Here is a 288,358-nt window from a genome sequence, read left to right as displayed (position 1 = left end):
CGCCTTCTACTGAAGCCGTTATAAAGCTGTATAGCAATATCGAAGCGGCTGCTAACTATCATGCAGTGAGGGGTCAAGTTCACTCAGCTGTTTTGAAATAAAAGTTGGTGATTTCCCGATGCTTCCGCCGTATCTGTGATTCCTGTCGGGATTCCCAGGGTGAACCCGCACTGAGAAATCATGAGCTTTTCTCACGTACGAACAACCTCATGAATTTAGGTCTTTTGGGCGGGCCTTATAAAAGCGTTCGCGCATCCTCGTAAATAATTTTGCCCTCAGACTGGCCGGCGGCGATCCGCTGTCCAATCACGGTAGCCAGGGGAATCACTGCTGAGCCGGGTATTGTGAAGTCCTGTGATTTCGACAGCCACCAAAGAAAGTTTTGCGGTGAGCAATAACTCGCCGATCTTGCACACAGAAGCTAACGAATCACCAGGTTAATTTTGGGTTTTATGCCGCAAAGCGTTTATCAAGTGTAATAGCCGGTCGTGCCTGCCCGGAGCCTTTACATTTTTACAATTCCCTCTTAAAAGAGTGTCAAGATTAATAGGTACCATTTTTACGTCAGCAGTAGCTTTTCCCAAGGTTAACTTTGCTAGCATGGCTACCTCCACCCGGTTAGCCGACACCACGCAGCTGTAGCTTTAACCGTGCTGCAGGGTATCAGAGAGGCAGACCCACGTCTCGAGCCAGAATTATGAGTTGCCGCGCGTAATGCAGTTTTCAGTTAACAAGTCTGTATCGCTGAACAGCAGATGACAACGTGGTAGTAGCGACACAGTTACACGTTCTGTGCGTAGAAGACAACAGTAACATTTCCTTTAAGTAGTCTTCCCGTCCACGCAGTGACCTATCAGTGAACAAAGTGTACACAGTACAGAAGACGTGGTTTGCAGCAATTTGTGCTGAAGAAATACTTCCCTCTTGTATAGCCAGTCACCATTGTACTTATATTCTCAATGCTTTCTTTCAGCGGATTTCTCTTAGCTTTCATTGTGTACAAGCAAGAAAGGAATGGGGTGATCGTCTTCCTGCTTGCCATAGTCAGAAGGGTAATCAGGTAAGCGTAATCTTGCATGCACCCGCAGTTAAGATAAGGCCCTGAATGCAGGCTGTGCATTTTACGATACTTATTTTAGGCCCAAACTTTTTATTTTCTTTGCTCTTAGATAGGAGCTGTGTTATGAAACAATTATTTCATTTTTTTAATAACTGACTAAAATCTTTAGCCGTGACAGAGACGTGTGAATGAGCGGCGTCAGCAGTGCTGTGTGGCAAAGTAGGTCGTCTTGCCACGCCACAACCTAAGAAACTGCGTTGGCAAACTTGTGCACGTACATGATTCGGGAACAAAAAAAAATATTGGTGGCTAAAAAATTCCCATTCAGAATAAAGCACTTCATGAGCCTACACACTCACGGTAGGTGTTACCAGTTCGGTGCAAAAGACAAGAGCCCAACAGTAAAGCTGTACTGGCATGAAACTATAGTAACCCCGCCGCAGTGTCTCAATGGTTATGGCACTCGGCTGCTGAGATGAAGGACGCGGTCTCGATTCTGACCGCGGCGGTCGAATTTCGATGGCGGCAAATTTCTAGAGCCCCGTGTACTCCGCGATGTCAGTGCATGTTAAAGAACCCCAGTGTGATGTGCACATGAAAACACCGGGTGATTTTCGAACGCGGTGCGTCGACCGTGGTGTATCGAACAGCGGAGCTCTGCGCGTTCCAGCCCAGCGTTGCGCCTGTGCGCGTGAGAAAGGTGTTTGTGAGGCGATGAAGAGCGTAGCGAGCACGAGCAGCGGAGAGCTGACGTGTCAGAAAACCGAGGGGTGAAGGGACACAGAGCAGCGGATATCGTGTCATTCAAGCGTGGAGGTGGTAGCCTTTGGACGTTGGGTCGTGCTGCCGTGGACCTCCCTTGGATCACCGACGCACGCCTCCTGCGTTCCTTGCAACTGTGGGGGTGGCAGCCGACCGACTGAGGGTCCGTGCTGCCGAAAGGCACCCTTGCCTGCATTAAAACTCCGTAGTTTCGGCACGACATCGACGGGTCCAGGCTACGCTTCTCCTGCTGCTGCCAAGTTCTTCGGGCTGTTGACGGGAGACCATCGGCGTCTTCCTGCAGTCAATCCTCTCCGCTGCTAGTACCACCTGACTCTTTTTCGCCACTTCCGTCGACGCAACGCCAGCGACGTGTCGCAGTTCATCAACCCGCGTTCCATCCTGTCTGCAAGACATCCCCACTTCACCTGGGACGCTCAATATCTGGTGAACGCTTTCCTTTGACCTGCAGTTTTGTACGCGTGTTGAGTGTGTTTTATTGTTGTTTGTTTTTCTTATTGGCTCTTTTCCTTTAAATTATAAATACGGCTTCGTTTTGTTTTGCTTGATCTGTTTGTTCTCTTGTTCCAACCTGCTCACGATAGCGTTCCCCTTCGGAAATTCGGGGACGCGACAATTCGCGGCAATTGGCGTCCGCGCGACAGGGCGAAGCCATTTAACTTATATTGAGAGATACTTTTAAGAATATGGAAACAATGAGCACGCTAAATGAGTTAATTGAGTTAGGGAGAGAGTTGGGGTTGAAAGACGCCGAGCTGCGCACGTGGTTGGCTGCCGAGCAAGAGAAGGAACGTGCAGCACATGAAGCCGAACGCGATGCTCAACACAAGCATGAAAAGGCGCTAGCAGAAGCCGAATGCGAGCATGCAGAGTCGCTAGCAGAGGCTGAAGAGCGTATATTGCAGCTCCAAGTTTAGGCTCACAGAAGCCGGTGAGGGTAATCGAGAACCCGCACCGGGGCCGTCAGTAGTGGTTGGCCCACACAAGCTGATTCCGCCGTTCGATGATCGTAGGCATGATTTGGATGCTTACCTTAAATGTTTTGAGCGTATCGCAGAAGGGCACAGCTAGCCCTAGGAGAAATGAGCTACAGCACTGAGTATGTCTTTGACTGGGAGACTCTTCGTGTGTTCAGTCGACTGTCCCCAGCAGATTCAATGGGTTATGATAAGGCAAAACTAGCCCTGCTCCAACATTTTCGGTTCGCAGCAGAGGGGTACCGCAAAAGGTTTCGTGAAAGTAAGCCGCTAGAAAGAAACAGGCAAGCAAAACGCGGTACGCTTGTTCACTTTTTTCGACAGATGGGTCGAGATGCCGGGAACGGCCACAACGTACAATGATTTACGTGACTTGGTAGTGGTTGAACAGTTCATGAGGAACTGTCATAGGCGTCTGGTGATTTTCCTTCGAGAAAAAGAGTGCAAGACGCAGGACAAAATGGTTGAGGCAGCAGACAACCTTTCTAGAGGCCCAGCGGCAAAGAAACTTGTCTTCGTTCAAAGACTCGTTCGAAGTGGGCATCCCAAGAGGGAAGAATTTTCCATCAAGTAGACAGAAAGTATTGTGGGGCAGCCTAAAAAGAATGTAAACAATTAAGCCCCTGTCTGTGCCACTACGTATAACAGGCTATCCCATCAAGTACAAAGTTAGGTAGGTGCATCATTTGTAACCGACATAGACATAAGGCTGTCGACTATCGCTTTAAACGAAAACAGCTTTATTGCATTTATTGCCAAAAAACAGGGCATGAAGTAAGTTCCTGTTTAAGTAAGCACGAAAACCCGAAGCAGTCGTCCTGTTGTGTTCAGCCAGTGTGTGTTGCGCGTGAAACGGTGTCTTCAAGAGCAGGTAGACTTTAAGTAGCTGAGGGTAAGGTGGTGGTCAGACTTGTCCTGAAAAAGCCTGCAGACGCACAACACATGCCTGCAGAGGGAGGGCTCCGAGGCCTACCCGTACGTGTTTAACCGCACACGGGGAGCAATACCGTGGTTGTGCGGAGAGCCCTAGTTCCTGACTCAGCTCACCGGCTCGAGATATACGGTGTTCATTGTGGACGGCAGCAATCTGGAAGTGCCCGAGGCAGCAGTTCATATCGTTTCGCCCTATTTCACTGGCACGGCCCTGATAAAGTGCATGGAGACACCATTGTACGATCGATGTCATAATTTGAAATTTACCAAAGGCCCGTGAGCCGTCAAATCCAGACATTAATTAGAAGAGATCGGAGGGCGTTGGTAAATTATGTCCTCGCATAGTGAATGACGAGGCTGCCAGTGCAAGTGGTGAAGGCCAGGACCAAAAGTGCTGTTGGCTGGAAAGGAAGTTTCCGGACGAAGGAGGGAAAATATTGCTTTAAGCGTTCGTCCCATGAGGTTTACCAATGGGATGTTAGAAAAAAAGCAAAGAGAGGATGGGTCATTGAAGGCGTGTTGGGTGAAAGTAAAAAAGGTGTTCCACGGCAAGCACGGCACTTCGCACTCGTATTCTGTCGAAAATGGTTTGTTGTACCGCCTCTATCATCTAGCCTCTGGCAGATAGGCTCGACAGGTAGTTCTTCCAAAGTATTGCAGATCGCAGGTTTTAAGGCTTGCCCACAAAAACCCGTTGGCGGGGCATTAGAGCAATAAGAAGACTACAGATCGAGTTCTGAAAGAATTCTACCGGCCAGGATTGAAGGAGGAGATTAAGAGGTATGTCATGTCGTGCGACTCGTGCCAAAGGACGTGCCCGAAAGGCAAAGTAGGGAAAGCTCCGTTTTAACGCATGCCTCTTATCTACACTCCTTTTGATCGGGTCTCTGTCGATATTGTCGGTCACTTGTCGCCCACATCGGTGAAATGGAATAAATATATTCTCACTCTCGTATATTTTGCCACGCGGTATCCCGACGCCGTGGCTCGGCCAAATATAGATTCAACTACCGTGGCAGAGGGTTTGGTGGAGATGTTTTCACGAATAGGTTTGCCGAGAGAGATCCTTTGCGACCAGGGCTCCTGCTTCACTTCTGAAATGATGAGAGTGCTGAATGATCTCTTGGCGGTGAAACATCTCAGCACGCTTCTTACCATCCAATGTGCATTAGAATGGTAGAGAACTTTAACGGCACACTCAAGCAGATGCTGCAGAAGCACAGTCATGAGCAGCCCAAAACATGGGATCATTATATGGCTCCGTTTCTGTTCGCATGCAGAGAGGTGCCGCTAGCGAGTCTGGGCTTTCTTCGTTTGAGTTGATATTTGGACGACATGTGCGAGGACCGCTCACAGTCCTCAGAAAGTTCTGGACAAGGGAAGAGCTTGGAGCAGACACGAAGACGACATACGGTTACATTCTCGATCTAAGAGAACGTGTCGATCAAACTGTGAGGGCGGCACATTAAAATTTGTTGCGTGTCAAACACTCTCCGAAGAGATACTATGAGAGGAACAGCAAGACGCGGCAGTTAAGGGTTGGAGATCATGTCCTCATTCTTTTGCCGAGTAGCCAAAATAAACTCTTGATGCCGTGGAAAGGTTCATTCGTGGTTTCTGGCAAAAAGAACGACGTGGATTATTGGATCGACTTGGGCCACACTCATAACCAATTTACATCAATATTCTCAAATGGTAAGAAGAGCGTGCGTCCGAAGAGACCGTGCAGGCGTAATCTTACGTCGTATTCGAAGAAGGTGACTCTGACGAACAACTGCCTACCCTTAGCACGGACCACAGTAAAGGAATTGAAGCCGTGCAAATCTCCATCAAGCTCGACGATGACCAACATCAGGAGATTCGCAGCTTACTTAAGACGTATGCAGACATCTTTTCCGAGATTCCCGGGAAGACTAATATAGTGGAGTGTCAACTCAGGCTCTCGATTTCTGAATTCGTGAATACCCCGCAATACCCGTTGCCTTTTACCATGAAGGATGTGGTCGAAAAGGAGCTAGATGAGATGATCAAATTATGGGTCAATGAACGTTCAATATCTCCATACAATTCCCCCTCGTTCTGATTAAAAAGACAACACCTATCGGACTTGCATCAACTTTCGACGCATCATTGAAGTTCTTCTGTTTGATGCAGACCCCACTACAAGGAGAGATGTAATATTTAGTGAGGTTAGAACCAAGGTGTACTTTTCAAAATTTGACCTTGCTAAAGGCTACTGGCAAGTACCCTTGGAGGAAGCTTCGAGACCAAAAACAGCGTTATCTACCCAATCTGGTCACTATCACTTTGTCTATATGACCTTCGGCATTAAGACAACATCGGCTACATTTACGCGCCTGATGCGCATTCATTTACAAGGAATAGACAATGTCGTTCATTACATCGACGATGTTATTGTAGCGACCTCTACCTGGGAAGAAGCTCTTTGGACTTTAAACAGACTCTTTAGCAGGGTGTGCGAGGCCGGCCTCACGATAAAGCCGCAGAAGAGTGAAATCAGAGCCACTAGCATCTCTTTTCTTGGACACCAGCTTGGAGAAGGAACCATCCGACCGTTGGAAACGGTGGTGGAAAAGCTTGTCAACATACTGCTTCCAAAGACGAAGAAGCAAGTGCATTCCTTACTTGGGCCTGCCGGATACTACCACGAGTTCATCCCAGGCTATGCCGACAAAGTCCAACCGCTCGTGAAGATGACACGCAAAAATGTACGCAACCTTGTCTCTTGGACACCACAACGGCAAACCGCTTTTGACGAGCTCAAGAACGTATTAACCTCCAGGCCCGTATTAAGAGCTCCAATTCTCAGTGTGTAGTTCATGCTTCGCAGAGATGCTTCCGAGGTCAGCATAGGCGCCGGTCTTTTGCAGGAGCATGATGGAATCCTCCACCCATTATCATATGCGATTTGACAGTTACCTTGCAAATCTCTCTACTCAGCAATTGAATGCGAGTGTTTGGCGATAGTCTGGGCGGTTGAGAAATTCCACATATTCTTGCACAGGACGTTCTTCATCATTCACACTGACCATCAACTCTTGCAATACTTAACAAAGGCAAATCAATTGAACAGCAGTATACTGCGTTGGAGCTTAACATTACAAGAGTATATACCGTTAGTGTAAAGTACATCAAGGACTCCGAAAACGTAGGCGCCGATTGCATGAGTCGTTTTCAAATTGCCGGCGGGTAATGCCCAATGTACAGTGCTACTATCCGGTGCTTGCAATGGTTACCTGTGCAAATGCAGTGTGGTAGTGTTTGTGGCTTGTTTTTCTTTCTTCTTCCTTCGTTCTCCAATTATGGATTGTTTAGTGGGTACATATTCACCTTCATCGCACAGACATGTTTAAAGTTAGTGTCTGATATTTTTCTACTGATTTTATTTTCTCTTTTGCCAGATGTATAAGGTTTGACCCCATCTTCCTTCTGTGCGCGTTTCCATGTGCCTCCATGTGTCACTGTCAAAAGTGCCTTCGGTGACCGGCAGCATCTAACTTGTCCGTTTACCACATGAACATAAGCCTTGTGTGCACCAACGGCAGTTCTTTCTATGTGAAAAACTTTTCCGAAGGGAGAGGGGGGGGGGGCATTTGCAATGTGCCCATGAGATCGTCGGGGGATTTTCGAACGCGGTGCGTCCACAGTGGTGCGTCAATAGCGAAGCGCTGCACGTGCCAGCCCACAGTTGCGCGTGTGCGCGTGCGAATAGTTTGTGCGAGGTGACGGCGACGAAGAGCGTGGCGAGCACGAGCAGCGGAGAGCTGACGTGTCAGATACCGAGGTGTGAAGAGAGACAGCAGCGGAGATCGTGTCATTCAAGCGTGGAGGTGGCAGCCGTCAGACGTTGGATCCGTGCTGCCGTGCCCTCCCTTCGATCACCGACGCAAGCCTACTGCGTTCCTTGCAACCATCGAGGTGGCAGCCGATGAACTGAGGGTCCGTGTTGCCGAAAGGCACCCCTGCCTGCATTAAACCTCCGGTGTTTCGAGACACCGTCGACGGGTCCTGGCTACGCTTTTCCTGCTGATGCCAAGTTCCTCGGGCTGTTGACGGGAGACCACCGGCGTCTTCCTGGAGTCGATCCTCTCCGCTGCTAGTACCACCTGGCTCTTTTTCGCCGCTTCCGTCGACGCAACGCCAGCGACGCGTCGCAGTTCATCAACCCGCGGTCCATCCCGTCGGCAAGGCATCCCCACTTCACCCGGGACGCTCAATATCTGGTGAATGCTTTCCTTGGACCTGCAGTTTTGTACGCGTGTATAGTGTGTTTTATTGTTGTTTGCTTTTCTTATTGGCTCTTTTCCTTTAAATTATAAATACGGCTTCGTTTTGTTTTGTTTGATCTGTTTGTTCTCTTGCTCGAATCTGCACGCAATGGCGTTCCGCTTTGGAAAGTCGGGGACGCGTTACGAATTCGCGACACCCAGGCGGTCGAAATTTCCGGAGCTCTTCACTACGGCGTCCATCATTGCCTGAGTCGCTTTCTGACGTTAAACACCCGATAAACTATTCCAAGCCAAACGATAATAACTTACAAAGTAGTGAAAGTAAGTAACTAAGTGAGAGAGAATTTGTGAAAGTAACGCTATACAATATTATTAGTGTTCTTGAAATGTTGTTTCTGCCTGCAAAACCGTGACACTAGATCCTTAAAAAAATGTCGTAGTGCTTATTAACAAAAAGCTGGTAACTCTTCGCCCAGTTTGCTACTGCCATGCAAGTTAGTGAAAGTAAGGTGCGTTGTGGTAAAATTTAGTAACCCTTGAAAATATCAAGAAATAGCCATATCAGCAAAACTATATATCAACTCCTACTGAATGACTGTGAAAAAATCATAGTAACCGATACCAACGTGTGTGCGAAAGCACTGTTCACATTACAGCCCCAACCAAATATGCATTAATACAAACACCTATCTGCTACGACCTTGGAGAAGTTAATGTATAAAAGTACTCGGTGTGTGTACCAAAGGCAATTTTATTCCGGCGATTTCGCATTGTACCCTTTTAAATAAAGGTAGTGACCCTCAGGAATTAAAACCTAGTAACTGCTTTCTGCGTATATTGTTCCTGGTATAGTCAGCTGCAGGTACGTACTAATTTCGCAGTGCTCAAAAACATAAGAGTCACGCAATAATTGGGATAAGTGCTCAAAATCAACGAGAGCTACCGCCTCTATGGTGACAGCAGCTTACGTGCTTAACACATTTACTGCGTCTCGAGTCGCCGTTGACACAAGTCGTGAGTATGCTGTGCGGCCACGAATATTGAGACGCACGATGCAGCCGTGGTACAGCTCTGATTTTTCAAATAGGTCTACATTGCCATCTGTTGGCGGTTCCAAGAATTTCGCATAACCGCCGCTGCCTGTGAATTGTCGAGACGCATCCAAGAAAATTAAAGGTGGCCCACCGGTGGTCCATGATGCACAGCATTTATGGCTTCGAAAATTGCTCCCGTGGTGAAAGTGTCAAGTAGAGACGCGGTGCGGCTATAGTACAAATCATTTTAGCTTAAAACATTGAAAGAGAGAGGCAATGAGAGGCAATGACATCAAGTGAAAATCAGTACGAGGTACAGGCAAAGCTGCGCAAAAATAAACTAAGATCTGAAAGGCAGTCACAAACGCAACAGATTCATTGCACAGGCACTGAATAATCCCATCTTCACTTCTACGCCTCGACAAACTGACCCTCGAAAGGCTTTTACATATACCTGTTGAGCTAAGTTACTGCGCTTGATTTTCAACCTGCGAATGAAAAATGGGAAAATGTGTCCAACCACATTAGGCTGCAAGAACGTTCCATTAAAAAACCATGTTATTCACACTACCGTCTTTGCCATTTATCTTAACCTTTTTTAGAAGGGTGAAACGAACAATTACTAGACAAAGTGAACAAGGGAGCGAAAACCTCGGGGTGCTTTCCAACGTTTCGACAAGAGGACTTGTCTTTATCTGGGCAAAGCGTTCATTATTGGCGGGGTTTAAATAGGGTCATGCCTCCGAGGAGGAAGGTCCCGTGAGGGGGAGGAGAGTATGAAGTGTTAATGTTGTTATGACGGGAAGGACAAATCTTGTCCAGGCATGATGGCTTATAAATTTGATTACCCGGTTGACCTGCAAGACTGTGAAAAGAAAAATTCCAGCTCAGCAGAAAGGAATCCCTGGGAGTAGAGCGTGGAGAGATAGCGAGCGTGGGCTTGAAAGGCAATGTCCAGCTGCCACATGTGGCGTTGATTGACTGGCTGCTTTGATCTGAAAAACTTATAAAGGATTAGTCAGCTTGGCAGAACGAAATACCCGGGAAAAACTTACAATAAAGGAAAAAGAGCAAGCAGATAAAGCATGAAAGCAAAATGGGGGGGGTGAGTAGAAAGGAATGCGGAAGACACGTGATCCTGAGAAGTGATGGGAAGAGAAGCAGGGCAAAAGATAAATTTAAATTGAACAAAATTGTCATTGGAGGGGTAAAGGACAGGTCGGGGCGGAAGGGTAGAGTGAAAGAAGCGATTAATCGGCGGTATGAAGTGCTAGTAACTGCTCTTACCATGTGCAAGATTTGTTTAAACAAAACACTGAGATTTGCCCAGCCTTGTTCACTTTGTGAGGACTATCTGACTAACCTCTCTCTACCAATTACTAGCAAGGTAATAAGGAGCAACAAGAGTCAGTGCCGTCAGCGGCGTCAGTGCCCTTCTTTGAGCTCGTAGTAAAGATTTATTAGTGAGGTAGAAACAAGGCAGGAAGGCGGAAGCTCTGCCTTCACGGAGGTAGCAAAGATTTTCCAGGTAGGTATAGCAACAAGCAGTCAAAGTAATTGAAGAAATAGTAATGCTTAATTCAGAGATAGTAAACAGAGGCTCTTACTAGCTTCTTATTAATTTTATAAAAGCATAGAGCATATTAAGATCGAGCGGAGTGCGGGGAGCATATTTAAATGAAATGTCTTCAAGGTTTTAGCCAAGACAGCATCCTTATCTCAAGGAAAATGATCTTAGATTCGAAACGACGGCGCGTGCCTTGCCGTACCGTTGCTGGCGCGTGTTGCCACGAGTGCTGAGACAGTGGACACTGGTCCTTGCAGAGCACCCCAGCGCTTCCCCGCGTGTCTCTCCCATCCTGTATTTTGTTGAACGTTTTGCTTCAATCTGCTCTACCTGTGAGGTCGCTGGATGCACCTGTGCTTTTCTCAACGGCTACGTAGCTCCATCAGCGGTAGTCGGAGTATGAGTGACGTTAGCGCTTGCCAGGGGGTCCCGTTTCGTACCAGTATTTCAGACAGCGCTAAGAACGCCGTGCTTCTTTCCTTCCAACGCATGGCTCCGCCCTCGCCTTGGAGTTACTGAGGGTAACGCTATCGATGTTTTTTTTCTTACTAAAATTTGATAGTTCGGCAAATTGTGACTTTTTTGCCGCTTGTCCGGCAGCGAAAGCTGCAATTATTGCTAAGAGATTAGAATTGGATGTTGAAAACTTTTTTCTTCCGCTACGATTCAAACTCGGTACTCTCTGATGAAGAAATGTATGAGAAGAAGGACGTAAAACGGCGGAAAAGGAAACGAGTACTCTGTGATTGCTGACGGCGAGCGCTGAGCTCCTGCTTAGCAGCAGCCGAAATTAAATATACTGCCGGCCGAACGGTGAAGGCCTCTTTCAGCTATCACCGCTTCGTTCACGTTTCCACCAACATTACGATAGATCCAGTTCCCGATTCCAACAACGATGTTCTGCGGCCTGCTTCCAGCGATCTCAACCCGACACTGCACGCGATGCTTTTGAGCACTGAGGCGGCGGGTCTGGCAAGAAAGTCCTCGCGCAGAGGAGTCGGCGGCGTCGCTGTCACCGCTGAGCCACCGTCTCGACTGATGTGTAGTGACTGGTACGTGAGGGCATATTTAAATTCTGTAATAATATTCCTCGTAGGACTGGTTCTGCAGCCCTGCGTCTTGGTGCGTTGACGAAGTGAACACTCCAAGCGGTGCGTTTGCTAACGTAAATACACGTTCAACACTGGTTACGCGCAGCTCTATTTCCTTGTCGCAGTTGCGTGCCATTGCACGAACTTCGTCCGAGGAGCACTTAGACAGGCACTTGGAGGTGCTCTGCTGCTCCGCCATTGTGTATCGACGCGCATAACGAAACCGTGCGGGCACGCAACACGCATAGCCGCGAAGCACCCCAAAGCGTACGGAAACTCAGCTGGCCGTCAGTGGCAGGTGTTCTTTGATTTCCAACATTGAGGTTGTCTTTTTTTTCCCGTCTTCCTCGCGTGCTCAAAGTGCACTCGTGTTTTCAAAACAAGACTTCTATACTTCAACATTTATCAAGCATATACATTTCATGCAAGTTTGTCAGCCTCGGAGGTCTGTGGAGCTTTTGTTTTACTTCATGATCACGCTTGTACTTGCGAGATTGGCCTTTGGGGGCGATACTTGTATTTTAGTTCTTGCTCTTTTCTAACTTACGAGAGCTTTGTTTTCAGATAGAGTGATGTTTTTGTGTTGAGGAGGTGGTTTTCTATCGATACAAGCCAAATTCAATTTCTCCTTAGTGTCTCTTTAAGGCCCGCTCACACTTGTCCAAAAACTCGGCGAGCGAAGCTAATTCGGACGCTTTTGGCGCCAACAGGAAAGAATAGCAGCACGGCAAGATCAGTCGGCCCAAGACCGATTTCTGTTGCCGGAAAAATTCCGCCGATTCCCATCGGCCAATAGGTATGTGAGTAGGCAGTTGCATTCCCGCGGCGAGAAACATGGCGGTGCCCTTCGAAGCAGTATCCCTCACTACGGACTTAATTCGTCGCTGTTACTGCTGTTTTCAGTGCGTTGGGTGGCCATAAATGGGGCACCGATCTTCCGCTTCGTCTCATCTCACCTATAAGAAAACGTATAATTTATACATTTGCTTTATTTTTTATTCAGAGTGACGCTTCTGCCACTTAAGAGGAGCGTCCGTTTGTTGACAAATTGTTCCCATCCCCAGAACCAGAGGGCGCCACTAGGCTGATCTTATCGTTGCGTCTCTGCATACGCTGAACTAAATGTCGGACTACGATAAACGGCGTGACGCCCGGCAAAATACCTGCTTTTAGCGTACGTGAGCGTGCGTACGCATGGTAAGTCGACAGCGTCGATTTATGATCTTCGCTAACCATATCTCCGTACGCCGCGAGCGGCGACGCTGTAGCCGACGGATTTCGCTCACTCTCGCCTCCGGATGGCCGAGTGTGAATGAGCCTTTGGTGATGTTTTTCAGCCGTTTGCATACTTGTGTCTCTGCACATCTGCTCTTTATCCTCATAAGTTCTATCCTATAAATATTGTATTGCGCCCTACTACTTTAGTTATCTCCTGTGCTCTTTTTCGCTTGTTGGATGGTTCAGGTTCCCGCCGTTCACTCAGGCGTTGACACGGCCCGCGGCCCCAGATCGTCGCTTTAATTTCTGCCAAACAGCCGCGGCTATTGATACCAAGATTTAATTCACCAAAATATTAAGCAATCTGTGTCGCTTCGCAGACGGGTCATCCCCGTTGTTCTATGGGGAAAAAAGGCAGAGGCCTGAGTTCGGTTCCGATTCAGCTCACCCATAGCATTAGCCGATTGCAACGTCTCACTTTGAGCATCTTCATTCTCGAATGTGCTTCAGCAAGTTATTACAAAACGAATTCTTTTGCAGAACCATGGCTCCGCTGTTCTTCGTCCTCATGTGTATTTTCCTGATGCCTCTTATCACCTCCGGACCAGACGATAAGGGGTACTTCCACAAGTTCAAGGACGAATTTCAGAGACAGTGGCTGTATCTGCTTCTACAAGTGAAAAATTACGACTTTAAGGTCACTGCAGATGCTGTAATTTTCCTCTCTGTACCATGAAACATAATTTATACCGGCCGCTGCACATATTAGAAAATGATATATGCATGCCGCAGAAAGTAGACATATAGATCAAAGTTTGAGCTGCGGCCTATCGTTTCCCTCACAACTCTTCGAGCCAGTCTCATTACCTCTGTGAGTGCGTCGGCTGATTCACGAATTTATCGTAGAGTGCAGAAAACCACCAGTGCATTGCCAGTAATGTTCTATGATACTAAGTTTGACCTCTCACTCCCGCAGTGCTTGTGCTTACCACGAAATCACATGCTTAAATCTCTAAATGGTCTGACACGTTTCCAAGGCATACCCAATCATTCTGGGCAAAAGCTTTTTTAAACAGGAAAGAGTTTATGAACGCAGTTTTTTCATATATTGTACCATTTCGCCATACTAATCAATATATACGCAAACTCCTATAAACTAGTTTTTCTTTCCTATTAGCGTATTTTGCGATCGTAAAAAGCGTTCCCCATTGGTTTTTATGGCAGTCTTAACTGCTCCATGCGAGAGATAGAAAAATTGTAAAAGAAAAATTTTGCTGGACATAGGAAGAATCGATATTTATCCTCAATATTTCCATAACACTGCCTTGCAATTTTTCAATATTCAGCATTTTTTTCCAAGAATGTTGGAAACGCCGGTAAGATTCACAAAAGTGAGCCTCAGTTTCTACAACTAAGGAACTCCACGTTAGAAATGCGAAATAATTTAGTAATTATCATATACTGTGAAACTAAAGCGGCCGCTTCAGACAGGAATAGATTAAGCGTACCAAAATATGCCAGATCTCAATGGGCTGCGAACCTATAATCGTTTTGTTTTGATTGCAGCCTCTTTTTGGACACTTATGGTACCTGTCTATGGACTTCCAGTTCTTCCTTGTCAGTTTACCTATTCTGCTGCTGCTGAAGAGGTAAGAAACGTTTGATTCCCTATTGCCGCTCATACCCTATTCCACTCATTTTGGAATATGCGTAGCCTGTGGTGCGGTAACACTCAGAAACCTACCTACTAACGCTGCGCATGGGATGAAAGGAAGCCCAGTGCTTGCCCCCTTTATCATTCCAGTGAGAAGAGAGGGTTCGGTGGAGAAAGGCAGGTTCGGTTTAGAGTTTCGTCACGGTACCAAAGAAACAAAGTTGCCAGGGTTTTAACTTGGTTAAACGTATTATAGTGCGAAAGCACTGATTTTTGGCTTTACTTAATTTCGAAAATGACCCAGGCCATTTTTGGAAGTAACCATCGTGTTGGGCACGGTCCATTATGGATGGATATTGATTTTATTTCAAATCGGCCGAGTTCAGATTTCAAGGGGGGGGGGGCAAAATTTTGGAAATGGCTTGTTAACAAGAACAGCGGTACCTGTGACATTTTATTACAACGCGCGACTTTGGCCACCAGGGATCCTGAATAAATAAACAAGAAACACCAGAATGTGCATCAAGAAGTATTGCAGCGGCGCTTACATGCAGATGTAAATGCGTGCAGATGTTACACGCAGATCTAGGAATTTTTTGAAAGTCATCAATATACTGGTGCCATAAAAGGGGCCAAATATTGTTGTCCAGTGTGAGCGAGGCGCATGCCCGGCTCCTGAGAAGCATTTAGATTTCTTTTTTTTCACGATGAAGTCTAAGGCTAGCAGTGGCTGCCTTCGTGGTGCTGTCCCTCGTAGGCTGTTCCGTGGCAACATGGCAAGTGGCCGGCAACGAGATGACGCCATTTATCTTTCCATTGACAGAGTCAATAACGTGAGTTAAAAAAAAATGCTGGGGATTTCATTCCCCAGGTGACACGCTGGAAAAAAGAAGTCAATTTTTTGCACTATATTATACACCAATAGCCAGCCGACGGAAATAAGATATATAAAACATTCTAATAATCCTTTGTGTTTACTTCCACTTGAGAGTTGCATGCTAGAATTCCTGGATTTGTGCACACGAGATATTATGAGCATGTTTCTTCATTTCAGGAAAATGAAAAGGAAAATAAAGGAGTCTAGGACAATGAGGAAGACTACTAATATCATTGAGGGTTCCTTGGAGGAAATCATGCTAAGCGTAATTCTCTCATGAAAAATGCCGAATGCGCGGGGTGATTGCAGTGCACACAAAATAGGCACCTGCGAACACTAATAATCACCGATTACTGAATAATAGTACAAGTTAAACAGGCAAAGAATGCCGCTCGAGGATCAGCAAAGTGGCAAAGTCTTTATGCTGCGCTAACTAAATAGAGGCACCTCTACTTAGACAAAGTCATATAGCTACTTTACTTCCTATCACTTCAGATTAATACGTTTCTCTTCACATTTTAACGAGAAGTGCATTAAATTTTTGAAGATCTCTCGCGTGCTAGGTAATAGCCACGTTCATTATCCGCCCACAACCTACTTAATACTCCAACGCTGTCGCACCATAACATGCGAGTAGTATTATGTACAACGCCGAAGTGTATTGAGTAGGAATCGCCTGATTATCCGCCATTCCAAAAAAAGGTCAATCCTGGCAGCGTGTTTCACCTCGTACAGGCGCGATAACACGAAGCAGAAGGGTGCCGCTACCGAATCGAAACATGGCAGAGATTGCAGTGCGTGAAGTTGGTAATGGTGACGCATGCCGATGTATGGGAGAAACTCCTGCAATATAATTCATGCAATGTTGGTGTAGTCACCACGTAGTCAGGTGTTGTACTCGACAAATCAGGCCGCTTGAAAGGCTGGCAAATTTTGTGACCGCTGAATTATTGTCCGAGGTGATGAGTGAGTAATTTTCCTGTGTGGTTGGGCTAGATGGACGCACGTTTGGTGTGGTGCCATAAAAGTTTCAAAAATGCCTTTTGAGTAAGACACGCGCGGTTTCTTCAGCAATATACAGTCATAGAGACAAGCTGAGAACATAATAATTCAAAATAGTTGCAGCGATTTTTTGCTGCTGCAAAACTAATATGCCCTCGCACCTTGCGACGGTGGGGGCTGCCACTTGTGTTTACGTACTGGACATTAAGCGTTGACTGCGCAGAGCGCATCATATAATTACTATCAGGGGAACAACAACAACAGGCATCACGGGCGGTATCCGCGGTTAAATCGGTGATATCCCCAGCACGTGTACTGACCGGATTCCGCCAGCATTTATGCGATAGTGATATAAGGAAGCTTTCCTGGCACAACTGAAGGCGACCTCCCCGTCAATATACCTACCATAGCCGAAAACTGTCACATTCTTCACCAAGCCAAATCCAACGATTTAAAAGTAAGCTATAGCCACATCACACGTGTAGTGCGGCGCACCCAATATGGCATAAACTAACGGGACGTTTGTTTGAGCTTATCAGAGACCGCAGCGTGCCCTCACTCCTCCCATGCTATTATCTTCGGCACGTACCGACTGCACCGTCCGTTTCAGGCCGTCGCGATCCCTTCGTCTACATTTGACGGTGCTGCCCTCCAGTCATCCTCAACGCGCTCCCTCCAAGCATGCATGATATCACTACTTCCGAACGCAACGCCGGTTGGAGTGTGTTTCTAAAGGCCGATCGCCTTAAAACAGACCAGTTAAGGCGCCGAGGGAGAATGATCGCGTTGATCCTGGTGACAGTGGGCACACAAGCCGATCTCAATTTCTTGCGAGCGCGAATACAGCTCGTTTGATCGAAAAGCTGTCGGCGTTATAGAATTTGTTGTGCACACCATGCGTCGGAAATATTCGGAGCTGCGTAAAAATGCACTTATATTCAATGAATAAAATAACTTGGTCAAGGCCGGGAATCTAGCCGGGGCCTTTGGCGTTCGAAACGGGGACGCTTCCATTCCGCCATGACAGCTCTACGTTTGAACAAGAATGAAGGCGCGTCTAGTGAATGCACGGGTTTCCTGGAAAAGTACGTTCGAGATCTATACTGAGATATAAATGAGTAATTATGAGCATGTAAATTACAGTTGTCGGAATCAGGCGAATGTCATGCGTTTCCGGCAAATTTCCTCCGTGCTTGGCATGCAGTAGTAGCGCCATCATATGACACCCCCTGAAAACCCCTTCGCCATGACACGGCGCTGGCCCGGCAGATGGCCCGCGCGTAGGCTATCTTTCTGTGTCGGAGTAGTGTCGTTCGTTTCTGAACAGGTGTCATGGAACTACAGCCGTCTACGTGTGCTAATTTGGAGCAGCGTCTGTGTTCTTTTTAGAGGCCTCTTAGAGACTCCGAGAAATTTGTCCAACGGGCAAGGCGATGGCGTTCCGTGCACTCCCTGGCAGCGCTGCAACACGCTGTAGCGTTCCACTCTTAAAGACGAAGCTGAAACATCCTCCCATTTTTCTTAAATACGTCTACTCTTCAACTACTCTTCTCACCGATTCTTCTTCTCATTCTGACAAGAAAGCTCAATCTTGCGTTAGTTGCAATCGGTGTGTTGTGAGCACATGTAAATAAACATTAACGATCGCCAGTACGGATAGTCTGCCTCCCTGTCCTCATGAACTCCACGCCTAATGAAACATCACTTTAGCATGCTCGGTCAATTCGGGCTAGAGAAGGAGCGAACTTGCCCGCTCATTCCATTGCATGTACAGGGTGTGAGCCACAGCGCAAGAGCGTTAAGATTCTGGGCAGCAGCAGAGAAAAATTAGCGCGTGAGCTTTTATAAGCGCACCACATGAAATGAAAAAGCGATGACTTTATCAGTGATACTTCCGTAATGCAGTACAATACGGGAAAGAAGCTCCTACGCATCTTTTTTTGACCTGTGCACAGGCTTCATTTGCCTTCCTTCTCTCGTTTTCCTCCTTTTAGGCACGAGTGCACACTGCCTATATAAGCCTTTGTGCTGTTAACAAAATCATTTGAAAGTTTGAGCACTTTCCGTCTTCTTGTGTTCTTCCTGTGTCTGTCTTTTATGTGTGCGCAACTCGTCTTTAAGAATGGCGGTGGCTGAGTGGTTATGGCGCTCGGCTGCTGGCCGGAAAGACGCGGGTTCGATCCCGGCCGCGGCGGTTGAATTTCGATGGAGGCGAAATTCGAGAGGCCCGTGTACTGTGCGATGTCAGTGCACGTTAAAGAACCCCAGGTGGTCGAAATTTCCGGAGCCCTTCACTACGGCGTCTCTCATAGCCTGAGTCGCTTTGGGACGTTAAACCCCCATAAACAAAAAAATCTTTAAGAATGGCAGCATACAAAATGGCGACTATAACGGGTTGTCAACAGCAGGCACCCTAGGGATGTACCATTTTGTCCCCGCAATTTTGGGCACCTTCTCCAAAAAGCAACTGTTTTCCCGCCTTTATCAAGGCGAAAGGTCTCACAGCGCCCGGTTCGCCGTTTCTCCCCCTCCCTTTTTGGCCACGACAGCGCCCACTCGAAAGCACACATATGTCCCATGAATAATCAGGACATATTCTCGAGACAGCAGACTTCGCGCACGATCAGGATAACATGGGATTACTAGGATAGCGTTCCTAGTCGCAAGCGTGTTTGGTCACCGCAAGCTACGGATGGGCAACACCAACGCCGCTTACGCCACAGAAAGTCCCCATTGAGCTACCGATGCAATATCAAGACTTTCACAATTTAGCTTTTCACATACCCTATTGAATTTATTTTTGTGGGCGTGAACGAAGATAACATCCTTGTGTTGCATTCAGTGCTGCTGTTGGAGCTAAACACGTGAGTAATTAGATCCCAGTCTAACACAAACTCACTGCTGACTCCTCTTTAAGTAAAGTTTTGTCGTGTGCCAACCCTACTGTATAAATGTGACAGATGCTTGATAAGCACATTTCTGTGTTTACGATTTGACATTCGCGCTGAATGTGTACATTGGCGCTTAGATTAACAACTTTGCCAAAATTAGAGGCGATGTCTGCTTTTTGACAAGCAGCAGCCAGCTCTGAACTAGGAAAACACTTAAAATTTGGTACTAGCATAAAGTAAGCAGGCCGAAACGTTTGTCAGGAAATCTTTCTCTCTCCTTTTCAAAAGATGTCATCATCGCGAACCCTCGTTTTTATCATCCACTTTATGCAGGTAGCGTTTTGGTTTCCCATGGACAACCCTCTTTTGTGGCTAAGGCCCTTGGTAGGACAAAGAGGCGTAACTCATTCAGTCACAAAGAACAGATCTGTTTACGCTACTTTCGTGTCGGCTTCGGTTACTGCAGATATACAGGGTCTTCCAGCTAATTTTAGCCAGAGTTTAAAAATATTCCCCGGCACTCTTGGATTACGCGACCAAAAGCACGTTGCTGGCTATTGTATGGAGCAAGCCGCACTATTTTTTGTATTGCGCTTAACTGCATAATTTGTCGAAATTTGTTAACCAACTTAGCAAGCTTGAAGAGAGACGAAAAATTGCAATTAGAAAGTTGTAGAACGGTCCTCAAAACGTCCGATTAAACAGTTTCTAATTTTTTGCCTATTACGTGTTTGTTTTTTTGCTCACTGCAGATGCCCGCGAAATACAAAAAATACCACGTGACATGTTCGCCTGTGCGCCGCGATTGCAGTGGTTTCAAACGTTCCGCCTACTAACGAACAGTTTAATTCGCCCGGTGGGCTGCCGCTTAAAAGGTGACAGGGCTGCGACGCAGGCGCTGGCTGTGCGATTTACGCCAGCGCAAGCTATAGGGGCTGCGTCTGCTTATTGCTATCATGAACCACCGCGAGGGAAGCATACCGCATCGCACAGCCAGCTGCTGCGTCGCAGCCCTGTCACCTTTTACGCGACAGCACACGCTTGACAGCACTGCAATCGCGGCGGGCAACCAGACATATTACGTGGTATTTTGTTCTATTTCGCGGGAATCTGCAATAAGCGGAAAAAAGGTAGTACGTAATAGATGAAAAGTTAAAAACTGTTCATTTGGACGTTTAGGGGACCGTTCTACAACTTTCTAATTGGAATTTTTTGTCTATATTGCTTGCGAAGTCGGTTTATTAATCTGGGCTATTTACGCAATTAAGCACAATATAAAAACAACATGACTTGCACCATAAAAGACGCATCAACATGCAATTGGTGGCCTCGTCCTTAAGTGCTGCGGCATATTTTTAAACTCTGGCTAAAGTTAGCTGGGACTCCCTGTATAAAGAGCCATGAATGTCAAGAGTGTATAGTTCGAATACTTTGAATGCAGACCCATAAAACCATTTAAGATGGACTCATCCGTGTCTCACACAAGCGGCAGTGGCTTTGGAACGTACGGTATGTGTACTTGTTCGCTTGTTTTGGCTTGATCAGTGTTTTAAAAGGCCTAAATTACGAGTACCTCTTGCTGGGCTATTTGGTGTAACATTGTGTAAGAAAAGTAAAAACAGCGCTAATTTTTACACAAACCACACAGAAAGACCAGATAGGACGGGCGCTGACTCCAACTATGTTTCTTGAAAGCCACAAGTTGCATATATATATATATATATATATATATATATATATATATATATATATATATATATATATATATATATATATATATATATATATATATATATCCCGAAGAAGGTGAATGCATGCGCATTTCTTATATGACAAAAAAGAAAAAAAAGGAGAAAAGCAACAACAAAAAAACACTCACACTCAGGCAAAACCTGCTCATTATCGCGCATTTTTTAGCAACCTATGCTCACTTTCTCGTAGAGAGATAGAAGTGGTACTTACGCACATGCCACCTCTCCCTTTGATTAAAAAGGCTTCAGCTAATTCCCGAGATAATCGATCATTGCTTCTTGCTAGAATTTTAATCTTGCCAGGTCATGGTTCACAGTTTTTTTTCGTTTTGATCAATGCAGGAGCGGCAATGGGCGCGCAGGTTTTCGGACGAATCTGATGCATTCCCTAACGACCTTTTATGTTCCCCTGCACGCTCGTTTACGCAGCGTCCAGTCTGACCGACATACACCTTGCCACATGCAAGGGGGATCTTCACAAGGTGTCCCACAATTCACAAGGTGTCCCACAATTTAAAACGAGTTGGCAACAAGTACGGAGTCCCCATGGTCTTCTCCGCCCTCTGCAAATTGGCCAAGATGTGCTCAAGGTTAGCAGCGGTGCCAAAGAAACATTTGGGTGTGGAAAGAGGCACTCGAAGCCCTATGTAAGGTGGGCCACAGGAGTGGTCTACGAGATCCCCCTTGCATGTGGCAAGGTGTACGTCGGCCAGACTGGACGCTGCGTAAACGAGCGTGCAGGCGAACATAAAAGGTCGTTAGGGAACGCATCAGATTCGTCCGAAAACCTGCCCGCTCATTGCCGCTCCTGCATTGATAAAAACAAAAACAAAAACTGTGAGCCATGACTTGGCGAGATTAAAATTCTAGCTAGGAGCAAAGATAGATTATCTCGGAAATGGGCAGAAGCCTTTTTTATCAAAGAGAGAGGTGGCATGTGCGTCAGCACCTCTTCTATCTCCCTACGAGAAAGTGGGCATAGATTGCTAAAAAATACGTGATAATGAGAAGGTTTTGTCTGAGTGTGGGTGTGAGTTTGTTATTGTTGTTGGTTTTTCTCCTTTTTTTTCTTTTTTACCATATAAGAAATGCGCATGCGTTTACCTTCTTCGGGCTATATATATGCAACATGTGGCTTTCTATAGGAATAGTTGGAGTCAGCGCCCGTCCTGTCTGGTCTTTCTGTGTGGTTTGGGTAAAAATTAATGCCGTTTTTACTTTTGTTACACAAGCCTAAATTAAGCTGTGTATTTTATACACAGTCTTCTTTATACTGCAGCGACTCAAAAGAAGTGCACTCATAACAGTCAAGATTCATCACGTGGAGATACCACGACCAAAGAGAAATTGCATAATTGTTATCACGCAGGATGGAATTTTTTTCAGCAATCTAGCCATACTTCTTACAAAAATTTGAAATGTTTGATATTTTCCTCCGACTGGATACTAGATCGTCACTGAAGGGGATAAACATCCGCGCATTGAAAGAACAACAAGAACTACACATATATTTCTATCGCTCACTCATATATATATATATATATATATATATATATATATATATATATATATATATATATATATTTTGCTGCAGAACTTTCCTCGGGACAGGTTTCTACTATTACTTTTATTTTTTCTAGCACGGTGTGTGTTACTTCACTGGTTGCCTGCATATTTCTTCGTGGAAAGACTTAAGGAGAAGAAGATTTCAAAGGTGAATGCTTCTTTTTTGAATATTGCGGCGGAAAAGCTGCTGTTTGGATGTCGACATTTCTCGAGTGAATTATATTCTGCATCATTTGCGCCATTCGGCAAGATTTCTTTTCGCTGAAAGCAATAACATCATTGATACTGATCCAGTTGCTCTGAGGTAATCAGGATCGTGGCGGAACTTAGCCGTTATCTTTAATCTTAAATATACGTCCAGTGGCCTGCACCTAAGGTCAGTACGTTTTTCACCATCCTTAAGCGTTAGCGTAAACTTTAAAATTTTTGAATTTTAGACCAAGTTCGCAGAAAGTCGTGATGAAAGTTAGTAAACAGCCCAATTATTTATTTATTTGATTATATATATATATATATATATATATATATATATATATATATATATATATATATATATATTGTCACTGAGAAACGGTTGGCGTAATCAGGGCTGGTTTACTTGCTTTAATTAGACGCGCAAGAGGTTGGAACGCGCAAGGCAGCAGGCAGCACGAGAGATGAAGACGAAGCATCTAGCCCCGAGACGGCTCAAGGCTTGCCAACTGCCAGGAAATGCAGTTTAGCCGCTGTATGGCGCCACTAGAGTAGTTAGTAGCGTAGCATTGCTCCCCCTCTCTTGAAGACACCGACTCGGTGTGGTAGAAATTGCAGGCAGGACCACAAGGGTAGTCGCACGTGTCTGGCGTGTGGTGCAGACACGCGCGAGGGGCTAGCGGGCGTGGTACGGCTTCATCCGAGCGACGTGGACAACTTCGGAGGTCGGCCGTCTAGAAGAGCGAACTGTTCCTTGGGGAAGAACTTCGTAGGTAACTTGACTGAGCTGGCGGAGCACCTCGTAGGGGCCAAAGTATCTGCGTAGAAGCTTCTCAGAGCGTCCACTCATGCGGATTGGACTCCACACCCAGACTTGTTCGCCGGGCAGGTAACGCACATTGCGGTGGCGGAGGTTGTATCGCTGAGCGTCGTGAACTTGCTGGTGCCGGATGCTCTGTCGAGCAAGTTGGCGGGCGGCCTCAGCGTAACGAACAAATTGGGCAGCAGCCATAACAGAGGGGGTAGCGCTAGCTGGAAGCAGCACTGCATCCAGCATGGTTGTGGCTTCGCGACCATGTACTAAACGAAATGGAGTGAAGCGTGTCGTTTCCTGGACCGCAGTATTATAAGCAAAAGTGACGTAAGGGAGTATGGCGTCCCAGTTCCGGTGGTCCGCGTCGACATACATAGAAATCATGTCGGCGATCGTATTGTTGAGCCGTTCGGTGAGGCCGTTCGTTTGAGGGTGGTAAGCGGTTGTTTTGCGGTGACTGGTGCCGCTTAGGCGCATAACCTCGTGCGTAAGGGCCGAGGTGAACGCTGTTCCCCTGTTAGTTAAAACGATGGTGGGTGCACCGTGACGAAGCACAATGTTTTGAATGAAAAAGTTCGCAATTTCGTCAGCAGTACCACGGGGAAGAGCTTTAGTCTCACAGTATCGGCTGAGGTAGTCGGTGGCGACCACAATGTAGCGGTTGCCCAGCGAGGACTCCGGAAATGGGCCGAGTATGTGCATGCCAACTTGGTGGAAGGGAACCTGAGGCGGATCAATAGGCTGGAGTAGGCCGGCTGGCTTAGTCGGCGGTGTCTTGGGACGCTGGCACTCGCGGCAAGTTCTTACGTAACGTTTCACAACTGCAGCAATCCTCGGCCAGTAGTATTTTTGCCGTATGCGTGCCAAAGTTCGACAAAAACCCAGGTTACCAGAAGATGGGTCATCATGGCTCGCCTGCAGGACTTCGTCGCAAAGAGCCGTAGGCATGACGAGTAAATAGACAGCTTCGGTTGGACTGTAGTTTTTCTTATACAGGACGCCGTCACGTAAACAGAACGACGACAGCTTGCGCGAAAATATTCGCGGGGGAGACTGAGCGCTTCCTTCTAGATACTCAATGAGGGGCCGTAGTTCGCTGTCGTCCCTTTGGTGTTGAATGAGGATGGACGTGGAGATGGCACCAAGAAAAACGAAATCGTCGTCGGGGTCAGCTCGGTTGGTCTCGATAGGAGCACGATACAAACAGTCGGCATCACTGTGCTTCCTACCAGACTTATAGACGATGGTGACATCGAATTCCTGAAGTCGAAGGCTCCAGCGTGCAAGCCGTCCCGAGGGATCTTTGAGGTTCGCCAGCCAACACAGCGAGTGGGGGTCGCTGACGATCCTGAAAGGGCGGCCATATAGGTACGGGCGAAATTTTGTTACTGCCCACACAATGGCCAGGCATTCTTTTTCGATGGTGGAATAGTTCGCCTCAGATCGTGACAATGTGCGGCTCGCGTATGCGATTACGCGTTCGAGACCATCCTGCCTCTGCACAAGGACCGCACCGAGGCCGATGTTGCTGGCGTCTGTGTGTAGTTCAGTGTCAGCTGACTCGTCGAAGTGTCCAAGGATGGGCGTACTTTGGAGACGAGTGCAGAGGTCTTCAAAGGCTTGCTGTTGCTCCAGGCCCCAGAACAATGGTTCGGAATCTTTCGTGAGTCGCGTGAGGGGCTCAGCGATCTGGGAGAAGTTCTGCACAAAACGCCGATAATAGGCGCAGAGACCCAGAAAGCGGCGCACACTGCGCTTATCGGTTGGCACGGGAAAAGCAGCCACGGCAGCAGTCTTATCGGGGTCTGGGCTAACCCCTTTAGCGCTCACGATGTGGCCCAGAAACTTCAACTCTTCGAAAGCGAAGTGACACTTTTCGGGCTTGAGGGAAAGACCGGCCGACCGAATTGCTTCGAACACAGCGCGCAGGCGTCTCAGGTGCTCTTCGAACGTGTCAGAAAAGATGACAACGTCATCCAAGTACACGAGACAGGACTGCCATTTGAGATCGGCAAGAACGGTGTCCATCATCCTCTGGAAGGTTGCAGGAGCCGAGCACAGGCCGAAAGGGAGCACCCGGAATTCGTACAGACCGTCCGGTGTAATAAAGGCGGTCTTTTCCCGGTCGCGTTCGTCCACCTCGATTTGCCAATAGCCGCTTCGTAAATCTAGCGATAAGAAGTACTTGGCGTGGCGCTGCCGGTCCAGGGAGTCATCAATACGCGGAAGAGGATAAACATCTTTTTTAGTGACTTTGTTTAAACGTCTGTAATCAACGCAGAACCGTAGGGTTCCATCTTTATTTGCCCCTAGAACAACAGGCGACGCCCACGGGCTCGTCGACGACTCTATCACGTCGTCCTTCAGCATTTCTTGAACTTGGCGTCGAATGGCATCACGTTCCTTCGAAGAGATGCGGTAGGGCGGCTGACATAACGGCCGTTGGTTGGCGTCAACTATAATTCGGTGCTTTGTGAGCGGTGTCTGCCTAACCTTGGAGGTCGAGGCAAAGCAGTCGCAGAAAGACTGGATAACGCTTTCCAAGCAGCGTTTCTGGTTAGTTGGGAGGTTTGGGTTCACGTCAGTGTTTATGGGAGTGGTCCGTTCCTCCACTGATGCCGGGGCTCCGGTCAAAGCGTGCTGTCCCGCGAATTCGCTGAGTTCCTCGAAATACGCAATAGCTGTTCTGCCAGGCAAACACTGAGGTTCACAACCAAAATTGGTCACCAAGAGTTCGGTTCGGCCCTTGTCCAGTTCAACAATTCCTCGAGCAACACAGACTTGCCGACCAAGGAGCAGCGACATGTTGATTTCAGCAATGCCACGAATTTTGGTACTGTAATCGCACTCTACAGTAACAAACATGCTGGATCTTTATGGGATCAAAACGTGGTCGTCACCGACGCATAACTTATCCCTGCGTGGCTCGGTATCGTCGTCGACAGGACCTTGGGTGGAAAACGACACGATTAGCTCCTGGAGGTTGATAACGGCACCGTACTCTTGAAGGAAATCCAAACCGAGTATGAGGTCTTTGGAGCACTCTGGTAACACAGCAAAGCAGCCAGGGGAAGTAACACCGCGGATCTGGATTCGCGAAGTGCAGACACCGATCGGAGTTACCACGTGGCTACCAGCTGTCCGGATCTGCGGCCCAGCCCAAGGGGTCAGAACCTTCCTCAAGACAGTGGCGCCGGTATCCACGATCGGCGCCGGTATCCACGAGTGTGGTAACGTCATGGTTGTCGGCGGATACCGGAATTTCGGCGGAGGCCAGTCGGTCGCAGCGCGTCGTCGAGGTCGTCGGGTCAGGTCGTCGTCGCGCGGAGCGTCGTGGCGAACTGCCGGGTGGAGGCTCTTGACTCGGTCCAGTAGCGGCAGCCCTACCCCCGGAGGACGCCGTCTTCAGTTTTCCCGACGTGGGGACGTACCTCTGAACTGGCCAGAGTATGTCGGGCGGCCGGGCGAAGAGAACCGCCTTGGGGATAGCGATCGGGACTGGCGTCGCTGCGAGGTCGAAGATTGCACGTTTTCAGCCAAGTACTGTTCGATATCTCGTGGTCTTTCACTGTAGCGTGGTCGAAGTGCGTCAGGTGAAAACCCCCTTAAACCCATCCTGCGGTAGGGGCAGTGGCGGAGGATGTGGCCAGGCTCTCCGCAGTGGTAACAGAGCGGCCGATTGTTTGGCGTACGCCAAACGTGCGGTTTGCTCACAGGGGGCCTGAACTCCTGCGGCACGGAGGGTGCTGTTGCGATTGGCTCCTGCAGGTATTGCACAGGAGCGATGGGGGAAAAGGCTCGCATCACTGGCCCGGGACCTCGTAGCGCCTCGCTGTACGTCATAACGGAGGGCGCCGGTTGTGGAGCGGGGGGTGGCTGCACAACTCGTCGGATTTCTTCGCGGACCACGTCCGTAACGGCAGCGACGCTGACCTGTGGAGCTTCAAAGCGAAGTTTCGCCAGTTCCTCGCGCACCAGGCTTCTTACAAGCTCCCGAAGGTCCTCGGCGGGCAGCGACGTAGGCGTGTACTGGGACTGGGAAGCGGCTGCTACAGTAGCCTGACGTCCGTAGTGGGCGCCCCGTTCCTGTAAAGAGTGCTCGATACTCATTGCCTCCTTGGTGAAGTCGGACACTGTTCGTGGCGGGTCATGGACCAGTCCGGCAAACAGTTGCTCTTTTACGCCACGCATTAAGTGGCGTACCTTCTGGGCTTCGGGCATAGCAGGGTCGGCCCGATTGAACAGCCGGGTCATGTCCTCGATGAACATCGCGACGCCCTCATTCGGCTGCTGTGATCTCGAGCGCCGGGCGATTTTAGCTTTCTCTTTTCTTTCGCTGCTGGTAAATGTCGCTAGCAGCTCTCAACGAAAAGCCTCCCAGGTGGTAAAGGAAGCTTTGTGGTTCTCAAACCAGGTTTTGGCCGAGTCCTGCAGCGCAAAGTAGACGTTGCGCAGCTTGCGCTCGCCGTCCCACTCATTGAAACCCGCCACTCGGTCAAAGCTGGCCAACCAGTCTTCGACGTCCTCGAACCTGTCCCCGTGGAACGGTGGCGGCGATCGAGGTGCGTGAAGGACAAATGGCGGGGCACTCCCGGAGTGCTAACTTGTCTGGCTAGCCGCGGTGGATGTCATGGCCCTTACCGGCGCTGTCAGTTGGCCGAACTCAGGTTGTAGGCCTCGCAGGCGGCGGCTCGCCTTGTGGACTGGTGTTGTAGCCACGCGTTGAGAGCTGACGTCAAAGGTGTCCTCGAGGTCAGCGTACATGGGCCGTTACCCAGCACCCCCACCAAATATGTCACTGAGAAACGGTTGGCGTAAGCAGGGCTGGTTTACTTGCTTTAATTAGACGCGCAAGACGTTGGAACGCGCAAGGCAGCAGGCAGCACGAGAGATGAAGAAGACGAAGCTTCTAGCCCCGAGATGGCTCAAGGCTTCCCAACTGCAAGGAAATGCAGTTTAGCCGCTGTATGGCGCCACTAGAGTAGTTAGTAGCGTAGCAATATATATATATATATATATATATATTCAAATACCTTCAGGGCCCAAAGGCATTAAAGAGGGGGGTGGGAAAGACATACATTGAATAAAATACAGTGCAGCAGAAACATAAATAGAAGAAATGATAACGCGGCGAAAAATGAACAAAACAAAACACTAAAAATGAGGCAAAAGAAGGCTAAGGGGAAAAAATTACAAACCCCCCCAAAAAAGGAAAACATTTCCGGCAGACAGCAATAAGACAGCAAAAACGAACGCAAAATAAAATTTACCAAAATTTAAAATAGAGATTGCACAGGGCAGTCTTAAAGGAGCTTGGGTCAGTAGTATCGACAACGTGTCTGGGAAGGTGGTTCCAACTGTCGGAAGTGTTGTGGACAAAATAAGAAAAAAGTGTGTTTAGTATGGCATCACGGAACACTTACTTTGCGAAGGTTATCAATGCGGCCTGAAACATGTAGGTGTAGTTAGTAGCCGGCTCTTAACGACAGGATTGTAGTGATATATCTTAAGAAATAGGCATAAGCGAGAAATTTTTCTGCGGAATGAATGCGGTGGCAATGATAAGGTAGTTTTCATAATAATAACACTGGAGATACGGCGATAATTTGAAAGCATGAAACGTGAAGCACGGTTTTGAACAGATTCGTGTTCAGATGCTAATGATAACAGGGCTGGGTCCCAGACAGTTGTTGCATATTCCTATTTAGGCCGAACAAGTGTTTTATGAAGGAGCAATATTATTTAAGTACAAGAAAGGAAGAAGTTTCTACGCAGGTGCCCCAACATGCGGTTAGAATTGTTAGTAATAAATTCCACATGCAGAGTCCAAGAAAGATTAGAAGTTATGTGCAAACCAAGGTACTTATATGAAGGCACAGCTTCAAGAGGAGCATTATTGAGGTCGTAAGTGTCTATTCCAGTGTTACGTCGAGGAACACGCATATGTTTACACTTATTAATATTAATTTCCATGAGCCATAATTTACACCATTACGAAACTTGGTTAATATCAGATCGAAGGACAGAAGTGTCAGAGTCACTGTTAATATCACCGTAAATAACACAATCGTCAGCAAAAAGACATACGGAAGAAGCAATGTTGTTAGGCAAGCCATGATTATAAATGTTAAAAAATAGGGGCCCTTGTAGAGAACCTTGGGGAACACCTGAGCCCACTGGAGAGGAAGGAGATTTGGATTTATTAGCAGTCACGTATTGAGAACGATTAGCGAGGAAAGACTGAAGCGACGAAATGATGTTATGGTAGAGGTTGATATTATTTAATCTGAAAAATAGTAATTGGTGAGAAACTTTGTCAAAGGCATTGGAGAAATCAGGAATATACAGTCAGCCATAGAACCCCGGTCAAGAATGAAATGAACATCCTGTGTAAAGAATAGAAGCTGCGTCTCGCATGATAATGGTTTACGAAACCCGTGTTGGCGATGGCTGAAAAAAGAATTTGACTCAAGAAAATAGGCAAGGTGAGAGCAGACGACATGTTCATGATCTTACAAGGGATGCTAACACGTGAAATGGGCGGACAATTATTAGGAGAATGTTTGTCCCCAGCCTTGTGCAGGGGAAGCACCTTGCCCACCTTCCAGTCGCTAGGGACAGAGCCAGACTGAAGAGATTGTTGAAACAGTTCAGCAAAAATAATAGCACTATACACTTTGGTACTTTTCAAAAGTTTCGAGTTGATGTCATCCACTCCGCATGATGATGGCATCTTCAGCTGTTCAATTATTTTTTCGATGCCAACAGAATCCATTTTAATGGTGTCCATAATCAAGAAGTCCCGGGTTGGTTAATGAGGAATTGCGGTAATTTATTCGTTAGTAAATAATCAGATCTTCTGAGTGATCTCGAAGCTCAGCATCATAATAATATTGGTTTTTGGTGTGGCTATACCGCTATCAGACAAATGAAGGAAGTCTGACCGTCAAATGTCTGAATGTAACTTAACACCCACTCTAATCAATCATTTCAGCGCAAGAGAGAAGCCTTATTTACAGGAAGACAGTGAGGGTGGCCTAAGGGATAATTATCTGGCCTTCTACTTTGCAATGAGCAAAAGAGGAAGAGCAGAAAGAAGATTGTAAGCGGCAATGATGTAGGCGGAAAACAGATGATAATACATAAGCAAGTCAGGAGCACTATTAATTACCCCTGCCAGCCAAGATACGTGGAGCTATGAGACGCGTGCTTTGGCTCGAGAGCCTTCCAAGTCTCCGGCCCAGTATTTCCCAGTAAAAAGCCCTCCGTGAAGGCCCTGGTCTCGAAACGTGCCACGGAGTTTAGTGCGGTGCCTATAAACAAATATACAAGAAAACTAATTAATTATGTAGATGGTAACGGAGCTAAGGGAAAGCCGATGCTCCAGCATTGGTTGTATTCACTTGAAGAAATAACGTTATTTCACCCTTACCTAAAAACATCATCAGTTCCATACTCAAAATGATGCCATAACGAAAACCTCTCCCAGCAGTGTGAAGCGAGCACTCATCATGTAAATTTAAGCGCCACACCTGCTGCACAGGCACCTTTTCTTTCTGTGCCTGAAACGATGTGCTTCCGGTGTCCCCTGTAACAGTTTACCGAAATTTCCGCCTTTTGCAATGAACGTTTGCAACTTATGTCCATGTAAAACTGTCTCTTCCAGGCGTGCGAGACCGCGGCCTGGTTGTTAGCAATAGCGTGCGGGTTATTGTGCACCTTTATTAAGATTCCTTGGTACCAAGCCAAGGAGCCCACTACAGAATGTGGGAAGTTATTCCTGGCATTTTTCGACCGGATTCTGTGGTCCATTCTTATGTCGAGGGTCACTATCGTCTGTGACACAGGACGAGGAGGTATGTTTCATTGTTACTGCCTTCTTTTGTCCTCTCCCGTATCATATGTTCCACAAAGGATGAGGTCATTTCAGGCAAAGCATTACATACTTCCGGCGACGAACCAACATTGTCTGGAATTAGTTTTTATACATTTAGCGCTGCTGGAGGCTAGCACTGGGCTAGCGGCTGGTTCACACCAATTGTTTTTCTCTTGCAGCAAACGTTGTCGCAATACAATCTGAGATCAAGACTTCCTATGACAGTCTCTGGAAAGCGCACGATCGTAAGGTTGAGCGCGGCTACTTCGACCCGATTAACGAGGAAAAAATTGCGTTATAAATAAAAAAAAGTACTTCAGAAGAATCGAACACGGCCGACAGGGAATTGATAGCAAGCTAACGAGGGAAGCGCTGATCTAATGTCATATGAGGGGTTCCGGGAAACGTCAAAGAAACCTAAATATATTTAGAACTTGGATAGAGCCTTAGAGTTCCACTTAAGAGGCCCAAGTTGTAAACACGGGAGGAGATGAATTCAAGAGAATATACCAAAAATGTCCAAGCCTTCTATCGGGAGTAGGCATTCCTAAAATTATATAAAACATCTTTGCCGAAAGTATAATCAAGCCACGGAGGTTTGTTTCGTAGCCGCATAGTGCAACACTTCTGGCGTCCTTAAGCTGTGCATCTGTTCAAGACAAGCAGAGCTCTTGTTCGCAATCATAACTCTCATTATTTTTAGCACTGATTCTTTTCATGCCTTGTTCCTGCTTATTGATACGTGTTCTTCTTCGCCCCACTTCCTAGGAAGCGTGAACATAAACATAAAGGGAAACATGAAGTGCTTCAGCCGCTTTATACACATTAGCTCTCTGTTCAGACAGCTAATGTGCAGAGTGCAGCTAATGACGGGATTTCGATATTTCAATGAACTGTGGTTGCAAGCCTGAACAGCCCCTACTCAGCCAGGGTATGAAGTGGCCGTCAGATATATAACATCTCGGTTCAAAGTTGATGTGCTTCATTCTTGAAGTACATCAAGTCAGTTACCGTAGCGTTGGCCTAGTGGTTTGGGCATCCGCCTCGCATGCGCGAGGTGCGGGGCTCGATCCCCAGTGCCGCCGGGTAGTCACCGGTGATACAATGGGTAAACGCTATCCCCTGCCTGGGGCTCGGCTTCTTTAGGGTGAAATGCTTGGGAACTGGGTCTTTGACCCCACCTTGTGCAATGAAAAACTACCTTGTGCAATGGCGCTCTTTGGCCAAAGCTGCCTTTGCGCCATAAAAATTTATCATTATCATCACCACATCAAGAGCTATGGTTGCAGGTACGATCAGTGCGAATGAACGGACACAGAACGGACACATCTCAGTTTACATGACCCAGTATAAATGGAGAGGAATCAACGATAAGAGATGCCGCGCAACCCATGCGCTAGACGATGCCGCGTGGTCGCGGCGAGCAAGGGCCGGACTCCTGCTTGGGGGTTGTTACCAGCAGCGGATCAGTAGAAACGACTCCGTGGGCCGTATATGTGGCCCATATGACGCAGTTTGCGGGGCCTGTAGTAATAGCCTGAGTGGCAATTTCTACCTCCGAATGCCGCAAATCCGTGCTTAACATGAGCTGCGTTTAACAAGATACGCTGAAAAACTGCTTCGTAATCCATCCCGCTCCTCCTTCGTTTTCTTTATTCAATAAAAAGGATACAAATTTTGCAGATTTACAGCGCACAGATGAACACTAGTGCAATACATTTGCTTACTTCCCTGCTTACAGGCCTCCTATAGTGGCTGCCTGGGATAACAGTACGCATCAAAATGACAGATAGCTGGGAGAGTTTGTGACCTTTATTACCACTGTAGTGCGCAGAAAGGACGACAGACGGACGGACGGACGGACAAACCGACAGACAGACAGACAGACAGACAGACAGACAGACAGACAGACAGACAGACAGACAGACAGACAGACAGACAGACAGACAGACAGACAGACAGACAGACAGACAGACAGACAGACAGACAGACAGACAGACAGACAGACAGACAGACAGACAGACAGACAGACAGACAGACAGACAGACAGACAGACAGACAGACAGACAGACAGACAGACAGACAGACAGACAGACAGACAGACAGACAGACAGACAGACAGACAGACAGACAGACAGACAGACAGACAGACAGACAGACAGACAGACAGACAGACAGACAGACAGACAGACAGACAGACAGACAGACAGACAGACAGACAGACAGACAGACAGACAGACAGACAGACAGACAGACAGACAGACAGACAGACAGACAGACAGACAGACAGACAGACAGACAGACAGACAGACAGACAGACAGACAGACAGACAGACAGACAGACAGACAGACAGACAGACAGACAGACAGACAGACAGACAGACAGACAGACAGACAGACAGACAGACAGACAGACAGACAGACAGACAGACAGACAGACAGACAGACAGACAGACGGACGGACGGACGGACGGACGGACGGACGGACGGACGGACGGACGGACGGACGGACGGACGGACGGAATTCGCACTCCAAAATCCAAAACAAGCGGATCCAACGCTGTGTTATGGGGAATCGAAATGCCCTCTTCGCTCCTTCTCTCCTCCTCTCGTGTTTGGCTATCGAGCTTCTATACCAGACTACCCTACTGAGGCGTCATAGTCGGGTAATCATGTCGTCATTTGTTTCTTTCGTTACTTTATTTACCTCTCCAGGCAGCTGCATTCATTCGTGCTGCAAGTGATTGGCTAGGCTGCCGCCGGTGCGTGGCCGCGCTGCTGCCTGCAGTGATAACCTGAGTGGCCATGGTTACCTTCGAAGGCCGCAAATACGTGTTTCACATCAGCTGCACGCGACGAGATACGCCAAGTACCTACTTGCTAATCCACCCCACCCTTTCTTCTTTTTTCTTATTGCTTTAAGCTTACAACCCCGCAACACATAGACGATCACTCCTTGAAAGGTTTTTATTTCCTTGCTTTTTGATATCCTAGAGGGTTGCCTGGAATAAAAATATGCGCTAGAATGAAAGATGCCTGGGAGAGTTGGTGAGATTTAGTACCAGTGTAGTCTACAAAAAGGAAGACAAATTAAATGACGGCGACACTAACAATGAACTAATTTTTGTAGGACTACAGACTCCAAATTTTTGCTTTCGTGTTTTCATCTTTCAAACAACGCGTTAGACATTGGTATACACGGGCCGCCTCGTGGTATTCGCCTACGACCGCTAAATAATTTATATTGAATTTCTTCTTGATGCTTGTACTATTATCAAGTACGTGTGATGTGTTATCAAGCACGCAGGCTGATGCATAGCATGAGCAAATCCTGTTTCACACGAGCCGCGTATCATGTCCAGTCATGCGACCTTTGCGGTCTTTATAAAGCCAGTAACACCCAGCAATAAACGTTTTCTTTCTTTCTGCCGCTACCCACCGGTTACGTTCCGTTCCTTCAATGCTATTTAGCTTTGGGTTTCATAAGCCCAACGATAGCTGTGGCCTGTAGTGGATGTTTAGGTCACGTGAAGCACAAAAAATGCAATGCAACTGCTGATACATAGACTGTTGTAATTCTAGCTATTGAAGCAGGCTAATTTAGGTCTTGTAGTGAGCTAAAACTCTGTGTCACCATTAATATAGGCGTTTATTTCTGCGTCAGGTGACCTAAACATCAACTGCACGTCACAGCCATCATTCGGCTGATGAAACCCAGAGTGAAACAGCATAAAAGAAGAAATTCAATTACATAATATTTAGCGTTCGTAGGCGAAATCCACGTGGTGATCCACGTATTCTAAGGTGAAAAGCATCATTTGGAAGAGGAAAACACGCATTAAAATTAGGTGTGTATAGTCCTTTAAGAAGTGTTCATTCGATTTGGAACGACACTGCTTCATGGTGCTTTTCAGAGAAGCGGCGCTTGGGAAATCGAAATATCTCCTTCGCCGTCTTCGCACCTTTCCCGTACTCTCGTGATTTCTAGCCCGCTCAAGGCTGTGGGTGCCTCGCCACCAGCCTCACCTAGCAAACAGCCATCGTCAGCGTGATTATGTCGGCGTTTGTTTATTTTGCTAGGTAATTTGTATTGCGCGGCTGCTGCATTGCAAGATCGCGGCGTGAGGCTCATGAAACGTCTGAAGGTGCCGTACGAATTGCTCTTTTGAAAAATATCCATGTAGACACGCTAACGTAAATGGCTCAAGTGTCAAAAGTCGAAAGAATACGAAAGTCACTTTCGAGCATAACTTTGATTTCTGAGCTGCTTATGGAGGCACACTATTAGCCTAAATATTTGTCACAACACGAGGTAACGCGAGGGCGAGTTTATTTACGGTATGCTCATAAAAAGCGCCTAAGAGACCCTTTATTGCCAATTCTTTCAATAATTTCACAAAAAACAAAACAAATTCGTTCAATGCGCATTTACTTTAAATATTGAAACGAAGAATTTCGGTACCATGAAAGCGCTCTGCGAACATAATTGCACTAAAAATATATTTTATTACCAGTTTACAGGCCGCGATTACTTTTAAAAGCTTGCGCAGGTTTCTGCTGATATCACACGGAGCTACCGACACAGACTACGCTTTTTAAATTTGCCGTCTCGAGCATCGTCATCCAGTGCAGTACGCTTATAGAAATTCAGAGCACACCAGAACTGGCGGAGGGGCCTTTCAGCAAGTGCAGAAAGACGCGAAACTAAACAAGGCTGGGAAATGATTTAAAAAAGTAGCGGTATCTGGGGAATAATTCGCTACTCTCCTGCTGCTCGGGTAGCCACATACGCGTGTAAAAAGTTTCTTTAATTTTTGCTGAGAGGTTGGATGGCACCCTGCACAATTGCTATTAGAATTTAAACCGAGAATTCATGAAGTAAGATACGTTTTATATTGCTTTCTGCTTCTCGTGTCGAGAAATGAAACAGTCGTATATTTACTTAGCTCGTTCCCCAAAACCCTCCGTGCTAAGATCTACATGAATGTCAGCTGAAGGCATGGAATGCGCAAGCGTCAAAACGTGTCCAAGTAGTCTGCTCGAAAATAACCACAATGCACTTCCAACTCCGCACGCGATTCATTACTACACAAAGACAGTGTCCTTGCGAGCAAATCCTTTGTTCTTCATGGAGCAGGGCGAGGTACAATATCCCAGCGTAAAGACCTGAAATGATGCCAAGTTGTTTTCTCCTCCACTGCGTGTTGTACGTTACAGTAAGTTCCTTCAAAATATTTCGCCCCCGAGCCAAAATTACCATCCTTCTAATAACAGTGTTTTGTTAAAAGCGCTCAAATGCGCAAAAAAGCACATGCAAGCCTAATCGATGTTGCTCGCGTGTCGCCAAAGAGTGGATCTGAACCCGGACCCCTGGCATTTGGACGTAATTGAAAAAATAAGGGCGCTTTAGGAGTTCACCTACGGTAAACAGACAGCGTCCACATTCCCGATGTGTAACCTTCCTCCCTGCATCCTTCTCAAGCAGTCCCTGGAAAGCGAAAATGTCGTTTGCCTACAGGTTGTGTACTGTCACTCTGGCAGAGAAATGTAGACACGTCTATCGACTGAACCTGGGACTCTACAGAGATGGGATCAGGTGGTGGCCTTGGTTTAGTACGGAATTTTGGCGCATTCCTTGCTTTATTCGTCAATTCCAAGTTATTGGAGTGATTGAGCCATCTATGGTTCAGAATGAAAATGCACGCGAGAACGCGGTGAGACAACAGGATGGACAACTTTTTATCTTTTCTCAAACTGGTACTACCGCAGAGGGCTATATATTGGATACAACTGGATCGACACAAGCGTGCATTGCAATCAAACACGGGTTTACGTCTACTTCCCAGTGGCACCGCTTTACTAAATATCAACGTAAAGCGGACCGATTTGTTCAGAAGTACTGGTATTCATGGCTGTCAAACAGCAGCAAAGCGGTCGCGGGGCCTTTGGAAACTAGTCTGCAGGCTAAATTTGTGCATTGCTCCATGTGAGTTGCCATAGTCCCTGCATCACCCAATATGAATATAAACACCAGATATTTAGGGCTTCATTGTACCACATTCTTTAGAACCGCAGTGAGTACTCCGAAAATCTAGGAGCAACAGTGTGCTCTTTTTTTTTTACTGCATGCTCCAGAGAAGTGCACATTCTGCCATATTCACGTCGGCATAAAACATGATTACCAGTGTTTTCCTACGTATCCTTACGCGAACGCAGGCTTCTTGAACACATTCCTGTCTTTGGTCCTTGAGTGCCTTCACGCCCCTGAGCAGGCGATCCTTCGGTGTGTACATCATCCACATGCCCTTCATACATCTTTGGCTGCACATCTCCCGCTAGAGGATGTTCTTCTCGCACTTCTTCGTGGTAAGTGTCCGGAGTGAAGAATTTTGGTTCTGTGAACAGATATGCATAACTAGAATTTCTCGCATGTTTCGTCAAGACGTGAATTCGTTTTTTGTTTCCTTTGTTGATCAAAAGCCGCACATGACTTTAGGGGACCAAATTTATCTAAAAATGCCAAATATAGATGGCGTTCATAGATATCAAGTTGGTTGAACTATTAGGGAAACATTGACACTGAAGCCCCCAGAGAGATACGCTCCACGTTGCTGCATGCTAAGCCGCGGTGGGGAAATATTCTAGCCGCCCGCTGCAAGTACTGAATTCCTCACTTGTATTGTGAGAGAGGGTGTGTGTTTGTGTCCGTGAGAAGAAGGAGAGAAAAGCGCACTGGCTTGCCACTGGTATCATGACCGCCACTACCGTTTCCGAGTGCAGCTTCACTGTAAGCACGGATGCGCCTATATGGTACTAAAAGAGGGTAAGCTGTCCTCTAAAATTAAAAGAAAGGCCGCTAGAGGACAGCTTACTCTCTTTTTACTCCTTTCTCTTCAGAGTAGGAGGAGCAAAAAATTGGCGGTGGTTTAGCTCTGGTTAAACCTGGAGTGATGCAATAACTACAGATGGCCGAGTGGAACTTGGTCACGTGACCAACCACATGACGAACCACGTGATCAGCCAAAGCGCCGTGCCGCCGGCAGCTGCTTCGCACCACGTAACCAACCACGTGAAAGTGTGGCGGCGCAGAAACAAGGGGGCGGCGCCGCCACGCTGAAGGCTCGGAATGCTACCGTAATGTAGCTATCGCTACAAAAGAGATTAGAGCAAGGCAGGAGAGGAAGAAGAGACGGGCGTCTCCGCTAGGAATGTTGCTTGGAAGCACCTGCCAAACTTGAGACTATACTTTGTATGGAGCAACGCCCGACAGATACACAAGCGTCAAATTTTTAAAATATCCCGAGCCTAACAAATTCGGTATTAATCGCCGCTGCATGTGGACACAGCAGAATATGGGCAGGGCCCGCTCCTAGAGATCACCAGAAGGTGGTAGTTAGTAGATGCCTGAAATTTCTAGTGAATTATGCTGAGCGACGTATCCCTAACTTCATTTGTTCATTAAAACGTGATTTTGGGGAAGATATTTATTTCCATCCAGGGCGAATTGCGTACCACCTAATCCTGCACTGCGTAACTCGCCCAATAGGGTGCGCATGTTTATCCTATTTTAAGTACAAATGCGGTCCTGAAATTTAAATTTTTAAGCGTATTCCGTTCCATAAACCTTTGAGTGACGGTGCACAAGGTGACACAGCGTGTAAGTTGCTGCTTCCTGGATTACCTTTAACACAGCCTCGGATATGCTTATGAAAAGCTTGTCGGGCACCGGTGTCAACGTTTTTTGACCAAATGGTAATTTCGATCTTTTGTTTGTACCACTAGAGCAGTCGATTACTCCGGGACGTGCTGTACTGGAAATAACAGATACAAAATTGAGTCGGCTGCAGTGACCGCTCGCATTTTAAAAGGAGTTTTCTTTATAAATACAACACTAACTTTAGGTGGCCGAACGAAAGCACCATTAGTTCACTGACGGCTGTTGTGGCATTACACCTGAGTCCCATTCCTGCCGGTACCAAGGCTGCGCCGGGCGTGGTCGCATTTCCTTCTTGGCCTCGTGCGCTTGCTGATGAGAGAGACCTCGCGAGAGCGATAGACACGAGGCTCCTCACCCGGTGCAGCCTCAATAGTGGAAAACACGGCCCATAACAGCGCCATCCATCGTGCAGCGCTCCTTCTACACCGCGGTGTCGGTCGTAGCGGACTCGAGTTGTGACAGAAGCTGGTTTATGGGGATTTAACGTCCCAAAGCGACTCAGTCTATGAGGGACACAGTAATGAAGGGCACCGGAAATTTCGACTACCTGGGGTTCTTCAACGTGCACTGACATCGCACAGTACACGGGCCCCTAGAATTTCGCCTCCATCAAAATTCGACCGCTGTTGCACGGGATCGAACCCCTGTCTTCCGGGTCAGAAACCGAGTGTCATAACCACTGACCCGCCGCGGCAGCAGTGTGACAGAAACTGTACAAACTCAGCGAAGCCGCTGCGGTGGAAGTTATGCGATTTTAGCATCGTTTTCACGCTCCGAAAATTTCCAATCAGTATCGCGTATGTAAGCGCGATAAGAGCCCGACGAGTCAGGCGTGTAGCTGAGCAAAGTCACGCCCTTTGGAAGATCCGGCATTTGTATTGACTCCATGCCATAGATTCTAAACTGATGCAACTGAACCGGCGCCCTGCGCAAAAGTGGGCGCACTGAATGAGTAAACTTGTTTCCCAAGACCGCGAAGCAAAGGAACCGGCCTAAAACGCGCTCTTAAATTCCCTTTCTATTTACTCCCCAATCCGACTGTGTTTCAATATCACCCAGCTCCCCGATCTGACCAAGCGGTTCTGCTTAGTAATGCCGACCCACAACTGGAGCTACCGCATCTCGATGTGCTAGCGTTTACTTAAGCCCCATGCGTGAATTCGTTATCCACCATTCGACCAGCCCATTTTTGTACAATTCTTGAAAACCTTAGCGTATCATCGCTAGTATGGAGCCCTCCTGCTCCTTTTCAGCTGCCAGCGTTAATGCTGCGCCAGTCTGACGCTGCCAGCGCGTACCCGATTTTACTGAAGTATAGGTCTTATAGGAAAGACGTGCATTCGCATCTATCGTCATCGCACTGACGCGTCTGCAAAGGGCAGAGCGCATGCGTAGCAAGAAGGAGGCACAGAAGGGGGAGTTGCAAGTACCGCGTACCCAGCGCAGATAGGCGCCTGCTAGAAAGTGACTCAGCGGCACAGATACGGATCGCCAGAGTAGACATCGACGCAGCTACGTAGATGGAGGGCGCTGCAGCAGAGCGATGGAGCGCCAATGACCAGGCAGACAGTTTCGGATTGTCGATGTGGCAGCTGAGTAGCGCCAATGGATGAAGCAGAGCGACGACGCGTGGAAGCTCGCGCTCGTTCCACGGTGCACAAGACAGGGCCAACTTCTCGGGAACGTCATCAGTACTATGCCCCAAACAAATGCAAATGCAACAGGTGACAGATGTTCACATGTAGCTTTCAAGCTCAGTGTCTGGCTCGCTGATCAGCATGGCTCAGGCGTTTACAAGTCGAATTAAAAATCTCCTTCTTGCAAGCACTGATTCCTTCCATGCCTTGCTCCTCTTTATTGACAGGTGTCCTTCTTCTTCTCCATGGTTCTCTGGAGCTTTTTGCTCAGTTACCTGCTGTTCATCACCTGCGAAGCACCGACGGGAAAGCTAGAGAAACTCATCTTTGAGCCACGACGAACGAAGACGACCAAGGAGGCAGTAAACGAGCAGGCGAATGCTGATGGCAAAGAACCCAAATTACCATGGGTAGCCTCGTCTCCTCAAGGTGACAAGGTTGCCTCGCTACAAAACGGTGAAGGCGGGAAGTCATATAACGGGTAGCATTACGAAAATGGCACCCAGACAACATATCACCTCTGAAAGAATCGTAAGTTGCACAGTTCTTAGTAAGCAAACATTTATGCTTTTCGAGAAAAGTGTTGCAGGCGTGGTCTATGTCCGTTATGCTGCTCAAAAGGTTTTAGGGAGACTGATATCCCAGATGCTGCACTATTATGGCATATGGAAGTAAATACGTCTGGAAAATACACTTGGGAAAGCTTTGTATGCAGGCATTCAAAGCATATTTGTTGAAAATCCAGGGCAGCGGCAATCATGATATATATGCGCTAGATTTTTTTATTTAGTCACAAACTTTTAGCCACATCACATACTTGCTTGGAGGCCACGAGAATTCATCTTTGTTGCTTGTATTCTAGGCTGCCCTTGTGTACAAACCTGATGTTCTTTCCAATAAACCTTGATGAAAGTCAGCGCTTTGTCTTCCCTTACTACTTCGCTGTTTTCTCCTTTCTGGACTATTGTTTCGTCGATCTTGAGCTACCAACAGGCCCAGGCATCCTAATGCGTAATAGATTGAAAGTTACAAACTGTTCATTCGAACGTTTTGGGGCCGTTCTACAACTTTCTAGTTGGAAGTTTTCACCATCTTTTTTGCTTGCGAGGCTGGTTCATTAATCTCGAATGATTATGCATTTACGCACACTACAAAAAATATTGTGACTTGCTCCATACAATAGCCACCAGCATGCATTTGGTCGTGTAGTCTTGGAGTGCCGCGGCACATTATTACCCCCTGGCAAGAGTTGGCTGGGACAGCCTGTATATATGAAGTTTCCTACCCCTGACCAAGCCGTCCGATCCACTGCTGTGGAAATGCGATGTCCAGCCAGGTCCGAGAGCCTTGTCGCTGCTGCCTGTGAGGATGCTATCCTGCTGAAACCATACATCAGTGGCCTTGTCGACTGACAGATACAAAAGGAAGTCGTCAATGGGTCCTTTGTGGATGTCACTGACATAGCGCTCTGCTGTCATCGTCTGGTCGAAAAACACAGGCCCGAGCAAGCTACCTTCAGAAATTCCAAACACTGAACGGCCATTGGTAACGGTGCTGCGTCTGTGAAACCCAGTGGGGGTTTGAATATCTCCAGTAGTGAGCATTGTGTATGTTTACCGGTGCATTTCGCGAATAAGTCGGCTCGTCACTCCTCACCTGTTTGGTCAGAAAATGCGGTCGTCTTGCAACTCTATGAGAGCCCAATAGGTGAAGTAACTCCTGCTGTGAAAGTTCCATGGCGCCAGGTTTTGATGCAGCAGCAGATGGAACGGATGCAGGTGGTTCTTCCGCACCATCCGTCACACTGATGACTAGGGAAAGTTCGTTGCTGGGCGAGTTGGTTGGCATTTATGATTTTGAGAAAGGCAGCGCTGACACAACGGTGCTGAACTAATAACTTTATTTTCGAAGACAACTGAACCGCACCTTTTATACTGTGACAGAAAATTCGCAAGCACAAGGAGGCAGAGACACGCATGCACAAGGATATGCAAGGATGAAACGAGGCAAACCATATGAGTCACCACCTATCTAATCGTTCCCAACGCAAAAAGAGACAGGTCCAAAAAAGAAAAAACGATAGCAAAAAGCACGAACAAAGCGAATGAAAGCCAACAACTAACACGGCTGAACTGGTGACAATGAAAAAATATAGAAAGAAAATGATATAAAAGGCAACAAACAACACAACTAAAAAGCGACCGAAAAAAAAACAACGCTAAAAACGATTCACACTGAGAAACAGCGAAAAGTATGTGCAATGAAAGACAAGAAAACAAAAAAGTGTAACTTGCGTGAAAACCAACAGAGAAAGAGGCTTACAATGCTGATGACATTAAATCTTCGAAGGAATGAAGATGGTATATAAACACAATTAACACAGGCGAGGTGATACAAATAAACACACGCGCGAAAGCCCAAGAAGAGCGGAGAATCATATCGAGGCAGAGAGGAATCTATTTCTTTTTCCAACACGGCAACTGGCAGCCTGCTGACGGAACAATCGTTTAGCTTTTTGGTGTTAGCTGCTTCTCTTATTTCACGGGTGTGTTGGTTTCTGTTGTTTGTCAAAATTTGTTTCTTCAAAGTTCGAAGAGCGGCGAAGACAGGGACGGCAGTCCCGGCAGTGAATGGCCAAGTTTCCAGTCTTCTTTTCTTTTGTGTTAGTATGTTCTAGCAGCCTTTTATTTATACACCGACCTGTCTGGCCGATGTATTTCCTGTCACAGGTTAAATGAATGGAGCAAAAAACACGCGCGGAGCATATCATGGTAAGATCCCGGCGCCTAGTTGTGCATTCCGGAAACTCCTCCCTAGGTCCATTGACAAGCCGGAAAAGGTTAGGAAGGTGATCAGAAGCAAACAGTACATCTACTCCAGCCCTTTTGCAAATTTTTTAAAAATTATGCGACACCTGTTGAACGTATGAAATGACGGCCAGTTTTTTTTTCCGAACCCTCTCACTCTTGAAAGTGTGTTTTTTGCTTTGCTTTGTCTTTAACAATTTTTCAGCCACAGAGGACAGGAGTAACGCCGAGCACCGAGGCTTAAGCAGTCTCTGTTCATGGTTTAAATGACTACTCTCAGGGCAGTTCTCAGACGATTTGAGCTGCGCGTTGGTAAAGGATTGCACTATGTTTTCAGGAGGACACAGGGGCGCAACAAAAACACACGGACGTAGAAGTAGACAGGGACGAGCGCTTACTATCCCTGTCTACTTCTATGTCCGTGTGTTTTTGTTGCGCCCCTGTGTCCTCCTGAAAAGATATGAACCAACACGCCCAAATACAAGTACTTCTGTGCACTATGTTTCTCTTGACTGATTTCGAAAGCGCTGAATCGTAAAGAAAGACTGGCTTGTTGGCTCTATGCTCAAAGATCCAGCGAATGGGCTGGTGCGAAAAGCGCAACTTCAATTCCAGAAAGCGAATGCAGTCATTTACCGGTATTTCATGTGTTAAAACAGGCGGAGATAAAGACTGTGAAAACGGCTAGCACCTTGTGTACTTCGGCCATAAGAGCATTGTAGCGGCAGTATAGGAGGATTAAACTGTCATCAACGTATGCGAAGATTTTAAGCAGTGGAAAATTTTCAAGTTCCTTGCCAAATTTTTTGTCATGCATAGCAGTAAGCCCGTTATATTTAATGGTGCGGGCTGGGACCTATATTTCTTCTTTCTGTTTTTTAGTCCTAATATAATCTATCTCATGCATAACCATGTAGAGGACGCTCAGAACAGGAGCGATGTTTGAACCCATAGAGATGCCCTGTTTCTAGATGGAAAAAGAATCATTTCACTTGGCAGCATAGAGGGACTTAAGAGTGGTGGATAACACTTACTAGTTCAGCGCAGTTTCTCCACTTCGTGTCCTTGTCCGTTGTCCGCCAGCGCTACCTTTCTAATGACTCGGTCACTCCAGTATCCCGGCTTACGCCGCGTACGCTTGGTTGAAGATCCAAAGATAATAGCGGCAGAATATTGGCATCGACGCCCTCACTTAAAACAATTGCTCTGTGCCGTGTCCGCTTAAAACTGCCCCTCTGTCGTAGGTATAGGTATGCAGAATTTTCATTGGACTTGGCCGCCTGCCTTGCCACTATTGCTGCACAAGGATTGCAGCGCGCCTTCTGTTCCCATGAGATGCTCCGAAAGCCAGAATCTAGTGTGCTTTCTCTTCATTCCTGAATAGCATGTCTGCTATGCTAAAAAGCTTCCATTTCACTTATGACTGCCATCACAATAGCACATCACAAATTGTGCCTGACCACTGCTCCCAACCACGGCTTCCTCTTTAGGAAGCGACAGCACTGCCATGGACAGACCTCATGCATGACAAACTAACTTCGCCACCTCAGCATCTCGTCACTTTGGGGCTACATCGCCATCTCAAAAGCGCGGGGTGTTCGCTGCAACTTGCACCGTCACGCGCGCCAACTGGCTGACTGCGGGCAAAGAAACCATCGCAAAGACATCGGCCCACCGCTGCAACGGGGCCGCAGAGTGATGGCCGCAACTGATTTCGCTCTTTCGCTCGCTCAAACCACGCTTGACAGCAGTACGATCGTGGCGCGCGAATGAAGAGCCAAATGAGCCGGAGCTGGATAAGAGGGGCCCACGCGCCGAGCGGCCTTGTGAAAACGGTGGATTCTGCGCTCTCGTTTCTCTCATACGTCACGAGGACTGCTCGTGCGCCGCTCGGGCTGCTGGACAGAGAGTTGGTTCCTTGGCGCCGCGTGCTGTCTTGGCTTACCGCGGGAGTTGGCAAACACCGATTTTGACCCATGTCGTACTCCGGCAGCATCACCGCACGCTGGAACCAGGAGACAGACGAAAAGTTTCATCGAAGTTCGATGCCCTCTCTTCGCTTAGGAGACGTGATTTCGCTCCTTTCTGCCGACAAGGTTACTCGCGGCCAGAGGTGGGCAAATGCCCTCATTTTTGGTTTTCCTTCCTCACCCTCACTGTTGAATCCAAGGCCCTCCCTCACCCTCGCCCTCATTTTGAGATGTTATCCGGCCCTCCCTCAGCCTCATCCTCAATTCAAAAAACTTGCTGGCCCTCTCTCGCCCTCACATCGGTGACCCTCCCTCACCCTCACCCTAACTAACAGTCGTTTTAAAATTCGAGTTATTTTTGTAGTAGGCAACTTCCGGCGATATTAGTGAGTAATAAACATTTAAGACAAGCCCTAAAGGCGACAAGCCCTAAAGGCATTGTTGGACGAGAGGCTAGATCCTTTTATTGAGTGTGTCCGTGTACATGTGTGTGTATTGTTAGAGCTAATACGTGAGACAAAACCGAGACAGTTACGAGTTGAGCCCCAAAATAACACTCTGCCTTTACTTCTGGCACGCACTGCGTGCATACATGTTAACTGCACCTACAAAATTTCATTGTTATCTATATGCGCCGCTAAAATAAGTCAGCACGTTGTTGTGTCTGTACAAAAACTAATGTACGCCAAGAATATTCAGAAAAAAATGCAATAGCATTTACCACGAACATTACAATGAGTCTAAGCATAGAAAAAACTTAGAAAAAATTTCTAGGCCGCTTAATTACCATTACCCGATGACTTTACGATAGCACTGGGTCTTCTGAATTTCACTGCCTTTAACCTCTCGCCATATCGTGCGGATTGCTGGACGCTTGTCTGATGACGCTTCCACGCGCACGGATTGAAGCTAATGAAGACCACCCTTTCAAACTGCAGCGTGAGAGACTGGCAATTTAACACGCGTGAACGTGCGTAGTGACCAAGATGACGACAATGCAAGCATAGATTGAGAGCTTGGCAATTTTTACAGGCAGAATGTTAAGATTTCTCCCAACTGACCGTTCATCTGAGGCAAGTGCATGAACCGAACGACATTAAATCGGAGTGGCCCTCCCTCTTGGTGATGTGCTCAGCCTTACCTCGCATCTAGTGCTCTGCTGCTCTGTCCTTTTGCGATACGATTCGAGGCGTTTCCTAAAAAGTTAATGTAAATGAAAATATTTTCAATGCAATTAAAATACAGTGCTTTAAAAATGCTGTTGCGATGGCGTTGAGGTCTGAAGCAGCGACCAGCGGAACTGATTTTTTAGCGCAACCGCGGCTTCGGATCCCGCTCCTCCAGCTATGAAGCTTTTTATTTCTTAAGTGTCTTCCCTCAGTGCGATTCCGGCTTGCCACTGCAGTGAGGCTCTTATGCTGTCTCTTGAATTAAAACATTTTTCAGGCCATTTGAAACTCAAACGCGTGGCTAAAATGCAGCTTTTAGGCTGAATAATGGCAAACATTAACTGTCGGTGTCTCGAGTGAACGGTTCCTGTGGTTGCCATTATAGTGCCCTAGCGTTTCTACTCCGCCGAAAATCGGTGGTCTGTCTATCGGAATCCTGCTTCTAGCACGTGGGCCACCTTGGTCACGTGACGTTGTGACGTCATCACAAGCTGCCCATCAAATTATGAGCAAACGGCCCGCAGTGGCAGTTCAATTAATCATATGGGAGAGATTCCTCAGGAAAAACTTGGGCCTCATAAGCCCCGCCGATGGCAGCATCTGCCATCACAAGGCAGTGGCGCGTAGCCTACAAGCTACATCTCAGCGCCAGGAGCGGAATCAGGATCAAATGGGCCTGTGAATGCAGAGAATTGACCAATTATACCGCAGTATAAGTTTAAAATGATGCAATATCACGCAAACTTACATCATATGAAATATCAACCGAAGTAAGCCAGTTCACGTCAAGCAAAAGTATACAGAGTAAATTTAAATCAGGGCTAGTGGTGCTAGCACACAATAATTCTTGATTAGCCCCAAGCTAAACCGCCCGTGATTGCTTTGCTTGCATGGCTACGCATTACCCAAACGTTGAGAGTCAGTTTCCTACCATGCCTGCGAGAAATGTGGTTCATAAAATCAGGCGCGCGATTATGTGGTCTCATGTCTCACCAGCGACAGAAATAGAACCAAGAGATGTTGCTGTTATTTGGAGAGTTGTACAACTTTTTTCTTTTTTAGCACATCGCACAATGCAAGGGGGAGCGAGCGATGATTCAGACCAAAGTTGTTAAGCTGCTGCTTTATTTCCATGGTAAGATTACAATGATTGACTTTGCCCACCTCATTGTCGGACCGCTTTCCTATACCTCAATTCCAGTGAATATAGAAAGATACGACTGTGCTGAACTACTCACAATATGAATGGAAAAACTCCACACTAACGCCGCCAACCGGCTTTCATTTGAGAGTGGAATTTCGTCGAAGAATTTTTGCGCTGCAGCCAGTTCTTTAAAACCTCACTCAGCTGAAATCGAACTTCGTTCCGACAAAGAAGGCCTACAACTTCGGAATTCAACGGCCTTGCTAGGTATAATTTCTACGTGTTTTACTCTACACTCTGATCATCCGACCGACTCGGAGCTGGTAATGAAAATGTTGACTGCAGTGCTATGGCTCCCGTTTGACAGCCAGCCACCCGCACGGCTCGGCCAGTGGCCCCTTGTTATCACATATACAGGGTTATTCACTGAATACTTTAGACAATTAAAAAAATCTTTTCGAGTTGAAGGAGCTCTTTTTTCGGCGGTGTAGTCCATCATGGCGACGAAGAAGGTGTGCTGCACCCCCGTTTCGTGTTCGCCTCGTGTACCTCCAGACTGCACAAACTACGTCTTCCCCGGGATCTTCACCATAAGAAGTAGCGCTTCAAAATAAGAATTCATAACGGCCGGCACAGACAAAAGCATTAGCCCGGAGTGCGGTTCGAGCCATCAACCTCACCCTCACACCGTGCATCTTGTCTTCCCTCGCCCTCACCTCGTCATGTATTCCACCCCTCGCCCTCACCTCATTATGTCGTTCTTCCCTCACCCTCGTTCTAACGAATTTTCATACGCCCATCTTTCCTTATCCTCACCTCACCGACTGAAATCCTCATGAGGTGAAGGTGAGGACGCCCTCATGAGGGCTCGTCCTCTTGAGGATGCCCATCTCTGCTCGCGGCACGCCGAAAACGTGAGCTAAAAGGATTTAGTGCTTAAAATAAGTGCGCTTTAGCGGTCAGTTCGCGCAAACTGACTGCTTTCACTCTCCTGATGCGTCACCTAGCTCCCTTCTTCCTTCTTAGGTTCGTAAGGCTGGAAATTCGATCGAACCCGAGTGACACAAGCGTGTGTTTCAAACACGCTATTAAATCAAGCCGACCACCCTGAGCCCGTCTTCGTAAGATTTAAGCGTAAAGGAGACATTATTTTCAGCAGCATGAGTGCTCACGCCTGTCATCCTGAACCAATATTTGCCACTATCTTTTAAAGCGTTATTGGAACCTAAATTTGTGCATTGCTCGATAAGAGTTGCCGTAGTCCGTGTATTGCCCTACAAAATTAAAATTATATGTTTCCGGCAGTGAGTGCTCCGAAAAGTCTTCAATACCTTCTCTCTTGCTTCCATGGCTCACAGTAATAATTGCTCATTCTGTTCTTTTTACTCGGTCATAAAACAGGATTATCTATGTACTTCCACCTGTCCTTTCGCGAACGCAGGCTTTTTAACACGTTCCTGTCATGGAGCTTCTTCACGTCCCTAAGCAGGCTATCCTTCGTCGTGTATGAACATCACCCACCTGCCCTCTATACGGCTCTGGCTGCACACATCCCTGGAGAGGAAGTTCTCGCACTTCTCTGTGATAAGTGCCCGGAGTGAATTTTTGTTTTGTAATTAGTTATGAGTTTGTGCTGACTTTTACGCTTAATTTTGCGCTAATTTCATGAGACTTGAATTCTTTTTGTATTTCTTCACCATTACCCAAACGAGACGCCGAGGAACCAAACTTCTCTCAGAATAAACCGGTTTTGCTAAGCCCACTGCGCATGCGCGCGTTTACCTGATGAACTCAAGTGCCATCGTGGTTGTAGTCCTTGGCGGCGTCGTCTGCACGACAACCCACCTTACTCGGCGCCTTGATTGGCATTAAACTCTGTCGTAGCCAATTTCTGCCGTGTCACGTATTCTGGTCAGCTAAAGGCAAAAGAGCTGCCCCTATAGAGCTGGTACTTACGCTTTGAGAGTGTGTAGCACGTCGCTGCATGGAGGGGAGTCGCCGCGCCGGCGACACTGCGCTTTTTATTCGAACCTTCGTGTTTAAATGTTGCAGGCGACAAAGAAGACATGCTTGACCGCCAGTGCAGCTCATTTTGCCAGCAGAACATTTTTGTGCATAGTGATGCTTGCGTTTCAGCGTCCTCAGACAGTGCGTACATTTATTCCCGTTTTTCATGGGTATCCATCTAGGCATACACTAGCCGTGTACCGAGCGTTGTCTTTATTTCTTCGTCATGCTACATATCTAAGAATGACCACGCAGTTCTTTTATTTTCACATATAAACCCATAAATATAATCACGAAGTGCTTGGGGGCTTACCTCCAAGAAAGCTTCAAGCACTGCCCATGCGAAGCCGGCAGACGATTTCCCACTCCACTCGGTAAAAGTTTGTAACGGATCAGTACGGACGATCTATGCCGTTTTCCTTAATAGAATTGTGAATAAATAAATGTCATGTTGCTAAAATGGAATGATCAAATACCGGCTACAAGAAAAATCCAAATTATGTCACATTTCCACTGTCTGATAGTCAAGATTTCTCTTTCCACGAAATACAGAAAGCACTGTCTCTATAATGACACTTGAGGTATCAGCAAGTAATATATGTATCAAACACACACGCATTCTGGACTCCTGAATGTAAAAATAAAGCTTCGCGCAGTTCTTCACCCACAACCTTAGATCGGGGAGAAATTGCTGCTAAGTCCGCTTGAAGAGAGAGCAAAAAAGTGAATCCGAACGCCTCCTTTTGTTGGCAGTTTAAAACTGACAACAAAGGGTGCACGGGGCGGCGAACTGTGTTTGTTCTAACTCTACAACATTACCTTTAACAGAGTCTCGAACTATATTGCTCATGGAAAGTTTTTAGGGGTCGAGTGGAGCGGGGGATGTGGGGAGCAATGGGTCAGCTGTTCTTCATTTAAACTGTAATATCTCTAAATCTTCGTGTTACTTATACCAGAAAAAATCCCCTTCAGGAAATTACTCCGGGATATGAGATGCTGAAAAAAAACTGTCTCTTGTAGTGCGCGCATTTTAAATAGGCTATTTTTTAAAAACATCACCTATCCTGTGGTGGTCGAAACAGAGCACTGTCCAATCACTGGCGGCTGTTATTGCGTTACGCCAAGGTTCCGTACCTGCGGCAGCGCCGTCCTAGGAGGCATGTCTCCCTCACTCTCGTGAACTTGCTGAGGAGGTCTCGCGGGAGCGAGAGGCAACGTCACCTCGCCCGGTGCCTCCTAGATAGCGGCAATTGCAGACGATAATAGCACCATCCTTCGGCAACGCTCTCGCTCTGGCTATGGTTACGGTGCACGGTGTAATAGAAAGGTGTCTCAACGAGCCCTCGGCAGGTGGCACAAAACGCCTCGCAGTTCTCGACGCTCGGCCGGATGGCGCCACATGACTGCGGCCGCATTTGAAGTTAGAAAAAGCAAATTGGGCAGGAATAGACGTTAGCAAGGAAATGTTGGAATATTGTGGAAATACACCTTGAGAGGGAACGAGAGCAACTGGTTTAAACGCAAAGCTTAGCCAAAATGAGTAAATAACCAGAAAATGAGACGCATGTTTTCCGATAATTCCCATTGTTTACCAGTAGTTCTCGTGGCCTTCAGGTTATTTAGCGTGTGCGAAACATTGGTAATTCCAACCATTCGCTTGCCACCAGGCTGATAAAAAGTGGATTCCTGTATTCAGCGATTATGCGCAATTCATCAAACCGTCAAAGCGAAAAACATTCAAGGGATTTAAGCCAACACGGCGTGCAGGTTGTCTGAGCAGTGGTGCCGACTGCGGTGAGCGATCTGAGCAGAATGTGATAGGTGCTATTTTCTTTACTACAGACATTAAATAAATGAAACTGTAAATTCCTGGCATAGTATGAAAATATCGCACGCAAGCCAAAAAACACATAAGCCTGAGTGTGATCGAATCAGTCGGCATGCTAATGAAACTGCAAAATAATGCACTCATATTCGGTACATATATCACTAGCTTTATTGTCAAAGAAAACAAGACACTCTAAAATCGGTGTCACTGATGAGCGAAAGAGCACATGTACGACCCACAAGACGAAAAGCGCTGAAATTAGCCAGACCTTGTTTTTCGTGCCTAATTATAGAAACTAAAATCCCGGCCATTCCACGTACACTGCAATCAAGAATGTCCTTCTTTGACAGTTTTACTCAGTGATTGCGTTCTGTTGCCCATTTATTTTTCCTTTGCTTTGGAGTACTGACGAATCCTCATTGACGTAGCTCGCGTGCGTAGTTCGCCCTTTTCAGTGTCGCCATTCGTTCAGCATTTTCTGGAGACTTGAAACAAAATCTACTTGTTCCAGCTGCCTGACCTCTCTTCGCTAACCGCTTTTCGCGGAGTTTCAAGGTGTCCGAGAAACTGAGGCATCTTGGACAAGTGCTTAGACCTGAGGCTGCTGAATAAACTTGCAGTGCTTGTGCCACGCCACACTTATATCAAGAAATCCGCTGTCCCGCTAAACTCGAGGATAAGCCTTTGGATTTAGTCCACCACGACAGACAACAGCGTCACCCACTTGTTTGAGCAAATTGCGACAATATTTTCAGCACTTCGTGTCGTGTCACTTGACAGCTGAAATTTTTCTAGTGAGATTTGCCTTTTCAGTATAGCAATTAGCGTCATAGTCACGTCCTCATTGACAATTACGATCATTGTCGGCAGGACCGGAGGAGACGGGTTTGGCGGTGCTCTCAACTGGTTAACTTTGATGCGCTCAGCTTTCGAAAAGTACACGCTTCTGACTCCAGATCTAGTTCGAGTCGATGGCAGCCCCAAGAGCTAGAAGTTAAAATGTTCGGCAGCACTTCAAACAAGTAACTGAAGCCGCGCGATGTGGTGCCCGAGGAAGATATGGTTCCTGCGGCCCTCCTTCGTAGACGGCTCTTGATTCGCCGCATCCTCGAGCACCGTGGAGCGATTTCCGTTCCTTACTAACTTTCGACAGGTGTGCAGAACAGTCAAAGAACCTAGTTGGCACAGCATCTTTCGCAAGACAAGATCCCCCCGGTGCACGTACGAGTATATGGCCCTTGTACATGGCTTCCCGCGTTTTCGACACGAGATGAGGCTAGAAATGTTTCTCACATAATTAGCCTGAAGGTTGCAGCAAACGGTCATTACGTAAGATAATATTTCTCCACACCTTCAAACGTTCTCCGTCCTTGGCGCCCAAAACAGTGAAAACGTTTCTTTGCACGGCTTGTAGCCTGTCGTACATCGCGGAGCAGTGCACTTTCGCCCATTGTCGAAGCACCGAAGAACCGGCGACAGCACCATACATCACCATAATCAAAATGCAGTCGTGTTTCAGTCAAAGAACAACACTACAGACCGAATTGGAAGTCCATGCCGAGAAAAGCTTACGTTCAACGGCGTGTTCACTGCAAGCAGACGACAAAGACGGGCCCACTAGGGCCCGCATTTCTGCGTCGCCATCTGTCGGCAGGCAGCGAAACTGCGAGACTCTGCGATGAACGTGAGGAGCACAGGAGAAGCGGCGCGGTTGGTACACCTCTCTATTCTTACACCGTGGTTACGGTGGGCTCCTAGCTTTTGATAGACTATACTTGCGCAGCCAAAACTACCGTAGCGGAAGTTATTCGATTTGCGCATTATTTTTCATGCCCCGCAACCCTCCCACGAGTCCGTCAGATAATGAAGTTGAGCTAGTTGGTTTTGCACGAATAAATTAGCGCTAAGGACGGGACAAGAAGTGGGGCGACAAGAGTGCATGAGTCTCGCGTATCTCTGCGGGGCAGTAGGGACCGAGTCAGGCGTCTGGCGGAGGAAGGCCATGCCCATTGGAGGATTGGGCAATTGCACTTACTCGATGCCTGCGAATCGAGCCTGGCGCAAATGAAGCGGCTGCCTGCGTATGTGCGGACAGACTGAAGCAGTAAGCGCGGTTTTCAAGACCGTGCCTGAGGGCACCGGTAAAAAACTCGCTCTTATTGCACTTTCATAACAAGTGAACGACTCGACGGCGTTTCGCTTTAACCCAGCTGCCCGATTTGACCAAGTTGGTCAGTTTATAGTTCACCCGGCCCACTTGCGCTAGCTCTCGACAAGATAGCGTTTACATCAGTCGGTATCGAAATCTATTTTGCACAATTCGAGCCCATGAGACTCATCAAAGGAGGCACAGAAGTGGAGGGTCATGAAATACGTATGCAGCGGAGGTAGATGCCGCAGTGGAGAATTATCAAGCGAAACAGATAGCAGACTCAGGAGCATGCAGTAGCGCCTAGACAGATGGCACCGCAGCAGAAGAGACGGAGCCATGCTGATGTGGCCGACAGCACCGTAGTGACGACATGGTAGCTGAGTAGTGCAATGGATGAAGCAGAGCAGCAGCACATGGAACATCACGCTAGGCACGCAACATGTAAGAGAAAGGTAGAGGCGTGGAAACGTGAAGCCGACGGGAAGGAGGAACCGTCGGTACAATGTCCCAAGCGAATGCGACACTAGCGGAATGCTGAGCATACAAATGCTCGGCGCGCCACGATTCTGAGGTGCGGGCTCGGGAAGCAGCCCAAAAGGAGGAGAATAGACGCCGAAACACTGAAGCGCGGTCTCGGAACGTTGTACGAAATCACGAAACCCGGGAAGGCCCCGAAGTGAGAGTTCGCCACGTGACGTCGGCGAATGAGAGACCACAGCAGTGCGACGCAAGAAATGAATGGCGCTACGCGAACGCAAAAGCAAAATTGGAAGCAGGTCGGAAGGGTGTCGACATGTAGAGAAACCATGCGGGAACAACGATTCCTTGCTCGCAGTAAAGAAGCACAAAGCGGAAATAGCCTAACGATGGCGAATTGTTTTGTGTGGTCTGATTGATGACGCCCGTTGCCTAGTATTGCATCTGAAACATTTCGACTCATATTAAAACACAGCTTTCATGCTCAATATCTTAATGCCTCAGACCTGAATGTCAACCACTGAAAGGTTCAGGTGTTTAGAAGACTGTTCATAGTTCTCATTAGTGGCTGCACTGGTTCCTATTTACGTCTTCTTCCACCTTATTGACAGGTGTCCTACTTCTTCATCATGCTTCTCTGGAGCTTCTTGTTCGACTACCTGCTGTTCATCACCTGCGAGAGACCGGCGGCAAAGCTGTAAAAACTCGTATTCGAGCCGCAACGAACGAAGACGACCAAGCAGGAAGTGAACGAGGTGGCGAATGCTTATGGCGAAGAGCACAAATTACCAAGACGTAGCTCCGCCTCGCCGAGATGACAAGGTGCCCTCGACACGTACCCTTGACTGCAGGAAGGTGATATAACGGGTGGCATTAGGAGAAACGCAACCAAAGAGAATCTCAACTCTGAACGAATCTCCAGTTGCACATCTTGTACTAAATCACACACGCGACAATTTATGCGTTTTTATAGAAGTAATGGCAGGTTGAACCATGTCTGCAATTCCGCAGAAAAACTCCTTTAAAAAGAAGGGTATCAAAAATGCCGCACTGCTGTGACATAAGGGATTAACTGCCTCTTAGGAAATTCTTTAGAGCTAGTTTTTAATGCGACGTTGAAAGGAGTTTTCTCGAAAAACTTGGCAGTCGTTGGGCTAGAGTTGTTTTGAAGCGAAAACTTCTCTACGCTAGGTTTTCAAGAGGGCAGCGTCTGTGCAGTCACAAGACAGGTGTCACGTGGTGTAACATGGCAGGTCAAGTGACCAACTCACGTCATCACAATCTGCCCACCGCGGCAGGTGGCAGCTGCCCCATCGGGCATTTCATCGACGCTTTGCAGACAATTCGTTCGGCAGTGTGTGTGGCGTTTTTGAACTTAGCCATGCAAAGGAAGGTTTCGCTTCTCACCAGGGTTAAACAAAGTTTAAACAAAATTTAAACCACAGCTTTTTCTCCCTTATTTTGAAGTTACATCACGTACTTTCTTACATTCAGCGAGATGGCGGGTCTTTGATTTTTAGCATTCCTGTGTATATAAACCTGACGTACACTATGCGGCACTCTGTCAATAGCTCTTTCAAGATCGAGTTATAGCATTTCGTTGCTCCCCTCTAGTGCGTGACAACTTTTCGGGACATTTTGGTTGTGAGCCTTCCTCCTTAACAGTGCACACTGGCGTTTGACTTACGTTTATGCATCTAATATTGTTGATGACCGGACGGTTTTCTTTCAAAGCGTCTACCAGGTGTGTAACACTGACCGTGTTGTATTGACACAGGCTAACTGTGTTTTCTGAGCGCATGACAGATCTATAGCTCGCGCCTTGCCAGCGACGCCAGCGCGGACTACCGCTGTGATGTCGGCTAGAAGACGTCGGTCCCTGTCTTTGCATCCAAAGTGAAATGAGCTTTGCACACTTTTTTGAGAAAGGGAGAGAGAGAGTGAGCGGTTATTTGCTTTATTTAACTTCTAAATGATACAACAATAATAGATGGGCCTATAGACAAAGCTTGTTTGGGCTCACGCTTAGAAGCACAGTAAAATAAGATACTTGAAACTCAAACAGTGCAAATGCATGCCAGTCATAACACGAAAAAGAAGAAAAAGACAAACAAAATAACAGAGGGTGGTTGGAACTACGACATGTCGCTAAAAACATCTTTAACCCAGTATTCAAAGTTTCTAGATATTTGGATCTGAAAAGGGACGTCATTCTACATTTTATACCGTAAAGCTGCAGTAGTTGCTGACCATAAAAGTTGCGTGTTAAAATATGATTGAAGTTTAGACGGCTTGCAAGGTGCACGACTTTCAAGGCAAAAGTCATGCAGTGTTGTATCAAGCATACGTGTCCCGTGTAGTTACTGTCAAGTGAATCCTGTATCAATGAAAATTGCTTGCTGCCATTTGGAGTTGGGAAGCAAAGCACACGTAGCAAATTCGTTTGGAAATCATTGAAATTTAATGATCAAGTTCTGGCAGACGAACTCTTTGTTAGAGAGACAGCGGACGTCATCGACGTGTTGTGTAATGAGTAGCAGGCATGTAGCGCAGTATAGTAGGAAAAATTGAAGCAAAAGTAAAAATGATAGCGATAGCAAGATCTGGCGTTATACAAGATCAACGAAAATGCTGCCAAAATTTTCCATGTGAGAACGAGCAAAATGACAGCTGAAAAATTTATCAAGGGACGTGTTTTCATCAATGAGATTCGATCTCTAAAGCAACAGTTGGAAGTATTGATGACGAATGCTCCCGCGGAGCTACGCTGCGGTTAGGTGCTGAGCGCTTGATGGCTGATTAGCCGCCTACCGAAAGCATTATCGGCGTAGAGAAAAGTCGTGCTCATTTGAATCAAATATATGACATTGAATGACAGCGGTCTCTGAGGAAGCAATAAGGCGGTATAAAACGTGCGTTTTGCTGAAATTTATAGTGCCCTATTCGCTTCTGGTTCAGTCAGGATCGAACATTTTAAACGTGAAATTTTGTTACTGATAACACGATTATACGATGAAATCAACGCTTGGTTTTAAAGCCCTATATCATCCGAGAAAGTAACAAAAAGACGCGAAGAACTGAACCCAGGCAAGTCTCCTTGTCCCAATGGGCTGAGGACTTCATTTTATAAATCCTTTAAGCCTGCCGTAGCTCCAGTACTGAATAAGCTATACGCGATTGCGTATGACCGTGACTCTTTGCAGCCGTCCTTTCTAACCTCGCACACGGTTTTAATTCCTAAGCAAGTAAGCTACGCTTTATATTTCGCCGGGAAAGCCAATGTCTCAATAAGCCAATACCACAGATGAGCTTCCCGCATTGACCAAATGTCTTTACATTCTTTTCTACTCTGTTTTGCGGGAGAAAAAAGAATAAATGCATGAGGAGGTTATGTAGACGAGGTGCACCACCTGCCTTCGAATACATATAAATAAGGGTCATAAACTACATAAAACTGCAGAGCTGTAAAAGTGAGAGAAACATTCACTGTCTAATACTGAAGGTCGCTGTCATACGAGTATCGTTAAAATTACAAGATGTACCTAGTTATTCGTTTAAATACTGACGCACTAATTTCATTTAGGTTTAATTAGTCCTGAGCGAAATTTAGCCAGCTCCATCCAAAAGAAAGCAATGGTTTCACGAGATTTTCACTGCATTCCTTCAACTGGGATGCGCATAAGTTCGCGGATATAAATTTGAAAGCGTATGAAAATTTTTCCAGTCGCACAGAAAGAAGTCTTCTTTGCCTGTATTCAAGCAGAGCCCATTTTTCAAGGTGACTGCAACAAAAAATTAAAAAGAATGTTCATCGCCATTTTCAGACACTACTTCCGCTTAAAAGAAATAGCCCAAAATCTGCGCTCGTTTATTGGCGGCACTTTAATCTTGTGTCACTCACAAAAAAGTCACAACATGTTTCATACCCCTCAATGTGAATTCCTTCAAAAGGCAAACGCACGTGGCTGAAAGAAGAAACGCTGGCGCAACAGTCGTGTTAAGCCTATGTTCTTGTCTTCGCTATAACTACTCCTAAGTAATAAATCGAGAACGTTTACCGTCTGTTGTCGTTCATTAGGTTGGCTTTAACTTCTAGGTGGTGCTCGATCGTTGGCACCAAACACGTCGTCACCAGTCGAGCTGATGGCAGCTGATTGGTTTGCATTTATCGTGAAGAAAGTCATTAGAAACGTTCTTCTCTGTTTTTGTATTTTTCGGTTAGGTATCTCGGAGCTTTGCAACTACATGCGCAAGTCCGTCCTCCGTGCCATTCGCATTTGGCGCCGCGTCTCCATCGCTTTTCTCGGTCTGTTTACGTTGAGGTTCGAAGACTAGCTTGTCCAGCCGCCCCGTTGGCGCCTCGCAACAGATGAACAAGAGGTAACTAAGGAGGTAGCTCCACACAATTGTGGTGAAGAAGAGCGAAACCTGCGCAAAGATGGAGGGAAAACACATATTTCACTATTATTACGCGCGGAGATTGCTTACAAGCCTCACATACGTGGAATAAAAGAGATAGAGTAAATGTTTTAAAAGCTAAACTATTAATAGTATTTTCAGTACTGTTCTGCCCTTTTTTATTCTCACAGAAAAAACAACATACAGCTCTTGGGAAAGGATGTGTGTTCAATTCATAGGTGTTTTTACAAGAAAACAGAACATATAGAAGAACCCGCAATACTCCCGATGTATATATATATATATATATATATATATATATATATATATATATATATATATATATATATATATATATATGTATGTATATATATATATATATATATATATATATATATATATATATATATATATATATATTGCCACCTGGTGTTCTCAGGTGGCGCTGAAGTGTCTTCGAAGACGTTGAAGTGTCTCTCGCTGGCTGGCTGGCTGCTTGCTGTATTCTGCTGGTTAGCGACCTGTCTCCCTGTTTTCCGTTACATATTTTGGTGTAGGCGCTGGGTAAAGATCCCTGTATATGTCTCATACTCCTCCGGATACCCTGGGCTCCAGTCCTTCGCTAGTGGACACCCCCGTGCACCGTGCTAGCCGGAGAAATCAAGGCCTACCTCCCGAACACGGGCTTTTGGAGTCTGCCAGAGCACCCACCCATCGACCTGTCATGCCAGCTGCTGCCTACTACACCTTGCAGAATCCGCGACTGCCCAAACCATTCCACGGCAGTCAGCTCGAAGACGTAGAGGACTGGCTTCTCGAGTTTGAACGCGTGGCCTCATTCAACCAGTGGGACGACGCCGCTAAACTTCGAAACGTCTTCTTTAGTCTCGAGGATGGTGCACGTACCTGGTACGAAAACCGAGAAGACGCCCTAACATCATGGCACGAGTTCCGCCGACGCCTGCTGGAGACCTACACCAGCACGGATCGTCGAGAACGGGCTGAACGGGCTTTGCAGTCTCGCATTCAGATGCCGAATGAGACTGTAAGCATGTACGTGGAGGATATGACTCGGCTCTTCCGGCGAGCTGACCCGGCCATGCCCGAAGATAAAAAGGTGCGCCATCTCATGCGCGGCGTTAAAGAGCAACTTTTCGCTGGCCTCGTGCGCAGTCCACCTGGGACTGTTGCTGAGTTTCTCTCGGAGGCGGTCACGATGGAGAAGATGCTCTTGCGGCGGTCTACCACCTACGACCGGCCGGTACTCGCCGCTTCACTTACAGAGCCGCTTCCTGCCTTCGGGGCTAACCCTGGTCTTCTCCGCGACCTGATCCGCTCCGTTGTGCGCGAAGAGCTCCAGGCGCTTTTCGGTGCTCCCCTGCCGACGGCCGGCTCTCTCGCTAGCCTGGTCCGCGAAGAGGTTCAAGCCTTGAGACCTTCGTTCCCGTCCGTTGACCCGCCGCCTTTACCAACGGAGTGCCGTCGTCCAACGTACGCTGAAGCCTTGCAACGTCCTGCGCCCTCTTCGGCGCAGTTTCCTCCGTCCAATCAAGGCTCGCTGTTTTCCGCACACCCCGACACGTACTACATCGACAATCGACGATCACCCCAGCGGAAGACGGACCTGTGGCGTGCTCCGGATCGGCGGCGTCTCTGCTTTCACTGCGGGGAACCCGGTCATCTGTATCGCCAGTGCCCGTATCGACAGCTTGGGCTGCAGGGGTTCCCTATCGACATGCCCCGTCCACCAAGAGGTCAACGACCCCGGGAGATCGAGGACTACGTCGCCCAGCAGCGCATGGCGACAATTCCCCAGCGGCAGTCTCGGTCTCCATCACCACGCCGACCTTCGCCACAGCCCCAAAGCTCCTCCTGGATGGCGCAGAGACGGTCGCCAAGTCCCCGCCGGGAAAACTAAAGAGAGCGACCTCAGGGGGCGAGGCCGCTGGCAATCGATACGAACAAGACCCCCCGACAACGCGAACAGCGACCGACCGCGATTTAAAGGCAACGACTGCAGTACCTGAACTCGGAGATCGATTCTCGTTGGATATACCCGTGCTTCTCGATGGCTATAAGGTTAGTGCTTTGGTGGACACTGGCGCTGATTTCTCGATTTTAAGCGGAAAGCTAGCGGCGCTTCTTAAAAAAGTAATGACACCATGGTCCGGCACGCAGATTCGCACGGCTGGCGGACATGTCGTAACTCCGCTTGGCCTATGCACAGCAAGAGTCCAAATTCGCAGCTCCACATTTGTTGTCAGCTGCCTAGTTCTACCGAACTGCTCCCGTGACTGTATCCTTGGCGTTGATTTTCTCCGAGAGTATGGAGCTATTATTGACCTCCGAAAGCGCACTGTCACATTTTCTACCGAGAAAGCTGATGTTTACTCCGAGGACTGTCCACGCCGCGCCGCCCTTAGAATATCCGCCGAGAGCGTTTGGATTCCGCCACGCGCCAGCGTTTTTGTGAGTGTTCACTGCGACGGACTACGTGAAGGGACAGCGGTCGCAGAGGGCAACCTGTCCCTTTTGCTCACCCACGGCATCTGCTCAGCGCGAGGTCTCATCCATCTCCGCGACGGCTGCTCTGAGCTCCTGGTGACTAACTTCTCTAACGAGCCCCGGCACCTTTTTCGTGCTACTGCCATCGCATTCGCCGACCCCTTAGCGGAGGTTTCTGAATGTTTCCTGTGCGCCCATCCCTTGACATCAGCCCGGACCTTTCGGTGACTCAACAGCGAGAACTACGTGCCCGTCTTCACATTCAGCGGCAGCAGGGCACGGATGCACGCCGCTACAACCTCCGTCATCGGCACGTCGAATACCATCCGGGAGACCAAGTTTGGGTGTGGACCCCGGTACGCCGCCCAGGCTTGTCTGAAAAACTGATGTGCCGTTACTTTGGACCGTACCGAGTTTTGCGCCGCGTTACCGAAGTGACCTACGAAGTTCTTCCTGACGGGACTGTGCAGCCTCAGCGTCGTCCACCCCGCTCTGAGGTTGTGCACGTTGTCCGCATGAAACCCTACTTCACGCGGTAATGGATAGTACGCTCAGTGTTCTGCTAGTTTTCGCGTGGGACACCTTCGCCCACCTCCCTTGTACATTTTTGTGTGCTTGTGCTGTTTTTTTTTCTCTTTCCACTGCCCATACTGCAACCCCGCTTTTGTTTTTCTTTTTTTTTGGAGGGGGAGTAATGCCACCTGGTGTTCTCAGGTGGCGCTGAAGTGTCTTGGAAGACGTTGAAGTGTCTCGCGCTGGCTGGCTGGCTGGCTGCTTGCTGTATTCTGCTGGTTAGCGACGTGTCTCCCTGTTTTCCGTTACATATTTTGGTGTCTCCCTGTTTTCCGTTACAATATCATCAAAGATTGATCTTTGTTCCTGTGCGCTGCTTTGTAGTTACGAAGAGAACAAAAATATGAAACAAGAACAAAAACCCACTAAGACAATGTGCCAAACTTAGTGGGCTGTCGTTGTTCCATCTTTTTTGTCTTCATCGTAGCCACAAGCAGCGCGCATAACCAAAAGCGCTAACCCAAATAGCCCCAGTAGCAGCGTTACTGAGGTCATGATTTGTGTTAGCACTGAGTAGAGAAAAAAAGTTCTCACTTGGCAGGCTATAATGCATTATATCGTCAATACAGGAACGACTGATGCATTACCAACATTGATTTCCTCTAATAACAGTGACATGGCAGCTCAGAAAACATAAAAGCTCCCTAAGGAAGTGAACAACTTTCACCAGTTTCATAAAACAAAATTGCTTTCAATGTCTCTCCTTTTTTTTCTAGAAGATCATTATCAGCCGAATTACATTCAATGCAGGACAAAGCTGCTCACAATAATCTCCAAATAATCCTGTCTTTCACCCCCCAGGGCCACCCTATTCCAGGACATTTCCCCTATCTCATCTCCATGTCTACTCTCTGCCACTCCTGGTTACGTTTTCTTTCCTTTCGAATCCATTCTGTTACCCTAAAAGAACAATGTTCAACTGTTAACACTGTCCACTGCATGGTCTGACATCAATAGGAAGACTGGTCTGATCTCCCAGCCTGTATGCAGTGTTGAAGGAAGCCAAAAGCCACTGAAACCAAAAAAAAAGCATAGAGTAGATCACCACACGTGACTGCAGAGGTCATGGGTTCGGATCCCACTGGCAGCATGTGGTTGTCTTCTCTTCTTATTTCTACTAACAAATTATCATTCAGGTAAGCAATGATTACACTGCTAATTTCCGCTTCACCAACACAACAAATAAAAAAATAATTCCCACGTGCTTTCCTTGGTTTTGAGCGGCTGTTGGCTTCCGTCATATGTGACATAATGAGCCCCTCATTTCCGTGTCCTTATCTGTTGTATGTAGTGCTGCAGTGATTGTTGCTCACACTATGCTTGACTAGAACGTGATCCCCAAATGCATAACTGGCTGTGTACAACTGCACCCAATGTAAGGATTCTTCAGGCCAACGACAATGCTGACCGACTATCTTGGTGTGATTCTCTTTCTGCTGCAGGTGCTGTGGGGAGGCTGGTGTGTCATCAGCCCCGAGTACCGGTTTTACTTTGCGGGCGACACAGGCTACTGTGACGTTTTCAAGCAAATTGGGCAGGCGTACGGGCCTTTCGATGTGGCTGCTATTCCCATCGGAGCGTATGAGCCCAGGTGAGATGTACATGCCAAGAATTGCGTAATTATCACCATTGTTTTTTTTTACTTCACCTACTGCCTCCCCTTGGCAAAGCTCTTTCAGTGACATTATCTTTTGTGTGAACTGCTACAATTATACTCCACGACAACTTTTTCTGGCAATGGAGCAGAAGCCATGCTGAAACTCGCACTCTGTTCCTGCGCAACGAAATGCATTCCCGCCCCTGTCCTTGTGACACCCCTGTACATATGTGCTGTTCACAACAAACCACTAGAAGCCAGGTTAAAATGCCAGCTGAATGCGCCATGTCAAAAACTTATGACAGAACGCACCATTTCTTATTTTGGCTATGAAACAGGTGTCTCAACACTTTACAGCACATAGATTAATACATTGCAGTAGCAATCATCATGTAATTTCTCATCGGCAACATACCATAATCTCACTGACTGACTGCAAAAATGCAACTGGTGGCCCCATTCTGGCAAGGTTTTGCAACTTTCAGGTGTACGTCAAAAGTGCTGCAAGCAGTGCAATGCTAAAATGAAACAACTATTAACTTCGATTACGTCTCTCCTCTAAAGTGTGTTCTGGCAATGTACGAAGCCAAAGAAAGTCCTTTTTCTTTCCAGTCCTTTCCAGAACCAACAATGCAATACCAACTAGATCAACAGAAGGCGATTCTCCTCCAGAGAACTGGTGCATTCTAAAATTGGAGTACCGAACATTCAAAAATTAAGAACGCTAAACCCGGCTCGAGCACCACTAATTTATGTTTGTGCAGAAAAACAGCAGCGCTATGCCAGTTCGCTATCGTTAAGAAAAAGTACAGGATGATAAGCAATGAGCTCTATGCATGCTTTTACGAAGGCGCTCTTTGATGGCTTAATAGAAAACTGCTTGCATTGTATGTGGGAGGTACTGGGCTCAAATCCTGTTACAGCCTGTTACATATTCAAACCCTCCCGTTCAGCTCACCCAGGGGAGGCAGCGTCTGAAAAAGATGCCACGTGTTCCCTCAGACCGCACTGTCTTTCAGTGCTTGCAATGGCTGCACGATCCTTAACTCACTGTAACAAGAGGAACATGCAACACAACATAATAAAGCACAGAGAACGCCCATGTTTTCTAGAATTTCATACTTTCATCAGTTTGCGGGAACACGATGGCCGCAGGTGGCACAGGACCAGGTTAATTGGAGAGACATGGGAGAGGCCTTTGCCCTGCAGTGGGCTTAGTCAGGCTGCTGATGATGGGCTCCATAATAAATCATAAGAGCCATTATCATCTCAAGGTTCAGAATCACCAATGTGCAGTGTGAAACAGAACAGTTTGTGGTAAACTGCTATATACCCACTCCACGTCTTTGCAGCCTAACACCCACATATCTCAGCATGGTCCACCCTATGTCACCTTCACATGCGTAGTGCTGATTTCCTCTAGTGTCCGACAAACATATGACTTTGGCTCAAGTTCGAAACATTTGGAACGTTGTGCAGTGGCTGCATTTGCAAAGCAGAGAAAATTATGCTAAAAATTTTCAGAAACGATGAAACAAAATTCAGCAGTGTGCTCGAAAGAAAGCAGCAAACTACAGTCAGTGCAGCAGCTGCTTGTGAGGTCACATGCCCTGTGCCATGTTGCAGGTGGTTCATGAAGTACCAGCACGTGAACCCCGAGGAAGCAGTTCTTATCCACAAGGATGTGCGCAGCCGTGCCACGCTGGCAGTGCATTGGGGAACCTTTACGCTTGCCAATGAGGTAAGACAGTTTTTCAGATTACTGCCTCGTACGATGAGCATGATATCTGGAAAGCTCGTTACAACAGACACTCCGATGGCACATTGTCAGGCAGTGTACTCACTATAAGGTTTAATTCATCACACTTGATTTCAGCACATGCTGCAATGCCACAACTAAACAAAATACATGAGGTTCGGTGTTGTATAAATTGTAGTGGAGCTTTTTTTGTGTGTGTGGTAGTGTTTACGAGCACATCCTTACAACCAAATTCTTCCAAGTGTTTGAAGCATTAGTTAGAGGACCATAGACACCTAATTTCAGTTATGTTTTCTTTTTTCAAATGATCTGTGGACATTAGAATATGTGGTTCAACACATGGTATTCATCAACGACCACAAAATAATCCATAATTGAAATTGTTTTTGATGCTGTTCTGGTTTCAGTTTCATCAACCGAACGATGGCTGTGACGTGTAGGGAGTGTTTAGGTCACATGACACACGAAAAGAACTGCAAAATTATTGCTGATGCATAGTTTTAATTCACTACAACGGTTAGGCCGGCCTGGTTCAAGAGCTGGAGTGACAAAAAAACGACATGTCAGCAGTTATATTGCAGTTTTTTTTCATGCCTCAAGTGTTTCAAGAAGACGATGATGATGATGATTAATTTTTCTGGTGCTGGGGTGGCTTTGGCCAAAGACCTTCATGGCACAAGGTATTTTCTTCTACTCAAGATGGGATCAAAAGACCCGTTTTAAATGCATTTTACCCCAGTTAATCCGAGCACCAGGCCAGGGCAAAGCCTGTACCCATTGTATCACTGGTGGATACCCGGCGGCACTGGGAATCGAACCCCGCACCTCCCACATACGAGGCAAATGCTCGAGCCACTAAAGCACTGCTGCAGTATGTTTTAAGATGAACACAATAAAATTTACTTTCTTGTTAATCTTAAGCGTTATTACACTAGCTTATTGAGATGTTCATCAAAAATCTGTCCTCAAGTAGCAAGACACCGCAAGGGTGGATAGCTGTCACCTACTCCAGTCCATTTTCAGCACAATAAATGTGCATTCAGACTATGTAACCTGTTGCCATATGGCATATTAGGAACTTATTCGCACAATCGTGCGTGAGGAGCTTCACAAATTTTGTAGCCCGTCGCAGCCTGCGCTCGGTTCCATCTCCGCTCTTGTACGAGAGGAGGTGCAACAGGCGTTCCGGGGCCCTGTTCCTGTGGTCGACGTACCACCTCTGCCTGGGGACTACCACCGTCCGACGTACGCCGAAGTTGCAAGGCGTCCGGCTCCCGCTTCGCCGCCACCAATTCACGCCACGCCTCAAGCCCCGCGGCCCTCTGTGCAACCGGTGCAGTACTTCGAGGATCGTCGAGCACCCCTCCGAAAGGCCGACGTTTGGCGTACACCTAACCGACGACCGCTCTGTTTTCACTGCGGAGAGCCAGGTCATCTTTATCGAAATTGTTATTACCGACGCATCGGCATCCAAGGCTTCCGCACCGACTCACCGAGACCCCGTCAAGGTGAACGACCCCCTGAAATTGAAGAATTCCTTGCGGACCAGCGCAATCCATCCCGAGCGCAGCGGCAGTCGCGCTCACCCTCACCGAGGCGCTCTTCCCCGACACCTCCCGGCTTCTCGCGAGCGGCACCGGGCCGATCGCCAAGTCCTCGTCGGGAAAACTGAAACCCGCGACCTTCGGGGGCGAGGTCGCTGGGGGGCGCTGTGCTGAAGACCTCCCGTCGTCGCCGCTACAATCCGACAAAAACCCGCCGACGCCATCACTAGAGTTAAAAAACCGCGTTTCTTTAGAAATACCCGTTCTTATCGATGGTCGCAGAGTAAGCGCATTAGTTGATACCGGGGCCGATTATTCGATCTTAAGTGGACAACTGGCGACCATTCTGAAAAAAGTGATTACCCCTTGGCCTGGCGCGCACCTTCGAACTGCCGGCGGTCATCTGGTTACGCCCAAGGGTATGTGCACTGCTCGCGTTCAGATCAGCAAGTCCACGTTCGTCGTCAGCTGCATCGTCCTGGGCGAGTGTTCTCGGGACCTAATCCTCGGCATCGACTTTCTGCGGGAGTATGGAGCAATTATCGATCTGCGCAACCGAATCGTCATGTTTTCCACAGAGCAAGCCGCCGAACTCGACAACTCCTGCCAACGCAGTGCCGCACTTCGCGTTTTCGCCGACAGCGTCACACTTCCGCCCCGTAGCAGTGTTTTGATTGAAGTCGCCTGTGCTGAGTTGCACGACGCTGAAGCAGTCGCCGAGGCTAATCATTCGCTCCTCCTGACTCAAGGCATCTGCGCCGCTCGAAGCTTACTAACAATTCGCGCTGGCCGGTCTGCGATCCTTGTTACAAATTTTTCTCCAGAGCACCGGCACCTTTTCTCTGGAACTGCGATCGCTACCGCTGAAGCGGTTGTGGATGTTCCGGTCTGCTTTGCGTTCGCGGCAGCGGCCCCTGACGACCAATCATCGCGCGCCACTGACGACCAATCTGTTCCGAATGTCGACATCAACTGCAACCTCCCCGAAGGAAAGCGCCTGGCCTTAGAGCACTTGCTATTGGAGTATAAACAGTGTTTCGCTTCTTCGTCGAAAGTTCGTCAAACGCCCCTAACGCAACACCGGATCATTACGTATGACGACGCTCGCCCTATCCGCCAGCAGCCTTATCGTGTTTCCGCCAAAGAACGGGAAGTAATCCAAAAGCAAGTTCAGGAGATGATTGACGACGGTGTAGTTCAACCTTCCCAAAGCCCGTGGTCTTCGCCTGTTGTCCTTGTTAAAAAGAAGGATGGAACACTTCGATTCTGCGTGGACTACCGTAAATTAAACAATGTGACTAAAAAGGACGTCTACCCGTTGCCCCGCATTGATGACTCCCTGGACAGATTACGGCGTGCTAAGTACTTTTCATCCATTGACCTGAAGAGCGGTTATTGGCAAATTGAAGTGGACGAACGGGACCGCGAAAAAACTGCCTTCGTTACACCAGATGGCCTCTATGAATTCAAAGTGCTGCCTTTTGGCTTGTGCTCTGCGCCAGCGACGTTTCAACGGATGATGGACACTGTCCTCACCGGCCTCAAGTGGCAAAGTTGTCTTGTATACCTGAACGACGTTGTCGTTTTTTCAGAAACTTTTGAACAGCATCTCGTGCGCCTGCGAACTGTCCTCAGAGCCCTCCATTCCGCTGACCTTACGCTGAAGCCCCAGAAGTGCCACTTCGGTTACACAGAGCTCAGGTTCCTCGGTCACGTTGTGAGCGCCGACGGAGTTCGACCCGACCCCGACAAGACAGCCGCCGTCGCCAATTTTCCTACTCCGACTGACAAGAAAGCTGTCCAGCGTTTTCTGGGTCTCTGTGCATATTACCGACGGTTTATTGCGGACTTCGCAAAGATTGCAGAGCCGTTGACGCGCCTCACCAGGAGCAACACCTCCTTCGTTTGGACAATAGACCAAGAGACGGCTTTCTCTTCGCTCCGCCAACGCCTTCAGACATCTCCCGTTCTTGCACACTTCGACGAAGAGGCCGACACCGAGATCCACACCGACGCCAGCAATATCGGTCTTGGAGCTGTCCTTGTCCAACACCAAGAGGGCATTGAGAGAGTTATAGCCTATGCTAGCCGTACTCTCTCCCGCGCCGAACGCAATTACTCTACGTCAGAGAAGGAATGCCTTGCTGTCGTATGGGCCACCATGAAATTTCGCCCTTACCTTTACGGCCGCGCATTCAAAGTCGTAACCGACCACCACTGCCTATGCTGGCTGGCTAATTTGCGAGACCCGTCTGGACGATTGGCCCGCTGGAGTTTACGGCTCCAAGAATTCGACATTACCATCGTATATAAGTCGGGCCGTAAACACGAAGACGCCGACACGCTGTCGCGTGCACCACTCGACTCTTCCGGTCCCGAAATCGACGACGACAGCGGTTTCCTCGGTATACTTAATGCATCGGACATAATAGCCCGGCAGCGGGCTGACACGGACCTCCGACCGCTGATTGACAACGTTGAAGGTCACGCCATGCCTCTACCACGACACTTCGCTCGACGTCTCGGCTCTTTCTGTTTGCGCGAAGGTATCTTATACAAGAAGAACTCGAGAGGCCAAGAAAGAGCTTACCTTCTGGTACTTCCGGCCGATCTTCGCGCCGACATTTTATTGGCATGCCACGACGAGCCCAGTTCAGGCCATCTGGGTTTTTCCCGGACGCTCGCCAGGATACGCAACATGTACTACTGGCCCGGACTCTCGAACGATGTCCAAAGGTACGTAAAAAGCTGCCGTGAATGCCAGCGCCGGAAGACGCCACCGCTTAAGCCGGCGGGTTTTCTCAAGCCCGTTACTACACCCCGCTCTCCGTTCGATCAAATAGGAATGGACCTTCTCGGTCCTTTTCCGTTGTCACTCTCAGGAAACAAGTGGATCATAGTCGCTACTGACTATTTGACTCGCTACGCCGAGACCAAGGCGATACCCTGTGCCACAGCTTCAGAGGTCGCCGACTTTTTCATGCAAAACATCGTCTTGCGGCACGGAGCCCCTTCGTGCGTTATTACCGACAGAGGCACCGCGTTTACAGCGCAGCTAATCGACCATATATTTACGTTGAGCTGCACTAGCCATCGCAAGACCACAGCTTATCATCCGCAGAGCAATGGGCTAACCGAACGCTTAAACAAGACCATTGCGGACATGCTGTCAATGTACGTAGACGTTCAGCACAAAACTTGGGATGAGGTGCTACCGTACGTCACATTTGCGTACAACACGGCCCTCCAGGAGACTACACGCTTTACTCCCTTTCGTCTTGTATATGGACGTGAAGTCCAGAGCATGCTTGACGCGATGCTACCATGCCTCGATGACGACCAACTCGCACCCGATGTTCATGAAATTGCCCAACGCGCTGAAGAAGCCCGTCAGCTTGCCCGCGTACACATCGGCCCACCTAGTGTTGCCAGGTGGCGCAAGCTGTCCGATGGTGGCAAACGATGATGTGACTGCAGCAGCATGCACGGGCCGGTCGTAACTGGCGCAACGCTGTTGCAGGACCTTCTCCATCGTTGTGGCTTCCGAAAGAAATGCAGCAACTGTAGATGGTGGGCTGCGCACGAGGCCTGCGAACAGCTGCTCTTTGACGCCTCTCATTAAGTGCCGAAGTTTCTTCTCTTCAGGCATGGCAGGATCAGCTCTCCTGAAGAGCCGCGTCATGTCCTCGACGTACATTTGTACGCTTTCGTTCGGTAGCTGGACGCGGGACTGGATTGCCCGCTCCGCTCTTTCGCGGCGATCCGCGCTGGTGTAGGCCTCCAGCAGGCGACGGCGAAACTCGCCAGGAAGTTAGAACTTCCTCACGGTTCTCAAACCACGTGCGGGCGCCATCCTCTAGGCTAAAGTAGACGTTTCTTAGTTTCGCGGCGTCGTCCCACTGGTTATAAGCAGCCACACGCTCGAAGTGAAGGAACCAGTCCTCCACGTCTTCGAAAAGGTCCCCGTGGAAGGCCTTGGGAACCCGCGGGGTCTGCAAGGTATAGTGGGCAGGTGTAGCACCGGCAGCTTGCGTGAGAATACCGGTGGCTGGTATCATGACTGTCGCGAGTGGTCCAAGCTCCGGTGAAAGTCCCTGCAGCCTCCGGCTGAAGCGGTGTACCGGGGTGTCAATCGGCGCAGGGCTGGCGGCACGGCTCCCTGGAGGGGTTTCTTGCATGGGATACTCGTACCCAGCACCTCCACCAAATTGTCACGGAGTTCTCACGGAGAGACGCTTCAACAGCTGGAGTCGGCAAGAGGAGACGGTAATGGCGGCCCATCCGCGAAAGCACGATCGCAACCTCATCGTCTTCGCGGACAGCTTGCGCCACCTGGCAGCACTAGGTGGCAATATGAAGTACCACAAGCGATGGCAATAAACAAATTTAAGCACTTTTTCCCCCCCTAATAGAGGACACTTGAATTGGGGAGTGGTGTTTAGCATAAAGGTATGTTCAGGTTGAATGTGTTCTTTTTCTGATGTAATACAATCAAAAGATAAGGGGCACTTAGAGCCGCAGGTACTTAATTTTGGATCAATGCAATATAGTGATTCACATCAGCCTGCCAACCAATGAGTGCGCTATCAGGATGTGCTGCAAGGATAGGTAACTCAGAGAACTGTATCCTGTATGGTCATGTGGTTCAAATGGACGTGACCTATGTGCACCTTGATGCGACACACTTGTGGTGGTAGGGGGGTACACTATAGCTATCTACATTGCTCCTTCATTCCAGGAGAGAGCCACAGGTTTGGGAGTTTTTTTTGGGGTGTGCAGACTCTAGAGGAAGAAAACTAATTATTTTTCTTTTTATTTCTCCTTCCTCCCTTTCGTGCTTTTCCAGTACTACCTCGACCCTCCCGTGAAACTGCGCGAAAGTCTCGATCGCCACGGCATATCGCCCCGCGAGTTCTTCACGTTGAAGCACGGCGAGTCGCGGCTGCTGCACGCAACGACTTCGAACCGAACGTCCCGTGTGTTACCCTGACGACCGTGCTAGGGCGTGTCTGATTTCGATGTTTTTGGTTGTTTCCTCAACCTTCTGGCCGTGGCTTGATCCTCGGCTGTGTGTCGCAGCAAGGCTGACATCAACGGTGGCCCGCGACATCAACGCAGAAGGGATGCACTGCTGCTGTCATCAACAGCGCAAGTGGTGACGGCACTTACCTCCAAATGCAAGCAGTCAGCATCGACTACATGAGTGGCCTTGTTTTTCTCTCTTGATTTTCGTCGGGTGCAAGCAACAACTGCACTGAAAGATCAGAGACTGGAAATATCGCAAGCCAGCAGCAGCCATGTTGTTGGCTGCTTGTTTGTTTGTTTTTATTTGTGTGTGTGTGTGTTCCTGTGTGAGTGTGTGCAAACAGTTGTCCTTGAAGCGGATTCGAAGCATTGTCCTCGAGGAACGGTTTGGCTATTGTATGGCATGCATGTGGGTACACAGAGCCTGGTTTCACGAAGGCACTACACTTCAGCAGGGTGATTATTCCGTGCCCCTCGGGACATCCGACACTCGAAACTACGATTGGGCAAGGGGCTCTTTATTGTTGAGAGAAGAGTTGTTGTTGCTGTTGTTATTGTTGTTGTGACTGTTTATTCTTGTTAACTGCAGACGTTGCTGGGCGAAAGGGGTTGTAAGAAATCTTTTTTTGGGTCACAGCGGCCTCTCTGCAGTTTTGAGAATTTTTTTCTTTTTTTGATTCCCTTGCAGCCATGTTTCACGGCTGACAAGCGAAGTATTCCCCCTTAATGCACATAGGAGTGAAACTATTTAATGTGGATTTCCTACGGTCGTGTTTTCCGTGCCTTAACTTAGTGTGGTATTTATAAGTACCTGTTCCAGATCGTCTGTGCAATCATTTATGCACTCCCTTAAATGTCACTGCTTAGAAATTGAAGCTCTCCTTACTTTTATAGTGCAAAGCTAACCATTTGTTACACCAGGTACTTTTGTCCACTTCACCGAAACTAGTCAGCATTGTCCAGCTTTTGACAAATACTTTAAGCATTTTCTTTTGTGCCCAGCTCGATTCCAAAAGTGGCCTGCCCATTAACATAAGCTTGTGTGAAACACTGCTTTTTTTTTGAGCAATCACAAATTGTTTGGTACCCGGTGAAGTGAGCCAGCCAGGCAGGCCACTAGCAAATATGCTTCGGAGAAGTGCCGGTGATAGTTAAATGTGTACTTCAAAGGTTATGCTCCCTTCAGGTTGTGTTTTCTAATTAACTTCCTCTTGCTGACTCCTTTCTCTAACTGAAACTTTCCCATGTTTGCAAGAGTTTCCACATCCCTCACTCATCATCTCAGCAGAAAAAAAAAGAAAGAAAACGAAGAGACTTCTTTATTTACAAAAACGAAAAAACCAGCACTTCATTTCCAGAGAAGTTTACAACACCTTTAGCTTCAAAAGAACGTTATACTGTCCACTAGCACTATTGCTGCAAAAGTATGTAGCAAATTCCGTCCTAATTTTAAAATGATTTGTGGCCCCCGTTTTCCTTTTGTGCTGCTCGAAATAATAGTACACCACTTGTACATGGAAAAGAAACCAACAACTGCTTTCACACACTCCGTATTAAACCAGGCAGTAAGAAAGGTGCTCAGATTCAGAAGATAAGTGGTTGGAAACACATCTTCTTCAACCATTGTTTTGCTATTGGCAAAGGCCTAAATGCGCCGATCTCCAGGCAGTAGTGACAACACGTAATGTAACAGAAAGTACCAGCTAACATTTGTGTGATTCCAGTCTTCACAAGCTTTCTTCATGCACATTACGACATTAATCATGGCACTTGAAGCAAGCAAAAGTTTTGTGTCAAAGTGTTATAAAATGCTGTTCTAAGCAACATGTACTTCAATGAACTATTTTACTTTACTGAACATTTTTTTTGAACACCTGCAATATTTCAGCACCCGTAATAAACATTAAGCATTTCTTGCAGGGTTCACACGTCCCTCATTTGTCATTTGATAATTCCAGCAATGCCATGTTCAGCAAGTACCAGCGACTCCTCTTATGAATGTGCACTTGCTACATGTTTCTGTGCATGTGTGAATCAGCTAGTGTCAGTAATGCAAAATAAAAGCTGGCAACAGATTTGAAACTGTAAGATTAAAACAAGGCTGACAGTTCCCGCCTGCTAACTTCACATGTCACTGCTCTGGAATCAATCACCTGTGTGTTGTTCCTCTGAAAGAATTAGCCATTTTTGTTCTCTTTTTATAATGCAAGATTGAGTGCAATACCCTGATGGCCAAGGTTTGTCTTTTCTGCATGTATTTTTCCTGGTCATGCAATGCATCCCATGTGTATGCATCCTTCTGCAATGTTTTAAACTGAACGTACTGTGTTCTGCCATAATCGAGGTTCCTTTTTTTTTTGCCGCATCTCATACCTTGTTAACCTTGGAGGATGCTATGGAGGCAATCCAAGCGGAGCTGGTTTGAACCAAAACAGTGGCCCCCTCAGAATTTGTACGCCAATAGGAATGTTCATGTGCTTGTACTCTGCTTCGATGGGCGCTTACAAGATGACGCTTATCACTTGCTCCAATAAGCACTAATCTTTCACGTTTTGCTACACATGCGAGCCTAAAGCACCGATGCAGTGCTGAGATATAGGGAAAAATAAGAAATGCAAAAAAGGTACCAGGTATCGGCTGAATGCATTTTTTTCGGGTTTTTTTCCTAATGAAATCAAACAATGTATACTAAATCCAATGTCAGAGTTCACTTTCTTCGTCTTCAGATTTCGCTATTGTGTGTCGGCCTTTTCTTTTCACGTAAGTTCAAATGTTTACATTGAAAAACAAAACCTGTCATGCGTAAAATGCAAAAGGTCTGCTATTATTTAAGGTTTTGCCTTTTGGTTACTGATTTCTTTTCAGTTTAAGTGAATAGCGCACCACAATGTGTCTGCTTTCGACCCTGTATAGATTTCACTGTGTTTTGTTATAATACAATTATCAAGTGTGAGTGAAGAAGAAGCAATCTTTGTGCCCAACCTCATTCCCTTGTCAGTCTTATATTTTTTTTTCTAGAAAGGCTTTCAGCAGCATCTGTTGGTGCACAATTACTTTTAGTAAGAACCAGCAGGAGAAGCAGCGACACAAAAGATTAAAGGTCACACAATAATCTTACCAAAATTATCACGCAGCAGCATTTGATGAGTATGACAGTGCAGCATTCTCATGAAAGTAAGATAAAAACTTAACAAAGGGTATTACACAAGCAATGCTTACATGCACAGAATATTCAACTTTCCCATTTAGAAGTTTTAATATCTGACGCTTTGCCTTGAATTCTGCATTCACACCAACAACCCCATTGTGTAGTATATGTAATAAGTCACTCGCACACAAAGTGCAGCACTACTATAGCACCACCTTTCCTAGCTCTCAGGCTCTGTTGTGGTTATTGCCATCACCAAGTGTTTTACTAGTTCCTAACAAGCAACATCAAATAGTTCATTTTTTGCAGCAGTTGTGGGAAAACAATAAAGCTGCCCTACTGTCACCTGGGTTGCTCAAACACTTTCCTCAGTCAGTAAAAACAGGTCCTTTGCATGGAATACAAACCCTTGCAAGCCAACAGGCGGAAAACACTCGTGAAATTTTGATATTGTACTTATCAGTTCGGGTGTGTGAGCTACCCTTGCAAGGCAGTTTTTGTTCACATATTGGCATGTTTAATTATACACCCGCACCAGAGCTGGTTAAATTTCCTGCCAGAATAGTTGTAGCTACCCTTATTATGAAGCAGGAGCATAGATGCTTAGGATGACTTCTTCCCGGTCAGTTCTTGTGATGTGCGCCTGCTGTACATGTTTCTGTCCGTTCTGCAGGCAGGTGTGCGCATCGTGAAGTCACCACCTTCTTGCAGTTTACTTAAGGGCTGCTTTTATGCAATAAACTGTCGCAAAGAGTGTGCATCCTGCAAATTCCTTTGTCATTTAAGCTGGCCTCCTGCTGGTTCTTCATCTTTTACCTCTGGCGGAGGACTGAGAATCCTCGCCAGAATCCAACCACAGAGTTGAGTTTGGAAGGAACACTGAGGTCAACTTCATCCAATTTTTGTCCCCAGTAAAAATTAATTGTATGGCTCCTTTTGGGAACTTTGATGTTTGTTTGGCAGTAAAAAAAAATGCCCTTATTGGCAAGAAAATTGGTCCCCCCCCCCCCGATAAGTTGCACCGAAAGGTTAGTTCTCCCATGAGACTTTGGTCGAAGTATCAGTTTTTTTCTCTCTAATTCAAACTCTTGATGTAAACAATGAAAAGGACTTCGTGATCGCCACTAGGAAGTGATTGGCACTGTAACCTAGCTTCAGAGATCCACATGCAAAAACAGTCTTGACATCATTGTAGTTTGCGTACGAAAATGGTTTTCTATACTTGTATTACATTTCTTTTGTTCACTTTTTTTTTAGCTTGCGAAAGTTCAGTTCTGAGTGAAAATGAATTTTTTGTTACTAGAACATGACAATCTCTCAATGTCTCTTAAACGTTGCCGCTTTTCCTTTGTAATACTAAAACACTTCATTCAGTGCCCGACTACTGGGAAAAGCATTGCGTGGCTATGACACAGCTCACTTGGTTCCTACAGCAACCCACGTGAAGCTCCACGCACACTGTTGAATCAAGCAATAAAAATGTTTAGTCTTGTTACTGTGGTGGATGTTTGCTTCTGTCTGTACACTTTGCTGCACTGACCAGCATTAGTAGGAAAAAAGCTAATTAAAAGCAGCATTGCTGGGTGAGGAAAGAACTCAAGACGCAGCATGAAGAGCTCATCAGAAATAATTTCATTTCAACATGCTTGCAAGGCCCGAAACTTTTAAGTGTAGCAGTGTTGCTTGATGAAGCTCACACAAGCTACTTTAGTAATCACCTTAGTACTCCAACACTGCTCATCAACATTTTTATATAGCTAAATTCAGGTTTGAGTTATACCATTACCCGCTGCAGTGGCTCAGTGTTTACGGCGGTCAGCTACTGAGTCCAAGGTCGCAGGATTGGAAGCATTTACATTTTGATGGGGACGAAATGCAAAAACAGTCATGCTGTGCGATGTAACACACTAGGTGCTCGAAATTAGCCCAAGCTCTCAGATACAGAAATTAGGATGGGCGAGTAAAATGAAAAAAATAAATAATATTGCCCAGCCCACATCACTTAAACCACAACGGGTGACTCATCCTTCTCCTTGATCCCTACAACCATAGCATATTTTGGGTGTCCACCATATGCCATAAAATTATTGTGCCACCGCTTTTATCGTAACCACACCACCCCCAGTCAATAACATTCATACCATAGTGGTTAATACCACACAGCAAAGGTAGTGGTAAACCTTCATGTCATTGAAGTGCACTTCTGTACATGGTTTCCACATTTCACTTATGTACTATGCAGAACTGTCCTGAAAATTTGCAAAGTTACTTAAAGCAGAGCAACATCTGTACAGAGGAAAACCAAAACGACCATGGTAGAAGCTTACACACGCCAGCGTTTGCCATAACAAAAAGATAGTGCAGCTCACCTTCAATATTTAGTTTGTTTTTAGTGCAAAAGCAGTTCTAGCCGCACTACCCCGGTTTCATTCAGCAGTGTGTCTGTGTGAAGCCTCTGAGTAGCAAATGTAACTAGCCCACTGGGTCAGTGGACACCTCAATAGCCCTGTGAGTAGGCAGTGGCATTCACCAACAAATTCAGGCAGTTACTCACCTTTCCTTTTTTCAAAAATAGGGGAAGGTTTAGACTGGACTGATTTTGAGGAAAGGAAAAGTACATAACTGGCTCCCTGGGTCAGTGGACACCTCAATCCTGTTTTAAGGTACCTGTGGAAGTGGTGCCCACCTGCAAATAAATGTGCTTTTGCACAGTATTTCGTGCTTAGCAATGTTAAACTGCCAGCCAATTTCGGTGCAGTGCTTCGCACATTCTAGTATCAAACGCAAGCTATATGCCGACAACTATAGTGATTCCATGAACACAATCAGAGCATACTGAGTTCCTTAGAAGCTCAAACTAAGTGGTCGAAGGCTGCATAAAGATGGCTTTAACTGATCAGAATAGAGCTTTGATGATCTGCTGGCAGTTAGACCAATGCTTTCTCACTTTCCAAAACCACACCACAATGTCGTAAATTCTGTACACGTCTCATGGGTTAGAAAACATTCTGTCTTGTCGCATATAGCTATGGTATGGGCTAAGAGCAATGCTCTATGAAGGGCCCTGACGGGTTTCAAAGATGTGAGGCCTTGCAATACCTGATTGCAGGGGTATTCCTGCACATTTTGAGACAAGTTGATGGCACTGACAGAATTGCTGCTTATAAAAATGACAGGCACATTGATACAGCTTCCATGGTGTTGAATTGGCAGATGAAAAGGATAAGGAAAAGACTACAGAAATAACACACTTAAACCTTGTCTAACTAAAATAGCATGCAAGCAGCAAAAGATCCAACAGTCAACCAGCTATACACACTGACAACCCCCAAACACACAACACAAAGGAACCTGGCTGGACTGATGAGCTCAGGAAGTTTGCTGGAACAAGGCAGTCGTAGCTGGTGCAAGAGAGGAGCCACAAGAGGTCGCAGGATGTGGACTCGTCATGCATCGGATTTGCTGCTGTATTTGCATAGACTTATTTTACACAGCTGATGATATCAGCCGGTGCATCTAAATCTTTCACCTTTAGCACCAGCCGCCCACTGCTCCCAGCATCACTGATTTTCTGGACATTCATACAGTAGAGGGACACACATAACAGTTCCCACCAGCGGATAGTCTGGTTTCTTCACAAGCACGTACCACTATTACCACAGCACACTATCACTAGTATAGACAAAATGCAAATTATAATGAAAAATGGGAATACTTAGATAGAGAGGACCTAGTAGTAGTGCTACAAATGAAAAGCAGCCATGACTGTTCAACCTATATTAATTAAACACTTCTTGTATCCATTTTATCATCTGCTCTGCTCTATTTTTGGCTCATTCAACAACGCTCACGCGCGAAATACCAATTTAGCCCTCTGTGACCGAGGCCGCGTCACAAGTATTCCCACATCTCTGTGTGGCACACCTAATAGCTATCGGCACTGATAAACTGATCCGATTAAAAAGAACGGCGTACCGATCGCACTTTTGCAAGTGCTTGCTACGTTCATTGAAAACAAAACTGTGCCCCACTGCACGCGTTCGTCAGGAAAATACATGCTCAAAACCTTTTTATAAACTCATTTAAAGCATTAAATAGAACACAGCGGAGGTACTGATATTGCAGACCAAACGTTACGAACTTTTACACTTTCTATGCTTACGGCAGACCGCAACTCAAGTAGAGCGAACTAGTTCATTCTAACTCTGCTTTCGACACATTGTGCCACATTCTAATTTCGCTCTAGTTTTAGCTCTACAACCTTGGTCTGCTTTTCCGCCCTCGACAGCATTATGCCAAAAACTAAGCATGCTTCAAGAAGCAAGAGCAGCAAGATCTGAATGCCATCCCAACAAAGCGAGCACAAAATGGGACGCATTTATGCGCTTTGAACGTACACTGCGCCGCCTGCAGCATGCAAAATCAGTGCCACGCGCTTTACGCTTTTGTCATCCCTGTTCGAACCGCCAGCAGTGCAATGCGTACACTGACGCGTATTCGTACATACCTGCGGCGCCTGCAGCTGCCTTGGTCGCACATGCGTAGTCCTAGCTCACTATATGAGAGCAAAATAAAGGCTGCCAGAAGTTGACGAGCAAATACACACCGTGAAGCTGTTCCCGTGTCCCTCCAAAGACCACTCCCCGCGGAAACAAACTTGGCGCCCACCCGCAACTGCCGTCCTTCGACACCTTTCCCCGCCGTATAAATCAAGTTAAAAAAATAAAAACCAAATATAAGTTTTGTAGTTGTGGCGTCATCTCTTGACAATAATTTAAACTTTCTGTGAGTACTTTAGGCAACAATTATGGCGAAGTGTAGGGTACACTTCAGTTGTACCTAATGTAGGTGTAATTGTTGTTTTCACATTTTCTAAGCGGAAAACAGACTTGGAGGCAAAATTTTGCAACTTGCACAGTTTTTTAGATGACGTCATTGCTTAAAGGGCGCCATCATCGCCGAAACAGCTGATTGTTCTCTGAACAAAAGTAATTTTATTTAAAAGACGTAATTATCACTGCACACACTTAATGTAATATCTAGATGCGTAGTAAGATCAGTTCAGTACGATCTCGGAGATGACGCCGCTGATACGAAGTGTTGAGAGGCGTCAGTCGTGATAACTGGTTCGATGCGGATACGTCTACCTCGGCGGACCACCGATCTGCGCCTCGTTCGCGCGCTTAGCTGCTGCAGATGACATCATGGAGCAAGTAAGAGTGAAGAAGAAACCTAAAAAGAAACAACATTCTGGCCAGCCTCAGGCTTCCACGAGCTCCGCATGCGAGTCCAGCAATCTAGCAGTGACAAGTGCAAAATTGGACGCCGAAGGTGCAGTAGCTTCGCAATCGTGCGACGAGAAGAGCGTTGTTTACGCGACTCCCCAGCCGTCGGCCACTGGTGATAACTGCGATGAGGCAAGCGGCGCTGCTCCTGAAGGTGTGGATTCATCAGCGTGTATCGATGGCACCGATGCAGTGCTGCCCAGCTACCCCGCAGAGGCCGTTACGGAACAACAGGACGATGGCGAAAGGTGCCCGGAAGAGCTCAACGCCGATCAGGTAACGGAAACAGTCACGCTAGCTGCCCCCAAAGTACCAACTGCTCCAGCAGAAAGTCTCGATAGTCACTACGCTTTCCCAAGTTCTTCTCATGCCGCCGCAACAGAGCGTTGCCAGGTTGGTGATACCAAAGCGCCCGCCGCAGTCGCGGTTCGCAGTGACGATGCGCTCAGTCGAAACAGAAGCATTGGCAAGTTGTATCCGGAGCTTTCGGAAATACGCGACAATCGAGAGTCTATGCGCCCGTTCACGGAAGACCAGATACTCATGCTGTACGAAAGCGCCTGGCTGAAAGCGAGAAAAAGCATAGTTGCGGAATTCGTGACCCTCAATGAAGAGCGACACTTGAACCACCACGAGCTCTACAGGCTTCTAGAAAATTACCTGAAGTCCAGGGAGCAACTTGCCTCAACACAGTCTGTTGTGCGCAGCTTACAAGAAGATGTCGCACAGCAAGAAGCATGCCTGTGGGATATTGTGCCGGATGTTGTTAGTGGAAAAGGGAGGTGCGCCGACAACAAGCGAGTCACTGGCGAGCATTATTTTCAGCGCGCGCTGTACAACAATGACGCGGCGTCAGCAATGGCGTCGTCTGCGCAGAAGCTGCTCAAGTTGCTTGGAGAAAAGCATGTCTTGCACATGCACAATGCTCATACACAGCGGGTCCAGATCGATTACTATTTCCAGCTGCTCTTGGATGCTGCTCCTTTCCGGGACATGCCAAAGAATACTCCTGTCAGCAGTGGAACGCAGCCGCAACTTGCGGGCAGTGTTGCTGAACTGAGGACATGCATCAGTGTGCTGTATGTGTTTTTGAGGAAGGCCGTGCAAGATGATGTGTTTGTGAGTGACGTGCAATCGTGGTTGCGCATGCTGGGAAGCCTGCTCTTACGAGTGGCTTCCTTGGCTGATCACTTCTTCCTGCTGAACCATGTGGTGCGGTGTCCACCAGGAATCCACAAGTGGGCCATCAGCCTAGTCCAGATACCAAGCCCCATGCCGTGGCCTGAAAACACCGATTGGCGCCAGGCTACGGTAGGCTGCCAACAGCTGGACTATGCGCTGGCGGCATTGGCCACCATTTTGCTGCCAGTTGAAAGCCGCGCAGAGTACCTTCAACCCCTACAGAGCGCCTTAGAGGCAGCCTCCTGCCACGAGCCATGGGTTGTGCTGGACTCTGGTGGTGAGGAAGATGATCCACCTTCAGTGGTCTACTGGAGGGAGAACGACGTTGTGGCTCTGCTGAACCAGGTGCCCTTTGCAGGCATCTTCCAACATCTCCTGTTGGTGGTGTCCGAGGACTACGACGCAGCCAGAACTTCCGAGCAAGGTGTTCTCAAGCTGATTGCAGTGGCTTCGCACTTGGTCTCAATTTTCCATACTGGCCTGAAGACGTTTAACCACTCGCGTTACAAGCAGCTAACCAAGAGAATCAGCCGCTTGATTCGTCACACAGTTCAGTATGTCTCGGACCATTGGAAGAGCTTTCGGCTCACGCAAGGTGCAAATGACACGGCCATTCTGATGCGCCTCCAAATTGAGTATGGTCAGTTCTTCCTGCGTGCAGTCAACTGCATATTCTACTCGCAGAGCACAGGCGCGTGGCAGTTCATGGCCGTCCTTCCTTACTCTTGCGTGTCAACAGTTATGCTATGGCAGTTGCTGTGGCTCCTGCACAATAATTACGAAGAAAAGGTGCAGCAGACCCATCTGTCTCCGAGCGAAATCTGTGAACAGTTGCAAGAAAAAGGGCAGAAGCAGAGCTTTGAAGAGAAACTGTGCTCCATGCCTCAGTCGGAGGTGTACTTCTTGCTGACTTCATTTGCTAACATGGCTACCTCCAGAGAAGGGGATGGCCGTGCTTTCACTCATGTGGTGGCCCTGGAAGTCTTCCAAATCACCTACCTGAACCGCAACCTGAGGCAGCTGTTTGCCAAGGAAGGACGTGATCTGCTGTCGTCCCTAGCGCAGAAGGAGCCGTGTGTTGTGTCAGTGCTACTGGACGCTATCGATGACCACATGATGGCACTGGGTGTGATGGCTTGCTACCTGATGCAGTCCATGCCCCTGCACCTGTGGGTTCCCGACAAGCAAGACTTGGACGTCATTTCTCATTTCCTTCTCTATTACCCACTTGACTCGCCCCAGAGCCAGTTGGCTCGACTACTCATCGAGAACCTCAACTACGGCTTCAATGAACAGGGCCAACTTTCTCTGCAACACTGCCTGCACCAACAACTTGCACTTCTGCTCCTCGAAGCCTACAATAAGCTGTGCGTTCCGTTTGAGGCAGCTGGCTATGTCTACAAGCAGGTTCGTTACTTGTCGTATCTGGCAACGGGCACCACTGGCGAGACTTCAACGCCCATGGGCTTTGCTGCCTGGGTATGGACAACCCTCTTCCAACTCAAGCTGCATGCATTTGACAGCAACCACGAATTGCAGCTGCGCCTTGTCATGGATGAAACTCCTCCGCCAGACATTGCACCAGATCTCGAACAGTGCGAGTGGCTCCACCCTCTCCTTCGGGCTAGCAAGGACCTGCGCCCTCCAGCTCTCTTTCTGTCGGTTTCTATCGGGACTATTGGTCACTACCGAGAACAGGTGCTTGGCACTGGCCTGAAGCTCGTATCAACACTGATACTCAATGAGCAGCATGCAGCAGCCGTGAAATGCATAGGTCATATCTTGCCACTCTTCTATTTGCATCAGGACATGCTTTTAGGCAACCAGCAGTTCCTGGAAGATTTACAGCGCTTAGTTTTGGCAGACAACACGTACCTGGCAGCAGCCAAAAGTCTTGTGGGGTCGGAACAGCAAGGCACTGTGCTGAAGGAGCTTGCTGCTATGATGACCTGCCTTGTTCAGCAAGCCAAGTGCTGGGGTCTTCCATCACTTCCCATCAGGCTTTGGACAGCACTGCTATTCCACCTTCCCGACACCCCCATGCACAGAGCAGCCTACAAGCCCAAGGGCCGGGAAAATGTCATGCACCTTCTTGACGTTGTGGTACAGCTGGCCTACTTTGAGGCAGACTGTCTTGACAGTGTGCTGGCACACTTTACAGAACTGCTCGCCACCTTGCCAGCGCCCACAGCATCACAATCCATGATGAGGTCAGTGTTCTCCTACATGCTTGGAAGCCAAAGTGGCTCTTGGCCAGCGATGGTGCCCTTCCAGTCGGCACCGACGTTCCCATGGTTTTCCCTGGCAGGGATGCTTGCAGAAGCTCAGCTACCAGAAGTGGCCACTGCCTGGAAGTCCTTGCTGTCTGCCATAGCAGATTCACCCCAGGTGTCCATGGAAGTCCTCGTCAAGAAAACCATGCAGGCACCCTTGGATGTCCTACTGCTGTACCGATGGGCTTACCAGGCTCTACAGACTGATGCAGACCATCCCGCCTTGCCCCTTATATGGCAGCAATTTTTTTCCCTCTATCTGCAAAGGTGTCCCAATGGTAATAGTGCAGGCCCTCGTTTCTTTGAGAGCACAAGCTATTTCTCTTTGCTGAAGAAAATGAAACGGCGGCTGAGTGAGTTAGCAGACCATAGCTACCAGCGGTGTGCTAACACGGATGAAGAGGAACCATCAAGAGATCTGCTTGAGAGGTTGTTCAAAATGTACCGCACTTTCAGTCTGTGGCTGGAAGAGCCACGCCTTCAGACTGCCAGCATTGACTTCAGTGCCCTGCCATCTCAGTACTGCCCCGATGCACTGTGTGCCATCATTCAAGGAAACTGCCAGCTCTGGCACGAGCTTGTGTCTCTGGAGGAAGGACAGCGCAAGCTCCAGAGCCTTCAGCAGCTTCCCCAGCGACCGAGTGCCAGCCGCCCCTGCAGAAATCAGCAGCAGCATTGTGAACAAGCCCCCGAAGAACGCATCATCTCTCGGCTCAAGACATATGAAGGCCAGATGCCAGCGCCTTCCATGCCAATGCTTCGACCAATCATTCCCGCCGTGCCTTGCCTTGCACCACAGGTGCGAGAGTTGGTGTCTGCGCAGCTTAGGGTGCTAGTAGGTGAGGCGAGCACAGTCGTTGGCCGGCTGGACAAACTGACCTGCTTGGATCACATTTGCCGGGAGGAACTGTTACCCATTCTCTATGACAACGTTGCTGCGTTTGTGCACCTGTCCGTGCCCTGTGACTACCGTGAGGAGTGCAAAGGCCCGCTACACCTGAGGCTGCAGTACTACGAAGCAAGAGAGGCCCCCGACATTTCGCACAAGATAGAGAAGAACAGGACCGAGTGGATCGCCACTCTGACAGAGCTGCAGCGTGCTCCACCACATGCCAGTTGCTGCGCACAAGTGCAGCTGGAGGCCTGCCTCACTCAGCTGGTTCAGCGGCACCGTCAGGCCACCCCAGGCACGAAGGAGGCACTGCAGAAGCTGGGCAGTGAAGTCTTCTTTGATGTGGTCGGGTTTCTGCACAAGGAGATGGTGCAATACCTTCCTACAAGACAGTTTGTGACCCTCTGCTTGGACATGGTGGGAGAAGAGTTTGTGGCCAACAGGGCTGATCAGTGCCTGCCTGTGCTGCAAGCGATTCTCAACGACCCGAGCATGGTAGGCCATGTGGCTCCTTTCTTCAGTCCAGGAGCAGCAAATGAAGAACAGTATGCCCTCATGTACCAGTCCGTAAGCTCCTGCATCATTCCAAGCCTCTACAATGCTGTGTTTGTGATGCTCTCCAAGTTTGATCTCCCTGGCTGGCTGATCAGCCACGAGCCCAGCAAGGCTGTGCGACAGCAGCTGCTAGTGGCCGTGGAGAAGGCACTTTGCAAGTGTGGCATCAGTCCGCAAGCACCCTTGTTGCCGCTGGTCGAGGTATTCCACCTTCATCTCTACAGCTTGCTGCAGTTCCACTTTCCTGAGCACTACGCGTTCGTCCTTGCCATGCTGCTCAGAGGCACAGAATCCTGCTCCATTGCCGTGACCACCTGGGGCGTGTTTCTGCAAGCACTGGGTTACTGCATGCCTGACAAGGTAGTGAAGACTTACGATGAGGAGTATGCAAAACATCAGTGCCTGTTGACATTGGCTGAAGCTGGGGGAAGTATAGACACTACAGCAGACCACTTCACCGGCCTAAGAAAATCTGACGCCTCCACAGCAAAGAGTGGCTTGTATGGTCGAGTGAGGCCGTTTCTTCCAGTGCTACCCCGTTTCTTCAGTGTCATCGCACACTGCTACATTTGGGAAAAGCTCAAAGCTCCTAGTGCCAACTTGCAAGAGGCTGTAAACATTGTGCTGCGGCTCTATGGACCCTGGCTGGAACTAACCGACGGCAAGAGTATGTGCCTGCCGTGGCTCCCTGGAGACACAAAAGATGCTAGCTGCATGGCAGACTCACTTGTTACTGTACTGGCCTTCTTTCATCGCTGCTGCCAAGATGCCTGGAATGTGAATGTCCTGTCTCTTGCTTGGCAGCACTATTTCATCAAGTATGTGTGGACCAACCCGCCAGAATACATTACCACTGCTGTGCAAACTGCATTTGCCACATTGCCTTGGTCACAGTTTTGTCCCTCCACAGATGACATGAGGCTGGCTTGCAAGCTTTTGGAAGCAAAGTATTCTGGCCACTTGGATTTCCTGGTCAACGTGTTTACGCAAGTGCAGTGGAAGGAACGACTGGACGAAACCCTGCAGCTGGCAGCTGAATGTGTAGTGGAGTACCACTCATGTTTTGCTGAACTGGTTGTCAGCCTTGCATGGCACCAAAACATGTCTGCATTTGTGGCCACCACTGTTGGCCCACTGCACGAGCACGAGTGGGGCATGCTGCCTGTGGAACTGGTCAGCCTTGTCCAAAAGAAGCTTGCCTGCAACTGTGATGTGCGCCAGCTTCTGAAAGCAAGCCCCGGAACAGACAAGACAATGCTGGACTTTGTGGCCACCCTGTCGTGCATGTCACCCGGAACCAAGAGAGACCCAAACAAGCAGCTTTCGTTTGTGACCACGCTCGTTGGACTGTATGGCCCGGCCCTGGAAGCTGCCGAAGTTCAGGACGTGACCATGCTCCTGCCGCAGCTGCTCGACCAGTGTCAAATGGTGCAGGGTTCTGTGCCTGTTCTGGGGCGCGCCCTCTCTCTCCTGGACAGTGGCCGCAAGGGCAGCGCGCAAGAGCAGGCACTGCTCGGAGGCCTGCTACCCTGGCTCGACGAACGTCCGGGACATCCAGTCCTGCTGGCTGTGCTGGCAGCAGCCTGCACCAATATCGCGTCAGTGCAACACCTTGTTTGCGTGACGGAAGCCTGCCTCGCTGCGTTTTTCGAAGAAAACACTGCGGCCGACGGTGGCTGGGCGCAGGCGGCAGCCGCTTTCCGGGTTCCCGAGCTGACAGTGGCCGACTTCCGGGAGCAGTGTGCTATGCAGGGTGCGCATCTGACCCAAATGTGCTATCTGATGCACTGTTTGCCGCAGTGCCGCTCTCCTGAAGACGAACGTGCTCTGCTGGACCAGCTGGCCGACTGGGTTTCCCAGGGCCGAGCTGGTGGCGAGTCCGAACCCAAGCTGCTGCTGCTCTGGGCCAAGTTGCTGACCCTGAGCCTCCGTCAGCTTGACTTTGGTGGCAGCCCACAAGTGGTAGCTCGCCTCCTGGGAAACTTCTGCGCGACGTTGGGTGTCCTGGGTGAAGACCGTGACACAGGTGGCTTGCTCGGAGCTCTGGGCATGGGCCGCCGCTCAACGGTTTCTGTGCAGTTCAGGTTCTGCTGCCGTGTCGTGGCTGCTTTTGTGGCTGCGCGGCTCACTGACAATGCAGCTGTGGCCAACCAGATGCTCTCACGACTTCAGGTCCTACAGACCACCAAAGCATACCAGCCCCTGCTGCAAGAGATCCAAGAAGCCCTGAACATTGTGCAAGACACTAGTCTCACTCTTGGAGACAGCCTGCACATGATTCAAACACTTGTGAATTTTTTCTACTGTGAAAAGGCTTACCTAAGGGTCCTCTTCTTTGGCACTGTGTAATGTTTGCTGGAGCTGACTCGGGGTCGAGTTGTCTGTGGCGATGCGAGGGCGTCTTTTATAATTGTAAAATTCTTAGATTGCAGTGCAGCGGAATGCTCGCAGTAAGAGATTTGTGTGCAATCCTTCGTACCCATTTGTTTAAGTCAGGCCTGGCTTGTTATTTGTTTGAGGTGTGATAAAATTGACAAAACCTGCAGGAATATTGAAGCAGCAGCTATCGTAGCAGAGGAACTCCTCTAAAATTAGCTATCGTCACACACCAGAGGCACCACCATTCTGTTAAGTCAGAATATGTGTGTTGTCAGTGTTGCTGTGCAATGTTTTTATTTTGCCACAGATCACATGCATATAAGCTTAAACCTTTACTTGTGCGACAACTGAATTGAGAAAGAGCCTAACATGTGTGCGAAAATAACCGGCACCTAATAAGTTACTGTGTCGCATAATGAAATTAAGTGCCTCACGTGCAAGCCTTGTTTTTATAATACAGCGCTTTACTTTGTACAACTGAATGTCTTTTACGAAACTATAAAAAGCAACTGGGAGTTGTCTGTTAATGCTGTGTCTAGTGTTTGTATGGAAATTTCACCTCTGTAGCTTTGCTGAGCACAACTGACCAAAAACGCATCCTTGCACTTCTATACACACTCTTCTGGGTGGTTCTCCTCGTACGCATTTTGTTGCCTGCATGTAATTATAGTGGACTAAAGCCTCCAGGTTGGGCATCAACTGGTAGCTTGCTAATCAGCTGTCAAGACTGCGGATCATTTCGTGCTGGCGGCGTGGTTATGTGAAGGTGTCTGCACAGCGGTCTTCCATTCCCTTGGCCTATGTAAGAAGCAGCACAGCGGTGTGTCACTAATAGAATCCACAGAAAGAAATGTGTTATCTGAATCTAGTGTTTACGCAGCACCTTATCAGAACAGAGGCGCATGCCTGGAGGCATGCCAGTGTCTCTCTTCAGCTCGAGAGCCTCTTCTCGTCCCAAACTCATGAGCGCAGAAAAAGCCACCCCTATGCATGTGTGACAAATATGCCCTGCATGGTCACATTCGATGAGTTCCAAGCTGCCAGGTTGGGTGACATGCTGAGAGCTTGGATGATGCTGGTACTTCCACAGACTTTAGTTTCCAATAGCACATGTGGAATTCTATTAAGTGGCTAAGAATTTATTTCGGTTGGCAAGGTGCAGTCTGTTTAGATTCCGGAATGACCTACTCTAGACTTAGAGTGAGGAACTGGAACATCAAACTTGTGGCACAGTGGACATGCTCGTGTTCACGCTTGGTCGTACAGCAAGCGCCTTGGAAGGATTCACCATATAGGAGTGCTGGGTTGCCATGATGTGAAATATGCCATGTTGCCTCGGCTAGGGAAGCATATCTAGGCATAGCATATGGGCACATAGACCTCGTCCAGAGTCGTGAATAGAGTTGTCCATCCAGTGACACTGGGTAGCCTGATGCAAACTGGCATGTGTGCAAATTGGGCACACAAGGAACGACCAGGAGTGAACTGCACACAACACTGCTCTCAATTCTGTGTTGGGAGCAACACACAAAGCCATTGCTGGTCTTCTACACTGAGGCACAAAATGCTCGAAAGGCTCGATGATTACCACAATCGAATTACTGGTCTACCTGCTTAATGCAGCATGGAAACAACCTGTACACATTACCGCCACAGTGCAGCAATATCCAATTTGGACGCCTGGCCTCACTTGTGTTTAAATAAATGACAAGTGATAGCTGACACATTAAAATATTTTAGACAGATACCCTCGAGTTCTTGACAAAACCGGCTCAGCCAACTTTGTTAACTGCATTATACGGCTGGCGTGTATTGACCACTGTGCCACATAAGGCACCCAAGGAAGAAAGCCATCCCTGACACCAACTTGAAATCCACTTAGCATGGATGGTTATACTGGTTTCAACGCAACACAATGCCAACAGTAAGACCTAAGGGGACTCTTAAAAATTAATGTCTCGATGATTGATAGCAAAAAAAAGTTAGCAGAAATAATGAGGGGAGGGAGAGATGGGACAATAAAATAGAAATAATGGGAGGGCCAGTTTTAAATCCCATGCAGCTCTTATTAGGCCTGCAGGCTTGTTCTGAGTGAGTTTTTCATCTGTTGTGCCCCTCGAGCTTGACTTCACATACTTAATACTGTGTCTAATCTTACTTGGACTGTTCTGGCCTCTATTTTAGGACCTCCACAGTTGCACTCAACACAACCAGGAACATGGCAGCGGCAGCCAGCACATGTCTAGTATTTTATGACCTTAACATTCACTACAACAGGCAACACTACACAGAAGTGGATATTGAAAGGAACCCTTGCCTTTAGTTGGCCTCTCTGCTTAATTCACAGTAAGCAAGTACTGCTTTTAAATGATGCACTGAATACACCTTGGTACACTTCAGGTCGTACTGAACCAAGTGGCCCAGCTTAAGGCCAGAACAGGGCCCTGAGGCACTGCAATGGACAGCACATTAAGTGACACAAACGAATGCAGCCAAATCTGCTGAAAAACAGCAAATACGAGACTACAGCAAGCCTGGCCGCCTTCTCAGTACTGTGACACTGAATGGAGCTAATTTTTAGCACCCACAGTAAAAAGTCTATAGCTTGATCTGCTTAAAAATTGTGACCAGGTAGCTTTAAATATTTCTGCACAAGCATATTGCCACATATAAATACATTTACTTTTACATGTTGTAAATGTAAATGTAATGTAAAATCGGTGCATCTTGACTTATCGGGAAGCATTAATTCTTTGCTCAGCCTCAGCTACCGAAGGCATCCGCTAGTCTAAGTTTTGAATTGTGGCAGTCTCTATCGCATTGATACTTAAAAACTTGATTACTTTGCTAGGGTAATGCAGAGAAAAGGGTTGATCACATTTTGCGAATAAGGAACAAATTAAGAACAACTTTAGTGACTGCATTAAATGTTGAGCACTTCAGAGATCTTTATTGCTGTTTAAAATGTGTACACAAAGAAACATGAAAATGTGTACAACAAATAAACAAAAACAGACAACAAGAAACAAATTAAGAAGAATTTGACTCTCTCAAGTGCTAAGAACCTCTGTTATCAATACATGAACTTTAATATGTGTACACAAACTTTAGTGTACAGTGAAATAAATAAACATGTACAACTATAAATGAACAAAAATGCGCAACAAGGAACTAATCAGGAACGATTTTCAGTGACTAGCTTATATGCTGAGCAAAATTTATTGCGTGATTTTCAATGCAGTTTAAAAAGTGCCCACAAACTTTAGTGTACAATGCGATAAATATAAATGAACGAATGTGTATGATAATAGGAACAATCTCAGTGCTCAGCACATTGTGATACAAATTATAAGAACGATCAGTGCTGAGCACATTGTGACCTTTAATGTAGTTAAAATTTGTTAAGATGTGGACACAAACTTTAATATACAATGCAAGAAACAAAAGTGTACAATGCAAGAAACAAGAACACACAAAAATGCACAACAAAGAACAATGTCAATGACTAGCTCATATGCTGCCCACTTAGCTGTGAGTGCAGTTCAAAATACATGTACAAATCTTAGTGTACCACAGAACAAACAAAAATAGCAAAGCTTTATGCATAAAAATAAACAAAAACGCACAGCACAATCAGTTGTCACAGAACTGAGGACAGCTTAAACATGGCTGAATCATACGAGCCCGGGCTCTTCCTGCCTGGACAGCATGGGGCCGACCTGGAGCCTCATGTGGCCCGGTACCAGTGGACCCAGTATGTGTGGGTTGTGGAGACTGCTGCCAATAGACTGTTGCCGAAAGACAGCAGGCACCCCTGCAGGAGGAGCCGAGGCAGGCACTTCAACTACAGCAGAGGACAGATCCTCAGCAGCAGCAACAGCAAGACAGCACTTTCAGCGAAGTCATTAGCTGATCGCTATATTTTCCATATTTCCATATTTTCTTTTGGTAGCTACCGAGATAAACACACACCCGCCTGTAAGATAAAACAATTTAAAACGAAATTTTTTTACAAAGAACTTTGCTTTCCCTTTGCAAGTAGTAGGTATGTCTGCAAAACTTGGCATTAGAGACACGACGATGACTGCCCACTGCCGAGGGCATTACGACATTAACTGAGGGGAACAGGTTTTCTTAAAACTGTATATTTTAAAGCGCTAAAGTCCTCTTAAAATTAAAACTATCAATAAAATGCAACTGGTGATATCTATAGTGCTGATACCATATCATATATCAACCATATCATGCCAGCCACCACATTGCTGATGAAGGTGCCGCTGTCAGCATGAATAAGAATGGAGGCAGCCTGTTTTTTCAGCACACTTTAAAAGAGAATGAAAAAACAGTACTAAACCACACAAAGGAGATGCAAGAAAAAAAATATTAAGGCACCTCAACTTTCTTCTAACAAAAATAGTCCGCTGTGTTCCACTTAGCCTTATCATAAACTGTATACCCGCTCTAGGCGAAGCAGCCCAGCAGCCAGCAGACTGCAAAGTTTAACACACCAAGGTGTCACCATCTGGTCTGGCCTTACTTTCCTTGTTACTGCAAAATAGCATTGTTACCTGTTTGCCACATTATACGCGTCCCACCTAGGTCCATTTCTGCAATGACCGTTAACATTAAACGTGCAACCATTTAACACGTTACATGGACCATGACCAGGGAATATGCCAGGCCATCTGTATCATCTCAAGCTAAGGCGATCAATCATGGTCAGTTCAAACCCAGCAAGCACCATCAAAACAGCAGTGCAAAAGGTGGAGTCAGTGTTCACCTTCACTAGGAAGCCTGTCCCCTGTAGAGATGATGGCAGCACGTCATGACCTGTTCCAATGCAAAAACCAGTAGGAAAGTTCAGCTGGCCAGCGGCTCTTTTGGAATCCGGGAAGCCTTTTGAATGCCTCGATGATTGCACCACGAAGCGGTGAACCTGCATGAGTGACAGTGGGTCAATACATGCTGCAGCGAAGGGCACGTCAATGTAGGGCAATCTAAGTGAAATCTGGCCTGGCATGAAAATTAATGTCGCAGCTGGAGTTCCAGCCAGTCAGTTGTAGGTACATCTCTTGCGAAAGCAAATCTGGTGCGAGACAACCCACTTGTGAGGATCCTAACTGATATCAACTTGTTTATAGAAAATTCCCAGCTGGGATCAGTGGGAACCAATTGGTTCCATATCGTCCCAAATGGGAATTGTTCCATGAACCAGATGGGACCAGTTAGGATATTCACCTGAAAAGATATTAACAGCAAAAAAACTTTCTTGAGACTAGCAAGGCAAGGGAACAAGAGTGCTGCCTCCTGCTGCTGTCATTGCACTGAAACAAGTGAGCCCTGCCACCAAATGTAAGTGGTGCTCAACGATCGAAGTCCACCCTAACTTTGCGGATTGCCACTGACCGACCTCTAACAAAAGCATGTGCCAAACTCACCACAATGAGCCAGGCAGTCGGCCATTTGCTCCAGCAGGGGATCTAACCTCTTCGGAAACTTCTTAGACTCTTCCCAAAGGGGTCCTGCAACATATGAAACAGCAAATTATGGTGCATACAGTGTCATTTGGCCCTTGCCAAATGCCATGCTCCCTTCTAGGATGCTGCACACAACAGGCCTCCGAATAACAGTGCATGAACCTGTGTGTGAGTGGCAGATGGATTCAACATGCAATGTCAAATGTAATGAATAGAAGGCATCACAAGCGCTGGCAGAAAAAAAAAAAAAAACATCCACCCACTCTCACCTTCTAGCAGGCATAGCTACGGCGAGTGGTAAAACCACCATACAAGCGAAAAAAAATTGGAGGACGCTTAAGCTTCACCTTTCAGAGTGGAATGCGACAGCATGTTGCAGCACTGCCAGGGAGTCCATGGAACACCATTGCCCGTTCGGCGCGAAGCCTTGCCAGTTAGGTTACTCTGCTACGTACAGTGAAATGGACGCGCGGAGCGGCAAACCACATAGAAGCACTGCCAGGTGCCTTGCCAAAACGTACGGGACTCAAGTTGCAGTCGTAGTTGGTCGGCACACAGTTCTCGACAAACCTGATGCCACAAGTGCCAGCATAGCTTCTGCGCCGAATGAACGGCCAGCAAGCCACAAGCTTCGTGATGAACACGCTTTGGATGTGCGCTGTGTTGTTCGCCGCTCACCGCATGATTCCTGCGTGCCGCCCCACTGCGCCTGAACGAAACGAGTGGGAGGGGCTGCCGTCGCGAGCTAACTGTTGGGGCAGTGGCCTACATGGTGAGGAGGAGGAGGAGAGAGAGGAGGAAATTTTCGCTCACAGCCAACGCCTCCGACAGCGACGACACCGGCTTTTCTGCGACACGGGGCCCTTAACGGCGTTAAAACTGACAGCACACCTGGCAGTAGTACCAGCACTAAATTCCACGCCTGCGCTGTGCACAGTGCACTGTTTGTAGCACCAGAACTCTGGCAGAATGAAAAGCTTCACAATTCACTGTGCTGATGAGCAGGAGATAGGGCAAGTAAGAAAGAGCAACGAGTCAACTCCCAATATTGCTCCTCAGCTACATCAAAAACCAACAGCACTGGGTATGAGTTACAAAGTTTATATTGTTACGTGGTCCAGGAGGGAACGACGCGAGAACGCCCGGGCACAGCACACAGGTCAAGAGCACAGGGCGGCCCACACAGAGCACCAGGCACAGAGCACAGAATCCCAGAGCACGCGCGCCTCCGAGAGACTTCATTCATCTCTTCTTCTATCCGTTGCATGGCCCCCGGTAGCAAAAAACACCGTCTCGGCGGAAATTAGGGCGGAGCAAGGGATTGCGACACATAGGGCTTGAGGCGAGAGACGTGGACAACGTCACTCTGAGATGCACCGGAGGTGGTCTCCGGAAAGGCCGGGGTAATCTCGTAGGTGACGGCGGTGACCTGGCGGAGCACACGGTATGGGCCAACATAGCGGGACATTAGTTTTTCGCAAAGCCCGACACGGCGTGTGGGCGACCAAAGCAAGACGAGGGCTCCAGGGGAAAAAGTTACCATGCGGTGGCGGCGGTCGTAGTAGTCCTGCTGTGGGGCCTGCGAGGCTTGTAGGCGGGAGCGAGCCAGCTGGCGGGCGTGGTCGGCGCGGGCAATAGCGTCGTGGGCATATTCAGATGGCGGGGAAGGAAATGTCGGAAGCAGCGTGTCCAAAGGTAATTGGGGTTCACGACCGTACAACAGATAGAATGGGGAGTAACCGGCAGTGTCATGACGAGAAGAATTGTAGGCGAAGGTCATGTATGGAAGGGCAATGTCCCAGTCCCGATGGTCCGGGGAAACGTACATTGCGAGCATATCCGTGAGAGCTCGGTTGAGGCGCTCTGTAAGACCGTTGGTTTGGGGATGATAGGCGGTGGTCAGCTTATGTTTTGTTGAGCAGGAACGGAGAATGTCGTCGACAACTTTAGAGAGAAAGCAACGGCCGCGGTCGGTGAGAAGTTGGCGGGGTGCACCATGACGGAGGATAAGGTCGTAGAGGAGAAAATCGGCCACGTCGGTAGCAGTACTGGTGGGGAGGGCCCGCGTGATGGCATAGCGAGTAGCATAATCTGTCGCAACGGCAATCCATTTGTTTCCGGAGGTGGACTTTGGAAACGGGCCCAAAAGATCCAAGCCAACACGATAGAATGGCTCAGGGGGCACATCAACAGGCTGAAGCAAACCTGCGGAGAGCATGGCGGGACGTTTCCGGTGTTGGCACTGGTCGCAGGCACGAACATAGCGGCGGACGGACTGGTAGAGACGGGGCCAAAAGAAGCGACGACGCAGGCGAGACACCCAGATGTCCAGCAGATGTCCAGCACCCCCGTGTCGTCGACGACATGACCCAAGATGGCGAGTTGACGGCACGCGAAACGGCACTTAGACGAGTTGAGCTGCAGGCCAGCATGACAAAAGAGGGAAAGAATCTGAGAAAGGAAAACGAGGGCGAAAAGACAATGACGTCATCGAGATAGCACAGGCAGGTGGACCACTTAAAGCCTTGCAAAAGAGCATCCATCATGCGTTCAAATGTGGCTGGTGCGTTGCATAATCCGAAAGGCATAACTTTAAATTGATAAAGGCCATCAGGAGTCACAAAAGCGGTTTTCTCATGGTCCTGTTCATCTACAGCAATTTGCCAGTAGCCGGAGCGAAGATCTATGGACGAGAAAAATTTGGCACCATGGAGGCAGTCAAGCGCGTCATCGATACGCGGCAGGGGGTACACGTCCTTTTTAGTGATCTTATTCAGGTGGCGATAATCAATGCAAAAACGCCATGAGTCATCCTTTTTCCTGACAAGGACGACGGGTGAGGCCCAGGGACTGTGTGAGGGTTCGATAATGTTTTTTTCTAGCATTTTAGTAACTTCCGCATTGATTACTTGACGCTCGGCGTGAGAGACCCAGTAAGGGCGGCGGCGAATGGGAGGGGCATCGCCTGTTTCAATGCGGTGCCTGACGGCGAGAGTTTGACCCAGCGTGGTGTTGTTCACGTCAAAAATATCCGAAAAAGATTCAAGAAGGGCACGAAGCTTGGCAGTTTGATCGGGATGGAGGTCGGTAGCCATCATGGTTGTGAAGGTGTCGGTCGACAGAAGAGACTGCCGGCGCGGTGCGGCGGTTTCTGGAACTGGGGTAGCGGGCAACGTAGCCACGTGGGAAGGAGCGAGAGGGGATAGCGTAGCGACGCAGATGCCGGACGGTAGCACTTGAGAAGTGAGGCCGAAGTTGAGGAAAGGCAGAAAGAGGGCGTTGGCTTGGATGGTGGCAATGGTATGAGGTAGGGCAACGTTACGGGTCAGGAGGAGGTCAAGATTGGGAGTAACGAGATAGTCGCCATCGGGAACTGGGCGAGATGGGGTCAATGGAACAAAAGAGGCGGTTCGGGATGACAGGTGAGCATATGCGGTACTGAACAGTCGCAGTGATACATCAAGTGGGTCTGAATCCAGCGCTGGAAGGGCGAGGTGTAGAACACCCTCCGAGCAGTCAATGAGGGCGGAATGGTCAGTCAAAAAATCTAAGCCGGGGATAAGGTCATGAACACAGGTGGTCAGCACGGTGAACTGAACTGGTATACTCTGGCCGGCAATAGTAACGCGCGCGGTACACATACCGTCCACAGCAGGCGTGCCACCATCCGCGACACACACACGGGACGTTGCAGGCGTGAGGACTTTGCGGAGGCGACGGCGGAGGGCAGCACTCATCACTGATACATGAGCACCGGTGTCAATCAGGGCGCGCACAGGAACACGGTCGATAGTGACGTTCAGAAGATTAGGTCGAGTGGTCGAGAGAGGATTTGTAGTCCGGGTCGTTGATGCAGCGTCACCTCCGGGAGCTGCATCACTTAGTTTTCCAATTGGGAGCGGCTGCGAGAAGGCGACAGGGGGGAACGAGAGCGGCGGCCCTGCGGGGACGGAGAACGGGAGAATCAGCGTGGAGGGGGTACGGCTGGTGCAGACGGTTCAGACGGGGCGCGGGTCGAGAAGTTGTGGGATGAGGCGGGACTGTAGAAGGAGGGGAAGACGTTGCGGGGCGTTGAAGACCATGGACTGCGGCAATGACGGGCGATGTGGCCAATGCGAGAGCACCGGAAGCAAATGGGACGGTCGTCCGCCGTGCGCCAGTCATTGGGATTGCGGGAACGGGGCAGAGAATAATAGGTGCGACGAAAAGCACAGGGAGGGGGCTGGGGGGTGTCCGGGCTTCTGATGGCGCACACTGCCGGAGCGAGGTTCAGATGAGCGAGTTCCTGCCGTACGACGGCCTGAATCAGCGACACAGCAGGCAGGGTTGTATCAGGGACGGAGGGCGGGGAAATCACAGGTGCGAGGGCCTCCAGTTCACGTCGGAAGATCCGGGTGACTGAATCGGTGACGGCAGGGGCGTCCGAGGGCGTGCGGGATGGTGATCGGTGATCCTCACAGGAAGATGTCGCGGCCGTGTTGGGAAGGCGAGAAAACGACGGCGAAATGCGGCGGCCTTTGACTTGCTCAAATCGACGGCACTCGTTTATGATGGAGTCAATTGAGGTACAGTCTTTGCTAACAAGCAAGTGGAACGCATCGTCGGCAATGCCTTTGAGCACGTGGCCCACTTTATCGGTCTCACTCATTGCGGCGTCGACCTTGTGACAAAGCGCCAAGATGTCCTGAATGTAGGCCACGTAGCTCTCGGCAGAAGATTGTGCTCGAGTAGCCAGCTGTTTCTTGGCGGCGAGCTGGCGGTCATCAGGTCTACCGAATAGCGTCTTCAACTTTTCCTTAAAGGTGTCCCAACTTGTTAGCTCTTCCTCGTGGGTCTCATACCATACGCGCGCCGTGCCATTGAGGTAAAAGATGACGTTCGCGAGCATTAGCGTAGGGTCCCACCTGTTGTAGTTGCTGACACGCTCGTAGATGTTAATCCAGTCTTCGACGTCCGAGCCATCTGTGCCGGAAAACGTGCCGGGGTCGCGAGGAGGAGCCATGATGACGAAAGGAGTGGTAATGGGGGTAGTGGGGCTCCTTGACCGGCCGGGTTGAGCCATGGTGGTAGTCCAGGCCTGACGAGTACTACGAAGCTGCGTGGTGGGCGCAGCGTAAAATCCGCACCTCCACCAAAGATATTACGTGGTCCAGGCGGGAACGACGCGAGAACGCCCGGGCACAGCACACAAGTCAAGAGCACAGGGCGGCCCGCACAGAGCACCAGGCACAGAGCACAGAATCCCAGAGTACGCGCGCCTCCGAGAGACTTCATTCATCTCTTCTTCTATCCGTTGCAATATTAACATCACATGCACAAGCACGTGCTAAATGAACCTGTAATCAAAGTGCACTTGCAGGAGGCTTAACCGGCAGCATGACTATCTGCCGAAGCCACTGCAGGGAGGTCCGTCGAACAAGTCAAGCAGGCCGCAACATGTTTGCTAATGTGATGGGGACATGTTTGATATTAAAAATCCTTCATGGACTGTTATACGTTATACAGTATTGTGCATTTTTATTGTGAATATTTTAAAAACCTTTCTCACCTCAACCGCTAGCTCGTTTGCGGTGAAACTGCACATAGAGCTTGCGTATTATGGTAACTTTTGTATCGTAGCAAGTTTTACAACGGTACTTACTTAGCTGAGCTGTGCATGATGTGAAAACGTAATCGTTTGCGTCGAGATCGGCGAACCGAAACCTGCAAACGGTGTTTTTTCGCTGGGGCGGCAGTGGTGCCATCTGGTTTCTGCTGTCACCCTTTGATTCTTTTGGAGTGTCACGAAAGCAAATGATATGAGCTGAAATGGATAAAGTCACTCGGCAGAAAAGGAGATCAAACAATATTTTTTGGCCCCGCCGCGGTGGCTCAGTGGTTAGGGCGCTCGACTACTGATCCGGAGTTCCCGGGTTCGAACCCGACCGCAGCGGCTGCGTTTTTATGGAGGAAAAACGCTAAGGCGCCCGTGTGCTGTGCGATGTCAGTGCAGGTTAAAGATCCCCAGGTGGTCGAAATTATGCCGGAGCCCTCCACTACGGCACCTATTTCTCTTTCTTCTTTCACTCCCTCCTTCATCCCTTCCCTTACGGCGCGGTTCAGGTGTCCAACGATATATGAGACAGATACTGCGCCATTTCCTTTCCCCAAAAAAAACCAATTATTATTATTAACAATATTTTTTGAAAGGTAAAGCCTCGTTAAATCAGTTGTTCTGATATTTTTTCCGCTCAGTTAGCCGAAAATCTTGAAGCGCTTCAGTTGAAGCAGACGAAATGGCCGGAATGGCATATTCAAAAGACCCGCGCTTCTTGCAACGCTCGCCTCGGCGGCTTGTCGTGACGCTTTCCACTACAGAAAACAGACGATGCCACTGCCGCCCCTCAGTGAAGAACGGCGCTTCCGGGTTAAGGTTCACCGATCTCAACGCAAATGATTAAGTTTTCGCATCATGCATGGCTCAACTAAGTAAGTACCATTGTAAAACTACGATACAAATGTTACCATAAAGCGCAAGCTCTGTGTGCAGTTTCACCGCAAACGAGCTAGTGGTTGAGGTGAGAAAATTTCCGAAAGTATTCACGATAAAAATGCACAAAACTGTATATCATTGCAAAACATCTCATCATGCACCTATTTTCACAACAAACTTACAGCAATGTCCACTCAAAATTATACCTATCTCAGCAGTGCCGCACGCACAATCATGCTGTTGCATCACATGCAATAGTATCAGCACCGACTTAAGGCGCTTTCGAAAAGAGGGTAAGTTACCATGGTAGAGCAAGCAATCTCAATGCAAGTTCACTACTCGTGGAACAAATTGTGACAGGTCATTCAGCGCCCAAGTTCAGTACGAGAAATAAGGTCGGGACATGAAAAGAATAGATTGATATACATAATGTTGCAATCGAACATTACAAAGCAGCACAGCGGAGAATCCGCTAAGGTGCAGTATAATTTAAGCATGCCTTGTTTCAGACCCAAAAACTGGCAAACTTGGCGTAGTCAACAGCAGCACACATTCAAGAAGAGGGAGCAGAAATGTATAGTGAGAGAGCCAACATATAGGTGACATATCCTGCACTAGTCAACTTGTTAATTTTGGCTCTTGCTCTTCAAGACCTGTTGCCATAATTTGTGATGCACTATCTTTAAAGTTAAAAACGGGTCCCTTTCATGTTATGAACCTATGCTTTTTTTTTCATGTATTCTGTTTTCTGACCATATTTGTATGAGTTTAAACAGCTACTGCATAATTTCTCACACAAGTGAACATATTCTGTAATTCTGAGCAGACTCACTGCTTTTCTATTGTACAGCATGGGCCCAAGCCTAGCTGAGAAGGCTAAGGGTAAAAATAATTACAGTTTTTCAATTTATTTTAATGCAAGAGCCTTACTAGCACCATTAGACAAAATTCCAACAGTGACTGTCGTTGTTGAGGCCAAGAGACGGTCCCAGAATGATGGTGTCGCAACAGCTATCGTCTAGCCACCAAAGCGGCGAATGTGACAACAGCATGCACAACAGATACCAGGAGCAGCCACCCCCCCCCCCCCCCGACTCCTCATCGCTTCCTAAGCACCACCTGCTCGTATGGCATAACTGGCGGACCTCCTTGTGGCGCCAGTTTCCCGGCTTGCATATAGAAATTGTAATGCAACTGTTTGTTTTTAAGCATTCTGGGCGATGTCATACGATTTCCCGTTGCACATGGCACACATATGCTAGTCAAGTTTGAGGCTAGCTTGCGAGAGGTATTCCAACATACTTAGCTTGGTGTCAGAGATGGTCTATGGTTCTCAATCCATCAAAGCGCAAAATTATGTCCATCTGCCACCAATCTAACCCTTCTAAAACGTTCGATTACAAGATTAGTGGAGTTTCATTAGAGAACATTTCATCTTATAATTAACTCAGTGTTCACATCACTAACAACTTATCCTGGCGCATGCACATCAAACATGCAAACCGTGCCCTTGGTTACATACGTAGAAACTTCTCTCAGGCTCCATCCCATTTGAAGTTACTTTTATATCAAACACTAATACGGCCAAAGCTAGAATACGCATCATCGATATGGGACCCTGCATAACTCACCTTAATCGATGCTATAGAATCTGTTCAGAATCGGTCAGCTCGCTTCATCCTTTCCAATTATTCTCACACGGCTAGTGTTTCTTTAATGAAATCTAAACTTGGTCTGACTAATCTCGCAGTTCGTAGAAATATTTCACGCCTCAGTTTTTTCCACAGTATTTTCTTTCATAATGAGACACTAAAACAGGAATTCTTTTCTTCTATACCATCAACGTATCATCACGTGTTGATCATCCATATAAATAAAGTTGCCATCCCAACCTGTAAAACGAATGTGCTTTTTAATTCTTTCTTACCGAAGACTAGCACTGAGTGGAATCACCTTCCACCCCATATCGCATGCATTGAAGACGCGTCATCCTTCAAGCCACTTATCACCAAGTGTGTCATCGAACAAGCATCGGCATAATGATTTTTGCTTTTCTTTTGCCTGTACTTTTTTATGTATTTTTTCTTTTTTCACCAACCCCTCTATAACGCCCTGCGGCCCTGAGGCTGTTGTAATAAATAAATAAATACTACTTAAGATCTCATGATGCACCTCCAATTGTGTGCCTTCCTCGACATTTTTATCAAAGTTGCGATTCAGCAGTTCATCATTGAGCTGCCGGTGGTGTCATATGATTTCTCATTGCATATAGCATACATCTCTTAGTCAAGCTGCATGCTAGGTCGCGAGACGAATTCTAACTGACTACATTAGTACTTTAATGGTGTGGTGGTTAACGACTTTCGTTTCACAATTGTGATGCAACTGTTTGCCGTACAGTATTCCGGCTGGTGTCACACAATTTTTCGTTGCACATAGCATACAGCTGCTAGTCAAGTTGGAGGCAAGCTGGTGACAGGGGTTCTAACCAATAACATATAAGCTTTGAATGAGACATTCATGCTTTTGCTTTCACAGCATGTAAGCAATATTAAGTGCCCTCTGTATTATTTTTGGTGCTAGAATATAGGATAAAATTGATTTTATTCAGTTTAATTTGACCTCGCAATCAACATTAGACACACTACTGGCCTCTGACATCACATGGTCTTCAATATATTGTGACAATATAATCAAACTGAAACTTTTAAGTAGAAGAAAAAAAATGCGGCAATTTTAGGGCCCCAATACTGTTTGGCTTATTAAAGTCCGATACAACTTAAATCTGTAGTGAAGCTCGGTCCGATGATTGCCAAACACTGTTCTTCCATGACAAGAAAGTAAAATAGTTTGTCATAAAAGCTCTTTCTTGTTAACCAAAACAAAAAGCTAGCCACAAGACGAAATATAAGCTCAAGAATTTTGACGACTCTAGCTTGTTTGGTATATGTAGTCAAACATTAAAAAGCTGATTTCGTCTGGTATTGTGACTGGTCAGCAGAGTAATACGGATGGACTGCCGCAGACCATGGTCCACTGTTACGAACTACCATTTATTATAAGCTGTATATCCCACTTTATTTGGTACTTCATAATCTGTTGGGTATTGCACTAACTCTTAAGAGCAATCTCATGCAAAGCACGTTTGCAACATTGAAAAATGGGGAACCCGGAGACATAATGGAAGCCTTCATCATGCTGACAAGGAAAGAGGCGGAATACAACAGCAGAGCCCTGTCTATTGCTCTGACCAAGAAAAAATTCTCCTATCTGAACTCAAGATGCCAAGTGAACAAAGAACACATTCTCAACCCTTGAGCCCCCGTCATGTTTGCAGTCTGTTTTTGTGCCTCTTTTAAAGCAATCTTGTTAATGGTCCTGTTCAGCAGCGACCCCAGAGTCACGTGACCTTGCGATGTCACCACAACCTGTCCACTGTGGTAGGCGACAGATTACTGGTTGCGAGAAGTTGCTCAGGAAGAGCAGCGTCGGTCTCGCAAGCACACCACCGGTACAGCCACCTGCTAGGCAATGGGGCATCGCTTGAACTGCTGCACCACAGTGCCAGGAGTGGTATGAGAACTCCCCGCAATCTATGAATGTAAAGCAGAGAATGAATGACTAATTCTGCATATACAGGCATGCAGGCGTCCGGCGCGGCGGCTCAGTGATTATGATGCTTGGCTGCTGACCCGAAAGACGCGGGTTCGATCCCGGCCGTGGCGGTCGAATTTTGATGGAGGCGAAATTTTAGAGGCGCGTGTACTGTGCGATGTCAGTGCATGTCAAAGAACCCGAGGTGGTCGAAATTTCCAGAGCCCTTCACTATGGCATCGCATCCCTCATAGACTGAGTCGCTTTGGGACGTTAAGCCCCCATAAACCAACAGGCATGTAGACAAAACCTCGGTGACAGAAAAGGAGTACTTGAGCGGGAGAGATCTCTGATGCTATCGTAGTGTACTCAAGTGTTATGTGATGGTGCAAGAAAGAACAGTGTCCATGTCAGCAAATTATAAGCAAAGAAGACCTCAGGCTGCTGAAGGGACCCATTAACACTATTTCATCATACCTTGAGCCGGAGCTCAAATGTCCCCTCAAGTTTTCACCGAGTAAGCTGTATAAGCAATAAAATATTTGCTAGCGTACTCTGAGTTAGAAGAGATAAACTCACCCAGCAATCTGATAAGGCAAGTAGCATGCTGCTGAGCAAGTGGCAGCTGCAGCTTGGACAGCAGCGACTGGAGCAGTGGAAGAAGCTGTTTTCTCAGCACCCACGGCAGAATAGAATTGGGCGACCGCCGGCAGATCTCTTCCAAGGCCTTGCGAAGCTCCAGGCAGGTGTCTGGCCCCAAAAAACAACGGTCACATGCTTGGAACCACAATTCCATGACTAACAATCACGGCCATGCAAGTACTGTTGCGTGTGTATGTACTCCCCCACAGATCGAAAACGGCACGTTCACCATTTCCAATGATGCGAGAGCTGAAGATGCTTGGGTCTTACACAGTCTCTTAACCCCATAATGGGTGCTGGGTAAGATGCAGACTCCTTCAGATCACCCAAAGAAAGCACTGGTTGCAGGATCAAACCCCAGCTGCGGCATATGCATTTCAGTGGAAAGGAAAAGGAAACTGCTCGTGTATTGTGCGATGGCAGCACACCTTAAGAGCCCCAATGGCTTAAATAAGTGCAGAGCCCTCCACTACAGTGTATCTTGACACGCACATGCAGCTCCCAAAGGTCACGAACATTACCGCAGAGAACGGTGGTTCATCAATCTCACCAGGCAGTCTTGTATTAATAAATTTTGCCTTAATCAAGATGATACTAGCGTAAAAAACACCTCTAAACTCAGTTTCTTTGTAACCATCACAGGGTCAAAAAATATGGGAGCTAATTATACGATGTGATGTGACAAATCTGCATTAGTAGTATTGGCTTCACATTGTGCTGTAACAATTTCGCTTTTACAATCATCCCCTCTGCAGTGTGCCTTTGAATTTGATTTCACGGGTTCCAGGGCGGAGGCATTGGACACACAGAAAGCAGGGCTCTTGCTGAATGAGAGCTATAACCAAGAACTGCACACTTTCACTGCATCAGTAAACGCATGCCTTCCCGGAACAATTCCTTGAGGAGTTCACAGCCAGAATGTGCCCCTGAACAGATTCAAAGTTGGTACACTGCCCCAGATCATGATCACACCGCCATCATCATCCTCGTTTTACGCCCACTGCACGTCAACGGCCTCCACCGGATGCCTCCAATCAGCTCTGTCCAGTGCAAGCCGCAGCCATCCTGATCTCACCTGGCCACCCGGCTACTGAAAGTGCAACGAAAGAGCCTGGCCGAAATAAAGAGGAAATGGATATGGGCTGGGCATGTGAATGCAGAGGACAACTAACCGACGGTCCCTTAAACGTAACAGAGTGGATTCCAAGAAGCGTAACGAGGGTAGCTCCTAGGTTACACTTACTGTCTTTTGGAATCCACTCTGTTACCCTTAAGGAACCATTGGTTACTCGTCCCCTGCATTCACACATGCCCTGCCCATATCCATTTCCTTTTCCTGATTTCAGCAGCCAGGATACCATCTATTCCACAACCCACGCCCTTTCGTCGAGGCCTCGGCACGAAGTGCTCCAAGAGCCAACTCCCTCACCCATGCACTCGTGGGTAGTCAGCAGGGGATGCAGGAGATCATCCACCAGTGGATACAAGTTCCCGTCGAAGCAGGGCAGAGGTCCGAGCTTATCCAGCACCGTTTTGCAATATGACAGGAGTGTGTCGCTGAGCTCATTGGATGGGCACCGGTGCAGCACGTAGCTGATGACATTCCTCACTGGGCCTGCATTCGACATGTACAGACAGTGGGGCGGTTGTTGGCTGAAGGACCAAGCAAAGCCTCTGCGGGCAAGGTCCCCTTCCTATGTCCCCCACTCTAAGCAGAGAACAGTGAAAGGGCATGTTGCAGGACTTATGCCAAAAAGTTGCATCAACACAGCCTTTCAAATATTAATAAGGATAAATTTGGAAAAGCATGCAGTTCATGACCAATAATCAGCCTCAAATATGACAACAGAAGTTATAAAAGGGTTAACATGGCAAACTGAAGGGAAGCAGCTTCCTCAAGTATTCCGTGTGTCGAAAATAGTTTTCTTTTTTTCTACAATCTGCAAAAAGCTGCGATGCACGAAAACATGAAACAAAAAAACAAAAGACCGTTAACATCATAGGATACACTGCATGCAGTGCGCCCAACAAAGACCATTGCATACACCAGAACAAACATCTCAAGAACCAAACATAAAACTATCACTGCACACAACCTGTTTCTGGTCACCCATAACGAATCGCCTATTCCTGTTTGAGAAAGTGTGAAAAAAAAAAGCAATGCTACAAGGGACTTTAGTGTAGACCTTTAAGCCCTACACTAAAGTTGGACAGACAGAAAAACCGGATTTGCCCAGGACTGCAGTGATACTCTGAATCTCTTCTGACGAAGGATCACTTAGTGTTGAATTTGAGACGCTGGTTAGAGCGTACGAGCTTTGAGTCGACCTCTTCACTTGGGAGTGAAACATGAACCACCACTGCAGACTAAGTGTTCAAAACTGGGTTTGCCCTCGAAAGTGCGCAGCGAGGTTTGCGGAGCCTCCTCCAAGCACACACCCCAGAAGCCGGGCGCCGGGCCATGGTTGGCTTGTACCCATTTTTACCGGTGGGTGTTCGGCAGTGGGTTTCGAACCAACCACGTACCTCCCGGAGCTGAAGCGGACGCCCAGACCACTACACATTAAGGTTGAGGACAACTTGTTTCAGTTATAGCTCTCAATAAAAACTGATTCTCTTTGACTCTTTCCAGCTACCCTGATGTTGATATAGCACCAAAAGACGTTTATCGCCAAAAAAATTGAATTTGAAAAATTTCTCTGCCAGTTGATTCAAATTCGTGATGTCCTTGCCAAAAAAGGTCGGGTTGCCTGTTTTGAAGCGCATGGCGGAGTAGTGTTGCCTCTGGTATCCGCACCCAAAAATCAGTGCTAACGTGCAAGCATTTTACTTGTGAAATCAGCTGGTGGTGGTGACACTGGTATTATGTTTCTTTGGACTTTTCTACAGCATATATAAGCTTCCTTTACAGTGACAGTGGTCTCTTTGTGATTAGAACATGGCACCCTGCTGATATATAGGACAAGTTTTATTTGTTCAGTTCCTTTAATTAGCAAAACAAGCAAACAATGCTTGCCTGCAGCCAGTTATGTGATACCACTGAATGGCCATGCATATTTTCCACAAATCACATTACTGTGAAAATCCGCTTAGTGAACCATGCTCACACGCGAAGATTACCTGTTCGCCTCAAGGAATTGAACAGCGCGCTGCTATGATCATACGTTGCTGACATCACTGCCACAGGGTGACAGTTATCCTAAGAGAACTGATCACTCCCGCTCCCTTTCAACACAAGAGTACCGTATTTACACGAATGTAAGTCGACTCGAATGTAAGTCGACCCCCCCAAATCACATGTCCGAAAAACAAAAGTTGACGCGAATGTAAGTCGACCCCCCCAATCGCATGTCCAAAAAAAATAACACCGGTGGAGCGCTTCAAAAACGAAAATTTATTGCATAGACGGGCTATTCATCCTCACTTGAGTCATCTTCAGTGGTACTGCTGTCGTCGTCGTCGCCGCTGCGATCCCACAGCACATCGTCCTCCATGGAAAGCCCGCACTTCCTAAATGATGATGATGATGATGCTGGCTATCCCTTTGTATCGGGAGATCAACGGTACTAAAAACCGGATCAAGCCAAGAAGGTAATTAAAAATAAAAATTAAAGAATAAAAACACCTAACATACGCTCATGGCACGTTTTGGTCCCCTGAGCCTTCAAGGAGCGTGACCGTGTCGTGTGCGCCACCAATGTTCCAAACATCGCTTGGTTCGCTCAACCAGCTTCCATTGCGGTGGCTCGTCGGGTCGGTGAAAATCGAGTGCTATTGCTAGTGCCCCGAGGCTCTTGGATCCGCTGATCGCGTCAAGCGGCATGGGGCCTACTGAGGAATTGTCCTGTGCATTCGAAACCGACGGGTGTAGGCCTGCACATTCCAACACGATGTGCTCGACGGTTTTATCAGCGCCTCCGCAAGGTTCACACATCGTGCTCATACCCTCCGTGTACTTTGCTCGAAGACATCGGGTGCGAAGCACACCGCTCCTAGCTTCGCACAACAGTCCACTGCCCCTAGTGTTGTCATACAGGGGCTCTTTTTTGACCTTCGATTTCCCTTGTTGGTAAACGGCCAGGGCTGGCTTCTCGCGGGCCGTCTGCTGCCAACGACGCTGCTCCTCGCATCGCACTTGTTCTCGAATCTTTTGCCGTCCGTTGGGTTGGAAACTTGAAGTGGGGGGGGTACCACTCCGTATTTATCCGCCAGACTCCTGGTCGTACGACGGGCCCACTTGGTGTTGACACACCTCAGGTGGACATACTTGAACACTTCCTGCGCCCAGCAGCCATCCTGCATTTTGCTAAGATGACGCTCATAGCTCAGTTTGGCTACGGCTTCCCGTGCCTCAAAAGAGGACCACCCCAGATCACCCTGACCCGCCTCGTTCGGCCCACTGCCGTGAGCTCCCATGGCCATTCGTCCCACCTCTCTCTGCCGCATCTCCAAACCTTGGCGAGTCACGGAGGATAAACAGATGACTGCGTTGCTGAAGGTAAGGCCTGGCACCGCCACTGCCTTCCATAGCGATCAGGTGACTTCAAAACGGTCGAAAGCCCATAAGGCACGTGAGCTCAGGAAAGCCCGTCGTCTGATGGCCTTCGTCTGGAGTTGCTTCTCGAAATCCTCTACATAGATGCAGCCCGCCGAGATTTCTATTCCCAGGTATCTGTAAGACGGCAACCAAAGGACACTGTTGTTCTGAAGATGTGGGGTCTCTTGTCCACTGTCCTCGGACGACTCTGGCAGGAATCTGACTGCTGCAGACTTCATGGCGTTGAAACGGAGCCCGAGGCCATCGCCCTCAGATGAGCATATGTCTAGGAGGCTCTGGAGATCTCCCGTGTTGTCCGCAAGCAGTACGTTCTGTAGATGCAGAGGTGGGGTCTCTTGTCCACTGTCCTCGGACGCCTCTGGCAGGAATCTGACTGCTGCAGACTTCGTGGCGTTGAAACGGAGCCCGAGGCCATCGCCCTCAGATGAGCATATGTCTAGGAGGCTCTGGAGATCTCCCGTGTTGTCCGCAAGCAGTACTATATCGTCTGCATACAGGAGGGCTGGTAGCCTGCGAGTACGAGTGGCGCCATCCCTCATGTAGGTGAGGCTGAACCCAACTCCGCTCTCCACAAGGCGCTGCTCCATCCCCGAGATAAACAACATGAACAGGATTGGCGACATAGGGCAGCCCTGACGCAATCCCCTAGACACGCTGATTGGCCTGGTGGTTGAGGCCCCCCAGTGGATCACAGCCTGGGTTTCAGTGTATAAAGCCTTCACCAAGTGTAGTAGCGGTTCTGGGATAGCCTGTGCCTCCAGGACCTCCCACAGTCGATCGTGCTTCACTGAGTCGTATGCCTGGGCTATATCCAGAAAGCCCAGTACCAGCTCTCACTTCTCTTTGGCGGCGATCTCAATTGAAGATGTCACAACGAAAAGGTTGTCTTCCAGTCGGCGATTGGGTCGAAAGCCATTTTGCAGTTCGCCCAGAATTTGAGCATTTTCCGCTCATCTCTGTATGCGAGCTCGCAGAATGTGGCAAAACAAGCGATACAAAGCAGATGTTATTGCAATGGGTCTATAGCTTTTCAAGAGGGCCTTGTCTCCTCCTCTCTTTAGTACCAGCTGTATCCTTGAGCACCGAGCAGTGTCTGTGGTCATTACATAGTTCAAGGCTTCCCTGAGCTGTTCCCGTGTTCTTTTCTCCATCTTTTTTATTAGTAATGGTGGTATGCCATCCAGCCCTACTGCCGAGCTTCGCGCCACGTGTCGCAGTGCTCGCTTCAGCTCCCCCTCTGTGACTGTGTCACATCCCGATTTGACAGGTGGGCTTGCGGGTGGTAGTGCTGCACTATCCTGGCCTATCAGGGATTGGAACTGGTGGGCCATATGTGTTTCAATGCAGCCCAGGAAGGCTGCTTCCACGTACTCCTCCCCTGTGGTTGGTTCTCGCAGGGTCACCGTGTCAGCTTTAGCCACTGGCTGAAGTGTCTCTCTGGGTAAAAAAGGCAATAACTGCAGTAAAAGCTAGCCGGCCAATCCAGAAGACATAGACCTAAAGCATGGTGGGACAAAGAGGTGTCCAATGCCCTAAAGCAACGTAAAGTCACTTGTAGAGAGCTTCGACATGCCACACTGTGGGGCACACCTGAAATAATAAATAGGCTGTGGGAGGCATACATTGAAGCGAAAAAGCATATGGTCGCTTTGGTACAACAGAAGATGCTGGCAGTTAACAGAAAGCTCCTCCATGAAATAAAATCAGCTGGCAGAGATGGCCCAGCGAAATTCTGGCGATATATCCAGACCACGACCGCACCGCGACATTGCGTGGAATGGCCGCCCAAGCGGAAATCACCCACCCGCACACAGCCGCCAGGGAGGCTCTCTTCACGCTCCCCGTTGGCGTATGTTCCCGCCCTTCTGCCGCCAGCCACTCGTACTCACGCCGGAGCAAGTCCTTGAATGGCTTGTTAATGCCAACGTCTAGCGGCTGCAGCTGCCCCGTCAGACCGCCAGGAATCACCAGCATATCTGTATCTTCTTTTCGGAGCTCTGCCTTCACTTTCACGGTAAGGTGGTCGCGAAATGAGTCCAGCACGAGGAGGTTCGGATTGCGATTTTTGAGGGATGCCCCTGGCCTCAAAAGCCACACCCGACGGTACCAATCAATAACTAAGTCGTCCGTCATAAAGCCTTTTTCGTTCACTCGCACAATCACACCATTCGGGAACATTTCCTTTGGCATAGTTTTTCTTCTGAAGAGGATGTACGGTCGGAGCTTTGTGCCATCTGCCAAGCATGATAGCATAACAGTGAACCGAAGTTTCTCGTTTCCTGTCATGAGAAGCTTAACCTCGCGAGCTCCCCTCACGCTCACTGTTGTGTTGCTCGTCATGTCGAAGTAGACGGGAGTTTGGTCCGCATTGCCGATTTGGCCGAGCAGGTATTGCCGCGAGTCGCGGAGCTTGAGGTAGTGCCTATGGAAGGCGAGAACTTTCTCCTTGCAAGCAGCAGGCAGCTTCTGGCATACACTAGTACGCCGACGAAGAGAGAAGCCAGCCCTCTTCATAAATTTCGAAGCCCAAGCCCTGCTGGGTTTGAAGTCTGTTCGGAGTATTCCAGCTTCCGCAGCAAAGACCCGGCCTTGTTGCGTGAACATTTCGCATGTCACTGGAAGGAACCGATCACGTATTTCGGTGACATACGCTGCAAGCTTGACCTCCAGCTCCAGAAAGTGTCCCGACTTCGGCCCACGGAAACCTCTTCGCTTGGAGTCGCAATAGAAAATTTTGTCTCGCTGCTTCCGCCACTCCCGCACCAACCGTTCAGAAACGTCGAACTTGCGGCCCGCCGCACAGTTGTTGGTTTCTTCGGCGTAAATGATGGCCTCCCTCTTGAACGCTGCAGTAAATGAGCGCCGAATGCTTTTCGAACCTGGAGAGCTCATGGCAAAGCAAGCTGCCTGCAGTCGAGTCAAAAGCATCGGCTCTTCCAGCACACATCGGCATTCCCCAGAAGCGCCGCTAATTTCGACCACCTGGGGATCTTTAACCTGCTGTACTGACATCGCACAGCACACAGGCGCCTTTGCGTTTCGCTTCCATCAAAACGCTGCCGCCGCGGTCAGGTTCTAACCCGGGTATCCTGTTCAGTAGCACTGAACCATCGCGGTGGGTAACGGTGCAGTGCGCAGTAAAAATAAAAAATAAAAAATCCTGGCCAAAAAGCACGCGGAATACCTGAATGCTACGCTTGGAGCCATAGAGCAAACAAAAACTTCTAACATCGCAGTAGCGTCCCTGATAGATTGTTTTTCTTTTTATTGGCAGTGCAAGGTTTCGTTTCGATTGTAAGTCGACGCCCCCACTTCAGAATTTTAAATTTCAAAAAAAGGGTCGACTCACAATCGTGTAAATACAATCGTGTAAATACGGTAACACTGCGCCAGCACTTCTAGCAACATACAAGTTTTTAGGAGTTTATGAACATAATTACAGCAAACATATTTTTATACCTATACTGCAGTGTACTGTTTACAGTAATAAAAATATTCACTGTAAAAGAAAACTGTAGTACTGGTTGTGTGCCGACTAATATTGACATGTGCACTACTTTGACACGCCTCCATGATAACAGTTTATATACCGCAGCGCCGAGTGCAATTGTTTCAGTTCATGCTAGCTTATCGCTGACAGCAGCCAAGCTGTGCTGACACTCATTTGTACTTTGTTAATGGAATAAAAATATTCCTTCAGCGTGTTTCACTGCCACTGCCTTGGTTCCTACCTGCACGGAAGAACACCACAAAACATTTAAGATATGTGGACATGCACTCAGGGCCTGACTCCTCCCAATTGGCTCACTCTAAAAGGCTTGGCAGCCAAAACAATTTTTCTGCAAGTGCGTCCTAACTGTGAGTATGCACACTCTTCCAGTAAAACACAATGTGCCTGCCTATAGTTCCATCCATTTCAGGCAACTACCACTGCCGAGTTTCAAGGCATAAGTGGAAATAGTGCTTCGAGCAGTGCCAGTTCAGCTTACTACTGCAGATGACGAATCCAGTTCCTTACCTGGTGACAGGGCATCAAACAGACCAGGCCAGGCACCCACTGCTGAGGCCACCAGGAACGAAGCCCGGTCAGAGCGCATGAGCTCCCAGATCATGTCACGGGCCACTGCACGCTCACCCAGGCTGCGGCACAGCGCAAACATGAACCGCACGTATGCGGCCTGTGGCAGCAGACTTTTTGGCTGCCAGATGCTACAAAAGCGGGCTATCAGCACGAACAGGAGTGCCGCCTGCCGATCCGGTGCGGCATGCGCCATAGCGATGAGCAGCAGATTTTCCATCTTGGTGAACAAGGGGGCCTTGCACTTCCCCTGGCAGAACTTCACGATGAGGTTTGTCTTGCACCTGCTCAGCAGGGTGAGGACGGCGCACAAGAACGTGTTGTGCTCAGTATTCGACACGAGCACCGCCACAGAGTCGGACTGCTCGGAGAGTGAGGCCAACGTCCTGAGCTGGTCCAGAAAAGCCCTCACTTCCTTGGAAAGAGAGATTTCGGACAACGCCAACTCCCCCAGCTGAGCATGTGCAGGACTTTGCAGGAATTGCATGTATGCAAATGCTTCTTCACGCTTCCCTTCCTGTACCTCTACCGGTCTAGGCAAGCAGCTCTTCTCAATGAGCCGTGGGACCAGGGTGGGCGATGCTTCCTGTACCTCTACCGGTCTAGGCAAGCAGCTGTTGTCATTCAGCTGTGAGGCCGGGGTGGGCGATGCTTCCTGTACCTCTACCGGTCTAGGCAAGCAGCTGTTCTCAGTTAGTTGTGGGGCCAGGGTGGGCGATGCTTCCTGTACCTCTACCGGTCTAGGCAAGCAGCTGTTGTCGGTCAGCTGTGAGGCCGGGGTGGGCGATGCTTCCTGTACCTCCACCGGTCTAGGCAAGCGGCTGTCCTTGCTAAGCCGTGGGGCCGGGATGGGCGATGTTTCCTGAACCTCTACCGGTCTAGGCAAGCGGCTGTGCTTGCTCAGCCGTGGGGCCGGGATGGGCGATGCTTCCCTGCTAAGCCTCTCTGGCACGCTGTGTGGAGGAGTGAGTGGGGACGTTAGAGAGACTATTTCTGGCCTGCTGCGTTTTCTGCAAACTTCTTCCTCTTCTTCCAATCCATTAAAGGGGCCACCCTCACTCATTTGGTGAACCGAGTGCCGTCTCTTTGTCGGCGGCGCCACCTCCAATGGCCGTCCATTGTGCATTTCGTCATGTGAATGCTGGAGAAAACAGAGGTCAAGTTAGTTTCGACACCACCAAATGCTGAAGTAAATGAATAAAGTAAAAATGTTATAAACTAGCGGCAAATAAAATTTTGCTGTTGATGCAAGCAGAATTATTATGATGATGATGATGATGATGGATTTTTCTGGCACAAGGGCATCTCCCACGAAACACAAGAAGTGCTACGCAACATGTAACAAATGTCTACTAAAGTATACGGTAATGTCTAGTACAAATTTATTTTCAGATGTTCTCTAGACAATGAGGCAAAAAGGGGTGCTATATACCTGCTGATGCTCCGCCAGAAAAGATCTAGAAAACTTCTTCGTAAGAACTCGCTCAGAATTTAACATATTTAGGCATTTTTATTTTTTGAAAATGGCTGCTTTCATGAAGCCTGTAGACTCAATATCAGTATGCTACATATTTAGAGCCCTCTAGAATCAACCAGTGGGATCCCAGTAAAAAAAAAAGGGGGGGGGGGTCCAGTTGAAACCAATGGATCGAAAACCAATTGTGTTTTCGCCACCCATTGGGCTCCACCAATTGAGTCCAAATGGTGCTTCCAGTTAGAAATAATTGGTTCACCCAACCAGGCCGAATGGACCACCAATTGAACGCAATTGCCATACCTATTTGACTCAAATGGTTTGAACTGGTCAGCAAAAAAAAAAAATATAGAATTATATTGGAACCAATTGGCCTTTATTCTATGACTTCTGTGAGACTGCTGCCAACATTTCTACAAGGGACCTGAAATTATAAATACATGCCGTTAGGAAAACCAAGAGAGACTAGCAAGTATGCATTACACACAGAGAGTCAAACGCTGTGTACCAACACAAGTTCTTGACATATATCCACAGAGCACACTTTTTCAGTCACTAATATACACCACCGATGAGACCGTCAAGCTGGAGCCAGTGGCGAGTGAACATTAAGCGAAGTTATCTAATTTAAGAATGCCCACAGTGATGGTGGAAGTGATGAAAATAATTCAAGAGATTAAGCTATTAATATCTCTTTTACAAGAACACAATTAGCCTAGCATTCTGTTTTATAGCCAGCTAAACATATACACAGAATGAAGAACATCAGTCACTTACGCACAGACTTTCCAATTGGATTGTCCAGTTGGAACCAACTGGAGCTTCCAGTTGGGACATCAACTTCCAATTGGTTTTCTTGGTTCCAACTGGAAGCCCCAATTGATTTAAAATGGTTACAGTTGGGCAACCCAACTGGAAGTGCCAAAATCAATTGGAAACTCAAAAACCAGTTGGGTAATCCAGTTGGAAAGCAGAACCAATTGGAATGCCCAGCTGGAACTCGGGAAACCAAATGGACTACCCAGTTGGATTCATGAGTCCAACTGGCTGACCAATTGGATCCAAATGGTTCCAATTGGAACCAAATGGTATGCCCAACTGGACCCATTATTTCTTTCTTTTACGGGGCTATTTCATTAGGTTTAGTGCTCATGCTTTTTTTAGAGCTGCAGATTTTGTTTACTCAGATATTTGCAGTATAGCTTGAACTGTAAAGGGCAGGCAGCTGCCCTTTGCAGCATAAATACACATGCAAATGAGGCAAGAAAACCCGCTTCGTCAGTCTCTGCCATAGTTTATTATATAAGTGTCCAATAAAGAAAGCTGAATTGCTTGGCATTAAAACTGGAAGTAGCAGGATGCTTGCTTTGCAGGGGCCACCTTCCAAATTTCTCTTACACTGAGAAGTTTCATACCTGCATACGTTCTCGAGTAGACTTCTCGTCAGAGAAATTTTTAAAACATTGAGTGGAAAGTGTATATTTAGAAAAGTTTTCGAAACATTGGTGAATAAACCTCTATTATCAGTATGTTTTTAAAATGTCTGTGAATAAACCTCTTTTGTCAGTGTGTTTTTAAAACGTTTGTGGATAAGCCTCCATTATTTTATGAGATGTTTTTTAAACATATCAATCTAGAGTTGGACGCGGCTAATGTTTGGAGTTGTTTGAAGACGTTTTATAGAAGTTATGTGTTTCATCGGCTGTGACCAAAGAGCGCCATGGCACAGGGTACTTTTCTTCGACTCAAGGTAGGGTCAGACACCCATTTCCCAAGCACTGCACCCTAAAGAAGCCGAGCACCAGGCAGGGGAAAGCTTGAACCCACTGCATCACCGGTGGCTACCCGGCGGCACTGGGGATCGAACCCCACACCTCCCGCATGCGAGGCAGATGCTCAGACCACTAGGTCACCGTTGCGGTCTGCAAGCAGAATCGCATGCAACGGTGCCAAATTACATCATGCACGAAAGCCATTAAACAGTGACTAGGTTGGAGATCCATCAAACGTCCACGCTCTGTGCAGGAAAGAAAAAGGTGTTGGGTTCTTGACCAGAAGACCAATAAAGGCTGCAACATTCACAATCCTCCAAGTATGGGAGGGCGGCAGACATCTTAAACAAGCTTAAAGGGACATCAAAGGCAAACTGCATTTCAAGTTCTGGAGCAATTTTTGGAGCAGAAAAATATTCATTTTGGAGAACCTTTGTATCAGAACGGTAATCCTGGAGCAACCCGGGAGCAGCACAAATGGAATAAAAGGAGTCACCCAAAAGATTTTGTTCCTAATGAGATAAAGTTCAGCCATGTGTAGCTAGAAAGAAAAAACAGCTGTTGAAAAAAGTGACAAAAAATTTTATTAATCCTGACACTGTCTTGCACGCGAGTTCAGCCAAGCATGCTTGACTAAATGTCTGAAGAACACGCTCACTAGAAACATTCTTTTTTTTCATTGGCTCAATTTAAACCTGGTTATAAAGAAATTAAAAAAGTGGGATTTTTCGTTACTTGCAGTTTCTGCGAGAACAGTCGAAAGCACACTGCATAACTGAAACTAAAATAAGAAATAAATGTAGGTGAAATCATATTGAAAATGTTTACAAAAACAGCGTTACTCGAAGTAAGAAACACGGAGAAACGTTTCGCGATCGCGCTAACTGCGGCAGCAGCCGGCACCCCCGCCGCGGCTCACGCAATGCTGCTCCGCGTGGGGTGGGGAGGGCGGGTAGGGGCACCGCGGCCTCGCCGCAGAGGCACATGCTTCTTCCTGCATGTTCCCTCTCTCGGTTATCCTCTCGGTTATCCCCTTGCTGTTGCCCCTGGAAACGAACTCCTCACCTTGCGTTGCCTGTGCTCTCCACCGTCCCCGCTCCCAATGCTTGAGAGCTATCGGCATCGGAATCACACGAGCAGCCACGCGGCAGCGATGGTCGTGCACTGCTTGTGTCTTTTCCTTTTTTTGCTATGACCTATTATTTTTTCGGTGCTTTTGAGCATGAACTGTTGTAATGCCACGTAGCATGACGTTCCAAAAGAGAAAGTGCCAGAGATGCACCGATGGCGCTGGAGCATGGCACGTTGTGTCAACTGCAGCCGCTGGCTGCAATTGGCGTTCGTCTTATGTCGGTGCTTTATCGTCATGAAACTTCTGCGTGGTTCTGCCAAATTTCGAGTGGCTCAGCAGCACTAGCTAACAGAGAGATGGCGTAGCCAGTTCGTTGCACCAAGGTCAACCACCGCAATACCTTCGTTACATGGAGGTCTGAAATACATGCGCTTCAATGCAGGTGCTGGGGAATTCAGAAACTTCATAGTATCGAGAAATTCACTATATGGAGGTTCATTACGTTTAGGTTTAACTGTATCTCAATGCTTCTTGGAATTTTTTTACTAATTCATCAAGCTCGCGAAGTGCATCAGCAAGGCTGAAATTCCTTGTTCCAACAAAGCTTGACCTTGTTGGGCCTGCTTCAAGCTTTTGTTTCTCAACCCAGAAGATACTTGTTCAGCCCTCTTCAGGGCTGACTGACATGATGCAATTTTTTGATGTAACCGACATGATGCGCAAACATGGAAGAAGGAAAACTTGGGAGAGGCCCTCGTTATCCGAGCTGCACGCCAAAGTGCGCTAGAAATCACGGGCTTTTGCAAGGACTACTGGGAGTCTGCCCGACGGCGTAGCCAATAGTAATGCTAGGCGTAGCGTTGTTGTCTGCTGCAATGCCTGCTGCGCATGCGCAAGCATGCTGATACAGCGGCCAAGAAGGGAGCAGGAGGAGCCAGCTACACAAATGATGTAACTGCCTCTCCAGAGTTCTTTCCTTCCTCTATGTGCGCGAATAAACTGGCTGCTAAATTATACCACGAGTATAGTGAACTAGAATACTTTCTAGTGGCACGACCGGTGGCTGCTGGGGCCAGATCGGCTGAAGCGAGTTGACACTGACGGCCGCCAGGGGCGCTGCTGCGCCTTTTCCTAGCCTCCGGCGCGCACGTTGGCAGCACATGGCAATGCGGTGTGTGATTTAGCTCGCTTCGCGCGCGCGCTGTCACGCAGTTAATTTTACTTTAGCGTTCGTATCTTGCTGTTAAGTAGGGATAGCAGTGAGCAGGAACTATGTAGCATCAGTGTCAGGGAATTTAACGAAGTTATGGCAACAAGAAGAACTGATTCTCACTGTTTTGCTCCAGGCTGCCGCACCGGCTACCCGGGCGCGCCTAAAGCATCGTTGTTTGCCGCACCAAGAGACGACGAGTTGCGAGGGAAGTGGGAGCGGAACATGCGAAGGGACGACAAGAGCCTCAGGGAACTATCAGCAGTGTGTGAGCACCATTTTGAAGCCCACCTCATATTGCGCGACTACGTTCACGTAATCGACGGCGTTGAAGTGCATATACCCAGAGGCAAGCCGTCGTTAGCTCCCGGTGCCATTCCGACGCTGCTGCCTGGGTGTCCAGCCTACCTCTCTGTTAAAACCCCTAAACAGAGGACTGAAAGGAAAAGATCTGCTTGTCAAACAATTCCACCACGAAGCAAGAAGCCGTGTCAGGACGTGAACAGCGCTGACAACGAACATCAAGAGCCGGGAGAGCTGGCTGCTACAGAATCCTCGCCTTTCTCGTTTCAGTCGCTCCGTGGACTCGCTCCTTCGACGAGCTGGTGCCGCTTCGAGGACGAACGTTTCGGGTTAATTTTTGCGACGTCTTTGAAAATGCAAGCAAGGCTTGTGATTACGCATGAGCGAGCTGTGGTTTTCAAGCCTGTCGGAGGCAAAGTTTGTGCTGACATTTATTACCAAGGAGTGATGTGCACAGAAAAAACAGTTGCCTCTGTTGGCGACGCTGCAGCTGTACTGCAGGATGCCGAAGCAACTTGTGTTTGCAAGGGAGCAATGACGGATGATGAATATAGGCAGGTGTTACCGAACTTGACGGTGAAACTTCAGGCAGCAACATGCAGCAACGGACTCTGCGTCTTCAGCATAAAGTGCTCCCGTCCGTTGGTAAGTAATTTTAAGAGACTTTCATGTACTAGTCTCGTATGTATGTATTCTTTATTCCAGCATTTAAACAGTTGCGTTTTTTTTTCATCGACAGGACTTATCTGCCCAGAGTGCAAGTCGCATCGAAAGTTATTGCTGACCCGAAAGTCGAGCTTAAAAGCCCGTGTGTCCAAGAAAGGAGCTCTTGCTCAGCGTCTAAAACTTCAAAGGCAGAAGACAAAACGTTTGAAGACCAGTGCCACTGCATTAAAGGGCCAACTGAAAGCAATGGCAGCTAAAAACAAAGACATCAATGAGAAAGAATTTGCCTCTAGAATAGAAAGTCTCCCTCCAAAACAGCGTGAAGCAACACTTCACATGTTTAAATCTGCTTCAAGAAAAAGCACAAAAGGCATGCAGTATTCTAACGAATGGGTCCTGGAGTGCCTCATAATGAAAATGAAGAGTGCCAGGCTTTATGAGCACCTGAGGAAGGAAAAGATACTGTCACTCCCGAGTAAAACAACTCTACGCAAATATTTGAAATCCTACAGAACAGGGTTTGGTTTCTGCCCAAAGATCTTCAAAGTCATCAGTGAAAAGACGGCCACAATGGATGAATATGCACGCCACGGTGGAATTATTGTCGATGAGATGAAGCTCTCTCAGCATCTTTCTGTGACAACGGCTGGCCACATAGATGGTTTCGTGGATCTCGGCAAGTTTACATCGACTGAGGACAAACACACACCATGCGATCACGGAATGGTTCTGGTTTTCGTACCGTTTGTTGGAAAATGGACCCAAATTCTTGCAGCATTTGCAACAAGAGGGAACATTTGCGGCAGTACCTTAACGAAGATCATGATTGAAGCCATAATTTTGGCAGAAAAAGCAGGGCTGAAGGTTGAGTTCGTAACATCAAATGGAGCAAGTTGGAACTGACGGATGTGGACATTAATGGGCATCAAGGCATCTTTGGACCACATTAAATGCAGTGCACCACATCCTGTAGACGAGCACCGTCAACTTTTCTTCATGTCAGACTTCCCTCACCTCATAAAGTGCCTTCGAAACCGGCTGTTGAGCTTGGATTTCCAAACACCAAAGGGCCAAGTAAGTATTTGCCAAAGCGGCATGCTTAACTGTTTTCTGTAATTTTTGTTCCAGTCATTCTAACTGGCAGTAAATAATTACTGATTTGCCTTACCTGCAGGTGACAATGCGAACTATTCGAAAAGCTGTGGAGCTGGACGGAAGCAATGTTACCCTGCAGGCTATGCATGCATCACATCCAGCCATACGAACCCTAACAATTTCGAGAAAATGAGAGTCTCCTTTGCGTTCCAGCTCTTCAGTGAAAAAGTAATTCATGGGCTTCAGCTGCAAAAAGCCATGTTAGAGCCTCTGTGCGGCAGCATAACAGCGACAGTTCACTTTTTTGAGTAAGTATTGCATATCATAGAATGATAACTCCACTACTCCAGGTACAAAGAAAATGCCTTATTTTGTCAACCTAACCTTCAACCACAGCCTAGATCAAACTGGGACTAGCCTGCCTGACAACAAGTCTCACTTAATACAGTGTGCTATAGTGAACTGGTGCACGACCACATGACTAACTGAACGCTTTATTATTTATGTGTCGTAAATAAGTTAAATACCTAAGTGTGATTGAAATTGAACATTAACATTGCTCTTGCAGGATCATTCATGGTGTTATACAAGTCATGACGTCACGCTTTCCAGCTGAAGCACTGCGTCCGAACTCTGCATCGGCCGACAAGTTGAATTCTTTTCTGTCGTTTCTGTCAGAGTGGGAACGCCACACAAATGGGCAGCGGGGCTTTCTAAGCCAGTCCACAGTAACTGGACTGCGTGTAACTCTATGCAGTACCTTGTCGCTGTTGAAGTATTTGACTCAACACATTGGTTTCAAGTATGTAATGACAAGCAGGGTGAGCCAAGACCCCGTGGAACATCTTTTTGGCATCGTCAGACAGTCATCGGGATGCAATACTCATCCTACACCTCAGCAGTTCATTGCTACAGTGAACTGTCTCAGCTTCAGCAATCTTGCACACTCTGTGTCAAGAGGAAACTGCGAGCCTGCTGTTTTAAGTTCACTCTTGAATGCAGATGCTGGTGAGCAGGACACTTGCACTGGGAGGGAGAAACTCATTGACAGATTTCTCGATGCCGGAAACTTGGATGCAGCCGACGCCCTGCTCACAAAAGCTGTGCCTGACCATTCTTCCATTGTTGTGGCATCAAGCGACTGCAGGCTAACCTTTTACATTGCTGGTTACGTCGCGCGAAAATGCGTTCTAAAAACGGGTTGTGAAAGGTGTCTTAACCTTCTTTTGCTCACCAAGGAGGCAGCGGACAATTTAAACATGGCCGAGCTTGTCCGTTTAAAGGACAATGGTGGGTTACTTTACCCTTCAAGCAAGTTGTTTAAATTTGTGGCTGACCTCGAAGAGTCATTCACAACCTGCTTTAGCCTTTCAGAGCTGCACTCTGAAAGTGTGCTTGATGTTTTGGACCTTGCTAAGCAAAAGCAGCAAACTGAGCTTGGATGCCCTGAGCACGCTCATACCATAGCTGCAGAAATAACTGCATTTTACCTAACTACTCGTCTGCATTTTTTCACCAAGAGCATTAATCGAGCCAGCGACAGCAAGCGGCAGGCGTCAAAGCACCTTAAATTGAGTAGGTGCTGAACAAGGCAATGGCAGGGAAGTTGTGGATTTTTGCAAACAAGATTTTTTTCTGATCATTTCTGCACTGAAGTCAGTTGTAAATAAAAGCTTCATATGGTGTTCATGTGTACATAGCTGTGACATCAATTTTATAATTATTACTACATCAAAAACAACACCAAAACTCACATCATAGCAGTAAATCAATCATATTTACAAGACCATTGACTTCTCTGAGCCATATATGAGCTCAAAATGCCGCATAAAATTTAGCTTAAACGGTTTACTTCTGAAAGTGTGTGGACAATAAATGGCTGTGAGTACACACACTAAATGGCATTGCTTTCGGGTCTTGATCTTCAAACCACAGCAATGGTCGCGCAAATAATTTGCTCTGTATGTCATGCTGACCGCTTGTCATTCTGCGATGGTGTTTTGCGCCAAAAAATCACTCTGCAAGTCGGAGTTTAGCAGACGACGCGACAGTAGGAATGTTGTATCCTTGCTTAGGTACGTGGTTTTCAGACGCGTTTCAATAATTAACAAGCCTAGTCACTGTAACTGACAGGCGGAGAACAGCAAGAAGTAATAAATGAGCGATTCTTATTAGTAAATGAGATGAAAAACGCAAGATGACAGACGACCTTTTCAAAACTACGCGAATTCCTGTGCCTATGAAAAGTTGCGGTGGCGCCATCTCATGGCGTCTGTTAGAAAACGGCTCGCCTGCGCCTCGCCACTCGCGCCACTAGAGAGTATTCTAGTACACTATAACCACGAGCCAGCCCACAAGTGCTCTGGGTTGCCAACTGCAGAGACATTTTAGTAGGTTGCCAACTGAAAGCCAGTATGGTTCCAAGAATATTTGTGACAGCGACTTCTTTTTAGCGCAGCTAAGGAGCAATATTGATCAATTTTCCGCTTTTGGAGCAGAATTGCGCAGCAAAATGTAAATGTATAAAGCGCAAATGGCGCAACTGGAGCACCAAACAACAGGGAGGCTACTTTTAACTGAAAACGGCACCCTTATAAGCTACAGAAACCATCCAGAAATGATTTACAGGCATCGCCACCACAGGCCGTTTTCGCAAGCAAAATGCGGCATGGTGTCAAGATATGCTTTTCTTATGCACAGATCCCTGAGGGTTGAGTTACACCACCACCGTACACCTCAGAAATATAAATCTTGGAGTATCTTCCCATGAAACACATAACTTCTATAAAACGTCTTCAAACAACTCCAAACGTTAACAGCGTGCAACTCTAGATTGAAACATTTAAAAAACACCTCATCAAATAATGGAGGCTTGTCCAAAAATGTTTTAAAAACATACTGACAAAAGAGGTTTATTCACAAATGTTTTATAAACTTTTCTAAATATACGTTTTCCACCAAATGTTTTAAAAATTTCTCTGATGAGAAGATTACTCCGGAACGTATGCAGGTATGAAACTGCAGGTACGAAACTTCTCAGTGTAAGAGAAATTTGTAAGGCGGCCTCTGCAAAGCAAGCATCCTGCTACTTCCAATTTTAATGCCACGCAATTTAGTTTTTTTTTGATTGGACACTTATATAATAACCTATGGCAGAGACTGATGAAGCGGGTTTTCTTGCCTCATTTGCATGTGTATCTATGCTGCAAAGGGCAGCTACCTGACCTTTGCGGTTCGAGCAATACTGCACATATGTGAGCAAATAAAATCTGCAGCTCTAAAAAAAGCATGAGCACTAAGCCTGATGAAATCCCACTGGTTGATTTTAGAGGGTTCTAAATATATAGCATTCTGATCTGGTGTCTACAGGCTTCATATAAGCAGCCATTTCCAAAAAATAAAAATATCTAAATATGTTCTTAGAGAGTTCTTACGAAGAAGTTTTCTAGATCTTTGTTGGCGGAGTTTTAGCAGGCATATAACACCTCTTTTTGCCTCATTGTGCAGAGGACATCTTAAAATAGATTTCTTCTAGACATTACCGTATACTTTTGCAGATGTTTGTTACACGTTACGTAGCCCTTCTTGTGTTTTACTCTTGACGGCGCAAGTCCAAATAAAATGGTAAAAAAAGGAATTCCATTTTCAAACCCAATCTGCTCACCAATAACTGCGTTTTTGGCTGACAAACAAAAGAGAACAAAGCCAAAAAGAGGAACCATTAAGTCAATATTTTCCATAAACAAACTTTTAACGGCATTATACTCAGTGTCCCGTTATAACAGCAGGCACAAGCTGAAGATGTCGGCGGTCGTCTTGTTGAGCCGTTCGGTGAGGCCGTTCGTTTGGGGGTGGTAAGCGGTTGTTTTGCGGTGACTGGTGCCGCTTAGGCGCATAACCTCCTGCGTAAGGGCCGAGGTGAACGCTGTTCCCCTGTCAGTTAAAACAATGGTGGGTGCACCATGACGAAGCACAATGTTTTGAATGAAAAAGTTCGCAATTTCGTCAGCAGTACCACGGGGAAGAGCTTTAGCCTCACAGTATCGGCTGAGGTAGTCGGTGGCAACCACAATGTAGCGGTTGCCCAGCGAGGACTCCGGAAATGGGCCGAGTATGTCCATGCCAACTTGGTGGAAGGGAACCTGAGGCGGATCAAAATGCTGGAGTAGGCCGGCTGGCTTAGTCGGCGGCGTCTTGCGACGCTGGCACTCGCGGCAAGTTCTTACGTAACGTTTCACAACTGCAGCAACCCTTGGCCAGTAGTATTTTTGCCGTATTTGTGCCAAAGTTCGACAAAAACCCAGGTGACCAGAAGATGGGTCATCATGGCTCGCCTGCAGGACTTCGTCGCGAAGGGCCGTAGGCACAACGAATAGATAGACAGCTTCTGTTGGACTGTAGTTTTTCTTATACAGGACGCCGTCACATAAACAGAACGGCAACAGCCCGCGCGAAAAGATTCGCGGGGGAGACTGAGCGCTTCCTTCTAGATACTCAATGAGGGGCCGTAGTTTGCTGTCGTCTCTTTGGCGTTGAATGAGGATGGACGTGGAGATAGCACCAAGAAAAACAGAATCGTCGTCGGGGTCAGCTCGGTTGTTCTCGATAGGAGCACGAGACAAACAGTCGGCATCACTGTGCTTCCTACCAGACTTATAGACGATGGTGACATCGAATTTCTGAAGTCGAAGGCTCCAGCGTGCAAGCCGTCCCGAGGAATCTTTGAGGTTCGCCAGCCAACACAGCGAGTGGTGGTCGCTGACGATCCTGACAGGGCGGCCGTATAGGTACGGGCGAAATTTTGTTACTGCCCACACAATGGCCAGGCATTCTTTTTCGGTGGTGGAATAGTTTGCCTCAGATCGTGACAATGTGCGGCTCGCGTATGCGATTACGCGTTCGAGACCATCCTGCCTCTGCACAAGGACCGCACCGAGGCCGATGTTGCTGGCGTCTGTGTGTAGTTCAGTGTCGGCTGACTTGTCGAAGTGTCCAAGGGTGGGCGTACTTTGGAGACGAGTGCGGAGGTCTTCAAAAGCTTGCTGTTGCTCCAGGTCCCAGAAGAATGGTTCGGAATCTTTCGTGAGTCGCGTGAGGGGCTCAGCGATCTGAGAGAAGTTCTGCACAAAACGTCGATAATAGGCGCAGAGACCCAGAAAGCAGCGCACACTGCGCTTATCGGTGGGCACAGGAAAAGCAGCCTCGGCAGCAGTCTTATTGGGGTCTGGGCTAACCCCTTTAGCGCTCACGATGTGGCCCAGAAACTTCAACTCTTCGAAAGCGAAGTGACACTTTTCGGGCTTCAGGGAAAGACCGGCCGACCGAATTGCTTCGAACACAGCGCGCAGGCGTCTCAGGTGCTCTTCGAATGTGTCAGAAAAGATGACAACGTCATCCAAGTACACGAGACAGGACTGCCATTTGAGATCGGCAAGAACGGTGTCCATCATCCTCTGGAAGGTTGCAGGAGCCGAGCACAGGCCGAAAGGGAGCACCCGGAATTCGTTCAGACCGTCCGGTGTAATAAAGGCGGTCTTTTCCCGGTCGCGTTCGTCCACCTCGATTTGCCAATAGCCGCTTTGTAAATCTAGTGATGAGAAGTACTTGGCGTGGCGCAGCCGGTCCAGGGAGTCATCAATACGTGGGAGAGGATAAACATCCTTTTTAGTGACTTTGTTTAAACGTCTGTAATCAACGCAGAACCGTAGGGTTCCATCTTTCTTTGCCACTACAACAACAGGCGATGCCCACGGGCTCGTCGACGGCTGTATCACGTTGTCCTTGAGCATTTCTTGAACTTGGCGGCGAATGACATCGCGCTCCTTCGAAGAGATGCGGTAGGGCAGCTGACATAACGGCCGTTGGTTGGCGTCAACTATAATTCGGTGCTTTGTGAGCGGTGTCTGCCTAACCTTGAATGTCGAGGCAAAGCAGTCGCAGAAAGACTGGATAACGCTTTCCAAGCAGCGTTTCTGGTTAGTTGGGAGGTTTGGGTTCACATCAGTGTTTATGGGAGTGGTCGGTTCCTCCACTGATGCCGGGGCTCCGGACAAAGCGTGCTGTCCCACGAATTCGCTGAGTTCCTCGAAATACGCAATAGCTGTTCTGCCAGGCAAACACTGAGGTTCACAACCAAAATTGGTCACCAAGAGTTCGGTTCGGCCCTTGTCCAGTTCAACAATTCCTCGAGCAACACAGACTTGCCGACCAAGGAGCAGCGACATGTTGGTTTCAGCAATGCCACGAATTTTGGTGCTGTTATCGCACTCTACAGTAACAAACATGCTGGATCTTGATGGGATCAAAACGTGGTCGTCACAGACGCATAACTTAGCCCTGCGTGGCTCGGTATCGTCGTCGACAGGACCTTGGGTGGAAAACGACACGATTAGCTCCAGGAGGTTGATAACGGCACCGTACTCTTGAAGGAAATCCAAACCGAGTATGAGGTCTTTGGAGCACTCGGGTAACACAGCAAAGCAGCCAGGGAAAGTAACACCGCGGATCTGGATTCGCAAGTGCAGACACCGATCGGAGTTACCATGTGGCCACCAGCTGTCCGGATCTGCGGCCCAGACCAAGGGGTCAGAACCTACCTCAAGACCGTGGCTAACCGTCTGCTCATTACCGAAAAATCGGCGCCGGTATCCACGAGTGTGGTAACGTCATGGTTGTCGGCGGATACCGGAATTTCGGGGGAGGCCAGTCGGTCGCAGCACGTCGTCGAGGTCGTCGGGTCAGGTCGTCGTCGGTCGGAGCGTCGCGGCGAATCATCGAGTGGAGGCTCTTGACTTGGTCCAGTAGAGGCAGCCCTACCCCCGGAGGACGCCGTCTTCAGTTTTCCCGACGTGGGGACGTACCTCTGAACTGGCCAGAGGATGACGGGCGGCCGGGCGAAGAGAACCGTCTTGGGGATGGTGATCGGGACTGGCGTCGCTGCGAGGTCGAAGATTGCATGTTTTCATCCAGGTACTGTTCGATATCCCGTGGTCTTTCACCGTAGCGTGGTCGAGGTGCGTCAGGTGGAAACCCCCTTAAACCCATCCTGTGGTAGGGGCAGTGGCGGAGGATGTGGCCAGGCTCTCCGCAGTGGTAACAGAGTGGCCGATTGTTTGGCGTACGCCAAACGTGCGCTTTGTTCATGGGGGGCCTAAACTCCTGCGGCACGGAGGGTGCTGTTGCGATTGGCTCCTGCAGGTATTCCACAGGAGCGATGGGGGAAAAGGCTCGCATTGCTGGCCCAGGACTTCGTAGCGCCTCGCTGTACGTCATAACGGAGAGCACCGGGTGTGGAGCGGGGGGTGGCTGCACAACTCGTTGGATTTCTTCGCGGACCACATCCGTAACGGCAGCGACGCTGACCTGTGGAGCTTCAAAGCGAAGTTTCGCCAGTTCCTCATGCACCAGGCTTCTTACAAGCTCCCAAAGGTCCTCGGCGGGCAGCGACGTAGGCGTGTACTGGGACTGAGAAGCGGCTGCTACAGTAGCCTGTCGTCCGTAGTGGGCGCCCCGTTCCTGTAAAGAGCGTTCGATACTCATTGCCTCCTTGGTGAAGTCGGACACTGTTCGTGGCGGGTCACGGACCAGTCCGGCAAACAGCTGCTCTTTTACGCCACGCATTAAGTGGCGTACCTTCTGGGCTTCGGGCATAGCAGGGTCGGCCCGACTGAACAGACGGGTCATGTCCTCGATGAACATCGCGACGCCCTCGTTCGGCTGCTGTGATCTCGAGCGCAGGGCGACTTCAGCTTTCTCTTTTCTTCGCTGCTGGTAAACGTCGCTAGCAGCTCTCGACGAAAAGCCTCCCAGGTGGTAAAGGAAGCTTCGTGGTTCTCAAACCACGTTTTGGCCGCGTCCTGCAGCGCAAAGTAGACGTTGCGCAGCTTGCGCTCGCCGTCCCACTCATTGAAACCCGCCACTCGGTCAAAGCTGGCCAGTCTTCGACGTCCTAGAAACTGTCCCCGTGGAACGGTGGCGGCGATCGAGGTGCATGAAGGACAAATGGCGGGGCACTCCCGGAGTGCTGACTTGTCTGGCTAGCCACGGTGGATGTCATGGCCCTTACCGGCGCTTTCAGTTGGCCGAACTCGGGTTGTAGGCCTCGCAGGCTGCGGCTCGCCTTGTGGACTGGTGTTGTAGCCACGCGTTGAGAGCTGACGTCAAAGGTGTCCTCGAGGTCAGCGTACATGGGCCATCACCCAGCACCTCCACCAAATATGTCACTGAGAAACGGTTGGCGTAAGCAGGGCTGGTTTACTTGCTTTAATTAGACGCGCAAGACGTTGGAATGCGCAAGGCAGCAGGCAGCATGAGAGATGAAGAAGACGAAGCATCTAGCCCCGAGATGGCTCAAGGCTTGCCAACTGCCAGGAAATGCAGTTTAGCCGCTGTATGGCACCACTAGAGTAGTTAGTAGCGTAGCAATATCTTAGTAGTTGGATCTTGAACTTAGACCTTCAAGCTTTTTAGACAGGAACTTTAGTGTGTATTGATCCCAAATATGCCATTTTTGCAAAATCGAAATTTTTGCACTTTTTGATCATTTCAAGACCCGCGTCTCACCTTAGGGGTGAAGCTGGTCATAAAAAAAATTTTAATACCTCAGTCACAACTATGAAACTTTCAGGGAACATGTGGTTTAGCCTCCCTATTCCAAATATATGTCATTTAATTTTGTGTAGAGCAAGTAGTTGTGCACTTATGTAATACGTTATGTAAGTTTTTTGCCGAGAGCTTTGAAGGAATTCTGCTGCAGGGAACTTACCAAAATGCATCCCATTGGTTTCTCTTGACATTGAAGAATGCAATAAAAGTAAAATTATCGTCCTATCTATCATAGAACTGGTTACACGATTTTGAAGTCGCCACTGCAAAAACAAATAAAAATTTTTCTTCCAGCCATGAAGTGGCAACTTCAGAACAATATAACTCAACTTCTATGATAGGCGGCAAGTAATTTTACCCTTATTTTATTCCGGTAAACCAATGACATGTCTTTTAGCAAGTTCTGTGCTGAAAAATTCCTAAAAACTCTCGGCGAAAAGCTTACATAAAATATTACGTAAGTGCTCAAGTGCCTGTTTTGCACAAAATGAAAAGACATCACAGAAATCAGCACGAAAAAAAAAACACTTTCCCTGAAGATTTCAGAATTGTGAATTCACTAATTTTTTTTCTAACAGCAACTTCCCGTGAACCGCCCACACACATCAATTGTAGCCAAAGAAAATAAAAACTGACAGTGCAGAACAAGTATACAGCAGCAAATATGGACAGCCAACAGTCAGCAAGTACATGCCAATGGGAGCCTAATGGCCAGCTTCATCGCAACCTGACTTGATTCAATATGAACTGTCAAAACGCAAATGACGAAGGTGTGTTTCTGACTTCACCCACCTGTTCCTGGCCCGGTACTTCCTGCCCCCTGACCAGAAGTGGTGCCACTCCTGATGACTGCTCCTGGCCACATGAGGCACATCTCCTGTCCCTCAGCTCCGTAGGGTGATGCAATTCTGGCCTAAACCACAGCCCGAGCTCGTTTCTAAACAGCTGCATGTTGTCCGAAATCTGCCCCAATTTTTCTACTATTGCCATCAGCGCCGCCAGCACCGACCCCATTTGCTGTGGCTGCAGTGGGCACTCTTGTCCAGTTGTGGCACTTTGCTCCGCCTCCTCCGACGAACTCTCCTCCCTTGATGGCCTTGCCCTGCTAGGTAAGTGCGCTGCCTCAGCTGGCTGTGTCCCCTCTCGCAGCTGCCCTGTGCCGGAGGCCGTCAACGTTGCAGCCGCGGAAGTCCGCACTGTCATGGGGCAAACCACAGGGAGCTCGGCTCCAAGGTCGCGCTGCTCGGCTGGTGACGCAGCTGCTGCTGGGTGCGCTGCAATCAGGAACAGGAAATGTGTCACCTGGGTTATTTCCAAAATCCCCACCGAGAGCAGAAAACCTTAAATTGACTTTTTTTTTGCAAATAGGCATTCAATAGCTCCTCCCCAAGGTTTCAAACAAAAAGTATTCAAAGAGTGCCCCACTTCAAACGCGCCCTCATAAAGAATGGAAAGCATACACCTAGGAAGACACAACTGATATCTCTGCAAAGTTAAATTTAATCAATCACTAACTAATAACGCAATTTGCAAACTACTACGGATATTTGGATGACATTGATGGGCTAATTATACATGCTGGTAAACATGAGCACGAGACAAAGAGGGTCCAACTCCATATCAGGCTCCATGTATTGAGCAGAGACTTCCTTTTTTTCTTGCAATTTCACGCCCCCATTGAGGTGCAGCTATCCTATTTCATTTCCTCCAATGGCAAAAGGTAGCGGTGGCGGAGAAAACTAGGTAAGGGTTAGCTCAAGAAAAGGAGGTAAAAACAAATTTGGCAAAGGCATAGCATTCTTCAACATTTCCCCTTCATTTGCAGGCTTTAGCACCACGCTTTACTTGTGAGCTTGTTAATTGTTTCACCTGGACAATGCATAAGTGCAATGGCGACGATTCTGACACTGAAACCAACCAAAGTATCAAGTGCATCGATGAGTGTCACGTTGGTTGGCAGTCTTTAAATGCATTTCGCCGCAGACGGACCCAGCAGGAGCAGATCGACAGCAATTTCTTTTCTAAAAACGCACTCAATCAAATGGCCTCTCCACTCTTAGGTAAGAGGTTAGGTATAAGCTACAGAAGCAGCCTGCAGACACCTTGCCTCATACGTTCCTCAGTGATGCAAGGTGAAGCTACCCACCCACACCTTGAATGCCGCCAGCAGCACTGTCGGCAGAAATATCTCCCTACCGATTTCCAAATGCACATGCACACACAGAGGAACAAATCAGTCAGTGGTGCAAGTACACAAAAAACCATAGAGAAGCTAGAAGGACAATTAACAAATCAATACTACTTGCAAACCTATCCTGTAAAAGATTTCACCATTGAGAGATAGAAGTGGCCAAGAAATGAGGCATTTTCATAATTAACACTGACTTTGCTTCGCCTATTCGCTATATCCAAAAAAAAAGAGAGACACCCTGCATTCACCTCCAGTTTTGTTTACACTGTCTGTGCTAATGGCTCACACTTTCCAAGAACACTACTCTTAGCTGAAGTATGTTCCTGTCCTACCCCGGCAAAAGAGAAAAACCTCTTGACAAGCAGGATAAAAAAAAAATTGTCTGTGCTTAGCGTAACGTTATACTGTTTAAAGGCAATAAATAACTGCGGAAAAAATTGACACTCTGCTGGTCCTAAAAGGAGACTTCTTACTGAACAATTCTCGCCTCATGCGCACCTCATGCTCTGTGACATCCTACCTCTGATCTGAAAATGCAAAAGCCTGGTCGTGGTGAGGCACAGGACACACATGCAGAAAAGCTGGCATCGTCATCGGCATTGGCGTCATTATCCGTGAGCGAAAAATACACGAAAAATCCCCAGAGAAGCAACCTAGGAGGCAGGTGGGGCACCTCGGTCACATGGCTTTTGTGATGTCATCAAAACCTGTCTGCCGGATTGTGAGCAAACTGCCCACCATGGCAGGTGGAATTTAAATTTGATTTCGTTTGATGGGGTTTAACATCCCAAAGCGACTCAGGCTATGAGTGATGCCGCAGTGGAGGACTCTGGTAATTTACACCACATGGGGTCCTTTCACGTGCATTGACATCGCACAGCACACGGGGCCTCCAGCATTTCATCTTCACTGAAATGTGACTGCCACGGCCAGAAGATCAACCTGGGTCTCACACGCCCCACTGCTGGCAGCACCTGCCATTGCAGGGCAAGGAGCGGTAGGAGGAGCCCTTATGGTCGACAATGATCAATTCCACATATACGGTGGCACTAAACCATTAACGCTATCACGTCAAACTCTTCAGGTGGAGCTTAAGTTTCCCCTCCAATTTTCCCTTCTCATCTGCACTGCCACTTACGTCAAACAGAATAATTCTTGAGTGGCAGTGGTTGAGTAAGCATGAGTCCACAAAGAATAAAGGTTTGAACATGGTTGAAAATTTGCACGTAATAACTGCATATGCTCAGGACAGAAAACAATGTATATTGCGACACAACATAAAACTACTTGCAGACCTGTGCACTACTACTACGTGGCGTTCAATTGAGTGGAACAGTACGAGCATGAAATCTGAATTTTTATCACGAATCCTTCCTCTTCATGAAGGGTACTTTCCAGCTGATTTTTAATGCCTGCTTCGAGGAGTCTGGCCCTCCATGGGTAGGCTTTTCCATAGCCACCTTTTCTTAAAGAGAAAAATAACTAGAGTTAAAAGGGAAATGACCATTACACCCCGATTTCACTCTGGAGATCAAAAAGCCTGGATACTTTGAAGTTGCTCCTGCGCCAGCAGTGTGTGAATGGCTGAGGTTCTAACACAGAAGCAGACCACAGCAGCAAGACCACAGTTCAAACAGACACTGACAGGCGCAGCCAACTTTTGCAGCAGGCAGTTGTTGCAATTCAAGTAGAGACAATACGAATCCACAATATGGGCAGTGTCAAAGAACTGGAGAATTATGCCCATGCTCTAGACCCTACAGCTGCCACTGCACCTTTCCAGGCTTATGCACAGTCCACAGATGCTTATATTTTATGATTCAGCTAGATGTGGGCATAACTGTTAGTAAACTGTTTTGCAAAGAAAACATGAAGCAGCAGACAATACCTGGATTCTTTTGCCAGGCAACTTTCTCTGTCAGCATCAAAAAAGCCCCTAAGCTAAGCTGGTGATGACAATCAACAGAGTGGGGATCATGGTGGAAACGGCAAAGGCGAAGGTCAATGTGGAGGTCGCCCGCAAACAATATTGTCTCCTGAGGAGACCACCGAGTCTGGGCTAGCAAATACTATAGACCTCAGGCACACCAGTGACTTTTTTCCAGCAAGAATGTAGCGACAAATCCTAGGCACACAGGCATGGATCATATGACTGCAGAAAGTACATGTTCCTTAGCCAACTTAGCTGTATTCTCACAGATCAGTATGAAGATAGCCATTCTGAAGCACTAACATTGTTGCGTCTAAAAGCCACTTAACCTCCCAAACACAGATATTGCTGCAAAAGAAAATAACTGCAAGAGAATCCTTAAGCATAAGCCAGTGACTGCAACAAAGTGGGGACCATGGTGGAACTGACCAAGCTGGAAGTCAACATGGAGGTTATCTGCAAATACAGTCTTTCGAAGTGACTACAAAGCGTCCATCTGCCGTGGTGGCTCAGTGGTTAGGGCACTTGGATACTGAGCTGAAGGATCTGGGCTTAGTATCAGGAACGGCGGCCGCGTTTCGATGGAGGCAAAACACAAAAGGCGCCCATGTGCTGTGCGATAGTGGTTTCAGTTACTTTGGAGCCTTCCGCTACGATGCACATCATGGGCTTCAGGAAGTAAAACCTTCCAATTTGCAATTTTTTGTAAATCACGTCCAACCTCAAGCAAAGCAGTGGCTTCTTTACGTAGTACTGCAGTGATATGAACATTAGTGGTGTGACACTGGTGGACTGCACTAGACACTGAAAATGGGGCATTAATTATGCTCTGAACTTTTTAAGATTACATTATGCTGCACTCGGATGCATTCTCAAATTCATCCTCTCTCTCACACACACACACACACACACGCATGCACACGCACACACACAAATTAAAAAGAGACCAAATCAAATTATTTCTTAATCATGATGGCAGCAGGCTGTTACTGCCGTTTAGCCCAATTACGAAACATATCACCTTCATCCAAGCAACAAGCCTCAGATTGCGATGCTTCGCAGTTACTGCCCATGAATAAAAGTCCATGCTGTCACCTAGTTACTTGTGATGGCATCATAACAATCCTTTGACAGCTTGATATAATGCAGCCATATTGTTCCAACACACATTGAAAGCCTGCACTGTGTCCTTGCCATCCAGTGTTCTCACCCAAATTTTACAGTACGAGCTGCAAAGTGAAGCCATGCATCAGGTCATTCACAATGTACGCATGGTTCTGCAACCTGCACAAGAAATCAAAAATACTTACGCTCTGATTCAAATACAGCCTCTGGATGCGGTGACAGGCCAAACTCGGCCAGTTGAGGCAGCAGCGCCGTTGTGGTTGGCTGCACTGGCTCAGATGAAGCTGCAAGTGTCACGGACTCATGCACAGGGGCCGGAGCAAGCTCGGGGGAAGCCAACAGAGCCGTCACTGGCCCCTCCTGACCAAGATTTTGCTGCTTCAGTTCACAGCGAGCGGCAGATTCTGCCACCTGACTTAGCATAAAAAGGTCTGGTGGCCAAGCTGTCTGTGGTGGTTCTGACCGAGCAGGCACGTCCAGTCCTGTCTCCTGCACAGAGATAGCCCCAAGCGCCATCGGTCCTGCAACGTGCTCCAACATCCCTGCAATATCCTGTGGTAGTTTGGAGGAAGCTGAAGTCATCGTAAGTTCCTCCACAGCTTCCATTACAGGGGCCTGCAACTCCATCTTGGAGACAGCAGCAGACTTCAGCTCTTGTGAGAGAGATGCCTGCATGCTAGCTACCAATACATGTCTGGATTCAGATGCTTCTGAAAGAGGTGACACCTCCGGCAAAAGGCCTGGCTTCAGTGCAGATATAGCTACAGGCGCCATTGCCTCTTCAGCATGCTCCAGCTGCATTGCTGTTTCCTGGGGCAGCTCAAAGGATCCTGAAGTCACCATCAGTTCTCTCGCAGCTTCCATTGCAAGATTCCGCTGCTCCAGTTTGGAGGAAGTAAAAGGCTCCAGCTGCTCCTCCAGATATTCCTGCACACTATCCCACGACGGCTGTGCGGGTTGGGGTGGTTCTGAAGTAGGAGTCGCCTCTGGCACAGGCCTTAGGTCTGGTGCAGCGACAGATGCAAGCGCCATTGTGTCGTTGACGGGCTCCAGCGTCCCTGCAGTCTCGTGTGGCAGTTTGGAAGAAACTGAAAGTGCCACAAGTTCCTTAACATCTCTCATTGCAAGATCCTGCTGCTCATCCAGAGATTCCTGCATGTGAGCCTCTGACAGTCGCATGGGTTGGGGTGGTTCTGAAGTCACTTCCAGCACCAGCCCTGGCTCTGGTGTAGAGATGGGTGCAAATGCCGTTTGCTCTTTGCCATGCTCCTGCCCCTCAGCCGCATCCTGTGGCAGTTCGAAGGAAGCCAAAGGCACCACAGGTTCCTCCAGAGTAGCAGGCTCCAGCTGCTCCTCCCGAGATACCCGCACACAAGCCTCCAACAGTCGTGTGGGTTGGGATGGTTCTGGAGGAGGAGTAGACTCTGGCACTGGCTCTGGTGGAGAGGTCTCTGGCTCTGGTGGAGAGGCCACTGACAGCGGCGACCAGGCCAGCCATGGGGATTTGGAGGGCAGCTTTGGCAAGGTGACCTCAAATTGGTCAACCTTGCTTTCCTCCCCACCATGTGGAGGAGATGGAGGCAAGGGAGTGAGCGACCGGGGATCCCCCATTTCTGCTATCATGTTGACCAGCATGCTTCTCTCATCAGAGGCACCATCACCTGCAAGTAAATTAACAAAGCAAAGTGCGTTCTCCCATACTAAACACAACCAAATGTAGGAGGAAAACGTGAGTGAAAATGAACACAGACGAAAATTAGTGACCAACCAACATATGTATGAAAAAAATTCACCATTCTACCTCGTTCATTTCAGACACAGATAATCGTAGACCAAAACAAAATAAAAACAAAAATCCTATCATACTACTTGGCCTAGGAAGAAGCTTTGTTCTTGTTCGACGACATCAAAATCAATTTCCTGTGGTACAGCCTTTCTTGGCTGAATAGTGTGGTGGGAATTTGCTGGAATTTCTTCCCTTTTTTGGTTCTTGTGAAAATCGAGGCAAAAACCTATGGGGCAGAAGCGTGGAGGCTAGTGAAAAGGGTTTAGCTTAAGTTGAGGACAGCACACCAAACTAAAGAGAAATGAGAGGTGTAACGTTAAGAGAGAAGAAGAGGGCAGAGTGGGTCAGGGATCAAACACGGGTTAATGACATCCTAGTCGAAATCAAGAGGAAGAAATGGGCTTGGACAGGGCATGTAATGTGAAGACAAGACAATCGATAGCCCTTAAGGGTAACAGAATGGATTCCACGGGTAGGGAAATGTAGCAGAAGGTGGCAGAAAGTTAGGTGGGCGGATGTGATTAAGAAGTTTGCGGGGATAGGGTGGTGGCATCTGGCACAGGACAGATTTAATTGGAAAGATATGAGAGTGGCCTTTGTCCTGCAGTGGGTGTAGTCGAGCTGATGAGGATGATGAAAATAAAATACCAACACAAGAATATAGAATGAAACCTTATGTCTATTGCGGAAGGGAATAAAAAAAACGGCACCCCAAGAAGTGAACACATTGTCATTGAGACTAATCCTTCCAGATTCAGACAGCTCCTAATCGACCATCTCAACGACAAATAATTTTTTCCTGCACCCTATGCCAGCTTCCAAGCCCTGCTAACTGACCATCCTGTGCTACTTCCAAAGTTACAATTTGTTTTTGTTTATATTTCTGCTACACTCTGTCATGACGTGATTATTTGAATTTGTTACTTCTGTCTTTTTTCGTCTTGTTCTACTTTCTATATTTTTCTATATATTTTCTATATTTTTCTGTATTTTTATATTCCTTCTATATTTATATTCATTCTATTTATATTCATGTATGACGGCTGAACACCCCTGTACCACCCCCCCCTTATGTAATGTCCCTGACGGGACCCTTAAGGGTTAATAAATGATGATGATGATGATGATACCAGGGCTATAAAGCCTGTAATATTCTCTTAATTTGTCAAAAAAAATGATTACTGTGAGGAATGCTGTACCTAACACTAGCAAGACCGTATAGACGTCCATGCTTTCTGAAGTCAAACTCCACAAAACATCAGTGCCTTTGCAGAAACAAGGCACCATGCATCACCAATACGACCAACTTACATTCTTGCTTGATGGCCAAGTAAAAAAAAAAGATTAGAAATTTCAAATGGAACCAATTCGACTTTCCAATTGGTTCCAAGTGGATTTTGCAATTGTAACTAATTACAATTGGAACCAATTGGTTTCAGTTGTGTTTTTAGCCACCTGGCCAATTGGACTCCACTGGATCAACTGGACCAATGAATTGGACCGATTAGGCCTTGGGCAGTTTTTGCATCCAGAAAATATTCACAACATAAACATCACAATTAAGTTGTGAAAAATATACGATGTGAGAAATATTTCTACAACTTAACATATTAATGTCCAAAAGGAAAACTGAGTTGCTTGGACTGGTGCCAATCAACAAATTTTTACTACGGAATTAAAAACCATAAGAATTTATGGAAATCAAGGCCAAAAGACAAGCGTAAATCACACACAAGAAACACTACACATTCAGACACTAATAGCATATAAATTAGCTCGTTATGTACATGCAAAGAACACACTTGCATTCCAACTTATATACCCCATTAATGAAGCTCTCAGGCTGGGGCCAGTGATGCTTGCCCACTGAGCACAGTTATTTAATTTCGACCACAGTGGTGGTGCAAGTGGTGCATACAGCTTAGGCAGAGGTAGTGCAGATAATGAATACAATTTAGCAGGATAAGCTGTTGATAGCTATTAATATAAAAACCATGTTAGTTATGCCTTGTTTGTCAGATATGCAAATATTCACATGGATACATTGGGTGCAGTTGTATAGACCAATTGGGCTCACCAGTTGGAAACTCAATTGATCCAAATCTAACCATTTGGAAACTGAATTGGTATAATCGGATACTCCATTTGGACTATCCACTTTGCACACCATTCAAATTGGAAACATCTGTAAACTCAATTGGTCCAATTGGAACCAGCTGATAATCCAATTGGTTCCAACTGTTTTCTTTTCTACTGGGAAGTAGCCCTTCCATTCCTACACGAGCAATGGTTGCATCATTCACTAAACACCTCAGGTCTTTCCTTTCTCGTTTTTTGCACCTTGCTTCAAGCGGAAAGAGAGACCTTTCCTTCAAAGAGAAAAAAAAAAGCAAGCAAGGCTGCTTTACAACAGTGTCTTCAGCGACCATTGAGCTAAACAAAGAACAACACTAGACAGGGGTATTCTTTGATCAAATCCTATCGACACCTAGAATAACACTAGGTTGAGATAATGCTTCGACACGGCATTTCTTTTTAAGTATGGAGACCATTAATGTACAGCACCAAAAGATTTAGCACTAACTCACAACCTGCAGACAGTCAAGGACTAGTAGCTAATTAACCCATCTGAAGTACCTAATTGCTGTTTATCTCGATCTAACATTCAGTTCCCTGCTGCCTAGGCAAGGAGCTACTCATAAGCAAAAGACAAGAAGACAAGGAATCGTGGTGCTTTGTCTAAGGAATTCTCATGGGTGGATGTCACCAGAACCCCCAGACAGAAGGCTGCAGAGGAAGCACTATGGCTACATCTTGTACGCTAAGACTAACCTAGATGTTTCTCATGTTTGGCAACAACTTTTTTCCCTATTCATTCCTTTGTCTCCATGGATTGGCCAGCTCTGCCATCCATACTGGAGCCCGTGAATCACATGGTTTGTTAACCTGTCAATGATGCTGTCACAATTAAGTTGCAGCGGTATACCAACTGTAGAAGAAAAAAATAATAAAGTTGAGAAGTGGATTGTTACAAAGTATGGTCCCTGGTCACTGTATGCCATCTAGCTGTCGTGACAGTCAAGGAATCAAGGCTCTACAGAATTCAGTTGAATGCTTATGTAGGCTGTTCTTGATTATCTTAAATTTTTAAATTTTAACACTATGTTCCAATGTCAATAAGCTCCTATGTTTCTCTCTGGCATATGAGTTATTCTTCGAACTTTGTGAAAATAAATGCTTATATCAACAGGGCTATAAGTGGAAACATACAGACACGGAGACTGGGGCCATCTACGCAAATGACAAAGGGACGTGACTTTATTAGGATTAAGTAAAATGACTTGCTTTATCATAAACATGTAATGTTCAAGTGAGGCACTGGGTAGTTTTGCCTGGAAAAAAAAAGGACAGAAAAAAGTTCTGCCTGAAGGCATACGCCGTGACTGTGATTTACGCTTTTTCGGACAGCTCTAAACTTCCCTCCATTCGCATGAAGCCATATTGCGACCTACGCAAACAGGAGCATACAGTAGGCATAAGCAGCTCTGCCCCAATTTTGGCGTGAATATAAGTGCACTCAGGGTTAGCAGCACTCATGAGCAGCACATTTTTGGTAGTAGCACGAGGAAGAACGTGATTCCAGTGGTGAGAAAACATAAGAGGCCAAGCAAGCATCTCACCATGGGCTGTTGGGTGCTTGTGCCCTTGTGTTGCAGTCATGCTGCCTTCTGGCGTCTCAGTTCCAGTAGCCTGGTCCAGCCGCGAAATTGTTGCCGGACTGTGCTCGGAGGGGAGATGTCTAATCCGTCTCTTCAGCCATGGTCTCCCTGTATAAGGCATTGACACGACATTTGAAGCAGTACCCAGTATGGACAGCTGCATTGCTCACCATCAAGTCATTGCAATATGCTCAGCTAAGCTCGGTGTAACGATGTTTTGCCACAACTGCCGTAATTATCCCTGCACTATGGTGTTGCGCTGCATATAAGAAAATCGCTATCATTCGCATGACATTTGAATAGTAGGAGCTAAGTGTCATGCTCTTCCACACACACACGCATGCACAAACACACGCAATTATCCCTGCACTATGGTATTGAGCTGCATATCAAAAAATCGCTATCATTAGCATGACATTGGTCTAGTAAGAGCTAAGTGTCATGCTCTCCCTCTCTCACGCATGCACACACATGCACACACACATTAAAAAGAGGCCAAATCAAATTATTTCTTAATCATGATGGCAGCAGACTTACTGCCGTTTAGCCCAATTACGAAACATATCACCTTAATCCATGTTTCTCGCGTTTTGCAAGAACTCTTTTCTCTATTCATTCCTTTGTCTCCATGGATTGGCCAGCCCTGCCATCCATACTGGAGCCCGTGAATCACATGGTTTGTTAACCTGTCAATGATGCTGTCACAATTAAGTTGCAGCGGTATACTAACTGTAGAAGAAAAAAATAATAAAGTTGAGAAGTGGATTGTTACAGAGTATGGTCCCTGGTCACCGTATGCCATCTAGCTGTCGTGACAGTCAAGGGATCAAGGCTCTACAGAATTCAGTTTAATGCTTATGTAGGCTGTTTTTGATTATCTTAAATTTTAGCACTATGTTCCAATGTCGATCAGCTACTATGTTTCTCCCTCGCATATGAGTTATTCTTCGAACTTTGTGAAAAAAAATGCTTATATCAACAGGGCTATAAATGGAAACATACAGACACGGAGACTGGGGCCACCTACGTAAATGACAAAGGGACGTGACTTTGTTAGGATTAAGCAAAATGACTTGCTTTATCATAAACATGTAATGTTCAAGTGAGGTACTGGCTAGTTTTGCCTGGAAAAAAAAAAATGACAGAAAAAAGTGCTGCCTGAAGGCATATGCTGTGACTGTGATTTACGTTTTTTCGGACAGCTCTAAACTTCCATCTTCCATTTCCTTAGACCTCTTGTAGTTGCCAATGGGCTGTGCTACATATACACACATATGAAAGAATGCAAGTCTTTGAAACAAGCTGCAAGATGCCTTGCTTCAAGTGACCACCTCAATACCAAGGCCCTAACTGTATGGCACTCCAGACCGGTTATGGGATATACGCTATGGCAAAAGCATTCCAACCAGCAGCCACATAGATACATGTCTAAGCTTCTCATATACATTGTGTCATGACACGTGTCGTAAATGTATGCAAGGAAGGACTGCCCCTGTCTGCGGTCAACTGCAAGAACGTATTGCAAGAGTAGACCATTCCCGCTCTGAAGGTAGCAGCTGTGGTTATTTACCGCCACTGGTGTCTCGCCTTCACCAGCTGCTCTTAGTTACTGCAGAATCTGGCGGCACTGATCCCCTTCAGTTCGGACTGGTAATAATTGCTGACTGCAGTCACCACTTGTAGTACGACAAAAAAAAAAGGTGCTCCCTCGGATTTGCCATTGTTAAAAAGGTTTTATGATGAAACGGCCACCTCGGCAACACTTCGAGAGGCTTTTCAGCATCCTAGCAGAACAAACAGGAAAACCCATACTGGGTGACAAAACGTCTGTCACCTATGTCCTAAAGTCTGGGCAAAGTTGGAGGCGCCAGGTATGTAGAACCTATAAACAACATCAAACCATATTGCGACCTACGCAAACAGGAGCAGCATATGATAGGCATACGCAGCTTTGCCCCAATTTTGGCGTGAATATAAGTGCACTCAGGGTTAGCAGCAAGCATGAGCAGCACATTGTTGGTAGTAGCACGAGGAAGAACGTGATTTCAGTGGTGAGACAATATAACAGGTCAAGCAAGCAACTCACCATGGGCTGTTGGGTGCTTGTGCCCTTGTGTTGCAGTCATGCTGCCTTCTGGCGTCTCAGTTCCAGTAGTCTGATCCGGCCACGAAATCGTTGCTGGACTGTGCTCGGAGAGGGGACGTCTAATCCGTCTCTTCACCCATGGTCTGCCTGTATAAGGCATTGACACGACATCTGAAGCAGTACCTCTGAAGCAGTACCATCTGAAGCAGCAGCATGAATTAACTATGAATCTATGAATGGATGGTTTGGTTTCCTTGTGTTGTTGGAACTGTATACATGCCTCGTTCCAAACAATAAACACCAGTTGAAAGTCAGCGCTCGTGTGTGTCGTGTCTCCCTTCGTGTCCGTGTCTTAGTGAGCGCTGTTCTGGTTATAATGAGTTACCAACTCGCCCAAGGATCTGTTTTAACCCAGTATGGGTAGCTGTCCACCATCTAGTCATTGCAATATGCTGAGCTAAGGTCGGCGTAACGATGTTTTTCCACAACTGCCGCAATTATCCCTGCACTATGGTGTTGAGCTGCATATTGCTATGATTCGCATGACATTGGTCTAGTAGGAGCTAAGTGTCATGCTCTCTCTTTCTCTCGCACGCACGCGCGCACACACACTTAAAAATTAAAGAGACCAAATCAAATTATTTTTAATCATGATGGTAGCAGGCTGTGACTGCCGTTTAGCCCAATTACGAAACATGTCACCTTCATCCAAGCAACAAGCATCAGATTGCGATGCTTCGCAGTTACTGCCCATGAATAAAAGTTCATGCTGTCACCTAGTTACTTGTGATGGCATGATAACAGTCCTTTGACAGCTTGATATAATGCAGCCATATTGTTCCAACACACATTGAAAGCCTGCACTGTGTCCCTGCCATCCAGTGTTCTCACCCAAATTTTACAGTACGAGCTGCAAAGTGAAGCCATGCATCAGGTCATTCACAATGTACGCATGGTTCTGCAACCTGCACAAGAAATCAGAAATACTTACGCTCTGATTCAAATACAGCCTCTGGATGCGGTGACAGGCCAGACTCGGCCAGTTGAGGCAGCAGCGCCGTTGTGGTTGGCTGCACTGGCTCAGATGAAGCTGCAAGTGCCACGGACTCGAGGACAGAGGCCGGAGCAAGCTCGGGGGAAGCCGGCAGAGCCGTCACTGGCCCCTCCTGACCAAGATTTTGCTGCTTCAGTTCACAGCGAGCGGCAGATTCTGCCACCTGACTTAGCATAAAAAGGTCTGGTGGCCAAGCTGTCTGTGGTGGTTCTGACCGAGCAGGCACGTCCAGTCCTGTCTCCTGCACAGAGATAGCCCCAAGCGCCATCGGTCCTGCAACGTGCTCCAACATCCCTGCAATATCCTGTGGTAGTTTGGAGGAAGCTGAAGTCATCGTAAGTTCCTCCACAGCTTCCATTACAGGGGCCTGCAACTCCATCTTGGAGACAGCAGCAGACTTCAGCTCTTCTGACAGAGATGCCTGCGTGCTAGCTACCAATACATGTCTGGATTCAGATGCTTCTGAAAGAGGTGACACCTCCGGCAAAAGGCCTGGGTTCAGTGCAGATATAGCTACAGGCGCCATTGCCTCTTCAGCATGCTCCAGCTGCATTGCTGTTTCCTGGGGCAGCTCAAAGGATCCTGAAGTCACCATTAGTTCTCTCGCAGCTTCCATTGCAAGATTCTGCTGCTCCAGTTTGGAGGAAGTAAAAGGCTCCAGCTGCTCCTCCAGATATTCCTGCACACTAGCCCCCGACGGCTGTGTGGGTTGGGGTGGTTCTGAAGTAGGAGTCAGCTCTGGCACAGGCCTTAGGTCTGGTGCAGAGACAGATGCAAGCGCCATTGTGTCGTTGACGTGCTCCAGCATCCCTGCAGTCTCGTGTGGCAGTTTGGAAGAAACTGAAAGTGCCACAAGTTCCTTAACATCTCTCATTGCAAGATCCTGCTGCTCATCCAGAGATTCCTGCATGTGAGCCTCTGACAGTCTTTTGGGTTGGGGTGGTTCTGAAGTTACTTCCAGCACTAGCCCTGGCTCTGGTACAGAGATGGATGCAAATGCCATTTGCTCTTTGCCATGCTCCTGCCCCTCAGCCGCATCCTGTGGCAGTTCGAAGGAAGCCAAAGGCACCACAGGTTCCTCCAGAGTAGCAGGCTCCAGCTGCTCCTCCCGAGATACCTGCACACAAGCCTCCAACAGACGTGTGGGTTGGGATGGTCCTGGAGGAGGAGTAGACTCCGGCACTGGCTCTGGTGAAGAGGTCTCTGGCTCTGGTGGAGAGGCCACTGACTGCAGTGACCAGGGCAGCCATAGGGATATGGAGGGCAGGTCTGGTAAGGTGACCTCAAATTGGTCAACTTTGCTTTCCTCCCCACCATGTGGAGGAGATGGAGGCAAGGAAGTGAGCGACCGGCGATCCCCCATTTCTGCTCTCATGTTGATCAGCATGCTTCTCTCATCAGAGGCACCGTCACCTGCAAGTAAATTAACAAAGCAAAGTGCATTCTCCCATACTAAACACAACGAAATGTAGGGGGAAAACGTGAGTGAAAGTGAACACAGACGAAAATTAGTGACCAACCAACATATGTATGAAAAAAATTCACCATTCTACCTCGTTCATTTCAGACACAGATAATCGTAGAACAAAAAATAAAAAAAATCCTCTCATACTACTTGGCCTGGGAAGAAGCTTTGTTCTTGTTCGATGATATCAAAATAAATTTCCCATGGTACAGCCTTTCTTGGCTTGAATAGTGTGGTTGGATTTTGCTGGAATTTTTTCCCTTTTTTGGTTCTCGTGAAAATCGAGGCAAAAACCTATGGGGAGAAGCGTGGAGGCTAGCGAGAACGGTTTAGTTTAAGTTGAGGACAGCACACCAAACTGAAGAAGAACGATAGGTGTAACGTTAAGCTGGAAGTGGGCAGATTGGGTGAGGGAACAAACGCAGGTTAATGACATCCTAGTCAAAATCAAGAGGAAGAAATGGGCTTGGGCAAGGCATGTAATGTGAAGACAAGATACCCCGATGGCCCTTAAGGTGGGTTCAGACAAGCGGACCGAATCGCGTATGGCCCGCGCGCGTCAGCGCGGTTATTGCGACACGTGACCAAGCATCTGTCAGTCGGTCTGGACGTCGAGCATTCACACGAATCCAGCGTACAATCTGCACGTCCTCTCTCCTGCAGCGTGCTTGCGGAACAAACAGGAAAACCCATACTGAGTGACAACACGTCTGTTACCTATGTCCCACAGTCTGAGCAAAGTTGGAGGCGCCAGGTATGTAGAACCTATAAACAACATCAAACTACATTGCGACCCATGCAAAGAGGAGCATATGGTATGCATACGCAGCTTTGCCCCCATTTTGGCGTGAATATAAGTGCACTCAGGGTTAGCAGCACGCATGAGCAGCACATTTTTGGTAGCAGCATGAGGAAGAACATGATTTCAGTGGTGAGACAATATAACAGGCCAAGCAAGCATCTCACCATGGGCTGTTGGGTGCTTGTGCCCTTGTGGTGCAGTCATACTGCCTTCTGACGTCTCAGTTCCAGTAGCCTGATCCAGCCGCAAAATCTTTGCTGGACTGTGCTTGGAGGGGAGACGTGCACACCGTCTCTTCAGCCTTTGTCCACCTGTATAAGGCATTGACACGACATCTGAAGCAGTACCCAGTATGGGCAGCTGCATTGCCCACCATCCAGTCATTGCAATATGCTGAGCTAAGCTTGGTGTAACGATGTTTTGCCACAACTGCTGCAATTATCCCTGCACTATAGTGTTGAGCTGCATATAAGAAAATCGCTATCATTAGCATGACACTGGTCTAGTAGGAGCTAAGTGTCATGCTCTAGGTTACTTGCCACATCAGTTCTGTAGCACCTTTCAGTGTTTTTGTTTACCCATGATACACAAGGGTTTTAACCGTTACATATGGTGCATTGATGGCTGCGAGACAACAGCTAACTAACTTCATTTACTGGAAGGCGCAGCCTCCAGAACAAACGAAAGCAGAAAAATACCTTACTATTATTTATCTTTTATTGTCTCTTGTCAAGTAGAGTAGTTACTAAGCATTCATTTGAGACAAGAGATAATTTACCAATCTAGAAGACATGCCACCAGTGAGAGCCAAACCAACGACCTATATGTTGTTTGTGCGACCCTACAACTTCATTAGCAGGTTCAGCTCTTTTCTTATACTTCGTTACATCTTCTTCTGTCTGAAATGATCACCCAATTACTTTTCCACTGTTCCAGCGACAATAAAGAATAAATCACAACAGTAATGTTTCCCTATGCTTTCCTTGGTTTCAAAGACTGTTAGGATCTTTAGTTTTTTGTATGCGTTCTAATACAACCTTAATCTTACCTATTCTCAGCTATACATGTACACAATAAAGGAGCTTAAGCTGATAACTTCCTGTTTTGTCCCCCACCCCTGAAATACAGCTGCCTCGTTCTTGCTTGCTATGGTGTTGACGTACAAATGCGAACGCACCTTGGTCTCTTGGAGCCTCCGAGGCTGCCTGGTTCCATGTCCGCCCATATATCAACGCTCTGGAGCAGTTCTGCACACATGCAGAAACCACACGATGAACACATGAAGAACACATTCAATACACCTCTTTTAGAACCAATGCATGCAAGCAAATCTGCTGCAAGCTTTCGGATTCCTCCGCAGAGGCAGAAAGAAGGCCAAGAACACTCTGTGCCAGGTTCTCCCCGACCATAACCAAAGCTCTTCAAATTGTTGAACTGGCCTCCTTCATGCAAGACGGCGACGAACACACACAAGAGGGCCCTGGTGTCACCTCCTAAGCACATCGTCTGCCAACAGTTACAGACTGCCTCATATTGCTTCCAAGAAAATTATACAAAATGCTTTACTCATGGCTGCAGTCAGCTAGCTGCGCTAATCCTCATTCGGTCATGGAGCTGAAAAAAATTTCTGATTACATTTCGAGGCATTGTTCAAGACAGGCTGCTCCTCTTTTAGTTATCTAATACACAACAAAATGCAAAAACTGCCCTAAGACTGGAATAATCACAAAGTGAACAAGGGAAAGGAAAGTCTCAGATTGCTTGCCAATGTTTCGACAAGAGGTCTTGTCTTCGCCTGGGCATCCATCACTGGCATCCAAAGTGATGCAAGTATTTAAAGAAAGTGATTGTACAGTATTTTTAACCTTCACTTGCTGTAAGATATGCTCGAACACTTCCTGTACTCTAACCTAGGTAAAGCACTTCTAGGAAAATATCATTTTTCTCCTGGTCAGCACGGTTTTCCCTCCGGTTTATCATGCACAACACAACTAAATGAACTCGGATGGGAACCCGCACTACGCTAAAAGCTATAGCCCTGGGCATAGATGCATCAAGATCAGGTGAGCAATAACAGGGACTAGTTGGTAGTTCATCGTACACAAAATCACACCAGACTGATCACTAAAATGAGAAGCCACATTTGTGCACCCTTGTGTATTAGTCATCACCCCGGTGCGGTTTTCTGCACAAAGATTTCAGGAGCTCAGAGAACAAATGCTGTGATAACTCGGACTCGTTGCTTCGGTTGAGCAATACGTAGCATATAGTGCCTAGATATGTTTTATTAGAAGCATACCTCCCAAGATAGCAAACTAATTTGCACCAGACATATTTGCAACCAGTTTAAAAACTGATCAACAAGTATATGCACAATCTTCTTTTGCAAAAAAATTGCCACACCTAGTTAGCTTTCATTTTCATAATAATCTCGAGAGGATAAGCAATTGTTTACCCTTGCATAAACAGTACGTTGTTCTGAACAGTGTAACATCAGATCTATAAAGTGCACTTTTATTCCTTGTGTTGTGAGGGCCAGTGTCAGTGCCGCGAGCAGGTGTCAAAGTGGAGCACTGTGGAACAAGCTGATGGGGACGGCAACGCGGTGGCCTGGGGGAAGGGCGCAGGAACTGGACATGCGTGGTGCTTGGTATGAGCGGGGAGGACTGCCGCGGTGGAGACATACACGTGCGTGAACTGCGGAATGCGAAGGACACCGGCATGGGGGAGTGCGCGACGGTATATGACCTTGGTCTAGTAAATAAACTTTGAGGCCTAATAGTGTCAATAAATGACTGAGCAGCAGACCTTCCATCCACCATCATCAGGCCATACGCTAATGACTGTGCTGTATACTGTCCAATCAAATTCCTTGACGATGTGTCTATTTTGCAGTCTAAAGTCAAAAAAGTCTCTCTCTGGTGCAATCTATGGCAGATGACTTTCAGTACTGAAAAATGTTATGTGCAGTTTACAAAAAGAAAGGATGAAAAAAGCCCTCCCTTAGCTCGTGTAAAACAAATAATGTGGTTTGAACTACAGAAACTGTTAAATATATTGAAGTTACATTTACTGAAGTGCTTCACTGGCCTAATCATACTAAATTACAGCAAAAAGCTTATTGTTTTTTACCAAAGTGATTTTTAAGCACACTCAGTCATCCTTGAAAGTAAACATACCTGACTAACATTATGTCTGCCTTAGAATATGAATGTATAACTTGGGATCAACACAAAAGAAACCTCACAGATAAAATGGAACAAGCGCAAAAAAGGAAGCAGTACGCTTTGTCACAGGAAATTATAATTTTGCTGGCAGAGGCTATGCAATGTAAGTAAAGCCCTTCGTTTTTCATGTAAAACACACTTTTACCTGGTTTTTGCACACCGAACTTCTTTCTTAAGAATCAGGTCAAACCCGATTTTTCCCTGAAAGTGGGCCGGCCTTCTAGACCATATTGGTCTTCAGCTCACAAAGCTCAAGACACCACAGGAAAATTTGTGGATATCTAAAGCTTATTGCAGAGGGGTGTCTTTGGTCAATCAAGGACCCTGAACCTCTTTTAATTCTTGTTCTTATGAGGTGGACGAATCTGAGGACAAGTTCGAAAAGGACGATGTAGAAACGAGAGGCCAGAACATGGGTGCCGACAAGACGTTGTATATCAATTTCGCTTAGGAAGCACCATCCACGCTGACAACACCCTGACCCAACACCTTCCGCATTTAAAATCGTCGCTATGATGTTTAATGTTTTCACATAATACAAATAATGGCAGGATGTGGTATTGCTCAGACGCGGGAGTCTCTCATGGGAGACTGATAGAGTATGCGATGGAATATTTGTAACAGGGTATAAAAAAATCTTAACTAGTAAATAACTTTTTACTGGAATCTGCAATTTCCATTTTGTTTATGAAATATTGAGCAAAACAAGAAAATTTCGTGTCTAGCAGAAAAACAAATCATTGCCATTATACTGTCTTGTGTACCAAAAAAGCCCAAACTACGTAAAATTTTTTTTCTGAGTAACCCAATTTTCACCCAAATTTGAGCTAGAAAAATATGGTCGGTTTTCTACACCCCCCACATCGAAAAGAAAAAGAACCCAAAACGAAGGGCCCTGAATATAAGGAGGTCTAGGTTAGAAAATGTTCGCTATGCACAGAAAAAAAACCTGATCAAAATTTCACAACACGTACGTTCTCATCATACTCGAGCAAAAGTTCAGCCTGGCAGGGTTAATCCACATGCATATCTCAAGCCTTGGCGGTGCCTTGAATGTACACACAAAATCTGGCAGACAGTTCTTCCCTAACGAGTTCTCCACGCTTTCTGCTATGGGCCTCCAGGCATACATAAACATGCGACAGTGTTTTATAGATCATATTTAGTTAAATACTTGCATGACAGAATGCACCTTTAAATCAAAATTACAAATAATCTCATGGAAAAGCACGAGACACTTGGGAGCTGTTTGGCCGCAGGAAGCAGAAATCTGGTTTAGACAAATCAACCAACTTGGAAGCCTGCTCAGAGCACCCCCATTGTTTCGCACTTCTTAAAACACCCACTATGTGCGAGCACAGTGGTACTTGGGGTGCGGAGGCGGTGCATTTTTTCAAGAATTCCGTTTAAAACAAATGCGCATCATATGTACGTGGGTTCTGATTAGGGTACACACAAATAAAACTGGCACAGGTAGAACACTGTTCGTTAAGAAGCAGCAACAAATTTCGTCTAGGAGAGACAATACATACCAAGAAAATTAGACCGTACCAGTACCACATATAATAATAGCTTTAAATAATTCTTTTTCCTAACACAGTTAGCAACTGGGAGTAGCTCCCTAACAAAGTGATGGCTGCACTTCAAATCAAAAGCACAACTGAGAGCATTGTTCACAGATGCTCCTTAGTGATGATCAGATTCGCTGATGTGTTCTGCTGCTCATTGAGGCATGCAACAATACCTTTAATTTCTTCCCTTACTCTCCGCTGTCGATGTTCCCCGATTATTTGTTGATATATGAGGCGTCCCTGGGAAGCCGATTGCAATTTTTTAAAAATAGGGTGTTTGAGGTAAAGAGAAGCTTTTTGCAGCATGGTAATACCAGTGTTGGTGAACGTCAAAAAACAAGTAAATCACGTGAACTAGTAAAGTGATTAACTAAATTCTAATAGTTAACTGTAAATATTACTGACAGGCATCTGGTTGCAATCAGAGATTTGTAGCTGGCCATTAGTAACGGCCATATCAGTATGATTTAGAGAACGCGGTTACCCTCAGCGCTGTGGCTCGACAAGATTTGGCTATTTCGACTAGTTACGAGCACTGGAGGGGTTGCTTTGCCTGCATGCTTTTCAAAAGCGCGCATATTTGGGTACGATGTAGCCAATATTAGTTGTGCTGGAGCAGCGAGAGTTATCAGGCTTTTGAAATTCTAAAAATTCACATGGCTATTACTAATGGCTGGCTGCAAATCTCTAATTGCAATCTGGTGCCTATCACTATAGTAGTTCAAAAGTTAACTACAGTAGAACCCCTCTATAGTAAAGTGACTCAGACCAGAAAAAATCTTTACTATATCAGGGTCTTTACTATATCAGTTGTTGGTGATGGTATGGCTCTGAGGATGCTCTCTGGAAATTCACTGGCTACTTACTAAACACAGTGTTAGTTTATGAAAGGAACTCACAAATACGTTCCATATACTACTCTTACTGTCTTTTTATGTGTTAATTACTTATCTTCAGTTATCTCATTTCATGTTATCACGTTTTCGATTTTGTTTATGTTCTGAGGAAGTTTGTCTTGAGCGACCCGCGCCTCCTTCTTTCTGCGTTCATAGCCCGCCTTACTTTTTTTTTTTTTCGTGCGCGCCGCACGCTTCGCCTCACGGCCCCAAGATTAAGTTGGCTTCTCCTCACAGCTGTCGATTTTGGTGGTGAAGCTATCTCAAAGAGCGCCGTTTTATTGTCTTTGGTATGCATTTACCTCCGAATATCGGCCTCGCGCGTACCACGTTGTCATCATTCCGCGGGAGGTACGCCAGGCTCTCTTTTCTATAGCCGTTTTATTTAAAAAAAAAAATCCTTACTATAACCGAAAAAAAAAATGTACAGTTTGTCTATGGGAGGCGAAATGGGACCGCAGTTTCACTTTACTATATCCGGGTTCACTATAGTGGGGTTCTACTGTTTTAGAATTTGGCTAAATATCCCTTTACTAATTAACATGATTCCCGTTTTTTGACGTCTGCCAACACTGGTATTACCATGTTGCAAAAAGCTTAATTCTCTTTACTTAAAAAAAAACCTATACTTCAAGATTATTGACTGCCTTCCCTGGAACACCTAGAGTAATGCTTAGTGGTTGGTGTGTTGGGTTTTATGGCACATAAAACAGCTGCGGGCTACCATGCACCAAAAACAGGGTCAGAAGGATCTCAGCTGCTGTGCTGCACGGTGGGACGCCAGTTTTTTACAGTGTCACAGTTTGTTAATGAAAGGTCTCCCTTTGTACAATTTCTTACAACTAAGCCCCTCCCCACTACAATAATGCCTTACTACAGTATAGTGTTGTAGGTATAACTAATAAATAAATTAATGAGACAGTGAGTGATGAGAGAGTAAGTTAAGTCAATAAACATTTAAATAAAAAGCTCGATAAAATGGCACCTCCTCAAAGACAACAAACAAAGCAATGCTACCACCAATATAAAACTAAAATTTTCTTTAATTCCCTAACAACTGACGCAAAAAAAAAATAATGCAATCAATAAAGCATTGACAACGTACCTCTGCTTTGTCTTGTTTGAGCCAAAACCGCTTCCGGCTGTTATACGATGCCTGTGCCTTTCGCTCCACCTCCAACACTGCACAAACAATGCACTGTTTGGTTCCATTGCCTCAACCCCTGACAAGTAAAAGTGGCACATCAGTATTTCGGCAGCCGTGGCCAAACCAGCACCGTCTGCTCGCCCTTATTACGATTATATACCTGCACAGACAACAGCATTTCGATAGAAGAAGCCAATTATGTTTCCGATCACCGAATTTATACTCAATGACAAAACTAAGAGAGAAAACGGTGAGGCAGGGATGCTTTAGGCAGGCACATTAGAAGGGCAACTCTAGTAATTTTTCAATTATCAGAGTGAAAACAGCGCAAACTTCATGAAGGACGCAGAAAGGGAAGACGGAATGCAGACGCTGAACTAACAACTGAAGGCTTATTACTCTGACACCTCGAAGTTGTTAGTTCAATGTCTGTCTCGTCTTCCCTTTCTGAGTCCTTCGTGAAGTTTGTGCTGTTTTCGTAGTGATGAACAACCAACTAGCTCATGGTGTGTTCTTCAGGCTCATTTCAATGATCACTTATTAGAATTAAACTTTCATGTAGATTTTTCTCTCTGCCCTAGATCATTTTGGACAAGCTTGGCACTATTCAATTTTAAAGTTTACCATTTTTATCATTCCAGTTTAGGCAATTCTTATACTTAAAAGTGCATCTGTGATGTCGCAAACATTACCTACAACCTGCTTCCTGCTCGCTGAACAAAAATTTCAAAGCTTATATTAGGCCATTTCAACCACCTTATTACTGGAGTTAGTCATCACTCTCTGAGCCATGCTGTGCTGTGTACCGTCCAGACGTAACGAACAAAAGCAGAAATTAAATTGAACATGCTGTTTCACACAGCCATGATGAATGCATTGTGTTACTAGAAATGAGCTGTGCAAGCCTATATACTACAACTTTTCAGCAGTCATTCTTCCTGCGCACAGCATAAGACTGGAATGGAATGGCCACTGAAGTTGCCACCATCGTCGACCCAGTAACATTCAAGCAGCTCATCGATAACAATTCATCGTGATTTTCATTGAATTTCTTTGTAGCAATAGCTACATTACGCTAGCATTTCGAGCCTTCAGTGTGGCGGTGCCGCCACGTTGTTAGTCACGTGGTGCGGAGCAGCTGCCGGTGGCGCGGCGCTCTGGCGAAACTGAGTGGAGGGGGAGTGGAGAGGGGGGAAAGAGTGAATCACGTCCAGGGACGAAGATGAAGAAGGAACGCCCAGCGAAACGGAGCGGCGAAAGGCTGACTTTGCAATTCGACTGAGCGAGTTCCACTCGGCCAGATGTAGCTATCTCGTCACTCCAGGTTTAACCAGAGCTAAACCACAGCCATTTTTTTTGCCTTGCAATACGCCCACTCCCTCGTGCAATTATCTTGACATGGGACCCTTAAGGAATCAAATAAACAAATAAACAAAATGATGCTCAACACAGACTTTCATGAAGCGCAAGCTACACTACTCTTGTGCCACATGCTTTAAGATGAGGGTGCAGCCACTGGCATCAGCATCCCTTGCGCTGTCTCACAGGTGCTCAGTAAAACATTGACTGAACAGGCTACGACTCAACAAAAGCTGAGGCTACAGTTATCCCTGGTAGCATCCCACAAGTATACATGCTTTGCATACAACCACCCATGCACGACAAGTGCCACTTTTTTTTTTTTTTTCTGCTCAATATCCTATCACAAGTACAGAGAAAAGAGAGAGAAAGTTGCTGCCAGTCAGCAACCCCCCACAAGGTGTCCACCCACCATCGTCGGGCAGCTGCTGCTCCTCCTCGTAAGACCTGCACAATGAAGAGAGGATTGGCAAACAAACAGAACACGCTTCCTTCACGGTGTTACAGTAATGACAGCCATTTTGCCGCAGCAACCACTGAATCTCCCACTGTACTGATCATTTTATTTTACTTGCTCGTTAGGGCAGTAAATCAATGTTTGCACACTTAAGGATATCAAAAGAAGGGTGCCGCAGAATTGCCCTATTCTTTCTGCCACCAGGAAATACAGGAAAGAATGTCTACACCTACTACAGTTGCATAGTTTTCACATAGCGATACACAAACAAAAAACGACATGGAGTATAATTTTTCACAGAGTATATGCAAAACAAAAATGTGCCTATGAAATGGTTTCCATATACTATATGCAAAACACAAAGAAATAACATAAGAAGTTTCTAGGACACTTTACTTCCAGTAGCACAAGCTGCAAACGGCATAAGTTGGACAAAAAAAATATGAACTTTACATACAGCATCTTATACACAACAAAAAACAAACATGACAACGCCTAAGTGCCACACAGTGACACTTCACAGCACTGAACTAGACTGGGTGAAAAAAAAATGTTCAAAAGAGCAAACAGCACCTGCGCAAAAAAAAAAAAAATCTTAATTATGCACAGTAAAAAGGATTTCCCCACAGCATTTCTTTAGACATGCTGTGTGGAAACACACTGATACTTTGTGCTGTAAGCTTGCTTCAGCTTGTTACATTCTACTTAACACATGGGGGTTTCTGGACATAACTGTGCTAAAAATTATATAATTTTCTCTAAGTAAACAATTTCTCTAACTTGCCATTTAACATATACTGCTGCGAATCGAGGGCTACCAGATACAGGTCCTATATTGATCAAATTTTCTCTTTGCAGAAAAGAGCACTGTGTATAATAACATACTCCAACAGGTATCAGTCCAGTACTTCCTAGTTCAATAGGTTGCAGATTTTGCAGTTTCCTTTGCTGTATGAAATGAAAACCGCGATGGTTGTAAATATTATTATACGAAACAATTGCCTTCCTTCAAACATTTCTGTGCTGCCTAACAGGAATACCAGGCATGCAAGCAATATAAATTTTAACTACCCTATAACCTGAAACACCCACTGACAGCACCTAATCGAGTATAATGGGGCTAAAGTATGGAATACCGTGCCACTAGAAATTAAAATGGCTCGGAACTCTCTCTTCTTTGCGTGCATCCTGTTGCTTAAATAACAGTGTAAACGGCCTCTACTAGCTTCGGCTATTAGCTCAACAAATTTTTGTGATTGCTTTTTGTATTCAGTTTGAAAGATAAATAAAAAAAAGAAATAAAGAACGTCCTTCAATGCAAGTTTGGGAATATTTACTTACATGGCCACTGTGTGCTTGTGTTATTTAATGCATCTTCAAAACAGTGTAAATTCCTTTTAAAGAGGGACATATCCATTCCCAGCTCACACACATATATTTGTCTCATTCTGCTTGTAGCAAGAAAAAAAAATTTCCTCTTGGAGCTTTTCTCTCGAGCACAGCGCAAGTTGTCTCTGTATGCATTCTTCGCGTTGATCAGGGTGGCACTTTGCAAATCAAAGGCACATTAATTTCCACCAAAAACTTTCCGATACATTTTTACACATTACGCACTGACTGTTAAGCGCAGTTGGTTCTAATGTCTTTCAGAAAAGAAAAACCACCACTGCTGTTATGTTTCATTATGGCATGTGAAAATTAGTGCCGAAATGTGGTATCATCCTCCTCTGCAGCGATGCAGAGGTCAACAGCAGATTTTGACAAAATCAAAGCAACAGCCACAAATGCCAGTGCTGCTTTAAGTCTGCCCACTGCACATGAACCTGTGCATTGCATAGCTTTCACTGCCAATGTTATTAGCCAATACAATCTTTGGCTTTCAGGTGCTTCTAGATAGGAGAGAGCTGATGTGTTATATGTCATATGGCATGTGCTTTGTAAATTTGTGAAAATTGGCTGAGGAAATCTTGGCCACCTGCTCCAAGCCATTGGCACGGTTACCATTGGTGCCTTAATTGCTCGAAAGTAAAAAGAAGCTGCACAGATAACCTCAACCTATCTTTATACAGAAGAACTGAACGGAAGATGGTTTAGGATTGGTTTATTGGGGTTTAACATCCCAAGGCGACTCATGCTATGAGGGGGGACACCGTAGTGAAGAGCTCCAGAAACTTCGATCACTTGAGGTTCTGTAATGTGCATTAACATTGCACAGTACACGGGTCTCTAAAACCTCTCCTCCATAGAAATGCAACAGCCGTGGCCGGGATTGAACCCACGTCTTTTGGGTCAGCAACCGAGCACAAACGGGCCCAGGTTTTGAGGAAGCTTCATGTATGTAGCCCACAGCTAACCTCGCTATGAAGTTTGAGGCACTTTCAACGCAAACTTTAGCACAAAGCTTCAATGCGGTGTTGGGCTGCTTTTAATGCTTGCTTTGCTGTGGTCATAGCTGGGCTCAGTGCCACAACAGACATGCCACGTTCCATTTCATAGATATGATGTGTGGCCACGACTACAGGCGCTGTCCACCAACCAGAGAAGCGAGTGGGCAAAGCAAGAGTAACCCAGCCACAGCATGCCAACCCACGCCCATACAGAAACTGTTATATAACCATATGCCACTGGATTCTGCAGAAACAAAAATATTGTCAGCTGTTGATAATTCTGAATTAAAGAGGATGAGCCAAAAAGATTCGGGTGACACTTAAAGGCCAACTACAATAAAAATTTTCACTCCGTAAAAAGGCGTTTTTCTAGTAGTACGCCAACAGAGAGCAGTGAAAATGAGAGTTGACATCCGTAATAGAAGTCAATACCCCGTTTCCAAAAAGTAACTGAGCAACAGGCTTTGTTACGAGCATGATGGCCCTTGCCGAGAGGCGTACAAGCTCGGCGGTCGCCATCAATGGCTACACTCTGAATACACACTGTGTTCCACTGTGCAAACCACACACATGCACTGCCCGTGCCGTGCCCTTTTTATTCTCACATGATCGTGGCGCTGCCTCTTGGTGGCGCCACGTGAACGACTGAATGAAAACGAAACTAGAAATGAGAACAACATTGTAACAGTCCTCCCCCATTAGATTGTTCAAGGAGAGCATTATGGTGAGTAGCGCTGCACTAGCTTGCGGCTCCTAGAGCTTCTTCGCAACCGGGGCATGCGCGTGCTGCACACTGATTTAGGAAAGTATATAGCCGTCTCTTCTGTGCCATTAGTGTCACTCAAGGCTGGCTCAAGCAAGGTTGGTGTCACACACAGTTTCTGGATGCCTGCAAAGCGTCTTGTGTCACAGGAGCCCAGCGGTTGGCTGGGAGGCTTCTTGGGATTGAGGGTGAAGGTGGTCACCGAGCTTGTGTTAGACAGTACCGTCACTGAGAGAGGCTGCAGCTGCTGACTGGCCTGTGGTGCTTGTACCACGTGCAGCTATCCACGGTGGCCCCTGCTGAAAATTCTATGTGAATACGTGGTCACCCACATTTGGCAATGGAGAAGAATGGCATCCTTTATCGGCCTGCAGCTTCTGTCTAAGCTGTCTCAGCAGCACTCAATTATGCAGACTTGGGCGAAGAACATCTAAAGGTGTCTTGAACATCCTTCCCATGAGCATTTAACACGGTGCACTGCCTGTGATTTCATGTGGTATGGTTCTGTAATAAGAACCGTGAAATATGGGTTTGAAATGATCCACTCTTCTTGATCTTGTTCTTGACAGTCTGTACGACATGCTCTGCCATGCCATTCGAAGCTGAATGGTAGGGAGGTACAAGCATGCAAGACGTATTCTATTACGTGTCAAGAATTCCAAATATTGCTCACTTGCAAAGGCAGGTCCATTATCGGACACGATGAGGTCCGGCAGTCCATGCTGTGCAAATGCTGTTCAGAATGAATTGATAACAACATCCGCTGACATTGAACTCACTGGGAAAACTTCAACCCATTCTGAGTAGGCGTCAACAATGACCAGGAAAGTATGACCAATGAATGGGCCCCCAAAGTCTATGTGAAGCCTTGACCAGGTCCTCTAAGGAAATGGCCATATTGTATGCTGAATGCGTTGCGGTGTACGCAGGTAAGATTGGCAGGCTGCACAGCTCTTCACGAGACAAACATCTGGAAGCAAAAGCAATGAGCAGTTCTCGACCATCAGATTCTCGGTGTGCCAAAACTGCGCCATTCCCATACGTAGAGGCATCAGAACTGAGACACAATGGTTTTTTTGGGTCAAAATGCACTAGGACTGGAGCTGATGCTTTTAACTGCTTCACTCCACTGAATGTGTTTTCTTGCTCCTTTTCCCACACCCATTTCTTCTCGTTCATGAAAAGCAAATGCAGAGGATGGAGGCGTCCGGAAAGGTTTGGTAGAAAACGACTGTAAAAGTTCACAAGTCCTAAAAAACTTTGGAGTTCCTTGACGTCACAGGGTGCAGGTGCAAGAAGGATGGCAGATACTTTTGCTCAAACTTGGAGACAGCCCTTGTTTGCTTATGATGTGCCCAAGGTATTCAACTTGTTCGACGAAAAAATGGCACTTGTCGAGCTTCAACTTAAGGCCAACACCACGGAGTTGAGAAAGGACATCCCTGAGGTTGCGAAGGTGCTCTACATCATTCGAGCCAGTGAAATGGATGTCATCGAAATATACTACAACATGTGGCAGCCCCCGGAAAAGGTTCTCCATCTCCCTTTGGAACAACGCTGGTGCCGATGACACACGGAAAGGAAGACGTGTGTACTTCAATAATCCCACGTGCATGGAAATTGTGACATACTTTATGGAGTCTTCGTAAATGAAAACAATTGTAACAGGTTTTTGCTTCTAAACTGTATAAGGGAGCCTTTACAGCAGCCTTAAAAACTAAAAAGTGTCACAAAGTGAGTACAAGCATTCATTTTACATTACACACATTCAGAGCTTGAGGGCTGCCATGAGTGCTTCACTATGCAGCTAAGAAACAAACCGTCGTTGCCCGGTTACTTTTGGCAAATACATTAGAAATATTTCGCAAAAATAATCATTTTTCAAACCAAAATTTGAGAAAAGGAAAGCCCACCATTATCAAGTGCTGAAAATAACATAAAAACGTACCACTCGGTCTAAAGAGGGGCTGCTAGGGCCAGCAGTTCGGGGGCATTTCGGAAGCTAACTGCTTCCCATACAAAGCGCAGGGAGGGGACATGCATTCCAAGCATGTACAATTAGCGATGCAAATGCTGATCGCAAGAATTTCCAGCACTGCGTACGGACACACGCAAGCAGAGACCGCCTTTTGTTTCAGATGTCTGCTCTGCTAGCAGAGCCTTTGCAAAAACTGTCTTTTTTGGCTGAAAATGCAATAGGTGATGTGGGTTTTATATTCATTTTGACCCATCCAGGCAAGAAACTCACCAGAACGCTTTGTGAAATAAAGGGGACCGCCGTATGCCGGACAACGTTAGCTGTTTTCGATACTTTGGAAATGCATGCAGCATGAGCATTGGAAGGCAGCAGGCGTGTTCGTGCCTCGATGTCTACCAGTGTTTTAGCAATGTAACTGCTCCTAAAATTTTGAAACACTCTTGTACAGTACCACAGCAGGGCTGCCAATGAGGCTCAAGCCTTATTTCCAGCCACAAGCCTTTCATGCCGTCCGTAATATATTCATATGATTGGGCACGGCTTGAGGAAGGTTCTCAGTGGTCAATACCTTCATCATGTCCCTGACTGTGCCATTGTGAGGTGCACACCAAATCATCGTGGATTTTCAAATCCGGTGTGTTGACAGTAGTGCGTCGGACAGCGGAGCGTTGCGCGTGCCAGCCCAGCGTTGCGCGTGTGCGTGTGCGAAGGGTGTGCGCGAGGCGACAAAGAGCGTGGCGAGCATGAGGAGTGGAGAGCTGACGTGTCAGAGAACTGAGGTTTACTGTAAAGGAAGGCAGCGCAGTGGAGATCGGGTCATTCAAGTGTGGAAGTGGCGGCTGTCAGACGTTGGGTCCGTGCTGCCGGTGACCTCCCTTGGATCAGCGACACAAGCCTCCTGCGTTCTTTGCAAGTGCGGAGGTGGCAGCCGATGGACTGAGGGTCCGTGTTGCCGAAAGGCACACTTGGATAGCCTGCTTTAAGCCTCTGGCATTTCGTGACACTGTCGATAGGACCTGGCTACGTTTTTCCTGCGGCTGCCAAGCTTTTTGGGCTGTTGACGGGAGACCAGCGGCATCTCCCTGTGTTCCTCTCCGCTCCTACTACCCCTTGGCTCCCTTCTGCCGCTTCCTTTGAGGCATCGCCAGTGACGCGTCGCACTACATCGACCAGTGTTCGCCCTGTCGGCAAGGCATCCCCGCTTCACCTGGGACGCTCAGTACCTGATGAACTCTTTCCTTTTATTCTGTAGTGTTGTACGCATGTTGAGTGTTCGTTTTCTTGTTTTCGTTTCCGTTTCTTATTGGCTCTTTTCCTTCGGCTTCGTTTTTGTTTTGTTTGATCTCTTTGTTCTCTTGTTCGAACTTGCATGTGATAGAGCTCCCCTTCGGAAAGTCGGGGACGCGCTACCAATTCTCGACAATTGGCGTCTGCGACAGGACGAAGCCGTTTAACTTATATTGATGAATTTTTTTTAATAAGGAAACGATGAGCCCGCTAAAGGAATTAATTGAATTAGGCAAAGAGTTGGGGTTGAAAGACGCCGAGCTGTGCTCGTGGGTTGCCGCTGAGCAGGAAAAGGAACACGCTACACGAGCAGCCGAAGGCGAGCATGCCAAGGTGCAAGCAGAGGCTGAGGAGCGCAAAGCACAAGCCGAACGTGAGAATGCAGAGTTGCTAGCAGAAGCTGAAGAGCGTAGATTGCAGCTCCAATTAAGGCTCACAGAAGCAGGAGGGGGTAATCAAGAATCCGCACAGGGGCCCTCAGCAGCGGTTAGTCCACACACATTGATCCCGCCTTTCGACGATCGCAGGGATGATTTGGATGCATACCTCTAACGTTTTGAGCGAATCGCAGAAGGGCACAGCTGGCCCAAGGAAAAATGGGCTACAGCACTCAGTATGTCTTTGACTGGGGAAGCTCTCCGTGTGCTCGGTCGACTGTCCCCAGCAGATTCAATGAATTATGATAAGCCAAAACTAGCCTTGCTCCAACATTTTCAGTTTACAGCAGAAGGTTATCGCAAAAGGTTTCTTGAAAGTAAGCCGCTTGATAAAGAAACAGGCAAGCAATACGCAGCACGTTTGCTCAGTCTTTTCGATCGATGGGTCGAGATGTCGGGAACGGCCATAACGTACGATGATTTACGTGACTTGATGATGGCCGAACAGTTCATGAGGAACTGTCATAGTCGTCTGTCAGTTTTCTTTCGAGAAAGAGAGTGCAAGACACTGGACAAAATGGCTGAGGCAGCAGACAACTTTCCAGAGGGCGAGCGGCAAAGAAATTTGTCTTCGTTCAATGAATTGTTCAAGGTGGGCGTCCCGAGGGAAAAGGATGTTCCATCAAAGAGACAGTCAGGGAGGTGCCTCATTTGTAACCGACAGGGACACAAGGCTGCCGACTGTCTGTCTAAGCCAAGGCAGCTTTATTGAGTTTATTGCCGAAAAACAGGGCATGATGTAATTCCTGCTCAAAAAAAGCATAAAAACCAGAAGAAATCGTCCTGTTGTGTTCAGTCAGAGTGTGTTGCATCCGAAACGGTGTCCACAGCTGCAGATAGGCTTGAACAAGCTGAGGATAAGGTAGTGGTCGGACTTGTCCGGAAAAAGCCTGCAGACGCCAAACACATGCCTGTACTAGAGGGTGAGCTCCGAGGCCTACCCGTACATGTTTTACGGGACACGGGGAGCAATACAGTAGTGGTGCGGAGAGCCCTAGTTTCTGACTCAGCTCTCACTGGCTCGACATCTACGGTATTCCTTGTTGATGGCAGTAGTCTGGAAGTTCCCGAGGCAGAAGTCTATATCGCTTTCCCTTATTTCACTGGCACGGCCGTGGTAAAGTGCATGGAGACACCATTATACGATGTTATAATTGGAAATATACCACAGGACCGTGAGCCGCCAAATCCAGGTATTAATTGGAAGAAATTGGGGTGTGTTGCTAAATTATGTCCTGAAATAGTCAATGACGGGGACGCCAGTAAAAATGGTGAGGGCGAGGGCCGAAAAGTGGTGTTGGCTGGAAAGGAAGTTTCTGGACGAAGGAGAGAAAATACTGCTTTAAGCGTTGGTCCTAGGAGGTTCACCAAGGAAATGTTAGAAGCATAGCAAAGAGACGATGAGTCATTGAAGGCGTGTTCGTTGAAAGTAGGGAACTTGTTCCATGGCAAGCACGGCACTTCGCACTCATGTGCTGTTGAAAAGGTTTGCTGTACCGCCTCTGGCAGAGAGGTTCGACAGGTAGTGCTTCTCCCAAGTCTTGCCGATCACAAGTGTTGAGGCTTGCCCACGATAGCCCGTTGGCAGGGCACCAGGGCATTAAGAAGACTACAGATCGAGTTCTGGAACAATTCTACTGGCTGGGAGTGCAGGAGGAGATTAAGAGGTATGTCAGCTCGTGCGACTCCTGCCAAAGGACGAGCCCGAAAGGCAAAGTAGGGAAAGCTCTATTGGGACTCATGCCTCTTATTGACACTCCATTTGATCGGGCCGCTGCCGATATTGTCACGAAGACGATGACGCTGGCAGTGGCGCGGGACGGAGTGCTCGCGCTAGGGAAGCCGCCATTAAACATCATCTCACTGCCATCATACATCTCGCCTCAATCTTCGGCCGGTCGCCACGTAACATTTGGTGTGAGGTGCGGGGTATCATCCCCTATCCTGGTTTCGGAGCTTCAGTGTCCTGTGTCGACCGTGGTCGTCGGCCATGAATTCCTGATCCGCGTCGGCCGGCCGTGCTCCAGCCTGCCAAGCCCGAACTGACATCGCCGCTCACCCAAGCCCCGTCCCCTGCCTTGATCACAAGATACGACGACATGACGCCGCCGCTGCGACCCGACCCCATGACCCGACCGGCCCGAGACGCTGTCCACACATGAACACACAGCCCCCCTGCCCCTGCCTTTCGGTGCGTCTTAGGGCTTCGGCCGTCGGCTCCTGGCGACCTGCGGCCCGTAAGCTTCATGGACCAGGATTCATTCGCAAATCTCTTTCATCGTGGTGGCCAGCACTTCACCACCATGCCATTTCTATTGTAGCGTCCTGTGAACCTATCACCATCGAGCGCAACTCTTCGTCGATATCTTCTTCGATTCACGATCGGGACGATCGCTCGGCAGCCTCGGGTAGTGTCACGAAGACAATGACGCTGGCAGTGGTGCGGGACGGAGCACTCGCGCTAGGGCAGCCGCCATTAAACACCATCTCACTGCTATCATACATCTCGCCTCACTCTTCAGCGGGTCGCCACGTAACAATATTGCTGGTCCACTGTCGCCCACATCAGTGAAATGGAACAGATATATTCTCACTCATCGATTTTGCCATGCGGTATCCCGAGGCCGTGGCTCTGCCAAAAATAGATTTTAGCAATCGTGGCTGAAGGTTTGGTGAGGATGTTCTAACGTATAGGTTTTCCGAGAGAGATCCTTTGTGACTAGGGCTCCTATTTCACTTCCGAAATGATGAGAGAGCTCAATGATCTCTTGGCGGTGAAACATCTCAGCACGACACCTTACCATCCGATGTGCAATGGGATGGTGGAGAAATTTAATGGCACACTCAAGCAGATGCTGCGGAAGCTAAGTCTAGAGCAGCCCAAAACATGGGATCGTTATATTGCTCCGCTGATGTTCGCATATAGCGAGGTACCACAGGCGAGTCTGGGGCTTTCTCCGCTTAAGTTGATATTTGGAGGACATGTTCGAGGACCGCTCGCAGTTCTCAGAGAGCTCTGGACAAAGGAAGAGCTGGGAGAAGACACGAAGGCAACCTATGAAACATTCTCGATCTAAGAAAACGTCTCGAGCAAACTGTGAGAGCAGCACATCAAAATCTGTTGAGTGCCCAACATTCTCAGAAAAGATATTAAGATAGGAACAGCAAGAAGCGGCATTTAAGGGTTGGAGATTGTGCCCTCATTCTTTTGCCGAGCAGCCACAATAAACTGGTAATGCAGTGAAGAGGTCCATTCGTGGTTTCTGGCAGTGACGTGGATAATTGGATCAACTTGGGCCACACTAAGAAGCTCTTCCACATCAATATGCTTAAGCGGTACGAAGAGCGTGCGTCCCAAGAGACCGTGCAAGCGTCATCTTTCGTTGTTTAATTGAAGAGGCTGACAGGCTCAGAAAACATAGGCGCTGATTGCATGAGTGGTTTATAATTGCCGGAGAGTGATACCCAATGTATACTATTACTATCCGGTGTTTGCAATTGTTACCTGTGCAAATGTGGCCTGGTAGTGTTTGTGGGTTGTTTTTCTTCTTTCGTTCTCCGGTTATGTGTTGCTCAGTGTGTACATATTCACCTTTATGGTATACACATGTGTAAAGTTTGTGTCTGATATTTTGTACTATTTTTATTTTCCCTTTTGTCACATGCATAAGGTTTGACCCTCTGTGTATAAGGTTTGACATGTTCCCTCTGTGCGCGTTTCCATGTGCCTCCATGTGTCCTGTGTAAAGTCCGGTGACTACGGCGGCGTCTAACTTGACAGTTTATCACGTGAACATTACTGTTCGTGCATCAACTGCTTCCCACGTAAACATTCGTGTTGTGTGCACCGATGGCAGTTTTTTCTGCGACAAAACTTTTTCGAAGGGTGGGCATATGTCAGGTGCACACCAAATCATCGTGGATTTTCGAATGCAGTGCGTCGACAGTGGTCCGTCGGACAGCGGAGTGCTGCGTGTGCCAGCCCAGCGTTGCGCATGTGCGCATGCAAAGGGTGTGCACGAGGCGACGGCAACAAAGAGCGCGGCGAGCACGAGGAGCGGAGAGCTAACATGTCAGAGAGCCAAGGTGTAAAGGAAGGCAACGCAGTAGAGATCAGATCATTCAAGCGTGGAGGTGGCAGCCGTCGGACGTTGGGTCCATGCTGCCGGTGACCTCTCTTGGATCACAGACGCAAGCCTCCTGCATTCTTTGCAAGTGTGGAGGTGGCAGCCGATGGTCTGAGAGTCCGTGTTGCCAAAAGGCAGTCTTGGATAACCTGCTTTAAGCCTCTGGCATTTTGTGACACTGTCGACGGGACCTGGCTATGCTTTTCCTGCAGCTGCCAAGTTCTTCGGGCTGTTGACGGGAGACCAGCGGCGTCTCCCTGTGTTCCTCTCCGCTCCTACTACCACCTGGCCCCCTTCCGCCGCTTCCTTTGTCGCATTGCCAGCAGCGTCGCACTACATTGACCGCGTTCGCCCTGTCTGCAAGGTATCCCCGCTTCACCTGGGACGCTCACTACCTGGTGAACTCTTTCCTTTTATTCTGTAGTGCTGTACGCGTGTTGAGTGTGTGTTTTCTTGTTTTCATTTCCATTTCTTATTGGCCTTTTTCCTTTAAAGAATAAATACGGCTTCGTTTTGTTTCGTTTGATTTCTTTGTTCTCTTGTCCAAACCAACACGCGATAGCGTTGCCGTTCGGAAAGTCGGGGACGCGCTACCAATTCAGCCATACGCTACCAGGTGCACGCATCGCCTGTTATAGAGCTTTTTCAACACCAGTGCTGATTCTCTAAGTGTAGAACATTCTTACAGTTATTTTTATGATGCACCCAACATATTGAGAGGCATTCTAGGCAAAGTAAAATTTAGTTGCAAATGGCCCTTGAGCTCTGCCTTAAGGACATGACACGATAGCGCTAATGGATCCCATCAATGGCCTGAGGTCCTCTTTCTACACCAGTTCGCTAACATGGGCCCTACATATTCTTTTCTTTCTCCAACACAATGCTTTATCACTCACCCCATCTCAGCACTGTCATTCCAAGTCTTCTTCTGCTTCACACCCTTCATAATCAAAACGCATTCCTTAAGTGCCATCTCTTGGAGCTGCGAAGTACTCCGCCGCATGCCGGTGCCACTACAATACATTAAGCGGCTGTCGGCTGTTCATACGCAAAAAGGCTTTGTTAGTTGGCAACATTAACTGGCGATGCTAATTGGTAACCTTAATTAACTGGATGTTTTTGCCTGCTGTGCAGCCTACTCTGCAGTGCAAGGTGCTCACACAAGACCTCCTTTTATCACACTCAAAGCTCCTCCATGGCAGGGTAGCATGCCCGGCTCAAGACAAAAGGGGCATCGCTTTGAGTACCAGCTCAGCCATTTTTCTTTTCAGCATAACTGTTTTTCTTTCCTCACAGGCTACATGCAACGGTGGTGGAATGATGTCGCAATCCTGTAGACCAATGAGGAATTTCATTGTATCCCCAAGGTCTTCACTGGACATTTGCTCTAACGCTACCACGTTATTGCATCCAATGCATGAGAAGAACACCCTCTGCCTTGAGTGGACAGCAACCAGCAAGCTTCTAGAGACATATTTCATCCAGTGCAACTCTTGTAACATGACACAAGCTCACCGGTGCAGCGTAGCTGTTTGCGCTTGTTCCTCACGAAGCAGCACTATGAACCTCGGACTAGCATTCTGCACAGGAACAAAAAAAGGGGGGTAAGTGTACAAAATCCCTGAACATGCCCCAGCGTTCCTATTTTTTTTTCTTTCAAAATGTTTAGCCTCAGTGTAGTTGGTTTCCACTTCCACACAGATCTGGCAGCGAACACAATGCGAAAGTGCATGAATAGACCATATACATGGAGGCGACGCGATAGCGGAAAGCAGCGCTATCCCATCGGATATGTGCTGCTCGCCTCTCTAAGCTTTGTGACGTATGGCTTCTACTTTCTGCAGCCTCACACGCATTCGCCGCATAAAAAGAAGTAAAAGCTCACCTTGCAGAACTCCACTTCACCCTCGACTTGCTCCCACTGTTGTTTCATTTCCTTCAACTCCATTTTGACCTTGGTGGATTGCTGCAAAGCAGGTGCAAAGAGCACAACCCACATCAGCTCTCTTCAGATAGCAAATACAACATTCTACTCTACACCAAAACTTTCGCTCTGCAACCTAGAGATTGCAGCAAGCTTGGAGAGTAAAATATGATTGGCAGAAGCATAGTGGTAAGCTCACTAGAAACATTCTTTTTTTTCATTGGCTCAATTTAAACCTGGTTATAAAGAAATTAAAAAAAGTGGGATTTTTCGTTACTTGCAGTTTCTGCGAGAACAGTCGAAAGCACACTGCATAACTGAAACTAAAATAAGAAATAAATGTAGGTGAAATCATATTGAAAATGTTTACAAAAACAGCGTTACTCGAAGTAAGAAACACGGAGAAACGTTTCGCGATCGCGCTAACTGCGGCAGCAGCCGGCACCCCCGCCGCGGCTCACGCAATGCTGCTCCGCGTGGGGTGGGGAGGGCGGGTAGGGGCACCGCGGCCTCGCCGCAGAGGCACATGCTTCTTCCTGCATGTTCCCTCTCTCGGTTATCCTCTCGGTTATCCCCTTGCTGTTGCCCCTGGAAACGAACTCCTCACCTTGCGTTGCCTGTGCTCTCCACCGTCCCCGCTCCCAATGCTTGAGAGCTATCGGCATCGGAATCACACGAGCAGCCACGCGGCAGCGATGGTCGTGCACTGCTTGTGTCTTTTCCTTTTTTTGCTATGACCTATTATTTTTTCGGTGCTTTTGAGCATGAACTGTTGTAATGCCACGTAGCATGACGTTCCAAAAGAGAAAGTGCCAGAGATGCACCGATGGCGCTGGAGCATGGCACGTTGTGTCAACTGCAGCCGCTGGCTGCAATTGGCGTTCGTCTTATGTCGGTGCTTTATCGTCATGAAACTTCTGCGTGGTTCTGCCAAATTTCGAGTGGCTCAGCAGCACTAGCTAACAGAGAGATGGCGTAGCCAGTTCGTTGCACCAAGGTCAACCACCGCAATACCTTCGTTACATGGAGGTCTGAAATACATGCGCTTCAATGCAGGTGCTGGGGAATTCAGAAACTTCATAGTATCGAGAAATTCACTATATGGAGGTTCATTACGTTTAGGTTTAACTGTATCTCAATGCTTCTTGGAATTTTTTTACTAATTCATCAAGCTCGCGAAGTGCATCAGCAAGGCTGAAATTCCTTGTTCCAACAAAGCTTGACCTTGTTGGGCCTGCTTCAAGCTTTTGTTTCTCAACCCAGAAGATACTTGTTCAGCCCTCTTCAGGGCTGACTGACATGATGCAATTTTTTGATGTAACCGACATGATGCGCAAACATGGAAGAAGGAAAACTTGGGAGAGGCCCTCGTTATCCGAGCTGCACGCCAAAGTGCGCTAGAAATCACGGGCTTTTGCAAGGACTACTGGGAGTCTGCCCGACGGCGTAGCCAATAGTAATGCTAGGCGTAGCGTTGTTGTCTGCTGCAATGCCTGCTGCGCATGCGCAAGCATGCTGATACAGCGGCCAAGAAGGGAGCAGGAGGAGCCAGCTACACAAATGATGTAACTGCCTCTCCAGAGTTCTTTCCTTCCTCTATGTGCGCGAATAAACTGGCTGCTAAATTATACCACGAGTATAGTGAACTAGAATACTTTCTAGTGGCACGACCGGTGGCTGCTGGGGCCAGATCGGCTGAAGCGAGTTGACACTGACGGCCGCCAGGGGCGCTGCTGCGCCTTTTCCTAGCCTCCGGCGCGCACGTTGGCAGCACATGGCAATGCGGTGTGTGATTTAGCTCGCTTCGCGCGCGCGCTGTCACGCAGTTAATTTTACTTTAGCGTTCGTATCTTGCTGTTAAGTAGGGATAGCAGTGAGCAGGAACTATGTAGCATCAGTGTCAGGGAATTTAACGAAGTTATGGCAACAAGAAGAACTGATTCTCACTGTTTTGCTCCAGGCTGCCGCACCGGCTACCCGGGCGCGCCTAAAGCATCGTTGTTTGCCGCACCAAGAGACGACGAGTTGCGAGGGAAGTGGGAGCGGAACATGCGAAGGGACGACAAGAGCCTCAGGGAACTATCAGCAGTGTGTGAGCACCATTTTGAAGCCCACCTCATATTGCGCGACTACGTTCACGTAATCGACGGCGTTGAAGTGCATATACCCAGAGGCAAGCCGTCGTTAGCTCCCGGTGCCATTCCGACGCTGCTGCCTGGGTGTCCAGCCTACCTCTCTGTTAAAACCCCTAAACAGAGGACTGAAAGGAAAAGATCTGCTTGTCAAACAATTCCACCACGAAGCAAGAAGCCGTGTCAGGACGTGAACAGCGCTGACAACGAACATCAAGAGCCGGGAGAGCTGGCTGCTACAGAATCCTCGCCTTTCTCGTTTCAGTCGCTCCGTGGACTCGCTCCTTCGACGAGCTGGTGCCGCTTCGAGGACGAACGTTTCGGGTTAATTTTTGCGACGTCTTTGAAAATGCAAGCAAGGCTTGTGATTACGCATGAGCGAGCTGTGGTTTTCAAGCCTGTCGGAGGCAAAGTTTGTGCTGACATTTATTACCAAGGAGTGATGTGCACAGAAAAAACAGTTGCCTCTGTTGGCGACGCTGCAGCTGTACTGCAGGATGCCGAAGCAACTTGTGTTTGCAAGGGAGCAATGACGGATGATGAATATAGGCAGGTGTTACCGAACTTGACGGTGAAACTTCAGGCAGCAACATGCAGCAACGGACTCTGCGTCTTCAGCATAAAGTGCTCCCGTCCGTTGGTAAGTAATTTTAAGAGACTTTCATGTACTAGTCTCGTATGTATGTATTCTTTATTCCAGCATTTAAACAGTTGCGTTTTTTTTTTTTCATCGACAGGACTTATCTGCCCAGAGTGCAAGTCGCATCGAAAGTTATTGCTGACCCGAAAGTCGAGCTTAAAAGCCCGTGTGTCCAAGAAAGGAGCTCTTGCTCAGCGTCTAAAACTTCAAAGGCAGAAGACAAAACGTTTGAAGACCAGTGCCACTGCATTAAAGGGCCAACTGAAAGCAATGGCAGCTAAAAACAAAGACATCAATGAGAAAGAATTTGCCTCTAGAATAGAAAGTCTCCCTCCAAAACAGCGTGAAGCAACACTTCACATGTTTAAATCTGCTTCAAGAAAAAGCACAAAAGGCATGCAGTATTCTAACGAATGGGTCCTGGAGTGCCTCATAATGAAAATGAAGAGTGCCAGGCTTTATGAGCACCTGAGGAAGGAAAAGATATTGTCACTCCCGAGTAAAACAACTCTACGCAAATATTTGAAATCCTACAGAACAGGGTTTGGTTTCTGCCCAAAGATCTTCAAAGTCATCAGTGAAAAGACGGCCACAATGGATGAATATGCACGCCACGGTGGAATTATTGTCGATGAGATGAAGCTCTCTCAGCATCTTTCTGTGACAACGGCTGGCCACATAGATGGTTTCGTGGATCTCGGCAAGTTTACATCGACTGAGGACAAACACACACCATGCGATCACGGAATGGTTCTGGTTTTCGTACCGTTTGTTGGAAAATGGACCCAAATTCTTGCAGCATTTGCAACAAGAGGGAACATTTGCGGCAGTACCTTAACGAAGATCATGATTGAAGCCATAATTTTGGCAGAAAAAGCAGGGCTGAAGGTTGAGTTCGTAACATCAAACGGAGCAAGTTGGAACTGACGGATGTGGACATTAATGGGCATCAAGGCATCTTTGGACCACATTAAATGCAGTGCACCACATCCTGTAGACGAGCACCGTCAACTTTTCTTCATGTCAGACTTCCCTCACCTCATAAAGTGCCTTCGAAACCGGCTGTTGAGCTTGGATTTCCAAACACCAAAGGGCCAAGTAAGTATTTGCCAAAGCGGCATGCTTAACTGTTTTCTGTAATTTTTGTTCCAGTCATTCTAACTGGCAGTAAATAATTACTGATTTGCCTTACCTGCAGGTGACAATGCGAACTATTCGAAAAGCTGTGGAGCTGGACGGAAGCAATGTTACCCTGCAGGCTATGCATGCATCACATCCAGCCATACGAACCCTAACAATTTCGAGAAAATGAGAGTCTCCTTTGCGTTCCAGCTCTTCAGTGAAAAAGTAATTCATGGGCTTCAGCTGCAAAAAGCCATGTTAGAGCCTCTGTGCGGCAGCATAACAGCGACAGTTCACTTTTTTGAGTAAGTATTGCATATCATAGAATGATAACTCCACTACTCCAGGTACAAAGAAAATGCCTTATTTTGTCAACCTAACCTTCAACCACAGCCTAGATCAAACTGGGACTAGCCTGCCTGACAACAAGTCTCACTTAATACAGTGTGCTATAGTGAACTGGTGCACGACCACATGACTAACTGAACGCTTTATTATTTATGTGTCGTAAATAAGTTAAATACCTAAGTGTGATTGAAATTGAACATTAACATTGCTCTTGCAGGATCATTCATGGTGTTATACAAGTCATGACGTCACGCTTTCCAGCTGAAGCACTGCGTCCGAACTCTGCATCGGCCGACAAGTTGAATTCTTTTCTGTCGTTTCTGTCAGAGTGGGAACGCCACACAAATGGGCAGCGGGGCTTTCTAAGCCAGTCCACAGTAACTGGACTGCGTGTAACTCTATGCAGTACCTTGTCGCTGTTGAAGTATTTGACTCAACACATTGGTTTCAAGTATGTAATGACAAGCAGGGTGAGCCAAGACCCCGTGGAACATCTTTTTGGCATCGTCAGACAGTCATCGGGATGCAATACTCATCCTACACCTCAGCAGTTCATTGCTACAGTGAACTGTCTCAGCTTCAGCAATCTTGCACACTCTGTGTCAAGAGGAAACTGCGAGCCTGCTGTTTTAAGTTCACTCTTGAATGCAGATGCTGGTGAGCAGGACACTTGCACTGGGAGGGAGAAACTCATTGACAGATTTCTCGATGCCGGAAACTTGGATGCAGCCGACGCCCTGCTCACAAAAGCTGTGCCTGACCATTCTTCCATTGTTGTGGCATCAAGCGACTGCAGGCTAACCTTTTACATTGCTGGTTACGTCGCGCGAAAATGCGTTCTAAAAACGGGTTGTGAAAGGTGTCTTAACCTACTTTTGCTCACCAAGGAGGCAGCGGACAATTTAAACATGGCCGAGCTTGTCCGTTTAAAGGACAATGGTGGGTTACTTTACCCTTCAAGCAAGTTGTTTAAATTTGTGGCTGACCTCGAAGAGTCATTCACAACCTGCTTTAGCCTTTCAGAGCTGCACTCTGAAAATGTGCTTGATGTTTTGGACCTTGCTAAGCAAAAGCAGCAAACTGAGCTTGGATGCCCTGAGCACGCTCATACCATAGCTGCAGAAATAACTGCATTTTACCTAACTACTCGTTTGCATTTTTTCACCAAGAGCATTAATCGAGCCAGCGACAGCAAGCGGCAGGCGTCAAAGCACCTTAAATTGAGTAGGTGCTGAACAAGGCAATGGCAGGGAAGTTGTGGATTTTTGCAAACAAGATTTTTTTCTGATCATTTCTGCACTGAAGTCAGTTGTAAATAAAAGCTTCATATGGTGTTCATGTGTACATAGCTGTGACATCAATTTTATAATTATTACTACATCAAAAACAACACCAAAACTCACATCATAGCAGTAAATCAATCATATTTACAAGACCATTGACTTCTCTGAGCCATATATGAGCTCAAAATGCCGCATAAAATTTAGCTTAAACGGTTTACTTCTGAAAGTGTGTGGACAATAAATGGCTGTGAGTACACACACTAAATGGCATTGCTTTCGGGTCTTGATCTTCAAACCACAGCAATGGTCGCGCAAATAATTTGCTCTGTATGTCATGCTGACCGCTTGTCATTCTGCGATGGTGTTTTGCGCCAAAAAATCACTCTGCAAGTCGGAGTTTAGCAGACGACGCGACAGTAGGAATGTTGTATCCTTGCTTAGGTACGTGGTTTTCAGACGCGTTTCAATAATTAACAAGCCTAGTCACTGTAACTGACAGGCGGAGAACAGCAAGAAATAATAAATGAGCGATTCTTATTAGTAAATGAGATGAAAAACGCAAGATGACAGACGACCTTTTCAAAACTACGCGAATTCCTGTGCCTATGAAAAGTTGCGGTGGCGCCATCTCATGGCGTCTGTTAGAAAACGGCTCGCCTGCGCCTCGCCACTCGCGCCACTAGAGAGTATTCTAGTACACTATAACCACGAGCCAGCCCACAAGTGCTCTGGGTTGCCAACTGCAGAGACATTTTAGTAGGTTGCCAACTGAAAGCCAGTATGGTTCCAAGAATATTTGTGACAGCGACTTCTTTTTAGCGCAGCTAAGGAGCAATATTGATCAATTTTCCGCTTTTGGAGCAGAATTGCGCAGCAAAATGTAAATGTATAAAGCGCAAATGGCGCAACTGGAGCACCAAACAACAGGGAGGCTACTTTTAACTGAAAACGGCACCCTTATAAGCTACAGAAACCATCCAGAAATGATTTACAGGCATCGCCACCACAGGCCGTTTTCGCAAGCAAAATGCGGCATGGTGTCAAGATATGCTTTTCTTATGCACAGATCCCTGAGGGTTGAGTTACACCACCACCGTACACCTCAGAAATATAAATCTTGGAGTATCTTCCCATGAAACACATAACTTCTATAAAACGTCTTCAAACAACTCCAAATGTTAACAGCGTGCAACTCTAGATTGAAACATTTAAAAAACACCTCATCAAATAATGGAGGCTTGTCCAAAAATGTTTTAAAAACATACTGACAAAAGAGGTTTATTCACAAATGTTTTATAAACTTTTCTAAATATACGTTTTCCACCAAATGTTTTAAAAATTTCTCTGATGAGAAGATTACTCCGGAACGTATGCAGGTATGAAACTGCAGGTACGAAACTTCTCAGTGTAAGAGAAATTTGTAAGGCGGCCTCTGCAAAGCAAGCATCCTGCTACTTCCAATTTTAATGCCACGCAATTTAGTTTTTTTTTGATTGGACACTTATATAATAACCTATGGCAGAGACTGATGAAGCGGGTTTTCTTGCCTCATTTGCATGTGTATCTATGCTGCAAAGGGCAGCTACCTGACCTTTGCGGTTCGAGCAATACTGCACATATGTGAGCAAATAAAATCTGCAGCTCTAAAAAAAGCATGAGCACTAAGCCTGATGAAATCCCACTGGTTGATTTTAGAGGGTTCTAAATATATAGCATTCTGATCTGGTGTCTACAGGCTTCATATAAGCAGCCATTTCCAAAAAATAAAAATATCTAAATATGTTCTTAGAGAGTTCTTACGAAGAAGTTTTCTAGATCTTTGTTGGCGGAGTTTTAGCAGGCATATAACACCTCTTTTTGCCTCATTGTGCAGAGGACATCTTAAAATAGATTTCTTCTAGACATTACCGTATACTTTTGCAGATGTTTGTTACACGTTACGTAGCCCTTCTTGTGTTTTACTCTTGACGGCGCAAGTCCAAATAAAATGGTAAAAAAAGGAATTCCATTTTCAAACCCAATCTGCTCACCAATAACTGCGTTTTTGGCTGACAAACAAAAGAGAACAAAGCCAAAAAGAGGAACCATTAAGTCAATATTTTCCATAAACAAACTTTTAACGGCATTATACTCAGTGTCCCGTTATAACAGCAGGCACAAGCTGAAGATGTCGGCGGTCGTCTTGTTGAGCCGTTCGGTGAGGCCGTTCGTTTGGGGGTGGTAAGCGGTTGTTTTGCGGTGACTGGTGCCGCTTAGGCGCATAACCTCCTGCGTAAGGGCCGAGGTGAACGCTGTTCCCCTGTCAGTTAAAACAATGGTGGGTGCACCATGACGAAGCACAATGTTTTGAATGAAAAAGTTCGCAATTTCGTCAGCAGTACCACGGGGAAGAGCTTTAGCCTCACAGTATCGGCTGAGGTAGTCGGTGGCAACCACAATGTAGCGGTTGCCCAGCGAGGACTCCGGAAATGGGCCGAGTATGTCCATGCCAACTTGGTGGAAGGGAACCTGAGGCGGATCAAAATGCTGGAGTAGGCCGGCTGGCTTAGTCGGCGGCGTCTTGCGACGCTGGCACTCGCGGCAAGTTCTTACGTAACGTTTCACAACTGCAGCAACCCTTGGCCAGTAGTATTTTTGCCGTATTTGTGCCAAAGTTCGACAAAAACCCAGGTGACCAGAAGATGGGTCATCATGGCTCGCCTGCAGGACTTCGTCGCGAAGGGCCGTAGGCACAACGAATAGATAGACAGCTTCTGTTGGACTGTAGTTTTTCTTATACAGGACGCCGTCACATAAACAGAACGGCAACAGCCCGCGCGAAAAGATTCGCGGGGGAGACTGAGCGCTTCCTTCTAGATACTCAATGAGGGGCCGTAGTTTGCTGTCGTCTCTTTGGCGTTGAATGAGGATGGACGTGGAGATAGCACCAAGAAAAACAGAATCGTCGTCGGGGTCAGCTCGGTTGTTCTCGATAGGAGCACGAGACAAACAGTCGGCATCACTGTGCTTCCTACCAGACTTATAGACGATGGTGACATCGAATTTCTGAAGTCGAAGGCTCCAGCGTGCAAGCCGTCCCGAGGAATCTTTGAGGTTCGCCAGCCAACACAGCGAGTGGTGGTCGCTGACGATCCTGACAGGGCGGCCGTATAGGTACGGGCGAAATTTTGTTACTGCCCACACAATGGCCAGGCATTCTTTTTCGGTGGTGGAATAGTTTGCCTCAGATCGTGACAATGTGCGGCTCGCGTATGCGATTACGCGTTCGAGACCATCCTGCCTCTGCACAAGGACCGCACCGAGGCCGATGTTGCTGGCGTCTGTGTGTAGTTCAGTGTCGGCTGACTTGTCGAAGTGTCCAAGGGTGGGCGTACTTTGGAGACGAGTGCGGAGGTCTTCAAAAGCTTGCTGTTGCTCCAGGTCCCAGAAGAATGGTTCGGAATCTTTCGTGAGTCGCGTGAGGGGCTCAGCGATCTGAGAGAAGTTCTGCACAAAACGTCGATAATAGGCGCAGAGACCCAGAAAGCGGCGCACACTGCGCTTATCGGTGGGCACAGGAAAAGCAGCCTCGGCAGCAGTCTTATTGGGGTCTGGGCTAACCCCTTTAGCGCTCACGATGTGGCCCAGAAACTTCAACTCTTCGAAAGCGAAGTGACACTTTTCGGGCTTCAGGGAAAGACCGGCCGACCGAATTGCTTCGAACACAGCGCGCAGGCGTCTCAGGTGCTCTTCGAATGTGTCAGAAAAGATGACAACGTCATCCAAGTACACGAGACAGGACTGCCATTTGAGATCGGCAAGAACGGTGTCCATCATCCTCTGGAAGGTTGCAGGAGCCGAGCACAGGCCGAAAGGGAGCACCCGGAATTCGTTCAGACCGTCCGGTGTAATAAAGGCGGTCTTTTCCCGGTCGCGTTCGTCCACCTCGATTTGCCAATAGCCGCTTTGTAAATCTAGTGATGAGAAGTACTTGGCGTGGCGCAGCCGGTCCAGGGAGTCATCAATACGTGGGAGAGGATAAACATCCTTTTTAGTGACTTTGTTTAAACGTCTGTAATCAACGCAGAACCGTAGGGTTCCATCTTTCTTTGCCACTACAACAACAGGCGATGCCCACGGGCTCGTCGACGGCTGTATCACGTTGTCCTTGAGCATTTCTTGAACTTGGCGGCGAATGACATCGCGCTCCTTCGAAGAGATGCGGTAGGGCAGCTGACATAACGGCCGTTGGTTGGCGTCAACTATAATTCGGTGCTTTGTGAGCGGTGTCTGCCTAACCTTGAATGTCGAGGCAAAGCAGTCGCAGAAAGACTGGATAACGCTTTCCAAGCAGCGTTTCTGGTTAGTTGGGAGGTTTGGGTTCACATCAGTGTTTATGGGAGTGGTCGGTTCCTCCACTGATGCCGGGGCTCCGGACAAAGCGTGCTGTCCCACGAATTCGCTGAGTTCCTCGAAATACGCAATAGCTGTTCTGCCAGGCAAACACTGAGGTTCACAACCAAAATTGGTCACCAAGAGTTCGGTTCGGCCCTTGTCCAGTTCAACAATTCCTCGAGCAACACAGACTTGCCGACCAAGGAGCAGCGACATGTTGGTTTCAGCAATGCCACGAATTTTGGTGCTGTTATCGCACTCTACAGTAACAAACATGCTGGATCTTGATGGGATCAAAACGTGGTCGTCACAGACGCATAACTTAGCCCTGCGTGGCTCGGTATCGTCGTCGACAGGACCTTGGGTGGAAAACGACACGATTAGCTCCAGGAGGTTGATAACGGCACCGTACTCTTGAAGGAAATCCAAACCGAGTATGAGGTCTTTGGAGCACTCGGGTAACACAGCAAAGCAGCCAGGGAAAGTAACACCGCGGATCTGGATTCGCAAGTGCAGACACCGATCGGAGTTACCATGTGGCCACCAGCTGTCCGGATCTGCGGCCCAGACCAAGGGGTCAGAACCTACCTCAAGACCGTGGCTAACCGTCTGCTCATTACCGAAAAATCGGCGCCGGTATCCACGAGTGTGGTAACGTCATGGTTGTCGGCGGATACCGGAATTTCGGGGGAGGCCAGTCGGTCGCAGCACGTCGTCGAGGTCGTCGGGTCAGGTCGTCGTCGGTCGGAGCGTCGCGGCGAATCATCGAGTGGAGGCTCTTGACTTGGTCCAGTAGAGGCAGCCCTACCCCCGGAGGACGCCGTCTTCAGTTTTCCCGACGTGGGGACGTACCTCTGAACTGGCCAGAGGATGATGGGCGGCCGGGCGAAGAGAACCGTCTTGGGGATGGCGATCGGGACTGGCGTCGCTGCGAGGTCGAAGATTGCATGTTTTCATCCAGGTACTGTTCGATATCCCGTGGTCTTTCACCGTAGCGTGGTCGAGGTGCGTCAGGTGGAAACCCCCTTAAACCCATCCTGTGGTAGGGGCAGTGGCGGAGGATGTGGCCAGGCTCTCCGCAGTGGTAACAGAGTGGCCGATTGTTTGGCGTACGCCAAACGTGCGCTTTGTTCATGGGGGGCCTAAACTCCTGCGGCACGGAGGGTGCTGTTGCGATTGGCTCCTGCAGGTATTCCACAGGAGCGATGGGGGAAAAGGCTCGCATTGCTGGCCCAGGACTTCGTAGCGCCTCGCTGTACGTCATAACGGAGAGCACCGGGTGTGGAGCGGGGGGTGGCTGCACAACTCGTTGGATTTCTTCGCGGACCACATCCGTAACGGCAGCGACGCTGACCTGTGGAGCTTCAAAGCGAAGTTTCGCCAGTTCCTCATGCACCAGGCTTCTTACAAGCTCCCAAAGGTCCTCGGCGGGCAGCGACGTAGGCGTGTACTGGGACTGAGAAGCGGCTGCTACAGTAGCCTGTCGTCCGTAGTGGGCGCCCCGTTCCTGTAAAGAGCGTTCGATACTCATTGCCTCCTTGGTGAAGTCGGACACTGTTCGTGGCGGGTCACGGACCAGTCCGGCAAACAGCTGCTCTTTTACGCCACGCATTAAGTGGCGTACCTTCTGGGCTTCGGGCATAGCAGGGTCGGCCCGACTGAACAGACGGGTCATGTCCTCGATGAACATCGCGACGCCCTCGTTCGGCTGCTGTGATCTCGAGCGCAGGGCGACTTCAGCTTTCTCTTTTCTTCGCTGCTGGTAAACGTCGCTAGCAGCTCTCGACGAAAAGCCTCCCAGGTGGTAAAGGAAGCTTCGTGGTTCTCAAACCACGTTTTGGCCGCGTCCTGCAGCGCAAAGTAGACGTTGCGCAGCTTGCGCTCGCCGTCCCACTCATTGAAACCCGCCACTCGGTCAAAGCTGGCCAACCAGTCTTCGACGTCCTAGAAACTGTCCCCGTGGAACGGTGGCGGCGATCGAGGTGCATGAAGGACAAATGGCGGGGCACTCCCGGAGTGCTGACTTGTCTGGCTAGCCACGGTGGATGTCATGGCCCTTACCGGCGCTTTCAGTTGGCCGAACTCGGGTTGTAGGCCTCGCAGGCTGCGGCTCGCCTTGTGGACTGGTGTTGTAGCCACGCGTTGAGAGCTGACGTCAAAGGTGTCCTCGAGGTCAGCGTACATGGGCCATCACCCAGCACCTCCACCAAATATGTCACTGAGAAACGGTTGGCGTAAGCAGGGCTGGTTTACTTGCTTTAATTAGACGCGCAAGACGTTGGAACGCGCAAGGCAGCAGGCAGCATGAGAGATGAAGAAGACGAAGCATCTAGCCCCGAGATGGCTCAAGGCTTGCCAACTGCCAGGAAATGCAGTTTAGCCGCTGTATGGCACCACTAGAGTAGTTAGTAGCGTAGCAATATCTTAGTAGTTGGATCTTGAACTTAGACCTTCAAGCTTTTTAGACAGGAACTTTAGTGTGTATTGATCCCAAATATGCCATTTTTGCAAAATCGAAATTTTTGCACTTTTTGATCATTTCAAGACCCGCGTCTCACCTTAAGGGGTGAAGCTGGTCATAAAAAAAATTTTAATACCTCAGTCACAACTATGAAACTTTCAGGGAACATGTGGTTTAGCCTCCCTATTCCAAATATATGTCATTTAATTTTGTGTAGAGCAAGTAGTTGTGCACTTATGTAATACGTTATGTAAGTTTTTTGCCGAGAGCTTTGAAGGAATTCTGCTGCAGGGAACTTACCAAAATGCATCCCATTGGTTTCTCTTGACATTGAAGAATGCAATAAAAGTAAAATTATTGTCCTATCTATCATAAAACTGGTTACACGATTTTGAAGTCGCCACTGCAAACACAAATAAAAATTTTTCTTCCAGCCATGAAGTGGCAACTTCAGAACAATATAACTCAACTTCTATGATAGGCGGCAAGTAATTTTACCCTTATTTTATTCCGGTAAACCAATGACATGTCTTTTAGCAAGTTCTGTGCTGAAAAATTCCTAAAAACTCTCGGCGAAAAGCTTACATAAAATATTACGTAAGTGCTCAAGTGCCTGTTTTGCACAAAATGAAAAGACATCACAGAAATCAGCACGAAAAAAAAAACACTTTCCCTGAAGATTTCAGAATTGTGAATTCACTAATTTTTTTTCTAACAGCAACTTCCCGTGAACCACCCACACACATCAATTGTAGCCAAAGAAAATAAAAACCGACAGTGCAGAATAAGTATACAGCAGCAAATATGGACAGCCAACAGTCAGCAAGTACATGCCAATGGGAGCCTAATGGCCAGCTTCATCGCAACCTGACTTGATTCAATATGAACTGTCAAAACGCAAATGACGAAGGTGTGTTTCTGACTTCACCCACCTGTTCCTGGCCCGGTACTTCCTGCCCCCTGACCAGAAGTGGTGCCACTCCTGATGACTGCTCCTGGCCACATGAGGCACATCTCCTGTCCCTCAGCTCCGTAGGGTGATGCAAGTCTGGCCTAAACCACAGCCCGAGCTCGTTTCTAAACAGCTGCATGTTGTCCGAAATCTGCCCCAATTTTTCTACTATTGCCATCAGCGCCGCCAGCACCGACCCCATTTGCTGTGGCTGCAGTGGGCACTCTTGTCCAGTTGTGGCACTTTGCTCCGCCTCCTCCGACGAACTCTCCTCCCTTGATGGCCTTGCCCTGCTAGGTAAGTGTGCTGCCTCAGCTGGCTGTGTCCCCTCTCGCAGCTGCCCTGTGCCGGAGGCCGTCAACGTTGCAGCCGCGGAAGTCCGCACTGTCATGGGGCAAACCACAGGGAGCTCGGCTCCAAGGTCGCGCTGCTCGGCTGGTGACGCAGCTGCTGCTGGGTGCGCTGCAATCAGGAACAGGAAATGTGTCACCTGGGTTATTTCCAAAATCCCCACCGAGAGCAGAAAACCTTAAATTGACTTTTTTTTTTGCAAATAGGCATTCAATAGATCCTCCCCAAGGTTTCAAACAAAAAGTATTCAAAGAGTGCCCCACTTCAAACGCGCCCTCATAAAGAATGGAAAGCATACACCTAGGAAGACACAACTGATATCTCTGCAAAGTTAAATTTAATCAATCACTAACTAATAACGCAATTTGCAAACTACTACGGATATTTGGATGACATTGATGGGCTAATTATACATGCTGGTAAACATGAGCACGAGACAAAGAGGGTCCAACTCCATATCAGGCTCCATGTATTGAGCAGAGACTTCCTTTTTTTCTTGCAATTTCACGCCCCCATTGAGGTGCAGCTATCCTATTTCATTTCCTCCAATGGCAAAAGGTAGCGGTGGCGGAGAAAACTAGGTAAGGGTTAGCTCAAGAAAAGGAGGTAAAAACAAATTTGGCAAAGGCATAGCATTCTTCAACATTTCCCCTTCATTTGCAGGCTTTAGCACCACGCTTTACTTGTGAGCTTGTTAATTGTTTCACCTGGACAATGCATAAGTGCAATGGCGACGATTCTGACACTGAAACCAACCAAAGTATCAAGTGCATCGATGAGTGTCACGTTGGTTGGCAGTCTTTAAATGCATTTCGCCGCAGACGGACCCAGCAGGAGCAGATCGACAGCAATTTCTTTTCTAAAAACGCACTCAATCAAATGGCCTCTCCACTCTTAGGTAAGAGGTTAGGTATAAGCTACAGAAGCAGCCTGCAGACACCTTGCCTCATACGTTCCTCAGTGATGCAAGGTGAAGCTACCCACCCACACCTTGAATGCCGCCAGCAGCACTGTCGGCAGAAATATCTCCCTACCGATTTCCAAATGCACATGCACACACAGAGGAACAAATCAGTCAGTGGTGCAAGTACACAAAAAACCATAGAGAAGCTAGAAGGACAATTAACAAATCAATACTACTTGCAAACCTATCCTGTAAAAGATTTCACCATTGAGAGATAGAAGTGGCCAAGAAATGAGGCATTTTCATAATTAACACTGACTTTGCTTCGCCTATTCGCTATATCCAAAAAAAAAGAGAGACACCCTGCATTCACCTCCAGTTTTGTTTACACTGTCTGTGCTAATGGCTCACACTTTCCAAGAACACTACTCTTAGCTGAAGTATGTTCCTGTCCTACCCCGGCAAAAGAGAAAAACCTCTTGACAAGCAGGATAAAAAAAAAATTGTCTGTGCTTAGCGTAACGTTATACTGTTTAAAGGCAATAAATAACTGCGGAAAAAATTGACACTCTGCTGGTCCTAAAAGGAGACTTCTTACTGAACAATTCTCGCCTCATGCGCACCTCATGCTCTGTGACATCCTACCTCTGATCTGAAAATGCAAAAGCCTGGTCGTGGTGAGGCACAGGACACACATGCAGAAAAGCTGGCATCGTCATCGGCATTGGCGTCATTATCCGTGAGCGAAAAATACACGAAAAATCCCCAGAGAAGCAACCTAGGAGGCAGGTGGGGCACCTCGGTCACATGGCTTTTGTGATGTCATCAAAACCTGTCTGCCGGATTGTGAGCAAACTGCCCACCATGGCAGGTGGAATTTAAATTTGATTTCGTTTGATGGGGTTTAACATCCCAAAGCGACTCAGGCTATGAGTGATGCCGCAGTGGAGGACTCTGGTAATTTTGAAAGAAGTTAGGACGGCGCTAAAACGACAAAGACAAAGAGGCACGAACACAACAGGACGGGCGCCAACTTGCAACTGAAGTTTATTGCACCAAACCCCTACATTTTATGCATCAACTGAGCCGTATCACAACAAGCTTATCACACAACAAAACGCAATTTCTTCAATAGTCAGAACATCGGAAGTAGGCGCTGCTTTTACAGACCAGAGACGCCTTCTGCACTATCCACTTGATAACAGCAATATTCTTACTTTATAAGTCCCCAGATTAAATGATTGCGCAACCCACATGAAAGCAATTGATCATCCAAATGATACACACACGCTTGGGCAAGGAAACCAGCGCGCAAACTCAACAATCGTGATTTAACACAAAGAGTGAAAATGAAAGAATGACCAACAACAAACGCGGAAAATTTGGTGGACATGAAAACTTAAACCTTCGGGGGAACCTCCCAGCGTCAATGTACTATAATTATCGTCAAAAATTAAAAACCTTTGAGAAAACCCTCAGCGTCAAAGTGCTACAATATTGGTTTCTACACAAACGTCTTTTCGGTCGATAAAACACATCGATAAAAAACTATGTATGCAGAAAACTTGCAAACGTTGAAACCTAAAGACAGCCTTCGAGAAACGCCACCTCAGCGTCACTAATTGAAATGGACAGCCTACTAACACATGCGCTTCCCGCTTTCTTAATAAAAAATGCCTCCACAACTTCTCGCTCAAATCTGTCTTTACCGCTCTTCAAAAAAGTTGTTTTGCTCAGATCCGGACTACACCCCTTGCACGTCTTGCAGTGATCTGCAAGGAAACTTCCATGATGTTGGCGCACATTCCGCAAGTGTTCACTGGCACGTTCATTAAAACAGCGACCGGTTTGCCCTATGTACACTAAACCGCAGCTTAGAGGAATCTGATATACAACTTGTGATCTGCATTTCGTGAACAGTTTTTGATGTTTAATAGGGCAAACCGGTCGTTTCTTATCCGGTTTTGACATTGTGCAAATCTTTGACAACTTTGATGGGGCCGAGAACACAACCTGCACCTGATGTTTGCTTGCGACTTTTTTTATACCATGGGACACCTTATGCATGTACGGAATCACAGGGACCAATTTTTTTGCTTCCGGAAGTTTCTCATCACAAGGCCGCTTGAATTTCTGGATTAACATTTCAGAAACAGCCAAAATCAAATGGGGCGGGTAACCCGCTTCGTGCAACCTCTGAATTTGGGCGCCGAAGCTCATAGACATCGTGTGATGGCACGACTTTCTTAAGGCATTCTGAAGGGAATTAGCGATTATTGCTCTTTCCCTAATTCCCTTCAGAATGCCTTAAGAAAGTCGTGCCATCACACGATGTCTATGAGCTTCGGCGCCCAAATTCAGAGGTTGCACGAAGCGGGTTACCCGCCCCATTTGATTTTGGCTGTTTCTGAAATGTTAATCCAGAAATTCAAGCGGCCTTGTGATGAGAAACTTCCGGAAGCAAAAAAATTGGTCCCTGTGATTCCGTACATGCATAAGGTGTCCCATGGTATAAAAAAAGTCGCAAGCAAACATCAGGTGCAGGTTGTGTTCTCGGCCCCATCAAAGTTGTCAAAGATTTGCACAATGTCAAAACCGGATAAGAAACGACCGGTTTGCCCTATTAAACATCAAAAACTGTTCACGAAATGCAGATCACAAGTTGTATATCAGATTCCTCTAAGCTGCGGTTTAGTGTACATAGGGCAAACCGGTCGCTGTTTTAATGAACGTGCCAGTGAACACTTGCGGAATGTGCGCCAACATCATGGAAGTTTCCTTGCAGATCACTGCAAGACGTGCAAGGGGTGTAGTCCGGATCTGAGCAAAACAACTTTTTTGAAGAGCGGTAAAGACAGATTTGAGCGAGAAGTTGTGGAGGCATTTTTTATTAAGAAAGCGGGAAGCGCATGTGTTAGTAGGCCGTCCATTTCAATTAGTGACGCTGAGGTGGCGTTTCTCGAAGGCTGTCTTTAGGTTTCAACGTTTGCAAGTTTTCTGCATACATAGTTTTTTATCGATGTGTTTTATCGACCGAAAAGACGTTTGTGTAGAAACCAATATTGTAGCACTTTGACGCTGAGGGTTTTCTCAAAGGCTTTTAATTTTTGACGATAATTATAGTACATTGACGCTGGGAGGTTCCCCCGAAGGTTTAAGTTTTCATGTCCACCAAATTTTCCGCGTTTGTTGTTGGTCATTCTTTCATTTTCACTCTTTGTGTTAAATCACGATTGTTGAGTTTGCGTGCTGGTTTCCTTGCCCAAGCGTGTGTGTATCATTTGGATGATCAATTGCTTTCATGTGGGTTGCGCAATCATTTAATCTGGGGACTTATAAAGTAAGAATATTGCTGTTATCAAGTGGATAGTGCAGAAGGCGTCTCTGGTCTGTAAAAGCAGCGCCTACTTCCGATGTTCTGACTATTGAAGAAATTGCGTTTTGTTGTGTGATAAGCTTGTTGTGATACGGCTCAGTTGATGCATAAAATGTAGGGGTTTGGTGCAATAAACTTCAGTTGCAAGTTGGCGCCCGTCCTGTTGTGTTCGTGCCTCTTTGTCTTTGTCGTTTTAGCGCCGTCCTAACTTCTTTCAAGATATGAACCAACTAGCCCAAATCAAAGTACTTCTGGTAATTTACACCACATGGGGTCCTTTCACGTGCATTGACATCGCACAGCACACGGGGCCTCCAGCATTTCATCTTCACTGAAATGTGACTGCCACGGCCAGAAGATCAACCTGGGTCTCACACGCCCCACTGCTGGCAGCACCTGCCATTGCAGGGCAAGGAGCGGTAGGAGGAGCCCTTATGGTCGACAATGATCAATTCCACATATATGGTGGCACTAAACCATTAACGCTATCACGTCAAACTCTTCAGGTGGAGCTTAAGTTTCCCCTCCAATTTTCCCTTCTCATCTGCACTGCCACTTACGTCAAACAGAATAATTCTTGAGTGGCAGTGGTTGAGTAAGCATGAGTCCACAAAGAATAAAGGTTTGAACATGGTTGAAAATTTGCACGTAATAACTGCATATGCTCAGGACAGAAAACAATGTATATTGCGACACAACATAAAACTACTTGCAGACCTGTGCACTACTACTACGTGGCGTTCAATTGAGTGGAACAGTACGAGCATGAAATCTGAATTTTTATCACGAATCCTTCCTCTTCATGAAGGGTACTTTCCAGCTGATTTTTAATGCCTGCTTCGAGGAGTCTGGCCCTCCACGGGTAGGCTTTTCCATAGCCACCTTTTCTTAAAGAGAAAAATAACTAGAGTTAAAAGGGAAATGACCATTACACCCCGATTTCACTCTGGAGATCAAAAAGCCTGGATACTTTGAAGTTGCTCCTGCGCCAGCAGTGTGTGAATGGCTGAGGTTCTAACACAGAAGCAGACCACAGCAGCAAGACCACAGTTCAAACAGACACTGACAGGCGCAGCCAACTTTTGCAGCAGGCAGTTGTTGCAATTCAAGTAGAGACAATACGAATCCACAATATGGGCAGTGTCAAAGAACTGGAGAATTATGCCCATGCTCTAGACCCTACAGCTGCCACTGCACCTTTCCAGGCTTATGCACAGTCCACAGATGCTTATATTTTATGATTCAGCTAGATGTGGGCATAACTGTTAGTAAACTGTTTTGCAAAGAAAACATGAAGCAGCAGACAATACCTGGATTCTTTTGCCAGGCAACTTTCTCTGTCAGCATCAAAAAAGCCCCTAAGCTAAGCTGGTGATGACAATCAACAGAGTGGGGATCATGGTGGAAACGGCAAAGGCGAAGGTCAATGTGGAGGTCGCCCGCAAACAATATTGTCTCCTGAGGAGACCACCGAGTCTGGGCTAGCAAATACTATAGACCTCAGGCACACCAGTGACTTTTTTCCAGCAAGAATGTAGCGACAAATCCTAGGCACACAGGCATGGATCATATGACTGCAGAAAGTACATGTTCCTTAGCCAACTTAGCTGTATTCTCACAGATCAGTATGAAGATAGCCATTCTGAAGCACTAACATTGTTGCGTCTAAAAGCCACTTAACCTCCCAAACACAGATATTGCTGCAAAAGAAAATAACTGCAAGAGAATCCTTAAGCATAAGCCAGTGACTGCAACAAAGTGGGGACCATGGTGGAACTGACCAAGCTGGAAGTCAACATGGAGGTTATCTGCAAATACAGTCTTTCGAAGTGACTACAAAGCGTCCATCTGCCGTGGTGGCTCAGTGGTTAGGGCACTTGGATACTGAGCTGAAGGATCTGGGCTTAGTATCAGGAACGGCGGCCGCGTTTTGATGGAGGCAAAACACAAAAGGCGCCCATGTGCTGTGCGATAGTGGTTTCAGTTACTTTGGAGCCTTCCGCTACGATGCACATCATGGGCTTCAGGAAGTAAAACCTTCCAATTTGCAATTTTTTGTAAATCACGTCCAACCTCAAGCAAAGCAGTGGCTTCTTTACGTAGTACTGCAGTGATATGAACATTAGTGGTGTGACACTGGTGGACTGCACTAGACACTGAAAATGGGGCATTAATTATGCTCTGAACTTTTTAAGATTACATTATGCTGCACTCGGATGCATTCTCAAATTCATCCTCTCTCTCACACACACACACACACACGCATGCACACGCACACACACAAATTAAAAAGAGACCAAATCAAATTATTTCTTAATCATGATGGCAGCAGGCTGTTACTGCCGTTTAGCCCAATTACGAAACATATCACCTTCATCCAAGCAACAAGCCTCAGATTGCGATGCTTCGCAGTTACTGCCCATGAATAAAAGTCCATGCTGTCACCTAGTTACTTGTGATGGCATCATAACAATCCTTTGACAGCTTGATATAATGCAGCCATATTGTTCCAACACACATTGAAAGCCTGCACTGTGTCCCTGCCATCCAGTGTTCTCACCCAAATTTTAGAGTACAAGCTGCAAAGTGAAGCCATGCATCAGGTCATTCACAACGTACGCATGGCTCTGCAACCTGCACAAGAAATCAGAAATACTTACGCTCTGATTCAAATGCAGCCTCTGGATGGGGTGACAGGCCAGACTCGGCCAGTTGAGGCAGCAGCGCCGTTGTGGTTGGCTGCACTGGCTCAGATGAAGCTGCAAGTGCCACGGACTCAAGCACAGGGGCCGGAGCAAGCTCGGGGGAAGCCGGCAGAGCCGTCACTGGCGCCTCCTGACCAAGATTTTCCTGCTTCAGTTCACAGCGAGCGGCAGATTCTGCCACCTGACTTAGCATAAAAAGGTCTGGTGGCCAAGCTGTCTGTGGTGGTTCTGACCGAACAAGCACGTCCAGTCCTGTCTCCTGCACAGAGATAGCCCCAAGCGCCATCGGTTCTGCAACGTGCTCCAACATCCCTGCAATATCCTGTGGTAGTTTGGAGGAAGCTGAAGTCATCGTAAGTTCCTCCACAGCTTCCATTACAGGGGCCTGCAACTCCATCTTGGAGACAGCAGCAGACTTCAGCTCTTCTGACAGAGATGCCTGCGTGCTTGCTACCAATACATGTCTGGGTTCAGATGCTTCTGAAAGAGGTGACACCTCCGGCAATAGGCCTGGCTTCAGTGCAGATATAGATACAGGCGCCATTGCCTCTTCAGCATGCTCCAGCTGCATTGCTGTTTCCTGGGGCAGCTCAAAGGATCCTGAAGTCACCATCAGTTCTCTCGCAGCTTCCATTGCAAGATTCTGCTGCTCCCGTTTGGAGGAAGTAAAAGGCTCCAGCTGCTCCTCCAGATATTCCTGCACACTATCCCACGACGGCTGTGTGGGTTGGGGTGGTTCTGAAGTAGGAGTCAGCTCTGGCACAGGCCTTAGGTCTGGTGCAGAGACAGATGCAAGCGCCATTGTGTCGTTGACGGGCTCCAGCATCCCTGCAGTTTCGTGTGGCAGTTTGGAAGAAACTGAAAGTGCCACAAGTTCTTTAACATCTCTCATTTCAAAATCCTGCTGCTCATCCAGAGATTCCTGCATGTGAGCCTCTGACAGTCGCATGGGTTGGGGTGGTTCTGAAGTCACTTCCAGCACTAGCCCTGGCTCTGGTATAGAGATGGGTGCAAATGCCGTTTGCTCTTTGCCATGCTCCTGCCCCTCAGCTGCATCCTGTGGCAGTTCAAAGGAAGCCAAAGGCACCACAGGTTCCTCCAGAGTAGCAGGCTCCAGCTGCTCCTCCCGAGATACCTGCACACAAGCCTCCAACAGTCGTGTGGGTTGGGATGATTCTGGAGGAGGAGTAGACTCCGGCACTGGCTCTGGTGGAGAGGTCTCTGGCTCTGATGGAGAGGCCACTGACAGCGGTGACCAGGCCAGCCATGGGGATTTGGAGGGCAGCTCTGGCAAGGTGACCTCAAATTGGTCAACCTTGCTTTCCTCTCCACCATGTGGAGGCGATGGAGGCAAGGGAGTGAGCGACCGGGGATCCCCCATTTCTGCTATCATGTTGAGCAGCATGCTTCTCTCATCAGAGGCACCATCACCTGCAAGTAAATAACAAAGCAAAGTGCGTTCTCCCATACTAAACACAACCAAATGTAGGGAGAAAACGTGAGTGAAAATGAACACAGACGTAAATTAGTGACCAACCAACATATGTATGAAAAACATTCACCATTCTACCTCGTTCATTTCAGACGCAGATAATCGTAGAACAAAACAAAATAAAAACAAAAATCCTATCATACTACTTGGCCTGGGAAGAAGCTTTGTTCTTGTTCGACGACATCAAAATCAATTTCCAGTGATACAGCCTTTCTTGGCTGAATAGTGTGGTGGGAATTTGCTGGAATTTTTTCCCTTTTTTGGTTCTTGTGAAAATCGAGGCAAAAACCTATGGGGCAGAAGCATGGAGGCTAGTGAAAAGGGTTTAGCTTAAGTTGAGGACAGCACACCAAACTAAAGAAGAACAATAGGTGTAACGTTAAGCTGGAAGTGGGCAGAGTGGGTGAGGGAACAAACGCAGGTTAATGACATCCTAGTCAAAATCAAGAGGAAGAAATGGGCTTGGACAGGGCATGTAATGTGAAGACAAGACAATCGATAGCCCTTAAGGGTAACAGAATGGATTCCACGGGAAGGGAAGTGTAGCAGAAGGCGGCAGAAAGTTAGGTGGGCGGATGTGATTAAGAAGTTTGCGGGGATAGGGTGGTGGCATCTGGCACAGGACAGATTTAATTGGAGAGATATGAGGGAGGCCTTCGTCCTGGAGTGGGCGTAGTCGAGGTGATGACGATGATGGAAATAAAATACCAACACAAGAATATAGAATGAAACCTTATGTCTATTGCGGAAGGGAATTAAAAAACGGCACCAGGGCTATAAAGCCTGCAATAGTCTCTTAATTTGTCAAAAAAATGATTACTGTGAGGAATGCTGTGCCTAACACTAGCAAGACCGTATAGACGGCCATGCTTTGTGAAGTCAAACTCCACAAAACATCAGTGCCTTTGCAGAAACAAGGCACCATGCATCACCAATACGACCAACTTACATTCTTGCTTGATGGCCAAGTAAAAAAAAAAATCATTGGAAATTTCAAATGGAACCAATTCGACTTTCCAATTGGTTCCAAGTGGATTTTACGATTGTAACCAATTGGTTTCAGTTGTGTTTTTAGCCACTTGGCCAATTGGACTCCACTGGATCAACTGGACCAATGAATTGGACCCATTAGGCCTTGGGCAGCTTTTGCATCCAGAAAATATTCATAACATATACATCACAATTAAGTTGTGAAAAATATACGATGTGAGAAATATTTCTACAAGTCAACATATTAATGTCCAAAAGGAAAACTGAGTTGCTTGGACTGGTGCCAATCAACAAATTTTTACCACGGAATTAAAAACCATAAGAATTTATGGATATCAAGGCCAAAAGACAAGCGTAAATCACACACAAGAAACACTACACATTCAGACACTAATAGCATATAAATTAGCTCGATATGTACATGCAAAGAACACATTTGCGTTCCAACTTATATACCCCATTAATGAGGCTCTCATGCTGGGGCCAGTGATGCTTGCCCACTGAGCACGGTTATTTAATTTCGACCACAGTGGTGGTGCAAGTGGTGGATACAACTTAGGCAGTGGTAGTGCAGATAATGAATACAATTTAGCAGGATAAGCTGTTGATAGCTCTTAATATAAAAGCCATGTTACTTCTGCCTTGTTTGCAAATATGCAAATGTTCACATGGATACATTGGGTGCAGTTGTATAGACCAATTGGGTTCACCAGTTGGAAACTCAATTGATCCAAATCTAACCATTTGGAAACTGAATTGGTATAATCGGATACTCCATTTGGACTATCCACTTTGCACACCATTCAAATTGGAAACATCTGTAAACTCAATTGGTCCAATTGGAACCAGCTGATAATCCAATTGGTTCCAACTGTTTTCTTTTCTACTGGGAAGTAGCCCTTCCATTCCTACACGAGCAATGGTTGCATCATTCACTAAACACCTCAGGTCTTTCCTTTCTCGTTTTTTGCACCTTGCTTCAAGCAGAAAGAGAGACCTTTCCTTCAAAGAGAAAAAAAAAAGCAAGCAAGGCTGCTTTACAACAGTGTCTTCAGCGACCATTGAGCTAAACAAAGAACAACACTAGACAGGGGTATTCTTTGATCAAATCCTATCGACACCTAGAATAACACTAGGTTGAGATAATGCTTCGACACGGCATTTCTTTTTAAGTATGGAGACCATTAATGTACAGCACCAAAAGATTTAGCACTAACTCACAACCTGCAGACAGTCAAGGACTAGTAGCTAATTAACCCATCTGAAGTACCTAATTGCTGTTTATCTCGATCTAACATTCAGTTCCCTGCTGCCTAGGCAAGGAGCTACTCATAAGCAAAAGACAAGAAGACAAGGAATCGTGGTGCTTTGTCTAAGGAATTCTCATGGGTGGATGTCACCAGAACCCCCAGACAGAAGGCTGCAGAGGAAGCACTATGGCTACATCTTGTACGCTAAGACTAACCTAGATGTTTCTCATGTTTGGCAACAACTTTTTTCCCTATTCATTCCTTTGTCTCCATGGATTGGCCAGCTCTGCCATCCATACTGGAGCCCGTGAATCACATGGTTTGTTAACCTGTCAATGATGCTGTCACAATTAAGTTGCAGCGGTATACCAACTGTAGAAGAAAAAAATAATAAAGTTGAGAAGTGGATTGTTACAAAGTATGGTCCCTGGTCACTGTATGCCATCTAGCTGTCGTGACAGTCAAGGAATCAAGGGTCTACAGAATTCAGTTGAATGCTTATGTAGGCTGTTCTTGATTATCTTAAATTTTTAAATTTTAACACTATGTTCCAATGTCAATAAGCTCCTATGTTTCTCTCTGGCATATGAGTTATTCTTCGAACTTTGTGAAAATAAATGCTTATATCAACAGGGCTATAAGTGGAAACATACAGACACGGAGACTGGGGCCATCTACGCAAATGACAAAGGGACGTGACTTTATTAGGATTAAGTAAAATGACTTGCTTTATCATAAACATGTAATGTTCAAGTGAGGCACTGGGTAGTTTTGCCTGGAAAAAAAAAGGACAGAAAAAAGTTCTGCCTGAAGGCATATGCCGTGACTGTTATTTACGCTTTTTCGGACAGCTCTAAACTTCCCTCCATTCGCATGAAACCATATTGCGACCTACGCAAACAGGAGCATACAGTAGGCATAAGCAGCTCTGCCCCAATTTTGGCGTGAATATAAGTGCACTCAGGGTTAGCAGCACTCATGAGCAGCACATTTTTGGTAGTAGCACGAGGAAGAACGTGATTCCAGTGGTGAGAAAACATAAGAGGCCAAGCAAGCATCTCACCATGGGCTGTTGGGTGCTTGTGCCCTTGTGTTACAGTCATGCTGCCTTCTGGCGTCTCAGTTCCAGTAGCCTGGTCCAGCCGCGAAATCGTTGCCGGACTGTGCTCGGAGGGGAGATGTCTAATCCGTCTCTTCCGCCATGGTCTCCCTGTATAAGGCATTGACACGACATTTGAAGCAGTACCCAGTATGGACAGCTGCATTGCTCACCATCAAGTCATTGCAATATGCTCAGCTAAGCTCGGTGTAACGATGTTTTGCCACAACTGCCGTAATTATCCCTGCACTATGGTGTTGCGCTGCATATAAGAAAATCGCTATCATTCGCATGACATTTGAATAGTAGGAGCTAAGTGTCATGCTCTTCCACACACACACGCATGCACAAACACACGCAATTATCCCTGCACTATGGTATTGAGCTGCATATCAAAAAATCGCTATCATTAGCATGACATTGGTCTAGTAAGAGCTAAGTGTCATGCTCTCCCTCTCTCACGCATGCACACACATGCACACACACATTAAAAAGAGGCCAAATCAAATTATTTCTTAATCATGATGGCAGCAGACTTACTGCCGTTTAGCCGAATTACGAAACATATCACCTTAATCCATGTTTCTCGCGTTTTGCAAGAACTCTTTTCTCTATTCATTCCTTTGTCTCCATGGATTGGCCAGCTCTGCCATCCATGCTGGAGCCCGTGAATCACATGGTTTGTTAACCTGTCAATGATGCTGTCACAATTAAGTTGCAGCGGTATACTAACTGTAGAAGAAAAAAATAATAAAGTTGAGAAGTGGATTGTTACAGAGTATGGTCCCTGGTCACCGTATGCCATCTAGCTGTCGTGACAGTCAAGGGATCAAGGCTCTACAGAATTCAGTTTAATGCTTATGTAGGCTGTTTTTGATTATCTTAAATTTTAGCACTATGTTCCAATGTCGATCAGCTACTATGTTTCTCCCTCGCATATGAGTTATTCTTCGAACTTTGTGAAAAAAAATGCTTATATCAACAGGGCTATAAATGGAAACATACAGACACGGAGACTGGGGCCACCTACGTAAATGACAAAGGGACGTGACTTTGTTAGGATTAAGCAAAATGACTTGCTTTATCATAAACATGTAATGTTCAAGTGAGGTACTGGCTAGTTTTGCCTGGAAAAAAAAAAGGACAGAAAAAAGTGCTGCCTGAAGGCATATGCTGTGACTGTGATTTACGTTTTTTCGGACAGCTCTAAACTTCCATCTTCCATTTCCTTAGACCTCTTGTAGTTGCCAATGGGCTGTGCTACATATACACACATATGAAAGAATGCAAGTCTTTGAAACAAGCTGCAAGATGCCTTGCTTCAAGTGACCACCTCAATACCAAGGCCCTAACTGTATGGCACTCCAGACCGGTTATGGGATATACGCTATGGCAAAAGCATTCCAACCAGCAGCCACATAGATACATGTCTAAGCTTCTCATATACATTGTGTCATGACACATGTCGTAAATGTATGCAAGGAAGGACTGCCCCTGTCTGCGGTCAACTGCAAGAACGTATTGCAAGAGTAGACCATTCCCGCTCTGCAGGTAGCAGCTGTGGTTATTTACCGCCACTGGTGTCTCGCCTTCACCAGCTGCTCTTAGTTACTGCAGAATCTGGCGGCACTGATCCCCTTCAGTTCGGACTGGTAATAATTGCTGACTGCAGTCACCACTTGTAGTACGACAAAAAAAAAAGGTGCTCCCTCGGATTTGCCATTGTTAAAAAGGTTTTATGATGAAACGGCCACCTCGGCAACACTTCGAGAGGCTTTTCAGCATCCTAGCAGAACAAACAGGAAAACCCATACTGGGTGACAAAACGTCTGTCACCTATGTCCTAAAGTCTGGGCAAAGTTGGAGGCGCCAGGTATGTAGAACCTATAAACAACATCAAACCATATTGCGACCTACGCAAACAGGAGCAGCATATGATAGGCATACGCAGCTTTGCCCCAATTTTGGCGTGAATATAAGTGCACTCAGGGTTAGCAGCAAGCATGAGCAGCACATTGTTGGTAGTAGCACGAGGAAGAACGTGATTTCAGTGGTGAGACAATATAACAGGTCAAGCAAGCAACTCACCATGGGCTGTTGGGTGCTTGTGCCCTTGTGTTGCAGTCATGCTGCCTTCTGGCGTCTCAGTTCCAGTAGTCTGATCCGGCCACGAAATCGTTGCTGGACTGTGCTCGGAGAGGGGACGTCTAATCCGTCTCTTCACCCATGGTCTGCCTGTATAAGGCATTGACACGACATCTGAAGCAGTACCTCTGAAGCAGTACCATCTGAAGCAGCAGCATGAATTAACTATGAATCTATGAATGGATGGTTTGGTTTCCTTGTGTTGTTGGAACTGTATACATGCCTCGTTCCAAACAATAAACACCAGTTGAAAGTCAGCGCTCGTGTGTGTCGTGTCTCCCTTCGTGTCCGTGTCTTAGTGAGCGCTGTTCTGGTTATAATGAGTTACCAACTCGCCCAAGGATCTGTTTTAACCCAGTATGGGTAGCTGTCCACCATCTAGTCATTGCAATATGCTGAGCTAAGGTCGGCGTAACGATGTTTTTCCACAACTGCCGCAATTATCCCTGCACTATGGTGTTGAGCTGCATATTGCTATGATTAGCATGACATTGGTCTAGTAGGAGCTAAGTGTCATGCTCTCTCTTTCTCTCGCACGCACGCGCGCACACACACTTAAAAATTAAAGAGACCAAATCAAATTATTTTTAATCATGATGGTAGCAGGCTGTCACTGCCGTTTAGCCCAATTACGAAACATGTCACCTTCATCCAAGCAACAAGCATCAGATTGCGATGCTTCGCAGTTACTGCCCATGAATAAAAGTTCATGCTGTCACCTAGTTACTTGTGATGGCATGATAACAGTCCTTTGACAGCTTGATATAATGCAGCCATATTGTTCCAACACACATTGAAAGCCTGCACTGTGTCCCTGCCATCCAGTGTTCTCACCCAAATTTTACAGTACGAGCTGCAAAGTGAAGCCATGCATCAGGTCATTCACAATGTACGCATGGTTCTGCAACCTGCACAAGAAATCAGAAATACTTACGCTCTGATTCAAATACAGCCTCTGGATGCGGTGACAGGCCAGACTCGGCCAGTTGAGGCAGCAGCGCCGTTGTGGTTGGCTGCACTGGCTCAGATGAAGCTGCAAGTGCCACGGACTCGAGGACAGAGGCCGGAGCAAGCTCGGGGGAAGCCGGCAGAGCCGTCACTGGCCCCTCCTGACCAAGATTTTGCTGCTTCAGTTCACAGCGAGCGGCAGATTCTGCCACCTGACTTAGCATAAAAAGGTCTGGTGGCCAAGCTGTCTGTGGTGGTTCTGACCGAGCAGGCACGTCCAGTCCTGTCTCCTGCACAGAGATAGCCCCAAGCGCCATCGGTCCTGCAACGTGCTCCAACATCCCTGCAATATCCTGTGGTAGTTTGGAGGAAGCTGAAGTCATCGTAAGTTCCTCCACAGCTTCCATTACAGGGGCCTGCAACTCCATCTTGGAGACAGCAGCAGACTTCAGCTCTTCTGACAGAGATGCCTGCGTGCTAGCTACCAATACATGTCTGGATTCAGATGCTTCTGAAAGAGGTGACACCTCCGGCAAAAGGCCTGGGTTCAGTGCAGATATAGCTACAGGCGCCATTGCCTCTTCAGCATGCTCCAGCTGCATTGCTGTTTCCTGGGGCAGCTCAAAGGATCCTGAAGTCACCATTAGTTCTCTCGCAGCTTCCATTGCAAGATTCTGCTGCTCCAGTTTGGAGGAAGTAAAAGGCTCCAGCTGCTCCTCCAGATATTCCTGCACACTAGCCCCCGACGGCTGTGTGGGTTGGGGTGGTTCTGAAGTAGGAGTCAGCTCTGGCACAGGCCTTAGGTCTGGTGCAGAGACAGATGCAAGCGCCATTGTGTCGTTGACGTGCTCCAGCATCCCTGCAGTCTCGTGTGGCAGTTTGGAAGAAACTGAAAGTGCCACAAGTTCCTTAACATCTCTCATTGCAAGATCCTGCTGCTCATCCAGAGATTCCTGCATGTGAGCCTCTGACAGTCTTTTGGGTTGGGGTGGTTCTGAAGTTACTTCCAGCACTAGCCCTGGCTCTGGTACAGAGATGGATGCAAATGCCATTTGCTCTTTGCCATGCTCCTGCCCCTCAGCCGCATCCTGTGGCAGTTCGAAGGAAGCCAAAGGCACCACAGGTTCCTCCAGAGTAGCAGGCTCCAGCTGCTCCTCCCGAGATACCTGCACACAAGCCTCCAACAGACGTGTGGGTTGGGATGGTCCTGGAGGAGGAGTAGACTCCGGCACTGGCTCTGGTGAAGAGGTCTCTGGCTCTGGTGGAGAGGCCACTGACTGCAGTGACCAGGGCAGCCATAGGGATATGGAGGGCAGGTCTGGTAAGGTGACCTCAAATTGGTCAACTTTGCTTTCCTCCCCACCATGTGGAGGAGATGGAGGCAAGGGAGTGAGCGACCGGCGATCCCCCATTTCTGCTCTCATGTTGATCAGCATGCTTCTCTCATCAGAGGCACCGTCACCTGCAAGTAAATTAACAAAGCAAAGTGCATTCTCCCATACTAAACACAACGAAATGTAGGGGGAAAACGTGAGTGAAAGTGAACACAGACGAAAATTAGTGACCAACCAACATATGTATGAAAAAAATTCACCATTCTACTTCGTTCATTTCAGACACAGATAATCGTAGAACAAAAAATAAAAAAAATCCTCTCATACTACTTGGCCTGGGAAGAAGCTTTGTTCTTGTTCGATGATATCAAAATAAATTTCCCATGGTACAGCCTTTCTTGGCTTGAATAGTGTGGTTGGATTTTGCTGGAATTTTTTCCCTTTTTTGGTTCTCGTGAAAATCGAGGCAAAAACCTATGGGGAGAAGCGTGGAGGCTAGCGAGAACGGTTTAGTTTAAGTTGAGGACAGCACACCAAACTGAAGAAGAACGATAGGTGTAACGTTAAGCTGGAAGTGGGCAGATTGGGTGAGGGAACAAACGCAGGTTAATGACATCCTAGTCAAAATCAAGAGGAAGAAATGGGCTTGGGCAAGGCATGTAATGTGAAGACAAGATACCCCGATGGCCCTTAAGGTGGGTTCAGACAAGCGGACCGAATCGCGTATGGCCCGCGCGCGTCAGCGCGGTTATTGTGACACGTGACCAAGCATCTGTCAGTCGGTCTGGACGTCGAGCATTCACACGAATCCAGCGTACAATCTGCACGTCCTCTCTCCTGCAGCGTGTTAGCGGAACAAACAGGAAAACCCATACTGAGTGACAACACGTCTGTTACCTATGTCCCACAGTCTGAGCAAAGTTGGAGGCGCCAGGTATGTAGAACCTATAAACAACATCAAACCACATTGCGACCCATGCAAAGAGGAGCATATGGTATGCATACGCAGCTTTGCCCCCATTTTGGCGTGAATATAAGTGCACTCAGGGTTAGCAGCACGCATGAGCAGCACATTTTTGGTAGCAGCATGAGGAAGAACATGATTTCAGTGGTGAGACAATATAACAGGCCAAGCAAGCATCTCACCATGGGCTGTTGGGTGCTTGTGCCCTTGTGGTGCAGTCATACTGCCTTCTGACGTCTCAGTTCCAGTAGCCTGATCCAGCCGCAAAATCTTTGCTGGACTGTGCTTGGAGGGGAGACGTGCACACCGTCTCTTCAGCCTTTGTCCACCTGTATAAGGCATTGACACGACATCTGAAGCAGTACCCAGTATGGGCAGCTGCATTGCCCACCATCCAGTCATTGCAATATGCTGAGCTAAGCTTGGTGTAACGATGTTTTGCCACAACTGCTGCAATTATCCCTGCACTATAGTGTTGAGCTGCATATAAGAAAATCGCTATCATTAGCATGACACTGGTCTGGTAGGAGCTAAGTGTCATGCTCTAGGTTACTTGCCACATCAGTTCTGTAGCACCTTTCAGTGTTTTTGTTTACCCATGATACACAAGGGTTTTAACCGTTACATATGGTGCATTGATGGCTGCGAGACAACAGCTAACTAACTTCATTTACTGGAAGGCGCAGCCTCCAGAACAAACGAAAGCAGAAAAATACCTTACTATTATTTATCTTTTATTGTCTCTTGTCAAGTAGAGTAGTTACTAAGCATTCATTTGAGACAAGAGATAATTTACCAATCTAGAAGACATGCCACCAGTGAGAGCCAAACCAACGACCTATATGTTGTTTGTGCGACCCTACAACTTCATTAGCAGGTTCAGCTCTTTTCTTATACTTCGTTACATCTTCTTCTGTCTGAAATGATCACCCAATTACTTTTCCACTGTTCCAGCGACAATAAAGAATAAATCACAACAGTAATGTTTCCCTATGCTTTCCTTGGTTTCAAAGACTGTTAGGATCTTTAGTTTTTTGTATGCGTTCTAATACAACCTTAATCTTACCTATTCTCAGCTATACATGTACACAATAAAGGAGCTTAAGCTGATAACTTCCTGTTTTGTCCCCCACCCCTGAAATACAGCTGCCTCGTTCTTGCTTGCTATGGTGTTGACGTACAAATGCGAACGCACCTTGGTCTCTTGGAGCCTCCGAGGCTGCCTGGTTCCATGTCCGCCCATATATCAACGCTCTGGAGCAGTTCTGCACACATGCAGAAACCACACGATGAACACATGAAGAACACATTCAATACACCTCTTTTAGAACCAATGCATGCAAGCAAATCTGCTGCAAGCTTTCGGATTCCTCCGCAGAGGCAGAAAGAAGGCCAAGAACACTCTGTGCCAGGTTCTCCCCGACCATAACCAAAGCTCTTCAAATTGTTGAACTGGCCTCCTTCATGCAAGACGGCGACGAACACACACAAGAGGGCCCTGGTGTCACCTCCTAAGCACATCGTCTGCCAACAGTTACAGACTGCCTCATATTGCTTCCAAGAAAATTATACAAAATGCTTTACTCATGGCTGCAGTCAGCTAGCTGCGCTAATCCTCATTCGGTCATGGAGCTGAAAAAAATTTCTGATTACATTTCGAGGCATTGTTCAAGACAGGCTGCTCCTCTTTTAGTTATCTAATACACAACAAAATGCAAAAACTGCCCTAAGACTGGAATAATCACAAAGTGAACAAGGGAAAGGAAAGTCTCAGATTGCTTGCCAATGTTTCGACAAGAGGTCTTGTCTTCGCCTGGGCATCCATCACTGGCATCCAAAGTGATGCAAGTATTTAAAGAAAGTGATTGTACAGTATTTTTAACCTTCACTTGCTGTAAGGTATGCTCGAACACTTCCTGTACTCTAACCTAGGTAAAGCACTTCTAGGAAAATATCATTTTTCTCCTGGTCAGCACGGTTTTCCCTCCGGTTTATCATGCACAACACAACTAAATGAACTCGGATGGGAACCCGCACTACGCTAAAAGCTATAGCCCTGGGCATAGATGCATCAAGATCAGGTGAGCAATAACAGGGACTAGTTGGTAGTTCATCGTACACAAAATCACACCAGACTGATCACTAAAATGAGAAGCCACATTTGTGCACCCTTGTGTATTATTCATCACCCCGGTGCGGTTTTCTGCACAAAGATTTCAGGAGCTCAGAGAACAAATGCTGTGATAACTCGGACTCGTTGCTTCGGTTGAGCAATACGTAGCATATAGTGCCTAGATATGTTTTATTAGAAGCATACCTCCCAAGATAGCAAACTAATTTGCACCAGACATATTTGCAACCAGTTTAAAAACTGATCAACAAGTATATGCACAATCTTCTTTTGCAAAAAAATTGCCACACCTAGTTAGCTTTCATTTTCATAATAATCTCGAGAGGATAAGCAATTGTTTACCCTTGCATAAACAGTACGTTGTTCTGAACAGTGTAACATCAGATCTATAAAGTGCACTTTTATTCCTTGTGTTGTGAGGGCCAGTGTCAGTGCCGCGAGCAGGTGTCAAAGTGGAGCACTGTGGAACAAGCTGATGGGGACGGCAACGCGGTGGCCTGGGGGAAGGGCGCAGGAACTGGACATGCGTGGTGCTTGGTATGAGCGGGGAGGACTGCCGCGGTGGAGACATACACGTGCGTGAACTGCGGCATGCGAAGGACACCGGCATGGGGGAGTGCGCGACGGTATATGACCTTGGTCTAGTAAATAAACTTTGAGGCCTAATAGTGTCAATAAATGACTGAGCAGCAGACCTTCCATCCACCATCATCAGGCCATACGCTAATGACTGTGCTGTATACTGTCCAATCAAATTCCTTGACGATGTGTCTATTTTGCAGTCTAAAGTCAAAAAAGTCTCTCTCTGGTGCAATCTATGGCAGATGACTTTCAGTACTGAAAAATGTTATGTGCAGTTTACAAAAAGAAAGGATGAAAAAAGCCCTCCCTTAGCTCGTGTAAAACAAATAATGTGGTTTGAACTACAGAAACTGTTAAATATATTGAAGTTACATTTACTGAAGTGCTTCACTGGCCTAATCATACTAAATTACAGCAAAAAGCTTATTGTTTTTTACCAAAGTGATTTTTAAGCACACTCAGTCATCCTTGAAAGTAAACATACCTGACTAACATTATGTCTGCCTTAGAATATGAATGTATAACTTGGGATCAACACAAAAGAAACCTCACAGATAAAATGGAACAAGCGCAAAAAAGGAAGCAGTACGCTTTGTCACAGGAAATTATAATTTTGCTGGCAGAGGCTATGCAATGTAAGTAAAGCCCTTCGTTTTTCATGTAAAACACACTTTTACCTGGTTTTTGCACACCGAACTTCTTTCTTAAGAATCAGGTCAAACCCGATTTTTCCCTGAAAGTGGGCCGGCCTTCTAGACCATATTGGTCTTCAGCTCACAAAGCTCAAGACACCACAAGAAAATTTGTGGATATCTAAAGCTTATTGCAGAGGGGTGTCTTTGGTCAATCAAGGACCCTGAACCTCTTTTAATTCTTGTTCTTATGAGGTGGACGAATCTGAGGACAAGTTCGAAAAGGACGATGTAGAAACGAGAGGCCAGAACATGGGTGCCGACAAGACGTTGTATATCAATTTCGCTTAGGAAGCACCATCCACGCTGACAACACCCTGACCCAACACCTTCCGCATTTAAAATCGTCGCTATGATGTTTAATGTTTTCACATAATACAAATAATGGCAGGATGTGGTATTGCTCAGACGCGGGAGTCTCTCATGGGAGACTGATAGAGTATGCGATGGAATATTTGTAACAGGGTATAAAAAAATCTTAACTAGTAAATAACTTTTTACTGGAATCTGCAATTTCCATTTTGTTTATGAAATATTGAGCAAAACAAGAAAATTTCGTGTCTAGCAGAAAAACAAATCATTGCCATTATACTGTCTTGTGTACCAAAAAAGCCCAAACTACGTAAAATTTTTTTTCTGAGTAACCCAATTTTCACCCAAATTTGAGCTAGAAAAATATGGTCGGTTTTCTACACCCCCCACATCGAAAAGAAAAAGAACCCAAAACGAAGGGCCCTGAATATAAGGAGGTCTAGGTTAGAAAATGTTCGCTATGCACAGAAAAAAAACCTGATCAAAATTTCACAACACGTACGTTCTCATCATACTCGAGCAAAAGTTCAGCCTGGCAGGGTTAATCCACATGCATATCTCAAGCCTTGGCGGTGCCTTGAATGTACACACAAAATCTGGCAGACAGTTCTTCCCTAACGAGTTCTCCACGCTTTCTGCTATGGGCCTCCAGGCATACATAAACATGCGACAGTGTTTTATAGATCATATTTAGTTAAATACTTGCATGACAGAATGCACCTTTAAATCAAAATTACAAATAATCTCATGGAAAAGCACGAGACACTTGGGAGCTGTTTGGCCGCAGGAAGCAGAAATTTTGTTTAGACAAATCAACCAACTTGGAAGCCTGCTCAGAGCACCCCCATTGTTTCGCACTTCTTAAAACACCCACTATGTGCGAGCACAGTGGTACTTGGGGTGCGGAGGCGGTGCATTTTTTCAAGAATTCCGTTTAAAACAAATGCGCATCATATGTACGTGGGTTCTGATTAGGGCACACACAAATAAAACTGGCACAGGTAGAACACTGTTCGTTAAGAAGCAGCAACAAATTTCGTCTAGGAGAGACAATACATACCAAGAAAATTAGACCGTACCAGTACCACATATAATAATAGCTTTAAATAATTCTTTTTCCTAACACAGTTAGCAACTGGGAGTAGCTCCCTAACAAAGTGATGGCTGCACTTCAAATCAAAAGCACAACTGAGAGCATTGTTCACAGATGCTCCTTAGTGATGATCAGATTCGCTGATGTGTTCTGCTGCTCATTGAGGCATGCAACAATACCTTTAATTTCTTCCCTTACTCTCCGCTGTCGATGTTCCCCGATTATTTGTTGATATATGAGGCGTCCCTGGGAAGCCGATTGCAATTTTTTAAAAATAGGGTGTTTGAGGTAAAGAGAAGCTTTTTGCAGCATGGTAATACCAGTGTTGGTGAACGTCAAAAAACAAGTAAATCACGTGAACTAGTAAAGTGATTAACTAAATTCTAATAGTTAACTGTAAATATTACTGACAGGCATCTGGTTGCAATCAGAGATTTGTAGCTGGCCATTAGTAACGGCCATATCAGTATGATTTAGAGAACGCGGTTACCCTCAGCGCTGTGGCTCGACAAGATTTGGCTATTTCGACTAGTTACGAGCACTGGAGGGGTTGCTTTGCCTGCATGCTTTTCAAAAGCGCGCATATTTGGGTACGATGTAGCCAATATTAGTTGTGCTGGAGCAGCGAGAGTTATCAGGCTTTTGAAATTCTAAAAATTCACATGGCTATTACTAATGGCTGGCTGCAAATCTCTAATTGCAATCTGGTGCCTATCACTATAGTAGTTCAAAAGTTAACTACAGTAGAACCCCTCTATAGTAAAGTGACTCAGACCAGAAAAAATCTTTACTATATCAGGGTCTTTACTATATCAGTTGTTGGTGATGGTATGGCTCTGAGGATGCTCTCTGGAAATTCACTGGCTACTTACTAAACACAGTGTTAGTTTATGAAAGGAACTCACAAATACGTTCCATATACTACTCTTACTGTCTTTTTATGTGTTAATTACTTATCTTCAGTTATCTCATTTCATGTTATCACGTTTTCGATTTTGTTTATGTTCTGAGGAAGTTTGTCTTGAGCGACCCGCGCCTCCTTCTTTCTGCGTTCATAGCCCGCCTTACTTTTTTTTTTTCGTGCGCGCCGCACGCTTCGCCTCACGGCCCCAAGATTAAGTTGGCTTCTCCTCACAGCTGTCAATTTTGGTGGTGAAGCTATCTCAAAGAGCGCCGTTTTATTGTCTTTGGTATGCATTTACCTCCGAATATCGGCCTCGCGCGTACCACGTTGTCATCATTCCGCGGGAGGTACGTCGCCAAGGCCAGGCTCTCTTTTCTATAGCCGTTTTATTTGAAAAAAAAAAATCCTTACTATAACCGAAAAAAAAAATGTACAGTTTGTCTATGGGAGGCGAAATGGGACCGCAGTTTCACTTTACTATATCCGGGTTCACTATAGTGGGGTTCTACTGTTTTAGAATTTGGCTAAATATCCCTTTACTAATTAACATGATTCCCGTTTTTTGACGTCTGCCAACACTGGTATTACCATGTTGCAAAAAGCTTAATTCTCTTTACTTAAAAAAAAAACCTATACTTCAAGATTAGTGACTGCCTTCCCTGGAACACCTAGAGTAATGCTTAGTGGTTGGTGTGTTGGGTTTTATGGCACATAAAACAGCTGCGGGCTACCATGCACCAAAAACAGGGTCAGAAGGATCTCAGCTGCTGTGCTGCACGGTGGGACGCCAGTTTTTTACAGTGTCACAGTTTGTTAATGAAAGGTCTCCCTTTGTACAATTTCTTACAACTAAGCCCCTCCCCACTACAATAATGCCTTACTACAGTATAGTGTTGTAGGTATAACTAATAAATAAATTATTGAGACAGTGAGTGAGTGAGAGAGTAAGTTAAGTCAATAAACATTTAAATAAAAAGCTCGATAAAATGGCACCTCATCAAAGACAACAAACAAAGCAATGCTACCACCAATATAAAACAAAAATTTTCTTTAATTCCCTAACAACTGACGCAAAAAAAAAATAATGCAATCAATAAAGCATTGACAACGTACCTCTGCTTTGTCTTGTTTGAGCCAAAACCGCTTCCGGCTGTTATACGATGCCTGTGCCTTTCGCTCCACCTCCAACACTGCACAAACAATGCACTGTTTGGTTCCATTGCCTCAACCCCTGACAAGTAAAAGTGGCACATCAGTATTTCGGCAGCCGTGGCCAAACCAGCACCGTCTGCTCGCCCTTATTACGATTATATACCTGCACAGACAACAGCATTTCGATAGAAGAAGCCAATTATGTTTCCGATCACCGAATTTATACTCAATGACAAAACTAAGAGAGAAAACGGTGAGGCAGGGATGCTTTAGGCAGGCACATTAGAAGGGCAACTCTAGTGATTTTTCAATTATCAGAGTGAAAACAGCGCAAACTTCATGAAGGACGCAGAAAGGGAAGACGGAATGCAGACGCTGAACTAACAACTGAAGGCTTATTACTCTGACACCTCGAAGTTGTTAGTTCAATGTCTGTCTCGTCTTCCCTTTCTGAGTCCTTCGTGAAGTTTGTGCTGTTTTCGTAGTGATGAACAACCAACTAGCTCATGGTGTGTTCTTCAGGCTCATTTCAATGATCACTTATTAGAATTAAACTTTCATGTAGATTTTTCTCTCTGCCCTAGATCATTTTGGACAAGCTTGGCACTATTCAATTTTAAAGTTTACCATTTTTATCATTCCAGTTTAGGCAATTCTTATACTTAAAAGTGCATCTGTGATGTCGCAAACATTACCTACAACCTGCTTCCTGCTCGCTGAACAAAAATTTCAAAGCTTATATTAGGCCATTTCAACCACCTTATTACTGGAGTTAGTCATCACTCTCTGAGCCATGCTGTGCTGTGTACCGTCCAGACGTAACGAACAAAAGCAGAAATTAAATTGAACATGCTGTTTCACACAGCCATGATGAATGCATTGTGTTACTAGAAATGAGCTGTGCAAGCCTATATACTACAACTTTTCAGCAGTCATTCTTCCTGCGCACAGCATAAGACTGGAATGGAATGGCCACTGAAGTTGCCACCATCGTCGACCCAGTAACATTCAAGCAGCTCATCGATAACAATTCATCGTGATTTTCATTGAATTTCTTTGTAGCAATAGCTACATTACGCTAGCATTTCGAGCCTTCAGTGTGGCGGTGCCGCCACGTTGTTAGTCACGTGGTGCGGAGCAGCTGCCGGTGGCGCGGCGCTCTGGCGAAACTGAGTGGAGGGGGAGTGGAGAGGGGGGAAAGAGTGAATCACGTCCAGGGACGAAGATGAAGAAGGAACGCCCAGCGAAACGGAGCGGCGAAAGGCTGACTTTGCAATTCGACTGAGCGAGTTCCACTCGGCCAGATGTAGCTATCTCGTCACTCCAGGTTTAACCAGAGCTAAACCACAGCCATTTTTTTTGCCTTGCAATACGCCCACTCCCTCGTGCAATTATCTTGACATGGGACCCTTGAGGAATCAAATAAACAAATAAACAAAATGATGCTCAACACAGACTTTCATGAAGCGCAAGCTACACTACTCTTGTGCCACATGCTTTAAGATGAGGGTGCAGCCACTGGCATCAGCATCCCTTGCGCTGTCTCACAGGTGCTCAGTAAAACATTGACTGAACAGGCTACGACTCAACAAAAGCTGAGGCTACAGTTATCCCTGGTAGCATCCCACAAGTATACATGCTTTGCATACAACCACCCATGCACGACAAGTGCCACTTTTTTTTTTTTTCTGCTCAATATCCAATCACAAGTACAGAGAAAAGAGAGAGAAAGTTGCTGCCAGTCAGCAACCCCCCACAAGGTGTCCACCCACCATCGTCGGGCAGCTGCTGCTCCTCCTCGTAAGACCTGCACAATGAAGAGAGGATTGGCAAACAAACAGAACACGCTTCCTTCACGGTGTTACAGTAATGACAGCCATTTTGCCGCAGCAACCACTGAATCTCCCACTGTACTGATCATTTTATTTTACTTGCTCGTTAGGGCAGTAAATCAATGTTTGCACACTTAAGGATATCAAAAGAAGGGTGCCGCAGAATTGCCCTATTCTTTCTGCCACCAGGAAATACAGGAAAGAATGTCTACACCTACTACAGTTGCATAGTTTTCACATAGCGATACACAAACAAAAAACGACATGGAGTATAATTTTTCACAGAGTATATGCAAAACAAAAATGTGCCTATGAAATGGTTTCCATATACTATATGCAAAACACAAAGAAATAACATAAGAAGTTTCTAGGACACTTTACTTCCAGTAGCACAAGCTGCAAACGGCATAAGTTGGACAAAAAAAATATGAACTTTACATACAGCATCTTATACACAACAAAAAACAAACATGACAACGCCTAAGTGCCACACAGTGACACTTCACAGCACTGAACTAGACTGGGTGAAAAAAAAATGTTCAAAAGAGCAAACAGCACCTGCGCAAAAAAAAAAATCTTAATTATGCACAGTAAAAAGGATTTCCCCACAGCATTTCTTTAGACATGCTGTGTGGAAACACACTGATACTTTGTGCTGTAAGCTTGCTTCAGCTTGTTACATTCTACTTAACACATGGGGGTTTCTGGACATAACTGTGCTAAAAATTATATAATTTTCTCTAAGTAAACAATTTCTCTAACTTGCCATTTAACATATACTGCTGCGAATCGAGGACTACCAGATACAGGTCCTATATTGATCAAATTTTCTCTTTGCAGAAAAGAGCACTGTGTATAATAACATACTCCAACAGGTATCAGTCCAGTACTTCCTAGTTCAATAGGTTGCAGATTTTGCAGTTTCCTTTGCTGTATGAAATGAAAACCGCGATGGTTGTAAATATTATTATACGAAACAATTGCCTTCCTTCAAACATTTCTGTGCTGCCTAACAGGAATACCAGGCATGCAAGCAATATAAATTTTAACTACCCTATAACCTGAAACACCCACTGACAGCACCTAATCGAGTATAATGGGGCTAAAGTATGGAATACCGTGCCACTAGAAATTAAAATGGCTCGGAACTCTCTCTTCTTTGCGTGCATCCTGTTGCTTAAATAACAGTGTAAACGGCCTCTACTAGCTTCGGCTATTAGCTCAACAAATTTTTGTGATTGCTTTTTGTATTCAGTTTGAAAGATAAATAAAAAAAAGAAATAAAGAACGTCCTTCAATGCAAGTTTGGGAATATTTACTTACATGGCCACTGTGTGCTTGTGTTATTTCATGCATCTTCAAAACAGTGTAAATTCCTTTTAAAGAGGGACATATCCATTCCCAGCTCACACACATATATTTGTCTCATTCTGCTTGTAGCAAGAAAAAAAAATTTCCTCTTGGAGCTTTTCTCTCGAGCACAGCGCAAGTTGTCTCTGTATGCGTTCTTCGCGTTGATCAGGGTGGCACTTTGCAAATCAAAGGCACATTAATTTCCACCAAAAACTTTCCGATACATTTTTACACATTACGCACTGACTGTTAAGCGCAGTTGGTTCTAATGTCTTTCAGAAAAGAAAAACCACCACTGCTGTTATGTTTCATTATGGCATGTGAAAATTAGTGCCGAAATGTGGTATCATCCTCCTCTGCAGCGATGCAGAGGTCAACAGCAGATTTTGACAAAATCAAAGCAACAGCCACAAATGCCAGTGCTGCTTTAAGTCTGCCCACTGCACATGAACCTGTGCATTGCATAGCTTTCACTGCCAATGTTATTAGCCAATACAATCTTTGGCTTTCAGGTGCTTCTAGATAGGAGAGAGCTGATGTGGTATATGTCATATGGCATGTGCTTTGTAAATTTGTGAAAATTGGCTGAGGAAATCTTGGCCACCTGCTCCAAGCCATTGGCACGGTTACCATTGGTGCCTTAATTGCTCGAAAGTAAAAAGAAGCTGCACAGATAACCTCAACCTATCTTTATACAGAAGAACTGAACGGAAGATGGTTTAGGATTGGTTTATTGGGGTTTAACATCCCAAGGCGACTCATGCTATGAGGGGGGACACCGTAGTGAAGAGCTCCAGAAACTTCGATCACTTGAGGTTCTGTAATGTGCATTAACATTGCACAGTACACGGGTCTCTAAAACCTCTCCTCCATAGAAATGCAACAGCCGTGGCCGGGATTGAACCCACGTCTTTTGGGTCAGCAACCGAGCACAAACGGGCCCAGGTTTTGAGGAAGCTTCATGTATGTAGCCCACAGCTAACCTCGCTATGAAGTTTGAGGCACTTTCAACGCAAACTTTAGCACAAAGCTTCAATGCGGTGTTGGGCTGCTTTTAATGCTTGCTTTGCTGTGGTCATAGCTGGGCTCAGTGCCACAACAGACATGCCACGTTCCATTTCATAGATATGATGTGTGGCCACGACTACAGGCGCTGTCCACCAACCAGAGAAGCGAGTGGGCAAAGCAAGAGTAACCCAGCCACAGCATGCCAACCCACGCCCATACAGAAACTGTTATATAACCATATGCCACTGGATTCTGCAGAAACAAAAATATTGTCAGCTGTTGATAATTCTGAATTAAAGAGGATGAGCCAAAAAGATTTGGGTGACACTTAAAGGCCAACTACAATAAAAATTTTCACTCCGTAAAAAGGCGTTTTTCTAGTAGTACGCCAACAGAGAGCAGTGAAAATGAGAGTTGACATCCGTAATAGAAGTCAATACCCCGTTTCCAAAAAGTAACTGAGCAACAGGCTTTGTTACGAGCATGATGGCCCTTGCCGAGAGGCGTACAAGCTCGGCGGTCGCCATCAATGGCTACACTCTGAATACACACTGTGTTCCACTGTGCAAACCACACACATGCACTGCCCGTGCCGTGCCCTTTTTATTCTCACATGATCGTGGCGCTGCCTCTTGGTGGCGCCACGTGAACGACTGAATGAAAACGAAACTAGAAATGAGAACAACATTGTAACAGTCCTCCCCCATTAGATTGTTCAAGGAGAGCATTATGGTGAGTAGCGCTGCACTAGCTTGCGGCTCCTAGAGCTTCTTCGCAACCGGGGCATGCGCGTGCTGCACACTGATTTAGGAAAGTATATAGCCGTCTCTTCTGTGCCATTAGTGTCACTCAAGGCTGGCTCAAGCAAGGTTGGTGTCACACACAGTTTCTGGATGCCTGCAAAGCGTCTTGTGTCACAGGAGCCCAGCGGTTGGCTGGGAGGCTTCTTGGGATTGAGGGTGAAGGTGGTCACCGAGCTTGTGTTAGACAGTACCGTCACTGAGAGAGGCTGCAGCTGCTGACTGGCCTGTGGTGCTTGTACCACGTGCAGCTATCCACGGTGGCCCCTGCTGAAAATTCTATGTGAATACGTGGTCACCCACATTTGGCAATGGAGAAGAATGGCATCCTTTATCGGCCTGCAGCTTCTGTCTAAGCTGTCTCAGCAGCACTCAATTATGCAGACTTGGGCGAAGAACATCTAAAGGTGTCTTGAACATCCTTCCCATGAGCATTTAACACGGTGCACTGCCTGTGATTTCATGTGGTATGGTTCTGTAATAAGAACCGTGAAATATGGGTTTGAAATGATCCACTCTTCTTGATCTTGTTCTTGACAGTCTGTACGACATGCTCTGCCATGCCATTCGAAGCTGAATGGTAGGGAGGTACAAGCATGCAAGACGTATTCTATTACGTGTCAAGAATTCCAAATATTGCTCACTTGCAAAGGCAGGTCCATTATCGGACACGATGAGGTCCGGCAGTCCATGCTGTGCAAATGCTGTTCAGAATGAATTGATAACAACATCCGCTGACATTGAACTCACTGGGAAAACTTCAACCCATTCTGAGTAGGCGTCAACAATGACCAGGAAAGTATGACCAATGAATGGGCCCCCAAAGTCTATGTGAAGCCTTGACCAGGTCCTCTGAGGAAATGGCCATGGTGTATGCTGAATGCGTTGCGGTGTACGCAGGTAAGATTGGCAGGCTGCACAGCTCTTCACGAGACAAACATCTGGAAGCAAAAGCAATGAGCAGTTCTCGACCATCAGATTCTCGGTGTGCCAAAACTGCGCCATTCCCATACGTAGAGGCATCAGAACTGAGACACAATGGTTTTTTTGGGTCAAAATGCACTAGGACTGGAGCTGATGCTTTTAACTGCTTCACTCCACTGAATGTGTTTTCTTGCTCCTTTTCCCACACCCATTTCTTCTCGTTCATGAAAAGCAAATGCAGAGGATGGAGGCGTCCGGAAAGGTTTGGTAGAAAACGACTGTAGAAGTTCACAAGTCCTAAAAAACTTTGGAGTTCCTTGACGTCACAGGGTGCAGGTGCAAGAAGGATGGCAGATACTTTTGCTCAAACTTGGAGACAGCCCTTGTTTGCTTATGATGTGCCCAAGGTATTCAACTTGTTCGACGAAAAAATGGCACTTGTCGAGCTTCAACTTAAGGCCAACACCACGGAGTTGAGAAAGGACATCCCTGAGGTTGCGAAGGTGCTCTACATCATTCGAGCCAGTGAAATGGATGTCATCGAAATATACTACAACATGTGGCAGCCCCCGGAAAAGGTTCTCCATCTCCCTTTGGAACAACGCTGGTGCCGATGACACACCGAAAGGAAGACGTGTGTACTTCAATAATCCCACGTGCATGGAAATTGTGACATACTTTATGGAGTCTTCGTAAATGAAAACAATTGTAACAGGTTTTTGCTTCTAAACTGTATAAGGGAGCCTTTACAGCAGCCTTAAAAACTAAAAAGTGTCACAAAGTGAGTACAAGCATTCATTTTACATTACACACATTCAGAGCTTGAGGGCTGCCATGAGTGCTTCACTATGCAGCTAAGAAACAAACCGTCGTTGCCCGGTTACTTTTGGCAAATACATTAGAAATATTTCGCAAAAATAATCATTTTTCAAACCAAAATTTGAGAACAGAAAAGGCCACCATTATCAAGTGCTGAAAATAACATAAAAACGTACCACTCGGTCTAAAGAGGGGCTGCTAGGGCCAGCAGTTCGGGGGCATTTCGGAAGCTAACTGCTTCCCATACAAAGCGCAGGGAGGGGACATGCATTCCAAGCATGTACAATTAGCGATGCAAATGCTGATCGCAAGAATTTCCAGCACTGCGTACGGACACACGCAAGCAGAGACCGCCTTTTGTTTCAGATGTCTGCTCTGCTAGCAGAGCCTTTGCAAAAACTGTCTTTTTTGGCTGAAAATGCAATAGGTGATGTGGGTTTTATATTCATTTTGACCCATCCAGGCAAGAAACTCACCAGAACGCTTTGTGAAATAAAGGGGACCGCCGTATGCCGGACAACGTTAGCTGTTTTCGATACTTTGGAAATGCATGCAGCATGAGCATTGGAAGGCAGCAGGCGTGTTCGTGCCTCGATGTCTACCAGTGTTTTAGCAATGTAACTGCTCCTAAAATTTTGAAACACTCTTGTACAGTACCACAGCAGGGCTGCCAATGAGGCTCAAGCCTTATTTCCAGCCACAAGCCTTTCATGCCGTCCGTAATATATTCATGTGATTGGGCACGGCTTGAGGAAGGTTCTCAGTGGTCAATACCTTCATCATGTCCCTGACTGTGCCATTGTGAGGTGCACACCAAATCATCGTGGATTTTCAAATCCGGTGTGTTGACAGTAGTGCGTCGGACAGCGGAGCGTTGCGCGTGCCAGCCCAGCGTTGCGCGTGTGCGTGTGCGAAGGGTGTGCGCGAGGCGACAAAGAGCGTGGCGAGCATGAGGAGTGGAGAGCTGACGTGTCAGAGAACTGAGGTTTACTGTAAAGGAAGGCAGCGCAGTGGAGATCGGGTCATTCAAGTGTGGAAGTGGCGGCTGTCAGACGTTGGGTCCGTGCTGCCGGTGACCTCCCTTGGATCAGCGACACAAGCCTCCTGTGTTCTTTGCAAGTGCGGAGGTGGCAGCCGATGGACTGAGGGTCTGTGTTGCCGAAAGGCACACTTGGATAGCCTGCTTTAAGCCTCTGGCATTTCGTGACACTGTCGATAGGACCTGGCTACGTTTTTCCTGCGGCTGCCAAGCTTTTTGGGCTGTTGACGGGAGACCAGCGGCATCTCCCTGTGTTCCTCTCCGCTCCTACTACCCCTTGGCTCCCTTCTGCCGCTTCCTTTGAGGCATCGCCAGTGACGCGTCGCACTACATCGACCAGTGTTCGCCCTGTCGGCAAGGCATCCCCGCTTCACCTGGGACGCTCAGTACCTGATGAACTCTTTCCTTTTATTCTGTAGTGTTGTACGCATGTTGAGTGTTCGTTTTCTTGTTTTCGTTTCCGTTTCTTATTGGCTCTTTTCCTTCGGCTTCGTTTTTGTTTTGTTTGATCTCTTTGTTCTCTTGTTCGAACTTGCATGTGATAGAGCTCCCCTTCGGAAAGTCGGGGACGCGCTACCAATTCTCGACAATTGGCGTCTGCGACAGGACGAAGCCGTTTAACTTATATTGATGAATTTTTTTTAATAAGGAAACGATGAGCACGCTAAAGGAATTAATTGAATTAGGCAAAGAGTTGGGGTTGAAAGACGCCGAGCTGTGCTCGTGGGTTGCCGCTGAGCAGGAAAAGGAACACGCTACACGAGCAGCCGAAGGCGAGCATGCCAAGGTGCAAGCAGAGGCTGAGGAGCGCAAAGCACAAGCCGAACGTGAGCATGCAGAGTTGCTAGCAGAAGCTGAAGAGCGTAGATTGCAGCTCCAATTAAGGCTCACAGAAGCAGGAGGGGGTAATCAAGAATCCGCACAGGGGCCCTCAGCAGCGGTTAGTCCACACACATTGATCCCGCCTTTCGACGATCGCAGGGATGATTTGGATGCATACCTCTAACGTTTTGAGCGAATCGCAGAAGGGCACAGCTGGCCCAAGGAAAAATGGGCTACAGCACTCAGTATGTCTTTGACTGGGGAAGCTCTCCGTGTGCTCGGTCGACTGTCCCCAGCAGATTCAATGAATTATGATAAGCCAAAACTAGCCTTGCTACAACATTTTCAGTTTACAGCAGAAGGCTATCGCAAAAGGTTTCTTGAAAGTAAGCCACTTGATAAAGAAACAGGCAAGCAATACGCAGCACGTTTGCTCAGTCTTTTCGATCGATGGGTCGAGATGTCGGGAACGGCCATAACGTACGATGATTTACGTGACTTGATGGTGGCCGAACAGTTCATGAGGAACTGTCATAGTCGTCTGTCAGTTTTCTTTCGAGAAAGAGAGTGCAAGACACTGGACAAAATGGCTGAGGCAGCAGACAACTTTCCAGAGGGCGAGCGGCAAAGAAATTTGTCTTCGTTCAATGAATTGTTCAAGGTGGGCGTCCCGAGGGAAAAGGATGTTCCATCAAAGAGACAGTCAGGGAGGTGCCTCATTTGTAACCGACAGGGACACAAGGCTGCCGACTGTCTGTCTAAGCCAAGGCAGCTTTATTGAGTTTATTGCCGAAAAACAGGGCATGATGTAATTCCTGCTCAAAAAAAGCATAAAAACCAGAAGAAATCGTCCTGTTGTGTTCAGTCAGAGTGTGTTGCATCCGAAACGGTGTCCACAGCTGCAGATAGGCTTGAACAAGCTGAGGATAAGGTGGTGGTCGGACTTGTCCGGAAAAAGCCTGCAGACGCCAAACACATGCCTGTACTAGAGGGTGAGCTCCGAGGCCTACCCGTACATGTTTTACGGGACACGGGGAGCAATACAGTAGTGGTGCGGAGAGCCCTAGTTTCTGACTCAGCTCTCACTGGCTCGACATCTACGGTATTCCTTGTTGATGGCAGTAGTCTGGAAGTTCCCGAGGCAGAAGTCTATATCGCTTTCCCTTATTTCACTGGCACGGCCGTGGTAAAGTGCATGGAGACACCATTATACGATGTTATAATTGGAAATATACCACAGGCCCGTGAGCCGCCAAATCCAGGTATTAATTGGAAGAAATTGGGGTGTGTTGCTAAATTATGTCCTGAAATAGTCAATGACGGGGACGCCAGTAAAAATGGTGAGGGCGAGGGCCGAAAAGTGGTGTTGGCTGGAAAGGAAGTTTCTGGACGAAGGAGAGAAAATACTGCTTTAAGCGTTGGTCCTAGGAGGTTCACCAAGGAAATGTTAGAAGCATAGCAAAGAGACGATGAGTCATTGAAGGCGTGTTCGTTGAAAGTAGGGAACTTGTTCCATGGCAAGCACGGCACTTCGCACTCATGTGCTGTTGAAAAGGTTTGCTGTACCGCCTCTGGCAGAGAGGTTCGACAGGTAGTGCTTCTCCCAAGTCTTGCCGATCACAAGTGTTGAGGCTTGCCCACGATAGCCCGTTGGCAGGGCACCAGGGCATTAAGAAGACTACAGATCGAGTTCTGGAACAATTCTACTGGCTGGGAGTGCAGGAGGAGATTAAGAGGTATGTCAGCTCGTGCGACTCCTGCCAAAGGACGAGCCCGAAAGGCAAAGTAGGGAAAGCTCTATTGGGACTCATGCCTCTTATTGACACTCCATTTGATCGGGCCGCTGCCGATATTGTCACGAAGACGATGACGCTGGCAGTGGCGCGGGACGGAGTGCTCGCGCTAGGGAAGCCGCCATTAAACATCATCTCACTGCCATCATACATCTCGCCTCAATCTTCGGCCGGTCGCCACGTAACATTTGGTGTGAGGTGCGGGGTATCATCCCCTATCCTGGTTTCGGAGCTTCAGTGTCCTGTGTCGACCGTGGTCGTCGGCCATGAATTCCTGATCCGCGTCGGCCGGCCGTGCTCCAGCCTGCCAAGCCCGAACTGACATCGCCGCTCACCCAAGCCCCGTCCCCTGCCTTGATCACAAGATACGACGACATGACGCCGCCGCTGCGACCCGACCCCATGACCCGACCGGCCCGAGACGCTGTCCACACATGAACACACAGCCCCCCTGCCCCTGCCTTTCGGTGCGTCTTAGGGCTTCGGCCGTCGGCTCCTGGCGACCTGCGGCCCGTAAGCTTCATGGACCAGGATTCATTCGCAAATCTCTTTCATCGTGGCGGCCAGCACTTCACCACCATGCCATTTCTATTGTAGCGTCCTGTGAACCTATCACCATCGAGCGCAACTCTTCGTCGATATCTTCTTCGATTCACGATCGGGACGATCGCTCGGCAGCCTCGGGTAGTGTCACGAAGACAATGACGCTGGCAGTGGTGCGGGACGGAGCACTCGCGCTAGGGCAGCCGCCATTAAACACCATCTCACTGCTATCATACATCTCGCCTCACTCTTCAGCGGGTCGCCACGTAACAATATTGCTGGTCCACTGTCGCCCACATCAGTGAAATGGAACAGATATATTCTCACTCATCGATTTTGCCATGCGGTATCCCGAGGCCGTGGCTCTGCCAAAAATAGATTTTAGCAATCGTGGCTGAAGGTTTGGTGAGGATGTTCTAACGTATAGGTTTTCCGAGAGAGATCCTTTGTGACTAGGGCTCCTATTTCACTTCCGAAATGATGAGAGAGCTCAATTATCTCTTGGCGGTGAAACATCTCAGCACGACACCTTACCATCCGATGTGCAATGGGATGGTGGAGAAATTTAACGGCACACTCAAGCAGATGCTGCGGAAGCTAAGTCTAGAGCAGCCCAAAACATGGGATCGTTATATTGCTCCGCTGATGTTCGCATATAGCGAGGTACCACAGGCGAGTCTGGGGCTTTCTCCGCTTAAGTTGATATTTGGAGGACATGTTCGAGGACCGCTCGCAGTTCTCAGAGAGCTCTGGACAAAGGAAGAGCTGGGAGAAGACACGAAGGCAACCTATGAAACGTTCTCGATCTAAGAAAACGTCTCGAGCAAACTGTGAGAGCAGCACATCAAAATCTGTTGAGTGCCCAACATTCTCAGAAAAGATATTAAGATAGGAACAGCAAGAAGCGGCATTTAAGGGTTGGAGATTGTGCCCTCATTCTTTTGCCGAGCAGCCACAATAAACTGGTAATGCAGTGAAGAGGTCCATTCGTGGTTTCTGGCAGTGACGTGGATAATTGGATCAACTTGGGCCACACTAAGAAGCTCTTTCACATCAATATGCTTAAGCGGTACGAAGAGCGTGCGTCCCAAGAGACCGTGCAAGCGTCATCTTTCGTTGTTTAATCGAAGAGGCTGACAGGCTCAGAAAACATAGGCGCTGATTGCATGAGTGGTTTATAATTGCCGGAGAGTGATACCCAATGTATACTATTACTATCCGGTGTTTGCAATTGTTACCTGTGCAAATGTGGCCTGGTAGTGTTTGTGGGTTGTTTTTCTTCTTTCGTTCTCCGGTTATGTGTTGCTCAGTGTGTACATATTCACCTTTATGGTATACACATGTGTAAAGTTTGTGTCTGATATTTTGTACTATTTTTATTTTCCCTTTTGTCACATGCATAAGGTTTGACCCTCTGTGTATAAGGTTTGACATGTTCCCTCTGTGCGCGTTTCCATGTGCCTCCATGTGTCCTGTGTAAAGTCCGGTGACTACGGCGGCGTCTAACTTGACAGTTTATCACGTGAACATTACTGTTCGTGCATCAACTGCTTCCCACGTAAACATTCGTGTTGTGTGCACCGATGGCAGTTTTTTCTGCGACAAAACTTTTTCGAAGGGTGGGCATATGTCAGGTGCACACCAAATCATCGTGGATTTTCGAATGCAGTGCGTCGACAGTGGTCCGTCGGACAGCGGAGTGCTGCGTGTGCCAGCCCAGCGTTGCGCATGTGCGCATGCAAAGGGTGTGCACGAGGCGACGGCAACAAAGAGCGCGGCGAGCACGAGGAGCGGAGAGCTAACATGTCAGAGAGCCAAGGTGTAAAGGAAGGCAACGCAGTAGAGATCAGATCATTCAAGCGTGGAGGTGGCAGCCGTCGGACGTTGGGTCCATGCTGCCGGTGACCTCTCTTGGATCACAGACGCAAGCCTCCTGCATTCTTTGCAAGTGTGGAGGTGGCAGCCGATGGTCTGAGAGTCCGTGTTGCCAAAAGGCAGTCTTGGATAACCTGCTTTAAGCCTCTGGCATTTTGTGACACTGTCGACGGGACCTGGCTATGCTTTTCCTGCAGCTGCCAAGTTCTTCGGGCTGTTGACGGGAGACCAGCGGCGTCTCCCTGTGTTCCTCTCCGCTCCTACTACCACCTGGCCCCCTTCCGCCGCTTCCTTTGTCGCATTGCCAGCAGCGTCGCACTACATTGACCGCGTTCGCCCTGTCTGCAAGGTATCCCCGCTTCACCTGGGACGCTCACTACCTGGTGAACTCTTTCCTTTTATTCTGTAGTGCTGTACGCGTGTTGAGTGTGTGTTTTCTTGTTTTCATTTCCATTTCTTATTGGCCTTTTTCCTTTAAAGAATAAATACGGCTTCGTTTTGTTTCGTTTGATTTCTTTGTTCTCTTGTCCAAACCAACACGCGATAGCGTTGCCGTTCGGAAAGTCGGGGACGCGCTACCAATTCAGCCATACGCTACCAGGTGCACGCATCGCCTGTTATAGAGCTTTTTCAACACCAGTGCTGATTCTCTAAGTGTAGAACATTCTTACAGTTATTTTTATGATGCACCCAACATATTGAGAGGCATTCTAGGCAAAGTAAAATTTAGTTGCAAATGGCCCTTGAGCTCTGCCTTAAGGACATGACACGATAGCGCTAATGGATCCCATCAATGGCCTGAGGTCCTCTTTCTACACCAGTTCGCTAACATGGGCCCTACATATTCTTTTCTTTCTCCAACACAATGCTTTATCACTCACCCCATCTCAGCACTGTCATTCCAAGTCTTCTTCTGCTTCACACCCTTCATAATCAAAACGCATTCCTTAAGTGCCATCTCTTGGAGCTGCGAAGTACTCCGCCGCATGCCGGTGCCACTACAATACATTAAGCGGCTGTCGGCTGTTCATACGCAAAAAGGCTTTGTTAGTTGGCAACATTAACTGGCGATGCTAATTGGTAACCTTAATTAACTGGATGTTTTTGCCTGCTGTGCAGCCTACTCTGCAGTGCAAGGTGCTCACACAAGACCTCCTTTTATCACACTCAAAGCTCCTCCATGGCAGGGTAGCATGCCCGGCTCAAGACGAAAGGGGCATCGCTTTGAGTACCAGCTCAGCCATTTTTCTTTTCAGCATAACTGTTTTTCTTTCCTCACAGGCTACATGCAACGGTGGTGGAATGATGTCGCAATCCTGTAGACCAATGAGGAATTTCATTGTAGCCCCAAGGTCTTCACTGGACATTTGCTCTAACGCTACCACGTTATTGCATCCAATGCATGAGAAGAACGCCCTCTGCCTTGAGTGGACAGCAACCAGCAAGCTTCTAGAGACATATTTCATCCAGTGCAACTCTTGTAACATGACACAAGCTCACCGGTGCAGCGTAGCTGTTTGCGCTTGTTCCTCACGAAGCAGCTCTATGAACCTCGGAATAGCATTCTGCACAGGAACAAAAAAAGGGGGGTAAGTGTACAAAATCCCTGAACATGCCCCAGCGTTCCTATTTTTTTTTCTTTCAAAATGTTTAGCCTCAGTGTAGTTGGTTTCCACTTCCACACAGATCTGGCAGCGAACACAATGCGAAAGTGCATGAATAGACCATATACATGGAGGCGACGCGATAGCGGAAAGCAGCGCTATCCCATCGGATATGTGCTGCTCGCCTCTCTAAGCTTTGTGACGTATGGCTTCTACTTTCTGCAGCCTCACACGCATTCGCCGCATAAAAAGAAGTAAAAGCTCACCTTGCAGAACTCCACTTCACCCTCGACTTGCTCCCACTGTTGTTTCATTTCCTTCAACTCCATTTTGACCTTGGTGGATTGCTGCAAAGCAGGTGCAAAGAGCACAACCCACATCAGCTCTCTTCAGATAGCAAATACAACATTCTACTCTACACCAAAACTTTCGCTCTGCAACCTAGAGATTGCAGCAAGCTTGGAGAGTAAAATATGATTGGCAGAAGCATAGTGGTAAGCATGCTACCACCAATCACGCGCTACTTAGCTAAAAATGGCTAAATAAGACTACAACAGTCCATTAGCACCAGGCTCGCTACCTCCATTTTTGCCATCTCCCTTTATGAGCCACAGCTGCGCCCACAGTGTAGCTGCATGGTATGCCGGAGATGGCTTGTAAAAGCTTGCCTGCCAAGTGTGTGCCTGCTGAGCCCGTACATGCCAACACTGTAACATGTGGTAGTTCTTTGAGAACATGATTTACCATGCTTTGCTGCAGGTGCGAGTGCCTCTGCTCATTCACTCTGAATTCCAACACTCACTCATACCTACTTTTGCCCTAAACCGTCAACAGTTCCTGTGATGGTATCAGCCGTTGCTCATATGATCCCTGGAGCTGGGATGCTGGCAACCTGCTTGCCTCATATGAACCTCACCCTTTTGTCCATGCCTGCCAGGGTACTTTGATTTGAAACAAGGCTACAATGCCAGGCTAGAGTATCAAACAGTTTCATGCTTCAAAGATACGAAAATGCTGCTTTCCGCACAGATATTTTGGTGCTGCCAAGTTGAGCCCCTGATGGTGGCTCAGCGGTTAGGGCACAGTCGGTTGCAGAGATGGCTTGGGGACAAACACACAGGGATATCTGATTTTCCAACCAGCTTAAGAGACCTTTTTGTTGGGCTAGTTGGCAATTGACCATTGTAATTTAAAGGCACCAAAACCACACACACACACACACGAGAGAAGAGAATGGGACAGGTGCTCTATCCCGTTCTCTTCTCTCGTGTGTGTGTGTGGTTTTGGTGCCTTTAAATTACAATTTCCAGCCAGTTATCGTCATCACTCCAATGCACGTGGGTGTGGTGCATCCCACGAAACACATAACTTCTATAGAACGTCTTCAAACAACTCCAAACATCTAGCAACGTCTAACTCGTGATTGAAACGTTTAAAAAACATCTCAGCATTGGAGGTTTATCCACAAACGTTTTAAAAACATACTGACAAAAGAGGTTTATTCACACACGTTTTAAAAACTTCTCTAAATATATGTTTTCCATGCAATGTTTTAAAAATTTCTGTGACGAGAAGTTTACTCGGGAATGTTTTAGTGAAGTTGTTTAACAGCAATTTGTTCCAAACATATCTTTGCATATATGTCCAAGTACTTGGCATACACAGTCGGTAGATGTGAACTAACGCCACGCAGAACCTAAGTCCAATCATATGCATTTTTATGCGTCTTTTATTTTGGTGATTAGTGATGACTGAGCTAGTCATGTACATGACTCAGCGCCAATTAACATAGGATAATTCCGCACAGCCGTTAAGGCAGCAGGAATGTCCACGCAACGAACGTTGCAAATAGCATTCTTCTTCGAAGTCAGTATATAATAAGAGTAATAAGAGCAATATAGAATGTGCGTTGGACATACCGTACATAGTAGAGCGCGAGACAATTTCTCGACTATGCTGGTTTCAAGCTCCACGCACACCGCTGGCAGAAACTAATGAACTGATGAAACTATGGCAGAGACTGATGAAGTAGGTTTTCTTGCCTCATTCGCATGTGTATTTATGCTGCAAAGGGCAGCTGCCCACCCTTTGCAGTTCGAGCTATACTGCAGATATCTGAGCAAACAAAATCAGCAGCTCTAAATAAAGCATGAGTACTAAACCTAATGAAATTCCACTAGTTGATTTTAGAGGGTTCTAAATATATAGCATACTGATCTGGTGTCTACAGGCTTCATATAAGCAGCCATTTGCAAAAAATAAAAATGTCTAAATATGTTCTTAACGAGTTCTTGCGAAGAAGTTTTCTAGATCTTTTTTAGCGGAGCACTAGCAGGCATATAAAACCTCTTTTTTCCTCATTGTCTACAGACCATCTGAAAATAGATTTCTTCTAAACATTTCCATATACCTTTGTAGACGTTTGTTATATGTTGCGTAGCCCTCCTTGTGTTTTGTGGGATGTCTGTTCTATCATTTTTTTTTTCACCTCCTGATTCTTTCAACCTGCTATCAACATGAGGCAGTGATAGTGGCCCTTATATATTGCTGTCTAAAGGCTCATGCACTTTCATTTCTTTTGCTTTTTCCAACCTCGGTGGTCGTTCTAATGCAGGCGAAATGCAAAATACCACATGCCCCATTCCGAAGCCCTCAAACATAGCCCCCCCCCCTTCTTTCTTTCTTGTTCAACTCTTTTTTTCGTCCCTTCGAGAGATGACACAGCTGCTGCACCCGTAAGCTTTCACCCGCTCTGGTTGATCACACAGAGTTGCATGTTATGATAAGTGCCCAATATGTTTTAAACAAGAGTCAATACCTTCATTCTTAGAAGAGTTAATCGATGTAGGCATCTGCCTCATACTCTGAGTTCGCAGAAAGTGGCAGGCTTTGGTATTCGGTGTGTGGAATGGGGATGCACGATCATAAGACGCCACCAATGTGGTTCAAAATGCCTTTGAAATGCTCAGTGCACATCTGTGCATCCGTTATGGTTTATGGGGGTTTAACGTCCCGAAGCAGCTCAGGCTATGGGGGCACCATAGTGAAGGGCTCTGGAAATGTCAACCACTGCCATTACAAGTGCACAGGACTCTAGAATTTCGTCTCCATCGAAATTTGACTGCCGCGGCCCGGATCAAACCAATGTCTTTCGGGTCAACAGACGAGCACCATAACCACTGAGCCACTGCGGCGGGTGTGTGTACCCGTTATAAGTAGTTACTAGCTAAGATGTGATAGCAGTATGTCTGATAACGAGTGGTCTCGTGGACTGCACCTTTGAGGGAAGAGATTAAAGGAGCAAGATGGAGTAAAAATAACCTTTGCGTTTTCTCTCACCAAGATTCACAAATAATGCGGCATAAGGTAAGCCTGCTCAATTATTTTTTTTTCGCATGCAATATTGTGCAAGATACCTTCACAAGAAATTTCTGCATCAGTAGACATAAGCGAAGCAAAGAACTGCCAATTTCTTTTTATTTCGTTAGCATTTGAACACCCATGTTGAAAAAGTCTGTCCAAAACCCGGGCTGGCAAGTGGAAAAGCAGAGAGGGCAGTCCTTTCCACTTCAAAGAGAGGGAAAGTGAGAGAAGGAAGACTATAAGAGAGGGTGGGTGGCAAGAGTTGCAGGTGGCAAAGTGAAAGGGGGAATCTCCCTCTTGGGGAGAGGAGGGAGAGGGAAGACAGGGTGAGAAGGGACAGGTAGGGAAGAGTGACAAAATGGGGAACAGTGAGGGAGAGAGGTGTGTCCCACAGCGACTGTTGGATTGGATTGGGGGCAGTGGAGTGTGTGTGCGGAACGTCACATGGTGATTGACGGACTGAATCACGTCACCCATTCACACAGCATGAACCCACCAGCGGCAGCTACGTCCAGGGCAGGGAACACTAATGCTAACATGTACTTCACTGCATCAATCGCACTGATCATCTATAACTGTTTTTTTTTTGCTAGCCCTTGTTTTGTTTTCCAGCTATGAACGTTTGTGCCTTCCAGTAAAAATTTAATTGTGAGACAAGCACTTGCGCAGTCATTTTCCTTTCATGCTCGTCTTTGTAATGTGAAAGCATTATGTCCAGAGTTTCCTGTTAGCAAAATTTTCTCTGCACGATTACATCGCTCTCTGAAGATAAATGTGCAAAAGTTTGGTTATGTTAGTGTGTGATGAGATCCTGCTGTGGGAAAAATTTTGTCAATGTGGTGCAATTAATTAATTAAATGCGAGAATTACACTTTGACGTCACAACAGCCACGGACGTCAACATAGCTTCTCTGCACGATTGTGCCGTTCTATAAAGATATATGTGCAAAAGTTTGGTTGCGTTAGTGCATGATGAGATCTTGCTGTGGAAAAAATTTGGTTGATGAATTGTAATTAGTTAATTAATTAAATGCACAAATTACACTTTGAAATCATGATAGCCATTTTTATATCCAGTGTTTCGTGTCAGCAAAACTTTCTCCGCATTATTACATCGTTCTGTGAAGATAAATGTGCAAAAGTTTGATTGTGTTAGTGCGTGATGAGATCTTGCTGTGGGAAACATTTGGTTGATGAATTGTAATTGCTTAATTATTTAAACAAAAAAAATTACATTTTTAAATCACGATAGCCTGTGTTTATGTCCCGTGTTTTGCGTCATCAAAACTTTCTCTGCATTATTATATCATTCTGTGAAGATAAATGTGCAAAAGTTTGATTGTGTTAGTGCGTGATTAGATCTTGCTGTGGGAAACATTTGGTTATTTTTTGATGAATTGTAATTGCTTAATTGTAATTACACTTCGACAACACAATAGCAACGGACGTTGACATAGCACCTGGATGTCAAAACAGCCATAGACGTCAACATAGCACCTGGACGTGAACCGTAAAATAAATGAAGTAAAAAACATAATAAAGAATAGAAAATTTTAAACATAATTGAATTTAAAACGAAAATATAATAAAAATAATATAAATAAAAATAAATCACGTACTGATGTCGCAGAAAAAACCCACGTTCTAGAAAGTTCCATGCTTTCGCATTCTTCCATGTAAGCAGACTTAAGTGCCCCGGTAATTACTTGTGTTTATTCCAAAGATGTCCATAGTTCCTCGCTACGCAGGTGCAGTATGAGAACTGATACGCAGAATATGTCGGTGAAAAAGCATTATGCAATGTTGTGCAACACACACTTGTTTGAGCAGAGTGTTGTGTGGCAATACATCACTCACCAGATATGTACAAGCACCATCAACCAGGCAAAACAGGTAGCAGCAGGCTTTATACTGAAATGACTCAAACACCTCGACGGTCCTACGCGGACCTACCTACCTGTACAGCGAGCCGCTGTTTGTCCGAGGTAGCTTTCACCTGCTGCTCTTGCTGGACCCCATCCATGCGCAGCCGCTTAGCTGTGCCTTCATATTTGATGATCGCCTTCTCCAGAGGCGCACACTCTGCAAGTCCGAACAAGAGTACACCCGCATCCCTTGTGCATTTGTGCAAAGAAAAGACTCCGTTTCCCAGCTGCACAAAAGCAACAATTGCCTGCCAGTGCTCCTACCAGTCATGACATCCACAAGCAGCTTTACACAAATGAAGCTGCAGAACCACAAAAAATGCCCGTGGTATTTGAGATTGAAATTGTGCTTCTAAGATCAATGTGAATGTTTTATAGTTACCTGTACAATAAATTAACTCAGCCGGTGAATAATGGTGGCAGACAAAAAGAAAACAGGATTCGAGAAAGACATGCATACATAATATATATATATACACACACACACATTTATAGACCATACTTTTTTTTACTTTTCAGACATACTCGCATTTAAGCAGCAATTTTCTCCCAGTCATTTTCTCCCAGTCAATTTTCTCCCAGTCAGGGAACGAGCCGAAGGGAGCGGTTGTGTGTCGCTGAGTTTTAGACTACTGGCAAGCCAGGCAGGCACGGGCCCAGGTGCGCACGTCCTTGTTGATGCCAGGCCAGGCGTAACGTTTTGTGAGAAGGTGCTGCATGGCGCGAATTCCGGGATGGGACAGGCCACGGAGGGCGTCGAAGACAAGACAACGAAAGGCAGAGGGCACCAAAGGGCACAGAGTGCTGGCCTAAGTGTCGCAGATGATGGGGACAGGGCACGAAGAGAGGAGAATTTCACGGAAAACCGGCGAACGTGGGTTCCTGCGAAGGTCCATAACTTCCGTGTCATGTTGCTGCACTTTTGCAAGGGCGGCAAAGTCGAGGTTCAGTGGTGGAGCAGCGGAGGCGAGGGAAGCAGTAACACGTGACAGAGCATCCGCCGGGGCATTGTGAAGACCTTGCACATGTCTGATGTCGGTCGTGAGTTCTGCCACGTACCAAAGGTGACTAATTTCACGGGGCGAGAATTTACCGCTCCCCAATTTGATGGCAAAAATAAGTGGTTTGTGGTCGGTGGTGATGTGGAATTGCCGACCTTCAAGGAAGTGCTTGAAATGCCGCACGGACATATACATGGCAAAAAGTTCACGGCGGAAAGTACTGTAGCAGCTTTCGGCAGCGGAAAACTTGCGGGAGAAAAAAGATAGAGGCCTCCAAGAACCATCCACGAGTTGGTGGAGCACGGCTCCAACACCGGAGTCGGAGGCGTAGGGGTGCATCAGGGCGCGGATGAGCAAGGAGAGCGAAATCGGATAGTTTCGTAATCAAGGGTTCGACAGAATCCTGTCTGGCGAGGGGGAAGCATACTGGAAGCACAAGAAACATACACTCGCCAAAGAAAAATATTTAACACATGACGTTTCGAGACCCATACGGGTCCCTTGTTCACAAAGAGGATGGGCGGAATGGGCCGCTACTTATAAGCGGACTTGACTGCACAGTGAGTGGGCGTAGATATCGGGGAGATTCCCTCTCGTCCTGTTGATAGCATTCTTGGTCGTCTGTATGTAAAATGATTCGAGAAGTAATCGTGAAGATAAAGGTTTCTTCGTGTCCAAGATTGTGGCGTTCTCCCAGTCAATGGTGTGCTGCATCATTTGGGCATGCTCTGCAAGTGCGTTGGAGGAAGTGCGACCTTTCTTGGCGTCATTCTTGTGTTCCCTTATTCTTCTTTTAAAATCACCTGACTCGCTAATGTATGATGCATCGCAATCCTTGCAGGGGATCTTGTATACAACGCCGGGGTAACATGTGCGCTCTAGGCGGTCCTTCACGTGACACAGCTGCTGTTTCAGCTTGCTGGACAGTACGTGCGCAATTCGAACGCCGTATTTGGCAAATATTCGCGCCAGAGCCTCACTTGTACCCCGGGAATACGGGACAGTCGCGCGTTTCTGTTGCCCAACAAACTGGGGCTGAGCAGGTTCCTTACAGCGGCGTTCTTGTCTAGCATCTGACGGGGGTAGCCATTATTTTAAGGTCGACGCGAACTTTCTGCTGCTCGGAAGAGAGAAGGCCAGGACTAGAACATAGACGACCAGCTCGCTTGAACAGAGCGGACATGACGGAGCATTTGTGGCCTATGGGATGGGCAGATATAAAATCGAGGTACTTGCCGGTATGTGTGGGCTTTCGGTATACGGTAGTGGCGAGCCCATCGGGAGTGCGGAGAACGAGAACATCGAGAAAAGCAATACTTCCGGCGGCTTCTTTGCTTTGGCGGTCTGGAAAAAATCCAGAGCAGCTGAAGACCATGTCAGCTGTGTGGAGTTTGTTTTCTTGTCTTGAAGCATGTCCATCAGTGGTTTGAGGAGTGCAGCACAGTGAGGGATGAAATGGCGGTAAAAATTGATAAGGCCAAGAAATTCACGGAGCTTGCGGATTGAGGCAGGCTGAGGAAAGTCTTGAATGGCCTGGACTTTTGATGGGAGAGGCCGGATGCCGGAGCTGTTGACACGGTGGCCAAGGAAGTCGAGCTCCGACTTGCCGAATTCACATTTTGCTCTGTTGATGATCAGGCCGTAATTAGAGAGACGTTGAAGAAGAAGCTGCTGGAGGTGTAGCAAGTGCTGCTCCGTATCGTGCTGAATATGAGAAGGTCATCGATGTAGGCCATGCAGAAAGCTAGACACCTTGTAACTCTGTCCACGAAGCGTTTAAATGTCTGGCCAGAGTTACAGAGGCCAAATGGCATGCGGAGGTATTCGAAGAGGCCGAATGGTGCGATGATTGCAGTTTTGGGTACATCGGATGGTTGGTTCTACAGGGATTTGGTGGTAGGCCTTGGTGAGATCGATTTCAGAAGAAATTGTAGCGTCATGCAGAGCGGTGGTAAAATCCGCGATGCGAGGTAAGGGATAACGGTCTGGAATGGTAGTGTTGTTGAGGGCGCGTAATCACCACAGGGACGCCAGTCTCCTGGGGATTTGTTCGGTACCATGTGTATGTGTAGAGAGGACACCCAAGGGCTAGATGAAGGTCGGATAATGCCGAGCTCAAGCATGTGTTCAAACTCGTTGCGGGTGATCTGTTAACGGTCTGGAGCAAGGCGACAGGCGAGCATGCGTGGTCGGACCAGTGGTCACAATGTGATGCGTGACCTGGTGTTTGACGAGCAGTAAGAAGTTGGAAGGACGGAGCAGAGGAGGGTATTACGCAGCAGCAGCGTAAGAAGGGTGCAGTCTCTGTGCTGTCCCTTCGCCTTCCCTAGTTCTCGCCGGCCAATCCTCAACTCTGGCTCACTCAAGTCAAAAGCTAGTTTGCTATTGGCCGCATCACCACCCAAGCGCAGAAGTTTCATCACGCCGCTGCATCGCTACCACCTGAGATTGCCGCTGAAGTCTGCGACCTCCTTATAGTTCCGCCCGCCTCAGCCCCATTTGACACGCTGGCTGCTGAGCTCAAGTGAACAGCCGTCTCGGAACATCGCCGCCTGCAGCAGCTCATCTCCTCCGAAGAACTGGGGGACTGCAAACCAACACAGTTGCTGCGGCGACTCCAGCAGCTCCTGGGCGACAAGGCTGCCACCTTCAACCAAGCCTTCCTGCGTGAGTTTTTCTTTCAGCGCTTGCCGTTATCGGTATGCTTTGGAGAAGCACGCTGAGCTGGCGGCATCCAACATGGACGTTTCCTACTCCAACATTTCTCTCGGCGCAGTGTCCCAGCCTCCCACCCCACCATCATCTCTTCCCTCCCGCGTGGACCTTCAGAGCCTTCATGACGGCTTCCATGCCCAGATCACACGTCTCTCCGATCAAATCACCGCACTGTCGACCTCCTGCTCTCTTTCGCCTTCCCGCCACCAGGCCTCACCTTGCCGACGTAGTGCTGCCCCACCTCTTCAAACCAGTAAGTGCTGGTATCATCGCACCTTTGGTGCAGCAGCGCGTCAGTGTACCGCTCCCTGTCGCTTCCAGGGAAACTTCCCACGACACAACTAGAAGCGGCAAGTGGTGTCACCCCGGACAACAGCCGCTTATCATCTTCGATGGCTGGTGCTGCTCCTGCTGCATAAAGCCGCTGCTGCTGCTACATATTTTCTAACTAGTGCCAGCTGATTTTGAAAGGAAGGCAAGCTAAAAATAGGATAATTTTCAATCTGCCTTCAACTGTAGCAGCAATGGTACTCGTCTATGAACAGTGCCGCATAGACTGCGCTGAGGCAGAGCTTCGTGGGCCAGGTAAATACAGCCCACACCTACAAACGCCAGAATCTTCCTATCAGCGACATCAGAACACATTAGTATTTTCAACCCCAGATTGTAGGGATAACAAAAATGGCCTGGCTTGTGTGTTCCTCAATGAATCACTCTATTAATCAATTGGTAAATCAATCAATCAATAGTTACATGGACAAGAGAAAACACATTTGTTGCAACTATAGTCGCTTTGTACATTTGTTACAAATGTGGTAGACTGTCCTGCGATAAACAGGAAAAAAAAGAAAGACACATACCTTGCCTCGATGAAGCCTCCAACTGCTCAATCATATTGCTGCAAGAAAAGTGTACAGTGTTAAGAACCGAGGTCTTTTTAAGTGCCATGAGCAGACTTACTGTCTTTTAATGACCTTCCTCTTGAAGTCCTCATACTCCTGCAGCAGGAAAAAAAACAAAAGATTATTGGGTGTGTGATTATCATTATACGATGATAATATAATAGCATTAATTCTTCTTGCTTGAAGAGCTAAGGTTGTTGGCTTAGTGCATTAATCAGCGAAAGCTGTTTGGAATAGGCTGACTGGCCCACCGCCTTCCATGGTAACTACCAACCGGTTGTTCCCGTGGCAACCACCCTCAGGTTGCGCATTCCTCCATCCACATCAGAACCTTCTTCGTCCGTGGTAGCTGCCCTCTGGGTTCTTCTTGTGGCAGCCGCCTTCCAGCCTTTCCCTCCTCTCTATAAGTGAAGATATTATTTCCCTCTCCACTTTAGCACCTGTCATTTGTGGCAGGTGGTCCCTCCTCTACAAGTGGAGAGGAGATTTTCGTCTCTGCTTTAGCACCTGCCAAATGTGGCAGATTGTCCCTCCTCTACATGTAGAGAGATTATTTTCCTTTCCACTTTAGCCCCTGCCAACTGTGGCAGGTGGTCCCTCATCTACAAGTGGAGGGGATTTTCTTGTCTCTGCTTTAGCACCTGCCAAATGTGGCAGGTTGTCCCTCCTCTACAAGTAGAGAGATTATTTTCCTCTCCACTTTAGTCCCTGCCAACCAAGGCAGGTGGTCCCTCCTCTATAAGTGGAGAGGGCGATTTTCCTGTCTTCACTTTAGCAGCTGCCAACTATGACAGGTGGTGTTCACAACAATACAATGCTGGACCTGCCTATGATGTGTAATTAGACTTCTAATCACATGAGACACATATGACAAAAAAAAATGTGACTTAAGTGCTACCTGACTGTCACATAAGACACATATGAGAAAAAGAAATGTGACACAAGTGTTTCTTGACTGCCTTAAATCTGTAGAGCTCTTGCACCAGCCAGCGCCAAGAGCTGATAGGAGAACAGATGAACAAGTAAATATAATACGGCAGTTTCTGCATGCTTCAAGTGGCCTCATTACAACCACCACTTGTGTTGAAAGTGACACAGAAACAAAATTCAATTACAAGTTATTTATCAGGTGTAAGCGAATTCAACAAGGCAATTTAAGTTTACTAACTTCTTGTGCATCATTACAAAAAATGAATGTGCAACTAGAATTTGGTGCAAGCCTTTAATTAATGGGTCACAAGCTCCATGTGACCCATCGGTCATTTGACTGAAGGCAACGGCCACGTGACCTTGCTATGTGAAGATGTCATGTCATGCTGACAACAAACATGATATCTCAAACAAGTCTGACAAAAACAGCTGACATTGCAAGCCTTGTGCACATACTATTTTTCTCTAGACACTATAATGTAAGTAATCTAGTTTTCAGAGCTAACCAAATGTTGGCTAGTGTGGCACCATTCCTCTTAAACTGCCAAAGACAGAGGTCACGCACATGATATTATCATGTCCTCAATCAGAATATCATAGACAAACATAGAAAGCTGAAGGCCTGGTACGCTATAAATGGCCATTTAAAAGTGATATTTTACTTTCGTTTCTTGCCAACTCAACATAATCCCCTCTGGCACAAGACGCCACGGTGGCTCAGTGGTTATGGTGCTTGGCTGCTGACCCAAAAGACACAGGTACGATCCCGGTCGTAGTGGTCGCATTTCGATGGAGGCGAAATGCTAGAGGCCCGTGTACTTAGCGATGTCTGTGCACGTCAAAGAATCCCAGGTGGTCAAAATTACCTGCAGCCCTCCGCAACGGCGTCCCTCATAACCCAAGCTGCTTTGGGACGCTAAACCCCATGAAACACATAACGCCATAAACAGTCAGCTTCTCAAGGAGCTGTGATATTATCATCGAAATCATATATTTGAATGTTGGAATATCCTTAACCAACATTTGCATGAAAAAAATGTGTCCTAGCAGGAAGTAAAATACCCTGTTAAGCCAATCACATGATGCAATACCATTAAATCTAATGAACTGGCACCAAATGTTCATTGTTGGAATTGTCTTAACCAACATTAGCATGAAAAGAAATGGATTTTAAAAATGCGTTTTAACAGGAAGTAAAACACCCTGTTAAGCTAATCACATGATGCAATATGGTTAAATCTAACGAACTCGCACCAAATGCTCACTGCAAATTCCTTGCCACCAAAACAAGTTTGATGCAGTGTTCACCTCAATAGTGTAACATGCCAGCAGAAGGAAAACATAAACAGATGAGAATTTTAAAAAACGAAGCAAGATGGCATGCCCAGGCCTGCCTGCATTGTAGTGCTATAACGCCTCTTCATATGCATACGCAACTGAATGCCAGTACACGTGCGCTCAATCAACCATGTGCAGGCTATTTCACACTTAGAGGGAAACTGGGAGTGCGTGCCGCCATGGTTCCAGTAGTGCTGCCGGCGAGAGGCAGCGAGAATTGGCGCCTCAGGGCACATGTGCAGAAATAACAGCAGGCAGTGCTTGTTTTGCGCATGCATCTTTGTCGCCGTTTCTCCTCCTCTATCGGGGCAAGCACTTCGCATAACGCGGCTGCCATGCACTCCCAGTTTCCCTCTAAGTGTGAAACAGCCTGTACGTCCATTAGACTGCAACCTCTGCATCATAAATGCCTTGATGTTTCACAGGCAATGAAACTGAGCATTAAAAGCGCATATACATTAGGATATGTCTCGTAGGTATGTGAATCTCGATGATACCGTTATGGCTGATATTTATTTTAATTACTTATTTATTTATACAAAATACCCCTAGGGGCCCTCAGTTCGAGGGTATTACATTGGAGGGGTACAGGCATGTAATCAAAAGTTAACAAATAAACCACAATTTCAAGAGAGTAAAGCTGACAGCTGAAGTGCATTGCGTACAAAGTGCAAAATTTTGGGCGCTCTGAACACTCTCCCGCGCCGCTGTATGGATGACACAAACGCGGAGCCGCGACCATACACGTAGGTACCAAGTGCTGCCCTGGCACTACAAATGACACGACCGCCTGTTGCGTAGTACATACCGTGAGCACAGAGCAGTAGTGCGCGACTCACACATTAGGGGACGCCGCGATGCCCTCAGCTCCATGCAGTGAACGCGCAGCGCGCCTACGCACCCTCGCGGAAGTGGTCTGCACATGCGCGCACCTACGTGCCCTCGCGTAGGCAGTCTGTGCATGCGCGTGCCTACGTGACCTCACGAGGGCGGTATGCGCACGCGCTCGCCAAGAGGTGCGAGCGCATGCCGACTGCGGCCAAAATCTGTATCTGACTAAAAGCCGTTATTTCTATGTGCCTTCTCCGAAGATGCTGATCTACTCCACGCGGATAAACAACCCTCGCCATCCCCGCAAGAAGGTTCAACATTGCACTTGACAGTTAACGCGAATGGCCTGAGAACTCAGAACGAGACACTTGAAAGACTCAAAGACTGGAGCGGAAAATCGCTCACTTCTCACGCCAAAAGCGGATGAACCTTAAAGCAAAAACAGCATTTCGTGCTTTCCTTGTCGCCACTGCAACTAGTGCATTCCGTGTATATGCTTAGCGAACCTGGCAGTAAACGCATGATAAAACGCCTGGGAACCTATAGTTTCAGATTCTGATTAGGGCCAAGTACTCGAAACAAGAGTGTAACTCGACCGCAAGGGCATTATTTTGCACCGTTGGAGGTAAGCTAAAATAATTCTTTGAGGATTCCTTGCCCTGCCTGCGAATGAATATATTATACTGAAAGCCCAGCTAACATTTTATGATTGATATATTGTGTTCACCAGAGTGTGTTCGCCAGCGAAGATGGAGACCTACGGTCGGTAACGAAAATTAACCGGATGCGTGCTTCAGGAACAATCAAATTTGTTTTTACGTTGCCTCGTGACCCAGTCGCCTGTGTCCCCAACTTGCAGCGATTTCAGGAGACTGGCCTGCCTAATGGCGCCACAATATTTTTTTTTGTTTCGCGCACCCACTTCTCATAAACTTTTTCTGTCGGCCTTTGATCCCTCTATGTCGATGCCACAGGTGCAGACTCACATGCGCGCTACACGGGCCTCCGAAGCTGTATATTATACTGCCAGAACCGATGAAACTTGGCGCTTAGTTTTCTGAAAAGGACGTTTCGGGCACGAGGCGTATTCGACACTTGTAGGTGCTTGGCCCTTCGCGCAGCATTGACATCTCACGCTGTCATTTCGTTGCTCGCACTTTGGAACCTTCATCATCTCCTCACTTCATGTCCTCTCACCGCGATGTCTTATCGGCTGTCTCATGGCCTCCGCTCGTTGTTCACGATACGAAGAGTTTTTCCACCCAGCTTAGAGTCCATGCAACCTTCAGACATATTTAGAGTATTTTAGCAGAGCAGAGGCCTACTAGCGTAGACATATAGCACTTTACCAGATGTGCACGGGCAGTGGCAGGGGGGCTGCCAGGTGGGGCCACTGCGTGTGTGCAGTCGGCACCTATTGTTGTGCAGGTCTAGTTCAGGAAAAGTTCAGGAAAACTATGCACCTCATCAGTGGTCGGTGCCAAAATCTTGCAGCTGCAGCAGCCATGGAAGCAGGCGATAGCTTGCGAGACGATGGCTTGTGCGTTGCGATAAATGCGGCGAAGGAACTAAGGTTTATCTGCTCGTCGACGAGAATGGTACCCCAGTAGAGTCCTACTCCTGCGGTGCGTCACTGGGGGCCTGATGATCAGGTCTGTAAATACTTGCGGCGATTTCTGTGCAGTGTGTGAGCAGAGAACCACGCGTGCTGTGTGTGTGTGTCAATACTTCTGTGCTGGTGCGCCCGCGTGCGGCGAACCATTACTCGTGGACAGATGCGTGCGAACACAGTGCAAAAGTGCCCTCTGTCACAATCACAGCGGACGCGCCGCTATTTACTGTTTACTCGCTATTTACTCGGCACGCACACAACTCTGCTGTGTTAAGTAAAAGAACACACGTGCATTTTGCACGAGCTGCTGCGAGGCGCACATGCGTCGATCGAGGCTGGCTCATGGCGCCACTTCGCTGCGATGTTGTGTTCGAAAATTTTAAGAGCCTTAGCTCTTATACGTCATGCTTCTCGACTTCTTGGGGTCTGCTACCACCTCCCTTCGGTGCGAAATTTTCTAAGCCTGGGGAATGCAAGATGGTGGCCCCCATATAATAGCTACAGCAACCCAATTGGTGATTGATTGGCGACATCATTAGTATATCAAATTGGTGATTGTTGGCAGCGTCAATCATTCTGTGACGTCATAATTGACTAATCATGTGACTGTTTATTCGCTTAGAACTCAGTAGTTAATGAGGTCATTATAAATGGATTAAACATTTGGAATCCTCTACATGAGTAGAACACGTTAGACACCAAAATTAACTAATGAAGTTAATATTTAGTTATAGTTAGGCTTATATTTAATTGCTTATAATTAACCGATAGCATCATGATCTAACTAATGGCATATTCGTGAGTAGGTAATGGTCAGGCTTAACATGGCGGCCGTGACGTCAGCACTCCGCGGCTCACAATATCGTACCTCATGGTGACCGGGCACCTACCGCATTGAGATAAGGAAAAAATGGCCCTCCAAAGAGTCGAAAAAGCTTTTCGGCCCAGAGTGGTAAAAATATCCGACCTCAAGGCAGTAGGCGCCCGCTCGCCGTGAAGTATGGAAAGGTAGCCTAATCACGTGGTAATACATTGCATGGATGATAGATGGCGCCACCAAACACCTAACGCTCGTTACTTAAACGAGGCGGCATATTTTTTTCACACGGTTCAGGCACTGGCTGCAATTTTCTCGCGACGCCAAGGCTAGCAGACAGCCAGACCTGCACTCGACCATTCATTTTGAAAGCAGTCAGTGCCAAGCTGCACTTGAATTGGTGGAACTGGCCCTGCACACTAGAGTCACCGTTTCAGAACTTTACAGCACTGGTGCATCGAGTGCAGGCGAATCGAACGGACCTGTAGTTCAAAGAGTGCAGGCCTTTCGCATTCGTTTTGCAAGTGCAGCATGCGTCCGCTGCACCTCCATATTCGTTTTGCAATGGAAGGTGCAGCTGTAGTGCAGCAACATGGCGGTGCCCATGCGTAGGTTGCAGAAGATGATGAAATTGCGGCAGTTGTCTCTTCAAAGGAAGGTGCGTTGCTGGTCGAGGCTTCAGGATTTTCCTCAGAGGCCAAGTCAACCAGTGGCAGCATTCCAACATATATTCGCACATCATGTGTGCATTTTTTTTTTCTAGAAAACGACCATTTTTTGGGGTTTGTAATCGCAACTTGGATGACGTTGATGCGGGTGCACACAACTAGCTGAAATTTGGTGGCGACGCCAAAGCTAGCAGACGACTAGGCCTGCACTCGACCATATCTGCTTTAGAAGCAGCCAGTGCCAAGCAGCACTGGACTGCCTGAACTCGTGGAACTTGGCTGAACTGGTGCAACAAGTGCAGCTAAATTGAACAGCCTGTTTAGAGTCACTGAATTATCTAACGCATTCAATTCAGTGCTGGTTTACAGCACCAATCCTGAAAAAAAGCTGCTGGTGCCAGTGCCGTGCAGAACCAGTTCTGCGGTGCAGGTGCAGTTAAAGCCCCTCAATAGAATAAAAGTAACGACATCTCCTCCCCCTCCTCCTATGCCAGCGCCCCTTCTCTCAGCCCCTCCCGTGCGCCGACGGTGGTGGCTCCTAGGCCGGGGGATGCTAGCAGACGCTCCCGACGCTTGCCTTTTGATGCGCAGGAGACCGCGCGCCCGAATGAATTTTGTGTAGCGTTTTTATGCGAAGCATATTAACGTAGGTTTCGGGCCTTCGTGCGACGCCCGGCGGTGGCCACCATTGACCCTGAAGTGGGGTCACGTGACATGACGTCACGTGATGACGTCACACCGGCTGCAGATGGGGCCTTATATCGCGCCGTCGGTCGCCTCCCGGCGGTGGCCACCATTGACCCTGAAGTGAGATCACATGATGTGACGTCACGTGATGACGTCACACCGGCTGCAGATGGGGCCTCATATAGCGCCGTCGGTCGCCTCCCGGCGGTGGCCACCACGCTTCGGTTCGCGCCGTCGCGCGCGACGCGGCGGCGGCGCCACCATCGCTGCATCACGTGATATGTGACGTCACGCCAGGGATGAAGCGGCGCGCGCCCGCCGTCGCGTCAGTCTCTGTGCCCCGCAACCGCGCCAGCGTCTTTGCGCCGGGCGTGTATGCGGTCAAGATGCCTCCAAACAATAATAGGAATGCAAAACGAAGGCTGCAGCGTGCTACGGAAACCGATGAAGAACGCGAAGAACGCCTAGCCAAGCGGCGCGCTCAATATGCGGCTCGACGACAACGCTCCGAGGGTGTATGCTTCGCATCCACTGGGCTTAACCTTGATAAGCCTCCAATTTTTTACCTTTGCTTCGGTCGAAATGACATGATGACATGGAAGATCGAAAAATCAGTTACTAAAATAAATAACTGCCCCAACCAACGCAGCGCTGCTTTATCGAAACTTTTTGCCGTGCGATCGCTTTGACTGCGGAGCATACGTTGGAAGTGGCGTGCGCGAGCGAGTTCGCGGCACTATAGTGAATATACTCAGTGCGTTGTGTTCCCAACGCTCGCGCTTTGGCGCGTAGTGGAACGCGCGACCGAATCAATTTTTTGTTGCATTTTTGCCTCTGATTCGGCCGCATGGCATGGGAGGTACAAAAATTACTTGCCCAAATAACTGCCCCGACCCACGTCGCACTGCTTTATCAGAACTTTTCGTACTGCGATCGCTTTGATCGCGGTGCACACAGCGGAGGTGGAGTGAGCAAGCGAGCTCGTGGCACTATAGTGAATGTCTCGGAGTTGTGTTTTTCAACCGGCGTCTTTTGCCCATTCTTATTAAACATTCAACTCTGCAAAGAAGAACTGGGCCGACATGCGACTAGATGTGCGGCCTAGACTTTATCTGAACGGATGGCGGTTTAACGCTCCTATAATATATTCTCTCAAAGGCGCGTTGGCTCGTGCAATGGGCTGTGCTATTCAGTGTGTAGGCGATTACTCGTCTCAATTTTAATTATTTTAGTGCAGGAAAGCTTGGAGATTATTTTGGAGTTAATATACCTCGGACACCTCGCAGGCTACCATTAAAAATATCCGACTCACGTCAGCCACATAATGTTTGTAAATAGGCGAACACGATGCCCTATAGTTGCACACTGTAACACGGTTGTGATCAGAATTTTGATGTAGGGTTAATAGTTTGGGTTGATTAACAGCAACCAAGAAAGGCATCTAACGCTGTTTCGTGAGCAACTACAGTGCCGCATGAGTCATTCGAATGCTGCTTGTTTAGGTGATTATCCTCTTGGGTCAGCATATGCAAAAATGTCCTGTAAGAGAACATTGCCTTCCCTTTTGTACTGCATCTGGCCTTATTTTCTTTATACCGTAATTCCGAAGGACATGGCTCTCAAACTGGTCTTCGGTGAAGTGATCCTAAGACGAATAAAGTAAGATCTTGTAAGACACAACCTTACGAGGAACAATACAAAACACGAAAAATATACAGAGAGCGTGAGCTTTCACAACTTGAAAAACATGCACAAGTGTTAACACGTCAGCAGACCCCACAAAAGGCCATAAGAGCTTTGCCAAAGTCGGACGTTGGAAATAGTATCAGTGCGCACACCCCTGCGTTGGTGATTCATTTGACACCACCTATCCCCGTTACAAAGTTCCACGCAGCGCGATTTTTGCATGGATTCTCGGCAGAGATGACTGCCTTGAACCCAAAATGTCTACAACTATGTTTAAAGAAGGTCCTACCTTGCATTCTCAATTATTATCCATGCAGATATCGAGTATTCAAGCGATAGCTGCATTACTGTGCCTAAGCACAGTAACGCCCGATTTTGGTATGGACCCTGCCTGACATATACGTCCAGCAATGCACACAACATGAAAGCTAGACCTGAATCGCGAGCAGCATGAACAGCGGGGGCTTCAACAGCGATAACCACCCCTTTGGCATCGAGTTCGTGAGCGATGGAGTCCAACTGCAACAAAACAAATACGTCCAGCGATGCGCCCAACAAGAAAGATAGACCTGCACCGCGAGCAGTATGATCAGCGGAGGCTCAAACAGCAAGAACCGCCCTTTTGCTATCGAATTCGTGAGTGAAGGAGTGCATCTGTAATGACACAAGTACGACAAGCAATGCACGCAATATAAAAGCTAGACCTATATTGTACAGCGGGTATCAAACAGCGAGAACTGCCTATTTAGTATGGGGTTCGTAAGCGAAGGAGTTCAACTGCGAAAAAAATTCCTGCAGCAGCGCGCAAGCTGAAAGCTCGACCTCCAACGCAAGCAACATAGAGATGGGGGATTAAACAACATGAAGTGTAACTTTCGAGTCGAGCCTGCGAACGAGTCTGACTGCAATCACGTGGACGCCACGAAATGCGATCAAAGCTGCACCTGCAGAATCTAGCAGAGCTGGCACGGTGGGCATAAGACAACAAAAAGCACAGCTTTCGTAGCCTACGAGCGAACCAGTCCATCTACAACTATGCCAAACAGGATTTACTGCGAAGACTGCAGTCGCTCGCGCTTCGCACCAAAATCACCCCCCCCCCCCCAAAAAAAAAAAAACACTACTGACAACTGAAGAACGGCCACACACCTCACAAAGCTGCGGATCCAGCACATTATCGAAGTTTGCCCGGCTGATCCTGTGCAGCCAAAACTTTCGGCGAGCCGCGTTGCTTTTTCCGGACGGAATTACAAAAAATCTTTTCCCACTGCCTCCTCGGTTGTTGCATCCATACGCGCAACAGAAGCTTAGCATCACCGCAACGCGTAGACGCCGTCAAAGATGGAAAAACACTTCCCGCCAAAACTGTTGCACAGAAAGAAAACGAAGCGCGATTCCTACAACCGACAATGGCACCGGCGTCTGCTCCGGAGCCAAAAAAGCGCGCGCTAACACGTGACCACGGCACCTCGGCCAATGGGAGGCTCGATTATCCGGCGGAGCGCTAGGGGAGGAAGGAAGCCGGAAAGTTCAAAGCTTTGCGTTACTTTTGCTTCATTGAGGGACTTTAGGCATAGAGTTTCTTACTGATAACTAGAAGGAAAGCTGGCGGCGCTGCACCTGAACTTCCATGGACGCGCAAAGCATCATGGGGCGATGAGCTACTTGGTGCGGGACAGTAGGTTTTTTTCAGGAACACAAGAGTGGCGTTACGAAGATGTCCCATTCCGTATCCACGGCGCGCTCCGCGCAGACGACTTCGGCGTAAAAGTAGTGTGCAAAAGCCATAGTAGCGAAAACGCAACAGCACACGACGCCAATAAAAGGCTTTTGTTTTTCGAAATACCTTGAAAAAATCTTCTAAAATGTTGAAGCGACATTTTTTTCAAAAACATTTTTCTTTTTAAGAGTGCGCCTGTTAAGCACGAAGTATCGGCTTTTGTGGCCTGCAATGCTTGGCCAATAGGAGATCAAGCCATCGCTTATTTTGAGTAAACTTTGCATTTACATGCTTTTCTCCTTGTTTGTTACGATTTATATATAGACAGAATATTAAATTATAGGACATTCTTGATCTCGAGCAACGTTTGTTTTTTCATTATTTTTTGGCCAAAAGTTGTAATTCTGCCGTCGGTAGCTCTCCGCCCTATGATGCTTAGAGCGCCCATGGTGGTACAGGTGGTGTCGAGGAAGCTCCATGCAAACCTCATAGGTGCGACAATTTTCAATCGAGCGCGTGCAAACAGGTTTTGTCGTCTGCTCACCGTGGAGGGGTTAAGCTCTCGCGTGTCGGCCATGGTCGACGACGACGACATCGCATAGTTCCTTGCTATGAAGTAGTTCTACGCTTCCCACAGTGAATACGAGGAAACCGACTCCGTGCTGTCTTTTGCTGCACCTTACTTAAGATTCGACTGCCGGCAGTCGAATTCCGAAGTGCTATAAAAGCGCTGTTGCGAGCTATTTCAATTACGGATTCAGGCTCTTCAGACACTGAGAAAGACGTTCGAAGAACTTTCAGCGCGCTTCAAGGCCTCTGCATATTTTCCGATGCCTAGCAGAGGGCGCCCGGAAATCACCCCCGAGAACCCGCCTTGCTCATTTAGCTCTTCATAAGCAGCGATAAAAGAAAAAAAAAATGTCCTTCGGAACGAGATGGGCCGCGCTGCTAGCCCTGGCGTCCCAGTCGCCGCAGCAGAATGGCAGCGGCGAATCAGCAGTACCTGCCTGCTCAGAAGGCACAGCACAAATAACATGGCAGCTACAGCACAAAACACAGAAAATTGAGAGCGATTTAGAGAGCGGTACAGAATACGGCCCCTGCTGTCGCGTAGGTTTCATCGCCATTTTCTCGCAGAATGACACCGAACCCGTCGACCACAGAGAAGGCGTCTCTCAATTCACGTTCAATATTTACGAGCTAACATGCGTCGTCTGCTGAAAGCAGTCTGCGTGCGCACAACTTTTTTTACCAAGGAGGTGCAAAAAAGTTGTGCACGTGCAGACGGCTCTCAGCAGACGACGCGGCGCTCTGCGGAGCGCCAGTGCATCCGTTGCGGCCGCATATCGAAGCGAAGCGGCGCAGACGACGCATGTGTACCTGTAGGCGGGGCTTCACGTCGTCTGCTACAGCGCCCCAGCGCGCCGACATCGCGCTGCGGGAAAGCGCACTTCACTCGCTGGACCGCATTGTCGTTTGTGTTGCGTAAACTGAACGGCCAATCTTTTCAGTGCCACTAAACGAGTTAAATGCATTTATTGTTGTAAACTTCTCGACAATTGGGAGCACTCTGTCTGTGACGAGGGTAACGGAGTAGAGGTAATGCTGTGGTAATGCTGGTAATGCTGTGTGTCCGGAGATGGCGTCCCACTCGCTTTGCTTGGTCCGAGTGGTCACATATGATCAGTTTAGAGCGCAGGAGCCCATAGATCACTCGATACTACTACGATACTAGCTGCATGTTATTTCTTGGCCGTTTCTAGCTCATAATAGCTCCGTTGTCATTGAAAGCAACTTCTCTGCCGTTGGAATGCGGCATCCTGTCGACAAAGGTCAAATTCGTGCTGTCTGTCCTCAGCGTCGCTTTAATTTACTTATATGGAAACTTTATAATGTGTTTGGCGCCAATCTGCCCATTTCTGAGTGCGTCATTAAAAAGACGCCGTGCGGGAGATAAACGCGAGGACGCAGCCAAATCCCGGCAACGGCGGCCGCCTATCAAATGGAGGGGAAATGCAGCAAAAGACGCCCGCGTGCTGTGCAACGCCAGCGCATGTTTAAGAGCCACAGGACGACGAAATTAATCCGGAGCCCTCCACTACGCCCCTTCGTTCTCCCTTCCCCTTCTCACACCCTCTCTCCTTCATCACTTCCCTCACGGCGAGATTGAGCTGTCCACCGAGAGTGGGACAGTTACTGCGCCTTTCCTCATAACCAATTATTACTTCACAAGTACAAGTTCGCGGCGAGGGCTGTTTATGGGACAACCCCCTCCGCCAATCACGCGTCGCTCTTCCTCGCACCGCGGGTGAGAGAAAGCACGGGGCGAGATCAGCATACGTCGGGACCAGTACGCCCCCCCCCCACCCCCCCCCCCCCCCACCCCCCATCATAGCAACCACCACGACCACTAGGATCATGAGAGGTGACAACTTTTTTGTCAATGCTGCAGAGGCTAGGGAGGAAAGGGAAGGAGACAGGCTTTTGACACCGTGCCCTGGGGGAGTTGTTCATTGTTCGGCTAGGGGTGTGGAGGGGTGAAAGGGGGGAAACTATGGAGCCGAACAATGGACAACAAGGCAAGGGGACAAAGTCCCTCTCTCCTTTCCTGCCTAGCCTCTATACCGCATTGCCAAAAAAAAAATTGCTGGTGCTTAGCTCTGGTTAACCCTGGCCGAAAGCGAAAAGCTGCATCTCCCTGGCTACAGTGCTCTAGAATATGGGTAGTGGGTTCAGGAGCCGGCGCGCTCCATGCGATGCAGTGAGGCGGCGAGTGTCGACAGGTCCCGGATGTAAGCGGTGGCGCTGTTGTAGCGTGGGCTGTAGGCTCGGCGCGCCCGCGCTGCCCGCGCGCGCGGCTAGCAGTCCCGCCAAGCCGCCAAGCTGCCTGCAGCTGTTTGTTGCTTTTTGTGCGGTGCATTTTTCCTCTTTGTGAGTTCGCGGCGTTAAGACTACGGTCATGCCGAATCGTCGGCGTCAACGGCATTGTTTTGCTCCCGGGTGCAAAACGGGATACCAGTGGACGAAAGGCGATCAGCCGTCGCTCTTCGCTGTGCCAAAGGATGAGAACCGACGGAAGCAGTGGGAACGCAACCTTCATCGAAAAGATAAGGTTTTGGACGAAAACTGCTGTGTGTGTGAGCTACATTTCGAGCCATCATGCATTGTGAGGGACTTTATACACATCATTGACGGCAAAGAAGTCCGCATCCCGCGTGGAAAGCCGGAACTTTTACCCGATGCGGTGCCAACTTTGCTGCCCAGCTATCTGTCAAAGAAAACACCGCTACAGAGACCACCTAGAAAGAGGAAAAGCACAAGTACATATCCTAATGAAGCGAAAAGACCACAAAGTAATGCTTCCGACGTTAACAAGGAATCGAGGTGTCCGGGCATTGACACTGAGAGTAGCGTGTTGGCGAACGACCAAGACCCTTGTGAAGTTGACGAAGCATCGGTGCCGGACGATTTTTCTAAACTGGATGTTCCTTCAGAATACTGGAGCTGCCATCGCATACCTGATTACAGTGGTACTGTGTACTGCAAGCTAAGAATGGGCGAAAATCAATGCGTGGAGCCAGAGAGTTTGCAGTGAGTTTACTGCAATTTGTGACAAAGGAGGGTTGCTCTACCCGTCTCGTGTGCTTTTTTTGATGGTGAGAAGGCTGGAAAACCTTTTCATAACTTTTTTTAGTCAGGAAAAGCTGTGCAGTAACTGCATAGTAGATGTTATGGTGCTGGGAAAATCTCAGATTTCATGTGGTGTAGGGTGCAGCCAGCACTCAGAAGCGCTCACAGTCAGCATTCTCAAGTTTTATGTTTTGACAAGGCTGCATTTTTATGTTAAATCAATCAATGAGTCGCGAGAAGCTCGCAGGAAAAAGAAGCTTCATGCTAAGATGGGCAAATAAGTGCTCATAGTCGCGCGGCTAAATGTACTGTGCAAACAAGAAAACACGGCATTCCTTTGAGAAATTCAAGAATATGTCTCACACTGTGCATAGTTGGAGCGCTGCAATAAAGGAGTGCTTTGTTTTATAAAAGTTATTTTATCTTGTCTTGCATTCATCAGCGTTTATACATCGGGGGCAATTGACCCTTCGTTTTGATGAAAAAAATGCATGCATCAAAACAACAATTAAAACAGGGGCATGAAATCTAAAGTTCGACGAAAACTCGTCCGGTCAGGTAGAAGATTCGTGTAAAAAGGAAAGGAACGCCGACCAAAGGTTGTTAGAAAAAAAGACTTTTCGGCTTCCCTACGGAAGCCTTGATCAGAGTTATCAAGGCCTCCATAGGGAAGCCAGAACGTCTTTTTTAACAACCTTTGGTCGGCGTTCCTTTCCTTTTTACAAAACAGAGGCATGCATACCACACTTAAAATTATCGCATTCACATATAGTACGCTGTACACACAACGGTCTCTAAGTGAAGCGTTTTTTTTTTTATTCCAATTTCTTGTTGCCCCGCCCCTCTACTAAAACACTTCCGATGGCTCAAGCTGGAGTACACTCGGCCACGTTTGCCGACAGCTTCGAGTTGGCCGCTGGATAACCCCGATGATCGATAGAATGTTTGCTCCTCTCCCTGTACTCAGCCTTTCCTATGGGCGGCGATAATACTAGTATGCACTAACGTTGAAATATGGGAGCCGTACCTGCAAAAGAGCACGATCAGCGTTGCGAAGCATTAACGGGGCCGCTCGTCCGCACCACCGCGCTATCGGCTGTTGGCTACTACTACATCTAATTTTCTTTATTCGCTGACAATATCTGTGTACAGCTTCACCTATTTGTAGGACCTGTTTTAAAAGACAGAGCCTTGCTTATTTCAAGACGATTCTATGCACAGCGCGCATCCAAGGCGCGGCGCGCCGCATTTTATACAGCCCATGCTCTGGTGGCGCCATCTGGTATCGTCGACACAAGTCGCCTCACCGCTGGCCGCTCCCTGAACCCACTACCCATATTCTAGAGCACTGTACCCTGGCTACGTTTGTGGTCGAGCGACTGGCGGTTTCCATAGTATAACCATACTGAGATATGTGAGACAGGCGTAATTTCCTTTCCTTAGAACCAACTTTCATAATCCACTTTCCTTCCCTTACGGCGCAGATGGGGTGTCCACCGAGTATGTGAAACAGGCGTCATTTCGTTTCCTTAAAACCAACTTTATTTCATTTTCCTTCCCTTACGGACGCGTTTCGGGTGTCCACCAAGATATGTGAGACAGGCGTAATTTGCTTTCCTTAAAACAAATCTTCATTTCATTTTCCTTCCCTTATACGGGCGCGGTCCGGGTGTCGTCTCCACGGCAGGCGTCGCATCGATCACACCTAGTGCCATTTTCACATCAGAATGCACCGGCGTTTAATGCAGAACCCACTTTCATGACCCGTGCATGCGATGCCGACAGACACTTGACCGGAGGTAAAGTCAAAGTCGAGATAGTTGGTGTAACAGTCGCTGTAGTTGACGTCATGTGTCGAACCTGGCTACCACCATTTGACCTCTATCTACATTAAAGCTGAAACTTGTGGCCACCGTGACCTCCAGCTACATTCAAGGTCAAACTTGCGGCCCCGCTGACGGCTCGAAAAGCTGGCGTAGTGAAGCTTTTCGCTTCAAAAAAGTTGCCTTCAGGTGACGCGCACGTTCACCACGCAACCCCGGATGATGTGTATAAGGTGAAGCTGCAACGATGTGCTGCAGCTAAGAAGCGGCGGCGTGCGGAAGAAACGCATGAAGACCGGGAACAACGTTTAGCTAAACGGCGTGCATATTGTAGTTGTCATGGAGAGCGCGAAAGAGACGCAACAACGACAGAACGAAGCGAGCAAGAGACAACGCGCTCAAGAGACGCCAGAAGAACGCGCCGCAAGACTGGAGAAGCGTCGTAACGCAGATGCGGCTAGAAGTGACACCTCCCTTAGTGCCTCTTCAACTGTGAAAGAGACCGCTTTGAATTCTCGAGAGCGTCGGAATGAGACGCTGCGTAGACAACGTGCCGAGGAAACGAAGCTTTCGCAATTCGACTTGGATTAACCAGAGCTAAACCACAGACAATTTTTTGAAAGAAGTCGAGGAAACACATGGTTCGAATGGGACCGCTTCCCCCATTCCATGAGTTATGCATAGAGAGAGGACGACGAACTGAAAGGCAGGAAGGAAGGTTAACCCATTAATATGCCCCTGCCTCAATAATGGCACAACAACGCTCAACAATGACACAACAGCCGAACGCAGTATACCCACTGAGCCGCAGGGCGGGATCTAACGGCGAAGAAAATCTTCGCTGAGATAGGGCCAGGAATCCAACGCCGATACCGGAAAACTATCATGTTTTCGTCCATGGCTACGACATCGAAACACGCGAGCAGACACGTCTGCAATTTATTGTCCCCTAGTCGCAGCGGATGATGCAAGTGCAGCAGCAGGGGGGCGAACGCCGTCTCAAGTGACAACAGAGAAAGACTCCCTTTTAACTGCGACCATTAGGGGATCAACGAGCACTGTACTAAAGTGTACTAGAACTTAAGTAGCGTCTGGGGCGCGTCGCATCGACTCCATGCGCTAGTTGTACAGAAGATTTCGCATGTACGGGTGTTTCGGTCCTGCGTTTCAAAAAAAATGTTCACGGTCGACCCTCCAAGCCGATGGCTCCACAGATCGACGACAAATTACGCGAGCAGAAAAAAAAAGATGCAACGTTACGGTATCATCATCGAATTATTGAAGGGTACGTTACGAGTCCCTCGCATCAGGCTTCTTGTTTCCACTCTATTTTACAAAATTACAAACTTCATTGCAAAAGCGCAATGGACGCGCGACCGCGCGTCGCGTTCAACGCACATTGCGATACCGGCACATTTCAAGCTTCTGGAATAGAAGCGTGCTGGTTGATAAAATTACGGGTTTTATTAATCAAGAATAAGCGATATATGACCAGTAAGTGTCTTTACTTTTGAAGTTGATTAGTTTGGCGGACACCTGTTGCCGGTGCCCCAAGAAATTAATGCGCGTTGAGGCTCGGTAGCGCACAAGTTCTTTAGAAAAGTACCACTTACCTCTTTCCACTCGCAGTGCTCCTTCAAGGGATCTTCGTCCTCCATCGCGCTGCACAAACAAAACCCCTTTACAACACGTTGTTTCTCGCGGTCACACCGCAGTACCAACCTTGAATCCTAAACCGCCGTTCCACTTCAGCGAAGATTCCCTCCGCGTTTGGCCGCGAAAGCAACAGCCAAAATCCAGCTCGCGTGGATATCTTCGTAGTAGCAGCTCTATGCGTTCCACGACGTTACAGCAGTTACAGTGTAACGACGTTCCGAAGTCGAAATGGCGGACTTTATACTTAGGTCATTAGGTGGCGCCCTCTCATAACAGAATACTTTTTATTTTAGTTAGCTGCATGTTTAAAACATGATCTTACTTTATAGTTGGCAATTTCACATAATTGTTTTTTTTGCGCATATACTATGTAATGTTTTTTTTTTGTACGGAACTACCAATAAACAATGGCTCATGTCCACTACCTCGTGTTTCCGGATCGCCGCTTGAATGTGCACAGCTTTCGGTTGTGTTAGTGGTGTGGAGAGCTTGGTAAAGTCGCGTGGACGGCGCAGGTATGCGGTTGGAGAAAGACGCCCTGATCGCCGAAAGTCACGATGGACTCCGGAGGAACACCTTGGAGCTGTTCCTCAGCTGCAGGACAGGCGACCTTGCCCGGGTGAAGTACGCGAAAAATCGAGCACCCAAGTCGACCCTTTGTCGTGTGTCGAATCCGGCACGGCATGATGACAGCTGTCAGCCTCCCGTCATTCACTTCTCCCTTATTTTTCTGAAGGTACCTCGTCGAAGAACAGGAAAGCGAGCTCAACGTGAGGGACAGATGGGACGGCACACCTCTGTGAGCGGCTCGATATCGCGACCTGACAAATTACTCAGGTTGCTGGTCGAAATCGAGCAGTCATTTCCTTCTCACAATTTTTCATTTCTTTTTTAGATACTACGCCTGTCTCTGCGGCCACAAGGACGTCGTCGAATATTTACTCTCCCAAGGTGGGCATTGTCGCGGGTTTCGCGCGCACACAATTCATAGCATGCATGCACGTTTTTCGTATTAATACTTTCATTCACATGGGCAACTGGCGTGGTTATCGTTTCTTTAACATTGATATGCCTATTGTGCACCGTAAGGAGCTGGATCTACTGATGTCACATAAAATGATATTCACCAGTGTCCCCATTCATTTCCCCTCTCCAAGTTTCACTTTATACCGGCTGATCGTGTGTATGTGTGTTCAGGTAGCATATTGAGGTTCGGTTAAGTTCCACCGAATGCACTGCCGATCAACATCACTGAAAAAAAAAAACGCACATATTTGTTCCACATACCTCATATTGCAATGGGGCTAACAGTGCACTTAAAAGGAATGAGTTGCTTTTAATCGGTATGCTTTTAAATGCTGTACATGAGCTCATGCGTGTTTTTGCTAGCTTATCTCTAAACCTATTGCTATACATAGTGTGCTAATTTTATGCGTGCAGATTTGTTCCAGCAGCTTTCCTTTCGTGAGAGCACGCATGCTAGTTTACCTTTCCTTTTTACCGCACTCATTCGCAGGCGCAAGCTGTGTGGCCAACACCTTCGATGGCGAGCGCTGTCTGTATGCATCGCTGAGCCTGGAGATTCGAGATCTCCTGCGAGACCGAAAAGTGATCACGTCGAACACGATGCGCCGGGACACCTATGATGAATTCTTGCGCAGGTACGAACTTCTTTAAATTTTGCCACGATGTTGGACAGTTCCCGTTGTGGTATATGCAAACGATTAGGGCTGACTAGCCTAACAGCCCCGTGACCTCAATGACCAGTTCTGCATATATGGGCATTAACCCGTTAACCTTTTCTATTTCACTATATGCCTTATGTCTGCTCGTGACCGGCCCCTGTTTTACTCGCTTTCCATTCTGAGCATGCTAACGAGCAAGCTGGCTGGACAAGGCACTGTATGCTGGTCCTTACAATGAGTTTCATGTCAGCTAGTTATCGAGGTGCACTGCAGGAGAGTCCCCATCAGTATGATTTCAATGACGTTGCGATGAGGACAGAAAATTCAATATTGTGGCTATTGCTGTCACTGCCATATCAGTGAATGTCACACATTATGTACTAGCTTACTGGTATGCCTAATGTACTGGGTCTTCTGTTGGTTTCGGAAAGAGGTATACCACACACTTTTCCTACCTACACCACGAGCTTGCTCTTACTCAATTTTAGAACGCAGCTCCTAGGCACCCGTTCCTACATTCCGTGTCGGCGTTGGTGTTGTCGGCGTAACCGGTTGTCCATGGATGGATGGATACGGCTGTTGTTTGATTTCTAACCTTGCTTGAACATCTGGTCCAACATCCAAGTAGCAGAGCGAAGCGCCACCTGGAAGGTGACTGCCACGGGAAGATGCCGGAGAGTGGTTAAAAGCATAACATGCCACCTGTCAGCGATGGCAGGTGTCGCGCGAACAGCTGCGCTCAAATTTCGCATTACCGGCTATCATCAGTTTTTTGTGCAGTCTGTCAGTTTTTTGTGCAGTTTTTTCTGCTCTCAGTTACGTATACCAAAGTGCATGACTTTGCAGAACATCAACTTGCAGGAGTTCAGATGAAACCTAAGATCTGTTTTCTTACTTATTTTGATATACTTTCACATCCACATACTGACTTACATGGTACATTGTACAGTCACTGATGGTGCCCTGCTTCTGCTGCTGTGGTCTCTTTGGTGTGACAAACACAGTACATCTGAATGAATGTTCCAGCTGCCAACATTAGCTTTAAACGTACCGCTGGAATGCTTTTGTGGGTCAGTTGAAAGTTGTAACAGCAATGCAAGCATCATTTAAAAGACTCTGAACACAAATCCGTCAAGGTCTTGTTCTACTGACAGCCAATAGTTTCAGTTCTCATGGCTCTGTTGGTGTTTGTTTGAAAGCAAAAGATGCTCTCATTGCTGCAAAATTTGGAGCTAAAGCCACAACATTTTTGTTTCACTGCTGCAATTAAAGCTTGGCAGTGGTGGCATTAAGGTTGATGGTCTTGCATTGCTTAGTATTTGATTTCGTGCTAAAGCTGCATGAGTAATAGTTCTAGTAAAAAAAAAAAATCTCATTTATGTGCAAGTAGCTATTTGACTTTTTTTACCCCTTCTGCCCCGCTTCTGCTACAGAGGTGACGTTTGCTCGCTTCATACTAACTTGCGCCGGACTTCGGGAGGCATGCAAGCAATACCTCGGTATTCAGGGTTACCACCACAGCCGGCCACCAGACACTCGGATCTGGACTAATGGACCCCAATACCGGGCCTTGTTGGCATTTATAGCCGACACCGCCTTGCACAAGTACATATAACTCTCCTATGCACATATAACTCTCCTATGCCGAAGGGCATATTTGCGCAATAATAATAAAAAAAAAGTGGTGACCGATTAACCTAGGCCAACTTTAATTGTCCTCTCTAACCCTCTTTATTTGTTACTGGTGGCACAGTGTGCAGCATGGTTCGAGTGAGCAACTGTAAGGTGGAGAAAGGTGGCAGGGTTTGAGTGGAAATCTGCTGGAGGACATTTTTTTTTCTTCTAGATTCCCTGTCACCATACCTGACAGCTGCATATGGTACTGAAATACTAGACGTCAACAGGCTCTGCGGCCACTGCCAATTTTCTGTTTACAGCCTTGCAAGTTCACGAAGTTAGCATGCATTGAAAGTGAAACTGCCAAAACAGTTCTTTGAAAATGAAAACACCAAGTATTGTGGGTGCACTGCGTTGTCTTGGGAAGGCATGGTGACGAGAGAGAGTAGACCAACTGACGTGTAGAGTTGGTCTCAAAAAGGGTAGCATGGCCCTTTGTTCTCCTGGAAGTTCTTTACAATAAAAAAAATCCAGTCTACAATGAAAATTTCATGCTTGCAGGTGCTTGGAGGACAGTCAGCACTGTGATGTATCATTCAGTGTACAAGGGGAAATAATTCCTGCTCACCGCTGTGTGTTGGCGGCACGCTGTGACTTTTTCCGCCGTTCACTGCTTGACAAGTGGGCAGGACGGCAGCTGATTCCAGTTACTCACCATGCAGTAAGTGTGCCGTAATGCTGCCTGCAACAACTTGCCATTCTTTCGTAACGTCGTTTATACTAAGTATTTGTCCTCTGCAGCTATGTGGTTAGTATGTGCCAATTTTTGGGGCCCCAGTCACTGCGGCACACCCCTGGTTTCAATCACAGGTCACCATTTCGTCTACATTTGCCACAAACTACTTCCCGTGCATGTTAAAGGGGCCATGCAACAATATTTAATATGGAAGAGCAGTCGGTATTTTATCATTCATCATCGCAACAGAAAAATTTTTAAGCTACTGTTGTATCGTAGTAATGATAATTAGCAATGAAACAGTACACGTAGCATACGGTCGAGCCGATCTGTATTCTCCTACTTCGTCGTCTTCTCTCCCCCCATGCGCGCGAGTGCGTGCAGCGCACTTGCCACACTTCATCTTTATCACATTTCCGCCGCACTTAAAAAAAACAAAATGTCTAGCGGATGTCATAGTCTTTGAACCATGCGGGCCGCTTCTTTTTGCGAGTACTTCGGCGAGGCGGCGCAGGAGGTGAAGCCGCAGTTGCCGCTGCGGATTTACTACACAAGGGTTGAGGAGCGGCTGCCGATTCCGGAGCAGGCGGAACGGCTGGCATCATATGGATTGAAGGCGCGTCCGAAGAAGGACCCTGGACCACGGTTCCGGACTGTGGACTGGGCGGCGGCATTCGGTTGCCGTCGATAGGCGGCGAAATATCAGCGAAAAAGGCCGCTGGAGCTGAGGAGGACAGTTGCTGCTGAACTACTTCTGGGCGAACCGCAGAAAACTTGGACGAGTGCCACACTCGCCCATCATCCAGCAGATAAGATGCAGGTCCACGCTGCTCCACAACCTTCCGAGGCTCCGAAAACCGAGCTGACAGTTTGCCTCGCACATTTGGTTTGCGGACACGCACGTACTGGCCAATCTGAAAGTCACGACACTGGGCGCCACTCCGCTGGTCCGCATAAAGCTTGTATTGCGCTTGTTTCTCGTCAAGCCTCTGCCGCAAAAGCTTAAGCGCTTTTGTCGGATCCATTGAGAAGGACTGATCCGGCAGTCCTACGACGTTAAGTCTTGTGCGGGGCAACCGGCCATGAAGTAGGACAGCTGGTGCAATTCCTGTCGTGGCATGGGGCGTACAGCGGTAGACACCGAGGTAGTCCACAATCGCTGTACGTAGGTCGCGTCGCTCGCACAGAGCTAGCTGAATGTAGGACTTAAGCACTCGATTGAATCGTTCAACGAGTCCATTAGCTTGGGGATGGTACACTGAAGAGTAGCAATGGCGTATCCCCCGTTCGCGGAGGAAAGTTTGCATGGCCATCGATGAAAATTGAGGTCCGTGGTCAGAGACAATCTCTTGAGGGTAACCCTCACGAGCGAAGAGGCCAAGCAGGAATTCTTGAACGGTTTGAGTTGTGATGGCATCAGCGAAGACAACTTCTGGCCACTTACTGTAATAATCCATGAGAGTAATCGCGAAGCGGCAGCCACTGGGAGCTTGGTCGAAAGGCCCCACGATATCAATGGCAACCTTATCCCAAGGTTTCTCTGGGAAGGCGACAGGTTGCAGAGGAGCTGCCACCGGACGAGCCGATTTGTCACAGGACTGGCACACGACGCATGTCCGTACCATTTCTTCGACGTGCTCGTCCATTCGCGGCCACCAGTAGAGCTCTCGCAGTCGACTTTTCGTGCGGCTGATCCCGGGGTGTGACTCGTGCGCGATGTCCATGAGGCGTCGTCGCAAACTTTCGGGAACGACGAGCCTGTCACCTCGGTACAAGACGCCTTGCACGACGGACAGCTCCGAGCGCAGGAGATAGTATGGCCTAAGGTTCTCCGATAGGGATTTCTTGTCCGGCCATGTCGCCGATGTAAACTGAATGGCTTGAGCAACTGCCGCGTCGCTGATGGTTGCCTCTTGAAGCTCTTGTAGAGTCACGGCTGGCGATAGCAGGCAGACGAAGTCGTCGTCACTGGCGTCGAACTCACTGGGCTCACTGCACGATGTGGTCGGTAAGGGAAGGCGAGACAGAGCATCCACAACAGAGTTGTCATTGCCTTTGCGGTACTCTACAGTGTAGTTGTAGCACAACAGGCGAGCCGACCAACGTGAAATTCGCAACGGCCGATGGCCTGTTCCTTTCGTCGACAGCAAAATGACAAGTGCACTGTGGTCGGTGCGTAGAACAAAAGGCCGGCCCCACAAATACACGTGCCACCGTTCGCACGCCCAAACGCAAGCTAGGGCCTCACGTTCACCAACAGAGTACTTTCTTTCTTGGGGTGTCAAGGTACGGGAGGCAAACGCAACAGTTTGCAGGGAATGGCCGTTGTCTTGCTGAAGCACTGCCCCAAGGCCATATCCGGAAGCGTCAGTCGTTAAGACCACGGGAAGGGCAGGATCAAAAAAATGCAACACGTCACATGACGTCAACATGGACTTCAGTAGTTTGAAGCTTGAATCCGCAGCAGCAGTCCAAGTGAAGGCGGAGTCGCTGCCTCGAATTAGGGCGCGCATAGGCTCAACGACGTCGGAGTAATGCGGGATAAACTTGGAGTAGAAACCCGCAAGTCCAAGGAGGGAGCGAAGCTCGCTGATGTTAGATGGAGTCGGAGCCTTCGTAATCGCCTCGATGGCAGAAGAAAGCGGAAACAGTCCTTCACCGCTGACAACATGCCCCAAGAAAGTGAGCTTCGGGACATCGAAGACACATTTGTGGTTGAGCTTGAGTCCAGCTTGGGACAGGCGCTCGAGAACAGCACGAAGGTTGGTCAGGTGCTCCTGTCGGGAGGTGCCATGGACTATGATGTCGTCGATGTAGAAGAGGACACCTTTGCACCCTTTTAAAATTAAGTGCATCATCTTCTGAAAAGCCGAAGGCGCCGAAGCAAGGCCGAAACACACTCGTTTGAAGCGGAAGAGGCCATCATGGGTAATGAATGTGGTCAATTCCCGACTCTCAGGGCTAAGTGGTACTTGATGGTAAGCCGAGGCAAGGTCCAACTTCGAAAAACGCTGTGACCCGGCCAAGCTATGTAGAAGTTCTTCCGTTTGAGGCAAAGGAAAACTGTCGACCACAATAGTCTTGTTCGGCTCACGCAAATCGACGCACATTCGGATGGAGCCATCTTTTTTCCGAGCCACGACTATGGGTGAAATCCCGTTCAATGAAAACCCGTTCAATGATGTCTTGAGCTTCAAGCTTCTGGAGTTCCTCGGACACCTGCTGACGAATGGCAAACGGCAGCCGTCGGAGCTTGCAAGCAACAGGAGAAACGGAATCCTGCACTCTGACTTTGTGCACGTAGCCACGAGCAACTCCGAGTTCCTTGGAGAAGAGATGTTCGAAGTGTGGACGTAGCTCAGGAGGTAACAGAGGCGTATCCGGTGTCATGGAAAGACATTCCAACGATGCACCTTTGATCTTCATTTGTAGAGCGGCAATGGAATCCAGGCCCAGCAGCGTTGTGCCTCCCGAGACAACGTACAACAGGATGCAGGCGGTACGGTCGTGGAACTTTGCTGTGGCAACAAAACACCCTTGGACTATAATCCGAGACTTAGAATAGTCCAATAGTTGAACTGCAGTTGATTTAAGCGGGAAACATTTAGCGAAGAATCGGTGGTATAGATCTTCAGAAATAATTGACACAGATGAGCCGGTGTCAATCAGGAAGCGGATGAACTTGCCTTCAATCAGGACTGATGCGAAAATTCCGTTTTTTTGACTTTCAACATTGAGAATAGATGCACTGCTGGAGCCATCCGGCATCGACGATGTGTCAGCAGTATCTGCAACTTGCTGAACTTGAACAGGACGGTCGGACAACTAGTAGAGAGAGTCGAAATGGCCCACCTTGCCGCACCGACGACACTTGCGGTTGCGGGCTCGGCATGCAGGGTTGTTCGCTAGGTGAGTTGTAGAACCGCAGCGGTAGCACATGCGCTCTGGTATTGCAGCAGCAGGTTGTGATGGTTGACTTTGGCACTTGCAGCAATGGGCCTGAGGTGGTGTTTGTCTCGATCCACGCTCGCATCTCACACGATGTACTGGAGCGTCCTCCTCAGCCAATTCCCTGGCTTCCCGAGAAGCTTGCTCACACTGTCGAGCAAGGAGCATGGCGCGCGACAGAGTCAAGGAGGAGCCTTCCATGAGTAGGCGCTCACGCAGATGGCAACTCGAGGTCTTCTCCACCAGCTGGTCCCTGATCATATCGTCCGCCATGGTCCCAAACCCGCAGTCGGCGACAAGACTGCGAAGGACAGCGACGTATTCATCGGTTGTCTCTCCTGGAGCCTGAACTCGACGGCGAAAGCGATGACGTGCGGCGATTACATTCACGGACGATTTGTAATGCTCCGACAGGATGGATATCGCCGCATCAAATTCGTCAAGGCGGGGCGTCTCGTCACCGGAGTGCGAAGCCGCAGCTGTAGGCGCTGGAGGGGACGACGGCGGCGCCAATGTATAAAAAATGCGCTGACCTTCCAGTCCGAGGCAATTCAGCAGGATGGCCTTCCGCCTGTCCGCGCCCAGAGTAGAGGCACCAGAGGCCAGCATGTAATTCCGGAACGCCAGCTCCCATTGCTCCCATGGAAGGGCAGGACGACCAGGAGTCGGCAGGAAGGGTGGTGGTGGCTGAAGCCCAGAAAAGCTCATGACGGATGGTGAGCAGGCCACGTGAAGGTCCCGAATCAAAACAGCATCCTCGTCGCCAAAATATGTTGTATCGTTGTAATGATAATTAGCAATGAAACAGTACACGTAGCATACGGTCGAGCCGATCTGTATTCTCCTACTTCGTCGTCTTCTCTCCCCCCATGCGCGCGAGTGCGTGCAGCGCACTTGCCACACTTCATCTTTATCACAGCTACCTTCGTTAAAACCAAAGATACCTGCGATTAAAAATGACGCTCCTCCTCTCCCGCTTCAACCCGTACGTGCCGAGGCTCCACACACACGAAAATGAATAAATAAACAAAACAGGTCGGGAGTGTGTCTCGTTCTGCCCACGCCACTTGGGCACACCCAATGAGAAGGCTCGCTCAGATTCCCTGCTCTGTGTCGGCGGGAGAACTGTGGCTAAGAACACATGGTGGGATGTCGCCCTAATCGGCTGCGAGCTGAGACTTTAAAAAAATTAATTGTAAATTGTAGGTATATGCAGAGCTTTTAAATTTGACTCGAATACTCACAAAAAAAAATGCTACAGATTTGTTGCGCTAGAATATGATCATCAAGATCATTTCAGGGTCCTTTTAGCACTACGTTATATTGCTGACAATTTATTTACCTGAACAGTAGCACTGAAACATGTTCTTTGCATTTTGTGAGGAGAAAACATTTTGAAGCCCGATGATAATCATTCTTTCGGTTTGATGTATTGCTTAATCTAAAGTACTTTGGGCATGTTGGCTGAATTCTGTGATGTGTGCACTTCTCAAGCATGTGTTGCTTGTAATCTTTTTATTGAATGTTCTTTTTGTTTGTTCTGTTAGTGTGCAGGAAAGCAGCTTTTCCTCATAGTACAGAATCGGGAAGTTTATGCTTTAAAATGAACCATTTGTTCTGATAGTGTCATGCACTAGTAACATCTGGTGGCAAGGAATGCAAGCCATGCTTTTTATTTTTGTTGCCCTAAACATAGGTCACAGAGCAGGGCGAAGAGTTCTAAACTCTTGCTGAAGATGGATTACAGGCTTTTATCAGTGTGCTTCACTGTGGAAAACGATAGAAAAATGAGTAGCTCAGTGTGCTTTAAATTGTGTGTGTTTGCTAAAAATGTAATAAAAAATGCTATAAAAGATGCAGCTCATGGGTAGACACAGTTACCTTCCTAGCTACTAGATGCCACTGGCATGCAACTGGTACCTAGGGCACTCTTTTGTTCTCTTCAGGTTGATGGTGCTGTGTTCAGGATCATCACTCAGTATCTGTACACAGGTGGGTATATTAAGTGATAGTTTTCAATAAGCATGAAGCAGTTATCCGCAAGCTGTTAGAATGCTTCCTTTTAAAATGATTTTGTTGAATACTTGCAAGTTTGCCCACTAATTAGTAAATTGTAGTCTATGAGGGACTGTGCTGGCTTAGTGTGCGACTCTTTCTTGTTTGTTTTTATTATTATAATTTACTTTTGTTGATATTTTATCTAGTCTGAAAAGGAAAATTTTGCCTTCTTGCCTTTCCTCTTGTTATGAAGTCAGGGTAAATGCCTAAATTAACTGCTATGCAGTTTTTCTCAGCATGCAAGGAGTAGCGGTCGCATTTCACTAAGGCAAGGCGCTATGCTATTTTCTGCACGGGAGCCAGGCTCACAAAAGGATTTTCTTGTGTGTATGCATTTGAAACATCATTATCTCAGTCATTATTAGGGCAGTAGAGCCAGGCCAGTAGTTGTGAGCTGATGGGGAATGTGGGCAAGTCCGTGGTTATAGCAAGAAGCCATTGCTGTTGGGACCACTGCAGCTTTCTGCACACGGCTACTGCTTGAACAATGCAGCTGGATGCAGAATAGAAATTAATGAGCTGATGCGCTTCTCTTGAACATCAGCATTGTACAATACTTGAGTGCACTGTCAAGCCACTAAGGGGAGCAAAGCAGTTTCATACAACATAGCTTCGTAAGCTGTCACTGTGGCTGCGGTAGCGTGTTCAGAGAGAAGTGTTTGTTGCTCCAAGCTATGATCACCTCCCTTCCATGTCATCCTCCCGAGTGAAATGGTCTGGTTGCAATACAGAAAGACTAGTGCACCTATGAAAGTGCTCAAAAGCAGCTTTTGTTGCGCAATCATGTACAAGCGCAAAAAACAAGGACAAAGAAGGACTGGACAACTGGTCGTTGTTTTTTGCGCTTGTACATGATTGCAATGCACCAACTCGCCCAAAGGTCTGTGCTTTTGGTGCACAAATTAAGTTTAACATGGCCTGGTGGGCTTAATGTTCAGTGGGAGGCAGCTTCAGAAATGTGGCTACTTCAATGGAGTTCCCTTCTTATCGAAAACCATCATGTAATGCGAGAGCAGAGGTGTTGCCAAAGGGTGTGCACTTGAGCGCACAGCCCCTGCTATTCAGTTGCTTGTCACTATAGCACATTTCTTGCTGACAGATTCAAAGCTGTTTCCAGAGCTCGTATCTAAGTAAGCACTGATACGTTGTTGCATTACTTGCAGGCCGACTTGAGATGCAAGCCAAGCATTTTGAGAGTTTTCTCGAGCTTGCATCACGATGCCAGCTCATTTCTCTCATTGCGGATGTCAAGGAAGCTTTAGCAGAAGTGCTGAATCAGGGTGAGTGAGTGCGCATGCGCTCAAGCACGGCTGTGATTTGGAATGTTTGGACATGTCGTTGCCTCTGAAGCCAGATAGGTTAGCTGAACACATAAATGACAGCAAAATGGGCGCATGGATGCTTCACACTATGAGATTGTCGATGCTGCTCGACGCATACTCTGTCGCATTAATCGCTTTGATCGTCTATTAATTTTTCATTGATCTTCACATTTAATAGTTGTGCTGTATTTTAGCTACCACTGAGGGAACCATACATCCATGGGGCAGCCTTTTGTGAAGGCCTGCAGGATGAAGTAGGACTTAACTATGGCTGATGACTCCAGCTGTGACTTTCACATGTCTTGTGCCCCCGACAAGCACGTTGGCACCTTCCTTCAGTGTGTTCAGCGAGTATAGCTTGTGCTAACCACTACTTTGTTTAGAAATGACCATTTGAGGACTCTGTTGTGCCTTTCATGTGTGAAGTACAATGGTATTTTCACATGGAGTTGCTCTGTGTCATCACAAGCATTCCTCTAGATTGTGCTGGGACTGTACAGCATGCATGCCTTCCTGTGCATGACATTATTTGGCTTTGGGGGTGCGCTTCAGAACACAGACCTAATCTAACCTATGTGAACACCTTTGACTGTGCATTGATTGTGTGCATGCAAGTGTGCATGCAAGCATGCATGTGTATGGCACTTCTTTCATTGCTGTCATCTAGAGTGGCATGTCAGGTGCATAGACAAGGTAAAGCCTTCACCATGGTAAAGAGTGCCTCTCAGTGTCTCTCTTTTCTGTAAAAATTGGGCTTTATAAGTCAGCATGGTCCTGATAGGGCCCATCAGCTGACGCTTCATGGTGAAGCCTTGTTGTTTCATTTAGGTGAACTACTGGTGTCCCTCAGATTTTTTTTTGTATAAAAGAGAGTTTGATTGAAACTAAAGTTGAACATATAAAAGAGGGCTTGACATTTGCAGAAATCTTAGGCTCAGTGACCTGGCCCAGTTATACGATAGCATTATTTTTCAGTAAAGATGCAGACTGAAGTCTGCAATAAAGACAGAGTCGTACGGTATGGGCCAAGTACTCACAGTGGTGGTGCATTGAGTGCATTTCACCAATCACACTGTTGTGGTGCAAAAGCATTGAGGTTTTTAGATTATGTTTCTTGATAACTGTACGATAACAGGTGAGGATTTAAGCTTTCCTAACCTCACCTAGATTGCTGGGAGTAGTAGGGATATCGAAAATTTTATGGTTTGATTGGTACATACAGCATTGAACAGTATGTTCATGAAGCATTGCTCGGAACATCATAGATTTCACATTACTGTGTGATGGCTTGTGCATTGGCGCGATGTACGTATAAGTCCATGAACTAGTGACTGCGGAATCACAGCACTGTGCTCACCCTTTCACAGTTAGCACCATGCAGTCATGGCACAAGGAAGACGTGTTTCTGCATTAGGGCTTGGTGTTGGAGCTTAGAGTTGCTCACTTTCCTTGCGCAACAACTCTCAGTGTACTTACCCAAGCAGCAGAGGTAATCGGCCCAATATTGGAACCATATTGGCCAAGTCCGGCCCTACAAAGTAGCAGAGTGAAACCATCCATTTCCAATATTGGACTGATTACCTGTGCTGTTTGGGTAGTAAGTAAGTTCTTTTTTCCATGCAGGAAGCCAGAGAAGTGGTGTCAGCGCAGAGAGTGAGACCATCCTTCTTGAGCCCACACATTACCGGGAGCAGCTTCAGAGGGACTTCTCCACATTGCCCGTTGAGCTTGCATCAGGGGTAAGCTGCTGGGCTGATTTGTTATTTTTCTGTTTCTTTTTTTATTAATTTTTGTAAGGTCACTTGTGCTCTCTACTTGTTCATTCATCCATGTGCCCATTCACTCACTTGGCTTTTATGGTGCATATACAGGCTATGCAAAACTGGGTAGTGAAAAAGCAGCAGTGAAACACAACCACTGGAAACAGCTAGCTCAGTGGGGCGTGATAAGTCTGAGCTGGCTTGAGCTGATGACAGTTTCTCTTTGCCAATGGTTTGCTGGTTTTTTTTTAATTATGAGGCCTTTTGGTGAAATTTTCACAAATCTTACTTGTTGATTTGAATATGTTCTAGTATACGTTCATGAGTAATGAGTGCAGCAGGAAGTGATTTTTGTGTGTGTTGTGTTGTGGTTTATGGCACATAGGCAACTGAGGCCATCATGCGCCAAGAACAAGCTGTAGGAAAAGTCTTTTGTTGAATATTATAGAAGTGCAAGAATCACCCTTGCTCTAGCGGCCCTCAAACATTAATATTACCCAGTGAATATAGGTGATTTTTGCTTTGAATTTTTATTTTCTCTGTTATTAATTAATGGTCAATACATTACTGTTGCTGCACTTTACCAAGGGTGGTGGAGGCCTTTGTTGGGCCTTCTAAGTACCATTAGTCCAGGCCTTCCCTTGCAGGTTAAGGAGCGAAATAAAGTGAAAGTCAAAAAGACAGAGTAAAAATTATTGCAGGGTTTAGTTGTATCCCTGCAGGAATTTTAATACTGTTACTTCATTCAGTTCCCTCGGGTACATATACAAGTATTATTGCTGTTGCTAATGGCGAAGGCCTTTAAAAGTTCACACACGTCTTGTCCTCGCTCTTTGCTCAGTAGCATTAGCAAGTCTTTGGCACCACTGCATTACAAAGAAAAGTAATTGTGACATCAAACCAGCCGTAGAAAGAAATTTGACAAGGCCAAATGCGAGAGATAAAATGACTTGGACTTCTCAAAATTTTTTAGGTCTTATCATGTATGTGTAATAAGTTCCAGGCTTTCATCATCAATTGTTACTTCACCATTTTTATCTTTTTTTTTGGTCGGTGTCATTATGGGTTTGTTGTGCATTTTCAGCAGGTAATTTTTTTCTGCCAATGAGCTTAGAAGCAAACCTGTCATTGTATTTATGTCAAAATGTTATTCAGGTAAGATGGTGAAAATATATGCAATGTAGTTAAACCAGGAGCTGTGGTAAGGCTTTTCAGACCATTGACAACAAGATGTATAGCATTTGCTCATTTTTTGCATGATGACAGTGTAGTTAGTTTTGTGTTAATGAAAACCTTTATTTTTATTCTAAGTTTAATAATTTGTCAATGGTGACCATTGCCTGACTGAGGGACCTGTTAAAAAAATGTGGCTGTTAGTTGCACAGCAGATTCAGTCAAAAATTATCCTACTTTTATATATTTAAATTAACCTGTTTGTAGTAATCTGCTTGTGCCAGTCTGAATTACTTGTTGCGTAGAGGTACGAGCAATGATGTTTACATGCCTCAGGTCACTGCTGGCGGTGCTGCATTCCCTGCTGAGGAACATAACCATGCAGACATCTGCATTAACGTGGATGGTACACACTTTCTTTGCCACAAGGTAAGACATACCTGCTGCATACCTTTGAAGTACATCTCCGCGTCATGATAGAAACGCACCTTAAGCTTGGGGGCACTGGTTGTAGAGCCACTGGCTAGGTAATGCCCCGCTTATGGTACTTTGAGTCATTGAGTCAGATATAGGGTTGTTCTGTAATCTGTTTGGTTTTTGTGGGAGCAGTGAGCATGGAGAGCTGAGAAGGAAGAGAGTTAAGTATTTAGTTTGGAGATATCAGTGTATGCGCTTGCTAGATGTGTCTCTTAATTTCTGCAAGCAGTTAGTTAAAATTCCCTAATTAGTTGAAGCAGTTAAGTTATGTTGTCCTGTGCATCATGCAAACACAATCATATCCCCTTTGGGCGCTGCGTCCACATATGTGGACGCGACCTAACGCAAGGCTAATTTCCTTCTTTGAATAACGCGCTCTTACGATTTTTACCCTCCCTGTCAAGTTTGTGGTGCCATCTCTTGTAGCTACAGCGAAATATGTTTGTAAAAAAAGAAAATATGTGTCTCACATCATTTGTCGGAAGGACGAGTAAATACCTTGTACTTTTTGCATTCTATCATAACAAATGATCGCGAATGATGCAATTTAGGGCTCAGAATGTGTCGATAGGTTAATGTAGAAACGGCACACCAATTTTCATCCTCATAGACGATGAAAAAATGCTGCGGTAGATGTTCGAAGTGGCGTGTCCACAAATGTGGACATGGCGCCTTAATGCAGAAAATATCAGTGGCGTTTTCTCCCCACAACGCGCTGTTTTTTTGTGCACGTATGGCACGAAATAGGCTTACTGTTTACGGCCATTGAAAACCATGCTTTTACAAAGAGAACGTTGTATGACTCCAGCGCAGAAGCGTTTTTCATGAAAATAGCCTATGGAGAAGCGCCTCCAAAGTGCTGCCGACCGAGCAATGAACATCCGCAGGTCGTCGCAAATAACCGCCAGTTAACTGAGCCACTGCCAACAAACACAGCGCGCTATGACCAATGCTTATAGTCACGGAGGTCTAGGAGGGTCTTAGGCCCCTTGCTAGTATTCAAAAAGGGGTCCGAGGCCACCTGTGCTTGATAGTAGAACACATGAATCTGAAGGAAGCAACAATTTTCAGTGACGGCCAGAACATTTTTTCAGTATCGCTTTGAAATTTTCACTGCAGTCTTTAGCAAGAATCGTTTCATTTTGTATGAAACTTGACACGGCGAAAAATACAAAGTGGCAGCACTACACAAGAAGGGATGAAAAAGGAGAACCCGTGCCCTCACACCATGATTAGTTCAGAGCTGGCCGCTCAGCTCCAAGGCTACAAAACAACAATCAGCACATTGGTAGAGCGAGGGGACAGTTTGTTTCAGGTCTCTGACATAAATTGAGCAAACAATGACCTTTAAAAATGATTTTTCATTTTTGCAAAAACCATGTGGAAAACAGGCCGCAAGATGCTATCTCTTTCTCCCTTTCCACCTGTGCTCGGATCACTCGAGACCCCTTTGATGCATGTGGACTTGAAGCATTACTTATGATGGAAGCAACCATTGGCCCCACCTTCTGAACACGTTAATTACACAGCGGTGCCGACATGAAGGCTGCACATCTAAAGCCACGTTCGGTGCATGAAGTGCCGAATTTTCCTCTGCCTGTCGTCACAGAATGGCTGTTTTTATCTGTTCTATAATTCACGACCAACAGAATAATACCCTGAAGCGCATATTCTCACATCTAAACATTTATTCGTGTCTAACGACCAGTTAAAGAAGGCAAGTAAATGTAGCAGTTTTTACGATCATGTATCAGGTTTAAGGCAGCGTGTCCACAAATGTGGACACGTATAAAATATGCTTAAATATGAATTTTTGCATTTTTTGCACATCACTTCTGCTTAGTATACTGATCATTATTTATGCAAAAGAAGAATTTTCCTTTCAGCAGATTAAATTGGTTCCTGAAGGGGATATGATTGGCTTAATATTGAGAGTAACTGTATCTTATAGCAAGCGCACTCCTGTAGCATGGCTTCTAGCACAGTAGTGATATTGATGTGAGATAGAAAACGTTGCGGACACAGAATTGAAAACATGACATAAGATGGTTGAATACTTGAGGTACATCCAACGTAGTGCTAAAGGGTGCTGGGCTCCCCCCGCTTGCGGCCCTTCAGTAAGGCAGGCCTAGTGCACTGAATGTGCAGCTCCATTCTTCGACATTTGTGTCAGGAATGCGATGCGTAAAACAAGGGCATGCCATACCTTCACTTGTCACACTTTTTGCAGGGAGTCTCAGAGCATCTTGCTGTGTCTTGCCTCACTGTCTGAAAAATTGTAATTCAATTTCTTTGTACTGATTCGGGACGTGCAACAAATTTTTTTAATGGTCAGTCAATTCTGAAAGCATTTGGAAATTCCGAGATTCACTATCATACCTTGCAATCAGCTGGACAGGTGATGGCATGTTTTTACATCCTGTGTGCCAATCTTGCTGGTAGATGCTGAGAAATAAATGCAAACATAGCTCATTGAGCCTGCTCTGCTAACTGGCAACAAGCTCAGCAAAGCTAGACTTTTTGCACTTAGCCAAGTGCCGCCGCTATAACGTTACAAACCTGGAAAGCCTGGCATTTCTCTGAGCCTAACTCTCACAACTACGAGAAATATAGATTGCTTTTGGGGTTTCTGCCGGAAAAAGTTCAGTTTTTCTGCACCAAAAATGGCACACCTGCTACTGTATCGCACAAAGACAGAAGTGCCGTCCCATTAGAGTACAACCCTGGTGTAATTTCAGGTGTTTTTGTGCAACCGGAGTGAGTACTTCCGTGCCCTCATTGAGGACCACTTCACAGAGGCCAGTCGGCTAGGCAGTGACCAGCAGCAGCTGCCAGTCATCGAATTGCAGCAAGTCACGCCTAACATCTTTGGCTGCGTGCTGCGACATGTTTACAGTAACTCAGATGACAGGGTAAGCGCTTTGTGTGCAGCCGGGATATTTTATATTTTGGGTTTGAATTGGCTTCAGTCCACAATTGACTTGTCTTTTCGGTGAGCTTTTTTTTATTATTATTGGATTCCCTCACAATTTGTGGCACCCCCTCAGCTCAGCCCCACAAGCCCAAATATTTTGAAGGTGCGACAAAGAAAAGATAATTTCACAATAAGCATTGTCATTAGCCAGTGTTTGGTTTACACATTTTTGAGACCACTACAGTTGTGGTGTGCCTTCATCTATGCGAGCTGCTCTTTTTTTGGAGAGGGCGTGCAAAAATTGTGAAATCTGGCTTTTTGGAAACTCATCTTTTAGATTTTTCTCAAAGTTTGTGGCAATATTTTGATTGGGACCTTGGCTACTAAATCAATAAAGTAAAGTTGGCTGACTTGTTTTATTAATTACATAATTAAGCACAGATAAACCCCGATGGTTAGCATTAGCTGCATCTCTTGACACACTGTCAAAGACATTAGCACAAAGCCTTGTGTTTGCGTATATCCCTGGAAACAATTGGGACACCTTGCTTATGGAGAAGGAACATTGCATGAATTCGGGGACAAAGGTATTTGCTTTGCAAGCACTGCAAAAAACAAAAATGATCAAATTTTTGCACTGCCTCAAACTCATTGGCACTCTGTACTGTTTACACATACTAGTTAAGGTTCTGCATAGTATTAGTTTTGAGCTGTGTACCTTGGGATCAATGATATTCACTTCTCACCGTGCCTGTGCTTCTGAATTTTGTCCCTGGGTGTGTGTACAGTTGTGTCCAGGTTGCACCTGCATGTTGTCTTGTGGAAATGGTGCAGACCTCGTCAAGACAGTTACTAATGGTTTTCCCAAATCTTTCACCAAGTGCATGTTATTGTAATTTTATCTTGGCAGGTGAATGCAACCAATGTCTGGGACGTCCTGTGTGCTGCTGATGTGTACCTGCTGCCAGACTTGAAGCGGCAGTGCGGGGCGCAGATAGCACGCTTGCTTGATGTTGAGAGCATCTGCGGAACATTGCGGGCATCGCGGCTGTTCCGCCTGCCACGGTTGGAGAACCAGTGCATAGAGTTCATGGCAAAGCACTTGGCCGAGGTGAATAAGGAAACATAAATGCTCCTTCCAACTGGTGCTGCTTGTTTCTTTATGGCTTCAACACTGCAAACTCTTTTGTTACTGGAAACACTTAAAAGGCAGTAGTCCGCAGGCTTCAAGCAGTAAATTTAAAATTCAAAGACACTTTGTCTCTGAAGCAGCACTAGACAGTAGTTAATAGACATGGTGGAACCAGCGGCCCATGTTGTAAAAGTGAAAACTGGAGATGTTAAAAGCTGTATCATAAAGAAGTACACATGTACTTACTACATGTAGTAGTACGCTGTAACACAGGATGTAGTTGCAAGACATCCCTTCGCATGTTACGAATAAATAACTACTGTATTCCCTCAGAAAAGCTTCTTTATGTAATGTCAAATGGCTTAAAGCACGAACCTGTCCAGAGAAGTGCATTTGATTATATTTTGCACTTGCCTTCGGCATTGAGACAGACCAATATTTTTTTCCATTTCAGGTCATTGAACTTCCAGAATTCCATGAGGCGATCCGAGAGGATGCGAAAGAGGTGAAACTCAGGCAAGAGACCGATTCCATCACCGTAATAGACGACATCCGCTACTATATCAGTGCCAATGCACGAAGCACAGCAGAGATTCTAGATGCCAATGTGAAGTTGAAGCTCATCGATGACCTCCTAACTACACTCGGATTAGATGCCTAAAGTAGTGCAATAGTGGAATGGTATCTGTGCCGTCCACAGCACCCGAGAATGAGTGCTGCTGCACATTATAGCTTACTGCAGCAGAGAATGTGTCCACAGCTGTGAAATTTCTATGCATTGCACAGACAGGCATTTAGTTTGTTTAAACTTTGATAGAATGAATCTGGCTTTGTTATTGGCTACGCACTTCATAATATAAAAATTTTGCGCCTTACATGGAAAGCTGATGCAAAAATTTTGCATGCATGAACTCACAAGACGGTTACGACTGTGTAACATGAAATTCAGCAATAGTGGTCATGTGATGCACCCCTGCACTGGCAGGCAGCGGTTTCAAACAGAGCCACCCGTAGGCTTATGCGACCCAGGTTGACCGCACAACCAACGCTGATGATGGCAACGCGAAACCCAGGGACGGGCGCCATAATGCATTCGAAAATTTTTCAAGCCCTTAAAATTCACCAGTGTCTTAAAGTGATCAGTTACCCTTTAGGGACAACAGGAAACTGCGGAACTGGCTGCCAAACATTGAGGAACTGTACAGTCTTGCAGCTGTGTTGTGCAACATATCTTTGCTGTATGCAGTGAGCGGTTCATGAACAGTGGTGTGTGTGCACCAAGGATACATATTTATTGCCTTGCAAAGGCTTAGCATGAGCAAAGGATGTGATACGCTGTGTCTTACAAGCAGAGGGCAGCCTGTGGATCTTGGCCATGACAATCCCCCTGGGTCCGCATTCTAAAAGGATTGCTTTTTGGTGAATCACTTTTTGTTGGGTGGAATGTCCTTTACAATGCCATGATGCAACAACACGGTGATGTCGATGGAAGTAGTTGCTGATGTTGCATTTTATGCGGTGATGTTTTGTCTGGTAAAATGACATGCAGTGTGTTGGATTGAAAGCTCAAAGTTCTGATTTTGGTGTGAAAGGTGACACAAACATATCTGTAGGCATACTGAATGGATAGCAGTATTTCAGAAATGCTCGTGCAGAATGGCTAGCCACATAAATTGATCAGGGAATCAAAAATACAGATCCCAAGTGGTCCTCAATGGTATCTGCCAGTAACCATGTTGCTTGACTGCATTGGCAGAACAAAAGTGACGTGGTAAACTGCAGCATCTCTGGCCAAATATGGGACAAAAGAGTTTGAAAAGAGTTCTTAATAATATACAAATAAATGAGTGCACGCCACTGCATAATTCAAGCATAGTCAACGAGCAATGGCTGAAGCAAATGCTTCTATGTCACTGCTCTGTGTCCCGAAATTTTAAAGGGACACTGAGGACGACTCCATTAATTGTTCTGAGTAAAAATTGATTCTCTGGCTATGCAGTTGATTCTCCAGCAACCAAAAAAAAAAAAATACTTATTTCTGAGGAAGTTGCGTTTAAAAATTTTGCCACCATTCGATTAAAACTCGTGAAGTCCACAAGATGCATTCTACTTGCGTCAGCGCCTACGCGTATACCCGTTTTTCTTTGTTTTGCAGCGCATACGGGTACAACGAGCTTAGCCGAAGATAAATCTACGCACTGTCACACTCGATAGGAGGCCAGAAAGGAAACTATTTTAAGCGCGGTGGGCGTATGGCGCCGACCTCTGGTTTAACTCGGGTTGTGTTCGGCAACGCAGCCGTGGGTTACTAAAGATATGTGGACGGATTTTCGGGTATGGATTCCTATTCAGGTCGCTCTCCTTTTTGCCACCGACTCATGGAAAGCTAGTTTTTTGAGCGTATAACATTATGGTTCTTCGCTTAGACGGGGCATGCCGTGAAAGAAAACACGCACACTAACCACCCAAATGCAAGCTTTTATGCATCTTCGCATATGACATCGCTTCGGACTTCTTGACAACGTGGCTGTTAACTTGGGGGCACTGAGAGATTATCGAAGGTAGCCTCCTATCGGCAGATTACGGCATTACAGCGATAAAGAGACCACTCTCACCGCAAACAGACCTCAGAAAAAAAACAAGAAGAAATACACGTGTGGCCACCACCGGCGGATTTCTGAAGTAAACTGCATACGTCAACACCGTTTTCATTACGCGGAGCTCAGGGGCTATGCTACACCGCCATTCACTTCAAAGCAACAGCAAGCAGTCCGCGGTCTGCATGCCACGAGTTCATTTTAAAATTAAATATTCTCCGCCATTAATGTTTTTTGTTGTCCTACTAACGTTAACATACCCAGAAAGAGGCAGAGAAGTATTTTTGGTTAAGAGCAATAAATCACTAGCGTTTTCCTGTGTCCTCTAAGAGAAGGTCATCCACGCAGGCACAAAGAATAACGGTCTATTAAAGCTAGATTCAACACTTTTGCGAAAAATTTTTCTTTATACATCTGCTATTTCTTACCATGGAATAAAATGCTTACGTTTCTCGCTGAAAAAAAAACATAACAAAGGCTGATTACCACCAACGTGAATAAGCCCACAAAAATTGCCATGCCCATTTTCTATCATGGAGAGCTCGATGTCTGGCATATTCGTGGAGTGCTTCCAATGCAGGGATGAGTTGATTTCGGCGAATATATTAGTCAAGCAGTATGCGTTACATGGAAACTTTAGCCTTGCTGGCGCCCCAGTATTGCGGGTGCCATCAAGTCGATTTACACTATATTTTTCCCCGCTCTTTGTTGTTGGAAAAAACACCGCCGCTCGCCCTTTTCTCCAAGATCTGCCTGTCGGCGCTGCAAATGGTGGCGATTTAGTAGAACAGATTGAAAATAAATCTATGTGTTACCGGTTCAGTTTATTAGCTGCAAACATTATCCTCCGTTGAGTGTCTTTCTGTAATGAGCTATTTAGTTCGTAATCATCCTTTAGCGCAACCATGTTATACGAAGAAACGAACAGGAAGTATACAACTGTTCTTGTGTTCAATATGTACGTACATACCTAGGCGACGATTGCGCATTTGTCACTCAATATTTCTTTTCAACCAGAGTAGATATCATGCAGTCAACAGGGTTTCTTTTTTGTGAATGTTGCAGTGTTGTTGCGAAAATGATGCAAAGGTCTTTGTGCAAGATGAGTAATCAATAGAGCGGACTTTCTAAAGTGTGCAGCTGCGCTCGTTGGTGCAGATGTCGGATGCTTTAATATTCTTCTTTCTTGCAGATCTTTTCTGAAGACTCATTTCTACTACTACTTCTATCCATTCTACCACGCTGTGTGCTACTTCACGGGGTGTATAACATTCTTCGCCGTTGCCAGTTTCAAGAGGAGCAAGATGCCTAAGGTGAAATAATGAGAAAGCTTAGCTGGAGCAGTGGGCTGCGATCCGTGATCATTTCCCGGATGAGGTCTCTGTCTTCAGACTTTACTCATAAAATAGTGGGGATATAACAAGATTCAGGCTACATTAACTGAGTGCATGTACTATGCAAAAAAAAAAAACGTGCGACGCACACGCTGTCACCTTATGTGTATGGCACCGGCAGTTCAGGACGTCACCTTGCCCCGGCCGTTATAGTTGAAAGGAGAGATAAGTGAACAATATTTTGATATAGAGTCGTGTATTTTGTTTGTTTGTTAGTACTTCAAAGCACCCGCTCAGGCCATTACATGAGGAGCGGACTAATACGTAATTTCATTATTTCTATGATGAATAACTTGAAGCGCTCACGGGCAGCATGGCTAACGGCTTCCGCGGACACGCTGTTCCATTTTCTTGCAGTAAGGATGAATAATGATTTCAGTTGTGCAGAAGTGGATGCTCGAGGTGGATGAACGACTCTCGGATTGCCCATGCGAAGTGAAAGGCAGTGTGCAGGGATAACAGATTGACTCAGTGAGGAATAATAGAACTTGGAGAAAAGGCAAATTCTGGTTATTTTCTCAGGGGATTCCAGACTTGAGGCGGAAGTGGGGGGGGGGGGTATGTTCAATGCAGTAACGCTTGTATGATATGAATATTAAGAATATAGTAATTCAACCACACGGATTTTTACGGACTCAAGCGGTTTGGCAAGGGTTGTTTGTCGGGGGTCCTTAATAGAGCATGGATATTCCAGTTTAGGAAGGACTAGAGTTAAATAGGCGGACAGTTTAACAGAAGGTGGTGCAAGTCGGAGGTTTTTTTTACATAATCAAAGACGCAGTTAGTTGTTTTGGTTACGTTCTTGTCGGTGGTGCGACAAGAGAGATGGTGTGTTAGGCTGATTCTTAGATATTTTAGTAGATGGTGTGATACTGCGGCGCCACATATACTGTAGTTTGGTGTAGGACGTGACTGACGATGAGGAAATAAGATTAGAGTTGTTTTATTAACGTTTAAGTGCATTAGCCAGTTAGCGCGCCAATTTTCTCTAAGTTTTAAGTCATATTCCAGATGGTGGGAGTCCCTGTTTTAAGTCAATGGTACATGGCGCCGTTGTCAGCGAACACACGAAGAGTAGAAAATAGATTACTTGCGTAATCGTTAATGTCGACTAACAATAATAGCACATGACCTGTTCAAGGGTCTTCAGCCGGACGGCACTTAAAATCTTAGAAAGAAACGGAAAGTAAGTGGCTTTACACGTTTTGCTGATGTCGACAGAACTGCTTAGTACACTCTCGGCCACAGTGTAGGTGAGGCCGCTGAAATAAAGACGATTTCTGAGTGATGGCGCGTAAACGTTATTCGTGTTGTTTACAGTTGTAAGTATGAAAAATTCACGCGATTGTCAGTTGAAGCTGACGTCGTAGTAAACCCACTATATCCCAGCAGTACCCACAAATCTCTCAGTGCATATTCCACCACTGAAATTGGTCAGGGAGTGAGGTAGATTTGCCAGTTTGTGATGTCCCGCCGAATAGGCCCATGCGATTTCACCTCCGCTTCCGTTGGGGCGCTACATGTGTGCATCTATAGATGTGTCTTGTGTTGCAGCCCAATGCACGCTAACCGAAAGATGGTCTCCTATTTGTCAATATTATTCAATCTCTGTGACAACCACATGAACACTTTGAGTCGATCGTGAAGCCCGTACAGGGCGTCTGTAACATCACGGCTGGACCGCCCGCCTGCACGGTCACGGTGAACACAACTTCGTAACTACAGTGGTCCTGTCATTGCTGTTCATAGAGCTGCATTTATTCTTTCTGATAAAAAAAAATATTTGCAGTTTGAGGCATGTTTTGTGCACTAGCACAAGATGCATTGCTCGCAAAAAAGCCATCCTGTCTGAGAGTGAAGCCACGGAGTAACCCGGGTAAGCTCGTGTAAGCTTTATATAGCTTCGCGCAAGCTGCAGCCAATGGGAGGAGGACGTAGCGCTTGCTGCAACCGAGTGGAGAAAGGGTGCGAAGATGAAGAGCGAGAAGCGCGGTTTTGTGCACATGCGGATGCCAGAAAGAAGAGGCAGGTGAAAGATCAAGTCGCCAGAGGAATGTGTAGCGTAGCAAACTGTACGTCATGGACAAAGCCTGTCATTCGACAGATTACAAAACCGAACGACGTCCACGGTGAGCTGAACAGCAGCGCAAAAGAAGAGAGCGCAACCTGATTCAACCGATCCAATGGATATAGAGCTCTAGGAGAGATGCCAAAGCAGAGCGGCGAAGGCAGTATAACCTAGATAAACTAGATACGGAAACAGCTGAAGAGCGAGGAACGAGAAGACGATTGGGTGAGAAGGGGCGATTGATGAAGTCGCCAGAGGAACTTGCAGTCGAGAGGCATGTACAAGTAGCTTCAGAGACCACCGAACAGAGAGAACGTGAAGACTGGAACGTTAAAAAACGAGGAAAAGTAGTTATAATTATTGAATGAAAAACGAGTGGGGTGTCTTTTTGACCATAAATAGTGGAAAAGTATATATAGGGGTCCCGAAGAAGTATCTGCGGATATATTGATTGTTAAGGTGCAGTCTTAAGATATGAGGAAAAACTCCGCTCATAAGCAACTTCTCTTTGAAAAAATGCGTTTGTCCAGAATTTCTGGATGGGAAAATGTCCCCATGCATGGCGTTTTTCTTTTAGTGTTCAAAACATCTGAAATTCAACGCTTTACAAAATCAGTTTACTTTACCTGCCCTACAGCTTTCTCCTATTTAACGTGCAAGGGTGTCTGAATTGAGACGGTAAAAAAAATTCCATCGCTAGAGTAAAATGACTTGCCAGTGTGCATGGGCCCGTTCATACGTTGTGTACTCTTGATAAAGCGTGAATCCATGGCATCTCGTTGCCGCACACCCAGTAGCAGCGGTTGCTGTGAAATGTTTATTAACGGGATAGCCTTGAAGTCACTGCACTCCAGAAAACCCAGTGTCGGCGTGGTCGGCGTCGGTGTTGTGAGGGAAAAATCACGGGCATGGCTCTGGCAGGTGCTCCCCAGAGAGCAACCTAGGAGGCAGGTAGGCCACCTAGGTCACGTGACGTTGCAATGTCATCAAAACCTGCTCACCGGATAGTAAGCAAACTACCCACAGTGGCAAGGGGCAGTTTAATTAATGATTGGTCGCTCGGGAAGGTCGACCTGATCCGCACAAGGCCCACCGCTGGTAGCACCTGCCATTGTAGGGCTGTGGCGCATCCCTTAAATGCTGCACCACTGCGTCAGGAGGGGTATGAGGACTCCCAGGGATCTATGAATGTAAAGAAGAGGATGACCTTCTGCGTATATGGGAATTAACCCATTACGCTATCGCGTCATACCCTCTAGGCGGGGCTTAAGTGTCCCCTCCAGTTTTGCTTGTAGCTTATTGAGGAAGGCGTTGATGCAGCCGACGCATCACTAGCAAGCTGTGACATTGAATGCAACAACAATCTACCTGAAATAAAAGAAGTTTGGCAGCCAGAAACAACCGGATTGAGCCTGCACTCGCGCTAACCATTTGCACCAATTCAGCCTCCTGCATCTAAGAGTTGCGGCTTTCCCTCATAATTTGTAAGCTTTCTGCGGCAACTCGGTAGACCTACGCGCACCTCTAGGTACTTATACAGTAGCTCTAGCCCAAACAGCATAGGAGCGCTGCCTAGACGGGCCTTGAGGAAATGTAGTGCGGGACGCGCGTATGCGTGCTCTCACATGTCGGCATTCATCCAGGCTTCCTTGATTGCGGCAATCACGGCCGCCTGGATTGGGCAACTCCTTCGCTCCTCCGGTCTACGTGGCGGTGCCATGACGCACGTGATGCGCGGCCTTCTGGCCGAGGAATTCTGCCCGCATCACGTAGCCTCTGCGTCCGTATAGCGCGTGGGCCGCCGCTAACTGCCTGTGCGGTTCGCTGTGATGCCTGCCCCTCTAGGTGTAAGCGTCGTTTCGGTTCATGTGCCTCGGCAGTCACGCAAATACGTGTTGCCGCACTACAGAGCGATCGACAGCGACGTCGTTAAGAAACTTACACTTAGCGACCGATGATGCGATTCTCTGAACCAGCCGTCGCTGACCTGTCGACCTTGAGACGCAGTAGCCCCGTAGCGACAGTGACGTCACGTTAATCGATGACGCTAAAATGACCCTAAACGCTCTGAGGTGCAGCACGCTGCAGTTTTTCTAGACTCCCTCCCCCGGTTCATGTGTGCCAAAGAAGACAATGAAAAGCTGAACGCTTTTGAACCGACCGAGCGACCAATCGTCCATGTCGCGTTTGGTTAATGACTGCGTCTGGACCCGAAGGCAACGGCTGCTCTCCGGCACGTGAGGACGCAACGAGTGACTGAGTGGCTGACGCTTGTACCTGAAGTGTACCCGACTGCGAGTCATTCGACTTTCTTCCCTTCCTCCATGTCAGCATTAAGAGCAATGGCGCGAGAAAAGTTATTCGGCGACACAGATTGTAAAGTTCGCGTCGACTCATTTCAAGCCGAATTCGGCTACGCCCTTCCGCACACTCGTTAGCAGCCGCAACTCACCAGCGTAGGAGCGCTAGTACACCGTGAGGCATTCCAGTTGAGGGGCAAGGCAACAATAACACAACTGAGGTAAAGTGATTGAAAGCAATAAAGCAAGCAATAAAAAATACAACCATTGCTAAAACCAACAGCTTAGGTACAAAGGCAAAACTCATTAAAAGATGTTACGCACTGTTTAACCACGGTTACACCCAAAGGTCGAGAGATCGCATTTTTGCAATGTCCGAGGCCAAATTTGGAGGTTGCCATCGTGTCGGGCGCGCCTAATTATGATTGGAAATCGACTATGATCCAAATAGGGCAATGTAAAATTTCGGGGGTGGGTCTAATGTTGGTTGGGGAATCAGTGAGAAAGCACGGATTTTGTGCTAGGTGGAAGACGATGATGAGCTGGCAGTGTCGCCGGACGGAGCAGATGGGAGTTGACGAAGGCGGCGTACTGCAGTGCGTGCGCAGCGGTAGAGTGTGGTGCAGTTCAACACGGAGGTGTGCTCGCCTGGTGGTCTCGCACAGCATTCTTTGAAGCTGATCTGTTCCCACCGTGGCGGGTTCGTCTCCCAGTGGTGGATTTATTTCTTTTTCGATCTAGGCACATTTCGACCTTGTTTAGACTGAAGGTCCATTTCAGACAGCGGACCGGCCACGCGGTGTTGAGCATTGAGAAGGTGCATCGAGAAAAGCTATTGTCTAAAAATAAAATAAGAATGGCTGGCGGTTAAGCATTGCGAAGCACAAAATACTATGCCAGACCACAGTGGTTTGAGGGTGGACACCACCGCCATGTATATGAAAGTGCGATTCAGGTGTTACGGCCAGTTATGCGCCTTATCTCTTTTTTTCACCGTCAGTGCCAACTTGCGCAATATGCGCTGGCGGGCTGTGCTCCAGCTCCGCGTTTGTGTTGCATTGCTGTCAACGGGAACTCGCATTCCTCTAGAGCCCTGTTTTTGCCACAACGTTGTCTGCGCCAGCGCACGCAGCGCACCTCTCTGTGTCACTATACCGCCGCATAGCTGAAAGCGCGAATATCAGTTTGATACTTGAATTAGTTGATGTAGACCATGGGCACACACACGGTTTCGCTCTATCTGTAGCAGGGGCTTCAAAAGAGAAATATCGTTTACCTTCACATAATTTCATTCAACGTGCTGTAGAGGCTTACAAGTCTGAGTCGTCAAGGGGTCGCTACGCCTATTAGCTCAAGACTTGTCCGCTTACGATATCCAGTAGGACGGCGCGTCTCACAGGTAATGGTTCTCGGCTGCTGCAAATTTTCCAGGAAGTGTTGGTATGAAGCTGATAATTCGTGCGCTGAGTGTCGCGCCCATATACGACGTTACGTAAATGTTGGTTTATGCTGTCACGCAGAAAAATACAAAACAAGCCTCCCATTTCTGGATTAACAGCATGTTCTGAAAGCTGGTCATTTGAAGAAAAAGGTTGCGTACAATGCCAAATTTTTGTAATGATTACCGCCGCACTGAATATGCATTTCGACAGGCAGCACGTTTGAATTTTTGAACATAGGCCCTGAATATTTTTTACTGCAATTGGATTCAAAGGTTACCCTGCAAAGGTAGTCGAAAAAGTATTTAGAAAATTCCGCGCTCGGACTTCAGATTTTGTGAACAGCGCATGTAAATCCCCATTTGCGGGGCCTATTGAGAAAATAAATCAAATAAAGCAGGTGCATGTCACTTTCGTGAGCAGAAGCATCGAGCAGGCTGACCACTTTGCGTTCATGTCAGGAAACGGCCGTGAATATTCTTTATGCGTGTGGAGTTTTTACGTAACATGTATGCCACCTGCCATAAGTATAAATGCGACTGCTGAATAGACATGATTAAGAAAATGAAAAGAAGAAACCCGAAAGGGGAAACAAGGCTAATTTAAGATATCGGTATCAGATGTATTCACGAGGACGCGATTTTTAGGAATGAAGTAATGGTATTCCAAGTTTTGCAGGAGCGACTGAAACGACATTATTCACCGTGAAAGACGTTATTGTGAAGTATTCACGTTGCCTGGTTATGCAACACGAGTCTGTAATGCTCAAAAGAATAGAGCAGTTGCCGTATTATATCCAGAGGGAGATTACTGATTTATGGAATGCATTTTGTACACAACCAATATCTCTTCAGGTGCTGCAGGCCACAGCATGGTGCATTGCTGTCGCCTGTGGGATGTGCTGTATCTTCATGAAGACGGTGTGGTACCGCACCAGAGACCCCACCACGGAGTTTGGAAAACTATCGGCAGCGTTCTTCGACCGGATCTTGTGGTCCATTTTCTTGGCCTGGATCACCCTCTCCTGTGCCACGGGACGAGGAGGTATTTACGACAGTTTAGCATCCCTCGAATTAAGGGGTGAAAACATATTTTATGGACACTGCAGATAGGAAATGCCACAATACTTCAGTGAGAATAAAAAAGTTGCGGTGCAGGCGAGGGAGCTCGTGAAAATATAGAGAGAAGGGGAAGAGCACGACATTGTCCATGTTTCGCCAGAAGTCTTCCTTTCGTAAAAATATCTCAGCGTGAAATGTAACAAAGTGGCCATTCAGCGTCAGTGTCAGTGTTATGTGAACTTTCATACGGGCCAAACTCTTTTACAGCGATGCTAAGTCACATACATAGAAAGAGTCACGCACTCATACATAGTCACTGAGGCGAGCGAGGCTAATTTAGGCAGAGGCTTGCAACGTTCTACGCTGCGACATATGTCAGTGCGTGTGTGGTGAGTGTGCCCATAGCAACAATTAGGCGAATGTTTTTCTTTGGCGGTTTTCACACTCAAGCGAAGCTCCGCGTGCAGAGCGGCTTCATAATTTCCTTAAAGTCCGGCATTTTCACTGTCTGGTGAAGCAAATTTCTACGCCCTGGACTGCAGGAAACTGATACTTTTGTCTTTGGATAGCCCCAAACTTAGGATATGTCGAAAAAAGCAGAAAAAAAGTCGAGTCTAGTACTGCCTAATTTATAACGTGGTCAGATACGAGGGCGGTAAACACCATATTGCTATTGTGCGCACACGTATTTATATTCATGACTGTGACGTGAACGATTGAAGAAATGCACAAAAAATGCAGCGAAATTTGTGCATTCATTCTTTCAAGGCGTAGAGCAACTCTACCGTTAGGCGATCAGGGTGCATGCCAAGTCGGGTTTTCCTGGCGTCTATGTTGACCTCGACGCTCTTTAGCCGTGTCCCAAACTCCATTATTCACAACGAAATCTCCTCCGATTGGCAGTGTTTTATACCAGCAAAATGGCTTCCCTCAGGACGGATACGTCGACGCGGCCATTTAAATGTAATGCGTAATACGAGCTCGTTCTTAGTGCCTCGCTGTGGGTCTTGCCCAGCAATGCTCACCAGCCAGCACTACGCAGCTTCTGCCGTGGCCCACGAGACTCTGTCCTTTAGTCGTGGCTGCCGTAACTATCCCAATTGAGCCACCTCGTTATCACTGGGGCTATGGTACACCTTACCCCTTCTAGATATTCGCAGTGAAAGCACCTTGGGTGATGCTACGCCTCAACAAGCTTGGCGGGGTCTTCATCACGCATATCACTGTGGAGCAAAGATTGCTGCTTTTGTTTACTCTGCCATCATGTCAACTATAAGAGCTTGACCACCAAATTGAAATTACGAGAAAATCCCAACTATTGATGGAATAGTAAGACATGTGCTACGTTGCGAAAGAGTTTCCCAACTAAGCCTCGAATTAGCGCTCTGTGTAGAACGCTTAAGGCGCAGTTGTATTCATGAAACCCTCATTTGAACGTGCCGCGCAAAATGCCTGAGAATGTCCGGCACTATTACGACTATAGTCAAGACCCACCGCCGTCACTAGGAGGATGAGGCGCCCTGCTAGTCAGTACGTTGTCGCGGAGTCTCATCCCAGCCGCAGAAGCACCATCGTAATGAGGGTGAAATTCGAAAAACGCCCATGTGCTGACCACTGAGGGCTCCTCCAAAAACCCTAGGTGGTGCAAATTGCACCATATCCCTCCACTACGGCGTCCCCAGTAGCCCTGTTGGAGCTTAGGGACACTAAACCACCCATACAACACTCTGGCTTTTGCTAGAGCATCAGGTTTGCCTTGCTTCTTTTCTCCTTCTTTCTGCTTACCAAGTTTCCCAATGAAACATGCTCTTACTTTAGCCTTTAGAATGCCAGAGCTTCGGGCCATTTTGTGAGACATGTCTAAAGGAGGGAAACGAGACCTTGATAAGGACGTAAGGAAAGCTGCATGCAGATGAGACGAGCGCTACTATCAATTGCGCATGTTGCTAATAACACTCGTCATGTCTGCACCGCTCCTTGCGTCCTGTCTAAATCTTCTGTAACCTCCCTTCGACACATTAGAGCCTGAACGAAACATGGAATCGTTCAAACGACTCTAACGGTTCTCGTTCCTTATGACCACAGAATGTCGTTGGGCAATGCTAAACTTTCACTGCTGCTAATAAGGTGCTCCATGGTTCTCTTCTTTTCACCAGTCATGTTGTCTGTTCCCCTAGGCTTTCTCAACAAGTTCCTCTCATGGAGCGCCTTCACGCCTCTTAGCAGACTGGCCTTCGGCGTGTACATCATCCATCTACCCTTCATACACCTGTGCCTGCACATCTCCCGGGAGAGGATATTTTTTTCGCACTTCTCTGTGGTGAGTGTCTGGACCAAAAACGTTAAGCTTTGGAAGGTGCAGCGGTTAAATACACTGGCCAAGGACATCGTTACTTAGGCCACCGCATATCTATACCTAAAAGCAATCCCCTCTAGGCATTTCAGAGCATTTGCGAAGGGCATGCTAGTACTTCCGGCTCACCGTTTCCGTATTGCTGTGCCACCATGCAGATAATAATGCGCATCGCGCATGCACAATCACCTATTGGCAGGCAACGTAGTTGCAACACGGCTACGAATCCTAAGAAATGTAATGCGGGCGCGGAGCGTGTCTAGCATGCTGCATAAAGGAATAAGTCCTTTACCGCTTCAAGAAAATGGGTATTACTCTCAGTGAATTTAAAAAAAAAAATGTTTTATAGCAGAGAACAGAAAGGTAGAAATTTGTCTATAATTAAGCAACGAGCATCGACTTCAGTTGCATCGCGCATACATTAGTTGCTGCCATAGAGGAATGTCTGGCGGTAGATTTAGTAGTGTACCATAGCGGCTATTTTCAATCGTTGAGTGCTTTCTGCTCCTTGGCGCGTTCTTCGTTCGTACATAGGCGGATGAGTTAGCGAGCTTATATGAATTTGCGCATTCTCGAGAATGTCTGTTTCGGTGGCCTTTCTTCTTATCCGTCATGTCCTTTCTAACTTTGTAAACCGCACATACCCGAGTTTTATTTGAATCACTTGAATAAAAGGAGCTAAATGAAGCCAACTGAACCACAAGAAACTCAAGGAGAGCCCAATAAATCCTGTAGAGCCCAGAAGAATTTCAACGAGTTTTTTTTCTCAATATCAAGTTTTGTGCTTCGAATCTCTTAACAGCACAAATTAAACTTCGGTCATAACCGGGTAAATATCTTCATTGCTACCGCAATATAATGACATCTTCTGAGGGCACCAAGCGCTCTAGCAAAGAGAGTTCTTGCGAAAACCCTGGAAAGAAAAATAATTAATCTGAAGCTTTCGGCTTGACTCAATTTAGGACTTACATTAATTGAATAGCAGACACTCAAGAGTCAGAGTGATTGTGATGCGAGTGCAGAAAAAGACACCAAGCATTCGATCTCCTGTGCCTACCCTGCGACCCCAATGCGCAAGGAGGACGGCATATGTTCCAGGTACAACACGACGTTGCCAGGTTGCATTCTTTGCAGAGTCGCGCCGATCGCGGAAGCCATCAGGCTGAAAGTGCTTGCTTAGCATCGTACGTATCGTTTAGCATGAATGGCGGTATACCTGTCGGGCATCATCAGCGTTCCACCAAAATATTCCTGACTGTACCTTTCGCGTGGCCAGGTGTCTCCTGGAAAAAAGCTTTCAATTCCTTAATTGTAGAGTAGATAACAAGATATACCTCTATGTATTTATTTCTTTAAAAACACGCTGACAGAGGCCGCCGCTACACATTCAAAGCCTTAAGCGTCACTAGAGGCGCCAAGTTCAGCGATCTTATTCACTGCCTGCTCTTTGAGGAAACATGGTGGTTGCAAAAGTAGAAGAATTCTCTTCTGAAAAAATCCACCCTGGTGGCTCAGTACCTTTGGCGTTCACCTGCTGATCCCAAGGTCGTGGGATATAATCCCGTCCGCGGCGGCCGCATTTAAATGGAAGCCAAGAGCAAAAATGCCCGTGTGCTGTGAATACGTTAAATAACTGAATTAAGGTCTGAATTAAACCGGAACTATCCTCTACGGCATCCCTCATAGTCCATGTGTCGCATCATGGCGTTGTACTCCTACTACCAACACTGATCTTCTGGAAAGAGAGCGTCTGCTCAATTACAACAGCATCCCTAGCTAGTCAGGCTTTTCACTCGTTTCATCACGTGCTAATTGGCACCGTACGTTTACACGCAAAGTTTAAAATGAAATTTCTTCACAGATCACGCACTTTTACAATAGGCATTTGCTTGTAAAAGCCTGCCACAGCCTTACCCTTTGACATTGCTTTATTTACTGCTTGTCCACACAGCATTTATTTTTACATTATCTTCAAGGCACCATTTGTCCGGTATAGTATATATGTATCCTAATCAGCATTTGTTCTCTTCAGTAAACCTAAAACAACACCGAGACAATACTAAGTGCAAAACTTTTGGTAAGGAATCCGAACTTCCCAGAACGAAAAAGTATGGTCGTGTTCTCGGGTCATTGTAAAGTTTGAAAAATACAGGCAGCCTTTGAAATAAACACATGTTGTGTGTCTCGACATCTTTTGTGTACGCTGAAAAAAAAACGTTTCACCAGTTCTGCAGATTCAAAGCAAGTCGAGAAGTTTATCTCTGAAGAAAATATTAGATAAGTTGTTTTTTTTATTTTATTTTCTTTTTTAAGAACGCCTCCAGCCTTACATATACTATGATGTCATAAGAGCTGCCTATTTTTTGCAGCCGAAAATTAACTGCCAAGGACTGTGTGTCAGATATCACTGCCTCTGAAACGCTACCTAGTAGTTCTAACGTGTGGAATTGGTTAAATTTGGTTTAGGGGCAGAAGAGAAATCGCAGCGACTGAATGAAGCTAAATGTGCGTCTTATTTCGTGTTTTGTGCAGGTTTCGTTTTTCTTCAGCATGCTTGTGTGGAGCTACCTACTGAGTTACCTTCTGTTCATCTTTTGTGAGGTGCCGACAGGACGCCTGGACAAGCTGATTTTCGACCCTCAACGCCGCAAGACTGAGGGGAGAGAGAAAGACGAAGCGCCGAATGACAACTCTGTGCAAGACAAACTTCCGGACGCCGTTGTGACGTTCAGAGATAGAAAATTGGACATTTGGCAAACCAGCTCCGAGAAGAACACGTCGAATGGGATTCTTCCTGGGAATTGCAGCCGAACAAGCTGCCACCTTTGACTTTACTGGTGATGCCATAATTCATGCAAGCGGTGGAGAAGCGCTCAGAAAAGAGTCTTCACCGGGGATGAACGCGATGGGTGATAACGCTCTAGTTGCGCTTTCAGCGCATTTGCAGAGCACAGGAAAAGTAGAGCAAACTGGAATGACGTTTCAAGAAGTGTTTCTTGCTTCAGCGTCCACATCTAACGAAAAATCTGACGTCGGTGGTGACAGAACATTTCATCCCTTCTCTGGAGGTGCCAAAAATAAATGACATGTGTAAAACAGCGGAGCTCTATATCATTCGGCTGTTCCGCTACCCAGTCGTTTTGCTTATAGCCACATCGAGCAAAAAATGCACTTCTGCAACAAACGCTTTTATCCTCATGCTGCCTGCTTGTATGGCGAAACAGCGTTTAAATATGCTCCCGATTTTACTTCTATGTATATATTACCCCCGAGAAAAGGGGTCCTTTAAGGTAATAAATTGAACTAAGCTGAACTGCTGTAACCACCTTCAAAGATGAGTCGTGTACGAAACGACGTTTCATGCATATATCCTCTCGTCTTTACGCGGATATAAACCTCGTCATTCACTGTAAAATTTTCGTTAATAGCGTTATAAGCTCCTCAGGTTAACCGAGCGAAAGTTTTGTGAAAGCTTTTGCATCGAAAGCTGTATAGTTTGAGTTTGGCCATACAGCCCTGCATTTTGCCTTGGACTCTAGAAGAGTCAGCCGCAAGACCTTAATTACTTAGTGATTTGATTTAAAATATCTTCCTTATTTTCATTTGATTGAATCAAGTTATGTTCCGTCCAATGCCACCACCTACCATGATTGGCAGGTGGATAAGTAGAGAGAGGGAAATGCCCTCTCCACGTTTAGGGGAGGCGACAGGTGGCCAGATCAAATTTCCTAGCTTCGCATGCGCACGGCTAGGCCTTCTCGTACGCTTGACAGTGTAGATTCGATGGCGAAATTCAGCGCTAAGTGGCTTAACCAAAAAAAAAAAACTATTACAACTTTAGCTGATTCATGGGCTAAGCAAGTAAGCTTTGCTCTACAAATTCCATCTGCCCCCTCCCCCCCCCCCCAAAAAAAAAATTCGATGCGAACAGGTAGGAGCAAAATAACAAAAAGGCGTCAGGTTCTCCATCTGCCACCTATGTAGTATGTAGAGAGATATAAATCACGCACCCTTTGTAATGTTCATGGTCCTCGCATAACAGCGACTTTCCGATTAACTCCCTGAATTGTTGCTTCTTATTAGTATCTCATCCTCGCCCTTCCGCTGCCCTTGTGTCGGAAGACGGCGCGTAGCCATGACGGCAGCGTTGCAACATGATGCTGCATCTCGTTGGCCGCAGTTCTTAGGCGAGTCTTCTGTTTCCGTATCGCGATGAAGCAACATTTACCAGAAATAAAATGAGAACGACCGGAACGCATCGCAGGTTTAGCTTTTCTTGGCACCTTCACTTCCCCTTATTCCTGTCGTAGGTAGCTGATGTAGCCGCTCGGCATCCTTACATGGACCCAGTGACGCGGTGTGAGCGTTTCGTGATATGACAGTAGAGGGTTACAAATTCTCACATCCCCCCGGAAGATTCCTGGAGAAAAAATAACCTACTTGAACGAAGTCCTCTTACGCTTTATTAGATGACAACAAGGTCAATCTTTTTCCATACACCGTTATATCCACCGTAACTCTGCTGAATTTACAAAACAGGGAACAGGCAAGAAAACTTAGACTAAACATCAGTTGCAAATGTCATCATCAGCAGCAGCACCACAAGCTCCTTCCTATCGGTGCATAACGAAGGCCGGCAATGACCTCCAGTTAACCCTGCCCTGCGTCATCCCGGGTCCGAACCATCCCCGAGCACTTCCTTACGTCATCTGCCATCCCGACTTTATCGCACCCTGCTGCATTGGACTTTCCCTGGAATACACTCTGTTACCCTAAGCGGCGATCGAGAGTACATTTTCCTCCTTACTTTAATTGACCATGCCCATTTCATCATTTTGATCATAACTGGGGTATAAATAACCCGTGTTTCGTCCGGTAATAAACTCTGCTCTCTTCCTGTCTCTTAACTTTACCCTTATCACTGTCCTTTCCATAGCTCGCTGCACTGTCCTTAATTTATATTCAAATCTTTTCGTCAGCCTCCAAGGTTCTCTCCAATAGGTGAGTACTGGCAATATACAACTATTTTATGCTTCCCTTTTGAGAGATACTGATGAGCAACTATTCATGAACTCACAGTACCAGTGAAATGCACTCCGCCCTTCTATTATTCCCCTAGATCTTTTCCTCTCATGATCAAGATCTGCTGTCACTACTTGCCCTGGATAAATGCATTCCCTTGCGTCTACAAATACCTCGCTGCCAATCGCAAACTGTTGGTCTCTTCCTAGATTGCTCAAAACTTTATTTCATTCACTATAATTCCTATCCCCACCATTCTGATTTCAATATTAGTAATCAGTCATGCACTGAAGTTCTGCTCCTGTAATTACATTAGCAGTTTTTAAAAAATACAGCACAGAAAAGAGCACCATTTGTTGCCTTACACCACTACACAGCTACATATGACAGTTCACGTCCCCTTCCATGATACATGGGACAATTTCGTTCCCCCTCAGTGCTTTGTTCGAAAGGCCTGCAAGCCCATTCCTGGATGAGCCAATATAAGACACCGTTGCATCTCTCCTCTCTGTGTAGAGCTGTACATTATTACTTTTCAAGAGAAAAAAATATGCGCACTCCACCAACAGTTCCGGCTGAGACTGAAAACAGCCAGCACCTTGGAAAATGCCTAGATGGGCTACACTGCCTACCTACCGTGCTTTACCAGTGTAGTGTGGCGCGCAGTCCGAATAGCATGCAATGAGAAGGAAGACCTTAGTGTGGGCTACACCCTCTGGCTAAATAATGGTAGTTCACTGAAGGCACCTAACAGCTCGGTGACCGTACGCAAGTATATGTATATACCGAGACTTCAAAGGGGCGAACAGTACATGAAAAAGATAGTGCAAATAAAAGTTTCTGGCTCAAACAAACAAAGTAGTATGAATGGTACAATACTTACTAATAAGTGTTTCTGTGCCTTTAGACTATTGCGGTTTTCACATTTCACATTTGGACATCTCATTTTATTTCTGCATAAGATGAGTCGTTTCGTTATGCCCATGGCACTTATTCAAGCGAAATCTTTTCCTTTGGAAAGCAGCTAAAATCTCTTTCATCTATCAGTGCTTTGGGCTCTTGGGCATTCCGCACATGTATTCAGCAACTTGTTAATAAGTGTCTTCAGAAAATCTATTGATGTGAGAATATGAATTTAGAAAGTTTTTAGGCACGTATGTTGCCGAAGGAAAGTGCTCTTTGTAACAAAAACAGTATTAAAGAATATTTGAAATATAATAACCGCATAACAACGAGCTTGTAAAGCTGAGTACGCGATGATTTAACAAAAGCTGATTCGCAAGCCACTGAAGGCACTCCCGAATGCCGACGAGGCATTTTAGCGAATATGTTCTAATGGGAACTGCAGCGTTAGCAACCTGCCCTTATTAGCAATAAAAGATATGGAAAGGCAGGTATGAATACGTATCCAACACGTTTTTCTCTTCACTCTTTGCAAGGTAGCAAAAGAAATATAGGGCACCAAATGCAAATCTGCCTCCCTCTCCCATCCCTGTTATTCTAGCAGTGTTCAATACTACTGCGTTGTTAGTTGTTACTGCGTTTTTGATTTGCCTAGCACCAGCTAGGAAAATCATTTTCTGCACGCACTGCGGTTCTGGATAGGTATCATAAGAAAAAAAAATTACAGTCATAAGGAATGCGCAGACTTTTTCAGCGTTTGTGTATGGTTGGTAATGCAATCCTTTATGCAAACTAGCCTTTTACCGGCGATACATCCCCTTATCATTTGCCCTGACTCTCTCTTGCTGCAGCAGGTTCTTGCCGCGATGTTTTCTTCTCTCGAGCTGTTCCCAAACGCACTATTCCGTTACCTAATATTCAACAATCTCATCGCCGTTGTTTTACGCGTCGGTAATTTTTACCATCTACGATGTAAAGGAACCTTGAACGGGCCTAAAATTCAGTTTTTTTTTTATTTCACACTGTGGAGTTGACTTCTGTTAACCACTCCAAATCGCTAGGTTCCGACAACGTTAGACAGAGAGCAGGAAAGACTGCAATTTTGACAGCACAATATGGACAACCGGAGGGAGGGAAGCCTGAAAAAGCTCCTCCTGTCGAAATGCTGGTCAGGAATTTCAATCTTTCCTGCCTCCCGCTTTTTTTGTTTCGTGCAATGCTCAATGGTTCATTCCCCGTTACCTTTTGAATTACTTTTCACGTTATGTCTTCTCTAGTTAATATATAAAAGTGGTGCGTATGCAGCACTTAGAGTACCTTTTGTTGTTGATGTGGCCTGTAGTAGATGCCGTATTTGACCATTAAATGGTTCTCTTTTCTTTTCGTAAACAATACAGGAGACTTACATGCACCGTAGAATTGATTCGATTCACCTTAATCCAGCCGACAAAATGACGCAGATAGGTTGTCGCGCAGTCTTCACCGCATGTCATTGTGGGAATGTTGTCGCACGTAAAACCCGCGTACACAACATGCCAACCTTGTTCAAAGCAATCAAGGAGCGCTCTATGGAGCGAAGAAAGCGAAATGTGGCCTTATTTGTAGACCCATTTCATAATATTTTACTACACTTACAGAAGCATTTGCTCAAAGCCGTCGATAGGTTTTACAAAGACATGCATGTAGTGTAGAGAATATACAGTTAAAAAATATTTTGGAACATTCTTCAAAGCGCCGCGTTGAGGCAAAGCTTAGTCCGGTGCGTGGGCTAGCCAGATCGTGCTAAGTAGTGAGCAGGAAAGAGGAACATGACGGGTAAGACGCCGAATCTACGTTTTTCACCTGTTTGCACCCTAATATATTACTGTTTTCTGCAGCCAAGCGAAGCACTCAGAATAAATAACCTGAAGAAATTGTTGACAGGTAAAAACTAAGATATCTGTTGACGCCAGCGCAGCTGAGAAATAATACATGGCGGTTCTTGAGAGCGCGAACGGGGTATTGTATATTGCTGGGGAAAAAAAACGTGCTGTCGAAATGTCCTTTCTGTAGTACGCTCGAAAACGTGATTTCTGCCATCAATGTCGTTCGATTCTTTATATCTAGTTTCCTCCGCTTTCGGGCATATAGACCGAGTGTTCGCGATAGCAAACCATTTTGAAACCAACGCTAGGTTTGTGCGCGTGCATAATTCACTATCTGTAGTGTTTTTCGCGGTCAGTTTTACACATTTCTTGCTACTAACTGGCACTTAAAGATAGCATCAATAATTGGTGTTTTTGTTCCCGCTCTAAGTCCTCTCATCGCCTGCAATTTTGCGTAATGGCAGGCTGGTAAGTACAGCGGCCGTCTACTTCGGTGCGGACCACGCTTCTGGCTTCGCGCCAAACGCCCAAAGCAACTTCGAGATAGGAAACACACTCGTCCTCCCACCCCCTGCACACACATTTTTGTCTTACGGAGCGCTGTGCAAAAGCGGCGCCTCTGGCAGAGGTGGCAAATAAAAGCGCCGCGCATCTAGACTAACAAAGAGGAGGACGACGGCTCTGCGGCAAAAATATAGCGGCTTTCGGACGAGGTTTTCCTTCCGGCGGCCAAGACCCTTTAAGGCCACCCCTCCCCCCCCCCCTCCCCCCCGGCACGCGCGTCCGCTCGGGCGAGCTAAAAGGAAAACGAAAACTGGCGCTGTGAGTGCCACCACCGAGAGTATTAAAGCCTGGGCGGCGAATCGATACTGCTTAGTTTGTTTTATTTGGAACGGACTTTCAACGTAGGTTTTCCCCTTCCGTTTGCTTCTTTTATGAGCCACGTGTGGTAATACTTTCCGGGTGATGTTTTTGTCGCGTGCTATGTTTCAGGGTCAGCGCGCCAGAATAAATCAGCTGATCTATGTTAATGACTTACTAGGCATGATTAGGATATTGGCTTTGATTTCTTTTTCCCGCGCAGCATGGTTCAAGCTCTACGCCGTACTCCCAAGGTCACTGTGCCGAGACTGAGGAGCCGCACTGGCCGGAGTTAACGCGACCTATTTCAGTCGGTTAGTTTTGCTGCCGGAGCGAAACACTCAGCGAAAAAGAAGGAAGAAATTCTAGAAAATTTGCTTTTTCTTGTACGCCTATAATTGTAGTTGCAGTCCTGCAGATTAAAAGTAATGATTTTGCCAAGAGGAACAAGGCAACGGGCTTTCGTCTTATCCGCACAATGCAGCCCTCAAAGGCACTCCTCAACACCAAGAGGTCTCGAATGTCGAGGAAAACGGTTCTCCTTACCTTACAGAGATTTAGAGATCAAAGGCTGCTATAACGACTGCTTCTCAAATATACTGACGCAGGCTTAAGAAAACATAAGGTTTTACTGATGTTTCAACTGGGGACCAGTCTTCTTCAGAGAGGGACTCACGTCAAAAACACTCTGAAGAAGACTGAGACTATGAGGGACGCCGTAGTGAATGCCTCCAGGAATTTCGACCACTGGGATTCCTTAACGTGCACTGATATCACACTGTACACTGGCCTCTAGAATTTCGCCTCCACCGAAATTCGACCGCCGCGGCCGGGATCGAACCTGCGTATTTCGGGCGAGCAGCCGAGCGCCATAACCACTCAGCCACCGCGGCGCCGCTGTTATGCTTTATATATATATATATATATATATATATATATATATATATATATATATATATATATATATATATATATATATATATAACTTGAAAACTTCCGCGACTGCTGATAACATAAGTGAAGAGTTGAAGAAACTTTGAAGAAACTTTTACTTACTAACGGTCTCGAACAGAGGACCGTGTCTTACCCTGATGAAAAACGGTCCACAGTTGGAACCCGTTGGTAAATAAAAGTTTCCTCAAGTGTACTTCAACTCTTTATATATATATATATATATATATATATATATATATATATATATATATATATATATATATATATATATATATATATGTAGCCGCCGCGGTGGCTGAGTGGTTACGGCGCTCGGCTGCCGGCCCGAAAAACGCGGGTTCGATCCCGGCCGCAGCGGTCGAATTTCGATGGAGGCGAAATTCTAGAGGCCCGTGTACTGTGCGATGTTAGTGCACGTTAAAGAACCCTAGGTGGCCGAAATCTCCGGAGCCTTCACTACGGCGTCCCTCATAGCCTGAGTCGCTTTGGGACGTTAAACCCCCATAAAACCAAACCTATATATATATATATAAGCTGGGGGAGAAGATCGAATGGATCCGGATGGAGAGTTCACACATGGTGGAAGATGTAACGCTCTTTACTATTAACGATAACGATCGTTACTTTATCCGCCGTTTGTCAACTCTATATCTCTATTCCATTTATATATATATATTATAAAATCACCAAAAATTGAAGAAACATAACAGGATTTAATTCACGATGTTTCGGCTGGAGGACAAGGCTGGAGGAAAGGGCTGGTCCTCGAGCCGAGACGTCGTGATTTAAATCCTGTTATATTGCTTCAATTTTTGGTTATTTTATGTTATAATGACCAAATCAGCTGCCAGAAATCACTTTATATATATATATATATATATAGCCTCGAAGTGGTGGCTGCAGGCCGGAGAGCAGAAAGGCTCATAAATGGCGTCCAAACAAAACTCTATTTGGGCTGACTTGCGCCCACAAT

At 47.0% G+C, this 288,358-nt stretch overlaps 4 protein-coding genes across 8 annotated transcripts; 3 read left to right on the top strand and 1 right to left on the bottom strand.

Annotated features, from left to right (window-relative positions):
- Window positions 1-63,199: 63,199 nt before the first annotated feature.
- Window positions 63,200-75,751, top strand: LOC144111860 (N-acyl-phosphatidylethanolamine-hydrolyzing phospholipase D-like). The gene is made up of 3 exons (XM_077644879.1): window positions 63,200-63,511; window positions 65,144-65,258; window positions 71,667-75,751. The coding sequence occupies exons 1-3, from the start codon at window positions 63,321-63,323 to the stop codon at window positions 71,808-71,810; spliced, it is 450 nt and encodes a 149-aa protein (XP_077501005.1). The 5' UTR covers window positions 63,200-63,320; the 3' UTR covers window positions 71,811-75,751.
- A 4,172-nt stretch (window positions 75,752-79,923) lies between these two features.
- Window positions 79,924-88,028, top strand: LOC144111891 (ectopic P granules protein 5 homolog). Its single transcript, XM_077644919.1, has one exon. It carries the CDS (start codon window positions 80,198-80,200, stop codon window positions 87,527-87,529), a length of 7,332 nt encoding a protein of 2,443 aa, XP_077501045.1. The 5' UTR covers window positions 79,924-80,197; the 3' UTR covers window positions 87,530-88,028.
- Window positions 88,029-129,326: 41,298 nt separating this feature from the next.
- Window positions 129,327-245,935, bottom strand: LOC144111880 (uncharacterized). The gene is made up of 27 exons (XM_077644908.1): window positions 245,813-245,935; window positions 245,704-245,752; window positions 228,407-228,444; window positions 228,307-228,344; window positions 223,763-223,887; window positions 218,709-218,789; window positions 218,339-218,403; window positions 205,803-205,837; window positions 203,992-204,068; window positions 198,360-198,429; window positions 197,347-197,493; window positions 194,853-196,328; window positions 193,862-194,008; window positions 191,738-191,884; window positions 186,898-188,373; window positions 179,587-180,068; window positions 166,256-166,336; window positions 165,886-165,950; window positions 153,347-153,381; window positions 151,534-151,610; window positions 145,912-145,981; window positions 144,899-145,045; window positions 142,405-143,880; window positions 141,414-141,560; window positions 139,289-139,435; window positions 134,008-135,483; window positions 129,327-129,850 (listed from the first exon to the last, which is right to left on the bottom strand). Exons 2-27 carry the CDS (start codon window positions 245,746-245,748, stop codon window positions 129,327-129,329), a joined length of 8,694 nt encoding a protein of 2,897 aa, XP_077501034.1. The 5' UTR covers window positions 245,749-245,752; window positions 245,813-245,935.
- Window positions 245,936-246,148: 213 nt separating this feature from the next.
- On the top strand, window positions 246,149-280,878 carry LOC144111900 (ankyrin repeat and BTB/POZ domain-containing protein 1-like). Of its 5 annotated transcripts, none has more exons than XM_077644933.1 (16): window positions 246,149-246,370; window positions 246,483-246,545; window positions 246,642-246,697; window positions 247,263-247,407; window positions 249,610-249,769; window positions 255,679-255,724; window positions 256,954-257,070; window positions 258,736-258,851; window positions 260,382-260,474; window positions 263,261-263,434; window positions 264,347-264,547; window positions 265,023-265,084; window positions 268,358-268,478; window positions 275,221-275,410; window positions 277,605-277,747; window positions 280,382-280,878. In XM_077644933.1, the coding sequence occupies exons 1-16, from the start codon at window positions 246,264-246,266 to the stop codon at window positions 280,607-280,609; spliced, it is 2,022 nt and encodes a 673-aa protein (XP_077501059.1). In that variant the 5' UTR covers window positions 246,149-246,263; the 3' UTR covers window positions 280,610-280,878. The 5 variants fall into 5 exon arrangements, with proteins under 5 accessions (XP_077501059.1, XP_077501058.1, XP_077501060.1 ...); XM_077644932.1 differs by having other exon boundaries at window positions 280,313-280,878; XM_077644934.1 differs by lacking the exon at window positions 263,261-263,434 and having other exon boundaries at window positions 280,313-280,878.
- Window positions 280,879-288,358: the final 7,480 nt, after the last annotated feature.

The sequence above is a fragment of the Amblyomma americanum genome, unplaced genomic scaffold (assembly GCF_052857255.1).
Source record: "Amblyomma americanum isolate KBUSLIRL-KWMA unplaced genomic scaffold, ASM5285725v1 scaffold_12, whole genome shotgun sequence".
In the NCBI taxonomy this organism is placed as follows: Eukaryota; Metazoa; Arthropoda; class Arachnida; order Ixodida; family Ixodidae; genus Amblyomma; species Amblyomma americanum.
This window is presented reverse-complemented; position numbering and strand designations above follow the sequence as displayed.

Excerpts from the sequence above, each read along its gene's own strand:
- LOC144111880 (XM_077644908.1), bottom strand. The coding sequence starts at position 245,748 with ATGGAGGACGAAGATCCCTTGAAGGAGCACTGCGAGTGGAAAGAG. Across the intron at positions 204,069-205,802 it reads GCAGCAGCTGCCCGACGATG|TGTTGGAGGTGGAGCGAAAG; the intron begins GTGGGTGGACAC and ends TTGTTTGTGCAG. Across the intron at positions 151,611-153,346 it reads GCAGCAGCTGCCCGACGATG|TGTTGGAGGTGGAGCGAAAG; the intron begins GTGGGTGGACAC and ends TTGTTTGTGCAG.
- LOC144111891 (XM_077644919.1), top strand. The coding sequence starts at position 80,198 with ATGGAGCAAGTAAGAGTGAAGAAGAAACCTAAAAAGAAACAACATTCT.
- LOC144111860 (XM_077644879.1), top strand. The coding sequence starts at position 63,321 with ATGCTGACCGACTATCTTGGTGTGATTCTCTTTCTGCTGCAGGTGCTG. Across the intron at positions 63,512-65,143 it reads ATCGGAGCGTATGAGCCCAG|GTGGTTCATGAAGTACCAGC; the intron begins GTGAGATGTACA and ends GCCATGTTGCAG. Across the intron at positions 65,259-71,666 it reads CCTTTACGCTTGCCAATGAG|TACTACCTCGACCCTCCCGT; the intron begins GTAAGACAGTTT and ends GTGCTTTTCCAG.
- LOC144111900 (XM_077644932.1), top strand. The coding sequence starts at position 246,264 with ATGCGGTTGGAGAAAGACGCCCTGATCGCCGAAAGTCACGATGGACTC. Across the intron at positions 246,698-247,262 it reads CGAATATTTACTCTCCCAAG|GCGCAAGCTGTGTGGCCAAC; the intron begins GTGGGCATTGTC and ends ACTCATTCGCAG. Across the intron at positions 263,435-264,346 it reads ACAGTAACTCAGATGACAGG|GTGAATGCAACCAATGTCTG; the intron begins GTAAGCGCTTTG and ends TTATCTTGGCAG.